Source organism: Phacochoerus africanus, chromosome 1 (assembly GCF_016906955.1).
Source record: "Phacochoerus africanus isolate WHEZ1 chromosome 1, ROS_Pafr_v1, whole genome shotgun sequence".
Taxonomy (NCBI): Eukaryota; Metazoa; Chordata; class Mammalia; order Artiodactyla; family Suidae; genus Phacochoerus; species Phacochoerus africanus.
The window spans coordinates 272,406,857-272,695,214 of record NC_062544.1 but is presented as its reverse complement, the minus strand read 5'-3'; the positions used below and the strand labels follow the sequence as shown (position 1 = coordinate 272,695,214).

The following is a 288,358-nucleotide window of genomic DNA, read 5'->3' as shown; positions in this document are numbered from 1 at the left end:
ACCCCTAGCCTGGGAACATCCATATGCCGCGGGAGCGGCCCAAGAAATAGCAACAACAACAACAATAACAACAACAACAAAAAGACAAAAAAAAAAAAAAGAATCTGGCACTGGAGTGGCTCAGGTCACTGCTGTGGTGCAGATTTGATCCCTGGCCCAGGAACTTCTACTTGCTGTGGGTGTGGCCATAAAAAGAGAGAGAATGAGGTATGTACCTAAATAATCATTACACGGTGTGTTGTACATAAAAGAGGTACAGACAGAATACTCGGGAGGCTGGGGCAAAGGGGTGTTGAAAAAGGCAGTACAAAGAAGAGGGTATTTGAGTTGAACCTTGAAAAAAAAAAAATAAGAGCAATGCCGAAGGAATTACAAAGACTCATAAATGTGACACCAATGTGATATAATTTCAGGAAAGACTTCTGGTAAACTTCATCTCTTGATATGCTGTCATATGTGTCATCATGTGATATAATTGAAGACTAAAGCTTGATCCTCAGGAAGCTTCTAATGTAATAATAATTTTTTATTTTAGTAAGCCATAAACATTTTGCAGGGGTTCCTATTGTGGCTCAGCGGTAACAAACCCAACTAGTATCCATGAGGAGGCAGGTTCGATCCCTGGTCTTGCTCAGTGAATTAAGGATCCGGCATTGTCGTGAGCTGTGGTATAGGTCACAGATGAGGCTCAGATCCCTCGTTGCTGTGGCCAGCAGCTGCAGCTCCGATTCAACCCCTAACCTGGGAACTTCCATATGCCACAGGTGCAGCCCAAAAAGGAAAACAAAATTTTGCAAACATTACACACATTCTTTTATCTTATCCCCACAAGAATTCTACAAGATTGGTCTTAGTCTACCCATGTGGAGGTGAAGAAATTTATTAACAGAAAAGTAATTAAAAACCAGTGTGTATAATCATGGCAGTGAGTCCACAGTGGTTCCATCTCACAGGAAAATTCAGAGCTGTCTGGGGGGCTCCATCCACACCAGGACACCATGTTCCCTGCACTCTTCCTGCCCTGATCCTTAACCCACTATGCCCAGAGGAGAACCAAACCCCTGTCCCAGAGCTCCAGAGATGCCACCAATTCCATTGCGCCACAGCAGGAACTCCAGAAGGATTATTTTGAGCTGAAGGCAATCGAGAAGAAGCAGGCATAAGAAAAGCTCTCAGTCATCCTCCTATTTGCCTAAAAGAAGGACATAGATTTATAAAGCTATCCCCACCCCCCTCTACCAGGAAAGACAAAAGTTAACCATCAGAGACAGTAGGTTCTCATCAGCCTGGAGAAGGCACCAGAGAGATGGATACAACAAACTTTACAAATCAGCTTTTATCTACCATTAGTTTCCCATATATTTGTCTTCCCACAATTTTCTGCCCAAGAAGCTCCAAATCCTAGTCCTTTGTTTTGTTACTTTTCTAAAAATGTAGTTGATGTTCCTTTGCCAAGATGCTATATCATCTCAAGTTCTAACCAACCCTTTGAGGTTCTCATCATAAGGGTGATGCACATGCTAATAAATTTATTTGTTTTTCTCTTATTCATGTCTTTTGTTGGTCCAATGTATAGGGCTCCAGCCAGAAAACCCAGGAAAGCAGTACAGGGAAAAAAAAAAAAAAAAATTCCCTCCTTTGCAAGTTCCCCACCTGTTTGGGAGACAAACCCAGAACTTTGGGATGGTGGGTTATCCCTGGACCATAGGTGACTGAAGGCAAGTTGATCCCAAGCAGGGTGTGGCATTGATGCCCTCCACCTCCTGGTCCTTCCTGCCACTCTCTGGCTCCCCTCTGATGATTCTGTTGCCTCCACACCTTCTTCTCACATACCAATGGCCTTCTTGCCATGTTCTCCTCTTGGTCTTAGTCCCAGACCTACAAGCAAACATCTGAAACTACTAACGTGGGTGTTTGATGAAAGTCTGAGTTGCCCCTGAGCTCAGGCGACGGTAAGACATAGATGGAAAGGGAAATACATAGATGTCCCATCGATATTCAAAATCACCCTGCTATATGTGCTATAGCCTAAAGAGGCGATTGGAGATCAGAGAAGGAACAGCTAACGTAAACTTGGGAAAGTGTGAGGAGTTCCTGTTGTGGCTCAGCGGGTTAAAAACCCAACTAGTATCCATGAGGATGCAGGTTGGATTCCCTGGCTTCTATCAATCGGTGGGTTAAGGACCCAGCATTGCCACAAGCTGTGGTGTAGGTCCCAGATGCAGCTCAGATCTGGCATTGCTGCAGCTCCGATTCCACCCCTAGCCTAGGAACGTCCATATGCTGCAGGTGCAGCTGAAATTAATTAATTAATTAATTAAACTTAGGAAGTGTGTCAAAGCCAGAATTGGGCTGGGATGGAGAAGAAGCACTTGGAAAGGAGAAAGAGGCTGATAAATCTGAGGATTGGATGGGGCCTTAGAGACCTTGGGATCTGTCCTGCCACCCTCACCTCTTAGCCCTGGGAGGAGCCATATAAGCAAAGATCCAGCCAGGACCCCATGGAGCCCTGTGAGGAGGCGACCCAACCAAAGATGTCATTCATGTAAGAAAATGTTGGGAGGACCGGAGGACTCAGAGAATGAGAAATCTGTGAATAAGGAGCACTTCCTTTGCTAAGCAGGGCCAGTGTTATAATTTGTGTTAAGCACATAAATCTTGTCCATTAAAAAGTCCGTTCTCTTGATGACTCAGGAGACCCTAGGGGAACAGATTGTTCCTAAGAATGTACTGTTTTCTTGCAGAGCCAATACTCACTTGCTCCTCCCATTCACAAGCACGTTAGGGTTAGCGGGGCTTCAGCTGGGCTCCCTCTTGGGTTGTAAATTACACACTTTTAATTGAACATCAAATTGTTAGGCCACTAACAAACTTTTGAGAAAGTTACCATGCCACCAGACTATGCTATCATTTAAGTCTGTAAAAATATTTTGAGTTCTGGAGAAGAACAGCCATATACAAATAAATACTAGGGGGTGTTTCCTGGGGGTCTAGAAGTTTGAACTTGGTGCTTTCACTGCTGTGGGCCTGGTTCAATCCCTGGACTGGGAGCTGAGATCCCACATCAAGCCACTACACACCTCAGCCAAAAAACAAAAACAAAAAACAAACAAAAAATAAATAAACTCTAGGTGAGCAATGGGGTGGGGGGGGAGTGGAGGAGGGGAGGGCAGGATAGAACTACCAGAAATTGAGACACACCGAAAATCCTCCAGAATGTACTATTTTTTAAAAATGTGTCTGTATAGGCATATGAACAGGTAACAATGTTTTGGAATAGAAAAGTCGAGAATCTTGATATAAGTTTTCAGTAACATCTGAAATCACTGATAAATAAACTTTTTAATCAATTAAAAAAAAAAAAAAACGCAGGCATTTCCGTCGTGGCGCAGCAGAAACGAATCCAACTAGGATCCTTGAGGTTTCAGGTTCAATCCCTGGCCTTGCTCAGTGGGCTAAGGATCTGGTGTTGCTGTGAGCTGTGGTTTCAGTCACAGACACGGCTTGGATCTGGCATTGCTGTGGCTCTGGCGCAGGCCGGCAGCTACAGCTCCGATTAGACCCCTAGTCTGGGAAACGCCATATGCCACAGGTGCGGCCCTAAAAAGACAAAAGCCAAAAAAAAAAAAGCTCTAGGTACGGAATTAAGTCAGCACAGCATTCTCAGTTTAGTGCAGGAGCTGGCAAATTTTGCTCCCTAGGGCCAAGTCTCTGTGCCACTTGTTTTTGTAAATAAAGTTACATTAGAACACAACCACATCCCATCATTTATGTATCATCCATAACTACAATGCCAAGAATTGAGTAGTATGACAAAGAGCAGAGGGCTTGCAAAGCATAAAATATTTACAACCTGGCCCTTTACCAAAAGAATTTGTCAGTTCCTGGTGAGTTGTTTTGTTGCTTGCAAAATGGGATTAGGAAGACTTCTCCATCCTACCTATTTTCTTGTCTCCAATAAAGATTTATTGTGCAGGAAGTTCCATTGGGGTGCAGCAGAAACAAATTGACTGGTAACCATGAGGACGCAGGTTGGATCCTTGGCCTTGCTCAGCGTGTTAAGGATCCAACATTGCCATGAACTACAGTGTAGGTCGCAGACGCGGCTCAGATCCTGCGTTGCTGTAGCTGTGGTATAGGCCAGCAGCCGGAGCTCTGATTGGGCCCCTAGCCTGGGAACTTCCATGTGTTGTGGGTGTGGCCCTAAAAAGCAAAAAAAAAAAAAAAAAAAATTGAGCACCTATAATGTGATAGCACTGAAATAAATAGGCACTGCATGGGGAGGGGAACTAGGATGAGAAAGAGAAGGCTCCAGCCAAGAACATTTTTTAAATCTGAGAACGATGGGTAATTTTAAAATGTATGTTAAGTACTGAGATAGAAACGTATGCTGATATTAAGAAGGCAAAATAGGAGGAGAACTTACCAGAAACTGGAGAAGGAATCTTGGAGACAGAAGAGCCAAATGGCAATAGATGGATAGAAATTAGCCAGTGAAAGGGCTGGAAGGAAACTGGGAAGAGCAAAGAGTCTATCAGGACCATCAAAAGCCAAAGTTTGTCTCAGCATTTCCACTGCAACAATCTTTCCTTAGGCAATGGACCCCTCAGGCTAGAAGGGGTTTGGGAAGGGTGGTGCCTTGTACATGTCATAGTTTGCATAGTTGACTTCATAATGACTCACTACTTAAAGTATAGCTACTTCTCCTATTGAAGAAAGGAAAAAAAAATCCAATTGGTTATTCTCAGATGGGCATTGAAAGATGGGCAAACTTCTATCTCATAACAAACATATGTTTGAAATAAGGGCATCTTGGAGTTCCTGTTGTGGCTCAGTGGTAATGAACCCCAGTAGTACCCTCGAGGATGTGGGTTCAAAATGTGGCCCCACTCAGCAGGTTAAGGATCCAGCTTTGCCCCGAGCTGTGGTGTAGGTCACAGATGCTGCTCAGATGCCTCATGGCTATGGCTGTGGTGCAAGCTGGCAGCTGCAGCTAAATTTCGACCCCCAGCCTGGGAACTTCCAGTGGGCACAGCCCTAAAAAGCAAATAAATAAATAAATAAATAAATAAATAAATAAATAAATAAAATGAGGGATCTTGATCTTTTAAAACAATTCTTATTTCTGTTTCTGATTATAACATCATAGAAAATTTGGGAATATAGAATAATAGAGAAACTTTTTAAAAATTCTAATCAAGACAAAAGAAAAAATGGAAAGCTTTAATATTAAACTTGTGTAAAAAAAGCTCTTTTCTCCACAAAACTCTGGTTTTATTTTTAAAAGCCATTAGAATTTATTGATAAAGAATTCTACTTGCAAAAGGTATAAACAGTATATTTTTAGTGTGCAAAAATCTGGATAATATCCACTATTGTAACAGGGTAAGAAATAAACTTTTTCCATCTCATTTTTGGCTGAATCCCCACCCCAACCAACTCAATAGGTGGCAAATAACCCTCTAGAAGTAATTCTTTGTAAACTTGGCTATGCGGTGTGAATTGAAGGACAAAGAAGGTCTTAAGCTCCTATCTCTTTCATCAGCCACCATAGTGCCTTAAATTCAAGTCATTAGAGGCACTGCTCTGGATTGACCCCATAAATTTCCAAAGGCCATTTACCATTTACCATTCAGATGTGTGCATTTAGTACCCTAGAGTTATAACACACAAATGTCTTTTCTTTCACAAAAAATGCTAGTAGGGGAGTCCCCATTATGGCTCAGCAGTAGCAAGTATCCAGGAGGATGTAGGTTCGATCCCCGGCCTTGCTGAGAGGGTTAAGGATCCGGTGTTGCCATGAGCTATGGTGCAGATGGCAGACATGACTCAGATCCCATGTTGCTGTGGCTGTGGCGTAGGCTGGCAACTGTAGCTCTGATTTGACCCTTAGCCTGGGAACTTCCACATGTGCAGCCCTAAAAAGAAAAAACAAAACAACAACAACAAAAAAAATGGCTAGTAAGAATCGTTTTTTCTGAATAGCAAGGGAAAAGGAAAACCTAAGAAAAGGATACACAAATCCCCTTAGAGTTTGGGAGGCAAGAAAGATCTGGAGCTTATTGGCAGGTGTAAATGATTTATATGTTATAAAAAGAGGGTCAGAGAACCAGCAGGAAGCATCAAGACAGGGGACTTATTTTTCCACATGGAGAGTCTATGACTTTGTGTCTGTGTTTGCCAGCACTATGGGGTTGTAGAGGGAAGGAACGTAGGATATTACAAAAAAGAGGAAAGAACGGGAAGGCAGTTTATCAGAGGTAAATTTTCCAACATTCCAAAATCTGCTTAGACATTTTTTTTTTAAATAATCTTAATTGCATAGTTGAAAGGTACATATATCCTAAGCCTAGTGATGGTATTTCCACCTATTAGCGTACAAAGTGAACTATTTGGAGGTGAGTCGTGGCTAATGAGAGGTGAATATCAGTATTTCTCTATTTTGCGGTGTTTTCTGTTTTTTTGCTTTTTTTTTTTTAGGCCCACACCTGCAGCATATGGAAGTTCCCAGGCTAGGGGCACAATTAGAGCTGGAGCTGCCAGCCTATGCCACAGCCACAGCAATGCCAGATCCCAGCCGCATCTTTGATCTACACCACACTCACAGCAACGCCAGATCCTTAAACCACTGTTCAAGGCTAGGGATCGAACCCACCTCCTCATGGATGCTAGTCAGGTCCTTAACCCACTGAACTACAGTGGGAACTCCATTCTTATTTTATTAAAAACTTTTTTTCTTTTTATGGCAGCACCCGCAGCATATGGAATTTCCTGGGCTAGGGTTTGAGTCAGAGCTGCAGCTGCCAGCCTACACCACAGTGAAGGCAATACTGGATCCTAGAGCTACATCTGTGACCTGTGCTGCAACTTGCAGCAACCCTGGATCCTTAACTCACTGAGCAAGGGAAGAGATCAAACCTGCATCCACACAGACACTACATTGGGTTCTTAACCTGCTAAGCTGCCGCAGGAGCTCCTTCTTTTCCATTTTGATCATCATCCCTGAAGGATTAGGAAAAGCTTTTTGTGTGTGTGTTTATATTTCTTGCTCTTTATAAATCACATGCCCATAATTTTGAGCTTCCTTCCACCCAATGCCAATTAATTTTCTCTGTTCAGTGAGGGTTATGTCAACTTTAAAAACTGCACAATCTAAAGGTTGAGAGTTAAGTTTTATTTTGGCAAAATTAGGCCTTAAGGCCCAGAAGCCAGCATCTCAATAGCCCTGGGAAGCCAGCATCTCAACTAGCCATGGGAAACAGCTCCTAGGAGGCAAGAGAGGAGCTAGGAGTTTTTGCAACAAATGGCAGGTGGCAGGAACAGAAGAGGTCTGGGCTCACTGAAATCATTCCTTTGATATGCACCTCCCCCATCATGGCCAGTATCCTGAGTTTGCACAGCCTGCCGGACTCATGGCTCTCACCCTTGGAAGTGACCGCATTCACAGATGACCTTGACATTCTTTGTTTTATCCGTAATTACAGCCCTGGCAGCAAAATACTGCCCAAAGAGGAAAGGGGTGATAATATCAGGATCTGATAAAGGTGAGGGGGAGATACATGCGCCATGCACACATTTTACAAAAGTTTCTCTTTTTTTTTTAATTGTTATTTCCCCAATACAATTTTTGTTCTACTGTACAGCATGGTGACCCAGTTACATATACATGTACACATTCTATTTTCTCACATTATCATGCTCCATCATGGGTGATTAGACATAGTTCCCAGGGCTACACAGCAGGATCTCATTGCTAATCCATTCCACCATTCCAAGGGCAATAGATTGCATCTATTAACCCCAAGCTCCCAATCCACCTCACTCCCTCCCTCTCCCCCTTGGCAACCACAAGTCTCTTCTCCAAGTTCATGATTTCCTTTTCTACGTTTTACAAAATTTGTTGCTGATCTCCTGGAGGTTACCACTCGTCACAAGGAGCAGACATCACCATGAAGGAGCTGAGTGTTTTTCCAGATATGAGGAGATGCAAGAATTAGGCACATAAAAACTGCTAAAAATATCTGGCTATCTAAAGACCTATTCTTCCAGTTCTCCACGAGCACAGACTGCTTCATTCCTGATGGTCACCATGAGTTCTTCTCAGGCTCAGGTGCTGCTGCAGGTTGGCGGCTGCAGTGGCTCATGATTTAATCCATGTAGAGGCTGATGGCAAGTGCCAAACTTCAGTTCACAGTTATCACAGTGCATCATATCTCAAGTCTGAAAGAGAAGGATTAAAGTATCTGTGCATGATTCACTGAGGAGTGACTCAAAACTCATTTACCCCACCTTCCTTCGGCTTCTCTACAGGCAGAATCAGGAGACTAATAAGGATGTCTTTGCATGCGGGTCCTACCTCCCCATGCAAGAGTGGGAAGAGTGCTTCTGTCTGTTCCTTAAACTATCTGAGTCAGTTCTAGCTGCTATAACAAAAATACCATAGACTAGGTGGCTTAAACAGCAGATATTTTATTTCTCAGAGTTCTGGAGGTCCAAGCTTAAAGCCTCAGTCAATTCAGTTCCTACTGAGAGCTCACCACCTAGTTGCAACCTCACACAGTGAGCAGAGGGAGAGGAAACAAATTCTCTTGTGCCTCTTTTATTCAGTCACTAATCCCATCATGAGGACCCCACCTTCATGACCTAATTACCTCTCAGGGGCCCCACCTCCTAATGCCATCCCATTGAGGATTAGAGCTTCAACATGACGAATTTGAGAAGGACACATTTGGTGCCCAGCACACGCCCAATGAAGGTCTTCAAAAGGACCACTTATGAAGACTGGGCCTTCTTGCAAGGGAAAGTATGACGTCTCCCCACCGTCCCCCCCTATATAGCAGGTGCCAGCTAAGCTGGAGCAACTCCTGAGCCCCATGGTGACATGGGCCCTCATTGGAGGTTCCCAGTACAAAAGGAACCCGAGTTGCCTGAATTGATGGGGAGGGAGGCAGGACAGGTGCCTGACTCTCACGTGGCAAAGTCTTATGTGAGGCTGGCCAGAGCTCCCTCCTAAATCAAGTGAAGGGAGGGCCCACACCTTCAGACTCCATCTGGAGCCAGGTGATGGGTGTGGGTTAAACGAGCATTCTGGAAGGTAACCATCTTGAGAAGTCTTGAGTGGACCCTATGCAAGGCGTCTGCTGGACAGGGCAAAGCAACCCTTATAGAGGAGGCGGTGGGAGGTGCTTCTCAGAGGAGGTTCCCAAGCATGGCTCCTAAGCTGTCATCTAGATACAGAGGTGACTTCGTAACAAGAAGGTCTTGAACTCAAAGCCAGAGAATAAGGGAGTTCCCGCTGTGGCTCAGCGGAAACAAATCTGACTAGTATCCATAAGGATACATGTTCCATCCCTGTCCCCGCTCAGTGGGTTAAGGATCCGGCATTGCTGTGGCTGTGGTGTAGGCTGGCAGCTGTAGCTCTGATTCACTCCTAGCCTGGGAAATTCCATATGCTGTCAGTTCAGCCCTAAAAAACAAAAAGCAAAAAAAAAAAAAAAAAAGCCAGAGAATGAGGCAGTGTGAGGACCCCTTGGTCATTTTCACAAACCACCACGGGAGAGAAAGTTTTGCCTGTGCATCTGGGCATCTGTCCCCAGAGGGCCCGAAACACCAAACTACAGCAGCCGGCCAGCTAAGCTTTGCCTCTCAAATGCTCCCCACTCTCCTGCATCCTATACTGGAGGCACAAGAAGAGGCAGGAAGCTGGTGAAAGAGAAGGTAGTGCAGAGGGAGGGCGGGTGGGAAGAGCCAAGAAGCTGACCACACAGCTCCGTCCCCACCACAGACCTCCAGGCCCCACAGACCTGAGCTATGGGGGATGGAAGACGTCAACTGGATGAGTGACTGAAGGCTTTGATAGTCTATGGACTCAACTTTGTATGACCTGAAGTGGGACCCATCAGACAGATATTTCCAGAGGAGGGAGAGGAGGTCTGACAAGAAGGGTGAAAGAAGATTATTTTCTGCTTTGCCTCCTAAAAAGCCCAGCCCATTCAAAACTGGTTCTGGATCCAAAGCCTAATTATCAAGTAATGAGACTGGTCTCTCCTTATGTGGCATACACACCAATCCTGCAGGAAAACACAAATAAAAAGATGATGTTTTAGCATTCCATTTAAAATAGGAAAAGAAAGTTCTTGCAGGACATAATTGCTCCCACTAGGTCATTTTCTGAGATCCTTGCCAGGTGGCAGGTAAGCAGTGTACACATCCACAAACTGAGTCTCTCTCTCTCTCTCTTTTTTTTTTTTTGTCTTTTTGCTATTTCTTTGGGCCGCTCCCGCGGCATATGGAGGTTTCCAGGCTAGGGGTCAAATCGGAGCTGTAGCTGCCAAGCCTACGCCAGAGCCACAGCAACGTGGGATCCGAGCCGCATCTGCAACCTACACCACAGCTCATGGCAACGCCGGATCGTTAACCCACTGAGCAAGGGCAGGGACCGAACCGGCAACCTCATGGTTCCTAGTCGGATTCGTTAACCACTGCGCCACGACGGGAACTCCTCAGGCTAGGGGTCAAATTGGAGCTACAACTGCCCGCCTACACCACAGCCACAGCAACTCGGGATCTGAGCCTCATCTGTGACCTACACTACAGCTCACAACAACACAACATCAGATCCTTAACCCACTGATTGAGGCCAGGGATCAAACCCACGTCCTCATGGATACTAGTCGGGTTTGTTTCCACTGAGCCACAACGGGAACTCAAAAAAACTGAACTTCTTGATTGGTCTAATTTCAAATTTTAAAGCCAGACAGAAAAGGATAATAAACCGAAGGGCTTGGTAAAGTCATTCAATAGTAACATAAATAGAAAGAAGATGGTACCCCTCGGTGCTTGTCATCCTTGTGCTCTTGCGATTATCTAAGGGCTCAGATTTGCCTCCATCCTTTTTCTCTGCACAAGTCAAGCCTCCCAAGAGACTGCAGGTGTGAGGGTGTCCTGGACTTTACATCAAACAATTCTATCACTTTCATAACATCAACTAATGGACCACTTATGTTATTATTTCCAAGAAAATATCTCTAAGCAATGGTGTTACAAATATCATGAAATTTGTTCCCAGCCAAAAAACAAAAAGCACTTTTTTCCTATACACATAAACTAGAGAATAACATTAAGAAATGAAAATATGGCTATAATTTTAAGTTAACAACAACAAAAAATCATCGAAAGATTGCGCTGTACCACATACTCCATGTAGCTATTGACATTTAAATTAACTAAAGTTTAAAAAATTAAATAAAATTGAACTACCATATGATCCAGCAATTCCACTTCTGGATATTTATCCAAAGGTAATCAAATAACGATCTCAAAAAATATGTGTGGTCATTGCAGCGTTATTCCTAAGTCAAGACAAGGAAACAACCTGTGTACATCAGTAGATGAAAAGGGAAAGAAGATGTGGTGTATGTGTACAATGGAATATTATTCAGCTATAAAAAGGAAATCCTGCCATTTGTCAAAACATGGATGGAGCATAAGGGCATTAGGCTAAGTGAAATAAGAAAAAGGAAGACAAATACTATATGATATCACTTACATGAAGAATCTTAAAAAAAAAAAAAAAAAGGACTTCCTGTTGTTGCTTCACAGGTTAAGGACTGATGTTATCTCCGTGAGTATGTGAGTTCAACCCCTGGCCCTACTCAGTGGGTTAAGGATTTGGCATTGCCATAATCTGAGGTGTAGGTCCCAGATGCAGCTCAGATCTGGTGTTGCTGTGGCTGTGGCGTAGGCCTCAACTCCTGTTCCAATTCAACCCCTAGCCTGGGAACTTCCATATGCTACTGGTGCAGCCATAAAAAGAAAAAAATAGTAAAATCAAATAATAAATGAATAAATAATTAAAAAATAGAAAAAAAAAAAAAAAACCCTCACAGAAACAGAGAATAGATTTGTGGTTACCAGAGTTGCCAGAAGCAGTCGGGGGCAGGGGTAGGCAAAATGAGTGAGGGTAGTCAAAGTTACTTTTTTTTTTTGCTTTTTTTTTAGGGCCGTGCCCACAGCATATGGAAATTCCCAGGCTAGGGGTGGAATCAGAGCTGCAGCTGCCTGCCTATGTCACAACCACAGCAATGCCAGATCCAAGCCGAGTCTGTGATCTATGCCACAGCTCACAGCAATGCCAGATCCTTGACCTACCGAGTGAGGCCAGCAATGGAACCCGCATCTTCATGGATACCAGTCAGTTTTTTTTCCGCTGCACCACAACAGGAACTCCCCAAAGGTATACATTTTAGTTTTAAGATAAATGAGTCCTGGAGATATAAGACACAGCATGGTGACTATAGTTAACAATGCTGTCCTATACATTTGACAGTTACTAAGAGAGTAGATCTTAAAGTTCTCTTCACAAGAAAAAAAAATGGGCACCATGTGGTGGATGCTAACTCAGTTTACTGTGGTCATCATTTTACAACATATACATATATTAAATCATGATATTGTAGACCTAAAGCTAATACAATATTACATATCCATTATATATATTCCAATAAAAAAAAATTTTAAATGGGTTTCGCAGTCACACGAGATGTGTTTCGAGTGTTCACTAGCCACGTGTCTAGTGGCTAACACACTGGACTGTAGATATGGCACATTTTCATCGTTACAGAAAGTTCTATTGGCCAATGCTGTTTTAAAATTTCAGAGTCTGAGTTCCCATCATGGCTTGGTGGTTAACGAATCCTATTAGGAACCACGAGGTTGTGGGTTCGATCCCTGCCCTTGCTCAGTGGGTTAAGGATCTGGCGTTGCCATGGGCTGTGGTGTAGGTCACAGACTTGGCTTGGATCCCACATTGCTGTGGCTCTGGCGTGGGCCGGCGGCTACAGCTCCGATTTGACCCCTAGCCTGGGAATCTCCATATGCTATGGGAGTGGCCCGAGAAAAGGCAAAAAGACCAAAAATAAAAATAAAGTATCAGAGTCAATAATTTTTGACACTGATTAGATTGTTAATATTTCAATCCTCAGGGAATTTGAGCTTTTGTAAAGTATGAAGCTTCTGTGATACCAGAAGCACTTATAAGAACAGAATAATACTCTTCATTTTAGAGACAGGCCGAGTTCCCTTGATACCTCTTTTTTTTTTTTTTTTTGGTTTATGGCTCTATTTTTAAACAGACTTACAAGTCCCAAAAGACAGGCAGAAATCCAAAGTTGCAAAACTTTTTCCTAGAAGCCTGAATGCCTTTCAGATTGCTTTCAAACCATAAAAATTCAGCACTGGGGGATTTAAAATGTTGAGTTAGTGACCTCATGCATTTAACTTTTTCTCAGAAGTTTTCATGGTTTACTAAGCATATAATGCACTTCTTTTTATCACATTCTTTTGCCATATTTGTTATTTTCACTTCCCTTTTACATGGTAGATATTTTCATACATTAAGGCTGCATGTTTGCTGATGTTCATGCGAATATTAAAGAAGAGAAAAGTTTCAGGAACATTTTTTGGAATTCTGTCATATTAGAGGCTGATAAAACTAGAGACTTTTTTTTTTTTTTTTTGGCTAGGAACCAAAAAAATATGTTTTGAATATTTTAGAGTTCATTATACAATTTTTCTTCTCCACCAAAGAACAAGTATAAGAAATCTTTGACAGCATTTAAGTTTTTCTTTAACTCCTTCCTCCAGAAAGACTTGGAGGATCGGATCATAAAAAACAACAGTCATTGTCTAGCGAAGAGGTTCAAACCTCAGAAATTGTATCTAATGGTTAGCCAGGATTGGGACAAGATGGTTAACCAGAATATGCTACTTTATCTACTAAGGGTGGAAAATCTATATTTAACATATAGATTCTCATGAGGATTTTTTTTTTTTTGTCTTTCTCTCTTTTTAGGGCCTCACCTGTGGCATATGGAGGTTCCCAGGCTAGGGGTCCAATCAGAGCTGTAGCTGCCAGCCTACGCCAGAGCCACAGCAACGCGGGATCCGAGCCGCGTCTGCGACCTACACCGCAGCTCACAGCAATGCCCGATCGTTAACCCACTGAGCGAGGGCAGGGATAGAACCTGCATCCTCATGGATGTGAGTCAGGTTCGTTAACCGCTGAGCCATGACGGAAACTCCAGGAATTTTTTTTGTTTTTAACTTTCAGTGGATTATAGGGGGGCTGAACAATCTGCCCATCAACCCAGAGCAACACCTCAGTCTCATCTTGGAGCACTGAGGCCCACAGGGAAACAAACAACCTTGCTAGAGAATTCTGTGTGTGCTTGAGTGATGCTTATGGTGACTACCACTGCATGGTTCTGGCGCCAGCTTCTGAGAATAAATTATTCTGATAGAGAATATTATTTTTGATATTTGCGGAATTTATTTTTTTAAGTCTCAGGAAACTATTTTAAATGGAATGGGATTATTCTTACACCCCACCCCCACCCCCACACACTACCTTTTCTTACACTTAAAGAAAGTCTTAAACAGACTGACTTTGGAAAACTAATCGACAATGTTCAACAACTTATAGAATATTAATTTTCTAAAGTTTACCGTGGTCCTCTTAGAATCTCCCCAGGCCCAGCAAGCGTTTCTAGAAAATAAGCCACCAAGGTTATTAGAATTCAGAACAAGGGAAGAGTACCAACAGTTTGGATTGAAATGAATGGAAAAAGGTTTTGAAATTCCAGGAAGCAAAGCATGGCAATGAATTCTAGACGGAGTAGGCGCTGCAAGAAGGAGGCGACAGGAATGAGTTAACCTCTGTCACCAAGAGTAAGAACACAAAATGCTGTCATAAGCGCTCTTCAGATTTTAAAATACATAGGAACCACATCTTGCCAAAATGCATCTTTTGATAAAATAAGTCTGGATTAGAGCCTGAGAGTCAGCCTTTCTAACAGACTCCCAAATAATCCAAAGTTTTGATTCCATGGACCATATTTCGAGGAAAAAAGCTGGGATAGATTCAACTACCACAATCACTAAGCAACTCACACTGATATTGATGTTTTGTTGTCTAAAACTGGCCTTCATATATTTTTCTTTATTTGATCCTAAATAAGTGAAAGAGGATTCTGTGACTAGTAGTCTTAAACATCACCCCAAATCATCTACAATCTTTTCCCACACTGTCTGTGATTAGATATGCCAGAAATAAAAATGTTCCATATCCAAAGAACTTGGGAAACTGCTGAGTTAAACACAGTTGGAGAAGTTCCTTTATGACATGACTTTCAAGGCCCTTTACACAAATGTACATTATGAATCTTCCAAAGGAGAATTGGGCATTCATAATGCTTCTTTCATAGTAAACCCATTCATAGCTTCCCTATGCTGTGAACAGCGAAGTTTTGGATGCGGGTTCCGAGGTCTCATTGGTTCTCAAGTTCACAGATGCGACTTTGCTCAGTGCATGTGCTGACCTTTTCTTAGGGGAAAGTCGCTAATAAGAGAGTTCTCAAAGATGGCCAAGGCATCAGGTTAGAAATAAGGATCACCTTTGAACCAATCAGGGCACGCGGCTGAGGTGAAGCAGAGTGTCTTCTGTAGAACACACTGGAAACAGCTGTGAATATACAGTATATTCATGCTGAGAATATACAGAAGACATGTTACAGAACTAGACCGCATTTCACATGGTCCAGCAGAGCTACACTCTGTTGGGAAATGATAATGGCAAACAGGACAGACCAGTCTTCTGTATTCCAAACAGAAATGGAATGGCTTATGAGAAGTAATGATAAGAAGCGCTCAACCCAGAGACATGGTTAGAAGTTTTTCTGTCATGCTGCACAGTGCCTTGTGATCATTGGCTTTGCAAGGAAAGAGTAAGAGTGGGGTTCCTGCTGTGGAACAGTGGAAACAGGTCCAACTAGGAACCATGAGCTTGTGGGTTCAATCCCTGGCCCAGCTCAGTGGGTTGGGGATCCAGCGTTGCTGTGAGCTGTGGTGTAGGTTGCAACGGTAGCTCGGATCCTGCATTGCTGTGGCTGTTGGTGCAGGTTGGCAGCTGTAGCTCTGCTTCAACCCCTAGCCTGGGAAATTCAATATGTCGTGGGTGCGACCCCTAAAAAAAAAAAAAAAAAAAGTAAGAGTGAATGTTTTCCAGCACAAGATTTAGGAAGTCTGACCTCACCCTTGCCCACTCTGATGACTAGGTGAGGAGCTTCTAACTATATAAAATATGTGAACCCAAATCTTCAAGCAATTCTTCTGTGACCTTTCCTTGGGCTGGTCATGTTGAAATAAATGGTAGTTTGAGGGTTTGCCTGCAACAAATGGACAGTGTTTTGATGGGTCGCTTCCTTCAGTGAACTCTGAGTAAGCCAGTAATGAACTTCTTCCTTTTAACATAAAAATTGAAAAGAGCCTTCACCAAACTGACTTCACCTTTTACACATATGTAGAATTGTATGCCTTCCAAATTCAGGAGGAAGTAGCAAATATACTCTTATGATGGCTAATGAATTTCTCTGAAATCAGTCTCATTTCATAGGGAATTAGGATGTGATGACTCAACATTTAAGTGCATCGGAATCACCTGCTGGTTAAAACCCAGATTACTGCAGCCCACCCTGGAATTTCTGATTCAGCAGGACTGGGATAGATAGAGCCTATGGATTTGCATTTCTAACAAGATCTCAGATAATGCTGTTGCTGTTGGTCCAAGATCCACGGCTGGAGTGGAAAGAGCCTTGGTGACAACCTGGGTCATCCCCTTTGCCTTACAAAGACTGAGACACCTGGGAGAACTCAGCATCCAATCTTGGGCCAGAAACAGTACCCCTGTGCACAAGCCATGTGGGCTGTCCCTGCAGTGTATCCAGATCTCCTCCACTGCTTCCAGCAAGTTCGATAACTCACAAGAGTCATGCAGCCCCTCACTACACTCTCCTCCTCTCCATTCCTGTATCAGGAAAAAATTGCAAAAGACTTTGACGTCGGAAAAAAAAATGACTGGGTGTCCTATCTGTTTACCCTTCTTGTCTATCTTTGCTTTTACTATCTTTCGGCTATTTTATAACTCTAAAAGTTATAGAAAACTAGTAACAATGCAAATGATTCTCGCCTGCAGAAATGCAAAGGAATTGGGCCTTGTGAAATAAAACTGATGATTGGGTCATAGGTATTAACCAAATAGTCATCTCTTTGTAAAACTACTTCAGCATTCTCAGTTGCCTGTGTTTATGTGTATGTGTGTTTCTCTTCATTTTCTCTTGAATTTCTAACATCTTAGCAGGTCCCACATGAAGTAATGAGTTAAATAAAATCCTCGGCATGCGTTCATTTAATATTTGTGTGATTTGTATATCACAATTTTCCATTTTTGTAAAAAATTATCTTTTGACATCCTAAAAAAAGGAGAGTACTTCTTGAATGACAGATAAAGTGTCTCCAAAAATCTGCGTCTTCATAAAAGCAGTGACAAAAATTGTCCAGATCAACTTTTTCCAAAGCCTGGAAATTAAAGGATTGCAAAATTCCAAGAAGTGTTTATCCAGAAAAATTGCTGAATTTTGGTAAGAACATCTAGCTGCTTTGTGGCATTTTAATTTGACCTAATCCCATCTTCCTCTCCCCATCTCCATGGTAGCCTTGAAAACAAAAAGCCTCACAACTGTGTAGTTGTGCAAACTAGCAATCTAGCTGCCACGGGAGAAGGTAGAACGGATTTGGAATGTCCACAAAGCCCCATAATTGTTAAAGATTTGACCAGGACAGCAGCTTATTGAAAATCCCCATTCTCAGGGCTTATCTTTACTTGACCTGACAGAACCTGCTCTTCGCCAACAGTCCCATCTCTAGGGAATTTTCGGGGGGGGGGGGGGCCTCAGTGATAATTGTCTAATATTGAAGCTGCCTGAGATGACGTTAATAGGTGAGGCTAACCAAAAACACTTAGAAAGAACAACTGGCAAATGAGAGATCCGTAAAGGACTTTGAAAAGCTCACACATATTCTTAGGAAGCTGCACCATGTGTAGGGCTGTGTGTTTGCACAGGAAATGCCTAAGAAGGTCCTGAACTCTCATTGCTAGTGTGCCTTGATGCTCTGCACAGCAGAAAGTAAAGGCTAAGGCAAAGTTGTAAACTGCCTGCAGGATCATTGAAGATATACCCTAACACATATATAAAAATTAACTTACAGTTGACCTTGACATTGGGCTAGGCAAAGCTTTTTTATTTATTTTGTTTTATTTTATTTTTTGTCTTTTGTCTTTTTAGGGCCGCACCTGCGGCATATGGAGGTTCCCAAGCTAGGGGTCTAATCTGAGCTGTAGCCTCTGGCCTATGCCAGAGCCACAGCAATACGGGATCAGAGCCACCCATCTGTGAACTACGCCACAGCTCACAGCAATGCCGGATCATTAACCCACCCAGTGAGGCCAGGGAGCAAACCCACAACCTCATGGTTACTAGTCAGATTCATTAACCACTGAGCCACAACAGAACTCCCTAGGCAAAGATTTTTAGATATGACACTAAAAGCACAAGCAACAAAAGAAAAATAGATTGATTCAATTTCATAAAAAGTAAAACATTACTGTGGTTCAAAGCAATAAATTAAGTGCAGGAGTTCCCATCGTGGCGCAGTGGTTAACGAATCCGACTAGGAACCATGAGGTTGCAGGTTCGGTCCCTGCCCTTGCTCAGTGGGTTAACGATCCGGCGTTGCTGTGAGCTGTGGTGTAGGTTGCAGACGCGGCTCAGATCCTGCGTTGCTGTGGCTCTGGCGTAGGCCGGTGGCTACAGCTCCGATTCAACCCCTAGCCTGGGAACCTCCACATGCCACGGGAGCGGCCCAAGAAATAGCAACAACAACAACAACAACAAAAAGACAAAAGACAAAAAAAAATTAAGTGCAAAAACAGTCCACAGAATTAGAGAAAATATTTGTAAACCATATATCTGATAAAGGGCTTGTACTAGAATATATAAAAAAACACAACTCAACAATTAAAAAGAATCCAATTAAAAGAGGAGAAAAAATTCCCCCTTGTAAATGATACTCATGAAAAGTTACTCACCATTGGTCTTTAGGGAAATGCAAATCAAAATCATAATACAATACCACTTTATATCCACCAGATGGCTATAATAAAAATGACCAATAAGAATAATTGGGAAGAATGTGGAAAAGTTGGAACCCTAAGACATTGTTGAAGGGAACGTACAATGACGCACTCACATTGGAAAGCAGTAATTCCTCAAAAAGTTACATAAATTTGACCTAGCAATTCCCAGGTATAAGCCAATTCCTACACCCACCCTAGAAAACTAAAGACATATGCTCCCCCCAAAGTTTATAAATTAATATCTATAACAGAATTTTCATAACAGCTAAAAAGTGGAAACAAATCAAATGTAATCAACTGTTGTAGAGATAAATAAAATGTGGTATATCCACGTAATGGAATATTATTCAGACATAAAAATGAGCAAAGTACTGATATATGCTACAGCATGGATGAAACTTAGAAATTGTTTTCTAGGTGAAAAAAACAGATTCACACTTGTATTTGGAATCTAATATATGGCACAAATGAATATTTCCACAGAAAAGAAACTCATGGACTTGGAGAACAGACTTGTGGTTGCCGTGGAGGAGAGGGAGGGAGGGGGATGAACTGGAAGTTTGGGGTTCGTCTATGCAAACTATTGCATTTGGAATGGATAAGCAATGAAATCCTGCTGGATAGCTCAGGAAAACTATATCTAGTCACTCGTGATGGAACATGATGGAGGATAATGTGACAAAGAGAGTATATATATATATATATATGTGTGTGTATATATATATATGTGTGTATATATATATGTATATATATATGTATATATATGTATATATATATATGTATGACAGGGTCACTTTGCTGTACAGTAGAAATTGACAGAACACGGTAAATCAACTATAATGGAAAAATAAAAATATTTTTTAAAAAGGCCACATATTGTATGATTTCCTTTATAAGGAATATCCAGAATAAGCAAATCCATGGGAACAGAAAGTAGATTAGTGGTTTGCAGGAGTAGGAAAAGAGGGAGTGACTGTTAATGAGTACAGGAGTCCCTTGAGGGGTAATAAAAACATTTTGAAATTAAATCATGGTGATATTTGCACAACTCTGTGTTTATACTGAAAATTTCTTAACTGTACACCTTATTTTTTCTAGCTCAATTGAGATGTAATTAGCATATATGATTGCTTGAGGTGGACAATATCATGAATTGATACACTTGTGTATTGTTAAATAATCACCATAACAGGGTTAGTTAATACTGCCATCATTTCATATAATTACCACTTCATTTTTGTGATGAGAACATTTGAGACATATTCTCTTAGCAACTTACAGGCATATAATATGACACTGTTAACTATATTCACCAGCTGTATGTTAGATTCTCCAGAATTTATTCATCTTCCAGCAGCAAGTGTGTGCCCTTTGACCATCTCCCCGCTTCCCCCACTCCCTGTCTCCCCACCATTCTACTCTCTATTTATACAAGTTTGATTTTTTCCTTAGATTCCACATACAAGTGAGATCATACAGTATTTCATGATCCATCCATGTTGTCACAAATGGCAGGGTTGCCTCTCTTCTTTGGCTAAAGAATATCACAGATATGTATTCTACTTATCCATTCATCTGTAGATACTTGTGTTGCTTTCTTAGCTCAGCTATTATGAATAATGCTGCAATGAACACGGGAGTGCTCATATCTCTTCAAGATCCTGATTTCATTTCCCTTGGCTATATGCCCAGAAGTGGAATAGATGGATCATATGATAGTTCTAATTTTAATTTTTTGAGGAAACTCCATACTGTGTTCCATAGTAGCTATGCCAACGTACACTCTCCTCACAGTGCACAGCGGTTCCCTCTTCTCCACATCCTCCCAACACTTGTTATCCCATGTCTTTTGATTAACAGCCATCCCAACATGTGTGAAGTGACACCTCATTGTGGTTTTGAGTTGCATTTCCCCGATGATTAGTGATATGGAGCATCTTTTCATGTAGCCTATTGGCCATTTATATGTCTTTGAAAAAAAAATGTCTTTTTGTTTCCTCTGCCCTTTGTGTTTTTCTTTTTCTTTTTTTTTCTTTCTTTTTTTTTTAATGGCCGCACCTATGGTATATAGAAGTTCGTGGGCTGGGGATTGAATCCAATTTGCAGCCATGACCTATGCTGCAGCTGCAGACAATCCAGATCCTTTAACCCACTGTGCCAGGCCAGGTATCGAAACTGCACCTCCACAATGATCAGAGCCACTGCAATTGGATTCTTAACCCACTGAACCAAGGCAGGGATTCCATCTGCCCATTTTTTAATTAGTTTTTTTCTTTTTTTTTTGCTATTGAGTTGTATGAGTTCCTTATACATCTTGGATATTAGCTCCTTTTCAGATATATGGTTTGCAAATATTGTCTCCTTTTTCATATGTTGCTTTTTGTTTTGTTGAACATGTCCCTATTAACCAAACTGGAAAGTTGAATATTGGCTTCTCCACAGAAACAACACTGCATGCACTTCAGCCACTTGGCAGTCATGCTTGGATGGGCAAACCTGGGAGTCCTGCTATCAATCTTAAAGATTATATAAGAAACAGAAATTGCATTCCCACTTCCAGACCACCAGTTTATAAACAAATGTTTAGATCATACCCAGTCTTCTGTCCTTCAGTCAAATTTTTCTTATGGCCGTCTTTCTGTTGTTTGTAAGCACATCGATGCTTACAGAAAATTCCTGAATATATGTCCTGAAAACGTACCTTCTGTGACCTAGGACCTTGGCTAGAGTGAGCACAAGAGGAAGATGGAGCAGGGGTTTTCCTGAGCGTGTGGCAATAGCAATGACTCATGCTTCTTCCTTGTTCTAACGCTTTCCATCACTTGGGTGGAGAAAGCCCACTCAGGCCTGGGGAAAGCCATCTTTATTGAGAGAGCGTCCTTGGTCTGGTGACTGATTTTGTTTTCCTTTTGCCGTGATGCAAAGCCAGGAAATTAAAATGCAGAGCCAAACAGAGGGAGTTTAACACAAGGAGAGTCATCTGTGAAATAAATGCAAAATACACTAAAATTCGTTCCCCCGGTCTATGTAAAAAAAGAAAGTCACACTCAGCATCTTCCTTCTGTTTGTGTGTGTAGCCAGGTACTAAATGACTCTTGAATCACACAAAGTCAATAAACAGAACAAAGAAGAAGAAAGAAGGGAGAGGAATGTAAAGGAGAGGATAAGTATGAGCACAAATCAGCTTTCCCACGTGGCAGGTCTAGATAGATAGTATCTCAGTTCCCCAAACAATGTTTCTTTTGTAATTTCATTGCATTTCTCTTTCAGATGTTTTCTTTCTGGATGGCTAGAGGTCCACAGTTCCAGACTCTAAATCTGTCTGTTAAAGTAAAGCCCTCAAGTCCTTTCCTAGTCTCACCAGTCACAAAAAGAGGAATAATTGAGGTTTTTATACTTTGAGAGATTTTTCAAAGCCCTGCACAGAGATTAAACATCAGCCATTATATAACACTCTGCATAGCTTAAAACTGAGGGGAAAGAAGCCAAGTTGCTGAAGAAAGCAGAGCCAAAAAAGGATTGCTGTTGGGTTTACTGAACCAAGCTGCTTCTGAAATACTATAATTCAGATCATTCAGAGAAACACGTCCACTTAAATTTTTTTCTTTACTAAAAAGAGGGACTTCAAGTAAGGAAGGCATGACATAAAACAGGTATAGTTATAGCCACTGCAGTTAATGTTACAAAAATTAAATTTTATCTGAAAAAGAATGGATGTGTGTATGTATAACTGAGTCACTTTATACAGCAGAAATTATCACAACGTTGTAAATCAACTATACTTCATACTTTGAAAAACTAAATTTTAAAAATCATAAATAAAACATCTAGAAAATCATAGATGAAACACAGTGTCTGGCACATGTTAAAGGACTGGTAAGACCTGGCTGTCATACTTGTTACTATTATTGTTCTTACCCATTATTATTATAGAAAAGGGTGTGGTAGCTTGGATAACTGATGCGGATCATTTAGAATGCTTATACTGGAAATGAGATTGTCCTGTATAACACTGGGAACTATATCTAGTCACTTGTGATAGAGCATGATGGAAGATAACATGAGAAAAAAGAATGTATATATGTATATACGTGGGACTGGGTCAATTTGCTGTACAGTAGAAAGTTGACAGAACACTGTAAACTGACTATACTAGAAAAAATAAAAATCATTTCAAAAAGAATGCTTATATTGTATTTCACAGAACATGTACAGAAAACAGAATGATATTTCAGTTTGTATTACAAAGGGTAATTGTAATACCCTGAATTGTAGGGCCCTCAAAAGAATACTTAACTTTCATGTTATTTTCCAAAATGAATTTCAGTGCCAAATCCCTGTATGTGAATCTTTGACCCCCAATAATTGATTTCGATTCGCTAGTTAATTCCCGAATCTTGAATCATTTATAGATACAAAGATTTCAGATGCACCAAAATTATCTTTTAAAGAAAAAATACATGAGAAAAAAATGTGGGCGTTCCCTTCATGGCTCAGTGGTGAATGAATCCGACTAATATCCATGAGGACGAGGGTTTGATCCCTGGCCTTGCTCAGTGTTGCCCTTGCTCAGTGTTGCCACTGGCTGTTGTGTAGGTCACAGGTGTGGCTTGGATCCCGCATTGTGTGGCTGTGGTGTAGGCTAGCAGCTAGAGCTCCGATTGGACCCCTAGCCTAGGAGGCTCCACATGCCTTGGGTACAGCCCTAAAAAGACAAAAGACAAAAAAAAAGAAAAGAAGAAAAAATGTGAAAGATTTTGGAGTTTACTATGTGTCCTGTCCATCTTAACCATGTGCGTTATTTTTGCCTTTGTTTGCCTCTAACCAGGCCATTTCACAACCTTTTAGATCTAGAAGTTAACTTGGAGAAAACTGATTGTAATGTAAATAATTCCTGTCTATAAAAATGCAAATCTCATTCTTATGGATTATTGACCAGTTTTACATCTATTTGTAAATTCATTTCACATTCTTTTTCTGTCTATGAATGTGCTTCTCTTCTGAACTGGTTGCAGAATCTACTGGTCTCCCATCAATTCCTGAGTTAAATAAAATAGTTGACCCATGTTCCCTTTATACTGTATGAAAGTCATAATTTTATCCTCATGGAAAATGTATCCTTTAGGAAGCATAAGCCTCAAATTTATATGATTCCCTGAGGAACATATCTGAAATTCAGATAAGTCATCTTCCTTGCAAATTTCCCAGCGGAGGCTAGAATTCTCTTTTCTTTGTGGTTTCTCAACAGTCGTTAGAAAATTGGTCAGTCCAAGATGGCTGCCTAAGCTTACTAAGAGCGTCGATGCTCTGGGCATGTTCGAATAGCTTTTTCTATATATGCAAAAAACTTGCAAAATTTCTAAGGCAACATACAGTTTAACCAAAATGAGTTAAGATTTGTCCAAAGGACTTCCTGGAGAGAGGATGTGGAAGCCAGATTTAAGTTAAAAGAGAACAGCAATATTAGCCCATATCACAAAAGTACATTCAAGACCACACTCTTTGAAATTTTAAATTAAAATTTAATTAATATCTTCTGAAATAGCAAAACCTTGAAAAATATATTGTTTTTATATTTATTATATTTACATTTTTCAAAAAACAAGACTAGAACTCTTCATGTTTGCTCTAGGAAATAGTTTGCTAAAATTTCAGACATTTTGCTTAATTTAGTGGTACATAATTACAGAACTGAATATTTTGCGACTATAACATCATTCCAGTTATGTAAGTAACAGTTTACATAATTGAAATAATTATGTGGGAGGAATTTAGTCAACCCAACTATATAACTATTCATCTAGGTTATAGAATTATAAAGACATTTAAAATACATTTCTATGTGAATGTGTAGTGTTTCTAACAAAAGTGGTACCAAACTGTAATCATATAAGTAGCTGAAGATTGTAAATAATGACCGTGTAATGACTAAGGCTAATCATATCAGTGGGTGTTTAATAGAAAAAGGGAGGGAGTATGAGACTTTATGTGTCATCGGATGTGGAACACTTAATAAAAGATTACAAAAACCTAATGAGAGCTTTTTAGAATGAACTGCAATATCTGTTTTTAAAATTATTAATACTTCTTTTACTTGTGAGTGTTTTTCACAGCATTGCCTGTTACTAATCTTATTAGAAGGTGAGATAATTCTGTCAACCTCTACTCAATGCAAAGTAATCCTTGATGTTCACAAGGCAGAATTCAATGTTCTCTCCTTTCTACACCCACAGTGTGTATGCCATAAGTGTTCAATGATTGCTATTTACATGTGAGTCTATATTGATAAGTGCGGTATAATGGAAACGATATAGATATTAGAGTCAAATCAGACTGAATTCCAAAATAACTAATTGCTAGTTGAGTGATCATAGATGAGAAAACAAACATTATGAACCTTAGCAAGATGTATATAACTATTGTTACAGTATTATTACATATACTTATATACACAATAATTTTTAATACTGTCAAGATTAAAGGAAATTACATATGGTGTTACCCGGAGCATAGTAAGTGCTCAATAAGATTATGTAAGTATTTCCACCTCTTTCTTACACCAAAAATAAGCTATTTTTGTCCATTTCATTATGCATTGGCCATATAGCATATTACCATATTTACACACAATGTTATATACAAGTTGTCATAAAAAATTGGAGAAAACTAACATTACAAATTCCTTTGAAGTTGTCAGCATTGTCAGCGCTTCCCATGTCATCCTCTTGTTTTGATAAGTCATCATTAGTATTCACTTTTTCCTCAACTTCACTAGAAAGGCTGTTTTGACACCAGTGTTAGAAAAAAAAATGCAAATGGTTGAGTAATGCATGACCCTTGCAAAAGTTCCTTGTGTTTCTTCTTCATTATTTACAGAGAGAGAGTCGAATGCCCAACCCTCCTCCACTGGGGGAGGATGAAACTTTCACCCAGGCAGAAAGCTCTATGCTGTCTGTTCACAAGGTCTGGCCAAGGCAAAGTGGGGGGAGGGTGATCAGAGGGGTGAGGCCTTGACATGTATGGAGTCACCCAGCCCTGCTCAACCATCTTGCTGCATTTCTCACCTCCCCAGCTCACACCTCACACTGGCCAAACCAGATTCCAGCCAGTCTCTGAACCTGCCGCTGTCTTTTCCCCTGAGATGTTGTCTACATGAATGTGCATTTCCTCACATTTTGACTTGCATCCTTTGCAACTCAACTCACTTCCCATTTTTTCTAGAAGATCTTTCCTGAATTATCTCCCTTTCTCTATTTTCCCCTTTGCACTCCCCCCAATAAAAAAATAATAATAATAATCCCTTGTATGGATATACCACATTTATTTATCCACATTTGAGTTGATGGGCATTTGAATTTGTTTGCACTTTTGGCTATTGTGAATAATGCTGCTACAAACATTCATGTGTAGGTGTTCGCATGGACACATCTTTTCAATTCACTTGGGTGTGTACCTAGGAGTAGAATTGCTGGCTCATATAATAATGTGTCACCTTTTGAGGAACTGCTGTACCATCTTATATTCCCATCAGAAATATATGAAGATTCCAATTTCCTCTCTCACACGGTTGATAAAATATAGGAAGTCCAGCCAAATCTTAATTTTAATAAACAATGAAGAGCTTTTAGTACGTCCCCGATATTCCATGAGACGTATCAGTACTATTTGTTGTTTATCTTCAATGCAAATTTAACCAAGCACTCTGTATAGTTATTTATTCAACTGGGCACACTTACTCACCTGTCTTGTGCTACAGAATTTCTTAGGTCGTTTGTCTTGTATCACAGGTGTTATCCATTATCCATGTTATCCATGAGTCACAGGTGTTATCCTGGCTGAAGGCTCTTGAAGGTGTGGAACAGTGTCCAATTCCTTTGTTTCATCACCATTTCTATCTCACCCTTCCTCATGCTCCAGCACCAAACAGTGTCTGAAAAGCCACTGAGAGGACAGGAGCAGAGTCCTCATTCATTCTTTCCTTCTTTCTTTCATATCCATTAAATTCCCACAAGGCCAGACTGGGGGTTTGGGATTGGAATGTGCACACTGAGACATATGGAATGATTGGCCAACAGAGACCCACTGTATCATACAGGGAACTCTACCCAATATTCTCTGTGGTCTATATGGGAAAAGAATCTGAAGAAGAAAGGATGTGTGTACCTATATCTCTTTGCCGTACAGCAGAAATTATCACAACATTGTAAATCGACTATACTTCAATAAAAATTTTAAAAATGAAAAAAAAAATTCCTACCAGATGCCAAGCACTGAAGTATAGTCTGGAGTTATAACTGTAAACAAGACACAACTACTGTCATCAAGAGGCTCCCGGCTCATTCAGGAAAGCAGGCATGTCAGGAAGCAATTTCAATCAGTGTAATCAGTTCTAAAATAGCGTAAGATGAAGATATGGGGTAAAGGCACCAAATCCAGTCTTCAGGAGTCCAAGGAGATGTCTGAAAGGCAACATTATGGAGGCAGAGACCTAATCATTAATAGGAGTTAATGAGGAGACGGCAGAGAGCAAATCCGTACCAGGAGAGAGAGCGCCGTGAACAAAAGCTTACAGTAGAGACAACATGGCATTATTGTCTAATGAATTAATCCACTCTTTTTACTTCAGGCTTGTTCTGGCCCATGGATGTTACTGTCTTTTGAGGCTTCAAGACTCTTCTTAACATGGTTTTCTTAAGGAATTCAGTGATGATTGCTCATCTTTCTTACCACTTCTCCTCTAGGCTGGTTTCTTTTCTCCTTTTAGTCTGAGCATCTAGTTCAAGAACGTAGAGCGGAAAGGGAGGCTTCCTCCCCTTCCTTCCATTCAGCCTCACTCTCTCTGCTCCATCCAAGGTTCTTTCTTATTTTTCCTTCATCTTCCTTCCTTCCAACTCTTGTTCCTTCACAGAGACTGACGCCTCTAATCATAGCTACCTTCTAATCCTCTTTGGCACAGTTCCACTCACCCCTCATTCTCTTTTTCGTATATAACCCAACCATATTCCCTACAGTAGTGGTGAAACATTTGTAGGGTTCCAACTCTAAAAGTGTAATCACAAAAAAAAAAAAAAGATATCACATCCCTGGACAGAGGGATTAAAAAGTGAAGAAAGGAAGTTTGCAAGTGAAGTCCATTTAAAGAAAGCTGCTTCTTGGAGTTCCTGCTGTGGCACAGTGGGTTATTAACGAGAACCTATTGTATGGCACAGGAAAATCTACCCAATAATTTGTAATAGCATATATGGGAAAAAAGAACGGATATAGGTATATGTATGACTGATTCACTTAGCTGTACACCTGAAACTGATACAACACATTGGAAATCAACTATACTTCAATAAAGTTAAATTTTTAAAAAAAGAATCTGACTGCAGGGGCTCTAGTCATTGCAGAACCACCAGTTCCATCTCCAGCCTGGTACAGAAGGTTAAGGATCTGGCATTGCTGCAGCTTCAGCATAGGTCAAAACTGTGGCTTGGATCTGATCCCTGGTCCGGGAAATTCTATTATGCCATGGGAGTGATCATAAAGAAAAAATAAAATAAGATAAAATAAAACCGCTTCTTAATAATTTATCTTTGATTAATTGGTTGTCATTTTTACAGCCCGAGCTGGTATCACAAAGCAAGTGCTCAGTAAACTGTCAATGTAAGAATTTACCTAATTTTCTAAGTTACAGTATCCTAATTAAATCTTCATTTGGGGCCAGGTGGTAGAATTGAACAAATGCAATGAACAGTAGCTGGCTTTCTGTACTAAATGTGAAGCTAAGAATTTGGAGTACTATGTGGAGTCTGTGGTTGCAGGATATTTGCAACGATTAGTTTTACGTGTCAAGTTGACTGGGCCACAGGGTGCCCCAATTATTTGGTCAACCGTCCTTCTGGGTGCTTCCGTGAGGGTGTTTGGGGATGAGAGTAGCACTGAAATTGATGGCTGAGTAAAGCAGATTGCCCTGCCTGATATGGGCGGGGCTCACAGCGCCCTGAAGGCCCGAATAGAACAAAAAGGCTGATCCTCCCCCAAGTAAGGGATTCTTCCTTCCTGAAAGTCAGAGAATTGGGTTGTTAGCTCCTTCAAGCTCTTAAATGTGCTGGCTTCAGGCAGGAGCTACCCAGGTGGCTGTCCTGGTTCTCAGGCCTTCAGACTCAAACTGGAAGCTACACTGTCAGGTCTCCTGTGTCCCCAGCTTTCAGACTCACTCTGAAGACTTTGGAACTTGTCTGTCTTCATAACTGCTGAGTATATACATGTATATACATATATATGTATGTATATTTACATGTATATATATATATCGTGTGTATATATGTATAGTGTGTGTGTGTGTGTGTGTGTGTACATATCGTGTACCCAATCTTTAAGCTTGGTAACCAATTATAAATTAAAAGTAAATATTTATTCAACTTCCCACCCACTGATTATTCTAGTGGTCTTAGGTTAGGATGCAAGAATACTACCAAACCAAACTGAGACTCTGTCATCCTCATGCTCTTTCCACAGATGGAAAGAACAAGAGGCAAGAAAGGACCTCGGACAACAACTATTGGAAACTATGTAAAATTGGTCCTTGTGCAACTTGAGAAGAGACACAAGTTCATTAGCAGTATTAACGAGAGCTTGGATAACTGTTCCTAAAATTCGACTATACCTTCAACAATGGGGTGATATCTGCCCCTCACCAGGAAAACGGCTTCAAAATCCCCGGTTTAGGAACTAAGGATTTGGCACCCTTGTCAAAACCTTCCTTTGCCACCCTTCACTCTTGACAAATTTGATTTGGTGTAAGAAAAAGAAAATGCCAACAATCTGGGAGTATATTACTTGCTTACACAAAAGTAATCACCCTTACTTCCATTTCAGGCAAGAAGGCAGAACAAATGTCCTATTTCCAGGTTTTACACACACACATATGCACATAAGCACCAGTGTACATCAGAACTTTCCATTTCTGGAAGTGTCTGTATTTAACATACTCTGGGTGGATATTAAAAATGAAGGAATTCAAGCGTTCCTGTCTTGGCTCAGCAGAAACGAATCCGACTAGGAACCATGAGGTTGCAGGTTCAATCCCTGGCCTCAGTCAGTGGGTTAAGGATCCAGTGTTGCCGTGAGCTGTGGTTTCGGTCACAGACACAGCTTGGATCCAGCATTGCTGTGGCTCTGGCGCAGGACTACAGCAGCAACTCCGATTAGACCCCTAGCCTGGGAACCTCCATATGCCATGGGTGCAGCCCTAAAAAGACAAAAAGACCAAAAAAAGGAATTTGGATTTGGTTAGCATCTTCCAAGAATTCACATCTGGTAGTGATAGGGCTGGAGTCGGATAATTACACAGCTAGTTGTAGAAGTCCCAATAAGGGACCACTGATAGAGAGGGAAACCTAGGGGACTTTGGGAGACAGTGTGAGTTAATAACTGCTCAAGAGAGCCGTCAGAACAAGGCAGGATTGCTTGATTAGTGGAGGCTCAAGATATGCCTCAGGTCATTGGGTGGGGGATGGGGTGAGGCCTGCATTCAGGTTCAGACCTAGGGCAGGAGTTTAAGGACCACCCTTTTGCTGGTTTGAAACAAGCACCATGACAGTCCTAGTTTGACTTCATGGGGTCAAATACTCTCTTACTGGATACCAAGGAGGAGCCACTGCTTGAAGAAAGAGGAAGAGGCAGTCTTTCCCACCCCCACTCCCCTTGGATGATAAAATTAGAGCCCACCTAATCCTGGGGCAGAGCCTCTTGCCTGTCTGCTTGCATCTCTCACAAGCGTCCTATCTTAATAAATCTACTTCTTGCCTATCACTTTGTCTCTCACCGAATTCCTTCTGTGCAGAGGCACAAAGAGCCTGAACCTCAGTAAGTCCAGACACCGGGTGAGTGATCCTAATTTAAAAACTGTGGGTTCAAGTCCCAATCTGTGTTCTGGCTAGGTTCAAGTCGTAAATGTTGTCAGTTTCAGCAGGACAGAAGAAGGCTCTACCACCCCCATTTGATAAATGGAGAACTTGGCCTGCTGATTTGGCAATAACGCTTAATCAGCTTCTAAAATAAAAGATTGCACCAGCATCACTGCTGACTCACAGCTGCCCTGAAGAGTTTGAGTTTCCCCCCCCTGTGATAGAGTCTCCTACTTGCATGCAACATGTTTCACACCATATACTTCTCTCATTTGTCCAGGCAAAGAGTTAAGTTCCAGGCAATATGATTATATTAGTCAGAGTTTGCAGAGAAGCAGAATCAATGAGAGATATATAGAGAGAGATTTATTGTAAGAAATTGATTCATGTGATTCTGGAAACTATTAAATCCCAAGTCTGTCAGCTGCAAGCTGAAGACCCAAGAGAGCCAATGGGGTAGTTTCCATCTGAAGGCCAGCAGGCTTGAGACTCAGAACTAAGGCCAGTGTTTCTGATCTCCTTGAATGGCAAATAGAATGGATATCCCAGCTTAATTCAGGCAGGAAGGAGGAGTTCTCATAGAAATGTCAAATTTTTTCTCTATTCAGGCCTTCAACTGATCAAATGATGTCCACCCACATTAGGGGGAGCCATCTGCTTTATTCAGTCTTCCAATTTAAAGGTAAGCATGCAAAAGCACCCTCACAAACACATCCAGAATAACATTTGACCAACTATCTGGGCACCCTGTGGCCCAGGCAGGTTGAAATAAAATAAAGTCCCTTGGGGAATTTCCACTGTGGCTCGGCGGGTTAAGAGCCTGACGTAGTACCGTGAGGATGCAGGTTTGATCCCTGGCCTTGCTCAGTGGCTTAAGGACCCAGCATTGCCACAAGCTTCAATGTAGGTCATATATGCCCCTAGGATCTGGCATTGTGGCTGTGGCACAGGTCGGCAGCTGCAGCTCTGATGCAACCCCTAGCCTGGGAACTTCCATACACCGCAGGTGCAGTTGCAACCAAATAATTAAATAAATAAACATACCATCTTGGGAATGTCCCTGTCAGCTCCCGGGATAGCCAGTCCATTCCCTCAGCCCCTCTCCTTCTTCGTCCATTCTTTCACGAGCTGCTATCATCTTAGACCATGAAAGTGATCTGCTACCACCTTGGACCATGACAATGAGGGATGTACCTAATAATGGTAGACAAATGTGAGGCCCTGAAGAGTCTACGGAGCAGAACCTCCATCTCAGCCCAGAAACCTGCATCCCCAGTCTTTTCCCTCAGAGAACAAAGATGCTTGTACCTTGTTTAACCTGGTCTTTTTTTTTTTTTTTTTTTTGTCATTTCTTTGGGCCACTCCCGCGGCATATGGAGGTTCCCAGGCTAGGGGTCCAATCGGAGCTGTAGCCACCGGCCTACACCAGAGCCACAGCAACGAGGGATCCGAGCCACATCTGCGACCTACACCACAGCTCACGGCAACGCCGGATCATTAACCCGCTGAGCAAGGGCAGGGACCGACCCCGCAACCTCATGGTTCCTAGTCGGATTCGTAAACCACTGCGCCACGACGGGAACTCCTAACCTGGTCTTATTTGGTGGCTGGTTTGTGTGAGAAGAGGGGAGCTGACCTTCACTGCTGATGCTAATCCTAACTGATGTATCCCTCTTTTCCTCCCCTTTCACACCACAGGAGAGAATAATGGCTTGGCCAACAAATTAGCTAAAATACCTCTGACTAGGAAGAGGGAAAACCCTAAGACCCGTGTAGCTCACCAACCCTACAGCGAGGATAATAATCCAACACTGAACAGCGTAGTAATGGTTTTGTGCAGCCTTTCACAACATGACTTCATTTCTTTCCAAAAATAAACTTGTGAGGCAGAGAAAAGCTGATGTTTTTAATCCTCATTTTTCTCCAGAATTGTTCCTACTTGGATGATAATGTGGTTTTAATTGATTCTCAATATTAAGCTAAGCAAAACCATGCAACCTCAAGTGGACAGCAGTATCTTATTAAATAGAATTCTAGCGCTTCCCAAACACTTATGAGGCACTTTAAAACTTCTTTATAAATGCAAAGTGAGCTTCAAAGCAAGATTATAAGATAATAATGAAATTCTGTTTTAATCTGATAGACACTAAGATGACTTCATTAAATATAAACTTCATTTCCGTGGAAACCCATGATACTGTGGAACCAAAGGATGTTGAACCTATTGTTTACTTGTTTTTAAATAAAGCAAGGAAACGCTCTTATTGGTGTCACAATGCATGTCAGCATTAAATGCTAGAAGAAAGCCTAAGAGGGTAAGAACTCTAATTTAGTCCAGTGTTTCTCAAGCCTCAAGTGACCATGAATCAGTGTGTGTGTGTGTGCGTGTGTGTGTTTTTCTGGTTTTGCTTTTTATAAATACTTTACATTTCAAACACTGGTGTTGCAAGAGCTTTTTTTTTTTTTTTTTTTCGGAAGTGCTATGCCACTTTCTACTTTGAGGGCACATGTTTCTCACACAAGGCAGTGAAGGACGGGGTGGGGGCGGGCAAGGGGGTTGGGAGAGGAGGATTACATGGCTATACATGCGGTCTTCACACACCCGCCCGGATTAGGACTGCCAGTATTAGCCAATAAAAATACAGGATTCTCAGTTGACATCAAACTTCGGATGAACAGCAAAAAAGAAATTTTTTTTGTATAAGTATGTACCATGCAATGTTTGACATACCTATATGAAAAAATTATTTATTGTTTATCTGATTTCTGAAATTCAATTTGATTGGGCATCTTGTGTTTTGTCTGGTGACACTACCCTTGATCCATCTCTGAGGAAGAGGAGCTTCTAGTCCTCCTGGTTCATATTTCCAGATATTTAATGGGACTTTATGACTAGGAAAGACCATAGATTCAAACCACCGGCCTCTGCCCCTAACTTGGGAAAAAGTCCCTTCATGAAGTTTTTTCTGTTTGTTTGTTTGTTTTTTGTTTTGTCTTTTTGCCTTTTCTTGAGCCACTCTCGTGGCATACGGAGGTTCCCAGGCTAGGGGTCTAATCAGAGCTGTAGCCACCAGCCCACGCCAGAGCCATAGCAATGCGGGATCCGAACCTCGTCTGCGACCTACACCACAGCTCACGGCAACGCCGGATCCTTAACCCACTGAGCAAGGCCAGGGATCGAACTGGCAACCTCGTGGTTCCTAGTCAGATTCATCAACCACTGCGCCACGATGGGAACTCCCGAAGTTTTCTTTTTTTTGGCCTCTTTGGGGTGTGCTACTGTTCCTTACTTGGACCTTGAGTAATTACTTGGTAAGTCTGAGATTTAGGACAAATGGAGATGCCCTTCCTGCACTTTATTTATTTATTTTATTTATTTATTTTTTTTTGTCTTTTTGCTATTTCTTGGGCCGCTCCCGCGGCATATGGAGGTTCCCAGGCTAGGGGTCCAATTGGAGCTGTAGCCACCAGCCTACGCCAGAGCCACAGCAACGCGGGATCCGAGCCACGTCTGCAACCTACACCACAGTTCATGGCAACGCCGGATCCTTAACCCACTGAGCAAGGGCAGGGACGGAACCCGCAACCTCATGGTTCCTAGTCGGATTCGTTAACCACTGCGCCACGACGGAAACTCCCCTTCCTGTACTTTAATCCTAAATTTCAAACTCAGACCTAAGTCTTGCTTTGGGGGTTTTCCCTCCGACAATAGGGAAGTTCTTTTTTCTTATTTCTGGATCAGCTAACTAAAAATCACTGCATACCCTTCAGTAAGCTTAATAGAAGCTACTGCTATTCCTACCATAAGTATTCTTATTGGTACCCTAATATCTGTATTGATAATATTGCAATGGTTGTGTGAGAGTTTGCGGGTGGTGGCCAGTGTATTCAAATGTCATCAACGCTCATCTCGCTCTACTTTATAGAAAAGGAGAATGGACAAGCAAATAGAGATTTGCACGCAGACCACAATGAACCAGTGGTAAATCTTGAGTATTTTTCTTGCCTGGGATCGGAGATCTGAGCACTGTATTCACTGTGTTCATTGTCAAAAATCTTAAACCCCCCCAAATTTTTTTACAGTAGACTTTATTTTTATTTATTTATTTGGCCATGCCTGTGGCCTATGGAGGTTCCCGGGCCAAGGACTGAACCTATGCCATGCCAAATCCTTAACCCCCTGAGCCACCAGGGAACTCCACAAAACTCTAAAATCTGGCACTCCGGATGTTTTAAGAATATTTAGGGCTAGACACAATAACAAGTTAAATTTTTAAATTTTTTAAATTACAAAAAAAAAAAAAAGAAACTTTATTACCCATGACCAATTTCTTGTGTTTTTCCCAGTTGTTTTTAAATAATCAAATCACCATAGTATCTATGGCATTCTGGAGATTGCAGGGTTTGTGAGTCATATCCTTATTTACAGGAATGAAGGGGGGAAAGTCAGCACTTCAGCGTTTACTCCATTTTTGAGAAGTGAATCGGCAATTAAAAAGTTGCCGGGGCGGGGGTGGGTACGGGGGGGGGGGGTGCTGGTGGGAAGTGTCTCATACATAATTTTACCTTGTCCTGCTATCTCTTTATCTTTCCCTTTTCGAGACTCAGACCTGAGAAAACAACCACTGCCCAGACACGTTCATGACACATCAGATAGGCTAGTGCAGCAGATGGCAGAGGCAAACTCTTCCTTTGGCTGGTGAACGACTTGGTTCCTCCTTTATGCGCACTGGCTCAGTCGTTCAGCTCAGAATTCTTGTCTTAAACATCTTAGTCCAAACTCCTGGCCTGGGAACTTGCACATGCTGAAGGTGCAGCCGAAAAGTATATATTATGTTGGCAGAAATACTGTGATTTTTAACACCTTAAAAAGTAAATAAGTAATTTAAAAACAAAAACAAACTCTTTGGGAAAAACTTTGTTTTCCTGTTGGTGTGACTCAGGCCATCACCTCATGGTAATTATCCTAACTTCGATAATGTACACACGTAAAAGCCTCCCCTTTTATCTACTGCCCTAGAGCTGTCTGAGAAATGTGCAAATATGAGGATGGATTGGGAAAATTTTGAAAGTTTCAGGGAGCAAAATGAAGGGGATATGTTTTTAACATTAGAACTTAAGACCCTCTTGCACATAAGATGTTTTTTGTTCTTTCTTCCTTCCTTTTTTTTTTTTTTTTTTTTTAGGGCTGCCCCCATAATATATGGAGGTTCCCAGGCTAGGAGTCTAATTGGAGTTGTAGCTGCTGGCCTACACCACAGCCACAGCAACTCCAGATCCAAAGTGCCATCTGCGACCTACATACACCACAGCTCACGGCAATGCTGGATCCAGATCCTTAACCCACTGAGCAAGGCCAGGGATCGAATCTGTGTCTGCATGATACTAGTCAGGCTCATTACTGCTGAGCCACCATGGGAACTCTTTTTTTTTTTTTTTCCTGCATTTTTTTTTTCCAAGGAGCATTTGTTTCTCACCATAGGAAATAATATATTCCTGGTTAATCAAAACAGAATGTCAGAAGTAGAGGGACGTTTGAAGAAGTTAAAGGTTAAGGCTATCAGCTTTGTGGGTTGTGTCATCTCTGCTTGTGAATGTTTCACTTGTGTGATGTAATTGGCACTTCCATTTTTGATTACGATCATTCTTTAAAAATAACACAGACAAGTGGAAAATACGGTCTTAAAAAATTCTAATTGCTTATCCGCTCTGGATTTGGCAACTTTGAAAACATGAAACGTTTAAAAACTGGTGGTGGATGACAGAAATCTTCATTTAAAAGCAGGATTATTAGTGTCATTCAAATATGTTTTGATGGCGACAATGGAGGTAGATTCAGTCTGTATTTTATTCTGCCAGGCCACGTTATATGACTAAGGAGAAAAATACTCATGAAAATGACTTTTTAAATAAAATGTATGTAATAACCCCATATCATCTAATTAGCTTGCTAACTAAATATGTATAATATTAATAACTCTATACAGTATAGCACTCTAAACAACCTAAGATGCGGTAACTTAAAAATGAAAACTCTTAAAACACATTACCCTAAAAGATAATGTGGTAACATGTTACCCTTGTACTTAAAAGTCTTCAATGGCTTCAATATTGTTTTTAGGATGAAGAGCAAATTCTTTTCTTTCTTTTCTTTTCTTTTTTTTTTTTCTCCTTTTTCTTTCTAAGGCTACACCTGGAGCATATGGAAGTTCCCAGGCTAGGAGCCAAATCAGAGCTGCAGCTGAGGCCTACACCACAGCCATGGCAACACCAGACCTGAGCCACACCTGCAACCCATGCCATAGCTTGTGGCAATGCTGGACCCTTAACCCACCAAGCCAGGCCAAAGATTGAACTTGCATCCTCACGTGTTGGGTTTTTTGGGGTTTGTTTTTTTGTTTGTTTTGTCTTTTTGCCATTTCTTGGGCCGCTCCCGTGGCATTTGGAGGTTCCCAGGCTAGGGGTCTAATCAGAGCTGTAGCCACTGGCCTACACCACAGCCACAGCAACACAGGATCCGAGCCTCATCTGTGACCTATACCACAGCTCACGGCAACGCCGGATCCTTAACCCACTGGGCAAGGCCAAGGATTGAACCCGCAACCTCAAGGTTCCTAGTCGGATTTGTTAACCACTGAGCCACGACGAGAACTCCACACTGTGTCGGGTTTTTAACCAGCCGAGCCACAATGGGAACTCCAAGGCAAAAAATTCTTTTTTTTAAATTTTTTTATTATTGTTGATTTACAGTGTTCTGCCAATTTCTGCTATACAGCAAAGTGACCCAGTTACACATATATATTTTTTTTTCTCATATTATCTTCCATCATGTTCCATAACTATATCTAGATATAGGTTCCCTGTGCTATACAACAGGACCTCATTGCTTATCCACTCCAAATGCAATAGTTTGCATCTACTAACCCCAAACTCTCAGTCCATCCCACTCCCTCCCCCTCTCCCTGTGTAACCACAAGTCTGTTCTCCATGTCCATGAGTTTGTTTCTTTTCTGTAGATAGGTTCATTCATGCCATATATTAGATTCCACATGTAAGTGATAATCATATGGTATTTGTGGTTCTCTTTCTGACTTCACTGAGTATGAGAATCTCTAATTCCATCCATGTTGCTGCAAATGGCTTTATTTTTTATTTTTATTTTTTTTGTCTTTTTGCCATTTCTTGGGCCGCTCCAGCGGCATATGGAGGTTCCCAGGCTAGGGGTCGAATCTGAGCTGTAGTGGCCGGCCTACGCCAAAGCCACAGCAACACGGGATCCGAGCTGCATCTGAACCCTACACCACAGCTCACGGCAATGCCAGATCCTTAACCCACTGAGCAAGGCTCGAACCCAAAACCTCATGGTTCCTAGTAGGATTCATTAACAACTGAGCCATGACGGGAACTCCTCTTTTGTTGTTTTTATGACCAAGTAGTATTCCATTGTGTATACGTACCACATCTTCCTAATCCATTCATCTGTCGATGGACATTTAGTTGTTTCCATGTCTTGGCCATTGTGAATAGTGCTGCAGTGAACATAGGGGTGCATATATCTTTCGCAGTGAAAGTTTTGTCTGGATATATGCCCAGGAGTGGGATTGCTAGGTCATATGGTAGTTCCATATTTAGTTTTTGGGGGTACCTCCATGCCATTTTCCATAGTAGCTGTACCAATTTACATTCCCACCAACAGTGCAGGAAGGTTCCCTTTTCTCCTCACCCTCTCCAGTATTTGCTATTTGTAGACTTATTATTGATGGCCATTCTGACTGGTATGAGGTGGTACCTCGTAGTTTTGATTTGCATATCTCTAATAATTAGTGATGTTGAGCATTTTTTCATGTGTCTGTTGGCCATCTGTATGTCTTCTTTGGAGAAATGTCTATTTAGGTCTTCTGCCCATTTTTCAATTGGGTTTTTTGTTTTCTTTCATTTGTTTTTTGTTTTGCCATTGAGTTTATGTGTTTTTTGTGTATTTTGGAGATTAAGCCCTTATCAGTTGCATCATTTGCAACCATTTTCTTCCATTCCGTACATTGCCTTTTTTTTTTTTATGGTTTCCTTTTCTATGCAAAATCTTTTAAGTTTGATTAGTCCCATCGGTTTACTTTTGTTATTATTTCTATTGCCTTGGGAGACTGACTTAAGAACACGTTTGTATGGTTGATGCCAGAGCATGTGTTCTCTTCTAGGAGTTTTATAGTGTCTTGTCTTATGTTTATCTCTCTAAGCCATTTTGAGTTTATTTTTGTGCATGGTGTGAGGGTGCATTCTAGTTTCATTAATTTACATGCAGCTGTCCAGTTTTCCAAGGCCATAATTCTTGATAGGATCTTCAAAGTCCTGCTTCATTCTGCAACCACACTCCCCATATCTCTTCATGCTCAGCCACCCTGGCCCCCATCCAAGACTTTGAACAAGTCACAGGGCCTTTGTATACACTTCGCTTTGTTGAGACACTTTCTTCCTCTTGCCTTCTTTGTCTCTTTAGCTCTAAGTCATCCATCAGAACTTAGCTCAGTAGTCACTACTTTAAGGAAAACATTTTTAACTCCTCATCGCAGATTCTTTCTTATATGAACTCCTAGACTATATTTCTTTTTTGTTTGGTACTTACCTTTTTTATTTGTTGTATGTTTTAATCTATTGCTGCATAACAAATCCCCCCAACATTTCCTGGCTTAAAACAACCTTTACTATCTCAAAGTTTCTGAATCAGGAGCAGGAGCATCTTGATAAGCCGTCCTGGCTCAGAGTCGGTCAGGAGGCTGCAATCAAGACATTGGCCAGGCTGCAGCCTTGGACTGGAAGACCTGCTGCAAAGTTCATTCCTGTGGCCACAGTTCCTTACTATATGGGCCTCCTCAGAGGCCTTCTGGAGCCTCTTCAGAACACAGCAGCCGGCTCACCCAGGGTAAGTGATCTAAGAGAGCAGATGTGAAGGAAGCCCTATGTCTTTAGGACCTAGGCTTAGAGGTCACATTTTGCCATTTCTGCTTTCTTCTGTTTCTTACACGCAAGTCTTTAAGTCCACCCTACACTAAAGAGGTGGAAAGGTAAGCTGTACATTTTGAGGGGTTTTTTGGATATTTTTAAGACTACCCCAGGTAGGTATTTAAGTTAAATGTATACCTCTCTTACTAGGCTAAGAGTTCCTTGAGAGCAGAACTCATGTTTCTTTTGTTCACTGTTATGCCCCTGGCATCTTCTAGAATGCCTGACAGAGAGCACTCACTCAATAAATAGAAGAAAACGAAAGAAAGAAAGAGAGAAGAAGAAAGGAAGGGCAGAAGGAGGGAAAAGAAGAAAGAAAGAAAGAAAGAAAGAAAGAAAGAAAGAAAGAAAGAAAGAAAGAAAGAAAGAAAGAAAGAAAGAAAGAAAGAGAGAGGAAGGAAGGAAGGAAAGTAGAAAGAAGTGAAGGAAGAAAGGAAGGAAAGAAGGGAGGGATGGGGAGGGAGGGGGAAGAAAGGAAGGAAGGAAAGGAAGCAAAAAGAAAGAGAGAGAGAAAGAGAGAAAGGAAGGAATTAGAAGAAGTAATGTCCATTTGCATTTGAATCCCAGCTCTAGAGAATATTATACAAATTACATAACCTTTCTTTCTGCTTTTGGCAAATGGACATAACCTCTCAGGTTGTTCTGAGAATTAATTAATACAGCCTTTATGATGAACCCGGATTGTCTGGCACAGGAGGGGGTCATTAAACATTCCCTCTCTTCATCTTCCTTATGTCGGTGACACACACACCATCCATCAGAAGGCACGTGGATTCTCCTTCTCATTATGTCTCTCCACCCTCCTAGTCTGACACTGCATCTCCGGTGCTGCCCCTCTGCCTCTTTGCACACTCTTCCTTATTAGCCACCTGGAGTCTCTAGTCTGGTTCCATCCATCCCATGCACTGCAACCCCACTGATTATCACCAATTCCAGCCCCAATCATTCACTCCTCTTTTCAAAATGTTTATTTTGTCCAAACTATCCCACAACTAGGGTCCAGCAGAACTTCCCAACTTCATTTCTCACTTCCCCCCACCCCGCATACATCCTCTGAGAAGATTATTTTCTGCCCCCAAAGTGTGGAAGGCTGGGATGGTATCAATCATATTTGCATTTCTCTTGTTACTCTGCCTTGGTAAGTAAAGAGTAAACTTGTTGAACTGAATTTGAACTCTAGATGGCTTTTAGTTCTTTGTACTGAGTTAATGATATATTCAAGCCCAGTTACTAGAATGACATAGAGATACCAACACCATTAAGTAGAGATTTAAGTTGAGTCAAGTGCAACCACATTCTCTCCAAGTCTGCATAATCTAAATGGCCCACAAAGAGCAAATTCTTTAGCAGAGCAATTACGGAGTATAATGTGGTTTACATTTTTCTTAAATTCTAGCTATAAAGCAAGCACCTTCATCTTAATATTAATAGAGCCTCTGTGTTCATTTTTAATGCTCTATAAAATTTTCATTATTGCTGATAGAAGAATATTATTTGAAGGTAGAAAATTCTTAAATAATTCTGTGCTACGTAGATGCTAGGCAGTGGTAAATAAGATTGGGGGAAATTTGTCAAATGAATGAAAAGATGAAATGGACAATATAAGAAATTTTGCCTTTAGATTTCTCAGACAATGTTACAAAAGTAGGTGACGTTTTCATATTTTTAATGAATAAAAGTCTGTTTAAAACACATACAGTGGGAATTCCCATTGTGGCTCAACAGGTTAAGAATCGACATGGTGTCGGTGAGGATGCATATTTGATCCCTGTCCTTGCGCAATGGGCCAAGGACCCAGTATTTCCACAAGCTGTGGTGTGGGTCACAGATGTGGCTCAGATCTGATATTGCTATGGCTGTGGCTTAGGCCTCAGCTATAGCTTTGATTAGATCCTTAGCCTGGGAACTTTTGTATATCTCAGGTGCAGCTGTAAAAAGGAAAAAAGAAAAAATATATACACTTATGGTGAATCACTGATGTATATCTGAAATGAATATGACACTATAAATCAACTGTACTTCAATACAAAATAATAAAATCGACACACACCCAGAGAAATGCCTGCTTTTGAGTTATGGATAAATATCTTTTGGAAACATTGTAAAATTTCAGGCTGATATTAGCACAGATATGAAAACTGTTTACTCAATATCTCCTTAATAACAGTGTGTTCAAACATTTTGACCTTGTTAAATTAGTTTTTCATTCTGCTGGAGCAAAGAGATTTTAGAATTACATTGCCTTGTCCTCCCTTCTCATTTTTTATAAGATGCCATGACTGGTTGAATTCTGTAAATATGTGTAATCCTCTTGGTGATCAAAACTAACTCTTACATTTAAAAACTTACATAATTATATATACATATATACTATATGTATATTATATCTACTATATATAGTTATATTCAAAAACTAATTCTTTTATTCAAAGATTGGTAATTTGCCCTTCATCCTCCCATTCCATAACCCTGGATTTATATAAATTGAGTGAACAATTCCTCCCTCATATTAGTATTTATAAGCCCTGAGGTTATTTTACAAAGAAGACTCTACCAAGATAACAGGGACTTTCATTTTTGGTTAAATGTTAAAGAAACTTAAGGGAAAATAGGTTCATCTAACATTCAAACTTTGAGATCAAAATGCTTCATTTTACAAATGAGGAGACAGAGGGTCAGGATGCAAAGGACCTTTTGGAAACAGCCCACACGATAAGAAGCCCATGACCCTGCATCGAATTTCCACTTGGCATTTGCCCAACTACCCAGGAATTAGTCTAACCCAGGGTGCCTTAACCTGGGTGCCACTGGCACATTGGGCCAAACAGTTTATTGCTGTGATTCTGTCCTATACATTGCAGGATGTCCAGCAGCAACCCTGGCCTCTACCCTCTAAATGCCAATAGCACCCCCTCATCCTAGTTGTGACAACAGCAAAAATGTCCCCAGACTTTTTGCCAAATGTCCCTTGGGGGTAAAATCACCACCAATTGATAACAAAATGTCTATCCCACAGCATCTTATTATTTTAGTCAACTCTTCTCCTTTGTGTTTTCTGGACAAATACTTTAAGACACAAATGCATCATATTCAGTATTAGAGCTCTGAGGTGTTTTTTTTGTTTGTTTGTTTTTTGTTTTTTTTTTTGTCTTTTTGCTATTTCTTGGGCCGCTCCCAAGGCATATGGAGGTTCCCAGGCTAGAGGTCTAATTGGAGCTGTAGCCGCCGGCCTACGCCAGAGCCACAGCAACTCGGGATCCAAGCCGTGTCTGCAACCTACACCACAGCTCACGGCAACGCCGGATCGTTAACCCACTGAGCAAGGGCAGGGATCGAACCCTCAACCTCATGGGTCCTAGTCGGATTCGTTAACCACTGCGCCACAAGGGGAACTCCATAGCTCTGAGTTATCTTATATGAGAAACCATAGCCTTTCTAAGAAAAGGACTTTGGTGTTTTTTGGCCCTTCCAAATACAACTAAGAACAAATTCTGACAAGGGTTAGCCAATCCCAACTTTCAGCATAAAGGGTGGTTACAAAAAGGACAAAATACAGATTGAAGGTTTTGATCTGTGTTTAATGAAAAAGAAGTTACAGGAATAGAAATGGACATAAAACATAGAGGTCAATTTGGGAAAATATGGTGATGGATAGAACAAGGAACAAATCATTTTAATCCTGAATTTACTCATATATTCTTATTAGTTATCACTGATTCAAAACATCACTTTAAATCCAAAACAGAATAATAGAATTTTGCTGATGGTTACATGGGAACTCACCAAAGAATATCCAAACAATGCTTTTCTGTTTCCCCCAGAACACACACAAGCAAAAGCAGGGATGTTTACCAGGAGGTAACGTGGCATGAAGAAAATGCTGCCTTATCAGCTCTTTATTACAACAGCAAGTTAGCACTAGCAAATGTGCTTCTGGCACAAACATGCTTTCCACTAATATTTTCATGAGAAAGCTTTTATGATATGCAACCATTTATTCTTAGCTCAATCAGTAAGGGATTAAATCTAACTCTGGTGAACATAAACACAGGCAGAGAAGTTTTTGACAGTTCAGAATGGAGCAAGTCGAAATAATAAAGATGTGAAAATTAAAAATATGCAGATGTGAAACTGCAGTGAGCATCTTACTACTTTGTTCCATGGCTTAATTGTGTTCATGATCCTTAGCGGAGTCAGGCAATATTCTATTTCTAGCATTTTTACCCTGATAGACAGTATGGCCATATCTTGCTAAACAAGAAAAAAATATATATCATTGGAAATGAATTATGAGCTCTGAAAACATCTGGTAATAGGTTTGCTTTAATCACCTTATTTAAAATAAAATATCCCTTCTCTCTAACTGGATCTGGCAAGCATTAAACTCATTAGTACAGACATTTGGCATGTGGGTAATAAGGAGAAGCATAGGTTTTACTCATTATCCCTTTAAAATAAAAATCTTTTGGCCAGCGCATAGCTGGCACCAACCTCTTACGCTCACATTGAAAAGTTTCAAGTTAGGATGAGCCCTGTCTTTTCTGATACTGTATTCTAAGTTTCTCCAGTTGTTCTACACACTGGGACTGGGCGAGCTTCAACGTCCGATTCTCCTCTGTCAGTGCCTCAAATTCCCGAACCAGCTGAGCAGCATCCAGCTTCTCCTTTTCTGCCTGATCCAGCTTGGCAATGAGCTCCTTTCTGAAGATTCGGGGGCAGGCAAGGAAGAAGCACAAAACACAATGCAAACAAATTAAATGGCACAGCAACAGCATCATGGAAGCCGGAAAGTGTCAGTCTACTCTTTTTTTGTGTGTGTCTTTTGCCACTTGTTGGGCCGCTTCCACGGCATATGGAGGTTCCCAAGCTAGGGGTCTAATCGGAGCTGTTGATGCCAGCCTACACCAGAGCCACAGCAACGCAGGATCCGAGCCACATCTGCGAACTACACCACAGCTCACGGCAACGCCGGATCGTTAACCCACTGAGCAAGGGCAGGGACCGAACCCGCAACCTCATGGTTCCTAGTCGGATTTGTTAACCACTGCGCCACGACGGGAACTCCGTCAGTCTACTCTTTTAAATGTTACCCATCTCTGCTCGTGACTTGCTTTAATTTTTCCAGCGTCACAAATGTTAGATCCCTTTATTTTATGCTAGTACCTCTACTAGAGATATCCAAAATACTAAACGAACACTAAAGAAAACTCAATAAGTCCTCTGACAGTCAAAAAAACGTGATTTTGTTTTTCTTTTCTTTTTTGACCTTGCCTGTGGCATGTGCAAGTTTCCCAGCCAGGGGTCAAACTTGTACCACAGCAGTGTCCCAAGCCACTGCAATGACAACACCAGATTCTTAACCCACTGTGCCACAAGCGAACTCCAAAAACGGTGACCTTTTTAAGAGTACAACAAACTATAAAAATTATGGCTATTTTAGAGGGAAAAAAACCAGAAAAATTAGTTTATAAATCACGATGCTACTATGGTCTTCACAATTGTTTGTCCTTTACCTAATTTTTGTCCTACAAATTCAGTTTTTTTGTTTTTTTGTTTTTTTTGTCTTTTGTCTTTTTGTTGTTGTTGTTGTTGTTGTTGCTATTTCTTGGGCCGCTCCTGCGGCATATGGAGGTTCCCAGGCTAGGGGTTGAACCCGAGCTGTAGCCACCGGCCTACACCAGAGCCACAGCAACTCGGGATCCGAGCCGCGTCTGCAACCTACACCACAGCTCACGGCAACGCCGGATCATTAACCCACTTAGCAAGGGCAGGGACCGAACCCGCAACCTCATGGTTCCTGGTCGGATTCGTTAACCACTGCGCCACGACGGGAACTCCCAAATTCAGTTATTTATAATCTTTTGTTTTCTAGGTCTGTTTTCACAAGTCTTTATGAGGCTTCTTTGAACTAGGAAATTCCAAATGCTCCCTGTAGATTTCCATGTTTTCTCCTAGTCCTTATATATATATTTCATCACCCTAATTAACAAAGCAATATATATACTTTTGGTGCTGACCTGACTAGAATTCTAGGAAGCAAGCTAAGATTTTGAAGAGAACTTGGAGTAATAACACCTTAACCAAATTCAGTTCTCAGTAAATACTTGTAAATAATTCATTTATGTAAATACAGATAATACGGAGCTAAAGATTCCCACTTCATGTTTAGATTTAATAAACGTGACAACCCAAAACAGGTCCACTCCCCTTTTTTGTGTCTGTTAATCCTAAACTAGATGTATTGAATTGAATTCTCCTTTGCCTCAATATAAGGGTACGTCGCATTTCTTCCTCCTCTGTAGGGAAAAGTGCAAAAAAACCTGGAAGATGGCTTTAACCAACTGATCAAACTTGACATCACTAGCAAAGAGATCAACAGATGTTGCATGCACCATAAAAGACATGACATCCTTTCTGTAGTGTCCCTGCCAAAAATGCGCAAGCCAGACAACCTCAGATTGAGGGAAATGGTACCAAATAGCTAGCCAGTACTATTTAAAACTGTTAAAACCGTTCCATATTTGGAAAAATTAAAGAGAAATGACAACTACATGCAACGTTCAATTCTTGACGGGGATTTTTTAAAAAAGCTGTGAAGGACATTATTGGGAGAGTGATGCAATCTGAATATGGACCGTAAATTAGATAATAGTACTGTACCAATGCTAACTTTCTTAATTTTAATTATTATACCAAGGTCAAGTGAGAGAATGGTCTTGAAAATACTCACTGAAGTATTCAGAGCAATGAACCATGTTATGTATATCTGTACACATCCCTGAGAGATGGTAGACAGACAGATGATAGATAGATAATAGATAGATAGATAGATAGATAGATAGATAGATATCCCATGTCTCTAAGAGAGAAAGAGAACCCCAATACTGTGTAGTATTGGGAGAGGGATAATAAAGCAAAACTGGGGAAATTTTTAATAATTAATGAATCTAGAGTGGAAATATGGGGGTTCTTTATACTATTTTTGCAAATTTTCTATAAATTTGAAACTATCCAAATAAGCATTTACCCCAAGAAAAGGTTAAAAAGCAAATCAGAATAGAAGGTCTAGTATATGCCTTGTGCACATAATCTGGTGATTACTAAACCAAACCAGGCATTGGAAACAAAGTGTCCGACAGAGACAAAGGGAAGCATAAGAACATTGATCTGCATATACACAAAGTTCTTTAGGCGCTTATTGATCTTTGAATCTTCCATGGTGTTTAGAATATAAAGGCTCCTAATAAATACTTGTTGAATAAATCATTGAAAAATAAGGCACTTCAGAGACAAATAACCTATATTTTAAGAAAATAGAGACTCAAAAGTGCTTAATCTGATAAAAAAAAAAAAAGTCACACACCTAAGAAAAAGCCATAAATCAAACTTATCCTTCTGATTAAAATGTTTAGGATTCTTTGCCTCTGAGCATAGTTTAAGCAGTAAATGTCAGTAATTAAATATTAGTAAAGCTCCTTATGTAACTATCTTAAAGAAATTGATTAGTAAAACTCATATAAGTGAAAAGAGGCAAGTCTCTAAACCCCTAAACCATCAGACCATCTGTCCTGTTATTTCCTTCCTTTCAAATTAACTGTGTCACACAATCATGGCTACTGACCTGGTTCCATATCTGACCTCATTTAAAACTCCTGAAGACATCTGTTATCAGTTTTGGCTGGTAGAGAGAATAAATCACAAAAATCACAGATTTTACAACTAAAAGGAATAGTCATGATTGTCTAATCCAATCTTCTTGCATCAGAGAAAGTCATAATAATTTCTTCCTTACTGGAATCAAGAAGACTCAATTGATAGGTTTCTAAATTAGCTTTGTGTATTTGATAAGCAATTACATCTTTATTTAATGAATACTGTCAAAATGTCTGTTGCTTCTTGTCCAAGACCTATTTATGTAGATAAATCGGTGCTCATCCATTAGCAATTCCTAATTAAACCCTGGCACATCAAACTACAGAGATAATCTTATAAATAAATGATCTGAGGAACAAGTCAATATGTGTAATTGCCTAGAATGTGGTCTTGCCTTTGATTTCCTGTTCATCACTCCTATCACTCCTTTAACATAATGTGATAAAGGTATAGAAGACAATCATTACAGGAATCTTACTTCTGAAGTCAAGAACCTATAACATAGTTTTCCACATGAGGTACCTAACAGTGAAAAAGTCTTAACCTTGGGTCTACCATAGATCATCTGCTGGCCCAAACCTAAGCCACATGCTTGGAAAATTGTTGATTTGCTAAAACAAATAGGAGAAGGGAAAATCCAAATGAATTGGTAAACAAAACTTTGAAACTTTCTGGAAACTAATTCCAAAATTAGGGAGATTCTTTATGTTGCACAAAGTTGGGAAATGGGTTCATCATTAGGACAAACATTTCTCTGTTTCTGCAAAGACCACTACTATGGTTCTTGGAATTCTCAAAGTCAACCATTTGGAACAGACCATTGTTCCAAATAAAAGCTGACTGCCCTGATTGATTTAGACCACACTGTGAGTGGTTCTCAAAAGGGCTGTGGTCCAGTACAAGCATTTATACACAGGAGAGAAGTAGATGCTTTAAGATGAAAAAAAGGATGTAAAAGTCCACCTATATTTTATGCAGGTAGAGGAACAATAAATGGTACTGAAATGGAATTTCCAGAACATATTGAAGACTTATAAATGAATGAGGCACAAGGAATAAACTTATTATATTTTGGAGATACAAAGGGCAACACAGTACCTTTGCAGAAAGATGTAAGATTTGCTCTAGAGTTTCTCAACCTTGACACAATTGATCTTTTGGGCCAACTCTTTGCTGCTGGAGGCTATCCCATTCATTGGCATTATAGAAGGTTCAGCAGAATCCTCAGCCTCTATTCCCTAGATACCAGAAGCACCTCAGGTCATCATGACCAAAAATGTCCCCAGACATTGCCAACATCCTGTGGGTAGGAGGCTGAGGAATCAGCCCAGTTAAAAAACATTACTTTATGAGTTTCCATCATGGCTTAGCAGTAAAAAACTGACTAGTATCCATGAGGATGCAGGTTCAATCTCTTGCCTCACTCAGTGGGTTAAGGATCCAGCATTGCTGTGAGCTGTGGTGTAGGTTGCAGACATGGCTCAGATCCTGCATTGCTGTGGCTGTAGCAGAGGCTGGGAGCTACAGCTCCAATTCGACCCCTAGCCTGGGAATTTCCATATGCTGCAGGTGCAGCCCTAAAAAAAACAAAAAAACAACAACAAAAAAAAAAGCCACACTACTTTATAGGAAATGGAGATTTGCTCTATCAATCACCCCCAAAAAGAGTTAATTCCTGGAATAGGAGTGGGTAAGTGTTTTCTCATTTAGCTCCCTTAAAGATAGGAGCTCTTCCTTTAGCAAGGGAGACTTAATTCAGGGCACCCCCATGGAGGAGGTGCCTTTGAATATGGTTCCAGACAGAAAGGATTAGGTGGAAAGATACCTGGGAACAAGATTCCAGTTAAAAGACTGGGCTGCCTGTAATGAGGTGGTATAAAAGGCCCAAATTATTATGATTGGGGCAAAAAATTGATATTGTAGGAGTTCCCATTGTGGCTCAGCAGCTTAAGAACTTGACTAGTATCCATAAGAATGCAGGTTCGGTGCCTGGCCCTGCACAGTGGGTTAAGGCTCCAGTATTACTGAAAGCTGCAGGTCATAGATGCATCTCAGATCTCACATTGCTGTGGCTATAATGTAGGTCAGAAGCTGCAGCTCCAATTCGAACCTTAGCTGTAGAACTTCAATTTGCTGCAGGTGTGCCCATAAAAAGAAAAAGAAAAGTGAAATCTCAGAGTCTGATGAAATATGGATACTGGGATTTCAGATAGAATTAAATCCTAAAATGAAAGAATCCCCTTGGCTACACCTCATCTCAGAGCAAAGTGAAGATCCAAGATAGTTCTTTGGTCCTTTTAACTCATTCACTCAACAAATATTTGTTGAAATCCTATTGCAAACCAAGCCCTGTCCTCAATTCTTAAGACATGGAAACAACCTAAATGTTTTTTGACAGATGAATGGATTAAGATGTGGTACATATACACAATGGAATACTACTCAGCCATTAAAAAAGAACAAAATAATGCCATTTGCAGCAACATGGATGGAACTAGAGATTCTCATACTAAATGAAGTAATTCAGAAAGAAAAAGACAAATAACATATGATATCACTTATATCTGGACTCTAATATATGGCACAAATGAACCTTTCCATGGAAAAGAAACTCATGGACTTGGAGAACAGACATGTGATTGCCAAGAGGGAGAGGGAGGAAGTGGGATGGACTGGAAACTTGGGGTTCATAGATGCAAACTGTTGCATCTGGAGTGGATAAGCAAAGAGATCCTGCTGTATAACACAGGGAGCTACATCTAGTCGCTCATGATGGAACATGATGGAGGGTAATGTAAGAAAAAGAATATATATATGTATGACTGGGTTGATTTGCTGTACGTAGAAATTGACAGAACACTGTAAATCAACTATAATGGAGAAAATAAAAATCATAAAATAGTAAAATTTTTAAAAGAAGATATGGTACGTATAAACAATGGAATACTACTCCGGCCATAAAAAAGACAAACTAATGCCATGTGCAGCAACATGGATGGAACTAGAGATTTTCATAGTAAGTGAAGTGAGCCAGAAAGAAAAAGACAAATACCATATGATATCACTTATTTGTGAAATCTCAATGTGGTGCAGATGGTGTTATCTACAAAGCAGAAACAGATCATAGCCAAGGAGAGCTGACTTGTGGTTCCCGGGGGGAGGGGGAAGGGAGTGGGATGGATGGGCAGTTTGGGGTTTGGGGATGCAAACTATTATATTTGGAATGGATAGGCAATGGGCTCCTACTACACAGCACATGGAACAGTGTGTGATTGGGTCACTCTGCTATACAACAGAGATTGAAGAAACATTGTAAATCAATTATACTTTAATAAAAAATTAATAAAAAACAAAAATAAATTAAAATAAAATAATAAAAAATAAATTAAAAATAAATAAAATAGCTTAATAGCCAGGTTAGTTTTCAGAAGCATATCTCCACTGTTGGAAAATGAATTCAAATCCTATAACTTAAACAAAAGCTATCTTACCCACATGAGACATCTTGGGAAAGAGGATAGAACTTTGCCCCATATTACTACTTACCCTGCAAGCACGTGTGGAGAAATATTTCTATTTACTGTTTCTGTATGACAGTGGAAACCTAATTTCTGAGGGCTGTATAAATATTTAAGAAAAGTATGCTTGGAATCAAAGTGAGGTTTGGCTTTCAATATTTTCTAACTGTGGTATATTTTTCCAAAGAAAATTATACCCTGAAATGAAGCAAATAAAACACATAAAATTGAACTTCCTCTGGTTGGCCCTTGTAAAGTCTCCCACCTATCACCCTCTCCATCCGCAGTCCTTGAGAGATTCCCCAGAACACATTAAAAACCTCTGCCTTAGAGTTCCCATTGTGGCTCAGTGGATTAAGTACCTGACACAGTCTACGTGGGGATGCAGGTTCAATCCCTGGCCTTGCTCAGTGGGTTAAGGATCCTGCCAATTGTGGATCTGCCAATTGTGGCGCAGGACACAGCTGCAGCTATGATTCGACTTCCAGCCCAAGAACCTCTATATGCTGCAGTGCAGCCATGAAAGAAAGAAAGAGAGAGAGAGAGAGAGGAAGGGAGGGAGGGAGGGAGGAAGGAAGGAAGGAAGGAAGGAAGGAAGGAAGGAAGGAAGGAAGGAAGGAAGGAAGGAAGGAAAGGAAGGAAGGAAGGAAAGAAAGGAAGGAAGGAAGGAAAGGAAGGAAGGAAGGAAGGAAGGAAGGAAGGAAGGAAGGAAGGAAGGAAGGAAGAAAGAAAGAAGGGAGGGAAGAAGGAAGGGAGGGAGAGAAAAAATGTTTATGGTTAAACATAAAAATGTCTTGGGAGTTCCCTGGTGGCTTAGCATGTTAAGGACACAGTGTTGTCACTGACATGGCTTAGGTTGCTGCTGTGGCCAGGGTTCATCTCTTGCCCAGGAACTTCCACATGCTATGGGCATGGCCAAAAAACAACAACCAAAAAGCCTCCTGTTGAAAATTCCAGAATTGGAGTTCCTGTCATGGCTCAGTGGTTAACAAATCCGACTAGGAACCATGAGGTTGAGGGTTTGATCCCTGGCCTTGCTCAGTGGGTTAAGGATCCAGCGTTGCCGTGAACTGTAGTGTAGGTTGCAGACGAGTTGGATCCCGCGTTGGTGTGGCTGTGGTGTAGGCCGGTGGTTACAGCTCCAATTGGACCCCTAGCCTGGGAACCTCCATATGCCTTGGGAGCGGCCCAAGAAATGGCAAAAAGACAAGAAAAAAAAAGAAAGAAAGAAAACTCCAGAATAAATTAAATACCATGACTAAAAATAAATCAAAATAGGGCTATTTCTAGACTGTGCCTTTACAAATTACATATGTTCCCTCTTCCTGCATCCTGATATGTTCCCCTCAACATGTTATTGCTTCTTCAATCATCATTTTATGTGTTTTAAAGGGACATGAAAATACAAGTCTGCTATTGATTGTGGTATTCACATATGAAAAACTCTTTCTAATGTTTTGCCACTAAAATTAATTCGCCACTAAAAAAAATATTTTTTCAATTCAATAGCAAAAAGACAATTCAGTTTTAAAATGGGCATGGGGGAGGGGTAGATTAGGAGTTTGGGATTAACAGATACATACTGCTATATATAAAATAGATAAATAGAAGTTCCTGCTGTGGGGCAATGGGATCGGCAGCATCTTGGAAGTGCTGGACACAGGTTTGATACCCAGTGGATCAAGGATCTAGCATTGCTGCAGCTGTGGTTTGGGCTGCAACTGCAGCTTGGATCTGATCCCTGGCTTGGGATCAGATATGCCGTGGGGCAGCCAATAAATAAATAAAATAGATAAACAATAAGGACCTACTGTATATCATAGGGAACTCTACTCAGTATTTTGTAATAACCCATATGGGGAAAAAAATCTGAAAAAGAATGCATACACATATATGCACACACACATACATATGTAACTGATTCACTTTGCTATGCACCCAAAACTAACCCAGCATTGTAAATCAACTATACTCCAATACATTTTTTAAAAATAAATCAGAAAATAATAAATAAAAATGAACAAAGGGTCTGAATGGACATTTCTCTAAGAAGGCACAGAAATGTCAAAAAGCACAAGAAAAGGTGTCCAGCATTTTTAGCTATCAAATAAGTATAAATCGATACCACAAAGCAACACCATTTTACACCCACCAGCATGGCTATAATCAAAAAGACGTAATAAGTGTTGAAAAAGATGTAAGAAATTGGAATCTTCATACATCTCTCTCTGATGGGAATATAAGATGGTACTGACACTTCAGAAACAGTCTGGCAGCTCTTCAAAAGGTTACATGTTGAATTATTATATGAGCCAGCAATTCTACTCCTAGGTACACACCCAAGTGAATTGAAAAGATGTGTCCACACAAACACGTACACATGAATGTTTGTAGCAGCATTATTCACAATATCCAAAAGTACAAACAATACAAATGTCCATCAACTCACAAATGGATACATACATGTGGTATATCCATGTAATGGAATATCATGTGACAATAAAAAGAAATTATTTTATTGCCCTTTGCTTTATTGTGCTTCGCAAATATCGTATTTTTTACAGATTGCAACTTTCTGGCAATCCTGCATTAAGTCTACTGCACCATTTTTTCAACAGCATTTGCGCATTTTGTGTCTCTGTGTCGCATTGTGGTAATTCTTACAATATTTCAAACTTTTCACTGTTAATACATTTGTAATGGGGATCTGTGCGCAGGGATCTTTGATATTATTATTGCAAAAAGACCACAATTCACTGAAGGCTCAAATGATGGTTAACAGTTTTCAGCAATAAAGTGTTTTGTTTTGTTTTATTCTATTCCTTTTTTAGGGTTGCACCTGCAGCATATGGAAGTTCCCTGGGCTCATGGTTGAACTGGGGCTGTAGCTGCCAGCCTACACCAAGCTCACAGCAACACCAGATCCTTAACCCACTGAGCATGGCCAGGGATCGAACCTGCATCCTCATGGATACCAGTCGAATTCTTAACCTGCTGAGCCACAACAGGAACTCCAATAAAGTGTTTTTTAATTAGGATATATATATACATATATTTTAGACATAATGTTATTGCACACTTACTAGATTACAGTATAGTGTAAACATAGCTTTTCTATACATTGAGAAACAAACAAAAAAATTGTGATTCTCTGTTGTGATATTTGCTTTATTGTCATGGTTTGGAACCAAACCTGCAGTATCTTCAAGGTCTTCCTGCACTGAAATGTGCCAAGACAGGGATGAACCTATAATGTTATGCTAGTGAAAGAAGCCACTCACAAAAGACCACACACTGCCTGGTTCCATTTATCTGAAATACCCAGAAGAGGCAAAAACACATGGATGGAAAGCAGATTAGTGGTTGCCAGTGGCCCACGAGGGGGAGGAGGGACTGGGGAGTCATTTCTCAAGGGTATGAGGTTTCTTTCCTGGGCGATGAAAATGTTCTAAAATCATGATCATGGTTGCATAACTCTGAGTCTCCCAAAGACCACAGAATTATTTTTTAAACCACTGAATTATTCCTTTTAAGTTATATAACATTTTTCCAACACAATTTTTTTGAGCATTTATCTCTTCTTCTGACGTTCTAAGTCAGTCTTTTGAACACCACAGCAGCTAGCAAAATTTTTCGTACATAGGGCAGAGTAGTACTTTCTCCTTTGAACAAGATAAACACAAGCAGCCTTTACTAACTGTAAATCTAATTGCTGAACTAACTGTAGTTTAACCATGTACTTTAAAAACTTTCAAACAATTCAGTGATACATTTCAGATGCCATAAAATATCTATATCTCACTTCTATGAGTTCCCATCACATACCCAAAAAACCACATATGCTATATAAAAATGTGTATAATATTGATTGAAAAAAAGCATGTACACATTTTATGTTACTAACCATGCAATTATATAAAAATATCTCTTCACATTCAAAAGGCCTAGAAAAAAGGCAAAAATGATATTATGAATTCTGTAAAGATGTCAGAATTCTTGGTAATTTTTTTAAAGTTTTCAATACAATTGTCTTTTTCTTTTTTAATGGGGAAGAGAAAATTTTCCCTTGAAAGTAAGAACAAGCTTTTGTACATCGCTGGTCAATAAACCAGAAGCGATTCTTTAAATTAAATTCACTGCATGCTGAGTTTGTAATCCTAGAAAATATTTAACTCTCTTTATCCACCCAACCAACAGACATGATTTAAAATAATTATAACCAACTCGCCTTTCTTCTCTCCAAACTGGATCCAGGGAGACCCCCTCTGGAGATGAGAGAGAAGTTCAGCTCAACCTGTGCCCATAGGGCTCCAATATTTTAAAATGCTCTTTTAAAATACCTGGGTTAACCCAACAACAAGGTCCTACTATATAGCACTGGGAACTATATTCAAAATTCTGAGATTAAACCATAATGGAAAAGAATAAAAGGACGTATACATATGTCTAACTGAATCACTTTGCTGTACAACAGAAATTAACACAACATTGTAAATCAACTATACTTCATTAACAAAATAAAATACCTGGGTTAGTGTCTCTGTGTGTTTATCTTACACTAGCCGATCACCAAAAGTAACATAATCAGCCACACTTTATTAAATGACGGAAGAAATTTTCATCCAAACGATCAAAAAAAAAAAAAATGGAGAGCTAATTGACTTGGTTCAAATCCATTTGGCCCAATTTTTCTAGCTTCAACACAAAGATTGTTCAGGAAAATATCTGTTGCAAAATGAATTTCTGCTTCAGTAAAGTGTTAATGAAAACACAGATCACCCATAACCCTTGGAGGACCAACCTCATTTATTTGTAAATATAAAATAAGCATACTTTCAACTTCAACAATTTATCTTAGCAATTCTTTATGGCTGATATTGACTCCATGTTTTAAATACAGGCCATACAAATTACAAGTAAAAAATGAATTAAGGAGAGCATATTACTATCTCCTATAATCAGCCACCTGGTGTTTCCTCCCATGTGCAGCTCCCTGCGCAGTGACTGGGATACAAAGAGATATTAAAGGTTGTCCAGGTAGACACAGTCAGAAAGACAGGACATAAACCTCAGTGAATAACTACCGATAACATTAGCCTACAAAAAATATCGCAGGAAGCAATTTCAGTGAATTTTCTTTCACCCAGGAAAAACCCTGATCCCTATGGGATGGGTGGGGCAGGGATCCAGGCTAAATTCCTCCCGGGTAGCATATGGATAAGCCAAGAGGATGATGGGAGACTCTAAATGAAGAATCTAGTGTGAGCAGGGGTGTCAAGGCAGGAAAAGTGAATAGGCCAATGTAGCTGAGGAGGAAGGATGAGCTAGAACATTCTACAGAGGTACTAAGGGAGCTCTTGCAACCCAGGCCAAAAACTGGATGTTCTTCTCTAGCAATGTGAAACCACAGTCAGGGAAACAAGTTACAATATTACATGGACCAAGATTTGAAGTAACAGGTCCTGATCCCACATGGCAGAAGTGGGAATAAAGAAAAAGAAATCTGAGGGACTTTATTAAAAAAAAGAAGGAAAAAATAATCAAAGAATTTGCCTTTGCCTCACATCTAGTCAAATTATTGAGGGAGAAAAGAAAAAAAAAAAAAAGACAACATCATGGTTTCAAGAAAACTCCAGGAGTTCCCATCATGGCGCATCAGAAACAAATCTGACTAGGAACCGTGAGGTTTCGGGTTCGATCCCTGGCCTCGCTCAGTGGGTTAAGAATCCAGCGTTGCCACAAGCTGTGGTGTAGGTTGCAGATGCTGCTCGGATCTGGCATTGATGTGGCTGTGGCTGTGGCGTAGGCCAGCAGCTGTAACTCCGATTGGACCCCTAGCCTGGGAGCGTCCATATGCCGTGGTGCAGCCCTAAAAAAAAAAAACCTCCAAAGTTCAAATGCGTTTGGGGAGGAAGTAAGATTAGTTTTGCAGAAACAGCAGGAGTATGTTTCATTAAAAGACCGAATGAATCAGTCTGCTGTTATCCTAGTGTATTTTTTGAATGCAACCTACAAAAATATAAACTCATAAAATATAATTTAGTAGGTAAATCTGCCATTGCCCCCCAGAAAAGCTACATATGGGGTCAATTTAAATAACAAAGTCCTCTATCACCTTCAATCTAAAATGTTTACAAATAAGTACATAATTAGCTGAGGCTGTTTTTCCTGTCACAATACCACAGTTCACATACACGAACACACACTGGAAGATAACATTTTTTTTTGTCTTTTTTGTTGTTGTTGTTATTGTTGTTGCTATTTCTTGGGCCGCTCTCGCGGCATATGGAGGTTCCCAGGCTAGGGGTTGAATCGGAGCTGTAGCCACTGGCCTACACCAGAGCCACAGCAACGCAGGATCCGAGCCGCATCTGCGACCTACACCACAGCTCACGGCAACGCCGGATCGTTAACCCACTGAGCAAGGCCAGGGACCGAACCCGCAACCTCATGGTTCCTAGTCGGATTCGTTAACCACTGCGCCACGACGGGAACTCCTGGAAGATAACATTTAAAGGCTACTGGGGAGTTCCCGTCCTGGTTCAGTGGAAATGAACCTGACTGGTATCCATGAGGACACAGGTTTGATCCCTGGCCTTGCTCAGTGGGTTAAGGATCTGGGATTGCTGTGAGCTATGGTGCAGGTCACAGATGTGGCTCAGATCCTGTGTTGCTGTGGCTGTGGTGCAGGCCGGCAGCTACAGCTCTGATTCAGTCCCTAGCCTGGCAACCTCCATATGCCTCGTGTGCAGCCCTAAAAAGACCAAAAAAAAAAAAAAAAGCTACTAATTACACAAGTCCACCTTTAACTCCATCACCAGTCACATTATTAGTAAGCTTCTTCAGTTCCTTTATGAAATTGTGTGTGGGGGGGGGGGCTCAGATTATGTGTAAATGTGCAAGCTGAGCATTTCAACCCATTTATGAAAACCCTTACACCGAAAAGAAAGTCTACAGAATTTCTCTTCAGATATATGAAAGAAAAATTGTGTTTCTGATTGCCTCATAAACATCTTTCAATTCCCTTTAAAAGCCCAGGTATGACCTTTGTTTGAAGCACAACAGAACAAGGAAGTAAGAAAATATTTGTAACATGCTATCTGTGGACTTACACTAAGTGCAGAAGTCTGACCTGAAAACCCATGCTGCTTGCCACTGTGCTATATTGTCCAATCACCATTCTGGGGCGTCTCCAAAGGGTTCCAAGAATTTTGCAAATCTCTCAAAACAAAATATATTTAATTCTATTCATTTAAACATTGTTTTAGGGAGTTCCCGTTGTGGCTCAGCAGATGAAGAACCCGACTAGTGGGAGTTCCTGACATGGCTCAGTGGTAATGAACCAGACGGGTATCCATGAGCACTTGGGTGCGCTCCCTGGACTTGCTCAGTGGGTTAAGGATCCAGTGTTGCCGTGAGCTGTGGTGTAGGTCACAGACATGGCTCAGATGCCAAGTTGCTGTGGCTGCAGTGTAGGCTGGTAACTCCCATTCGACCTTTAGCCTGGGAACCTCCATATGCCATGGGTGGGGCCCTAAAAAGGCATAAATAAATAAGTAAATAAAATAAATAAATAAATAAAAAACTCACAGGACTTAGGTGGCTATAAAATGCAGTTACTCAGCTAATACACTGACATTATCCCAAAGAGCCACCCCGGGGCTTCTTTGCTTGATATGGTTTCTCCACCTTTGAAGTATTAATGAAAATTCACCCCAAGATAAAGTGCTTAGGGGGGTCTTTGGGGACATTCATGGGAACATCACTCGGCTCTTGGTGGGCTTTGTAATTCCCTGAACTTAAAAAAAAAAAAAAAAGCTTATTAAAAAATTAACTTTCAGAGTTCCCATCGTGGCGCAGTGGTTAACGAATCCGACTAGGAACCATGAGGTTGCGGGTTCGGTTCCTGCCCTTGGTCAGTGGGTTAATGGTCTGGCGTTGCCGTGAGCTGTGGTGTAGGTTGCAGACGCGACTCGGATCCCGCGTTGCTGTGGCTCAGGCGTAGGCCAGTGGCTACAGCTCTGATTGGACCCCTAGCCTGGGAACCTCCATATGCCTTGGGAGTGGCCCAAGAAATAGCAAACAAAACAAAAAAAAAAAAAAATTAACTTTCGAGGAGGAAGCACTCCTGCTGTCCCTCTCATGGCTCTGTAAAGCGTGTTATCCGGCAGTTACTTTTGGATCATTTCTAGAATCGAACGTGACCTAGCTGTAACCTCTGAACCACAGAATGTCAGCCCACATCCCCTCCTGTCTCTCTCCCTCTTGCCCCCATGCTCAGCCTGTCCCTTCCCCCAGTGCCTAACCCCCCTCCCCTCCCCCTCTCCCCTTCTGTCCCCTCCCTTCCGGGACCAGCAGCCCGTGTTCAGAGCGATCAAGGCAACAGCACTTACTTTCTTTCCTCAAGCAGGGCGATTTCCTTTTTAACCTCACGGTATTCTTCCGCTATTTGGCAGTGCTGCTTGAACACCTGCATGGATTCCATGGAGTCGTGACAAGGCGGCAGAGGCTTCACAAACAACAAAAGGTAGAAATCAGTCCATTTCCTTGCCTCGTAATAGATGACTAACCACTGTACTCTCCTGATGTTCTTTAGAGGAAGATGTTTTGCAGGAGACGAGCCCTGTCCATCAACCCTGGGCAGGGTTTTGCTGCCTCTACTTGGCCAGCGGAAGAGAAGGAGTCTGGTCCTCCCCATATCCATTTTCCAGTGTTACTCGCCGGGGCCCACGTCAGAGCCATGAGACAGGTCAGTTACCTGCCATACACTGCAGTGACAATAAGTCCCCTCCTAATTCTATACTTTCCTCCAGAAATCTTAAACTCAGCCTTAGAGAATTAGTGCTGGGGATATATTTCAGTTGTGTGTTTCTTTCTTTTTTTTTTTTTGGTCTTTTTGCCATTTCTTGGGCCTCTCCCGAGGCGTATGGAGGTTCCCAGGCTAGGGGGTCCAATCAGAGCTGTAGCCACGGTCCTACGCCTGAGCCACAGCAATGCGGGATCCGAGCCGCATCTGCAACCTACACCACAGCTCACTGCAACGCCGGATCCTTAACCCACTGAGCAAGGCCACGAATCGAATCCTGAAACCTCATGGTTTCTAGTCGGATTCGTTAACCACTGAGCCAAGACGGGAATTTCGTCAGTTGTCTGTTTCAATCATCCCTTGCTTTCTGTTCCTGTAGCCCAGAGGCATAACCTCATGTTAGGGACTGAAGTAGGACAACGAGGCTCTCTTCTCAAAACTGCATCCCATCTGTTCTGGAAATAATGCTTGCAAGGATTAATGAACCATAGGAAACCCATATAAAATGATGCTTATAACGTATGCGGCCAAGGAAAACAAGGATTCCTATCTTTGCTTTTCTCCCATCTGTAAGGGAAACAAAGGCAGCATGCAAGCCTTTCTAACCATAACATGCTGAAAATCCTGTTTCCAGGAGTTGTTAAAGAACTAGCTATGGGAGTTCCCATCGTGGTGCAGTGGTTAACAAATCCGACTAGGAACCATGGGGTAGTGGGTTCGATCCCTGGCCTTGCTCAGTGGGTTAAGGATCCGTTGCCATGAGCTGTGATGTAGGTTGCAGACACGGCTGGGATCCCGCGTTGCTGTGGTTCTGGCATAGGCCAGTGGCTACAGCTCTGATTGGACCCCTAGCCTGGGAACCTCCATATGCCACGGGAGCGGCCCTAGAAAAAGCAAAAAGACAAAAAAATTTAAAAATAAAATAAAGAACTATTTATCCCCAGGTTTGTAATTCTAAGTTCTAATTAGCAACAAGTTATTAAAAGCATGACTTTGAGAAACACTAGTTAACAGTCTTTTAAAGAGCTTTTTTATCACCCTTTTCAATTATTTATAGCAAAGTGTTACATAATCCCTGAGAAATATGACTTAATTGTTAAATAGGCTCTTCAGTTTCATCCTTTTTTCACGATAGTCTATACATGTAAACTATGTGTCTGACTAAGCCATAATCACAATAATTTCATGAGTGAATGAAAACTAATGAATTTCTTACTACTTGCACCTCTCATTATATACTTCAAGAACACAGATTTCTTTGCATGTCATATTTAGTGGCCCCACCGAAGATGCAAATGAAATTCTAGAATGTTCTACGAAATTCTATATAATCTGATTGATAAATAAGATGACCCTTTCTATTTATCACAAAGCCTCTGAGTAGAGATCTTCTTCAGTCTAATGTTCTCCCAATTGAGGTTTTTTTTTTTTTTTGGTGCCCAGAGATATTCTAAAGGAAATAAAATTTGCAATAAATGTGGATGAAATTTACCTTTATGTGTAACATCTGTTGTGTTCTAACCCATGGAAAATCTACTAATGTTTATATTATGTAGCATCTTTCCCTACTGACTCACAAACACATTCACAGCATAAACTCAGCCTGTTGGAAACACTTTGAGAACATTAGTCCTTTCTGTAGTGAAATAAATTGCAAAGTCCTTCCCAGGAGTATGACAGTATAGACTCATCGCATGAGATAAAGCCATTGCCAAAGGCATTCAGAACTCCTGGCTCTTCCAGCCCTAGAAATCACCACTCCTTCATCAATTTTCACCTGTTACACTGGCAAATTACCAGGTGTAACAGTAAGGAGAATGAAAACAATTTACTCTGGCACCCTAGCCAAGCTGCTATTAAATCATCCGTGCCCTGTTAAAGGATTTGCATACTGGAAAGCTCTACGACTCGACGCATCCTATTTCCTGTTCTTATGAACACTCATAAACTACACTCAGGTCAACCCATAACTTGCCACATGGAGGTACCTGAACCACAAATTCAGCACAGTCACCTGTGTGACTGCCAAAAGATTCTAGGTCTCCATGTTTGCCTGCCTAAGAGGATATAGACGAAAAAGGAGAAATGCCTTTTGCTCCTATACTTTAAAGGAAAACTGAAAATTACCAAGATAATTTTCTCAAGAAGAGAGAAGCCTCTTCTCCCCTCTTGGCTTGCCACCCTGCAATGCTTTTTATTAAGGAGGAAATGTTCTTGTGACTTCTTATTTTATTGGGAGTTTCCAATTGTGGCAAATTTGAAGATGTTCTTATGTGCAGGTCACATGAGCATACTAAGGAGACATGAGAGTAGGGAGTAGTTCAGGCTATATTCACTATCCTCTTATGCTCTCAGCAGATGATCATCACAATATTTTCACCATTGCCCACAATTAAGTAGTGCCAGCTGAAAAAGAACAAGTCAAAAAACTTAGTGTTCAAGTGTTTCAGGAAGCGAAAGGATGTCAGGTGTCACTTCAGCCTCTGGTTCCTACCAGCCCTGTCTTCATCCCAGCCTGACATGTAACTTAGAACCACTGCAAGTTCTCCCACTTTGCATGAAAGCATTAAAGAGCAACAGAGATTTGCTTGAGCAAGGAGGGAAGTTATATTGCACAATCCTCCACAACATTGTAAAACTATCTCAGTTGCCAGGGACTGTGGGGGTGTGGGATAAATGAGGAGTTGCTGTTTAATGGGGATAGAAGTTCATCTCTGCAGGATGAAAAAGTTCTGGAGATTGATTGCACAACAATATAAATATGCTAAACACTGCTTAATGGTACACTTAAAATTGATTATGATGAGAACATTTATGCCATGTGTTTTTACCACAATAAAGAAAAGTGAATGCTATGTGTGGAGAAAACCATAGTTCAAAAAGATACAGGCACCCCAATGTTTGTTGTAGCCCCGTTTACAGTAGCCAAGACAAGGAAGCAAACTAAACATCATTGACAGAGGACTGAATAAAGAAGATGTGATACATATATACAATTGAATATTACTCAGCCATAAAAAAGAATGAAATAGTGCCATTTGCAGCAACATGGATGGATCTAGAGATTATTATACTAAGTGAAGTAAGTCAGGCAGAGAAAGACCAGTATCATACGACATCCCTTATATGTGGAATCTAAGAAAATATGTTGCAAGTGAACTTATTTATAAAACAGTAACAGATTCACAGATCTCAAAATCAAACTTGTGGTGACCAAAGGGTAAAAGTGGAGGGAAGGAATAAATTAGAACTTTGAGATTAACATATACACACTACTGTATATAAAATAGGTAACTAACAAAAACCCACTGCATGGCACAGGGAACTCCACTCAATACTCTGTAATAACCTATAGGGGAAAAGAATCTGAAAAAGAATGGATATATGCATATATATAACTGACTCACTTTTCTGTACACCCAAAACTAACACAACATTGTAAATCAACTATACTTACCCAATAAATTTTTTTAAAAAAATTCTTTAAATTGATGCAAAAAAAAAAAAAATTATCACTGGATCCTTCTGCTGCCTCCAGCCTGTCTTCTAAGCACTGCTACCAGGACTTCCTGCATTCACACCCTACCTTTCTGTCCTTCTCAGATTTCTCCCCAAGGAACTTAACATTTCTCACCCTTTTATAATTTGAAGCCATTTGCCACTAACCCCAAACATTGCTGGACAGATCAAAGTGCCCTCTGGTCAGCAGGATTCACTGTCCTTAGAAGGCATTTGGCATCATTGGCTGTTTACCCCAGCTCAGGAAACTCATCAAAGAATTTTTCAAACACATAATGTTGTCATCTCAACAGCACTTCCGGTGAATAAGAGTATTAAAATATTTGAGTTTTATACCTGATAGACAATGCAGAACTACAGAGTAATGAAGGATGCGTCCTGTATAACATAACACACTCTCCTTGTTTGATAATATAATGTGGGTATGTGTGTGTAGGTGAAGTACCATAAGATCCTCACCAAAGCTGTCTCTTACCTTCTTATCAACCCTCAAAATGGAGACACTGTGTAACCAACAGTTCACTGAATGAAGTGTTTGACTGAGGAAACAGATTCCTAAAATTCCAGCACAAGAGTTAGGTTTCCGCTTTAAAAATGGAGCTACTAGTAGGCTTACATCATGTGACATTTAAAACACTGGCACTCATGAATTAATCAGCAGTACATGGATTTAAGATACTATGCAACCTGTGTTCACACATTAAAAACTAAAAAATAACTTAAAAGAATGCCTCCATAACCAGTTGAAAAAACATCTATTAACGTCTCAGAATAAAAAATTGATACTGTTATGTCAATGTAGCTGATTTACAATATTGTGTCAGTTTCAGGTGTACAGCAAAGTGATTTGATAATATATATACATATATGTGCTCCTTTTCAGACTTTTTTCCATTATGGGTCATTATAAAGTATTGAATATATTTCTCTGTGCTATACAACAAATCCTCTTTGTTTATCTGTAACACTTTTATTTTTATTTCAATTCTCATTGCTTGATTTTGACTGTTCTCATCCAAGAGATTTTCATACATATAATCCTGTGCTGGGAATGGGCCAGCAATAAATAAATTCTACATTGATAGTGAATTTCCTTTCACTTCAGGAAGAGAAAGTTTCCTAGTTATTTTCTGTGCAATTACCCCACATCCTCCCACGATTTGGATGCATCAGCACACACTCTTGCTTAAAGAATGAAATACTGAATTCCGAAGAAAAGGAATCCAAAGATATTTTATTTGAAAATGAAAAAGTGAAAGAAGTCTGTAGGCATTAGGGCACAAACTCAGTAGGACCACAGAAACAGCTTTTCATATATACTCGATGCCACGGTATCTGGTCTATTCACAACACAGCCAGTTCTAAGAGGGTTAAACTAAGACATTCCCTTAACCGTGTCTCAAGCCAACTGTGAAAGACATTTTCCCAAGACACAGATTGGGGTTTGGATGAGGTCAGAGCCCAGGAGGAGGAACTTCCTCCTCACCCCCCTTTCCTCCATCCCCCCACCCCATCCTGCTGCTGCCTGGGATGGCGCTTGCAAGGGCTTTAAATTACCAGGCAGTGCGAGTGAGCCACTACTATCTCTGGTATCCATCCCAATCATCAGGACGGATTTAACAAGATGAAGTAAGAGAGAAACCACAAGCTCCTGTTCCAAGAATGCCAGCTTGAGCCACGCCATCCCCACTCCTCTCTGCCCAGGCCATCGGTTTATAGCAAGCTCCTCCCAGAATGGACTCTGTCCTCTGGAAAGGGCCCCGTGGGAAAGGACCCAGCCAAGTATCTATCCACGAGGGGCAAAGCCAGCTTAAGCGTTTCCGTTTTCTACTTGGCTTCTTCAAATACTACTGGCCCCATCCACTTCAAAAAAAATGTAAGAATTTAATTTTCCTCTCCCAGCTTCCCACACAGAAGATATATTTAAGCAGCTAAATATTCTACGGGTTGCTGAGCAAACTTTGTATTTATTCCTTGATTCTCAGTGTTATCTTTATTTGGGGGGAAAGGGAATCAGGGTGTCTGGTTTAAATTTATGTTGCATTTTAAAGTCACCAAATGAACAAGCATAATGTTTTTTTTAAAAAAAACTAAATGGAAGAAAAAAAACACAGTCGGGACTAACTGCTACATTTGAAAACTCTGTTATTTCAGAATTGTAAATATTTTTTTAATATTTTAAGAACTGACATTTCTATAGTATCTACATTATGGTCAAAGTCAGGACTAGTAATAATTATACTGCACATCTTATACATTATATAACAATGGAATGAAGGATATTTAAATCATTTCTATTGACATAAACAATAATTAGGTGTTCCCTGGAGACTCAGTGGGTTAATGACCTGGCATTGACACTGCTGTGGCTCGGGTTTGATCCCTGGCCCCGGAACTTCCAAATGCCCCAGGGGGGGTGGGAAAAGCAATATTAAAGGGAGAGATAACTCAAGAATGTCCCAAATAACTTCTAAAAATGCATATTCTAATGAACTGAGCTTCTCAAGAAAAAAAAAAGTGGAGGTGCCATTGTAAAGTTTCAAGTTATCAATATATGTTTTCCATGTGATCACAGCTGCCAAAAAACAACTGTAAGATACTTCTTTTTAACAAGTGTGTGTGAGAGAGAAAACTGCATAAATTTTTTTCAGTGTTTTCTATGGGGCTGTTTCCTAACTGTATATCTGGATGTTCAAGACCAGTGCCACAGAATCCTGAAATGCTGAGACTCCTCCGTTTTCTAACTTTCTTATTTCCCAGATATCAAGTGATACACTGATGCAAGACCTAAAAGAAGTTTCTGGAGAGACTGCTGGGATAACAAGATACTATAGTAGACAACTGAAGCTACCAAACTGTTTATTTGTGGAGGTGACATCAGTTTCTGGACTTACCAAACTCTGTCTGAGAAAAAAGCAAGTTCAATGTGTACCATGGAGACACCTGTCACTGCCCTCAGATTAGATGCAAGAACTTTAGGAGGGATTGAAATGATTGCTCAATTTGGTTCAAAAAAAAAAAAAAAAAAAAGGCATGTGGTTTTCCAAGCACCTTAAGCTCAAAGAGAAGAAGAGGACATCAACACCTCTACTTCTAACTCAAAAATCCAAAGAGATGCTGCTCTCATTTCAGAGATACTAGCACTTCAATATTTCATTCAATAAACAATTTCAGGGTTCCGGCTGTGGCACAACAGGATGGGTGGTGTCCTGGGACCACTAAGGCGAAGGTTCAATCCCCAGCCTGGCACAGTGGGTTAAGGATCCGGCATTGCCACAGTTGTGGCGTAGGTGGCAACTGAAGCATGGATCTGATCTCTGGCCCTGAAACCCCATATGCCTAAGGGTGTCCAAAAAATAAAGAATTTCACTAGAGAAGGAAATAAACATTAACTGAGCAATGGTTTTGCCAAGCACTGTGCTAGATCTATTCTTTATCACAATTAATTCACACAACAAATATGTGAGATATTATCTCTGATTCGCACATCAGAAAAGTGAGGTTTAGAAGAAGAAAACCACAAGCTCTGGGAGTTCCCTTCGTGGCACAGTGGTTAATGAACCCAACTAGGATCCATGAGGATGTGGGTTCGATCCCTGGCCTCACTCAGTGGGTTAAGGATCTGGTGTTTCTGTGAGCTGTGGTATAGGTCGTAGACATGGGTCCAATCCCAAGTGGCTGTGGCTGTGGCTGTGGTGTAGGCTGGCAGCTGTAGCTCCAATTAGACCCCTAGCCTGGGAACTTCCATATGCTGCGGTTGCAGCCCTAAAAAGCAAAAAAAAAAAACAAAAAACATGTGCCCCAAATCACGAAACTAGTCAGTGTAGAGCTGAGATCCAAAATCAGTCTAACCTAATGGCACTGTCCCTGCCCCAGTCATTGTCACTCCCTTGGCAAGTTTATTACAGTCTAGTCGTTAGCATGTTCTTCACCTGATTAAAAAAACGTATTCTTCCATCTGGGTTACTTTTGTTTGTTTGTTTGTTTTGGTTTTTTGTCTTTTGTCTTTTTAGGGCCACACCCGCGGCATGTGGAGGTTCCCAGGCTAGGGGTCTAATCAGAGCTACAGCTGCCAGCCTACACCACAGCTCACAGCAACGCCGGATCCTTAACCCACTGAGCAAGGCCAGGGATCAAACCCATAACCTCATGGTTCCTAGTTGGATTTGTTAACCACTGCGATACAGCGGGAACTCCTGATCTGGGTTACCTAAGACCACAAAGCTTAGCTTCGAATCATCTATAAGTCAAACAAAAACCTCCAAATTTAACATGTAGTTAAATTTTAATATAGTGTTGGTCCTAGACCCTGGGATAATTAAAGGAAAGTTGTATCCTTCAGAATAGAGAGGGAGGTCAGTCATTACCTCTTTTTCTTTTACTTTTCCCTTTTTATGACCATAGCATGTGGCAGTTCCCAGGCCAGGGATCAAACCCATGCCGCAGAAGTGACAATGCCAGATCCTTAACCTGCTGAGCTACCAGGGAACTCCACTGCCTCTTTTTCAAATAGAAAGAAACTGGAGTTCCCTGGTGGCCTAGTGATTAAGGATTCAGCATTGTCACTGCTGTGGCTCTGGTTCAATCCAGACCCAGGGACTTCCATATGCAGAGGGCTAAGCCACAAAAAAAAAAAAAAAAAAATTTAAAAAAAGAAGGAAATTGATGCCTAAATAAAAGTGATGATTTTTCATTCATTCTTACAAGTGGACATAAAACTGGACCTCCCTTCTTTTGACTGCATGGTCTAAATAAGCTCTACCAAAATATTGCCCCTAATGGACACAGAGAATTTAGAAACCAAGTTCTAAGAAAGGAAGCCACACAAAATAGAACCAACCTACCACCTGTCCCTGGGCTGAGGCCTATAAAGAGATGTTCATTTTAACACCTACCTGACCCCAAGGTTTCTTGCCTAACATTTTGCATTAATAGAGACATCAAGAGAAATGTTTGTCACTGTTATTCTCGCCCAAGGCTTTTTTTGGCTTCTTTGAAAATAGAAGCACCACGAATTACATGCTCAAACATGTCCACATTCTTGGCAAAGCGAGAGAAAAATCTTGCGGGTCAAATTGGTGATAGAGTGTCTACCAAATAGGTACTTTATAGTTGCATTTTACAAACTATGAGAGATGTGTAATGGATATCACGGAACAGATTTTACAAGGTTGTTCTATCACCATATTATGGCAACGCTGCAAATGAGAAACCAAAAACTCTCCACCTAGCAACATAATTTAAGCAGCCCATAGGTTCCACCAAAGTTGTAAAGGAATGAAGGCAACCTAGACTCAGAATCAGAGATCTAGTGTGAATTAGCGACTGTGTATAGACCACAATTGGACCTCATGTTTCTTATCCCTAAAGCAGAGACATAATAGCATCCACAGTTGTTGCAAGGATCAAATGAGATCATTGGCAGAGAAGCACCCCTTGCCTAGTACTCAGTACTCAGTGTGTGTGGGTAGGATCTGAACCTCAGTATGTGCAGAGTCGGGATGGCAATAATCACCTGCCATCAATTATTTTTCAAAGGCAAGTTTGTTTTGTTTTGTTTTGTCTTTTTAGGGCCATACCCTCAACGTATGGAAGTTCCCAGGCTAGGAGTTGAATCAGACCTGTAGCCACCGGCCTACGCCACAGCCACAGCAATGTCAGATCCAAGCTGCGTCCAAAGCTTACACTGCAGCTCACGGCAACGCCAGATCCTTAACCCACTGAGAGAGGCCAGGGATCGAACTCGAGTCCTTGTGGATACTAGTTGGGTTCATCACCACTTAGCTACAATGGGAACTCCCTCAAAGACAAGTTTATAAGGCTCTCTCTAGTAGAGATAAGTGAGAGCCAGTTCGTCCTCAAGCAAATAGTGACAACCACCAGGCACTTCATATACCTTTTTTTTTTTGTCTTTTGTCTTTTTGTTGTTGTTGTTGTTGCTATTTCTTGGGCCGCTCCCGTGGCATATGGAGGTTCCCAGGCTAGGGGTTGAATCGGAGCTGTAGCCACCAGCCTACGCCAGAGCCACAGCAACGCGGGATCCGAGCCGCATCTGCAACCTACCCCACAGCTCACGGCAATGCCGGATCATTAACCCACTGAGCAAGGGCAGGGACCGAACCCGCAACCTCATGGCTCCTAGTCAGATTCGTTAACCACTGCGCCACGACGGGAACTCCCATATACCTTTTATTTATTCTTTTACTTTTATTCTTCTGTAGAGGGATTTTCAGGAAAATTCCAAGAGCCATTATTAGTGATAAAAGCACACATTATTAGTGTAAAAACAGACTGCTCCATGGGATGGATAGTTCCTTTCATACATAAAGCATTTTCATTGCTTTTGATACAGAGACTTCCGCAGAATGGCTAAAATGTGTATGCCTACCCGAAGCATGGAGACAAGAATCTGTTTTTATTTTTTATTTTTATTTTTTTCCTTTATAGGGCCGCACCTGAGACATATGGATGTCCCCAGGCTAGGGGCCAAATCGAGTTGCGGCTGCTGGCCTACACCACAGTTTCAGCGACACCAGGTCCTTAACCCACTGAGCAAGGCCAGGGATCGAACCTGAATCCTCATGGACACTAGTTGAGATCGTCACTGCTGAGCCATGACAGGAACTAATCTGTTGTAGATGTAGCTTTCTGTGTCATCTTTCCCCTCTCAATCGCTGCTGTCTTGTTTTTTAGGTTCTCATGCCCTGGAGTGTAGCATAAAGGTAACCAACAACATCCTTAGACAGAGGCAACCCTAACCAAATGGTTTGACCACTGCTAAATGTTTGTAACAGACTCAATCATATCTCCACCCAACAAACAAGCACTTACTTAAATACTTTTAGTTGTGGTGCTGGAAATGTTCTCTCTGTTTGTGAACAGGCAAAAAACAAACAAACAAAAAAAAACTATATTTTAGGGTGGAAAGTGGGGTGATCAAAACCCATGAGCCAGAAATCAGCCTCTCAGCTGCCTGACTCAATGAAGAGACATAGTCTCATTGGATTAAAATAATTAGATAGACTTAATGTCTAACATATGTCACATGGAAATAAAGTTCTAAAAGTCAAATGGATCTTGTAAGACTAACAGAAAAATTATTTGGATAATGGCCAGGGGTGCTCTGAATCCTGTGAAGAATGACCCACCAACCAGGGCGGCCCATTCATGTTCCCAAAGGGGGAAAAAAAAAAAAAAACACGTCAATACCAAAAAGTAGAATTAATGATCCATAATATTTTTCCTTTTTTAGGGCCAAACCCACGGCATTTGGAAGTTCCCAGGCTGGGGGTCAAATCAGAGCTGCAGCCACCAGCCTATACCACAGCCACAGCAACACCAGATCCAAGCTGCATCTCTGACAACAGCTCACGGCGATGCCAGATCCTTAACCCACTGAGCGAGGCCAGGGATCAAACCAGCGTCCTCATGGATACTAGTCAGGCTTGTTGCCCCTGAGCCATGGTGGGAACTCCCAGAAGACATATTTTTTTTTTTTTTTGCCCATGACATGTGGAAGTTCCTGGGCCAGGGATCTAACCCTCACCACAGGAGCAACCTGAGCCACTACAGTGACGGTGCCAGATCTTTAACCCATTGTACCACAGAAGAACTCCAGCTGCAAAAGAAATTTAAGACCGCACTGTCTTTTGACAGCTTCATCGTCACCAGTATAACCCTCCCACCTCCTGGACAGGCTTCAGCCATCTCTTCGTTACTGATATTGCTCTGTGCCAGGATTTTTGTTGAAAGGCTGGATGATGCTCAAGACTGCAGAGGTGAGAGGAGGGTTCTTCCAAAAGGTCCGAAACAACTTGAGTTGTTTTGGGTAGACTTTCATCCCAGCAGTGGGGTATCATCAGCTCTTCAGACCCAACCTAGTTGCTTCCAGGTCTTTAATTCAGTGTGCTGGGCACTGAGATAAGAAATGAAGCCAACATGCATTCCCGCTGTGGCACGGTGGGTTAATAATCTGCCTACGGCACCTCTGGTTGCTGCGGAAGTGCCAGTTCCATCCCCAGCATTGCTGCAGCTGAGGTGTAGGTCGCAGCTGCAGCTCGGATTCAGTCTCTGATTCAGAAACCTCCATTTGCCTCGAGTGTGGCCATTTAAAAAAAAAAAAACAAAAAAACAAAACTGGAGTTCCTGTGTGGCGCAGAGGAAAGGAATCCAAATAGGAACCATGAGGTTGCAGGTTCAACCCCTGGCCTCCCTCCATGGGTTAAGGATCTGATGTTGCCATGAGCTGTGGTGTAGGTTACAGTTGTGGCTTGGATCTGGCATTGCTGTGGCTGTGGTGTAGGCCTGCAGTTGTAGCTCTGATTAGACCCCCAGCCTGGGAACCTCCATATGCCACAGGTGCAGCCCTAAAAAGCAAAAAAAAAAAAAAAAAAAAAAGGTCTGGAGCCACTGAAAAGGACACTGTCTTGGGGTTGCACCAGGGCTCCTTCTTGGTTTTTCCCACCTCCTTCAAGGGCTATTCAGGTCAAAGTGTCCCAAACCCAGGATACCAGGCACACCTACAAATGGGAAAAGCTACCGAGTGTAAGATAAGAGGAAACATCAGGGCTGGTTGAGAACTGGAGGCAGCAGACGACTCTTAAAGGCTTCTTAAGTATTTAGAGGGAGTTCCCGTCGTGGCGCAGTGGTTAACGAGTCTGACTAGGAACCATGAGGTTACGGGTTTGATCCCTGGCCTTGCTCAGTGGGTTAAGGATCCGGCATTGCCGTGAGCTGTGGTATAGGTCGCAGACTCGGCTGGGATCCCCCATTGCTGTGGCTCTGGTGTAGGCCGACGGCTATAGCTCCGATTGGACCCCTAGCCTGGGAACCTCCACATGCCATGGGAAGTGGCCCTAGAAAAGACAAAAAAAAAAGGCTTCAACTAAGCAATCATCTGCGCACAGGACTGAAGACCCCTATTAGACGTGTCTAATGTGACTGCAAAGGGAAGCGCTCAGGTGAATGTCTGACCCAAGGCCAGGATCCAGGTATTCTAGGCAGAACATCTTCCTAAAGCCACCTTTCTGGAACCACTATACATCATCTAAAAAAAATTCAAGTATCATAAATTAGGTCCTTTCCAATAATTCTGATATATCAAAATGGGATATTTTTGATAGACCATCCATAAACTTTCCACACAAAATATTTTTCATGGATTAAACCAGTCAGTATGCAGAAGGTTTTATGTTTGTTTGTTTTAGGGCCACACACGCAGCATCTGGAAGTTCCCGAAATAAGGGTTGAATCAGAGCTACAGCTGCCAGACTACACCACACCCACAGCAATGTACAGCAATGTGAGATCTGAGATGCGTCTTTGACCTTCACGGCAATGCTGGACCCCTGGCCCCTGACCCCTGACCCACTGAGAGAGGCCAGGAATCACACCTGCATCCTCATGGATATTGGTCAGAGTCTTTTCTACTGTGCCACAACAGGAACTCCCAGTGTGCAGAAGGCTTTACTTAAAATAATTACATTCTAGGGAGTTCCTTCTATGGCTCAGTAAAGAAAATGACTGCAGTGGCTCAGGTTGCTTCAGAGGTGTGGGTTCAATCCTGGGCCCAGCGCAGTGGGTTAAAGGATCTGGCTTTGCTGCAGCTGCAGTGCAGATTCAATCCCCGGCCCAGGAACTTCCGTATGCATCAGGTGTGGCCAATTAAAACAATAATAGCAATAATAACAACATTCTGTTAAAAGTTGTCAGAGACCTGGGGAGAGGGTAGGTGGGGGTGAAGTAGAGAAAGGAAGATTATTCTGAAGTCTTGCCATATGTGATAAGTGTCTCTGCAGTGTATCACTAAATCACTCATCCAAAATGGGCAAAATTACAATGGCCCAGAAACATCCACAGCCAAGAAGAGCAGGGACCTATCCCATCCCCAGGCTCCAGAACTCCTTAGAAGTAGCAGCCCATTTATATCCTAAGTCCTAGATAGTCTCATACAATAGCCAGATATAAACAGACAGAGAATGTTATCTGAAGGCTTCATGACCTTGAAACTCTAGAAATGCCAACCTGGATGACATGAAAGCTTCCCCACTCTGTCTCCAAGTCAGTCTTTCCCAATTAGGCCACTTTTCCACTCACTGTATTTTGTGAAACTAAGGAGGAAAGAAGAAAGACTCTAGAACCATCCTTACCTGCAGCTGCTGTTCTAATTCTGGAAAGGCCAGAGGATCAGAGTCTTCAGGAGGTGTATCATCTAAAACATGAAAATAAAATGATTCTTCACTATGGAGCCCTTTCTCTCAGGAGAACTGTCTTGCTGCTACCATTTTTGGACTTGCAGAGTTAAATCTTCAGTATACCCTACTTTGGTTATTTTCATGCATCCAGTTAGAGACAGAAAGAATGCAGAAGGCAATTTTGTTCATCTTTGGTACACACAGTAGCACAGAGAGCTTCGTTAGTCTGAACAAAACTTTGCAGACAAGTAGCAGAATCCTCAAATGTTCAGCCTGGTAGCTCTCTAAGAAATACAGCTTGTCTTTCAATACGCCTACGTTAGCCAAAACCAAAAAAAAAATATGATACGCAGGAAAGTGCTTTAACAAGGTGCTAATGGGGTGACCGGGACAACCTCCGTGGGACAGGAGAATGTGTTAGTAAAAAAGAGAAGTGTCAGTGCTGCTCTGAAAGACTCCAAGGGTGGCAAGCTGTGATGGGTTTGCCCTCTGCTCTCCTCACAAACCACCACTAACGGGCAGCTGACCAGGGTTGGAGTGGGTAACAGGCAGCAGCTCGATTGGGGCGTTTCTTCCCAACGCACCAGGCAGCAACCCCACCCTGGGACCCAATCCACTGCTCTGCCGTGGGAGCACCTCCCACTCTGTCCTCAGCTGCCTTCAGGGGGCTGACTGGGAATAGCAGGTCTTTGCTGAATCAAGAGAGGCAGTTCACAGAAGTATCAGAGGAAACCTGAGAGAAGTTTTCTCAAGCATCTTCAAGAACAAACTGCTGCTGGAGTTCCCGTTGTGGCTCAACGGGTTAAGAACCTGTCACAGTGTCCATGAGGACACAAGTTCGATCCCTAGCCTCGCTCAGTGGGTTAAGGATTCGGTGTTGCTGCAAGCTACAGTGCAGGTGGCAGGTGCAGCTCAGATTCGACCTCTAGCCCAGAAACTTCCATGAGGTGCAAGAGCAGCCGCAAAGAGAATGAATTTAAAAAAAAAAAAGAACATACGTCTGGCCCAGCCCTGGTACTAGAGGACAGCCCTCTTGTCAGCAGAACCTATGTGTCTCCTGGTGGACTCTGGATCTGCAGGTCCCCTGGCCATTGATTTCCTGTCCTCTCCTTATCGACAAAAGCTACCCCAGGTATGTCTAGGAGAATACGACAAATATAGGCTAAAAAACAGAAACATCAAATCTGCTTCAGAAATTCCTGTCGTGGCTCAGAGGTTACAAACCCAGCTAGCGTCTATGAGGATGCGGGTTTGATCCCTGCCCTCACTCAGTGGGTCGGGGATCAAGCATAGCCATGAGCTGTGGTGTAGGTCGCAGACGTGGCTCAGATCTCATGTTGCTATGGCTATGGCGTAGGCCAGCAGGTACAGCTCCCATTCAACGGCTGGCCTGAGAACTTCCATATGCCATGAGTGTGGCCATAGAAAGAAAGAGAAAGAAGAAGAAAAAAATGTTATTTTAAACTAGAAGAAAAAAAATCAGGGTTTTTATGTTCTCACTGCCGTAACCAAATTTATTTATAAAAGCCATTGAAGTTCTATTTGAATTAAAGGAAGCAGGAGTTCCTGCTGTGGCTCAGTGGGTTAAGGACATGATGTTATCTCTGTTAGGGTACATGTTCAATCCCTGACCTTGCTCAGTGGGTCAAGGACCTGGCATTGCTATAAGCCGTGGCATGGTCAAAGATGCAGCTCAGATCCGGTGTTGCTGTGGCTGTGGCATAGGCCAGCAGCTGCACTCCATCTTGGCCTGGGAACTTTCATATACCCCAGGTGCAGCCATTAACAAAAAAAATTAAAGGAAGCAGTATGGGCCATATACAGCAGCAGAAGCAAGCATCCTCTCCCTACTCACTGACAGTACTATCCAGAATAAAACACAGCACGCCAGGAGCTCCTAGCTTCTAAGAGATTACATTTCTTTGAGAGCATCGAAGATAATCGTCAGAAAGATAATTCAAACAAGGACAGGATTCACCTCTGCTAAACACCTCAAGGGCCTCTGGTATATTTTAGTGAAGATTAGTATGATAGGGCGTCCCGTTATGCCTCAGCTGTAACGAACCTGACTAGTATCCATGAGGATTCGGGTTCAGTTCCTGGCTTTGCTCAGTGGGTTAAGGATCTGGCATTGCTGTGAGCTGGGGTGTAGGTTGCAGACTCAGCTTGGATCTGGTGTTGCTGTGGCTGTAGCGTAGGCGGGCAGCTGTAGCTCCAGTTCGACCCCTAGCCTGGAAACTTCCATACGTTGCAGGTGCAGCCCTAAAAAACAAAAAAACAAACAAAAAAAAACAAAAAGAGTAGTATAATAATACTGCCACTTAAAAGTGGCTTAAGTCAATGACAATTGGGGACCAGCTGTGAATTCATTTGTTCCTATACCTGAACTTGGATGCCCTCAAGTTCACTGACATAGCATCACAGAGTGAGTTTAAACAGGGGAATCTTCCTAAGACCCTCGCTGCAGGCTGCAGAGCTGTCACACTAAGAAACAAGGAGAACCAATCCCCAGCTCTTGGAATACTCTGTTCCTACCAAGAGGTGAAACTTCTGCCAAATAAGGTGACTTTTTAAATCTACGCCACCATTTGCAAAAACATTGGACAAAAAACAGATTTTTTTTTTTTAAAGACAGAACCAGTCACTTGTTTCTACTGACCCTTTGGAGGTAGCTTGTATTATAAAACCTATAGTTTATAAAACCGATTTGGCAAATTCCTGCTGTGGCTCAGTGAGTTAAGGATCTGGCATTGCGGCAGCCATGGCATAGGCTGCAGCTCTGGCTCAGATTTGATCCCTGACCTGGGAACTTCTACATGCCATGGGTGCAGCCGAAAAAGAAAAAAAAAAAATCTTTTTTTAAACTGATTTTGGTCTAAGGTACCTTTAAATTTACTTCAATAAAATAGCAATAACCCAAATATCGTGATTATTTTCTCTCATTGAGTTCAAGGCCAGAACAATTTGTCACAGGTAAATGGGAACATGTTATACTCTGGCACCCCCAACCCTAATAATCATAGATGAACAGGTATTTGTTGGAAGGAGAAACCATTTCTATGAAGTACAAGAGCAAATTGTGCATTCTTGAATTCCAAAAGACAGCCAGAGATGGAAACCAAGGCTTCCTGGGAATTAATCCACCTTGTTCCCTGTGAAGTCACACTCCTTCCTGCTTAATTATAAAAAAGGAAAAAAGGTATTCATTTATTTTACTATAGTAAATAGAAAATATCTGGTATGACTTAGAATTAATAAACCCCATTATAAAAATCTGTCATTGTTAATAGTCACACCACGTAGAAGCAAATATGTGACCAGGCTGATAATTTTACAGATAAGTAAAGGTTTAAGATCAGACTCCTCCGAGTTGGAAAAAAAAAAAAAAAGTCTAATTGATTGACATATAAATAAACATATAATAAATGATTTAGAGGGACATACACAATAAAAGCAAGGTTTTTGTTAAAGACTGGATCAAGGTGGATTAATCCAAGCAGGAAATGGCAGCGGAAACTAGAAAACCAAAGGCAGATGTAAGGAGACTACCGAGTTTGAAAGCCAGTCCTGTACTTCACTGCCTGATGCCATCTGGTTTGGCTGGCATCCTTGCCAGCCAGAAATTTCAGGGCTTGCAAAGCTGCTTACAAAGCTGCTCCAAGTTGATGTGTGGTGTGTTTACTTTTAAACAGTGGCTGCCTTCTTTGACTGGTTTTAAAAATAGGCAAATATTCTAAAAGCAGAATGATGAATCACAGGATTGGGCCAAAAGGAAAGAAGGAAAATGACTCAGGCAGACTAGTAGCACAGCTGTTCCACAAACATTTGGCCGAATCGCTGTAAAACATTTTGACAGTGATACCGGATCAGAGTTTCTAAGAGCAATTAAGTTTGTTTTGACAATTCCAGAAGTAGAATGTACAGTAGCTATGCAAGACACCCCCTTGGCAAATTTGACTTTAAAAAAAAAAAAAAAAAAAAGGAGAGTCATGGCTAGGTATGTTTACAATGTGATAAAAGCACATTATTACAATGTGTTTATTTACCAAATATTTGTTGAATGCCTATTATATTCAAGGGACTGAGGTTCTATGCTAAATGGGCAAATCACTTTATAAAATTTTTAATGCATTAATAAAATAATTCATAGGTTTCCTTTTCAAAATGGCACTGTGGGCTGGATGGACTAAGCAAAACGTATCCTCAGGAATTTGTTTAAGAACGAAATACAAAGGAAAGAATGAAAGAGGAATTTTTTTTTTTAAGCAAGCAGATGTTCACTGCCTGTTTTGCAAACACGATGTGACTAAGTCAATGGTACTTAAGATAGAACTGTCTTATTGGTATCCCAACCATTATAACATACCATAGTACATTTTGTGATGGGCTTGTCCCAGTATCTATTTAGCAGCTGTTGGATTGCTTTGGTGGTTATTCTGTTTCAGATTTCCTTAAATTGTCTGCTCAGTGTCTCTCCGTGAATCAGAGAAGTGGGACACATTGGGTCTGTAATCCAGCTCCTCACTGGGTTATTAGTTCTTTAGTAATTACATCTATGCACTCAGAGTTCTCAGAGAATGCTGCAGCTGGAAGGAACTGGCCAGTCATCTGGCCCCAGACTCGGAGCAGAGCTGAAGACAAGGGCCCAAAGAAGGGGAAGTGGTCTGGAAAGACTAAGAGGTGTCTCCTGGACCAGGGCTCTTCACCATACCGCTCTGCTTGTCTTCACCTTCCGGTCCATGGCCCCCCCCAACACATTTTGTATATTATAAGGCCAATAAATTTTTCCCCCAGACATTGGGAATTGTGCCCTTAGAGTGTCCAAATGTTTATTCAGCTAGTGAAGATGATTCCAAAACAACTACCATGAATTATTAGCATCACTTTATGACAGTGACTATTTTAATGCCAAAATCGTTAAGACAAGCATCATCTTAGAATACAAGCATATCCATCATATTGGATAAATTTAGCTTTACACACACGCACACACACACACACACACACACAAAACCTCACTTTCTATGTCTTTATTTCTTTTGTTTTCCATCAGAAAGGCAAACTTCATCAAGGCCAGGCCAGGTCTGCAGACCAGCATTTGAGAACAACTGCTCTAGTCAGCATCGTGACTAGACTTCCGAGACCATCACTCCCACCCCCACCCAGCTGTGTCTAGGCTGGAAACTCTAAATCCTTAGTAGAATAAGTGTAGGTTTCCACATGGAGAAGAAGCCCTCAGGAGAGAGAGAAGTCACACTCAGAGAATATTCCCAAGGCTCATTCCACTCCCCTACCTGGAACTTGAGAGGCAGTTAACCCAGCCAGAATCCATTCAACGCGTCTACACTTCCTGCAGCCTGCAGTCAGAGCTGACTTCATGGGAATATGCTTGCACAGTCGCAAGAGCCCTTGGCCCAGACAGGCCAGCACTTGGCTTAATAATCGAGATACATTATCTTGAAATTGGCAATAATTTTTGAACTAAGAGCCCCCTCTTTTCTGCACTGTGCCTCCACAAATTATGTAGTTACAGGACAACAGCTGAGTGCTGGTGTCCTGGAGACTATCCTTCAGGGCACCAAGGGCAAACTGACACTTAAGAGGCAAGTGAGTTTGGGCAGTGGCTACAGTTCAGGGGCTCATGCAGCACCTTTCCTGGTAACTGTCTGCGAAGCCTCCTAACCTCTAAGGAAACTAGCAAGTCAGTGCCATTGCAGTAGGACAGACCTGCATATGAATCTTGGGTCAGTCACGTTTTAATAGATGAATAAGGACGATCAACATCATCTCTTTGAGACTCAGTTTTCTCCTCTACAAAATGGGCATAATATTCCCTACATCAGAAATTTATTAGTGGAGTTCCCCTCATGGATCAGTAATTAACAAACCTCACTAGTATCCATGAGGACACAGGTTCCATCCCTGGCTTTGCTCAGTGGGATAAGCATCTAGCGTTGCTTGAGATGTGGTGCATTCCTTTACCAATAAATTTCTTTTTTTTGTTTTTTTTTTTTTTTTTTGGTCTTCGTCTTTTTAGGGCCGTACCCAGCAGCATATGGAGATTCCCAGGCTAGGGGTTGAAGTGGGAGCTGTAGCTGCCAGCATACACCATAGCCACAGCAACACAGGATCCAAGCTGCATCTTCGACCTACACCCCAGCTCACAGGAATGCCAGATCCTTAACCCACTGAGAGAGGCCAAGGATCGAACCCAAAACCTCATGGTTCCTAGTGGGATTTGTTTCTGCTGCTCCATGACTGGAAACTCCTGAATTTCTTTTTCTTTTTTTTTTTTTTCTGTCTTTCAGTCTTTGTAGGGCCACACCTGCAAGCATATGGAAGCTCCCAGGCTAGGGGTCAATTCAGAGCCCCAACTGCCACCCTACACCACAGTCACAGCCACAGCCACTGGGGATCTAAGCTACATCTGTGACCTACACCACAGCTCACAGCAATGCCAGATCCTTAACCCACTGAGCAAGGCCAGGGAGCAAATCCAAGTCCTCACATATACTAGTTAGATATGTCACCTCGGAGCCAGAACAGGAACTCCCCTCTCTTCATCTAAATCTGAATTTTTTTTTTTTTTTTTTTGCTTTTTAGGGCCACACTTTCAGCAAATGGAAGTTCTTAGGCTAGGGGTTGAATCAGAGCTACAGCTGCTGTCCAACACCACAGCCACAGCAATGCAGCATCCGAGCCACGTCTGCTACCTACCACAGCTCATGGCAATGCTGGATCCCAGACCCACTGAGTGAGGCCAGGAACCAAAGCTGCATCCTCATGGATACTAGTCAGATTCATTTCCTCTGTGCCACAATAGGAACTCCCTAAATCCTGAATTTTAAAAGGACTTCTTTTTTACTATCCCTATCTAAGCAAACACTTTCTATATAAAATACTGTTAAAAATTTTTTTAATTTATGCCTGAAAGGTCTCTGAGTATTTTCATTTTAACTCAAGTTCACATTTTGTTTTTAGAAATAAAGTAAGTGACGTGAGGCTGCTAACTCCTATTACAAATACATCAAAAAACTATTTTTAAAATTTCTAGATACCTTGTTTCTTGTTAGAGCATCACATCATTTTGAGATATATCAAAAGCTTTTTTAAACTTTGCTTCCTGCTTGTTAAATATTAGAAATGTGATGCCTTTCATACACATTGGATTTTCAGGGCCCATAAAATTAAAACTGTAACTGTGAATATGGATAAAGGTTGAGTTTTGGTATGATATCTAGTGATTGTCAATTCCTTATAATTAATAAAAATCACCATGCTACTTTAACCAGTACCTAAAACTATGAGGCAAACAAGATCATACATCAAATAGACTGAATGATAGTTCTCTGCACAAAGAGACTTGACTCAGTTTAAAGAAGCTTTTATGTTCCTTAGAAACACTCATCTACTCACTATTACTGCAGCTATCATTTTCTGAACCTTATTGATTTATCCTTTTGTAAGTATATTTTGACTCATTTAGCTTAAAAAACCTACTCATCCACCCAGAAACATCTGCTTCAAGAAGAACCCATTGGAAATATATTTATTTCTCAGCACACCACTAAATAAAATTTACATTTCCCTTTTTTTTTTCCTACTCTATAAAAACATATCAGAACTAACGTTCTTCCATCATTTCCCATGACTATTGAGGGAGCCATTTGCTGACAGAAACATTCATGCTTTTCTCTTTTTACAAGGATCCTACCTCTTGATGAGTAATAAAGTAAAAACAACCCCAAGACCCCGGCTTTGAATCCCTCCCCATTATTTATTAACTGCTTGATCAGAGGCAAGTTACTTAACCTTAGCCAACACTTCCACATCTGTAAAATGGATATAATAACACTTCCTGCAGAGTTATCACCTGTGCTAAATTGATGAGATGGTTCAAGCAAGAGCACCCAGGAGCTCCATAAGCATTCATTTCCTTTCTCACCTTTCTTTAGAGCCTTACACAACAGAGTCCAACCAATACATCCAGTTGTATCTCAAAGACTCTTCACCAGATATCAGAATAATCAATTCAGGGGGGTTATAGATATTGTAGTCTTGATTTTATAGTATTTGATAATTAAGTTTCAACGAAGGTTCTTTTCTGTGCTCTGCCGAGGATGTAAATAGAGGAGTACCCTGCCACCACTGCCATTGCAGCCTTGAAAGGTTTTCAACTGATTGATGTCACTGCACGCTGAGGCAGCTTTAAAGGTGGGATCAGAGTTGGGACAGAATAGAACTTGGGAGCATTCAAAGAGGCGCACCCAGGAGTTCCCGTCGTGGCGCAGTGGTTAACGAATCCGACTAGGAACCATGAGGACACATGTTTGATCCCTGGCCTTGCTCAGTGGGTTAAGGATCCGGCGTTGCCGTGAGCTGTGGTGTAGGTCGCAGACACGACTCGGATCCTGCGTTGTTATGGCTCTGGCGTAGGCCAGTGGCTACAGCTCTGACTCAACCCCTAGCCTAGGAACCTCCATGTGCTGCGGGAGCGGCCCAAGAAATGGCAAAAAGACCAAAAAAACAGGAAAAAAAAAGAAAAGACAAAGAGGTTCACCCAGCCAATTTTCCCAAATGCCATTCCTATCAGGTTGGCTGGCAGAATCAGTAAAGTGGGAATTTTATCCTAGACTTCGTACTGATTCCTCTGTGGATATGCAAAAAAAAAAAAAAAAAAAGAAAAGAAAAAGAAAAAAAAAAAACTACCCCAAGAGAGATAGAAAGGTAAACCTTTGATATTCCATATTGCTTAGTCTGAATGAGGTTTTCCAGTCTTTCCTGAAAACAAGGATTGAGAGTGTGATGAGACGAGAGTATAGAAACTTTGGGGACCTGGGGAGGAAGAGAGAAATAACAGCAAAAGGTACCAAAGATTGAAAAAGCTGAATGGCGAGGACCATGACAGAAGGCATTTCAGCTGCCTCCCAATTCTGCTGAGAGCCAGCTTTGCACATGCACACAATACCCATTTAAATTCTAAGATAGCTATTTCAGCTAGTCCACATAATTCTCACTGCCACAAAAAAAATGCCCGAGTATGTGAAGACAAAATAATATTACTTAAAAGAGACACCAAAAGAGCGGGCCTTGGATTTTTTTAATTAAATGGCTTATAATTAATTCATGTCCAGATATGAAAAATTCAAGTAGCTTGAAAGAATTTTTTTTTTTTTTGCTTCTTTTTACACCTGCACCTACAGCATACGGATATTCTTGGGCTGGAAGTAAAACTGGAGCTGTAGCTGCAGCCACAGCCATAGCCACAGCCATACCAGATCCAAGCCACATCTGCAACCTATGCTGCAGCTGGTCGAAAAGCCAGACCCTTAATCCACTGAGGAAGGCCAGGATCAAACCCACATCCTCACAGAGACAATGACCAGTCCTTAACCTGCTGAGCCACAATAGGAATTCCTGCTGGAAAGAATTTTCTAAAACAAAATGTTGAAAGCAACTAGCTCTGACTGATTACCAATATCCTTGACTCTTTCTAAGAGAGTGTGCCAGATTTTGGCTCCACTGAAGATAAAGGAAAATTCTTAAGTAATTAACATAAAATCCTCATGTCTGTCCAACTCTAGATTCCTTTAATTAGAGAAGGGCTAGTGATTCTTTAATAAACCCAAGAGGTGGGATTCTTGTTTCTCTTCTGCCTATTTGCTATTGGGAAAACTAATTCCATGAAAAGTCCCAATTGCGAAAGTCAAACTCTCTGGAATTCCCAGTTTAGAAGTAATACCAATCATAGCATTAATTTATTAAAGACAGTATTGCAGGAGTTCCCACTGTGGCTCAGTGGAAATGAATCTGACTAGCATCCATGAGGACGCAGGTTCATCCCTGGCCTTTCTCAGTGGGTTAAGGATCTGGCATTACCGTGAGCTGTGGTGTAGGTCACAGATGTGGCTCGGATCTGACATTGCTGTGGCTGTTGCATAGGCTGGCAACTACAGCCCCGATTCTACCCCAAGTCTGAGAATCTCCATGTGCCATGGGTGTGGCCCTAAAAAAGAAAAAAAAAAAAAAGACAAGTGTTGCAGTCTGTGGGAGTTACAGTTAGCAATAGTGTTATTTAATGAAGGGCTCTAACGATAGGCTAGAAATGATGATTGTATTTTAAAGGACTTTTTCCCTCCTAAAAACTTGTTTCCTTTAGTTAAACCCCTGGAGATCCATGGTCTTTTGGGAGACTTGTAAGATATTCAAGTCCCCAAAAAGACAGTTATCGATTCCCCAATGCAGGGCAGTCTGTTACCAAGCCCCTTCAACCTTTCCTCAAAATGTACTCTGAATCCAGTCATCCCATTCCATTCTGTAATTCAGGCTTTCATCACTTTGTCTATGTATCATGATAAAAAAGCCTCTTCCGTTCTCTCCTCTCCCCACATTCCAGACTACTGCAGCTGAACACTCACCATTTTCATCATCAGGAAATTTTGACACTCTGTTGCTTCTGATCAAATCCACTCTGTCACTGACATTTTAAGACTGACTTGGTAACACTAGTCCACTGCTATGTAAGCAGACATCCTGCATAAGACTCCGGCACAGAGCCTGACTCAAAGCAGGGCTCAGAAAATGGCAGGTTGCTCTTCCACAATTCAGGGCTCTGTTCCAAATGAAGCGAGTTTTAGCATTTCTGAACAAATTATGCTCTTCCTGATGCTTAGGTTTTGCTCATACTTTCTGAATGAAGGAAAAAGGAAGAATTGTTCAAAGATACGTAGCTTTCAGGGGGTCCCTATCATGGCTCAGAAGCAACAAACCTGACTAGGATCCATGGGGGTGCAGGTGTGATCCCTGGCCTCAATCAGTGGGTTTGGGATCCAGCGTTGCCGTGAACTGTGGTGTAGGTCACAGATGTGGCTTGGATCTGGCATTGCTGTGGCTGTGGCCGGCAGCGGCAGCTCTGATTTGACCCCTACCCTGGGAACTTCCATATGCTGTGGGTGTAGCCCTAAAAAAGTAATAAGCGAAGGAAAGATGAAAGAAAGAAATAAATACAAGCAACGGAAATAAAGTAAGGAAGGGAATGGAAGGAAGGGAAGGAAGGAATGAAGGACGGATACTTCAGGACTTCCTTCCTTCCTTCCCTTCCTTCCTGTCCTTCCACTTCCCTTACTCTCGTCGCCTCCCTCCACTCATCCCTCTTCTTTTGCCGTCCTCCTCTCCCTCCCGCCCTCCCTCCTCCCTCCGCCCTCCCTCCCTCCCTCCCTCCCTCCCTCCCTCCCTCCCTCCCTCCCTCCCTCCCTCCTCTCTCTCTCTCTCTCTCCCTCCCTCCTCTCCCCCGCCCTCCCTCCACTCCCTCCCTCCCTCCCCCCTCCTCCCTCCCTCCCTCCCTCCCCTCCCTCCTTTCTTTCTTTCTTCCTTCCTCTCTCCCTCCCGCTCTCCCTCCCTCCCTCCCTCTCTCTCTCCCTCCTCCCCTCCTCCCTCCCTCCTTCTTTCTGTTTCCTTCCTTCCTCCTCCCTCCTCCCTCCCTCCCTCCCTCCCTCCCTCTCTCCCATACATACCGACCGACCCAGCAAATAACTACAGAAATAACAAATACAGGGAAAAAATATGTGTAGCTTCCTTTTTTTATCTCCTGGTATCCAGGAATGGCACCTTTCCTACACTACATTCTGTACCCTCCCTGCCTTCAAATAACTAGTCCCTAAATAATTGTGGCTTAGTTATACCATAAACCCTGCCTTGACATGAGGTAAAGGTATGAGATGTAGGTGTGAAGCTGCCTCATAGTTTATACTTTCCTTAATATGTCAGCATCGATCTTCATAAACACAGGGGCTAGTGGGCCCCTAATTTGTGTCAAGTGCTAAGTACTTTACCCATACAGTGTTATTTAATTCTTACAGCTCTCTGAATTATTACTATACACACATCTTAAGGGAAACTGAAGTTCAACACAGTTGAGTGTCTTCCCTAAGATCATAAAAACATTGAGGGAAATGGGTCTAGAAACCACAACTCACTGATTCCAAAGCCCTATGCCCTTAACCTCTACAGCAAACCATCTCAGAAAAGTAGGCCCCAAAATGAAACAAAACAAAAATGGCCCTAACATATTTGGAGGAAGAAGCACTGTACTAGGCTCATAAGAAATAACTAAGTCAACACCAACAGGCAAAAATATCACCTTTTCTCATGGACTCTGCTGATCCCTCAACAATAAATTCAATACTATGGAATTATGCCTTAAAACCTGACCTGGGTTTTCCCATGTATTATGGAAGTCTAGAATGCTTTCCTCTGTTTTTCTCCCTATGTGTGGTCTGTAGGCCACATGCACTGGAATTCAAAAGGCATGCACAATGTGTGTGATGGCAAGTGTTGCTTGGAGTGACACTCCACACACTCCTTATTCAAGAATTCAGAGGGAGGGTCCCTAAACATCTGCCGAGCATCTTTCCGTGCTCTTGTAACCTCAGGTGCGTGGGAAAATACAGATTGCTGGTTTCAGTCTGAGCTGCTGCAGTAGGAGTAGGACCATGGAACATTTATTTTCCATGAGGGCTCTAAGGTGATTATTTTAAGAAAGGTTGAGCAACGCACAACCCCAGGTCCTACCTTGGATTTTCTAGTGAGGTGCCCTTTCTAGAGATATGGGGACACCACTGATCATTTTTTAAAAAATTAATTTTGGAAAGTTCTTCCTAAGGCGTCCTCAGCATCTTTTCGTAGAACTAGAAGACAGGAATTACTTGACCTAAATGATAAACGTTATTGGAAACTACCAAAATTTATATCAAAAAACTTGAATTTCAGAAGTGAGCATCCTTGGAACATTTGAAAGAGACTGGAACAAATCAATCTAAATCGAATGATGAAAAATGCACAGGAGTTCCCAGTCAGGGACCCAGAGCATGCAAAGGATGGTAGCAAAATAATTACAAGTTGTACATCTTGTACTTCAAAGAAGAGTCTATTCGTGAAGCCCAAAGAACAAGATCTACCTCTCCATGACTTGTTTCTGGTAAATTCTGTTAAGTTGAAGATGAGGGAACAATGCATTTATTTGTCTTGCCCAGTTATGATACAATAATATTGTTTGGCATAAACAAGCTTTATAGACTAAATTTTCTTTGTAACAACGTTGATTGTGACAGGACTTGTTCTGGTCATGTAGGACACAAACACAAGGAATAAAATGTTACATCTTCCTCCCTGGGTTTGGGGTTTACAGGTGTCAGTATTGAAAACTGGCCACTCAAGCACTGGTTATTCCTCAAAAGCTTACATTTATGAAGTGTGTACAAACAGAAGAAGGTTTTATTTTTGGCTTTTTGTTTCATTTTGTTTTTTAATTATTGACTATATTTTAGAGCAGTTGTAAGTTTACAGATAAATTGAACATAAACTACAGGAAAGTCTTACATACTCTTCTGCACACAGTTGTTTTTGTTTGTTTTTTCTAAAAGATGTAGCAGGGGATAATGGAGAGTTCACACAGTCCATTCTAGGGACCTGAGTTGATTTTTTATTTTTTTTTATTTTATGTATTTATTTTTGTCTTTTTAGGGCTGCACCAGAACCATATGGAAATTCCCAGGCTAGGAGTTGAACTGGAGCTGCAGCTGCCAGCCTACACCACAGCCACAGCAACGCCAGATTGGAGCCACATCTGTGAACTACACCACAGCTCATGGCAATGCCGGATCCTTAACCCACTGAGCAAGGCCAGGGATCAAATCTGCGTCCTCATGGATACTAGTCAGGTTCGTTATCACTGAGCCAGGGAACTCTGGGACCTGAGTTTAAATCATAACTGTTACTAACAGTGCAGTCTCTGGACTTTGATTTCTGTCTCTGCAAATTGGGACTGCTAATGCCTACACTGCATGGTTAATTGAAAGATCAGATAGAATATAAATGAAGGTCTAAAGCAAAGACAAACACAATTAATGGTTGCTGTCATTTTTAACTTGGGATGGATTTGTTTGCCTGTTGGGAGGATTTCCCTTCACCATTGTCTTTCAAGGCAATCCTGAGTAGGAATATAGCATAACAGTGGCCACAGGATGTGTTGGAAGAATAGATGGTGAAGAATCAAGGCTTCACTCCTTCCTGCTCTAGAACCAATCCTCCCCTAGGGGCTGTACAATCCAGAAACCCCAAGGTAGAGGTGCTACCACAATAACGATTTGGTGTGGTCAAGTCTGAATGGGCTGTGACGCATCAGACTTCACAGAGCCTGACATCCTTACTTTGTATTATTTTAAGGAGGAACCTGTCCCTTTTCAATCACTACCTTTTAAAGCATTCTTTCCTGCAGGAACATAGGAAGGAAGGAAAGAAGAGAGGGCGGGAGGAAAGGGGGGAGAAAGAGGAGGAAAAAATTGATCCTCAGAAGAGCCAAGGTTTAAATGGTAATGTTGTTTGAGCCTATAATTATGTGATTTTTAACAGATGACACTAGACTAAGAGCCAAAGCTGACATCAGTGAAAGAGATAGTAGCCTTCCCTTCTGCACATCTTAAGTGTGTTAAGAGACCACGGAGGGAAGCCATGACAAAGGGCTCTACGTATGGCAGCCTCACCTCAGATCTCACTATTTCAAAAGGGTCCACCTCACCTGTCCCATTCATCCCTCCCACTGAAGTCTGATAATTTAGCTGGAAGTGTGGGAGCACCCGTGAGAAACCACATTGTAGAACTTGGGCTTCAGGAAATGCTGCTAGAACCAGAACAGTGATATTTTTATATTACCTGACGCAGTGCCAGCTCTTAAGAAGCATTTCCTCGTGCAGTGTTTGTTCTTGTTTTTGTTGTCTGCTTTTTAGGGCTATACCCTCGGCATAGGGCAGTTCCCAGGCTAGGGGTTGAATAGGAGCTCTAGTTGCCAGCCTACACCACAGCCACAGCAATACCAGATCCGAGCCACATCTGCGACCTATACGACAGCTCACAGCAAGGCTGTATCCTTTAACCCACTGAGCAGGGCCAGGGATGGAACCCATACCCTCATGGATACTAGTTGGGTTCATTTCCAATGATCCTCAGTGGGAATTCCCTCCTCATGCAGTTTTACTAAGGACATAATTTGCTCTTGTTAGAAATGGTTATAGCTTCATAAGTTTTATAATAAATTAAAGCTAAAATGGAAAAAGTAAGAAAGAAGGAGAAAGGTGCTCACACAACCAAAGGTTTGGAGATGGAAAGAGCATCAGAGGCATTTCTGGAAGCCACACTGCAACAATGCATGATGAAAAATCACATTCCCCATCACTGGGTCATGCCAGGCATGCATTTCTAAATGCCCTTGGTGGAACAAGAAAAGATGATGGTAAGAAGGCAGCAGGTGGTGGGGGGTGGGGGAGAGGGGGGCCGTTTCCCACAGAGTGGAGCATACCTGGGGCATTATCGAGGCTGAAGGCAATGCGTACTGGCTTATCTGCAGGTACCCTGGCTGTGCTGATCATGTGGGCACCTGAGCCTTGGCCTTCCCCTGGGTCTTCCAGCTGTAGAAACAAGAAAGAGCCATTGTCATTTTACCCAACATTGTCCCTTCACTACTCAGAGACCTTTGGAAATTAGAGGGGAAAGTTAGTAAACCCTGATTTCTTTCTTATCTTAATGATACTCTCAGCCCCTAGCTTTCTTCCCCTACACCTTCCCCCATTTAAAATTCTTTTTCTGGCTTACCAAAAAAAAAAAATTCACTTTGAAAATACATCTAGAATGAAATAGACAAGGTGGAGCAAAATCTCCACCCACCTCGCTTTTTTAGTATCCCTCCACACTGACCAGTCCAAGCCTGGCCTTTCAAGGTCTTATATAGTGTTTTATTTTTAATTGAGGGGGATAAAGAAGTCTTAATAAGGCATCAGACAACTTTTCACACACGAAAGCCTAAATTGGAACTGAATTATTGATCTAGGAGTGGTAACAAATGAGCATCATGGAATTATTTCAAGAATACCAAAGACTCCTTTAAAATATCCCACAGTTACATTATGAATAGTAGGTGCTTTAAATATCTGATTAACTACCTGTAAATCTATCAAACATTTCTAAGGTTGTGCACAGTGTATGATACAACAAAACACAAATCCTAAAACATCCTATTGATGTTCTACCCCACCTGGTAAATAGCCATTTAATTAATAAACTAAGATAGAATTAACGGAAAAACATGATACAGATAAGATGGGTTGGGGTGAGTGAAAATACATGAATATTTCTTTGTTATAATAAGAGAATTCAACCCAAATACATTTTAACCAAGATACTTGATAATTTTCGTTCAGTAGGACTAGGAAAAGATGTTATTACAAATACACAGTATCTTTGTCATTTAAATGCATATATTTAACTTTTCTATTTTCAGTCAAGCTCCCACTAAACCCTCTACTTTCCTTCTTGTGGAGACAGTAAACCAAAAACGCTGAATGATATTTTAAGGAAAATGTCTCTAAAAATGGCAAAATATAAATCATCTCTTTAACCATTCTTAGCAAGATTCTGGGAACTGCTTTAGCAGGTCATTTTCTCAGAGCAAGGTTTTTGATTCTTTCCCATAGCTTTTCTCAATCTATAAATAGTGTCTAGAATACCGAATTTTGTTATTACAATTATTTATAGAGCCAAAGCGAATGCGTGTATATATAAATATATATATATATACTTATATTTAGACATTCATACAAATGGAACCATCTTACCCAGTATATGAAAAGAGAATAGGTTTATATTAAACACCTAGTATGCTTTGGAGAAACACCGGTAACTGTTTATCACCCAGTTAGAATCATACTCAGCCCATTCATTTAACATTACAAGTAGCAATGAACCATAAAGCACTCCCAGTCATGTCATTCTAAGTTAGAAAGAAAGGATTAACATGAAACATTCGACTCAAGAAAAGGGTAATAGAAAATCACTGTTACTTGACTTAAAATTTGTTTTATCTTAGCTCTGACATACATTTCTGTGTAGTCTCGTCTGCTTAGAATCAACCATCTCGTTAGCCACCTGTTCCTAGGGAATAGAACAGACTGTCTCAAATTTAACAAAACAAACAATAAAAATCCCCTTAAAGTTGTAGCCAAAAGAAGTCTTATTATTACGCCCTGTACCATCACCAAATCATTTCATCATAACAACCGAGGATGAAAAGCTTCACTCCTCTTTTGACTAAATCTCCCAACAGTTTCCTGCACCAAGAAATAAACCCCGAGAGGTGGAAATTTGCCTCCAGGATTTTGTAAATAGATCTCTGATAGGGTTTCCAGCCAGGGGAAATGGAACTGAGAAAGGCAGCTAGCTAGAGTCCCTCCCCTCCACACAACAGAGAACATCTGTCTGCTGCTTCCCCAAGGATGGCGGCGGCAAAGTTGGGTGGATTTGGAGTTCCACACGGTGTCAACCACAAGAGCCCCTGAACCAACTTGCCTTTTCATCACACCGCCTGGGGAAATGGGCCACTGATTCCTCCTCTCGGCAGTAGCAGAGCTTTGGTTAAGTTGCTGGTGCTCTGAGCATTTAGTTGGGTTTTCACACCTGTTGCCTTACCTCACTTAGTTGAGTGTCTGCACTTGTGTAATCCAGGGCCAGCCACTGCCTTGGCCGGTCGTTGCCTTTGTGGAATAAAGACCTAGTAGCAGAGCAGGCTGCACCTGCTGCATAGCAGACAGTGACAATCTGAGGGGCAGTGACAGCTGGGAGGGCGGCTCACTGCTACCTGCTGTCCCCCAGACCCCAGCGTCCCACGGGGCCTCCCTGTTCCGCTTCCTCCACTACCCCTCTCTCCTTTCCTTGCCTCTCCAACAGCCAGGATGTTGTCATGCTTCTAGAAAAAGCAAGAGCAAAAGAAAACCCTCCTCCTGTCAGAGGCATTGATAAACAGCAAGTTGTGGAGAGTCCAAATGTTTTAATTCATTAGTCCTGGCAAACCTAAAATACAAACAGACTTGCTTCACAAGACAGGAATGTCTTCAGTGTGACCCAATCGGTGTCTGTGTCTATTCCAGCAAACTGGCAAAGATAGAATGACTCCAGTCAGCAAAAATGTCGGCCGCTCCAATCAGCTCCCGGGACCCAGCCAACTTGGACGGCCACAGCCAACTCTGAGATGATAGCAGCGGTGATGCCGCTTAGGAACGTGAGAGCTGAGGTTGAGCTGCTGTTGGGCTTGATGACCTGATTCCATCTACGAATGCAACTGACTGCAGAACGACTCAATGGTGACTGGGAAGGGACTTAGAACTCTTCAAATTTTTTAATAGCTATCACCCTGAAGGTCAGTAGTACCTTAAAATAGTTGGATGGGGAGTTCCCGTCGTGGCGCAGTGGCTAACGAACCCGACTAGGAGCCATGAGGTTGTGGGTTCCATCCCTGCCCTTGCTCAGTGGGTTAACGATCCGGCGTTGCCCTGAGCTGTGGTGTAGGTTGCAGACACGGCTCAGATCCCGTGTTGCTGTGGTTCTGGCGTAGGCCGGTGGCTGCAGCTCCGATTAGACCTCTAGCCTGGGAACCTCCATATGCTGTGGGAGCAGCCCTAGAAAAGGCAAAAAGACCAAAAAATAAAGAAATAAAGAAATAAAATAGTTGGATGATGATGTTGAGGATAAATAATTCAAGATAAACAAGTATTAAGAGAATGGGCAGACGGGGGCAAAAGTCTTTGCAAAATACCTACCAGATAAAGGACTGGTATCCAAAATATAAAAAGAACTCTTGAAACTCAACAATAGGAAAACAACCCAATTTTAAAATGGGCAAAAGATCTGAACAGACATCTCATAAAAGAAGATATACAGAGGACAAATAATCATATGAAAAGACATGGACACCATATGTCATTAGGAAATTGCAAATTAAAGCAATGACTTATCACTACACACCTATTAGAATGGCCGAAATCCAAAACACTGACAACACCAAATACTGATGAGGATGGAAAAGGGGGCAGCTACTTTGGAAGACAGTTTGGCAGTTTCCTATAAGACAAAATATATTCTTACTATATGATCCAGGAATCACTGCTTGCTATTTACCCAAAGGAACTGAAAACTTATGTCCGCACAAAAACTTATACACAGATGTTTAGAACAGCTTTATTCATAATTGCCAAAACTTGGAGGCAAACAAGATGTGCTTCCACAGCTGAGTGGATAACGAACTGTGATACATCCAATGAATTACTATTTAGTGATAAAAAGAAATGAGCTACCAAGCCACAAAAAGACATGGAGGAAACGTGTGTATTATTAAGAGAGAAAAAAAAAAAAGCCAATCTGAAAAGGCTATGGACTGTATGATTCCAACTACATGACATTATGGAAAAGCACATTATGGAGACACTAAAAAGATCAGCGGTTGTCGGGGCTTCTGGCAGAGGGAGAGAAGGGTGAAGGTGGGGAGTCGGGACTTTAAGGGCAACTATTATGTATGACACTGTAACGGTGGAAACATGTCATTATGCATCTGTCAAAACCCATAAAATGTACAATACCAAGAGTTATAAACTATGGGCTTTAGTTAATAATAATGTATCTATATTTATTCATCAATTGTAGCAAATGTACCACACTAATGAAAGATTAATAACTGGGGAAATTAGGAGAGGAGAAGTGTGGGGAGAGGATGAGAACTCCGTGACTTTCACTCATTTTTTCCCTATAAATCTCAAACTATTTAAAAATGTTAAATAAATTAGTAAAAGGACTTAGGTTTCCTTGAGCTTGTGAATAAAAGGCTCATTTGTTATGCGATCCATAGCAATGAGGAGCACAGATTCACATGATTAAAAGCATTCACATGCAGAACTATTTGCATTTCTAACTGCAAATCTTTCCAGGAATTATTACAGTTTTGATGTTATTTTATGGTTAATAATACCATCTTACATATTGCATTAACATTTATCAAAAGAGTCTCATCCGCGACCTCATCTTCATCTTCCTGATAATCCTATGAAATGATCATGGTCAATAATTTTATCCCTAACAGATGAGCAAACTGAGACTTAGACAATTTAAATAACAGGCTCAAGGATAAAAGATCACTTTGGAATAATGACCCAGATAGATTCACATTTTTTAATTTTTAGTTCCTGCCGCTTCCACTATACCAGAATGCACTCTGCGTGAAAGGTCAAATTGAGTTGTCTCATTAACAACATCTGACTCTGAGGAGTTCCATCGTGGCTCAGCGGAAACGAATCTGACTGGTATCCATGAGGATGCAGGTTTAATCCCTGGCCATATGCCATGGGTGCAGACCTAAAAGGAAAAATAAAACAAAAAAAAACCCCAATATCTGACTCTTGGGAAGTTCCCGTTCTGGCGCAGCAGAAACGAATCCGACTTGTATCCATGAGGATGCAGGTTTGATCCCTGCCCTTGTTCAGTGAGTTAAGGTTCCAGTGTTGCTGTGGCTGTAGTGTAGGCCAGCAGCTGCAGCCTCGGTTTGACCCCCAGCCTGGGAACTTCCATATGCCGAAGGTGGGGCCCTAAAAAAAAAATCTGACTCTTAAAAACAACAACAACAGTATTTGACTCCCAATGAATGGCTTGAAAGATACAAAGAAAAAATCATTTCTTCATGGTCTAACATCCAGGTTCATCTGACACCAGCCATCTGTATCCTGACAACTCAGTTCAATGCCAAGAAAATCAAAGCTGTGGATCTTAACCTGCTGTATAACACTGGGAACTATATCTAGTCACTTGTGATGGAGCATGATGGAGGATAATGTGAGAAAAACTTTGTTGAACAGTAGAAAAATTGACAGATCACTGTAAACCAGCTATAATGGAAAAAAATAAAAATCATTTCAAAAATAATAAAATAAAATACCATTTTTTTCTTAAAAATAATTGTGGATCTTGAGTGTGCTAATGGCGAAGTGTCTACTAGTTCTGCACTGGCTCCCAAATCAGCTCCTGGCTATGCCTTTAGAAAACCTGGTGGTAACAGGGACATTGCCAAAGGAATTAGTGACTAGAAGCATCTGGATTCCAGTGAAGTTTACCCTATAGAACAGAAAGATCCAGAATGATGTAGCACCTTCGTCCTCTGCCCTGGTCATCTGGGTGAACCACCCAAAGATAGAAAAATTAAGCACATGAAACACAATGGAAAGATTGCCTCTTGTGGTATTGTCAAAAACACCTGACAGATGCAGCATAGATCTTTATCCAGAAAATTCACCAGCATCTTTAAAGCAATGCTGCGGACTGCCCATTGTGTGGGCTACAATACCAAGGGCTATAGCCTTGTAACATCGACAGTGGTGTGGTGATGCCCAGTTGGTAAAGAAATACAAAAGATTTCATTAAAGGATTATCTGATGACAATAAGTAAAAAACAACAACAACCAACGTATATCTAAAAAGTCTAAAGGTGCTCTCTCCAAGCCCGATCATATAAATCTAAGGCTTTATATAATTGATATTCACCAGTTTTTCTGTTCCCGTGGGAGCAAAGATATATTTCTTGGCCCTTTATCTGAACACTTCCAAGAGAGTAACAAATCTGAAACCCAAGTGAAATCCCTTCCCATAACTATAACCCAAAATAACTATGTGGTATTTTAAGAATTCAATAGAATTATACTAATTCAATCCAGAAAGGAGAGTGTGTGTACATCAAAATATTAACATATTAGCTGTATATCTCTGGGTAGAAGTAATATGCAGAATTTTTATTTTCTCCTTTTCAGCAGTAAATGAATTTTGACTTACATGGAAAGTTATTTTTAATAGAATTCAAAAAGCTTTTCAAATAATGAACCCTTGACTTGTTTCTGAATTGCAGTCTATAAATATGCACAGCAGCTCATGGTCCAGAGTGATATTACAATTAATGCGTTCTCTTTCTCAATACAATTCAATAAGCATTTGGCAAAGACTCGGTACGTGCCAAACTAGCATTTCCCAAATTTGCTTCATTAGGGGTTCATACCTTTTAAGGTCCCTGTTCACTGGCTCTGCCACGACTTTGACTCAGAAAGTCTGGGATGGTCAGGGATTTTATAAATTTAGAGAAGAAATGCTGGGGTCCCCCTTGTGGCTCAGCGGTAACGTACCAGACTGGGATCCATGAGACTCAGGTTTGATCCCTGGCCTCGCTCAGTGGGTTAAGGATTTGGCATTGCCATGAACTGTGGTGTAGGTCACAGATGTGGCTTGGATCCCACGTTGCTCTGGCTGTGGCATAGGTCAGCAGTTACAGCTCAGATTAGACCCCTAGCCTGTGAACTTCCATATGCCTTTGGTGCGGCCCTAAAAAGACAATCAATCAATCAATAAGACATGCTAATGTTTATGTGCAGGATTTAGAAAATGGTTTAAAAGAGATTTTCATCAACACTTTAAAGTTAGTTCTCCAGGAATCTCCCTCATGGCCCAGCAGCTGCCGAAGCGTAGGAGAGCACAACTGGGCAGGTTCCATCCTTGACCTGGTAGCGTCCACATACTACAGGAGTGATCAAAGAGAATAAATTAAAAATACCCCCTATGAAGAAACATTCTCATGTCTTAACTCCTGTCCTAGTCTCAGAGCCTGTAAAGGTGAACCCACTGGGGAAGGCTGGGGGCGAAGAGGAAAGCTTGTTCCAGAAGGAAGTGTCTGAGGGAATCATAAGAATTTCTAAACTTGGGAAAAGGGTGAATAAATTACTCATAAAAATTTTTAAAAATAAAAAAATAAAAAATAAATAAGTTTAAGATTAAAAAATAAATTTAGTGCTCCACTGATCTGTGACACAAGCAGCCTGCAATCTTCAAAAAAAAAAATTTCATGGTAGTGAAATAATGTCTTCCCTTATAACCACAAGTCAGCATTTTTTTCCTGTAAAAGACCAGATAATAAATGTTTGTTCTTTTTTTTTTTTTTCCCTTTTCTTTTCTTTTCATACCAGCACCTATAGCACATGGAAGTTCCCCACCTAGAAGAATAATTGGAACTGCACCTGCAGGGCCTACACTAAAGACGTAGCAACACCAGATCTAAGCCTCATCTTTGACCTATGCCGCAGCTTGTGGCAATACCGGATCCTTAACCCACTGAGCAAGGCCAGAAATCAAACCTACATCCTCACAGACACTATGAAGTGTTTTTAACCTACTGAGCCACAACGGGAATTCCAGAAAATAAATGTTTTACGCTAGATTCGCTAGTAAGCTCACTGTTACAACTACTCACCTCTGCCATTGTAGCATGAAAGCAGCCACTGACAAGATGTATTTGAATGGATGGGCTCCAACTTTATCTACAAAAACAGGAAAGAAATGGACATGTCTGGGTTCCAATAAAACTTTATTTACAAAAACAGAGAGCAGCCTGAATTCAGTCCACGGGCCAGAGCTTACCCACCCATACCTCACCTTACCACAACCTAAAGGACCAGTGGTCAACCAAGACATAGCTCCCTGACAATGGCAGGAGCAGAGTCTCCTCCTTGGGGAAAAATAACTTATTTTTTCTGCCACTCTCAGCTTCCTTTCTTCTATTCATCCCTTCCAACTCCATCCATACAAATAATTATTACAGGTCAGAGTTTCCTTCAGTCAATGATACAGAAGGCCCCAGAGTTCTTTCTTAACAGCTATAGAACACTCACTGATACATCTGTTTGAAAAAAAAAAACACAAGTGAAAAAAAAAAAAAAAAACCCAAGAGAATATATATTTAAATAAGCAACTACAAGGGTTTAGCAGATTTGCTGGATGTAATGGATGGAAGGCAAACTTCTTGTGATAGGAACCACAATAAAGCTGTACATCTTCTTGGTTCACCTGCGTGCAAGTGAAACGGTGGGAAAGCCGTGAGCAGGTCCCACGCTGGTGCTCTTCTAAGTGGTCTCTTCCTCTGTGCCTGGCCCCGGTCATGCCTCAGCTAAGATTTTCCATGGTCCCAGAGAAGGCTCTTTGCAGTCCTTACACACAGTGATGCTGCCATTCCTCCCCAAACCTGCCTGTCAGGGTAACAGAGTGAAAGATGACAAAGAAAAGATGGAAGCTCCAAAACAAAATGCTTCCTGGAAAATTAGCAAGCACACACAGCTCCAGCATGACTCCTTCTTGAGCACTGATTCACTGGGTTCTTCCTCCCCACCTGACATGGGCATGATGCCTGGCTCTTTGTGAGATGTTGACCTGCTTTGATTTTCATATCAGAGTGGTACCCATGACAACCTTGGCCTTCATACAACAGGCACGCATTTGAAGAGCTGAGCACCTGGTGTCTGTAAACATTGGTCTCTTTTTTTTTCTAGCCATAACTCTTTCTTTTGCACCGTTTTAGACCAAGAACACACACCTGTCAAAGTTGAAAGTCTTAAAGAGATGTATCTCGACTGCCTTTCAGACATTTCTCAAGTGAGCTTCATATTTAAGTTCATATCTGTACTAATATTATTAAGGAAACTCATTGAACTATTTCTAAAAATCCCAAACGCTGAGCTGTATCATCCATTAAGTATGGTGGATTTCTCCTGCCCCTTTTAGTGTATACCTTTACTCTGAAAGCTTTCTAATGCAAAAGAGGATCAAATGCCAGGCAAATCCCCATGTGAATGAAGAGAATGAAAAAAAAGAAGTTTTAGGAGCTCCCATTGTGGCTCGGTTTTAACAAACCCACAAGTACTCATGAGCTCCCATTGTGGCTCGGTTTTTAACAAACCCACAAGTACTCATAGGATGCAGGTTCAATCCCTGGCCTCACTCAGTAGGTTAAGGATCTTGCCGTGAGCTGTGGTATAGGTCGCAGAGCCCAAGGCTGGGAACCTCCATATGCCATGGGTACAGCCTTAAAAATAAATAAATAAATAAGAATATGAAAAATAAAGTATACAGAAAGAAAGAAAGAAAAAAAGAAAGAAAGGAAGGAAGGAAGGAAGGAAGGAAGGAAGGAAGGAAGGAAGGAAGGAAGGAAGGAAGAAAGAAAGAAAGAAAGAAAGAAAGAAAGAAAGAAAGAAAGAAAGAAAGAAAGAAAGAAGAAAGAAAAAAAGACCAGAAGTTCCCATTGTGGCTCAGCAGTAACAGTAATGAACCCAACTTGTACACATGAGGAGGTTCGATCCTTGGCCTTGCTCAGTGGTTAAGGATCCAGCATTGCAGTAAGCTAAGATGTGTTTTGCAGACTCAGCTCAGATCTGGTGTGTTGCTGTGGCTGTGGTGTAGCCTGGCTGCTACATATCCATTTCAAACCCCTAGCCTGGGAACTTCCATATGCCTCAGGTACAGCCCTAAAAATACAAAAAAGGGGGGGGGGAGAAAAAGAAAAAGTCACTTAAAATATTTATGCTAATATATTCATAAGTTGAGTGTTTCAATGTCCCAGACACTTAGCTAGGTTCTTTCCATACTTATAATGCCACTTAATGTTGAAAACACGCTTTAAGATAGCTACTGTCATTTCTGCTTTATGGAAAAAGAAACTGAGACTCAAGAAGTTTTAGCAATTCGTCCAAATTTCCAGAGCTAATGAAGATATGGAGCCAGTTTGTTGGCCAAATCATCTATAAACCAAGATCTGGTTTAAGGCCTGTGGCTAAAATTACCTTTGTGGAGTTCCCGTCGTGGTGCAGTGGTTAACGAATCCGACTAGGAACCATGAGGTTGCGGGTTCGATCCCTGCCCTTGCTCAGCGGGTTAAGGATCCGGCGTTGCCGTGAGCTGTGGTGTAGGTCGCAGACGTGGCTCAGATCCCGCGTTGCTGTGGCTCTGGCATAGGCCGGTGGCTGCAGCTCCGATTCAACCCCTAGCCTGGGAACCTCCATATGCCGAGGGAGCGGCCCAAGAAATAGCAACAACAACAACAACAAAAAAAAGACAAAGGACAAAAAAATAAAATAAAATAAAAAAATTGCCTTTGTAAGAGATGCCTATTCCTATCACCAGATTGAGAGTTTCAAAAAACTATTTCTTGGAGTTCTTGTCATGGCTCAGCAGTTAATGTACCTGACTAGTATCCGTGAGGACTCGGGTTCTATTCCTGGCCTTGCTCAGTGGGTTAAGGATCCAGCATTGCCATGAACTGTGGTATACGTTGCAGACATACCTCGGATCCTGCATTGCTGTGGCTGTGGGGTAGGCCAGCAGCTGTAGCTCCAATGAGACCCCCTAGCCTGGGAACCTCCGTATGCTATGGGTGCGGCCCTAAAAAACGACAAAAGACAAAAAAAAATAATAATAATAATTTAATACCAGTAAATACAAATCTGATCACCTTATCCAGTGAATAAAACCGTGAGTTATTCCTTGTATAAGGAATTAACATGGTATCTGTGTAATTAGTGATCAGAGAAACATGGCGTCTTAAAGCAAAATGGACCAAATCCAACTCCTTCTTGAGGAAACTGAGAGCCAGGGAAAGAGTTAAACCTTTGGACTGAAGAACAAAAATGAAGGAGAATTGTGCTAAAATTTACACCTGAACCAGCATTGCCATCTTCTCTTTTAACTTACTTTATACAGGAGTACAGGAATATCATGCAAATAATACATTTGAAAGCAAACTGGGACTCTGTGAGGGCAAGGATTCATAACATTCAGATTTGGGAAAACCTAAAGAAACTTCCAGATAAAGATGGAAGCTTCATTCTCTTCCTTTCTTTCTCTTTCTGTCTGTCTCTATCCTTCTCTCTCCCTCTCCACCCCCTCACCCCCCCACCCCCCAGCCTGCCTGTGCCTGAGCTTTTTCCATACCTATCTTCTCTCTCTCTTCTCTTTTCACAAACCCTACCTCTGCTTTCTCCACACCTATCTTTTCTCTCTTTAAATAAACACTTATTTACCTCACTAAAAACAAACAAACAAACAAAGTCATTCCCGTGGTGGCGCAGTGGTAATGAACCTGACCATGAAGATGCAGGTTTGATCCCTGGCCTCAGTCAGGGGGTTAAGGATCCTTGTTGCCCTGAGCTGTGGTGTAGGTTGCAGATGTGGCTCGGATTCCAAGTTGCTGTGGCTGTAGCATAGGCCAGCAGCAATAGCTCCCATTCGACCTCTAGCCTGGGAACGTCCATATGCCATGGGTGCAGCCCTAAAAAGAAAGAAAAAAAAATGGCAGCTTCCACATTTTCTATTTCTAAGACCCTACTAAAGTGATAGTAAAGTTCTGCTGTATTTTTTGTTTCTTTATTGGTTTAGTTTTACTTTTAGGCATAAATCCACAAGGATGTGGAGAATGGGAAAGAAGACAATAGGAAGGAAATTCTGTGAGTAGGAGGGTGGTAAGAGATGATTAGCAGGCCAGGGAGAGCTGAGAATCAAACAGCTTACACTTTCCATAAAAGGAGAAAAAAAAAAAAGAATCATTAGTTTAAAAGGTTTTTGGAGGTCTCAAAAGTAACATCAGAGACTGTAAGGAAATGAAATTAGTTTACAATATTCTAAAGGAAAAAATTATTTCCAACCAAGAATTCCATACCTGACCCAACTACCAATTATAACTGAGGATCAAAGTCTTTAAAAAAAAAAAAATTAGCAGTGTTGGTGGTATGGTGGTGAGCATAGTTGCCTTCCAAAGTCTTAAAAAAAAAAATTTACATCCTGTGCACTTTTTCTGAGAAAGTTACTATGGTAAACCAAGAAAGAGGAAGACTGGAATATGGGACAGAAAATCCAATGCGAGAGAGGTTAAAATAACACTTTAGGATGACAGTGAAAAATTAGGGTGACCCTGTGTGGCAGAAGTAGAGGGCAGCCCAGCTCTAGCCTCCACAGAAGCAGGTCCAAAAGCCACAGGAATAGCTCCTTAGGAGCAGGAAATGGTAGGATTACTTGATGGGTACTGTGGATATGAAAAGAGATTTAGAAGACTTGCAGAAAGGCAAAGACTTCTAGGGTTGAATTAGTGACAAATATAGGAAATGAAAAAGCAAACAAACAAAAGGAGTCCAAGGGCAGTCTGCAGTCAAGTCAAAGTAACGGTGGTTGACTATTCGCCTCAGCTTTGAGTAGCATTTACATGACCTTAATAATGTGAATACTGAATATTGATCTTATTAAAAAGACACTGTGGAAAGGAGATGGTTTAGGAAAGGTGTATGTGTGTGCATATGTGTGTGTGAGAGAGAGAGATGGTGTTGGGATGTGGGATGTGGGGAGAAAAGGGCTAAATCCTCATCCTCGTGATGGGAAGACAACAAACAATGGCCTGGATTTTAAAAGCTAGAAACTGTAAGGCAGACACATCTTGTAGAAGTGGGAGGCAAAGGACTTCCTGTCGTAGTTCAGTGGAAACAAATCTGACCAGCATCCATGAGGATGTGGGTTCAATCCCTAGCCTCACTCAGTGGGTCGGGTATCCAGCACTGCCATGAGCTGTGGTATAGCTTGAGGACTTGGCTCAGATCCCAAGTGGCTGTGGCTGGCAGCTCTAGCTCTGATTTGACCCCTAGCTTTGGGAACCTCCATATGCTGTGGGTGGGGCCTTAAAAAAATAAAAAAAAATAAGAAAGAAAGAAAGAAGAAAGGAAGGAATGAAGGAAGGAAGGAAGGAAGGAAGGAGGAAGGAAGAAAGAAAGAAAGAAAGAAAGAAAGAAAGAAAGAAAGAAAGAAAGAAATAAAGAAAGAAAGAAAGAAAGAAAGAAAGAAAGACAGAAAGAAAGAAAGAAAGAAAGAAAAATATGGGAGGCAAAGACCAACATAAGCCTCTAGAGAATGACTACCTCAAACATGGAAGGATTGGAACAGGGAGGCCTGAGCCTTGTGAGGGTTTTTATAACAAATCTTGCAGGACCATTTGGTTCTTCAAAGGAAGTGCAAGGAAAACTTAGATATAAATTAAAATGTCAAAAGATCCATCTGTTGACTCACTCTTGCCTAGAAGATAACATGGTGTCGACATTGTGCCTTTGCAGATCGAGGCCATCTCTGCTGTCACCTACTCTATGTCATCATGCCACCCTCAGTGCTCCCAAGGCCCTTTTTTCATTTGCATGCAAAGCGGTTAGTGACGTAGCATTGCTTCCGTCTCCTTACCAGCTGACCCCTTTCCCCATTAAACTGTTGCACGAAAATGGGGCATGAGAGGATGGTCACAGCCCATCCTCTCGGGCAAGTCCATGGGACAGGCTGCCAAACGAGTGTCCTTGGCTTTGTGCAAGAAAGAACTCAAGAGCAAGCCTTAGTAGGGAGTTCCCACTGTGGCTCAGCAGTAACAAACCCAGCTAGTATCCATGTTCAATCTCTGGTCTCACTCAGTGGGTTAAGGATACAATGTTGCAGAAAGATGTGGCATATGTAGGTCACAGCCGCAGCTCAGAACTGGTGTTCCTGTGGCTATGGTGTAGGCCAGCAGCTAAAAGCTCTGATAAGACTGCTATCCTGGGAACTTCCGTATGCTGTAGGTGCATCCTCCACCCCCTACACAGCCCTGGGCAAAAAAAAAAAAAAAAAAAAAAGATCAAGCCTTTGTAAAGTGAAAGCAAGTTTATTTAGAGATATACATATTCTATAGGCAGAATGTGGTCCATCTCAAAAGGGAGAGCTGCCCAGTAATATGGGGTGGTTTGTTTCTATGGGCTGAGTAATTTCATAGGCTAATGAGTGGGAGCATTATTCCAACTATTTTGGGGAAAGGGCGGGGATTTCTAGGAATTGGGCCACCACCCATTTTTTGGCCTTTTGGACCTGTCGCCCACAGCCTGTGGGTGTGTCATTTAGCTAATGTATTACAGTGAGCATATAATGAGGATTAAAATTTATTGGAAGTCTAACCTTCCGCCAACTTGGGTCTAGTAGATTCTAATCAGTTTTTACTGTATCCTCGACATTGTCACCTATGTCATTCTTTTAATTGTTGTGCCTGGGCATCCTCCCTTCCTGTTTCAAGACTAACAGAGGAAAGACACATGCACACTGCCTGGTCCATAGTAGGAGCTCAATAAATATTTCCTGGACTAAATTGAAGCTGGGATACAGTATCTAGTGGGGAAAACACCCATAGAAGCCAAGGATGCCAGGAGAAAATTAAGAGATATCAGCTGAGTTTGCTGGAATTTTGTCTATTGTCAGACTTGGATTCAAGTTAAGATATTTGCTTGTTTGTTTTGTTTTGTCCTTTGTTTTTAATTTTTACTTTTTATTGATGTATAGTTGATTTACAATGTTATGTTTGTTTTATGTGTAGTGATTCAGATATATATATATAATATCCATTCTTTCTCAGATTCTTTTCCCACATAGGTTATTACGGAATATCACAGAGTAGCATTCCCTGTGCTATACAGTAGATTCTCACTGATTATCTATTTTATATATGGTAGTGTATATATGTTAATCTCAAACTCCTAATTTATCCCTCACCCAGCCTTTCCCCTTGGGAAACCGTAAATTTTTTTTTGAAGTCTGTGAGTCTGTTTCCATTTTGTAAATAAGTTCATTTGTATCATGTTTTTTAGAGTCCACCTATAAGTGATATCATGTGATATTTGTCTTTCTCTATCTGACTTACTTCACACCCTTGCCCTAAACGTCATGTTTTTGTTTTTTGGGGTTTAGTTTTGTTTTTGCTTTTTTTTTGTCTTCTTTTTTTTTTTTTCAGGGCTGCACCTGCAGCATATGGAAGTTCCCAGGCTAGGGGTTGAATCAGAGCTGCAGCTGCCGGCCTATACCACAGCCACAGCAACTTGGGATCCAAGCTAAGTCTGTAACCTACACCACAGAGACAAGGCCAAATCCTTAACCTAATGAGCAAGGTCAGGAATTGAATCCGCATCCTCATGGATACTAGTGGGTTTATTACCACTAAGCCATGACAGGAACTCCTAAAAGGCACGTTTGTGGAACACACCTGCTTGTCGTTCCCCACAGACTGTTGGTTTGTGTAGGGGCCTCTTCTCTTCAGGCCAGAGCTGAGTGGCTCCAGAAAATAAAAGGGATTTTAAAAGCTGTGGCAGAGAAAGAAAATGAAATGCCAAGAAGGGTAACCTAAAATTCCAAAAGGGATGTCCAGAGGGACAGCCTGAGTTTTTCTGCGTGTTACGTGTTGAAACCATCCTCTCTATCTCACCAGGAAATATTCGAAGTAGATCAGGACCCCATGGGGCCCTCCCACGTAAAAATCCTTTCTGTGTTCCCCACTTCTGGTTTGCAGGAAAAAAGCTTCAGCCTCCTCGACATCCTGTTCCAAAGGGCAGATTCAAGCAGCTGCTTATCAGGCAAGGGAGGGAAGGCAGAAACAAGGAAGGACTAGCCAAGAAACAATAGTGCAGCCACGAGGCAGGGTCCTGGTTCCTCCTAAAGGAACATACATAACAAAATACCTTTGAGTTTTTCAGTAGGAACTGAGGCGCCCCCACCCCAGGTAGAAGATGGTAACCTCTGGCTGAGCTCAGGATTCCCGGAGCACCACCCTGTTGTGTCATCAGCAACCAATCAGAAGAAAGCCTGAACACAGTGGCCGATAACAGAGACAAAGACTCTGACTCCCTCCCCAAAGGATTCTCCCTTTAAAAACGTTCATGGGCGAGCAGATCTTCAGAGTTGGTGTTTGGGCATGAATCCACCATTCTCCCTGGTTGCCAGTCTCCTGCATAAAGCACTGTCTCTGTTCCTGCCAGCACGTGTCTGTTTTTTGTTAATATCTTATTAAGGTAGAGTTGATTTACAATGTTGTGTCAGTTTCTGCTGTACAGCAAAATGACCCAGTCATACATATACATACATTTTTTCTCATATTATCTTCCATCATGTTCTATCACAAGAGATTGGATATAGCTCTCTGTGCTGTGCAGTAGGACCTCATTCCTTAGCCATTCTAACTGTAATAGTTTGCATCTACTGTAACCAAGCAGGGCCCTGTGGGACTCCTGAGCATACAAGACTTTCTGCATCCCCCATTTCTTGTTTCTAGGCAACAAGTTTCAAGCTCCGTGACCTTCCCTGAGTTCCAAAGGATGGGTTCAAACAGTTGGTAATCAGGGAAGAGATGGGATGCAGAGACCAGGAAGAAGTCAAGAGACAAGAGTGCAGCCTTGGGACAGGGTCCTGGTTCCTCTTCAAGGAATACACATACATACCAGTATCTTTGAGCCTTTCTGCAGAACTAAAACTCCCAACAAATGGAAGATGTTAACGACTTGATGAAACATTCTTCATTCCAGAAAGAAGGAGGACCACCAGAACCAGTCCTGGACCCCTAAACAGTAGCTTTGAGAAACAATGCAAGCTTGCCTCTAGCCTGATCTTTATCTATGGCCCTATTTTCCATTTGTGAAACTGTAAAAACCACCTCCTAATCTCTCCCAACGTGGGCACAGTCTTTAAGGCATTAGCCTGCTGTGGCCTCCTTTGCCTGGCAAAGCAATAACGTTATTTTTTCTCCACCCAAAACTCTGTCTCCGATTTTCTACTCGGCACTGGTGAACAGAGTCCAAGTTTCAGCCACACTGCTAACCCCAGACTAACTCCCAGTCCATCCCACTCCCTCCCCACAGCGCTCGTCTCTTGAGTATTGGGTTTTCAACCTCAGTTTGGTAACACATTGAGTAAAACCCTCATCATTCACCCATGCTTTTGGAGTGGTGTATCTTGAGGATGGAAGAAGTGAGTCTGAACTCAAAGATGGTCACGGGGAGACAACAGAGGTTACTCAAAGGGGTATGACACTTTGGGGTATGACACAATTCCTGAATAGTGTGACAAAGACCAATAACATGAGGAGTTGTAGCAATCACCTAACCGGGAAGCTGCTGGTATGGAACCCTTTTATGGTTGATGGTGGTGGCATTTCCTTCCTCAAATCACCCACTCAAACTTTTCCATGTGATTGTCAGTTTAGACATAATCCATATTTTCAGAGATAGGGTCTAAAGTAAAATGACGACAGAAGTGCAGTGGGTGGACATTGGGATGCGGTTTAGCCATCCACCTTTTTGTGGGAAAAGTCACTAACACAAAGATGGAAGAAAGAGGACTCTAGTTCCATAAATGGCATCAAACTGTTCTAGTAAAGTTTTTCTTCTTGGTTCTGCTTCTAATTCGTTTACTCTCATTGGGATGACCACGTCACGTCTCTGGACAAGAGTTTCTCATCTGGAAGGGAGGGATTTAAAATTGATGCTCTAAAGTTCTTTACAATTTAAATTCTTTCATTTGGGGAGGTGGAATGGCCCAAACATGGAAAAAGAATTATCCTCAGAATTCTTTCCCTAGTTTTGATTCAGTAGAGTCAACTGGTTTGTAATAACCCAAAAATACATTTTACAGCAATCGTCAAGAAAAGAACAGAATGAAGATAATCCCTCTTCTTTTTCCTGTTGAAGCCAGTTACCAACACCACCCCCAATTCAACTGCCAAACCTCCTTAGTCATCAGTTATTTCATATCTGAGCAAAATCCATTCAGCCCCTGATTATACTGTGAACCCTGAGGACATCCAGAAAAGTGACAAGGAAGCGATCATGTTTTGTTCATCAAAACATTTTTCAGATTAAGCCATCATGTCCTAAAATAGTGGCTTAGAATCACCCAGCAGGACTTCTTCCTGAAAGCATGCAAATGCACACTCCTTGTTTAGAAGAGGAGTGTCAATTACTTGCGCAGATACAAAAATGACTAATAGCTAAGGGCTAATAAGACACCTGTCAATTTCCCTTTTTTTATCTTCGCTGCTTTCAATTCATGGAGTTGCTCAACCCAAACAGCAATTTGCTGACAGTTCTGTATGTGCTTAAGCAATGATAACATTCAAACTAAAATGGAGCTTCAGTTATTTCCATCCTCTTCTTAAAAATACATTTTAAGAATTACAGTATTAACCACAAATGAATGGCTGCCCAGTCTCTCAAATGAGATACAGAAATAGAACTGTTAAGTCTGTCGGAGAAGGGACAGCTTCCCATCATTGCTCCAGCTAAAGGAGAATGAAGATTTCCTAGAAGAGTCTACAAATAGAAACTGACATTTTCCTGGAACAGAAAAATCCCAGCGAAGGACAGGAGAGTATCTCCTTTGGAGATGTGAGAATATATTAAATATAAGAAATCTCTCAATAGTTAGGACAGAGCTCACAAATGCTTTTGTGTTTGAGATGAGAGCTTACTTTATTAACCGATATTAACCAACAAAAAGCCTTCCTCAAGGTGAGCATGACCAAGATAAGAATCAAAGTGATCCATCACAGGTTGCCAAATTAATCCAAACAACTCAAATTAGGTAAGTCTATCCTACAGGGCCCTTTATGGTCTGGAGTTCCGTGAAAATGACAGTTATTTCTCTATTAGAAAAACATTTCTGGGGTGTCGGGGGATGCACCAGGGGTTTGGGATGGAAAGGCTATAAATATGGGGTGTGATGATCATTGTACAACTATAAATGTAATAAATTCATTGAGTAATATAAAAAAACATTCACAGTCTACTTATATAATAATTTTTTTTTTCCATTTCTTGGGCCACTCCCGAAGCATATGGAGGTTCCCAGGCTAGGGGTCGAATCAGAGCTGTAGCCGCCAGCCTACACCAGAGCCACAGCAATTCAGGATTCAAGCCATGTCTTCGACATATACCACAGCTCACAGCAACGCTGAATCCTTACCCCACTGAGCAAGGCCAGGGATCGAATTCTGAAACCTCATGGTTTCTAGTTGGAGTCATTAACCACTGAGCCACGACGGGAACTCCAATAATTATTTTTTAATTAAATCGTTTTAGCAAAAAAGAAAAAGAAAAACATTCCTGAACACACACAAAAAAGTGTAAGGCTTTAAAAGTCCTCTAGACTAACTGTAGCTAATTCATACTTTGGTGAAGTTATTTATATATTCAAAGTCTTAAAGAACTCACTTCAGAGCCTAATTAGCATAATTAGCATGCTTTTACAATTTTCTTTCCAAATGTGGATTCTGAAATTCACAATGAACAAGAATGACATTCCCTTTTACCAAGAAAAAGTAAAGGAAGATTAATCAGCATACAGACAGAAGAGTATTTTGTACTCCGTTTAGGTTTTTAAAACGATTATTTTAAGAACATTTTATCTGTCATTGATCTGAGATGTTTTTAATAATTTCTTTAAGGGCATATTAAGATTAAAAAAATAGAGTCTTTTTGATGAGGCCTTTCCATTTGTGTCTACATGGGCAGTAAGAAGGAAGAACTGCAAGGAGTTCCCCTCATGTAGCAGAGGAAACAAATCCAGCTAGGAACCACGAGGTTGAGGGTTCGATCTCTGGCTTCACTCAGTGGGTTAAGGATCTGGCATTGCTGTGATCTGTGGTGTAGGTCGCAGACATGGCTCGGATCTGGTGTTGCTGTGGCTGTGTGTAGGCTGTCAGCTGTAGCTCCAAGTAGGCCCCTAGCCTGGGAACCTCCATATGCCGAGGGTGTGGCCCTCAAAAGACAAAAGACAAAAAAGAAGAAGAAGAAATGCAACACATGTGATTATATTACTAATGTTAGAAGCAGTCGATTTTTTTTTTCTTTTTAGGACCACACCCACAGCATATGGAGATTTCCAGGCTAGGAGTCCAATCAGAGCTATAGCTGCCAACCTACACCACAGCCACAGCCACAGCAATGTGGAATCCAAACCTCATCTTCTACCTACACCACAGGTTACAGCAATCAGTGCCAAATCCTTAACCCACTGAGCAAGACCAGGGATCAAACTCGAGGCCTCATGGATACTAGTTGGGTTCATTAACCACTGAGCCACAACGGGAACTCCAAGAGTAGCAGATTTTTTTTAATCACCTAACATATCCCCTGGTTTACCCCTTGAGAAAACTCATTCATCATTTATATTTACATTTATCTTTTTAAAACAATCCGCACCCACAGGTTTTGTTCCTATTTGATAGCAAGATGCAAATGTCATTTCCTTGACTCTTCTAAATGTATATGGGGAATTGCCTTGTGGTGCAGGGGCTCCCATCCCTGCTGTGGCACAGGTTTGATCCCTGGCCTGGGAATTTCTGTATGTCGCAGGCACAGACAAAAAGAAAAAAAAAACTCATGAGCTACATATTGGAACTGTCTACTGCTGTGCATGGAACATTAAAAGCATTCAAAAATGCTGATGGAGAGGGTTCCTGCTGTGGCACAGTGAATTAAAAATCCAGCTGCAGTGGCTCTCGGTTCAATCCCCAGCCTGGCTCAGTGGGTTAAAGGGTCCAGTGTTGCCACAACTGTGGCTCAGATTCAGTCCCTAGCCTGGGAACTTCTGTATGCCTTCAGTGCAGCCATTAAAAAAAAAAAAAAAAAATGCTGATAGAACGAACTTCACTGAAGAAAGCATGGCGTATACTTAAATAAACTAGGCAGGGAGCCATAGAAAGACCCAATCTAAGCCTCACTTTACCACCAACTCACTGTTTCTCTGAGTAAACTCCTCAGTTCCCAGATTACCCTACTGTCATTTTTTTGTTTGTGTTTTTTTGTTGTTGTTGTTTTCTTTTTCATGGCCACACCCGTGGCACATGGAGGTTCCCAGACTAGGGGTCGACTCAAGCTACAGCTGCTAGCCTATACCACAGCCACAGCCACAGCAACATGGGATCTGAGCCATGTCTGTGACCTACACCACAGCTCACAGCAACGCCAGATCCTTAACCCACTGAACAAGGCCAGGGATTGAACCCGAAACCTCATGGTTCCTAGCCGGGTTTGTTAACCACTGAGCCACACCTGGAACTGCCTAACATTCTAAAAAAATGTTAGATTTAACTAACATTTCCGTAGCTTGGATATGTGTCAGACACCACTTTAAGACCTTTAAATACGATCAATCATTTAATCCTCCCAACAATCCTACGACCGGGGTCAGCTTCCTGGGCAGTGACACCGGGCCCCTTACTCAGAAGGACCCCCACCCCCCAACTTGGTTTTAATGCTCTGCTTGCAATCGGGACAATGGGCCCAGCATTTTTATAGCATCAGAATTCGAACAAGGGGCTTTGCAAATTACCGTATGTGAGATTAGCCCTATTCTCACTCCCATTTTACAGATGTAGAAACTGAGGCAAAGAGAGTTTAAGTAACCTGACCAAGGTCAAAAAGCTACTCATTACTGGAGCTAAGATTCACACCTACACACCTCTGCACCCGCCAAGGAGACATTAGAAGCCATTATGCTCAGATCCCAGCTAGTTTTACAGTTCCAGCTAAGGTCGTTTGTTTACTAAAAGGAGTGTTGATTTCACGCTCTCTCCTTCTTCAATCAATGCTTTTTATAGATGCCAAATTGCACTGGATAAAGAAAAAGAGATGGTGTGCTCACAAACAAGCCTAATTTGAAAAAAGAACTGCTTAGCTAAATGAAAGGTGAGAGGGTTTTAAACGGCTGCGGCAGGGGCTTAGCCATTTAAATGACAAGCTAAACAGGAAACCTTTGGGGCTATTTTAAGCTCTGATCCCCAAATTAGAGCTTTTAGGACTGGGATCCAGCACCCTACATGGGGAAGACCAAGTTAGCTGGAAATGGTGATGCCACAGCAGAGGCGGGTCAGATCAAAGGAAACAGTCTGTGCTGCCTTTTATAGACGTGAAAACAGCCCGACTGCCCTGTTGTCCAATGGGCAAACATAAATAAAAGGCTTGCATCAGCTAAGGATCAAACACTAAAGAAAAGAGTCAAGATTTCCTGAAGGCTCTGAGTCAAAGGTCAAGATCCCTATTGAGAGAAGCATCTGGCCTCCTTCAGCTTTCAGGGTTTCCTGCCCAATGCTTGTCCATTCCCATCTCCTCTGGAAGGGAACAGAGGGGTGCTTTGCTTTGACTAAAATCTATGAGCTCAAGGGAGTGAATTGCAGACATTGCTCAAGTCCGGGGCCTGATCCATATCATATAGGCGCTGAGTGTTATTTTTATCATTAGTGTCATTACTATTACTAGTCGCTATTGTTTAGTTTACTGTCTGCATTCTACTTTTGATTGTTTAAAGTCAGAATTAAAACATTTTGTTTTATTAATTGTAAAACTAATGTCCAAACATGGGTCAGCAAAAAAAACCCCCCACCCAGATGGAGTTCCCGCTGCAGTGTAGTGGGTTAAGAATCCAACTGTAGTGGATTGTAGCTGGCAGCTGCAGCTCAGATTCAAACCCCGGCACAGGAACTTCCATATGCCGTGGGTGCAGCCATAAAAAAAAATTCAAAAAATTTTTGGAGTTCCCATAGTAGCTCAGCAGAAACGAATCTGACTAGTATCCATGAGGCCTCGCTCAGTGGGTTAAGGACCTGGCATTTCCATGAGCTGTGGTGTGGGTCACAGATGCAGCTCTGATTCGACCCCTAGCATGGGAACTTCCATATGCTGCGTACACAGCTTAAAAAAGACAAAAAAGGAGTTCCCATTGTGGCGCAGTGGTTAACAAATCTGACTAGAAACCATGAGATTGCAGGTTCGATCCCTGGCCTTACTCAGTGGGTTAAGGATCTAGCGTTGCCATGAGCTGTGGTGTAGGTCGCAGACGCGGTTCAGATCCCGAGTTGCTGTGGCTCTGGCGTAGGCTGGTGGCTACAGCTCCGATTGGACCCCTAGCCTGGGAACCTCCATATGCTGCAGGAGCGGCTCTAGAAAAGGCAAAAAGACAAAAAAATAAAAATAAAAAATAAAATAAAAAGACAAAAAAAAATTTTTTTTAAAGCCCCCCAGATCTGGGCAGAAATATCACCAAGCAGAATGATGGAAGGTGCTGTTCCAAACGGAATGTACATCTCATTGCCCTTGCCCAGTGCGGACCCAAACCATGTGAGCAACACTGAACAGACTCAGTAACTGATGGTGTAGTCTTAAATGAAATGAAGGATTGTAAAGACTCTTCGTGTTCTCTGCTGAAACGGCCTATTACTTTCTGATTAGATTAGACAAAGCTAATGCGATCCCATAGTTCTTAGACTATTATGATTTTCCAATTGGTCAATAAGAACCTCTATGACTTTTACTATGTAGTCAGTTAACCAACAACAGTCTCCTTTAGGAGGTCTCCCAACCTGTCTCCCTGTTTAGAACTACCAGGGAACAGGATCCCCTGAAGTCTTCCCCACCTGCAAACCCATTCTGCATTGTCTGTTGAGGGACAACCCGTCCCTCCAGCCTAGCCCAGAATTCCTTCTAGTGTCATCACTACAGTGTGTGCAACCAAAAGTCAGAAACCCTGACCCTGAAAGGGCAGAGTTGAAGCTGCCCCTGTAAAGGCTTATGGCTGGCAGCCGCCAAGCATGGAAGGATGGTGTCTGACCTTGACCCCTGATCACAGAAACCACGTGCAACCATATGCCTCTCTACCTACATTATCATCATTTTACTCTTCCAGGAAACTTGGAAGATGAAGTTGTGAATAACTTGAGCATTTCAGGAACTGCCTTGAAAAATGTATTTATCCAAGCACACAACCACTCGCTCTTCCTCATCAGAGCAAATACCCACTTCTCAGAACAGCAGTTCCCTTAACCAGTCTCATCAGATGAGTGTTTATGCTTCCTGACTGGCTCAAAGACTCTCTTTAGGTTTAACAATTCCGAATTGCTATATTACAAACTTTGCCCTATCCCAGTCAACTCCTGCTAGTTCCTGCTGTGGCTCAGCAGGTTAAAAACCCGACATAGCATTGGTGAAGATGCAGTTTCAATTCCTGACTTTGATCGGTGGGTTAAGGATCTGACAATGTGGCAAGCTGTGGTGCAGTTTTCAGAAGCGGAGTAGAGCTGGCATTGCTGTAGCTGTGGCAGAGGCTGGCAGCTGCAGCTCCAATTCAACCCCTAGCCCAGGAACTTCCATATGCTGTGGGAGTGGAGGTAAACAAATGAAAAAAACAAAGCTAAAAAGACCAATCAACTCCTGCCATGTTGAAAAACCCACCTTACTCCTAACCCCTTAAATATTCCACCTTTACCCTCTCACCCCCAGGAAGCTTCTTAGACCTAGCTCTGCTTTATTAACATTTTGGTGTTTGAAGTCTCTTTCCAGGAAGTCAGTAATCAATATTCCCTTCCTCTCCACTATCAGTGCCAACCCATTTCTCTCCCCTGACCACACAATGACAAGTGATAACCATCTGGATACAAGGAAAAGTTTTGGGCTCTATAGGTGTTGCAGAGGAGAGAAATGGTGAAGGTCTTTCTTCCCATGGACCCCAGAGAAATGGCCTCCCTGTCCTCAAGAGGTGAGCTGAAAGCTCACAGATGTGGAAGCTGGGAAAGCAGGAGGGAGAAAGAAAGGGACTATCTTTCCAGATGTCTCAGCGATGGGCCAGTGGTCTGCCTGTATCTAGAATACCGACCCTGGAGGCTTGGCTGCTGCCATTTGGAGACCCCCAACAAGCAAAATGATGTCACAGGGAGTGTACACATTAGTGTGGTCAGAGGGGGAGCAATCAATCAGATTGTTTTGATTTAGCACGGGCCAACAGAAACAGAGGTGGAGGAGAATGCTTAGGGGGGGAAAAGTGAAAAAAAGTCTCAATTCAGGTTCAAAAACAGTCCGGAGCTAAAATTTCAAAGCTGACATTTCACAAGATGAGTTAGAGGAAAAGAAAGCCATACCATGTTGAAATTCAGAACAGTGGTGTAAAATATCTAATGAAATAAGTTCTTAAAGTACAAAGCAAAAACATAAATAGGTGGAAATCATGAAAGAAGGGCAAAGAATTTCTAGAGAAAACAGCTACAATCTAAGAAATCTATGTCCAAGTTATGTGCCGGGAAAAACCATGACAGAAGCTCCAAGGCACAGAGGGAGATAAAAGAGGAAAAATAAATGAGTAATAATCCTTGAATATATACATGCATGCATATAAATAGGTCAATGAAAATGCTGAAACATTATATACATATGCATACATAGATACATTTATATATACCTTGACAATATATATGTAAATGAACAATGATTTACTATCTAAGAATGTGTATAAAAATATTAATATGTTAACATTTATTTAACCATAAAGAGGAGCTGTTTGAAGTTCTTGTCATGCAGTAACTAAATGTTTATAAAACCCCTATGAGGACAGCACTGGTATTAAACTCATTTCACCAAGGAGGAAACTGATGCACAAAGTCATTAAGTAACTGACTTTATGCAAATTGTAACAGTTACCATAGTCACAAAACAAGGAAGGAGCAGAACCAGGATTCAAACCTAGGTAGTCTGGGTCCTGAACCTATGTATTTAAACACAACGACCCAGAATTGTTTTCAAAAGGGGGCTCTTGAAGAAGAAATATACTCCAAGGAGAAATTCTAGCAGGAGTCTAGAATCAAAAGTTCTCAACTATTTCACCCAAAAGTCTTAGAGTGGAGAATTGACACTGGGAGGTAGGAAGGATTTAGAGTAAAAGTTCCAAAGGTCTCATTTGCTAGGAGGGAAGGCAGAGGAAGAGTCAAAGCATTCTGGAGGAGTCAGATAATCAAGATGGGAGAGGCATGTGGTAAAGTATAAAGAGCATCTTGATAAGGGAAATAAATGGTATCTTGTTTCCAGCAATGGTAGAGAAATATGTATATAATTAGAAGAATCAAAAAGAGAAGATATCAAAACTACAATGAGGTACCACCTCACATCAGTCAGAATGGCCATCATTAATAAGTCTACAAATAACAAATGCTGGAGAGGGTGTGGAGAAAAGGGAATATTCCTTCACTGTTGGTGGGCATGTACTGTTTCCACTATGGTAAACAGAATGGAGGTTCTTCAGGAAACTAAAGATAGACTACTGTATGATCCAGCAATCCCACACCTGAGCCCATATCCAGAAAAAAACTACAATTCAAAGTATACATACACCTGTATGTTCGTTGCAGCACTATTCACAATAGCCAAGACATGGAAACAACCTAAATGTCCATTGACAGATGAATGAATTAAGAAGATGTGGTACATATACACAATGGAATACTACTCACCCATAAAAAAAGAACAAAATAATGCCATTTGCAGCAACGTGGATGAAACTAGAGATTCTCATACTAAATGAAGTTAAGTCAGAAAGAAAAAGATAAATACTATATTATATCACTTATATGTGGAATCTAAAATGTGGCACAAATGAACCTATCTACAGAACAGAAACAGACTCACAGACATGGAAAACAGACTTGTGGTTGCCAAAGGGGAAGAGGGTGGGAGTGGGATGGACCGGGAGTTTGGGGTTAGTGCATGCAAACCATTACACTTAGAATGAATAAGCAACGAGGTTCTACTGTAGAGCACAGGGAACTATATCCAATATCTTGGGATAGAATACGATAGAAGATAGTATGAGAAAAAATGTATATATATATATATATATATATATATACACATATAAACTGGGTCACTTTGCTGTACAGCAGAAATTGGCACGACATTGTACATCAACTATAATAAAAAAATTTTAAAGGAACCAATTTTTAAAAAAGAGAAAATACAATGGGAAAAGTATAATTATTACCAAAGGAAAAGCAATGAATTGGAATATGATCAGACTCACCAAAGAAAAAAAGAAAAAACATAGAAATCTAAAATAAATAAAAAATATAAAACAGAGTTCCCATCGTGGCTTGGCAGTAACGAACCTGACTAGTATCCATGAGGCCATAGGTTCGATCCCCGGCCTCACTCAGCTGTGGTGTAGGTTGCAGACGCTGCTTGGATCCCGAGTTTCTGTGAGCTGTGGTGTAGGTCACAGACACGGCTCTGATCCTGCATTGCTGTGGCTGTGGCATAGACTAGCAGCTATGGCTCTGATTTGACCCCTAGCCTAGCCTGGGAACATCCATATGCTGCAGGTGCAGCCCTAAAAAGACAAAAGACAAAAAAAAAAAAAAACAACCAAACAAACAAAAAACAGATGTGGAATGAACTGAATGCATCAATCATTAAACTATAAGGCAGAGATTGTCAGATTGGGTTAAAAAAGAAATCCTGACTATATCCTAACTACAAGAAAGTCACATAAAGTGATCAAGAAAAGTTTGCCTCTATAATGATAGATGATTTCATCAAATTTCTATCCTTCCAAAACTACAGCCAAAGATTTTGTAATGAATGAGCACTGAATCTGAAGGAAACAGAATATTGGAGAGGAGGCAACACCAAGCTTGGGTTCAAAAGTATCCAGATGTGAAAATAACAGAGGGCTTGGCACGCCAAAGGTTGTAAGCCATCATCAGAGAAGGTCAAGAACCAACTTGATACAACACAGAATCCTCCAAAGGTCAGGAATTGGTGGTGGCAGGACCCTCTGAAAGTGGGGACAAAGTGAGAAACTAAAATAAAAAGAATGTATTGAAATCCACTTAAAACAGAGCGAAGCCCTTACATCCCTTTCCTGTGCCGCAGGCCTTTCCTCACCTACTGGAAGAGGGAGGCTTATTCTCTGAAGAGGGGGGAAGGGAGGCTCTGCACACGCACCAGCTAGAAACAGGGGGGCTCAAGTGCGGGTACACAGTCCTCCTGACCTTCTCAACTTCCACATGCTGACCAGCCTTTGTTTTCCAGACAGGCAAGAGACTTGAAGATTCTTCTCAGCGAAACTGACAGACCTGAGAAGACAGATCTAAAGATATTCATACCAGGAGTTCCCATCATTGCTCAGTGGTTAACGAATCCGACTAGGAACCATGAGGTTGAGGGTTCAATCCCTGGCCTTGCTCAGTGGGTTAAGGGTCTGGCGTTGCCGTGGCTGTGGCGAAGGCCGGCGGCCACAGCTCCAATTCGACCCCTAGCCTGGGAACCTCCATATGCCGTGGGTGTGGCCCTAGAAAAGGCAAAAAGACAAAAAATAAATAAATAAATAAATAAAGATATTCATACCAGGAAAAAGAGGAGTTCCCAACAAATTCCACAACCAGATCCCCTCCAGTCCACTAGTCTGCCAATACACTCAGAACTTCCATTCAGAATTTTAGCTTCTCTCTTTTTTTTTTTTTTTTTTTTTTTGATTCACCCATAGCATATAGAAGTTCCCAAGCCAGAGGTGGAACCAGCACCACAGCAGTGACAATGCTGGATCCTTAACCACTAGGCCACAAGGGAACTCCCTGGCTCCTCAATTTTATATAAGGACAGACAACTGAAGATGACCAGACACTGGAAGAACATCTCTAATGAGAGATAAAGTCCAAAGAAAGCATCTTGAAGGAAACAAGAATGATGAGAGAGAAAAAAATTCTTCTTTAAAATACATACATAATATATATTCAGATTATATATATATACTTAGACTATTCTATATATATATATATATATATAGACTTAAAAGAAGATATTGCATCCATGAAACAAAATGGATAGCATAAAAAAAATTCAGAGAAGAAAAAGAAATTATTTGAAATTAAAAACATGAAAGTAGAAGTGAAAAAACTCAATGGATAGGGTAAAATAGAAAATTAAATACCTACCGGAAAATAAAGCAGAAAGGTACAGAGATGGAAAATGGAAAATGGCAGCCACTGACTTATAAAGAAAAGAAAAGAACAGAAAAAGAAAATAGAAAATGGAGAAGGGGTGGAGGAGATAAGAAAAATCTGAGACGTAGTCCCACCAACATTTGAATAAAGACTTTCAGAAGGTGAAAAAGGAGAAAACTAATGAACTCAAAGTTAATGACTTCAGTTAAAATTGGTAATTAATATGCATATATATAAATTTATCTTATATACATGGAAAGTCAAAACATATAATGACAAATATGAATATATGTTCATATAATGTTTTTTTAGGAAGGAAAATTTGGAATAATTTTGTGTTTAAAGTAAACTGTGATGGAACATGATGGAGGATAGTGTAAGAAAAAGAATGGGTGTGTGAGTGTGTGTGTGTGTGTGTGTGCACACATGTGTGTGTGCCACTTTGCTGTACAGCAGAAATCGACAGAACAATGTAAATATACTATAATAGAAAAAAATAAAAACCTAAAAAAAAAGTAAACTGTCTGGCCCAGGATGTAATGGAAGATGGTAAAAGAAAAAAACAAAAAACAAAAAAACATGGGCGTTCCTATCATGGCTCAGCAGAAAAAAATCCAAATAGTATCCATGAACAGGCAAGTTCAATCCCTGGCCTCTCTCGGTGTTAAAGGATCCAGTGTTGCTGTGAGCTGTGGTGTAGGTCACAGAGGTGGCTTGGATCTGGCATTGCTGTGGCTGTGGCGTAGGCCGGCAGCTGTAGCTCTGATTAGCCCTATGACCTGAGAACGTCCATGTGCAGAGGGTACAGACCTAAAAAGAAAAGAAAAGGAAGAAAGCTTGAATGGATACAGGTTGTAGAAGGTTTGAAGAAAAGTAAAAATATGCTCGAATTTACTGAGTCAAAGAAATGAGAATTAAATACACAATGCCATATCACTGTATACATCACTGGACTATCAGTCCAGTCAGTTATCAACATTTTAAAAACAGATAATATCTTGTTGGCAGGGTTACAAGGAAAATACATAGTGATGCATTGCTAGATTAATGTCTTCTTGGATAAAATCTGACATCAATTAAAATTTAAATTCTAAATACCCTTTCACCCAGAAATCTCACTCCTGGGAGTCTACACTATAAAAACTGAAAGCTACAGGACAGAGGATTTATGTACAAGATAGTGGTTCAGTGCAGTGCAGTACATAATGGCAAAAAGAAAAACAAAGTGAGTGTCCATCAGTTGATTCAACTGTAGTATTTTCTTATGAGGGGATGTACTATAGCCATTCAAAAGAATGAATCTGGGAACTCCCATTTGGCTCAGTGGGTTAAGAACCTGACTAGTATCCATGAGGAGGTGGGTTCAATCTCAGGCCTTGCTCAGTGGGTTAAGGATCTGGCATTGCTACAAGCTGCAATATAAGTTACAGACTTGGCTTGGATCTGGCTGTGGTATAGGCCAGCAGATGCAGGTCTGATTTGACCCCTAGCCTGGGAACTTCCATATGCCATTGGTGCAGCCTTAAAAAGGAAAAAGGAAAAAAAAAAGAAAGAAAGAAAGAAAGAAAAGAAAAAGGGAAAAAAAAAAGACTGAATCTGTGCCAAGACCAGCTCAGCAGGTGAGGGCTGAAGAACAATGCTGTGAAACTTAAGGAAAAAGTTAACATAAAACAAGACACAGAGACATTTATCTTAAGAAAATGTGGGAACCGGCGGACTCAAGGTCTCAGGGACCAAGAGTGCCACCTCAAGAAACCACACTGCTTTTATTGTGCTCTTGAGGATTACGTCAAGTGAGGAGGGGGTTGTAGGTGCAGGATATAGGGTTTTTTTTAATTATTTTAAAAGTCACAGAGCCAGTAGCTGATTAAGCTTTTATTCTGACCCTTAGGCATTTAACAATCATTAGCATTGAGGAAGCTTGTTGTCAGCTATCTATGCATAGCATTCTAGAAAATCACCAGTGTGCTTCTGCAGACAGCGTGCCTATCTGCAGCAACCCTGAGTGCCTAGGTTTGCACCTTGGTTCTCCTTGCTAATGCATATCCTGCTAACAACCCCTCATAATCCCCTTGGGGCCATGAGGCTTATCTACCTCTTATTCTTTAGAGGAGACATCATGGTATGCAAACGACGTGCCTATCTGCACAGGTCCAGGTCGGGCATGCCTAGACCAACCGTGTTATGTCCTCTTTCAGCTGACCACGTGAACAACTTATGCCTTTAGGTCTTTGTTCTTAAGCTTAAGTCATTTACCAGCACTGCAACTGTTTTTCAAGAAGGAATATGGGGTAAAGTAAGGCAGGACAAGATGGAGTTTTCAGCACAGATAATAGAAGCAAAGAGGCTAAGAAAATATTGTAGAAACATGTCTCGTGACAAATCTGAGCTATAGAAACTGACGTAGAGAGATTACTGCCTGGAGCTGTTGAGTGAAAAGAAGCAAGAGGCAGAAATGCAGGTATAGTATGATTTATTTGTATAAAATAGATACATAGTGATATATGGTCCTCTGCATGTACAGTGTTTGAGTAGGTTTGTATGAGACTGGAGAAGAATATAGAAAAACAGTTTTGTGAACAAGGATAGGGAGGAAAAGTGAGGAAAAGTGGGTCATGTGGGACACTGAGAAGAGGGAGAGGGGAAAACAAGCAAAAAAGAAAAAATTCACTTAAAACTGGAGCCAAGTTTTGATCACATTTATGCATTTACACCTGAGTTATAAATTTTTTAACTTATAGGAAAAAATACTGTTGTATCTTCAAAAAAGGGAGAGACTGGTTGGATAATATTAAGGCACTGTCACTTTGTGAAGGCAAGAGACTGTCATGAGTTGACATCTTGACTTGGTAAGTTTACATGCCGTGTCTCAGATGACTTACTTTAATACTGGGACCTGGAGGATTCCCTGGGCATTGTGCATAAGAGGAATTATGAATAAGAGAAGAGTAGAAAAGACAAAGTGTAAACAAACGTTGGATGATTTTACCATTTGGCCTAGGGTCAGCTCAAGGCCCAACTGTTTACATAGTTGGCCCTTGAACAACACGAGTTTGAATGACGCAGGTCCACTTACATGCAGATTTTTTTCAGGAATGAATACTACAATACAACGTGATTCTTGGTTGGTTGAATCTGCAGATGCAGAACCTTGAATGTGGAGAAATCTCAGATACTGAGAGTCAACTACAAGTTCTGCGTATGTTCCCCTATGCAGAGGGCGGGCGCCCCTAACTCCGCATTGTTCAAGGGTCGACTGTATCGAAATTGCAGTTTATCCCCAAATTTGGGGTACTATCGCTTATAAACATGCATCATTATGATACCACCTCTGTGTCCGGAAAACTGGGGTATTTAAGTTAGATACGTGATGTGTAAATCAAGAAACGACTTGCAGTAAAGCGAAATTCATATGGAATCATCAATCAAAATCCATTCCTAAATCTGTGTCTACGACAAAGAGAGAGCAATCGATTGGTAGGATGGGGTTTTGTCACAAGTCTCACACGTATGAGTCTTCACACCTCCTGAGCAAGCATTTTTTTAAATGTGTAAGCTTTCTCTAATTTCAAGTGGAAATAAGATTGAATCTCTCTTTCTCTTACTAATGAAGATTAAGTTAATTACTAGAGGAAATAGTAATGATGATATTAATGAAATGGGTGTAAAGGAAGCATTACTCAAAAGAGCACTGCCTGGTTGTGCATAATGGGATTTCTTCCTCCTTGGAACTGACAGCACTTAATACTCATCTAGATGCCTTTCTACATCCACAGAACTTTTCCTAGGAAAGGTCTAGAGCATCAGGGGTTAGGAAGGAGGAGGGATTAAGTATCTTCTCAAAGACCCACTTGTTATCGTAATTTGGAGACAGGGTGATAGATGAAGCTTCTTGGAAAGAATCCATGGAGATTAAGGATGTCAGCCTCAGAGTTCCCATCACGGCTCAATGGAAACGAATCCAAGAAGTGTCTATGAGGATGCAGGTTTGACCCCTGGCCTCGCTCAGGGGGTTAAGGACCCAGGGTTGCCATGAGCCTTGGTGTAGGTCACAGATGAGATTTAGATCCTGCGTAGGCCGGCAGCTGTACCTCCAATTTGACCCCTAGCCAGAATGTCAGCCTCATAGGAAGGTACAGAATAGCATCTCAGGAATATAATTATTCAGTGAAGAAAAGGAATCTCAAGGACCCTTGAGCTATTCTTCTAGAACCAGAAAGTGGTTTGGGCCCAGTCCACCTTGAATTCAGATTCAAGTTGAACTTTGGGACTCCCACGAAAATACTTCTGCATATTTCATATGGACTAATTGTCACACCGTTTAAGTCCATTTAACACAGCAATATTACTTCAGATGGTTTTAACCTTCTAAATATTCTAATGTTTGTTCTACTGTGGCGATAAGATTAATCAACACAGCCACTAGCAGCCATGTTGTTTTACTTTACAGTTTTTTTTCTTTTAAGGCCTCACCTGCAGCATACGGAAGTTCCCAGGGGCTAACAGTCGAATCCAAGGTGCAGCTGCCAGCCTACACCACAGCCATAGCAACGCCAGATCCAAGCCTCATCTGTGTCCTATACCACAGCTCACGGCAACCCTGGATCCTTAACCCACTGAACAGGGCTAGGAATAGAATCTACATCCTCATGGATACTTGCCAGATTCATTTCTGATGCACCGCAGCAGGAACTCCCCTCCTTTCTCTCACTGGCATTCTCAATGGTCCTGTGAGATCGTGGGATAATTATTGTTATGCTAATGTGGCAAATGGGAATACTGGGATTCAGAGGGGAGAGTGGCCTGCCGAAGCATACCCAGGTGCGAACATGTCAACTGCAATTCAAATTCAAGTCTTCTAAGATTACATTCAATATGGGTATTAGTATAAGGAATGTGTATTTTTACATGATAATTGTGGGGGTGTCATCTGGTACAAGTGTCTGGAGGACACTAGATATCAAAGCCTTAAAATATGTGTCTTAAGCTGCCAAAACAAAATACCATAGACTGAGGGGCTTAAACAAGAGAAATTCAGGGTTCTTGGGCAAAACGCATTATATTTCTGAACTTCATATCCAAAAAAAGAGGTAACAGCAATACATACTGCTTAGAGGTGTTATGAATATTACAAAGATCTGGCACAGTACCTGGCAAATCATAGTTTCTGTATCAGACATTTTCATTAGCCATTAACAGAACACTCAAAAAAAAAAAATGGCTTAATCAATGGACATTTATTCTCTCACATAACAAGAAATCAAGAAACAGGATTAGGGAGTTCCTGTGGTGGCTCAGCGGTAACAAACCTGACTAGTATCCATGAGGATGCCAGTTCGATCCCTGGCCCCTGCTCATTGCCATGAGCTGTGGTGTGGGGTGCAGACATGGCTAGGATCTAGTGTTGCTGTGGCTGTTGCTGTGTAGCCCAGCAGCTATAGCCCTGATTCGACCCCTAGCCTGGGAACTTCCACATGCCTCTGGTGTGGCCATAAAGAGCCAAAAAAAAAAAGAAGCAGGATTAGTTAGTTTAGCATCTCAGCAAAGTCAGGGATTTTTAATAGCTTTCCTGTTGTTTTCATAACTTTATCTCCTGGTGGTTTCAAGATGGCAGCTGCAGCTCTGTAGACCACATCCCCACATGAGAACTTCCAAAGTTAGGTTGGGGTGGTGCGGGAGAGAGACCCTCCCCAGAAATGGGTCACATGCCTACCCTGAATCCTACTGCAAAATCCTGCTCAGAGCTGGGGGATCATGCTAGAGGGGAACTAGCAGCAGTGGTGATTCGATTCCAAGTCTTGCAATTCTGGACTCTCCGCCAGAGGTCATGCTTCAGGGCTGCCTCACGTAGTTGTGCAGATTGTGATCAGTGCAAGGCCCCTAGACCAAAAGAAGTAGATAGAGGGGTCAAAACCCAGCTCAGCACTGCCCTCCAAGCCATGACCCCATTGCTGAGCTCCATCTTCCTGAAGAAGGAAGCATCTTCTCCAGGAGGGCCACCTTTGGTACCTTACAAAGGAGCCTTAGGCTTGCCAAACCCTGGACCATCCATTGGAAGGTGCCCCTCTCTAATTTAAGGGGAAATGCCACATGGGCTACTGGTAGCCCTGTCTGGTTTGATCCTAGGGCCTAGAGACTGGGATGAACCTAAAGGTGGGAAGACAAGGAGATTCAAGGGATTCCAATTGCAGGGAGAAAAGGTCAGGTACCAGGCAAGGACTGCCTAGAACCTACTTTTGCAGCAATATTTTAGAGAAAAAAAAAAAATGCTTTCTGTGCTTCCCTAAAACAGAATCTCCTTCCGAGTAGCCTTCTTCCCACAAAGCTAGTGTGCAGGGCCATGTATATTCCAGCCAAAAGGGAACTCTGAGCAGGGCTCAACCTCAGTCCTAGGCAGTCTGGGTAGATGATTTAAAGCAGTCTTCACAGGAAACTATTTCTAGTTACTTGTGATGGAATATGATGAAGGATAATGTGGGGAAAGAATATGTGTGTGTGTGTGTGTGTGAAAAGAATATATATATATATATATTCATATATATATACATGACTGAGTCACTTTGCTCAGTTGAAGTTCATAGCAGCGGTACTTTGGGGGTGCTGCTTCCTGGAGTGCTGTAATTAGAGACGGCCGCACACACATACTGTCATTTAGTACAGCAGAAATTGACAGAACATTGTATATCAGCTATAATGGAAAAAATAAAAGTCTCTAAAAAAAAAATAAGGCAGTCTTGAATGTCACCACTCTGATCCCCTACTGGCCCTTCTGCACCAAACTCCCAGAATAAAATCTACGGAAAGAATGTCCTTGAAAGTGAACTTCTTTTTTTTTTTTTTGTCTTTTTGCTATTTCTTTGGGCCGCTCCCGCGGCATATGGAGGTTCCCAGGCTAGGGGTTGAATCGGAGCTGCAGCCACCGGCCTATGCCAGAGCCACAGCAACGCGGGATCCGAGCCGTGACTGCAACCTACACCACAGCTCACGGCAACGTCGGACAGTTAACCCACTGAGCAAGGGCAGGGACCGAACCCGCAACCTCATGGTTCCTAGTCGGATTCGTTAACCACTGCGCCACGACAGGAACTCCCTGAAAGTGACCTTCTTACAGCACTTCCTTGCATGTATCTTGTATTTCTGTGCCCCTGTACGTCTACATTGATGTTTATTCCCACACCTAGAACCTCCTCCCACTCCCCCACCTTGTCCTCCAGGTAAACTGTTCCTTGCTCCTTTTTCAAGGATGCAATAGCACTTGAATGTCCTCTAGATCACTAATCAGATTTCCCTGCAATTATGAGTTTACAGGTATGACTCAACAAGGAGGCAGGGAACTCCTCCTCCGGGCCAATGACCTTATCCTTATCATTTCAGCGTTCAGCTCAGAGCACAAGAAGCTCCACGGACTGAGCCAGGATCAGAAAGAAGGGCAGCCCCCAACCAACTGAAGGTTAATGATCAGCATGATGTGGGGGAGGGGTGGAAAAACCACCTGAAGGAGCATTGAGAAGGAGAGGAGAGAAAGCCCCCCCCCCACCCCATTAGCCTAAAATCCCTCAGGGACAGGTCCCCTTCCAGTACAGAAAGCAGGCAATCAGGATTGGCTCAGAGGCGAATCAGCAGTGGGGCCGCAGCCACCAAGCCAGGTCAGATACCCAACTAGAAATCAAACGGCTGTAGCCGGGATTCCTCCTTTCTCCTCAGGACACGTGCTTCTCAGTGTCAGAAACCCTACCTGTGGCTCTCTAGGCCCCTACCCCGGCCGCTTCAATGGGACCCAGACTTTGCCTAAGGAGAGCTGATTATTAACAAAGCTATTGAATAACTATTGGCTCTTTCTGATCTCAGGCAAAGCCAGGCCCTAGAAGATGGGCCCAGTGAGTCACCCCGGCAGGAAAAGACTGCAGGAAGGATATCGTTTTAGTAGACCGTTTGAGCAGAAAGTGACTCTCCAGCTCCGTTCGTGAGGATTAGCTGGAGGACATGCCGTGGTTCATAGCAGCGGTACTTTGGGGGTGCTGCTTCCTGGAGTGCTGTAATTAGAGACGGCCACACACACATACTGTCATTTAGGCAGGTCAACAAATACGCAGCCCTTTCCTGTGTGCGATTCCAAATACTCCCGGCCCAGGACAGTGTCAAGTTTCTACGCAGGACTTTTCTAATCCAGACAAGCTCTCCCTCTGAGCAAAGGAGGTTCTCAAATTAGCGGTATGTGGGTAAGGCTGGTCAGCGCCCAGTGGAAAACGGCACAGTTCGCCTCCGCGTGGGGGATTTGCTTAGTATTCAGTTCGCAGCGCAGTTGGAAATGAAATGACTACTGCGCACTTCCCAACTTATGCTTCTGATAACGCGGTGGGCAAAAGGGAACATGTTTACAGGTGTGCAAAGGGGGTTTTCTACCGGGACAGCAATAGTTTAAGTGTAAACCAGAGCTCTTGCTGAGAGGAGTCCTGGAGAATATTTCTGAAAGTGGAACAGGAGGGAAGTTGAAGGAGGGAAATCTTTTTTTGAGATAAAACTGACGTAAAACGTCGTATTCGTTTCAGGCGTACAGCGTGATTCCATGTTTGTATATATTTTTAAGAGTTCCCATTGTGGATCAGTGGATAGAACATTATGTCCATGAGGATGTGGAATCCATCCCTGACTTCACTCAGTGGGTTAAGGATCCCACAGCATGGGTGACAGATGCGACTTGGATCCAGTGTTGCTGAAGCTATGGTGTAAGCTGGAAATTGCAACTCCAATTTGACCCCTAGCCTGGTAACTTCCATAAGACACAGGTGCAGCCCTAAAAAGAAATTGCATTGAGATTCTGCTGTATAGCCCCGGGAATTAAATCTGATCACTGCTGATGGCACATGATGGAGGATAATATGAAAAAAAGAATGTATATAAATGTATAACTGGGTCACTTTTCTATACAGCAGAAATTGACAGAACATTGTAAATCAACTATAATAAATTTTTAAAAATAAAATTAAAAAAATTAAGGAAAAAAAAATCGTTGGGAGTTCCCGATGTAGTTCAGCTGTAACGAATCCGACGAATATCCATAAGGACTCAGGTTCGGATCCCCGGCCTCGCTCAGTGGGTTGGGGATCCGGTGTTGCCGTGAGCTGTGGTGTAGGTTGCAGGTGTAGCTCTGATCCTGTGTGGCTGTGGCTGTGGCTGTGGTGTAGGCCAGCAGCTACAGTTCTGATTCAACCCCTAGCCTGAGAACTTCCATATGCCAAAGGTGCGGCTCTAAAATGACAAAAAAAAAAAAAGAGAGAGAGAGAGAAAGAAAAAAAAATTGTATATATTCTGAAATAGTTATGACAATAAGTCTAGTTAGGATTCACAACACACATAGTTATGTTTTTTTCTTGTGATGAGAACTTTTTTTTTTTTTTGTCTTTTGTTGTTGTTGTTGTTGCTATTTCTTGGGCCGCTCCCTCGGCATATGGAGGTTCCCAGGCTAGGGGTCCAATCGGAGCTGTAGCCACCGGCCTACGCCAGAGCCACAGCAACGCGGGATCCGAGCCGCGTCTGCAACCTACACCACAGCTCACGGCAACGCCGGATCCTTAACCCACTGAGCAAGGGCAGGGACCGAACCCGCAACCTCATGGTTCCTAGTCGGATTCGTTAACCACTGCACCACGACGGGAACTCCTGATGAGCACTTTTAAGATCTACTCTCTCTGCAACTTTCAAGTTTAAACACAGTATCAATAATCAGAGTCCCCATGCTGTACATTACCTCCCCAGGGTTTCTTTCTTTTGTAACTGGAAGTTTGTACCTTTGACCACCTTCATCCATTTCACCCACCCTTCTCCTCCTGCCTCTGGCAACCACCAATCTGTTCTCTGTATCTGTGAGCGCAAGGTCTTTTGTCTTTTAGGTTTTTTTAGATCGTATATAAAAATGAGATCATAAAGTATTTGTCTTTCTCTACCTGACACATTTCTTTTAGCATAGTGCCCTCAAGGTCCATCCACGTCGTTGCAAATGGCAAGACTTCTTCCATTTTTATGGCCGAATATGATTCCATTGTAGGGCCGTGCCTGAGGCATATGGAAGTTCCCAGGCTAGGGGTCAAATTGGAGCTACAGTCGCCAGCCCACACCACAGCCACAGCAATGTCATATCCAAGCTGCATCTGTGACCTACGCCACAGCTCACAGCAATGCTGGATCCCTAACTCACTGAGCAAGGCCAAGAATGGAGCCCGCAACCTCATCGTTCCTGGTTGGATTTGTTTCAGCTGCGCCATGACGGGAACTCCTACCTGTTGTTTTTAAGGGATCATTTGACCTGATGCTGACACTTACCCTCTGAGTATCATGGCCTTAGAGCATACAAGGCTTGAGATTGGTTTACAGGAAAATGTGCCTCAAGAAGGGAAGAAAACGGGGAATTCCCATTGTGGCTCAGCAGATTAAGAACCCAACTAGCATCCACGAGGATGCAGGTTCCACCCCTGGCCTCACTCAATGGGTTAAGGACCCTGTGTTGCTGCAAGCGGCAGCATAGGTCACAGACACTGCTCAGAACAGGCGTTGCTGTGACGTAGGCTGGCAGCAGTAGCTCCAATTTGACCCCCATATGCCGCAGGTGCAACCCTAAAAAAAAAGAAAGAAAAAAGACACAAAAGAACTTATTTATAAAACAGAAACGAAGTCACAGATTTCAAAACCAATCTTACAGTTCCCATAGTGTAACTGTTACAGGCAGAAAAGAATTGGGAGGGTGGGAATAACATATACACACTCCTGTATAAAATAAATGATTAATGAGAACCTACTGTAGAGCACCAGAAAATCTACTCAATAGTTTGTAATAACCTACATGGGAAAAAATAATGGATAGATTTATATGTATGACTGATTCATTTTGCTGTATACCTGACACTATATAGCATTATAAGTCAACTATACTCCAATAAAATTAAATATTTTTTAAAAAAAGAGTTTGTGCCAATGGGGACTCTGAACATAAATTAAAGGCACTGTATGGCCAGGGGGTTGGAAACTTGGGAAAGATGAGAACCTATGTAAAACACAGAGAAATTTGGCAAAGGTTCCTAAGAGAGACATACAGAAGTATCCTCTATACCTTGATTTTGTCCTATGACCCCAGAATTCAGGTCACTTACCAGGAAAGCAAGCAAGAGATACCTTATGCAGGAGAAAGCCATGGAGCTGTTTTGAGTTAAAATCCAACCTAAGACATGAAGTCCCAAACCACTGAAGCTTGGAAATCTCTCTGTTGTTTAAGACGCTTATACAGGCAGCTTCCAGTAGGTCCCAGTGCTGCCCACTCAGAGGATAAAAGGGGGTGAGGTCTGTTTCTTAAGAGAAAACAAAGAGCCTCTACTCTGACCAACTGCTGTTTCAGTCTCTACACAGAGATCCTTCAGCTTTCACAAATGCTATATAAGTAATAAGACCGGAGTTCTCGTTGTGGTTCAGAAGGTTAAGAAGCTGACATAGTGCCCATGAGGATGGGGGTTCAATCCCTGGCCTCGCTCAGTCGGTTAAGGATCTGGTGTTGCCACAAGCTACAGTGTAGGTCACAGATGTGGCTTGGATCCCATGTTGCTATGGCTTTGGTGTAGGCCAGCAGCTGCAGCTTCAATTCAACCCCTAGACTGAGAGCTTCCATACACTGCAAGTACAGCCCTAAAAAGAAAAAAAAAAAAATAGTAAGACTTCCTTTTGCTGCAGCATTCATATTCTTCATACAGTGATATGACAGATGGAACATGCTGTCCAATGCAGAGAAAGAGGTGGCACAGTATCAAAGAGGGACTCCATGACGGACAGTGATAATTATGATTGAATTTACATATATTGAGATATTGTTTTACTTTATTACGCTTTGTTAACATTTTTACTGGCTTTCTGTGTGTGTGCTGTTTTTATCCTCTCAATCTCTTTCTGTATGCTTTTAAGAACTCTAGTAAGAGTTCCCATTGTGGCACAGCAGAAAAACAAACCCAACTAGTATCCATAAGGACATAGGTTCAATCCCTGGCCTCACCCAGTGGGTTAAAAATCCGGGATTGCCTTGAGCTGTAGTGTAGGTTGCAGATGCAGCTCAGATCCTGCATTGCTGTGACTGTGGTGTAGGGTGATAGCTGTAGCTCCAATTCAACCCCTAGCCTGGGAACTTACAGATGCTGCCCGTGTGGCCCAAGAAACCAAACCAAAAAAAAAAAAAGAGAGAGAGAGCTCTAATATTTTAAGCTATGCTTCAAACCCAAAAAAGTGGGGAGTCACTGCTTTAAACCCTTGGACACAGCCCTAACTTAGTCAACAAGGGAACCCTTTCAGTATAAGCTATTTCAAAACTCTGTCACTTTGGCATCTTTAGGAGTTAAAGCAATAGAGACCTTCAACTCTAAGCTCCTCAGGACGCTACTGTCTCACAACTAAGGACGTAGAGTCCAGATAAATAAACGGATAAGGTAGATGAAGATAAAAGGGTCCCTCTCATCCTCAAAAGAAAGAAGCCCAATAACAAATCCCCTTTGGGGTTCAACAGTGTTTGGCAAGTCAGTCTCAAGGTACACTGGCAGACTTTGCTGTCTGATCACTCATTTCTTCAACAGCTCTGTCACTCACTAGCTAGGTAAACACAGACAAGTGATTTGCCCTTCTCTGAACTTTCATTTCTACCTTTGCAAGAAGGAACGAATACCTCCCTCATGTCTTATTTGGCGGATTAAAGAGACAGTTCCCTTAGTGCACAGTGGTGAAAATTAGTGGGAATTCAATAAATCTTTGATTTCCTTCTTTTGCATTTTTTTTTTAAATACACATTTGATTCATTTTTTGGAAAATCTCCCTGGCTGTTGTTTGGAGACCATATATATATATATAGAATGAAAGGAAAGGAGATGAGTCAGGAGGCTATTGAAATTGTGCAAGTAGGAGATTATCATGGTTTGGACTCAGAATAGCAATAGAAAAGGATAGAAGAGAGCAGATCTGGAAATGTGTTATAAAGGTCCAGTTGACACACCTTACTCTGGGGCATGAGGAGGGAGAAACATCCCTTTAAAATTTGTATTTATGAGCACCCCTAGGGGACTTTGGGAGATCACTGTAAGTTAGTAACTGCTCAAGAGGGCCATCAGAACAAGGCAAGCTTGCTTGACCGAGATATGCCTCGGGTCATTGGGTGGGGGATGGGGTAAAGCTTGTATTCAGGTTCAGACCCAGGGCGGGGAATTTGAGGACCTCCCTTCTGCTGATTTGAATAAGCACCCCGACCGTCCTAGTCTGACCTTGTGGGGTCAAATACTCTCTTACCGGATACCAAGGAGGAGCTACTACTGAAGAAGGAGGAAGAGGCAGTCTTTTCCCACCCCGACACCCCTTGGATGATAAAACCACAGCCCACCTAATCCTAGGGCAGAGCTTCTTGCCTGCCCGCTTGCATCTCCCACAAACATCCTATCTTAATAAATCTATTTCTCACCTATCATTTTGTCGCTCTCTGAATTCCTTCCATGCAGAGGCATGAAGAACCTGAACCTCTGTAAGTCCAGGCACCAGGTGAGTGATTCTAAGTTAAAACTGTGGGTTCGAATCCCAATCTGGGTTCTGGCTAGGTTCAGGCCATTAGTGCTGTCGGTTTTACCCTGATGGCTCAGTGGGTTAAGGATTTGACATAGTCACTGCTGTGGCTTGGGTCACTGCTGCGCATGGGTTTGATCCCTGGCCCCGGAACTTACACATGCCATGGGCATGGCCAAAAAGCAACAACAAAGAAACAGTTGAAAATTTGTATTTATCTTATTTCGCCCCAAAGAAAGGGCACTGGACCCATCAATGCTCTCTAGATTAGCATTGTCCAAGGGAAACTTCAGTGGTGATAGTAATGTTCTTTGGTGCCATCCAACATGGTAGAACGTAGCCGCAGAAGCCTAATGTGTGTACTAAGTAACTGAATTTTAATTTACCTAATATTAATTAATTTCAATTTATATAGTTACTATTTTGAACAGTGCAAGTCTAGGTAATATAACCTCTAGATGTTTTCCTCCATAATCTCTTCAAACTATACAGACACAATTTATAGAACCTACAATTTGCTTTCACTTTATAATGTTTATCTAATTTTTATAATCTTATCTAATCTTGTCTTCTTTTTTGGCCTCCCTGGGGCGTACGGAGTTCCTGGGCCAGGGATCAGATCCCAGCCATAGTTGCAACCTAGCCAGCTGCAGCAATGCTTGCTCCTTAACCCACCTCCAATCCTGCTGCGTCACAAGGGAGAACACCTAATCTTATCTAATCTTAGTTTCTGTTGACTGAGCTAAATTCTGAAAAAAATTATCAAGACTTTTCTGTGTCTACTTTTTCTTGGCCGCACCACGATATGTGGAAATTCTTGAGCAGGAATTGAACCCGAGCCACAGCATTGACAATACTGGATCCCTAACCACTGGGCCACCAGGGACATTCTCTTCAGCTTCTATTAATTCCAACATAATATTAATGGGTAACCTACTTTGACCAATTGTAAACATCATATAAATTATATCATTGCATGTTTTAATTAAGTGGAATATTGCTCCTCTGCCTAATTCATGTGGAATCAATTGCTGTGGTAACTACATATCATGTACTTGACCATAATGCCTACAGGAGAAACAATTAATTTCAAGAGGACTCAGAAAGAAGGCTATGACCTCAACAAAACCAGAAATAAATCTGTCTTCTAGCCTAAGGACTGAAGTTGTCATCAAACCACAGGTACTTAGCAGGCACCTCAAGGTCAATTTAAGGGAAATTAACTGGTGATATTAAAATTGAAAATAAATTTTAATTTTGTTCTTTCTCACATTTTGTATACAATGGTAATACTCTCAGTTTATTTGCAAATTTCCTTTTTCTTTTCTTCCTTTCTCTTTTCTCAGTTTCCTTAGGTGAGCTCCAAATAGCTGCCGGCTACCAGGTAATCCATATGCACCTCAATAATGTATTCAAAGCCAAACTTTTCATCTAAGCTGCATTCGGGGAAATGTTCAAGGTCTTATTGTGGCATACTCCTCCCCCCATACTGCTACTAGATACTCATAGTGAATATTTTCTGCTCAGCCTCATCTTACCTTCACCCCTTTTATTTTTCTGGCTGTGCCCACAGCATAGGGAAGTTCCCAAACCAGAGATATGAATCTGAACCACAGCCTCGACCTAAGCCACAGCTGCGGCAATGCTGAATCCTTTAACCCGCTGCACCAGGCCCAGGATCGAACCCACACTTCCACAGGGACCGGAGCCACTACAGTCAGGTCCTTAACCCATTGCACCACAGTGGGAACTCCTCCCCCTTTCTGATAAAAGCAACTCCTTTCTCCCTAAGGAAATATCCTTCCTCCCTGTGATTTTGGTGGGATAGCCAATCACAGTAATCCTCCTATCCCCTAACCACAGTCATTGGCTGGAAGGGTACATGGTACAATTTGAGTTCTCATCTGGGATTTATACAAATCATGGAAGAAAGGAGACCTCACTTGACTTTATAATAGCTAACTTGGATCCTGTGAACCTTGAGCTGCCTCTAATCATGCCCTGTCATTTCCCAGCCATCTAAAAGAAGTGCCTCTGAAATGAGAATAATACCAGCACACAGAGGAAAGTAGAGGAAATCCCACAGGCCTGATGGGATTTCCCAGTGCGGCTCAGTGGTTTAAAAAGACCCAATGTTGTGTCTGTGAGGATGCAGGTTCAATCCTTGGCCTCGCTTAATGGATTAAGGATCCGGTGTTGCCCCAAGCCACAGCATAGGCCAGCAGCTACAGCTCTGATTCTAATCTTGGGCTGGGGACTTCTATATGCCAGAAGGAAGGAAGAAAGGAAGAAAGAGACTGATGACCTCATTTCACCCCCTTGAGGCCAGCTCCACTTAGGGATTACAGTCACCCATCAATTTCCCTTTTACACTTCAGCTCTATGGGTTGGGCTTCTATCACCTGTAACCAAATGTGTCCTGAAGATAGCAGCTGTTCAGATTCATAAGGATCCACCCTCTACTTCACTCTGCATGCTCCAGCCATACACAAACAGCTTTCACTGCTGGGTCTTTGAACAATAGCATCCATCTGCCTGGAGCCCTTGCCTTCAATCCCACCTTGAATATCACTTTCTTGTGGCGGTTCCCCCCTGACTTTCAGATGACGGTAAGTCACCTGCTATGAGCTCCCATGATACCCTGTGCTTCCCCAATCATAACACTCACCTTATTATTATTTCCTCTTTGATGCTTGCCTTCACCATCAGACTCCAAGCTCCATGATGCCAGGGACTGTATCTCTTTTCACTGATGTATTCCCCAGCACCTAGTATAATTTTGGGCCCAGAGTACCTACCTAATGTATGTCTGGTATGAACAAATAAGTGAATGGTGTTTTCTCTTTTTCTCCTTTGAAACTGACAACAAAATGCTTCCAAAAAATATGTTTCTATACTTAAAACCATAGGCTCCTTAGATGCACTCTGGGTTGAGCACCACTTTTCTCAATCAGAGTTCCTGTTGCGGTTCAGTAGGTTACAAACCTGACTAATATCCATGAGGACACAGGTTCAATCCCTGGCCTCACTCGGTGGGTTAAGGATCTGGCGTTGCCGTGAGCTGTGGTGTAGTTTGCAGACACAGCTCAGATCCTGCATTGCTGTGGCTGTGGTGTAGGCCAACAGCTGCAACTCCGGTTTGAACACTAGCCTGGGAACTTCCACATGCTGTGGGTGTGACCCTAAAAAATAAAAAGCTCATTTTTTGTGGCCACACCCACAGCATGTGAAAGTTACCAGACCAGGGATTAAACCCTCACCACAGCAGTGACAATGCCAGATCCTTAACCCCCTGAGCCACCAGGGAACTCCAAAATAATCACCTCATTTTTTAATGTTAGAAACAGCTGATACCACCAAGTGGTATCACTCTAATTGTTTTGTATGTCTCTGTGTTTTATTCTAATTCTCTTAATGAAATCATTAGTTCCTTAAAACCTTAGTCTTACCACTCAAAGTTTGGTCTCTGAACCAGCAGAAATGACATCATCTCAGAGCTTTGCAGAAATGCAGACTCTCAAGCCCCACCTCAGGCCTATTGAATTAGAAACTGCATTTTAATAAGATTCCCAGGTAATGGCAACATACAGCCAAGGCTTCTCTGGGTACTCAGTGACACCAGATATTTTTGTACCATTGCATTTATATGACAGCACTTAGGCTGAGGGGGAGACTATGGGTAAAGGCAAATACTTTTTTTTTTTTTTGCTTTTTTTTCAGCGCCACACCTGCGGCATATGGAGGTTCCCAGGCTAGGGGTCCAATCGGAGCTATAGCTGCTGGCCTATGCCACAGCCACAGCAATGTGGGATCTGAGTCACATCTGCAACCTACACCATGGCTCTCAGCAACACCAGATCCCTAACACAGTGAGCGAGGCCAGGGATCAAACTCACGTCCTCATGAATACTAGTCGTATTCATTTCCACTGAGCCACGATGGAACTCCTGGAAAATACTTACTGTTTGCATTAAATACTTAATAGAATTTAGTAGAATTTCTTACTGTTGTTGAACCAGGTTTCAGAGTGGTCAATTAGGACAATGAGTCAAACTGAGAGTAACAATCAGGGCTCTATTCACTTGCTACAATAGTACAAGCAAGAGGCAAAGGGGAAAGGTTCCAGGAGTTTCCATCGTGACTCAGCAGTTAATGAAACTGACTAGTATCCATGAGGACGCTAGTTTGATCCCTGGCCTTACTCAGTAGGTTAAGGACCCAGAGTTGCCAGGAGCTACTGTGTAGGTCACAAACGAGGGTCAGATCCCACGTTGCTGTGGCTGTGGTGTACGCCTACAGCTGTAGCTCCGACTTGACCCCTAGCCTGGGAACTTCCACATGCTGCCAAGTGCAGCCCTACAAAAAAGCAAATTCCTGGACCCCACCCTGGACCTTCTGAATCAGAAAATGTAGAGGTGGAGCCCAGCAACTTGTGTTGACAAGCTTCCAGATGGCACTGATGGATGCTAAAGTTTAAGAAGCAATGCTGCATGGTGGGAATGTAAATTGGTGCAACCACTATGGAGAACAATATGGAGGTTCCTCAAAAAACTAAATATAGTCAGGGCCTGCTGCAGAGCACAGGGAACTCTACCCAATATTCTGTGATAATCTATGTGGAAAAAGAATCTGAAAGAGAATGGATGTGTGTACATGTATAACTGAATCACTTTGTTGTACAGAAGAAATAATCACAGACTTGTAGTCAACTATACTTCAATAAAGCTATAAATAAATAAATATAAACAACTAAATATAGAACTATTATATGACCCAGTGATCCCACTGCTGGGCATATATCTGGAGAAAACCATAATTCAAAAAGATACACCCAGGAGTTCCCGTTGTGGCTCAGTGGTTAACGAATCCGACTAGGAACCATGAGGTTGCGAGTTTGATCCCTGGCCTTGCTCAGTGGGTTAACGATCCGGCGTTGCCGTGAGCTGTGGCATAGGTCGCAGACGAGGCTCAGATCCCAAGTTGCTATGGCTCTGGTGTAGGTCAGTGGCTATGGCTCTGATTAGACCCCTAGCCTGGGAACCTCCATATGCCTTGGGAGCGGCCCAAGAAATGGCAAAAAGACAAAAAGACAAAAAAAAAAGGTACACCCATCTCAGTGTTCATTGCAACACTCTACAGTAGCCAAGACATGGAAACAACCATAATGTCAATCAACAGAGGAATGGATAAAAATGATGCAGTACTCATATGCAATGGAATATTATTCAGCCATAAAAAAGAATGAAATAATGCTATTTGTAGCAACATGGACGGACCTAGAGATTATGATACTAAATGAAATATGTCAAAGACAAATATAAGAGATCACTAATATGTGGAACCTAATAAAAATGATACAAAGTAACTTATTCACAAGACAAAAACAGACTTTATGGTTACCAAATCAGAAACATTGGGGGCAGGGGGAGGGATAAATTAGGAGGTTGGGGTTAACATACACACACTACTATATATTAAATAGATAAGTAACAAGGACCAACCATAGAGCACAGGGAAATCTGCTCAATACTCTGTAATAACCTACATGGAAAAGCATCTGAAAAAGAATGGATATATGTATATCTATAACTGATTTATTTTGATGTACACCTAAAACAACATTGTAAGTCAACCATACTCCAATAAAATTTTTTTTAAAAGAAGCAATGCTCTAAAGGAGGGTTTCTCAGATAATTCTTTGGGGGGTTATCCTGTGCATTGTAGGATGTATGGATGAGTATCTGGCCTTTACCTACTAAATTTCAGCACTAAAATTAGAGTGTTCCCCTAATGTGACACCACTCCAAAATATCTCCAGACATTGCTAGATATCCTCTGGGATAAAAAATTGCCCCCATCGGAGTTCCCTTTGTGGCTCAGTGGTTAACGAACCCGACGAGGATCCATGAGGATGTTGTTTAGATCCCTGGCCTCACTCGGTGGGTTAAGGATCTGGCGTTGCCATGAGCTGTGGTGTAGGTTGCAGAGGCAGCTGGGATCTGGTGTTGCTGTGGCTGTGGCTGTGGCATAGGCTGGCAGCTGTAGCTCTGATTGGATGCCTAGCCTGGGAACTTCCATATGCCACAGGTGCCGCCAGCTGAGAACTACTGCCCTAGAGTGACAACTCTGACCTAGACAGGTCCATGCCTAAATCATGATATGTGAACAGTCGTGTCCCTAACAAACATGCATTCACACGTTCACAGATTTGTGACAGTGTGACATAAACTAAGGTTTGAATAGTTTACTCTTTACAAGGCACTTTCACATATGTCACTTGTTCTTCGTACAAATCCTATAAGGACGGTAATCACCACCATTCTCGTATTACTGGTAAGGAAACAAATTCACAGAGGTTACTCCATGTGCCCAAAATCATTGCCTGCTAAGTAGCAGAGTTGGAACTTAAGCCCAGATCATCCTTTTTCATAGATAAAGAGAACTATCTTCTTAAATAGGTCATGGAGGGGCTATTTCTAGCCTTGAACAATGTCATTGCTCTTGGAATAAATTCAGTCTTAGCTGAGAAGTAGGAGTTGTAGGAATATTTAAACATACTACTTAATATGAAAAATGTGCTGTATATCCAAGATTAGGAGAAGCCTATTTACAGATGTTGGCATGAGTTACTACCTGAAAATAAAAGCTTTATGAGCATTATCATGAGCCTCAGGCAAGATGTCGGGGAGAGTTTTACTCACATCAGAGAAGAAAAAGAAGGAGTGCCATTAAATTCAGGAATAGTCTTCTTCTTCTAAACCACAGCCCCTGATGAGAAAGTGAAATGGAATCAGAATCATTGAATGAGAAGGAAAGAGGATGCCCATTGACCTGCAGTGACCCATAGGGACCTGCAGTGACCCAAGTGACCCGACCCCACCTCTCGCCTCCCCCAACAGAATGAAGTGCTGACCAGCATCGGCCCCCGAGGAGCAGTGTGCAAAAACCCTGCCACACCCACAACTTCCAGAGCGGGGACGCAATACTCCTGCAGAGGTGAGCTGGGGATTTCCACGGCACAGTAATAGACTTTGGCTTCGGAGGGAGCATCCCATTGCCAGCGGCCAACTGGATGACCTTTGGACGGTCCTTCGACAAGGCCAAACTTGTCACAGAGCATAAAATTGTAATGCTAAATAAAGATCAAGGCCAAATCAAAGTCGCGATGAAACAAATGACCTCAAACAAACCTTTTGATGTCAGTTCTGTTTTGCCCTGAGCAGAATCTGAAACCTCTTGTCTCCTTTTTAGAGAGGATCATTAATGGGCCTATAAACTGGAGCCTAAGTCTGGAAACGTTACTAATCAGAGGAAAGAGCACTGGGCTTGGAGCCAGAAGGCCTGGGTTCGAGACCTGAGTATTCAAAGGAGAAGCTACTGAGCCACCCTTACCCTCAGGTTTGGGTTTGGGTGTGTGTGTGTGTGTGTGTGTGTGTGTGTGTGTGTGTGTGTGTGTGTGTATCCTATAAAACAGAGAGATTTAATAAGAGGAACTTTAGGATTTCTTCTCCTTGTAGAATTCTACTCTACCAACATCCTACACTTGTCAGTTAATATACTCACAACTTGGGAAATAAGGTGCATAAAGTTAAAGAAGCTGGGGGAAGTGGAGGGAGTGGAATGGACTAGGAGTTTGGGGTTAGTAAATGCAAACTATTACATTTGGAATGGATAAGCAATGAGGTCCTGCTGTATGACACAGGGAATTACATTCAATCACTTGTGATAGAACATGATGGAAGATTATGTGAGAAGAATGTATATATATGTACAGCTGCATCCTTTTCCTGTATAGCAGAAATTGACCAAACATTGTAAATCAACTGTACTTTAACTTAAAGAAAAAAGTTTGAGTTCTCGTTGTGGCTCAGCAGTAATGATCCGACTAGTATCCATGAGGATGCAGGTTTGACCCCTGGCCTCTCTCAGTGGGTTAAGAATCTGGCGTTGTCATGAGCTGTGGTGTAGGTTGCAGTCACGGCTTGGATACCGTGTTTCTGTGGCCATGGCATAGTTCAGCAGCTGCTTCTCTGATTCAACCCCTAGCCTGGAAACTTCCATATGCCACAAGTGTGACCACAAAAACCAAAACAGAAAAAAAAAAAAAAAACAGTTAATAAAGAAGCTGGGATGAGGAGACCAGCAGACCCAGCATGAAATCTCAGCTCTGCTGTGTTCTGGCCAGATCACACCAGACAACTCCCTAACCCTTCCCATCCTAGTTTCCTCATCTTTAAAATAGAAGTGGTAATAATAGTATCTACCCCAAAGGGCTATTGTGACAATTAAATGGAATCATTTGAATAAACAAACAGCACACAGACCTTGGCGTAGAGGCAGCAAGCACACCGTAGACTGTAGTTGTTGACACGTACTTGAAAATGGACACTCAGAAAAATAAAATTGAAGGCTCTGAGTAAAATCTACACCTCCTATTGTAACAGAGAGAATTAGAGACCCTTCAAAATTGACAGGCTAAGAAATATTACTTACGTTCCATTAAAAAGATCCCAGGAGTTCCCGTCATGGCGCAGTGGTTAACGAATCCGACTAGGAACCATGAGGTTGCGGGTTCAATCCCTGCCCTTGCTCAGTGGGTTAACGATCCGGCGTTGCCGTGAGCTGTGGTGTAGGTTGAAGACGCGGCTCGGATCCTGCATTGCTGTGGCTCTGGCGTAGGCTGGCGGCCACAGCTCCGATTCAACCCCTAGCCTGGGAACCTCCATATGCCGCGGGAGCAGCCCAAGAAATAGCAACAACAACAACAACAACAACAACAACAACAAAAAGATCCCAGAACTGGTAGATAACAGTCTCTCAAAAAGAATGTAAGGAGTTCCCGTTGTGGCGCAGTGGTTAACGAATCCGACTAGGAACCATGAGGTTGCCGGTTCGATCCCTGCCCTTGCTCAGTGGGTCAAGGTTCCGGCGTTGTGAGTCAAAGTTCCGGCGTTGCTGTGAGCTGTGGTGTAGGTCGCAGACGCGGCTCGGATCCTGCGTTGCTGTGGCTCTGGCGTAGGCCGGTGGCTACAACTCCAATTCGACCCCTAGCCCGGGAACCTCCATATGCCGCAGGAGTGGTTCAAGAAATGGCAAAAAGACAAAAAACAAAAAAACAAAAACAAACAAACAAACAAACATAAGAATGTAAGTCATTTGTCCTGTTTCCTACATAATGCAAATTAGTAGCCATACAGGGTCCCTGCACATATAGCACCATTTTGTAATACATTGTTTTCTGCTAGTTTAGTCAGCAGCGGGGAAATGATGAATGAAAGAGGGAAGGTATGGAACTGAGCTCTCCAATGGTTGTAGCCACTGGTCATATGTGACTATTGAACAGTTGAAAGTGAGCAGTTCAAGATGTGACATAACTGGATTTCAAAGACTTAGTACCGAAAAAGAAACGTAAAATTTCTTGCTAATATTGGCCATACATCAAAATGATAAAAATTAGATACATTGAAGTAAATAAAATATATTTAAAAATTATTTTCATCTGTTCCTCTCTACTTTTCTAAGGCGACTGCTAAAACTTTTAAATTACAAGTACAGATTGCATTATATCTCTATTAGACAGTGCTGGTATAGGAAGAAGGGAAGAATACACACACACACACACACACACACACAGATTGAGAGAAAAAGGAAGCACCAAAGATGTAGCAAATTGAAAAAAAAAAAAAAACAAAAAAAACATCAATTCACAAGAGAACACAGGCTTGAAATCCTAGCTCCACATAAAGGAAGCAGTCAAGATTTGATTTGTCTATTAACAAAAAAGCTAAAAGAGACTGCATCCCCTCTGCCTTTTACATATTCCTTTTGGTAACATTTGGAACAGGAAAGAAAAGGGAGGTTGTAGGTCCTTCACCTCTTTTCACTGGATAACAGTTTTTGATCTCATAAAAAAACTCATCCTTTTTTGGTTAAGAGGTTGGAAAGACTTAAATTAGGGAAAGAGCACCCTCTGCAGGCTACTTAGTTTGTTTTGGTTGTTTTGCTTTCTAGGGCTGCACTCTCAGCACATGGAGGTTCCCAGACTTGGGGTCTAATTGGAGCTACAGCTGCCGGCCTAACCCTAACCCTAACCCTACAGCCACAATGACGCCAGATCCGAGCTGCATCTGTGACCTACACCACAGCTCACGGCAACAACAGATCCTTAACCCACAGAACAAGGCCAGGGATAGACCCTGCATCCTCATGGATGCTAGTCAGATTCGTTGACCACTGAGCCACGTCGAGAACTCCATCATCATCATTATTATTATTATTATTATTATTACTATTATTAACATCATCATCATCATCATCATCATCATTATCATTATCATTATTATTTGAAGGAGAAAAAGATAGCTTTATTGCTTCACCAGTCAAAGGGGGCCACAGCGGGCTAATGCCCTAAAGACTGTGCCCCCTTGGAAGGGATTAGGAAGTGGTTTTATAGTTTGGGGAGTGGAAAACAGAGTGCAGATGAGGATCCTACATTTCACATTATTGCACTTACATCTTTCAACAGGGATTCAATGGTGATGGAAATGAGGGCAAGGAAATAGGGTTAATATTAGGTCATGTCAACTCTTTCTTCTTTTCTTCTCTCCTGCTTGTAGTTCTTTCCTTCCACCCATTCCCTCCCTCTTTCCTTCCACCCATTCCCTCCCTCTTTCCTTCCATCCTTTTTTTCTTTCTCCTTTAGAATAGCTCGGACACACCCTTTTGTAAATCATATGTAAAGACAAAAAGCACTAGGTCAAATTCAACTTCAAGATCTATGCTGCTTATTTCTAGAAAATTTCTTTATGAGGTTAATACTTCTTTCATGTGTCTAAAACCAACCTGGAAGATAAGATCAAGAAATTATGAGACCACAGAGTTCCCGTCGTGGCTCAGTGGTAAGGAACCTGACTATTATCCATGAGGACAAGGGTTTGACCCCTAACCCTGCTCAGTGGGTTAAGGATCTGGCATTGCTGTGAGCTGTGGTGTAGGTCACAGACGAGGCTCGGATCTGGTATTGCCGTGGCTATGGTGTAGGCCAGCAACTGCACCTCAGATTCTACCCCTAGCCTGGGAACTTCCATATGCCAAGAGTAAAGCCCTAAAAATACAAAAAAAAAAAAAAGAAAGAAAGAAAAAAGAAATTATGGGCCCACAAACATTCACAAGCCACAGATTTAATAGTGTCAAGTGCAGCATGATGAGCAGCCATCAACTTAGGAAATTGTTTTCTTCCCAGAGGCAGTTTATATGCTGGTTGTTTAGAATTAAACAGCTTTTTCTCATTTGTTCCTGGCCAGTTTGCAAATATGCAAATACACACTAACCTAGAATGTGTCTAAGACAGAATACTAACAACACCATTATTTCTACTCTATAAAAATAATATATTACAGTATTTTTATGGGAAAAGACCCATGAAAGTCCCAACTTGGGATCTCAGGAGCCCATCCTACCTACTTTCTCCAAGCAGTCTGAGCAGCTCTTCCTCAACCTTTTTTTTTTTTTTAAGGGTGTGCCAGTGGCATATGGAAGTGCCCAGGCTAGGGATCAAATCAGAGCCTCAGCCACCAGCCTACACCACAGCCACAGCAACACCAGATCCGAGCCACATCCAGGATCTACACTACAGCTTGTAGCAATGCCAGATCCTTAACCCACTGAGCGAGGCCAGGGGTCAAACCCTTGTCCTCATGGATACTAGTCGGGTTCTACTGAGCCACAGGGGAACTCCTCAGCTTCTTGATTTAGGGATGAGAAGTACCTCTGATACACTCAGCAACTGGTGTCTTCTTAGCTCTCTATATTGCAAAAAAAAAAAAAGTTAACTCACTGAGACAATCACACCCCAAGATTCTAAACTAAAGAACAAGGAAATGAAGGAAAGTTCACAACATCTGGAGGTCAGAGAAAGCAGGACCCTGCCTTCTTCAAAACACACACACATACATATACATTTTCCCCTATGTCACCAAAACTCATTTCCTAACTTGATCAATTGTAGGCGATTATAATGATGACAATAACAGGGCTTCAGTAGCCTCAAGAAATACAGCATTAGTGTTATGGAATACATCTCCTATTAGCATTTTTATTATTTGCAACATAATTTATTTTAAAAGCAATTTAATTCCTTTTAACCTATCAAATAAAACTAGCATGCTTAAACTAAACTTTGCAGGGTGTGAAATAACTTAAGGACAGCTTATAAGGGAGCTTATAAGAACCCAGAAATTATATTTATTCCTTACACATAATTCAAAACAGGATGAAAACGTAATGCAAGCCTATAAACTTGTGGGCTGTTTGTCAAAAATCGATGACATGTTTTAATGTAAACGCTTGTAAGAGAATACAACAAAAAGTATTAGTGTTTATTATTTGCCATTCCTTTTGCTTATGCTTAAACTTCTTATCAAGCATTTTAGGAGTTCCCTGGTGGGGTTACGCATCTGGCATTGTCTCTGCTGTGGCATGGGTTCAATCCCTGGTCCAGGAATTTCTGCATGCCTTGGGCATGGTCACACACACACAAAATAAGCATGTTTAGAACAGCCTAAATTATATGTATATTTAAACTTCACTTCTCATAGTTGCGCTGCTGAAAAAGAATAAAAGCATCTATCCTGACAAGAAATATTAGAACAGAAGTGCAATATTGTTACAGCTCTGCTCTCTCCTGAATGCATAGTCTTGAAATTCAGCACTTTTAAGAAATACGGCACTATTTAATGCGTAGAGGTTCAATAAAGTGGTTCAACAAGTTAACTTAGGTAGTAGATTAAAACACAACCAGAATTCCTCTCCTGGGCATCTAAGTTTAGTTTTCAGCTCTTATCTCTGTGTGAGTCCAGGTTTGATATAAAGCCATCTCTTAATCAGTGTCTTAGAGATGGTGGTTAAGAAATGGGTTTTGGAGAGTTCCCACTGTGGTGCAGATCATTAAGGATCTGGCATCATTTCTGCCTTGGCAGCAGCACAGATTCTATCCCTGGTCCAGCGCAGTGGGTTAAGGATCTAGCATTGCCACGGCTGTGGAGTAGGTTGCAGCTATGTCTAGGATTCCATCCCTGGCCTGGGAATTTCCACATGCCTCAGGTGCAACCAAAAAAGAAAGAAAGAAAAAGAACACAGGCTTTGGAATTAAGCCTAAAAAAAACTTTGCATAAATCTTTAGGAGCTGTGTGACCTAAAATTTATAACTTAAACTCTCTGTGCTTCAGCTTCCTGATCCAAAAATTGGGGTTAATTCATTGACTGAATATGCCAAGCACTGTTCTAAGAGCTAGAGACATAATAACAAAACCATGTTTGGTCCAAATGCTCAGGAAGATTACAATCCTGAGAATTTAATTTTTAAATTACATGGGTGGAGACAGTTTTAATTAATTAACATAAAAATTTTTGGGGGGAGTTTCTATTGTAACTCATCAGGTTAAGAACCCAATGAGTATCCATGAGGATGTGGGTTCAATCCCTGGCCTTGCTCAGTGGGTTAAGGATAGGACATTGTCATGAGCTGTGCTATAGGTAACATGCAGCTTGAATTCCAAGTCCCTGTGGCTGTGGTGTAGTTGCCCAATCGCCCCCTAAACTGGGAACTTCCGTATGCTGTGGGCGTGGCCCTGAAAAGCAAAGGCAAAAGCAAAATTTCCAGGAGTAGTAGGTGTTATGATGAAAATCAAACAGAGATGTGAAAGAGGCATTGATGCTTTAGACGGAGTGATCAAACTTCTCTGGGAGGTGAGATTTCACCCCGGAACTGAATGACAAGAGGACTCATCATGCTAAGATCTGGGAGAAGAGTGGTCCAGGCAGAGGCCACGGCTGGAAGAAAAGCACTAAGGAGAGGAATAGCTTGGCATGTTCAAGAACAAAATGAATGCCCCTTGTGGCTAGGGCAGAGTGAATGAAAACGAAACAGGACAAGCGGTTGATAGTACTGGGCCTTAGAGGCCCTGGGATAGAGCTTGGTTTTTATTTTAAGTCCAATGTGAAGTCATCAGAGGCTTTCCAGGAGTCCCTTTGGGGCTCGGCAGCTTAGGGATCCAGCGTTGTCTCTGCTGTGGCTCAGGTGGCTGCTGTGACGTGGGTTCAATCCCTGGCCTGGGAACTTCTGCATGATGAAGCCAAAAAAAAAAAAAAAGAGGTTTTCCATCAAGCCAGTTGTCAAGATTAAATGAAAATAAGATAACAAACAGGGAGAGCTTAGCAAAAAAAACATATGGCACAGAGTGAACACTCACCATCATCATCCTTAAACCCATCGTATAATACTGTGAGGTGCAGAATGTTCATTCTTATACAGTTCTGGGTCAAATATATTGCAAGATTAATGTAGCGAGAACAGGGTATGAGAAGATGATAGGAAAGCCAAATTCTCACCACTGTGAGGTCTGCTTTACTGCATTATCTTTCTTTTTTTCTTTTTATGGCCACACCTGCAGCATATGGAAGTTCCTAAGCTAGGGATCAAATCGGAGCTGCAGCTACACAGCCACGGCAACGTGGGATCAGAGCTGCATGTGCGAACTACACCACAGCTCATGGCAACACCAGATCCTTAACCCACTGAGCAAGGCCGGGGATCAAACTCAAAACTTCATGGAAACAACATGGGTCCTCAACCCATTGAGCCACAAGGGGAACTCCAAGAATTATCTTTAACATCATTAGCCTCAATTAAACTGAAGTTGTAACTTAGGCCAGCACTCTCCAGCATTTTTGCTTTTTGCCATCTGCCTCTGGCTAAATGAATCTGAAGGCGCCATCCCAATGCCATGGTCACTAGGAAATGACATGAACAGTTTTAAATTTCTCCTTGGATCTCCTTAGCATTGGATAAGTGGACTTTCTACTTCCCAGGCTTGATGAGAATACTTCCTCCCACTTCCCAAAGCAGGTGGGCAGCAACACTGAGCTGGGAGCATCGAGAAATCCATGTCAAGTAGGAACGCACATGGAAGCATCAAGGATTATTTTTCCTGGCCACACTTGAGCATCTGTGCTTTCTGTTACTTCGAGAACACCATATAAAGCAATCCTTCCTCTGTGGATCATTTGGTTTACTAAATCATGGTTTATTTTTTCCTCAGGATATCACATGCTATTTTAGAGTCAGCTTTCAAGAGGTCTTAAATGGCTTGGCTCAAAATTGGTTTTGTATTAAGGGAAAGAACCAGTGTCCCAGAGTTTCAATCAGCACCTCAACGAAAAAGCGACTGACCTGCCCCCATATTGCCCAAAGGATGCCAGCGGCAGGAAGTGGCGCAGAGACTTCCAAGGCTCACTGGTTTCTGCTGCTTTTCTATATTTTTCCTACCCTATTTTCAATGAAATACAGGACTACAGTTGACAGTCTTAGGGGAAGAGGTTAGAGGGGGACACACATTAAGAGCTGTCACCACACCCCACATACTGCTGAAGGTGCAGTTTTCTGAACCATCCAGTCACCTTGCATGGAAGCAATTTATCTGAGTTGTTTTTCCGAGAGAGTGACAAAGAGTTATGATTCTGCATCGAAGCCATCACCACATTGCTTCAAACAACACACAACCATGGCACTGGCATTCAATTAATGGTAAATGTAATAGTCTTTCAGTCATATATACTCTCAGAGGAATGAAGCTGTCTTTGCAAATGACTTTTCCAGACAAGTGAAGCTTTCTCATCAAGAACCAAAAGATGTTTCAAAATTTGCCATCTTTTTCGGTAGAATTTTTTTTTTTTTGTCGGACCCACAGCATCAGATCCGATCCGATCTCCGATCTACAGTTGCAATGTAAGCCCCAGCTATGTAACACTGGATCCTTAACCCACTGTGCTAGGCCAAGGATCGAACCTTTCTCCCAGCACTCCCAAGATGGCACAAGATCCCATTGTGGAAAAATGGGAACTCCATTTTTGGTAGAATTTAAATGTATTTCACATATTCAACAACTGCCTCAACAAGGTACAAGAATCATTCTTTATTTTGCTTATTTATAGCCAATGATCACTTTAAATGCAATACACTGACAGGCAATGGTTGTCACTAAATAGTCCCAATTACGTTTCTCTAGTTCTTCAAGTCTCCTTAAGTATGTCAGACCTTTGTCTGTCTGGCTGTTATCTGACTCTTTATGATTGTTCCTATCTTGTGCTTTCCCACACCTGTTCTCATTGGCTTTAACCTGAACAATCAGATGATAAGCTTGGGAACGAACTGATTATTTTATACTTCTCAGCCCAAAGACCTGCAGTTAGGGGCTAATGGTCCTCCACATCTCAAATGAGGAGAAAGTGCATGGCCTCGGAGACTGGAATTTTCCTTGCTATTTTTTTTTTCCAGGTTCCTTTGTAATTTTTTTCTTTTTTTTTTCTTTTCTTTTTTCTTTCTTTTTTTTTTTTTTTTTTTGCAAAGCTTGAGAGTAATCTGGAGATAAGCGGCTGAGTGTTTGTTACTTTTTCTAAACTTGGCCTTGTATTCTCTAATGCATATTTCCTTGCATCTCTTCTTTCAAAGTAAATTTTCTTTTTGTTTCCTTTTTTTTTTTTTTTTTTTTTTTTTGGTAGAGGGGCTTTTTTTTTAGGACCGCACTCTTGGCATATGGAAATTCACAGGCTAGGGGTTGAATCAGAGTTGCAGCTGCCAGCCTACACCACAGCTCACGGCAACACCGGATCCTTAAACCACTGAGCAAGGCCAGAGATTGAACCCGAATCCTCATAGATACTAGTTGGATTGTTACCACTGAGCCACAACGGGTGCTCCTCAAAATAAATTTTCTTATTCATCTCAGAAAGTTAATTTCTAACTGTTTTTAGACTCTTCCTTAGTTGTCAAAAAGCACTGTATGGTGATGTAGGGAGATAAAAAGACCTCTTGGAAAGGTTTTTTTTGGTAGCATTCTGCTCCTTCTTCATCAGGATTCCTAATGTGATTTAACTTTTACCTCCCCAGTGCAGTTTGGAATAGAGTCAGAAAAATGAACTCTTAGGGAACAGAAAACAGCTCAGTCAAATAGCAATGAGAAAATGTAATTGAGCCAGCCAACCATTGCATAAATAGACACATAGATCCTTCTTAATTTTATTCCCTCTGAGACTAATGAAAATCCTAGTAGAAATCATTGTAACAAAAATAACCAAAACATTAAGAATAGGACAAGTGAGAATGACGATGGCTGATAAGCATTTGAATCATCAAGCATCCTTACTAATCCAACCACAAAAATAAGTACTAGCTCATGGGCTAAATAACTAAAAGAGATCAGGGACCATCTTACACGAATCACTTAATGTGTGTACCTCAAGGAAAAAAATTCTACGAAGATCTTTGGTTCCCCTTATTGTTTTAATGGAATCAATAATGTTTAGTAATATAAGAAAGTCTCAAGCTTGTCTTAGACTTTGGTTTTGTGCTACTTAGAGAGTGGTTGTGTTTCTAGCAAAATGTAATTTCCTCTTTTTAAATTAATAAGAAAAGAAGGAAAGGGGAATGTTCATTCTGAAGTAAGGCTTCTAACCCCTTTAATCATGCCTACACCATGTGTTAATCCATAAAACTAGCACTTAAAAAAATATATAGTTATATATATATATATATTATATATATATAGGTCTCTCGTGGCTCTGTGGGTTAAGGATCTAGCATTGTCACTGTAGCAGCTTGGGTCATTGCTGTGGTGCAGGTTCCATCCCTGGCCCAGGAACTTCCACATGCCACGTGAGCAACCAATCTATCCACAAGGGATGTGACATGGCTTATAAAAACAAATAAAATCAATAAAGATTTTTAAAAATTGAGATGACCCTGGCAAAGTAAAAAGCAAGGAAGAAAATGGTAAAGCCAACTACTAAGCAGTATATAGAACTATTGCACCATAGTTCTACGCAATTGCTAGAGCTGGGCTACATATTGGCTCAAAGTTTCTAGTAATTAAAAAAAAATTAAAAAGTTGTCAGATTCATAGAGATCCTAAAATAAAGACAATGGCTGAATGATAAGTTTTTGTCACAGGTCATATACAAAGGATACCTTGTAATGTAATGTTAGACATTCATAAAAACAGGCCTACAGGGTACACATAAGTGTCTGTTCCATTACATTTGACTGTTCCTTTATTATTCCTTACTAAGACAATGGCATGATACCAAAGTGCATTTGTCAAATTCACTTCTGAAAAGAACTAGAATGTTCACGGTCTGGATTGATCCAAGGGCAATATTTTATTCTCCAAATGAGAATACAGGGCATTTAGGGAATTTCCCTCAAAGATTAAAGTTTGCAATTAGGCTTTTGATAAGAATTTGATTAAAAGTTATATTCTCGAACTAGAATCCAAGGTGCAGATAGTCTGTGTGGTAAAGCAGAGAAAATTGAAAAACTAACCAAGGCAAACCCTTAAATACCTTTAGAAAGTACCAACATCGTGCCTTCCCCCAAATTCTACATTTATTTTTTATTTATTTTAGGGCCACACCCAAGTCATATGGAGGTTCCCAGGCTAGGGGTAGAATTGGAGCTGTAGCTGCCAGCCTACACCACAGCCACAGCAACGCCAGATCTGAGCCACATCTGTGAACGACACCGCAGCTCACGGCCATGATGGATCCTTAACCCACTGGTCGAGGCCAGGGATCAAACCTGCGTCCTCATGGATACTAGTCAGATTCGTTTCCACTGAGACAACGACGGGCACTCCTTATTTTAAATGGAAAAGTAAGACGTCAAAGCCCTACAACACAAAAATGACCACACTAATTTTTAGCCTGAATCTTTTCTTTTCTTTTCCTTTTTTTTTTGTCTTTTTGCCTTTTCTCGGGCCGCTTCCACAGCATATGGAGGTTCCCAGGCTAGGGGTCGAATCAGAGCTGTAGCCACCCACCTATGGCAGAGCCACAGCAATATGGGATCAGAGCCATGTCTGCGTGTCTGCAACCTACACCACAGCTCATGGCAATGCCAGATTCTTAACCCACTGATCGAGGCCAGGGATCAGACCGCAACCTCATGATTTCTAGTCGGATTCATTAACCACTGAGCCACGAAGGGAACTCCTAGCCTTAATCTTTTCAATACAGATATTACCAGGCATTCATTGTGGCCCAAGAAAGAAAAGAAAAGAAATCTCAGTAGCACACCAAAAGAGAATTTGAAGTAAGAATTGCTTTCGAGTGGCCAAAAAAAAAAAAAAAAAAAGAGGAGAAGGGATGGAGTTCCCATCGTGGTTCATCAGTAACAAACTCAACTAGTATCCATGACGACACAGGACCTACCCTCTGGCCTCACTCAGTCAGTGGTTTAAGGATCCAGCATTACCGTGGCTGTGGTGTAGGCTGGCAGCAATGCTCTGATTTGACCCCCAGCCTGGGAACTTCCATTAAAAAAAAAAAAAAACTTTGTTCTTTGGTCCATTAGAACAAAGTTAAAAAGGCCAGTTACCAGCATACTATGAACAATTTTAATAACAGAATATTTCACCAGGAGTTCCCATTGCGGCTCTGTGGTTAATGAATCTGACTCGTATCCACGAGGACACGGGTTCGATCTTTGGCCTTGCTCAGTGAGTTAAGGATCCGGTGTTGCCATAAGTTGTACTATAGGTCGAAGATGCTGCTCGGGTCCCCCATTGCTGTGGCTGCGGTGTAGGTCGGCAGCTATAACTCCAATTAGACCCCTAGTCTGGGAACCTCCATGTGCCACCAGTGTGGCCCTAAGAGGAAAAAAAGAAAATTTCACCAGGTAACATATTTAATTTAACTTTTTTAATCAATTAGATTATGAAAAGAAATGTTTCTTCATGTACTAGAGAGAAGCAATTCATCACAAATTATAAACTTGAGAAAAGGGGTGGTCTCCCACCTGGCTTGATATTGGGCCTTCAATCTTTCTCATCAGGTTTCATCTTGAAATCTTTCTGACTCTCAGTTCTAGGGCCCCCCCCCAAAAAATTGATTGTTAAAACCCCAAATTCCTTAAAAATCAAAGTAAAAATTAGATTTGGCAAGATCCTGAATGAATGACTTCTGGGAGTTCCCATTGTGGCTCAGTGATAACGAACCTGACTAGCATCCATGAGGATGTGGGTTTTATTCCTGCTCAGTGGGTTAAGGACCAGGCGTTGCCTAACGTGAGCTGTGGTGTAGGTAGAAGATGTGGCTCTGATCTTGTGTTGCTGTGGATGTGGTGTAGGCTGGCAGCTGCAGCTCCAATTAGACCTCTAGCCTGGGAACTTCCATATGCTGCAGATATAACCATACAAAGAAAGGAAGGAAGGAAGGAAGGAAGGAAGGAAGGAAGGAAGGAAGGAAGGAAGAAGAAGAAAGAAAGAAAGAAAGAAAGAAAGAAAGAAAGAAAGAAAGAAAGAAAGAAAGAAAGAAAGAAAGAAAGAAAGAAAGAAAGAAAGAAAGAGAGAAAGAAAGGTGGGGGAGTTCCTGTTATAGTACAGAAGAAATGAATCTGACTAGTATCCATGAGGATTTGGGTTCTATCCCTGGCCTTGCTCAGTGGGTTAAGGATCTGGTGTTGCCGTGAGCTGTGGTGTAGGTCACAGACTTGGCTCGGATCTAGTCTTGCTGTTGCTGTGGCTGTAGCCAGGAGCTGCAGCTCCAATTCAACCCCTAGTGTGGGAACTTCCATATGCCAAAGATTTGGCCCTAAAAAGCAAAAGGAAGGAAGGAAGGGAGGAAGGAAGGAAGGAAGGAAGGAAGGAAGGAAGGAAGGAAGGAAGGAAGGAAGGAAGGAAGGAAGGGAGTGTGGGAATCAGGAATCACTACCAGACAGCCTGAGACCAAGCACATGGCACCTGTGATGCAGAGGATTAAGAAAGAAGCCAAGATAAGGAAAATGTCACCATCTCCACAGCTGCCCCTCCACACAAGGTAACTACTGGAACAGTATTGCCATAACTGTATCCAAAAAAAAAAAACACACCCCAAAACTGTATCCTTTCATGACTCTACCTGCTGGCAGAACTACCAAAGCAGGAGGAAAATAGACTTTGTCTCCCTACCACCTTGCAACCTTCACATGGGTTTTATCTAATTGGTGGAGACTTATTTACATCCTGAACCATGACTGAAAGGGAACCTGGGAAATATAGTTTAAGCTCTCTGGCCTCTGCAAAACAAGACTGCACAAGCTAGCATGTCCATCAGAGGAACTGGGGCAGTAATTTCTAATTTTACTAAGCGAGGGACAGATAAACAGTTTTAGTTTCTCATCAATCCACTCATGAAAGCTGTAGGGAAGTTTCTCTCTCAAGTCAACTAAGATAGAGATTTCATCAATCTCTAGAGATCTAAGTTGTCACTAATAGAAGTTAAATGTTCTCTCTCCCTCCATTTTACCTCTCTCACCCCCATAACCTAACCAGCTCAATTATGGCCAGCCATAAATAGGCAACTGAACAACGAAGCCAACGTTTAAAGTAAGGGGAAAATGACCATTTTCATACAGTCCAAGATCTCCCATCCCAGAACGGTAAAAACCGAAGAGCGATGAACTATGCATTTCATTTCTTTTTACTTTGCCTTGATTCTGAAAGACTTTAAGGAAGCTACTAACTACAGCATAGCCTTGGCCGATTGACTGGACTACTTATAAAACTCTATGGGCCACCTGCACAGCCGATTTTCATACAAAACCGCTGCAAAGCATTCCTTAAGGTCACCCAACCTGTGGTGGTATACCCGAACACCATCTGGCTCCAGGACAATTGTGCAATGTCTTACCTTTTTGTAATCCTTAATAAACCACATCCTCTAAAGTGATCTCAGCATTTCCTTTCCTTGCAACTCGGAAGAGCCTAACTCATATACCACTCCCAGAGAAATGGGAAGTGACCTCTCCAGGCTTATCCCATGCATTACCTTTCAGAATGAGCAGCCTCCATGCAAATGAAGTTGGTAAGGAATTTACCATTCAACATGTCCCAGTAGAAATTGTTCATGGGAAGAGAAATCTGTCATTCGGTGGTTTGAGTTTTAAAGATGTTAAACACAGACCAGGTGTTTACACGGTTCTTTCCACTATGAAGTTCACAGAATAAATTAAAACCCCAAATGACAGAAATGTGGTCCAACACGCAAGCAGACAGTGGGCAATCTGAGAAGGGCACACAGGTATCAAGGCAAATCTTATCTGATCTATCATATAAATTAATTAGGACAGAAAGGGTTCCTATGAACACAGAGAATGCTAGGGACTGAACTGTGTCTCCTTTTTCAGACTCCTGGGGACACTCTCCTGATTGCTGTGTGTTGTTCTCTGGTTTTAAAGCATGTAAATCCAGAAGGGATGAATAGAAACCTCATCTCCAAGAGTTCTGTGGTGCAGCAGGTTAAGGGACTGGTGTTGTCACTGCAGCAGCTAGGGTCACTGCTGCAGCTCGGGTTCAATCCCTGGTCCTGGAACTTCCATGCCATGGATGCAACCAAAAAAAGAAAAGACAAAGAAAGAAATCTCATCTCCCAATTCTTTGGTCTTCTCTTAGGACACTCATTTACTCATCCATTAAGTCTCTACTTCATGCAACATCCAGTGATAGGTGCTAATGATACAGTACTTACCTACCTACCTGTTGGGAAAGCTTGTAATCAATTTTGTCACTACAGCTATGTTAAGTGCTATGAATGGAGAAGCAGAGGATCTGTGAGAATGACTAACAGGGACTATCTTGGGTGTCATCAAAGACTTTCTAACCTAAGTGTCTGTTTAGTGAAGCAATATTAACTCAGTCAAAAGGGAGCAGAAGAACATTCTAATAAAAAACAACAAAAGTTGAAACCCTGGGAGTTCCCATCGCGGCTCGACAGTTAAGGAATCCGACTAGTATCCATGGATGCAGGTTTGATCCCTGGCCTTGCTCAAGGGGTTAAGGATCCGATGTTGCCGTGAGCTGTGGTATAGGCTGCAGACATGGCTCAGATCCCAATTTGCTGTGGCTGTGGTGTAGGCTGGCAGCTGCAGCTCTTATTTGACCCTTAGCCTAGGAACTTCCATATGCCATAGATTTGGCCCTAAAAAGACAAAAAAAAAAAAAAGTAGGATGCGACCCTGAAGCAGGACTTCCCGAAGTGGCACAATGGGATTGGCAGTCTCCTGAGTGCTGGAATGCAGGTTAGATCCACAGCCCAGTGCAGTGGGTTAAGGATCCCATGTTGTTGCAGCCGCAGCTTAGATTGCAGCTATGGCTCAAATCTGACCTCTGGCCTGGGAACTCCACGTGGCACAGGGCAGCAAAAAATAAGTAAATAAATAAAATGAGACCATGAAGCAGAAGAGGTAAAGCAGGCAGAATGAACTATTCAGAGAGGAAGGTCAAGAGGGCAGATACATGTGCTGTAAGCAGGGACTAGAACCTAGGCCTTGAAGTCACACTGAGGATTCCTGCTTATTTTCTATTCTGGGCAAAGGATTTGACCTGCTCTTTGCATTCAGTGGAAATTTTGCCCTTGATATTTGATTCCATAATTATGAATACACCATTTAACCCAAATAACAGAAAAATCAATGAATTTTTATCTAAATAGCATTCTTCTTAATTAGGTCAATTTAACCCTTGACAAATTACCAAATAGAAAATTTTGATTTCAATCCTGTCCATTTCCTTAATTTACTAAAATTAAAATCAATTTTTATTACAAACTTTCCATGAAAACTTGACTCATCAATACTTTTACCCTCGAGCTCTCTTCCAGGGTCCTTATCAAGATTTGATGACTTAGGAGTTCCCCTGGTGATTCAGTGGTTAACGAACCCAACTAGGATCCATGAGGACTTGGGTTCGAACCCTGGTCTTGCTCAGTGGGTTAAGGATCTGGCATTGCCAGGAGCTGTGGTGTAGGTTGCAGATGCAGCTCGGATCCTGCGTTGCTGTGGCTGTGGTGTAGCCCAGCAGCTGTGGCTCTAATTCAACCCCTAGCCTGGGAACTTTCATATGCCCCAGCGAGCCACCCTTAAAAGAAAAAACAAAACAAGATTTGACGCCTTAGTCATTTTGATTAAAATTTCATCATGTCATTTTTAACCCCTTTCAGGTTGTGTGTGTGTGTGTGTGTGTGTGTGTGTGTGTGTGTGTTGGTTATGTTTATCAGCAATGCTCTCTTTGAGTTAGATGAATGAGTTTTTATTTCTCAGGGAATCCGTAAGAAAAATCTCAGGATGTCCCTAAACAATACTGAGAATTTGCTAAACTCATAATGTTTTCCAACAGGTAGTTCACATAGCATTTGATTTGAGTGATGTGGCAAGTTTTGGGGTTTTTTGGTTTGTTTTTGTTTTTGTTTGGCTGCACCTGGGGCACGTGTAAGTTCCAGGACCAAGGATCCAGTTGGTGCCACAGCAGGGACCCAAGCTACTGCAGTGATAATGCCCTGGATCCTTAACCCACTGCACCACAGGAGAACCTTAAAAGTATTTTTTAGTACATATGTATTTTCGGTGTTCATTAGAAAAAGTTATAATGAATACACTTGACACATGATTACTCCTTAAAGTACACTAAATCTGTCCCAATTTAAGGGAAATAAGTCATTTGCAAGTGTTCAAGCAAAGAACAAAAGTCCAGCCAAAGTTCTGCTCCACTTTTTTTTTTGTATTTTCAGCAAAAGAGTGGATTACTTTCACTGTGCACAATTATTCTTTAAAGTATTCTATTACCATTTAATCTTTTTTAAATCAGCCATGTGTTGACGTAGTTAGACAGAGAGGTTAGGTTTTAAAAGATTCTGGGAGAGTAAAAGGGATTTATATTTCCAAGAAAAAGCAAGAAAGAGTAATGTAGTTGGTTAACAATGTGCATTTTGCAATCAATTTGATCTGGGTAGGAATCCTAGCATTAGCATTACTAGTGCTGTGATCTTGCACAAATCGTCCTTTGTAAACTGCAAATTCCCCTTCTATCAAACGGAAATAAAAGGAGTTCCCGTCGTGGCTCAGCAGAAACAAATCTGACTAGCGTCCATGAGGATTCAGGTTCGAATCCTAGCCCCGCTCAGTGGGTTAAGCATCCCTGATTTTCCACAGACACGGCTCGGATCTGGCTTTGCTGCGGCTGTGGTGTAGGTCAGCAGCTGTAGCTCGGATTCCATCCCTAGCCCCAGGTGAGGCCCTAAAAGATAAAAGAAAAAACAAACAAACAAACAAACAAAAACCACCAAAAAACGGAAGTTCCTGTTGTGGCGCAGTGGAAACGAATCCGACTGGGAACCATGAGGTTGCAGGCTTGATCCCCGGCCTTGCTCAGTGGGTTAAGAATCCCGTGTTGCCAGAAGCGGTGGTGTAGGTCACAGACGCAGCTCTGATCCCCCCAATGCTGTGGCTGTGGCATAGGCCGGCAGCTGTAGCCCCAGTTGGAGCTCTAGCCTGGGGAACCTCCATATGCCAGCGGGTGCGGCCCTAAAAAGCAAAAACAAATAAAACCTAAAAACCAAACAAAAAACAGAAATAAGAATTAACTTGTAAGATTAACCATTAGCTAAGATACTGCGTGTAAAGCAAATAGCACAGAGCCTGCTGCACACGAGTAATCAGTATGCAGTTGTCCTTAGAGGTTTTATTTACCAATTTCAAGTCCCCAGAGCTTATACAGCAGGGAACACGCTTAACGGTAGATTGTGAGGTGCTCTGCCCCAGAAAAAAGAAAAGGGCACACCTGCCCTGATGTTGTAGGAAGGTCTGGAAGGTTACAAGGAAGACAATTTTGTAAAGGCACGGCTAGCAGGTACGAACTGATAAAACTCAAACATCCCAGGCAGCGGCCTACGGAAGGAAAAACCCGAGCGAGCCACAGTGGTTTGGCAACCTGCGCGTGCGACGGCCGGAAGATGGAAAGCTCACGCCCCTGGCCCGCCCATCTATCGACCTGATCGAGGATCCTCATTTCAGTCTGGCTACGCGAACTGCTCCTTCTCGCGATGCTTCACTACAGGCGGCTAGGGAAGGGGCGGCCCGGCTGGAGAGAAAGGCGGAGCGTGAGGCCGCCGCACGCTGCGTTCCCAGGAGGCTGTGCGCGCCCCTCACTTCCTCCGCGATCTTCTGAGCGGGCGCGTGAACAGCTACCTGCTGTCTGGCCATGGCGCTTCACGTTCCCAAGGCTCCGGGCTTTGCCCAGATGCTCAAAGAAGGAGCGAAGGTAAGAAGAGGAGGAAGGGGGAGTGTGGTGGGAGAGTCGGCACAGGGCTGCGGCGGTCGTGGCGAAGGGGAAAGGCCTACTAACGGGCCGGGCATGCTTCCACGACACGGCGGTCGGAGGGAGAGAAGATTCCAGAAAGGGAGGTGTTCTCGGGAGGGCTCGGCCGCGGAGGCCCGCAGGAATTTCGGTTCTTTACCGACCCCTGGAAGGGTCGAGGGGGCAGAGGCGGCGAGTGGGGGACGAGGCTGCAGGCTTCGCGTTTTCTATTTCGCGTTTTATAGCGGGTCAGGCGTGACGTCGGCTCGTGCGTTTTTTTATCCTTCGGTAAAACGGCGATGATGAGGCGCTCCTTTAGAACGTGAAGCAGGTGAAATTGCTTTGGGAACGGCGAAACCGCTTGACACAGTTCAAGGAGTGGGTGGTGCAGAGGGGAGGACAGTCTTGATAGCTTTCTTCCAAATGAGAGCAGAGGGCTCCCCATTTAGTTCGCAGAAGCAGTGCATTATAGTAGGATAAACGTTAATTACAATCCGAGTGATTTGTGGCCCCAGCTTAGGTTAGCTAGCTCAGTGTAAAACATCCTTTTGGGTCTTGCTTTCTTCATACCTATAAAATTGAGATTGGACGAAAGGAGTTGTAACCTAAAAGGTTTAAGTGACTCCCTGGCCTATGTAAAACTACTTTGTTATGGTGAGGTCTTGGACGTAATTTCAAAAGCATAGTCTTTTAAAAACATCTTAAAGCACTGAATAAATGTATCTCTTGTGTTCAGAAAGTAATGTTCCTTTATTTGTCCCCCAATTTTTTGTATTTAATTGAAGGAACATAGATGAGTGTGGTTCCACTTAACCCTAACCGTTTTAGGGAACTGGGTTCTTGTTGGCAGGATGCACTTTTGGGATAATGTGAACATCAAGTAAGTATCAAGGTCTAATGTAAATATTGCTGAAAGAGCTTTTCTGAAAACAACATTGCTCACTTTTTAAAAGGCTGAAAATTTTCAGTTTTTATTCTTCTGAGGCAGAAATAATAAATGAGCAAGTAAACAAGGATAATTTCAAATAGTGATAAAGGAAATAGGAAAGTCTGCTTCTAAAAATAAAGGAAGCATCGGGGAGATCAATTAAAAAAGATATTCAGGCAAGAACTCTCAACTAAGTGCTTAGTGGTGGACAGAACCAGCCAAGATTAAAGGCAGAAGTGTTCCAGGCTGGGGGACCACTAAGTACAAAGACCCAGAAGATGGAATGATTTTTACCTTTCAAAACAAAATAAGAAAGGTGAGGGGGCTGAAGCTTAGGGAGGAAAGGCAGGAATGGTAAGAGATGAATTTAGAAGAGCTGTGGGCAAGGGTTAGAATGTATAGAGCTTTGTAACCCTGACAAGGAATTTACATTTTATGCTAAGAGTGATGGCAAGTCATCGAAGGGTTTGAGAGGATCTGCTTTATATGACATGATTGTTCTTCAGAAAATGGGCATAAGGAGAAAAACAAGAGTGTAAGGCAGGAGATCAGATTAAGTGCTATTTTAAGTCTACCTGTGTCCCTGAAGACAGACAGATCTAAAGTAGTGGTTATTAATCTTATTTGGATCCCAGTTCCCTTTATGAGTGTTGCAAAAGCCATGCTCTATACTGTGGAATATACGCATTATCTAGGTGTGATGATGGAAATGTTCTGTATCAGCACTGTCCAGTGTGGCATCCACTAGCCACATGTAGCTACTGGGCACTTGAATTGTGCCTAGTGCAATTGAGGGGCTGAAATTTTAAGTACTTAAAATTTAAATATCCACTTGCAGCTAGTGGTTATTACGTAGGGCAAAACAGCTCTATAAAATATTCGTGAGAACAGTAGGCTCTTTAAATTTATCTGAAACCACAAGCAAATCCCAAGTCTAAAATAAGTTCCTTGTAAAACTCGAGAATTTTAGTACTATGAGCAGTTTGGCAGTTTTCAATGTGTACACTTTGGAATTGTGTTGCATTTCAAAAGCGTGTTCAAAATCTGTATGCTTTAGTTCCTAAACATTAACGAGGCAGAAATGCTAACTCCCAGTGAACATAGAACTGCTGGATTTATGGTGCTTGGGTTCTAACACCATAAATATTCATACCACATTTCAACTTTTACAAAGTACTGATAAAAAGGTATTTTTACCTGAAATAGCTCATATGCTTTCTGTAATGACTCTTAGCTCTCTTCCCTGCCCTTTTCACAATTTAAAAAGATTACAGGCTTTTGTTCTGATGTAAGGAGGTGGGTGTCTGTAGTCCCTAAAAACGTCATGCTTTTATTCATTCATTTAGCTAGTGGGCGAATTCATGGCTCATTTGTGAATACAAGACCCATATTTAACATATATAAATCTTGGTTGATAGTCTCCACAATCCTCTGAGACAGGTACAGTTATATTACCCCCATTTTACAGATGAAGAAAGTGTTGAGTTTCACTGTCCTGTAAAATCAGAAGTTTTCTTTTACAGCATTTTTCAGGTTTAGAAGAGGCTGTGTACAGGAACATACAGGCTTGCAAGGAGCTTGCCCAAACGACTCGTACAGCATATGGACCAAATGGTAATTTCTTTCTTTCTTTTTTTTTTTTGTCTTTTTGCCATTTCTTGGGCCGCTCCCGAGGCATATGGAGGTTTCCAGGCTAGGGGTCAAATCGGAGCTGTAGCTACCAGCCTACACCAGAGCCACAGCAACGCGGGATCCAAGCCGCTTCTGCAACCTACGTGTCACAGCTCACGGCAACGCCGGATCCTTAACCCACTGAACAAGGCCAGGGATCGAACCCGCAACCTCATGGTTCCTAACCACTGGATTCATTAACCACTGAGCCATGATGGCAACTCCCCAAATTGTAATTTCTAAATTCATGTTTTAAAAGATACAGTAATAGAATTTTGTGTACTGGTTCTTTGAAATTAGTTTTGAAGACATTACATGTGAATTGATATTTTTAGCCATAATACAGTATTGCTTTGAAAATAGTTCATAGTTCAGTGACACCAGTACAGTATATATAATCTGTAACTAGTAATTCAGATCTTTTTAGAAAAGTAGGAATCAAAATGTTACTTTTTGTCCTATTGAGAGGATAGAAAAGTTAAGGCCCTTTCACCATTGAGATAGTACTTAAGTGTTCTACATTGTTACAGATGTGGTTATAGTTCTTTTATATAAAGTGATGTCATAATTTAAGGGACTTATGGGACATTTCCATCCCAAAAAACTATTGGACAAGGACTGATAGAGGTAATTGGGCAAGCTCAATGGAAGAAAACCACATCTTTCTGGACCCCCATGTTGGTAACCCCCATCTTTAAGGGATAAAAATCCCTATAGGACAATAGAGAGGGGGACACGTCTTCCCCTTCCCAGCTGTCCTGGGAGCTGTTTGCTTTCCTGTAATGAAGACTTTGCTTGCTTGCCGAAAAAAATAATAATTTAAGGGAGAAGTATTCTCTCTTGCCTCTTACCATCAACTGAATTAACTGATACAAATTTATGGAGTAAGCAAAAAAGTTAACGTACTTTTAAGTAGATTGCATCAGTCTTTGTACATGTTAGCATAATTTGTATTTATTGAACAAAAATATCATGAAATTGGCATCCTCCATAGTAAACGTTCTAGGAGAGTACAAAGGAAAGAAAGAGTACTGGAGCGCAGTCAGGAAAAGCCATGGGGCCATGAAATAATCTTAAAAATTGGGGGGTGTCTTTTGAGTTTTTACAAAATTCTTTTAAGTAATGGATACAAATTTGTATTTCTTGACTAGATTTTCTTGAGTATTTGGAGAAGGATTTAAGTAATGATGGATGTCTTTTTCTAATTACTATTTTTGAGGAATGAACAAAATGGTCATCAACCACCTGGAGAAGTTGTTTGTGACAAATGATGCAGCAACTATTTTAAGAGAGCTGGAAGTAAGTGATTTCTTTAAAAAAGTCAAGAAATGTTTTCATGACATTAGAAATTCAGTATAGTTTAACATAGAAGAAGCCACTTATTTTAGACTGTATGTTAAGGAATTTTTTTTGCCCCAACTTGAAGATGTATCATACAGATTTTCCTAATTATGAAAAGCTTCATTATGTTCAACATGTTAACAACTGCAATTTAATCTCCTAAATTATTTATGGAGGAATTGGTAGGGATAAAAATGTATTTGCTGATAATCATATTAAATTGAATATGTTGTTCCGTAGCGTGTCACTAAAGTGAATTTTTCTATTACGGAGAAACAGCCATACCTATTTAAAACAAATTGTCTTTGTGGAAATAGTTGTTGGAATTTTGCTTTGTTCACCTGCAGTTTTGATGTTACAGAAGTTCGTAGAATAGATGCTGCCAGCAGGGTTAGGAGGACAGTCTGGCATCTAAACACACACACAGCCATTTCTCAACCAGCTGCTTTGTAATTGAAGAATGTGTTCAATCTCGGGGATGTTTCCTGAACTTGGCTCTTAAAACACAGCAATGAATCCTTTTAAGCAAAACTCTGTGGCTAGGTTAACATTTCTTTGACTTCTTAAATAACGATAGAGTCTTAATAATATTGAACAAAACAAATTTAATTCCATAAGATATTTGTGGAGGGACTCATCATTGTGAACCTGTTGTTCTCTGTGATGCTGTCAGAAGATAAGTAGTCAAGTATGACGACGAGGCTGTTTTCATGATAAACCACAGTGTCACCTTTTTACTTTTCTCACCGCTATCCATTGTTATTCCTTGTTTCTTCAAAAGCATCTAAACCCTAAGGAAAGACCACCTAAAATTTTAATGCACCTTTTTTAAAAGATATTTTTATATTCCTTTTTACGCTATAATTGATAGCCCCTTGCAATAAGAATATGTGTAGAAATTGAGGCTAATGACCAGGTAAAATCATGTCTATTTTATTAGCACTTCTGAAGTTTTTTTTGTTTTTTGTTTTAATGCGGGTGTGGGGGGCGGTACGGGCAGTTCCCTGGTGGCCTAGTGGGTAAAGGAGCTGGCATTGTCACTGCTGTGGTATGGGTTTGATACCTGGTCCATGAGCTTCTGCATACTAAGGGCATGGCAAAAAATTTTTTTTAATAAAAATGCCTTAGTGTGTAGTGGTTCTAATTACTTTGTTTTTTTCATTTAGTGAACATACAATATTCTGAACCTTATCTATGCAGATACACCTACTGTATACATAAGGGTACTGACTACTAAAGCACCCTTTGAAAAGTTATTTTCCTTTATGGTCATGCATTTGTGCTCACAGGCCTGGGGGACTTGGATTGTCTTGTCTCCACACCAGGTAGTGTGTAGTGGTGTGATCACATGAGTTGCTTTGGCCCACAGAGAGATTGGAGTCCATTAGTTTAAGAAGTGGAAATGAACAGTTGTATATTGCTTTAAGGATCAAGTGTTTTAACTTGATATTTTTAATTCAAACCTCTTCTACCAGGTACAGCATCCTGCTGCAAAAATGATCGTAATGGCCTCTCACATGCAGGAGCAGGAGGTTGGAGATGGCACAAACTTTGTTCTGGTTTTTGCTGGAGCTCTTCTGGAATTAGCTGAAGAGCTTCTGAGAATTGGCCTGTCAGTTTCAGAAGTGAGTGTTCATTTTATAAACTATTCCTGTTTCATTTTTGGCTATGTATACCTAGTGTTTCAAACCTAAGTAAGACTCATTGCTGCAGTAATAGCTAATATTGGATAGTTTTCTCTGTGCCAGGCATTGTAGTGCATATACTCCACATGTAGTATCTCATTCTATCCTTAAAAGAACCGTATGGGTGGGGGGATGTGCTTGGGCTGTGGGATGGAAATCCTGTGAAATTAGATTGTTATAATCATTATACAACTACAGATGGTGATAAATTTATGTGAGTAATAATAATAATAAAAACCGTATGAGGAGTTCCCATTGTGGCTGGGTGGAAACAAACCCGACTAGGATCCATGAAGATTCGGGTTTGATCCCTGGCCCTGCTCAGTGGGTTAAGGATCTGGCTTTCCCGTGGTCTATCGTGTAGGTCACAGACAAGGCTCGGATCTGGCATGGCTGTGTGTAGGCTGGTAGCTGTATCTCCAACTTGATCCCTAGCCTGGAAACTTTCATATGCCACAGGCGTGGCCCTAAAAAGCAAAAAAAACAACCCTCTATGAGTGGGGCTTATTCAAATTAATACTGTTTGTTTCAGATAAGGAAAGTGAGCCTTAAGTTAGAAAAATCTTGTTTGAGTAGCTAATAAGTGGCAGTTAGGTTTTAGTTTGGGCTGTCACCAAAGCCTATACCCTTAACTAGTAGGCTTTGTTGTGAATGTTATTCTGGAAGTATACTGTCTTTTTGTATTGAAAATAAATATCCAGGAGTTCCCGTCGTGGCGCAGTGGTTAACGAATCCAACTAGGAACCATGAGGTTGCGGGTTCGGTCCCTTCCCTTGCTCGGTGGGTTAACGATCCGGCGTTGCCGTGAGCTGTGGTGTAGGTTGCAGACTCGGCTTGGATCCCGCGTTGCTGTGGCTCTGGTGTAGGCTGGTGGCTGCAGCTCTGATTGGACCCCTAGCCTGGGAACCTCCATATGCCTCGGGAGCGGCCCAAGAAATAGCAACAACAACAACAAAAAAGACAAAAAAAAAAAAAGGAAATATCCATATTTATTGTGTTAAGAAAATAAGCTACTTTAAGTCATGTCAAAATATGTCTTTTAAAGAAAAGTTTTGCCCTTTACATTTAAGGTCATAGAAGGTTATGAAATAGCCTGCAGAAAAGCCCATGAGATTCTTCCTGACTTAGTGTGTTGTTCTGCAAAAAATCTCCGGGATGTTGATGAAGTGTCATCTCTACTTCATACCTCAGTAATGAGTAAACAGTATGGTAATGAAGCGTTTCTGGCCAAGCTCATTGCTCAGGCATGTGGTGAGTAAATATCAGTAAGTGAAAGATCCAAAATTGAAATGACTTAATGTGACTAAGATATTTTCTCTCTTGTCTCACCATATCTTTTGATATGTCTTGTTTTCTTAACAGTATCTATCTTTCCTGACTCTGGCCATTTTAATGTTGATAACATCAGAGTTTGTAAGATTCTGGTAAGTTTAGAAAATGCATTAATGTTATCTAGATAGGTCTTTTTTTTTTTTTTTCATGTAAAAAAAAAAGCTGTTAACCTAAATTTTACCTTGTAGGTCTTAGATATTTAGGACTTCCTGCCTTCATTGTAACATTTTGATATTATTTGTAATACTATACCTATTAAATTTAAAAGATTATCAATGTATTATCTTAAGTCATCATTTTTCCATAACAGCCGGAAGGTCGAAAGTAGTTCATAAGCAAAATAATAGTTTTTTTGCATTTTTTTCATATATGCTGATTTATAACACTTTTGAATGATATGGAAGTTCTCTTGCTCTGTAATTAAAGAATGCATACTTTTAATATTGAAAGAATGTATTTGCTAAGAATACGCTTGATAAAACGAATGACTGTAGTGGTTTTACACAATGACCCATGGTTGTTAATGTACTTAAGTTTAGCTTACATAAGGGCATGTGTTAGCTAATAAGTATGTGTGTTTTCTATCTGTATACTGCCTCACCTTCCCTGTTACATAAGCTTGTGAGATCAGAAACTTAGCTTTGATCTCTGTTCTATCCCCAGTACTGACAGGTAAATCAGTACCGAGTGAGTGAATGGTGTAGAGCAGTTCTCTGTCTTTAATCCTTCCCAGTACCCTGGAGGACTCCCGTTCATAACAGCTGCTGCTTCCCGCAGTGATTCCTGTAGTGAGCAGACCTGAATGCTTTATGTCTGTATCCTACTCATCACTAGGAGTCACTCACTGCCTTGGTGTATTACTTTATTCAGAAACGAGTATTTTTGGTGCATGCAGAATCAAAAAATTAAATTAGCCCTGGTGTTATTTTCATGAAATCAGTGGTGATTTTGGTATCCAACTCCTTAGGGCTCTGGTGTCCATTCCTCTTCAGTATTGCATGGCATGGTTTTTAAGAAGGAAACTGAAGGTGATGTAACGTCTGTCAAAGATGCAAAAATAGCAGTGTACTCTTGTCCTTTTGATGGCATGATAACAGAAACAAAGGTAGGTAGATTTCAGAAACTTAAAGTAAAAATTGGGGATTGCCCTTCCAGATAGTTTTATAATTTTAAAGTTTTTAGATAGAGTTTGCTCTTAATTTAATGAATACTGCATAATTACTGAACACTGCAGGGTCATGTCTGTTTTTTAATTAGATTTATTTTTGAATATCTAATTCAAATACTAAATACAAAACTTGAAATAATGAGTCAATGGGGGTATTGTCTATATTCTAATACTCAGCTCTTCTAGTCAAGATTGAGGAAAAACCTTGTACAAATTCAACAACTTAAAAATTCAGTGAAGAAAATAAGAGCATGTGTATGCTTTTCAATAAGACATTTAAAATAACAGTGAAATTTTGTGGCATTCTAAAACAAAAATACTTGCTAATATAATTTGAAATTAGTAACAGTTGTAATTCAGTTGGTTTTTAAAAATACATGTTAAAGGAGTTCCCGTTGTGGCGCAGTGGAAGCAAATCTGACTAGGAACCATGATGTTGCGGTTTCAATCCCTGGCCTCGCTCAGTGTGTGAAGAATCTGGCGTTGCCGTGAGCTGTGGTGTAGGTCGCAGACGCGGCTCGGATCTGGCATGGCTGTGGCTCCATTTCGACCCGTAGCCTGAGAATCTCCATATGCAGCAAGTGCAGCCCTAAAAAGCAAAAAAGCAAAAAAAAAAAGCAGAGCTTCCATGCCTGCCTGCTTGCACCTCTCACAAACCTTCTATCCTAATCTATTTCTTGTCTATCAATGAAAAACGAAAAAAGATGTCAGGGCACCTGCGTAATTTACCTAAAAGTACAGTGTTTCTCCAGTTTTTCCACCAAAATGCCTGTGAAAGGGTAAAGGCACCAGTTTGGGGAGTTGGGGGAGAGTTGGTCTAGGAACAAGCTGAATTTTTCTATTAATTTCATACAGATTTTGTATTCTCTTCATAATATGTGTGTATTTATTTTCATATTTTCTCCTGAATGTTGAAGTTATTTCCTCAGTAAACTGTTGCTCTGTGACTTAGAATCCTAAAGTGGTGAAATGGTTTTGAAGAAAATCCTTGCTTGTTTGCTAGGGAACAGTACTGATAAAGACTGCTGAAGAATTGATGAACTTCAGTAAGGGAGAAGAAAATCTCATGGAGGCGCAAGTCAAAGCTATTGCTGATACTGGTGCAAATGTTGTAGTAACAGGAGGCAAAGTGGCAGACATGGCTCTTCATTATGCAAACAAATACAATATCATGTTGGTGAGGTAAGAGTGCTGCATCCTATTAACATATATTGTAAATGGCCTTAGAGTAATGAAACACTAAACAAATTCAACACACTGTGAAAGACCGTTAAAAGGGAAAAGTGTAAGGTGTTAGATCAATAGCAAGGGGACCTAACTTGATCTAGGGCAACAGGAGACACCTCTGAGAAAACTTTAAAGGTAACCTTTAGGCTAAGAGCTAAAGGACCAGTCAGCAGCTGTCATTTATTGAAGAGAAAGAGCTTCAAGAGACCAGACTCAAGCTTAATAACACACTGTCAGCTAGAGTATGAGGTCAGGAATATGACTTTAAATTCATTGAACTGCATTTGTGGGTTACAGTAGACAACTTATCTCACCTAGCACATAATGCACCATGCAGAGTACATCACTTCTTTCTCACAGAACATGCAGTTGACATTCTGAGGAGACTTGAACTCTCTCTGTTCTAGAATAATGCCGTAAATGCTGATGACTGGTTTGCACAGTGCAATCCAGACCTACTCTGGGCATGAACCTTCAGGGGAAAACAATGTGACTTGGGGCGAAATTATTTCCTGTTTAATCTCTTCATTTAACTATGGTATCTCATGCAATTAATGTTTTTGTTAAGGGTTTTTGCTTTGATTTTTAAAGGCTGAACTCAAAATGGGATCTCAGAAGACTATGTAAAACAGTTGGTGCCACAGCCCTTCCTAGATTGGTATGTATTTTGGACAACATTAAAAGATAGTTGAACCTATTTGTATTGTTTTTATTACAAGAGTCATTTTCTCACAGACTCCTCCTGTCCTTGAAGAAATGGGACATTGTGACAGTGTTTACCTCTCAGAGGTTGGAGATACACAGGTGGTTGTTTTTAAGCATGGTAAGTAGTAATGGTAAAACATGTATATGAAGTGTGGGGTGTTGGTTTTCTTTTACTAATCCCCAAATATATTTACTTTATTGACAGAAAAGGAAGATGGTGCCATTTCCACCATAGTGCTTCGAGGCTCAACAGACAATCTGATGGATGATATAGAAAGGGCAGTTGATGATGGTGTTAATACTTTCAAAGTTCTCACAAGGGTCAGTATTAGCAGTAGTCTTAATTTCGCAATTTTTAAGTCCTCAAAAAGAGTTTGTACACTCTTGAACATTCTGAGAACTTCAAAATGAAAAAATCACTTGTGTAAAACAAAGCACTTTTCTTAAGACTATTAGGTATTTGTTGCTGATGGATTTTCCTCTCTTTCTTTTTTGGCTGCTCTGCAGCATAGGGAGATCCTGGGCTAAGGGACCAGGTCTAAGACAATTGTGACCTATGGCAGAGCTGCAGCAATGCAGGATCTTTAACCCACTGTGCTGGGCCAGGGATCGAATCTGCCAAGATGCTGCCAATTCTGTTGTACCACAGCGGGAACTCCGGTGTTCTAAAATGGAATATGCAAAGGAATCAACAGCAAATCAAAGCTGTTTTAAAAACAGTTTTAAAGGGATAGTTTATCATGGTCTTCAGTTCTAATGTACCTTCGGTTGCTTCAGCACTATTCTTAGTGCTATATCTGTAGAAACAGTGATGTCATTTTTAATTTTGGTCTTTCTTTTTTGTATACCAGACACTTTGTGCAGTAAGATAATCTGTCAAAATCACTCCATTTTTATGAAATTTATAATTAGAACTTGAATTTTACAAAACTTGTTATTAAATCTGATTAAAAACTATTATAGTCTCATAGATTACTAGAGTTTGAAAAGATGAGAAAACCAGAAACTGCTTCTTGGTGACTTTAACTATGTATTACAGGATAAACGTCTTGTACCTGGAGGTGGAGCAACAGAAATTGAGTTGGCCAAACAGATCACATCATATGGAGAGGTATATGGCTTTCAGTGTATGAACTGACCTTCTCGTTGTTGCTTGAACAGAGTTCAGTAATAAACACGTTTTTGTTTTAGACATGTCCTGGACTTGAACAGTATGCCATTAAGAAGTTTGCTGAGGCATTTGAATCTATTCCCCGGGCACTGGCAGAAAACTCTGGAGTTAAGGCCAATGAAGTAATCTCTAAACTTTATGCAGTGCATCAAGAAGGAAATAAAAATGTTGGATTAGATATTGAGGTATTTGAAAAAATACTGAATTTTTTACATGTCTTATTTCATGAATGCACAACCTGAAAGTAGACATACTAAGTTTAAAAGAAAAATCAGAAGACATTCTGATTTTGAGCAAATGATTTTCATATTAGCCTTTTATATAGTTTGATAGAGAATTTAAGTTTTCCTTAAGTAAGTAGCCATGTTTGTTAAACTTTTTCACGTGAACGCTTAAGTGAAAGAATGAAAATTGTGTTGACAGGCTGAAGTTCCTGCTGTAAAGGACATGTTGGAAGCTGGTGTTCTAGATACTTACCTGGGAAAATACTGGGCTATAAAACTGGCTACTAATGCTGCTGTCACTGTACTTAGAGTGGATCAGGTAAGTGAGAAGTAGAATTTTGATCTTTAAATAATACTAATTTGTATGTAGTTCAGTGTGTATTACATGGAAGTAGAACATAGCACAGTTCTCATTTTATTCAGAGTACCTCCTCGAAAAATTTGTGGTTTTTTCCATTATAGTTTTAAGTTTTATTGCATGTATTTTGGCTAATTTAAAATGAAGGTTTTTCTAGTTAAAGAATCCTTTGCCATTTGGGAACTGGAATGGGTAAAATAAATCTGATTTAAATTCATAGTTTTCAAGGTTTCTTAGTATAAGAATCCCTTTGTAGAAATAATCCAGAGAACTGTAATCTGGAATATTAACATGGAAGGGCCATAAAGCCTTGAAACTGGTATTGCACTCTATAATATCTGCCCCCCCCCCCGCCATTTGCAGTTTTGTTTTTTGTGGTTTCAGTTTACCCACATGTCAAATGCAATCCCACAATATTAAGTGGAAAATCCTGGAAATCAATACTTCGTAAGTTTTAAATTACATGCCATTCTGAGTCGCATGATGAAAGCCCATGCTGTCCTGCTGCAGGATGACTCATTCTTTTTGTTCATTGTATCCATGCTGTGTAAGCTACCTGCCCATGAGCCCTTTCAGTTATCAGATCCACTGTCATGCTGTTGCAGTGTTTGTGCTCAGGTAACCCTTATGGTCCCAAGGCATGAGAAAAGTGATGCCACCAATTGCGGTATTCTCTTATTGTGCTTAACTTTATCAATTAAACCTTATGGTTTGTATGGGGAAAAAAACAATGTATATATGGTGATTGTACTCAGTTTCGGGCATCCACTGAGGATCTTGGAAGGTATCTAAGGGAAAACTGCTGTATCACCTTCAAGGAGATGTGGAGATGATAGAATCTAGTGCTTACAGTTTTTTCTTCTCCAACAAATTATGTCATGGTGTTTCTGCCAGTATTTTTAAGGAATTAACAGTAAAGCAGAAAAGTGGTAAAGACCATTTGGATTCAGAGATAAAGGGGAATTTATAATTTTTCAAAAATGTGGTTTTTGTTTTGTTTTTTGCCATTTCTTGGGCCGCTTCCTGCGGCATATGGAGGTTCCCAGGCTAGGGGTCTAATCGGAGCTGTAGCCACCAGCCTACGCCAGAGCCACAGCAACTCGGGATCCATGCCTCCTCTGTGACCTACACCACAGCTCACGGCAATACTGGATCCTTAACCCACTGAGTGAGGCCGCGGATCGAACCTGCAACCTCATGGTTCCTAGTCGGATATGTTAACCGCTGCGCAACCAAGGGAGCTCCAAAAAATGTGTTTTCTAGTAAATCTAATTTTATCTATCTTCCCACAGTTCTATACGTGATTATTAGGAGTTCCCTAGTGGCCTAGTGGGTTAGGGTTCTGGCGTTGTCTCTGCTGTGGCTCAGGTTGATGCTGTGGTGTGGGTTAAGTCCCTGACCCAGGAGTTTCCACATGCTGCAGGCCCGGCCGAAAAGAAAGTAGACATGATTATTAAGTAATGAGTTATTTTCAAATAGAACATTTTAATTGTTAGGGGCACAGTATAAATCCATTAAATGAAATTCATGCCAAATTGATCAAGAGAAGCAAGTTTTGGGTAGAAATGAAAAGGAAATCAGACTTATTCTCAGCACAGTAAGGGACCAATGGTTGTAAATATAGCAAAACAAATTCCGCTTTGGTCAAGGAAGAACACTTCCCTAGATAAGACGACCAAATATGGAACTGGAGGTCCAGTTACAGCTCATTGGCGATAATCATAGACTGGATGTCCATGTCCATTTATTAATAGGATGTTTTTACATCCATTTATTAGGTAGTTTTTAGTGGAAGAATATGTTTTTGGAGGGTTTTTTTCTTAATTTTTTTTGAAGTTTTTTAAAAGTAATGAGAGCCCTAAGGAAATGTTTGTTCTATAAGTTAATATGTGGCTAAGAATAAAAAGACCCAAGAATAGAAAGGGACAGAAGCTAAGTAGATTGAAGCATGAGGTAAACAGAAATTCTAATAGTAGAAGTTCCTAAGGGAGTCTTGGGTCAGGTGTCCTAGCAAGACAGTGGTGTTAATAACAAGCGACTTACCCACACAGGTACTTCTGAATTTTGGTTTTATACTGGGAAGGCTGTGTTTTGTTTTACCTTAGGGGGAGGTATTCATTGTTACGGGCCCCTTGGCGCTGTACATGGGATATGTATCTGAAAAACCCATCTGACTGTTTTAACCAGTTTGTGTTAACTGTAACAAACTTGTACTTTTTAATATAGTTGTACCTAATTTTGCATATAGCATGTACTCTGGAAAAAGACTTGTAAATCAGGTTTTTTAAGCTTTGGACAGTGTAGTAGGGCTAGATTAATCTTTGTTGAAGTGTTTACTTTTCTAGTTCTCAAATTACCCCCTCATTAGTAGCATCAACATAATCTAAGAACTTGTTAAAAACTACGAATTCCCAGACTCTGTGAGTCAGAAACTCTGCAGAGTCCCATTAGTCTGTTTTAAATAACCCTTCAGGTGGTTATGATGCCCACTAAAATTTGAGAACTATTATTTTAGGTACTCTTTTCTTAATCGAAACCGTACTCAGGTTTTAAAATTATATGTAAAGTCCTTAATTCAGTCCGAGTTTGTCCTCAGGTGGAAAAATGTTATTCCAAGAACTTCAGATTTAGGTTTCTTTAGGAAAGCAGCTTCCGAAGAAAAGGGGGGGAACTATTGAAAGTGATTGTGAAGTCTGTCAGTCTGAGAAGTCTACTCAGAGGAAAGCCAGCTATCTCAAACTTCTCCCAAATTTATTTGAGCCCCAAGCTGACAGCTCTCCTCCCTTTTTTTGCCCAAACATAAATCCTTTTAAAATGCTAAATGGTAATACTTGGAAAATGCTGGATTAGCGATTTCTAGGTAAATTGATTTCTGGTATGTTAAGTTTCCAGGCAACTAGGTGCTTGGGATTCTTTTGTGTATGAACTCACACTTCCTGCACTTGAATGGTTATTTATACATACTAGAAAATTTCAGTGTTGACCTTAATGTATGTTTGTGTATCAACCACTTTAGATTATAATGGCAAAACTGGCAGGTGGACCTAAAGCTCCTAAACCACAAGGAAATTGGGATAAAGATGGTTGGCAAGACGAATCTCATATATAAATAGCAAATCAGGTGCCAGACTGATTTATACCAGTGATGCATGCAGATGTTTTTCATATTTGACGCATTGGGGTGTTGAAGTGCATGTCTTAGAATGCCCTTGTTTCTGTGTGAAATTATTGCTGTTAGTGTCTGCAAAAGCAGAAAACTCATATTCCTGGAAACTAATTAACATTATGCTGCAATACTTCATATGCAGTGTAGTCTAGATTGCTCATTGGTGATGATTGCTTAATGTTGAATCAGGCTAACAGAGGAGTATTCTTTCTCTTCATTCTGAAGCTTATGGATTTTGTTTTGCAGATCATCATGGCAAAACCAGCTGGTGGGCCTAAGCCTCCAAGTGGCAAGAAAGACTGGGATGATGACCAAAATGACTGAATGGCTTTTTTACTCTAGGCAAAGGCTGTATTTGTAGTAGTCCTCTAGAAATTGCCTGTTTTCATACTCTCCTTAAATTAAGAAGTGTTTTGTGTTTGTTCCTCCACTGGATGATATAATAAACTTGTTACTATCAAAACCTCATTGTCTGAGAACCATTGTCCTTGGATCCAGTAACCTATTTTGTCTCAGCCTTGTTAATAAAATTAGCTGTGGCACCTAAGTTATTAGGGGCCTGTTAGAAATCTGGCCTGCTGCCTGTTTTTGTACGTAACGTTTGGAACATGGCCATGATCGTGTATTTACATACTCTGTTGCTACTTTCTACAAGGGAATGGCTGAGTTGGATAGTTGCAGCAGAGACCAAGTGGCCTTCAAGGCCTGATATTTACTCCCTATAGGAAGTGCATGTAATATTAAGTACTCTATGGGGGAGGTTTGGAAGACCTTGTGTAGAAAGTCAATCCTTGGGCCAGATTTGAGTATTTTTCACAGTTCTGAAAATTCCTAAGACTAAGACTGGTGACTCAGTAGTATTGAGTGATGTGTTGAATGGCTGACTTGAAATAACATATGTTCTGGTGGTAAAGATAGATACTTGTGATGCAACTGAAAATATGCGTCCTGATGTATAAATTACCAAATCAGTTTTTATACAGTGGGTTTTTTAAAACAAAGAACACTAAAAAGTTTATTTTACAGAACATTAGTGCTACTATGTGTGTTAAATACAGTCCCTGAGTAACACTTTGAAATTTTATGTTTTTGGTATTTCAAAGTAATTTGGAAGCAATATGGCTGACTGAGTCTTAGATAAACTCAAATCTTAGAGAGTTCATCAAAGAAATCCTAATAGAGAACCTTACAGAAAGTTTAGACAGGTTTGGTATCCTTAAGGCTCTTAGGGTTGTATGCAACTTGGAAACACTGACTGGCTTGAGTAAAAATTTATTAGGACAGTTCACAGGTTTTCTGGCCTGGTGGCATTAAAGGGATTCCCATGAATGTCTTCCTTTAGTGTATTAACAATTGGCACAGAGCAGATATGGAGTCCTGCCAACACCCCAGCTTGTGCACACTGCATGGCATGAGAATACTCACATATAGGAGTTCCCATCGTGGCTTAAGTGTAAATGAATCTGACTGGTATCCATGAGGATGCAGATTCAATCCCTGGCCTTGCTCAGTGGGTTAAGGATCCGGTGTTGCCGTGAGCTGTGGTGTAGGTCACAGATGCAGCTTGTATCTCACACTGCTGTGGCTCTGGCATAGGCCAGCTGCTACAGTTCCAAATGGAGCCCTAACCTGGGACCCTCCATGTGCCACGGGTGCAGCCCTAAAAAGACCAAAAAAAAAAAAAATTAGTTACTGCCATGGTCAAATTACCTGTGCTTTCAAAATTAACATTTTTAAAACTCACTTGAGGTTTTATTAGCCAGTCAGTCTGAAACTTTGTTGTTGTTACCTAGTAGGGTATGTCAGAAAATCTTCTAAGTAATAGAACAAATTTTGGGGGTAATTCATTTTATTGATGTGTTGCAAACCACCACCCAAACATATTAATAAGCACAGAGGACTTTAGTAATTCAGACTCCTTTCCAGAAACTGGAAGCAGGAATAAAAACCATTACAATACAAAACCACTGTAAATTTTTAAGTATTTTCCCTTTAGTATTCAAGAAACATTATTTCTTCTGGCATGTATTTAATTTTAAGTGAACATGATTTACAGTTAGTCTTTACTTTTTTTTTATTACAGCCATTATAAAAGCCATAAACATGTTTCCAGAGAAAGCATTTTTTGAAACTGTTACAGTATTCTCTCATAAAATAGGAGGTAAGCCTGTGAGTTTAGTACTTTAGTTGTAGGCACAGCTTGCACATGTGTGTCACTGATGTGAAACCACTGCCCTTTGGTTGACTCCATTTCAAAATCTGTGAAGAGGAAATGTAAAATTAAACGTAAATGGAAAGATTCAAGTTTATTTTTTGGTTCTGCCATAAATATCTGCTGAATTCCAGAATTTTAAGACCTCTTACCTTGTGGAATATCACCGTGGAGAACAAGATTAGAGAGATGGCTGTTTGCAGTTCTTGCCTTGGCATAGGCAGTATAATGCCCTGACCGCATGGTACCACTGTGTTCAACGACTCCATATAAGGAGTACAGTACCCTTGTATTTTCTTCAGCAACATTCTTTAAAAATGAACAGAATTCAAAAGTTAGAGTCGCACTTAGATGCTATTGGCAAGACAATTTTAAACTATACAAAGGGTCTCTAACCTTTGAGAATGCAACAATCATGAGTCTGAATTTGACTACTATTTTCTCTCTACCTCTACCCAGCTGAGTAGTGCCTCACTTATGTGTTATTGGAAAGCTGCTATTGCTGTTGCCCTGCTAGAAGAACCATAAACCAGAGGCCACTTGCTATAATCAGTTACCTGGCCCAGATAAGTAACTGAACTTGCCCAAGTTTCTTTAGCAATCTGGGATCAGATAACTCCAAAATACCTCAACAACTCATCCTATTTCTAGCCCCAAATGTAAGCCGCTTTTTTTTTTTGTCTTTTGTTGTTGTTGTTGTTGCTATTTCTTGGGCTGCTCCCGCGGCATCGGAGCTGTAGCCACCGGCCTACGCCAGAGCCACAGCAACGCGGGATCCGAGCCGCGTCTGCAACCTACACCACAGCTCACGGCAACGCCGGATCCTTAACCCACTGAGCAAGGGCAGGGACCGAACCCGCAACCTCATGGTTCCCAGTAGGATTCGTTAACCACTGCGCCACGACGGGAACTCCCCAAATGTAAGCCTTTTTAATAGCAAGAGAATATAGCATTTAGGTCACACCTCAAACCACCCCTTACATTTTCAAAAAACCCCTGCAGGTCTGGTGAGAAGCACATTCAGAGCTCACTTTCCCCATATAGCCTTGGAGGTTGCTTATGTCATTCCAAATCCTGTCAGCTTCCTCAGGGATTTCAGTGTCCAATGGACCTCACAGGATATTCACTGCCTGTATACCCTGGACTACATTCTGGAATTGTGCATCACCCAGAATTCTTTAACTTCAAAAATCTTACCAGTTTTCTAGTCTCAGTCCACAAGTCTAGTCTTCCGACTCATCTCATTTATACTAGTCAACCTAACAGAATCCTCAAGCTAACCCTTGTTTTCTCCTGGCCTATGAAGCCTCGTCCAGCCTCATCCCATGTAAAATCTTTCTTCACTACTCAAAATGTAACGGAACAGCAACATCAATGTGACCCGAGAGCCTGTTAGGGAGACGGTCAAATCTTAGAACCCACCCCACATCCACATTAAAGCCCTTGGCCACGTGTCTCACGAGTAATGCCTTAACACCTACCACCAGCTCTGCCACCACATCCAATTCATACAACCCAACTCTGAATTCTACAAGGTACCTTTCCCAACTCTACATGGAAAGCTGCTATTGCCAGGAGACAAAATTCTGTAACCATGAAGACTGGTAAATTCAGGTCCTCAGTGTAACTGATTATAATCTTACGATGTGTCCTTAGTTAGCTGCCTCTTCGATAGATGTTGCAGCAACTGCACCAAACTTTCACCTCTCTTGTAGCCTCTCTTCATCCCCTTCTATTTTCTATAGTTGACCTCACCTTCCACCTCAGGAAAACTGAGACATAACCCAACCCAACCGCAAGCTGCCCATTCTCAGGAACATGAAGTATCCTCTCCCTCTGGCTGCGAGATTCTCTAACATAGAGTCCTCATCCCAGCCCTTTCGGCCTCTTTCAGGATCTCACTCAATCACTTAGCTCTTTTTCTGTATATTCTACTTCTAGAGTTTCCTCTTGGCCTACAAACCTATTTAAGTCTCCTAAGATTAAAAAAAACAAACAAACAAACAAAAAAACAAACTTCATTGATCCACCACTTTTTCCTTAAGCCAAGGCTCTAACATACCTATATGCTCTATCTCCAATATTCTCACTCTCTTCTCCACTTACTGAAGTTACCAACACTTCTTGAAAATTTTACCATGACCTCTATTCTGCCCAATCCATAAAATGCTTTCTGGTCTTCTCTGATATTCTGACAGTGAGGCCATTTAATTCTTTCCTTGGAACTTGAACACAGGGCCACGGCATTTTAGGCAAAAGACTGACTCCTGATGATGTATTCAAAACTAATCCAGCCAAACATATTTCTGTTCACAAGCATTCCTCACTTTCCTGTTCTCTGCAGATAATGCATTTTTTACAAACTGAAGGTTTATGGCAACCCTGTACTGAGAAAATATATTGGTGCCATTTTTCTCAGTGGCATTTGCTCACTTGGTGTTTGTGTGTGTCACATTTAGATGAATCTCAATATTTCAAACTCTCTACCAGCTGAAAGATTACAACTGACTGAAGGCCTGTGATGGTTAGCATTTTTTAGAAATAAAGTATTTTTTAATTAAGATATGTATATAGTTTCTTTAGACATATGCTATTACACAGTTAATACACTGCAATATAGTGTAAACATAGGTTTTTTACACACCATGAAACCAAAAAATTCAGGTGACTTGCTTTACTGCAATATCTGCTTTACTGCAGTCTGAACAGAACACAAAATATCTGTACCAGCAGAAGGGGCCCTGTCCTATGGTAAAAACATAATAATGACAATTCACTCCACACACCACCTCTGAAACACCTTTCTTAAAGAATTTTAAAATTGGGAGAAAGAAAGGGGGGGTTCCCATCACTTCAAGTTGTGCATATACTTTATCAATATACTGCAGTATTTAAAATCTGAATAAAGAACAACAGCACAGCTTCTTTGATTCTCCAAATTTTACTTCAACACAGACTTGCTGGCATCCTTGGGGTGTCCTCTTTTACCTATGCCTCTTACACACACTCGCCAGAGTCCTGTCCTTAACTACCTCTTTCCCTCTCCACACTTGACACAAGATCCCATCCTTTAATAGTTTTTTGGAGTTTTGTCTTTTCTTTTTAGGGCTGCACCTGTGGTAGATGTTAGTTCCCAGGCTAGGGGTAGAATCAGAGCTACAGCTGCCAGCCTACACCACAGCCACAGCAACGCCAGATCCCTAACCCACAGACCAAGGCCAGGCATGGAACCAGCATCCTCATGGATCCTAGTTGGCTTGTTTCCGCTGAGCCACAACAGGAACTCTCTCTCATAGTTTTAACCACCACCTCTGTATTGATTTCCAAATCCTTATCTCCAGCCCTAACTTCTCTATTCTGGCCCTCAGTCTTGTACATCCAACTGCTTTCTAAACATATCCAAGTGAATATCTCAAAAATACTGGCAATTCAATGTTTCCAAGACATTATTCCCTTCTCCACATCCCAACTTGCTCTTGCCTCAATGTATGGCACTGCCAGACACTCAAGCCAGGCCCTGGGAATCATGATTAACTCTTTCCTTTGCCACGCTCAGCATCCATTTAAAGGCCTCTGCCTCATCTTCCAGAGGCAGCAGATCAAAAAGTCCTGTTAACTTCACCTTCTGAAATATTCCTTCAATCTCCCCAGCTCCAGCCCTAGTTTAAGCTGTCATCATCTAGTGACTGAATTAATTCTATAGCCTCCTAACTTCCCCGCCTCCTAGACTTCCCCTCCTAAAATCCAGCCTCCATTGCTTCAGCAAGAAATATACAGATCTGACTGTGCGGCCCCATTGCTTTAAATTCTTTAGTGGCTCCCCACTGTCAACATAATAAAGCCCAAGTTCCTCATCAAGATAATCTTCCAGCACCTCATTCTGATCTCACTACTCTGGCTTCATCCCCTACTGTTCCCAAGACCTTGTAGTATAAGCTAGAAGTGCTTCCACAGCCAGTCCCCAGCACCCACCATGCCCTTTACACTGCTCTGCCTTTGCTCCTGCTGCTTCCTCTGCCTGGAAAACTTGTTTCCTCTCGAGTCATCATATTAAATCTTCTCCTTGAAGCAGCAGCTTTCCCTGAAGCACCAACATGCTGGGTTAAGTGCATATCACCCCTGCTCTGTGTATACCAACCTTAACAGTCAACCATATTAAACTGAGATTATCCATAAATATATCTGCTCATCTTTAGTTACATGCCCTCAGTTCCAAGACAATGGCTGCCACAATAATGGGGGTTCAAAGGAATGCTGAACTGAAATAACCACCTAATGTTCAAAATGATTCGCCACAGATCTTGAAATTATAAAGGTGCAGAGATCAAAGACCCAGCCTACAGCTGTGGTGCAACTTCGATCTCTGGCCCTAAAACTTCTGCAGGCCACAGGAGCAGCCAAAAAAGTGTTTGGAGTTCCCTTGTGGCACAGCAGGTTAAGGATCCCGCACTGTCACTACAGTGGCTGGGGTCGCTGCTGTCACACAGGTTTGATTCCTGGTCCAGGAATTTGCATACTATAGGCATGCCAAAGGAAAAAAAAAAAAGTCTACTCAGTAGTTCTTATCAACTTCATACTTATATGAGTTGCTGTTAGAGTATTTGGTGATAAGCTATGATTTCCCTTTAATGGATTTCCCCAAAAAGGCAACTTTCACCTACCTTACATTTAAGGGTACAAAAAGGAGCCAAATCTAAGATTTCTGGAAATTTTATGTGTTTGTTAACTTTGCGTAGGTTAAAACCAGCCTAAAAAAAGAAGGATAATAGATTAAGTTCTTTTCTTGGAAAAGCTATACGTGTTACTTAAACTGTGTAGTCCCAACCCAATGCCTAGAAAAACACTAATATCCAGCCCTAGTTCAATCTTCTTAGGAGACTTTACCTGCCTGACCACTAACTGATTTCCAGTTGATTCACTTTTGCTAAGTGAAACATACACATACACATACAGTCCCACACACGGAGAAAGCTACTTCTTAAGAAAATCCTCTATGTTTCTGTGTTAGCCATCCAGAAAAGCCAGATTACACCAGAGGTTCTGAGCACTTGAAACTCAGTGTGCAGAATATTTTTCTACAAAGCACACACTTCCAGCCTCACTCTCTAACCAAGCTTGGTGAATTGTTCATAGAGACCCACTCAATTAGTCAAGCTCACACCAACCACAGAAGAGAAAACATTCTGAGGATATCTGGGGAATCTGGAGCTGAATGTGCAAGCTGTACTAGTCATAGCAAGTCTTCCAGAAAAGACGGAATCATTAAAATGATGAAAATCCAACCAATGCCTTTTTGTATGCAGGGTCAATAAAAACAAGATACCACAATCAAAACAAAAACATCACTAAATTTCCCAGCTATGAGATATAACTAGTAAGTTAGTCTTTAAAAAAAAAACCTGAAATTAAGGTTAGAATAAGATGCTAATATTACAAAAAAGAGCAAAATGAGTCTAGTAATACTGAGGAGAGATTGTGCCTAAATTTCTCCTCCACCATGACATGCATCTTCATCAAACCTTTTTTGTTTTATCTATATGTATTCTTTTACTTTCCTACTTATCTGAAGTTACAATTAAGAAATAACAAAAACCCAAAGAAACAGAGTAATATGTCGACACAGTAACAAATAAAACTGGTGTTACAAATTCAAATTTTCCTTAACAAAAGGTACCTGCTGAAATCTCTTTAAATGAAGAGTGAGAACAGGAGGAGCAAGAGAAATTAGCATCTGCTTCTTAGCATTGGTGTAAACATGTTTCCTTTCACCTTCAGAAAGAAAGAAATTTTAGCAGTGAGAGGATCACTTTAAACCACTAAAGCATTCATATCTGCTAATTTAAAATCATTTCAAACATCTGAAGCAAGGATCAGTAAACTTTCTGGAAAGAAACATATATTTAGGGAGTTCCCGCTGTGGTGCAATGGCGTCTTGGGAGAGGTGGGTGATCCCTGGCCCAGCAGTGGGTTAAGGATCCAGTGTTGCCACAGCTGCAACTTAGGTTGCAAGTGCAGCTTGGATCTGATCCCTGCCCTGGGAACTCCATATGCCACAGGGCAGACAAAAAAGAAAAAAAAAAATTTTTTTAGGTTTTCTGGACCAAGAAGCAAAATCAAGGATATTTGTCATTATTTTTACATGAGAGGAAATGTCCACAAATTTTTACTGATGGAATTAAAAATATAATAACTGAATACGATAGCAGTCTACCAAACTGAAGAATGGAATTATTTTTTGGAGAGAGAACATTTATTTAATTGGAGTTCAAAGTTAACATTTTCTTCCACATAATTTTCAAATTTCCATCTATAAAAAATATTTTTAGCTCAGAAATCACACAAAAACAAGAGACAGGCCAAATTTAGCTTGTAAACCATGCATAGATGAAACCTGTTCTAAAGTGAACAGAAGTGCTATAAAGTCAACACAATTTACTTTAGTATCAACATGTAAATAAATAAAAAGCTAGACTTTATAGGAATTCTCTGGTGGCTCAGCAGGTTAGGGATCTGGTGTTGTCACTGCTGTGGTGTGGGTTCAATCCCTGGCTGGGGAATTTCCACATGCCACTGCTGGGCACCTACTCATCCCCCCCGAAAAGCTAGGCTTTTTTTGTCTTTTTAGGGCTGCACCCACAGCATATGGAGGTTCCCAGGCTAGGAGTTGAATCAGAGCTGTAGCTGCTGGCCTACACCACAGCCACGCAGGATCCAAGCCTCGTCTGCAACCTATACCACAGCTCACGGCAATGCCAGATCCTTAACCCACTGCGTGAGACCAGGGATGGAACCTGCGTCCTCATAGATACTAGTCAGATTTGTTTCTTCTGAGCCACAAAGGGAACTCCTAGGCTTTTTAAATGTTTCAACAATTCTAGTAAGAATCCTTAGGAATCTATGATCCCTCCTTATCCTATTTACCCAAGCTCAAAAAAAAAAAAAAAAAAAAAAAGCAAAGGTTAGGAGGGGAATTATCAGTATCTTCCTATTCTGTATTGGAGAAAAGACTGTAAGAAAGTACTGTCCTCCCCACCCCCTGCACTAGGACTGTCACTTCAGCACACTGGAGAATTAGAGTGGGACCTTCTGGGTGCAAGGGAGATGAGGGCTATCACAAATGCTGGCCAGAAACTGAGGCAACAGAGACAGCCACTGTCTGTGGAGCCTGGTGCTGCAGCGACCTCAGTGGGATGACGGCCCCCCAGGGTGTGGGGTCAGCATGCTGCCCAGCTTCACCTGTTGCTGGCATATCATAAAGCACTAGCCACTTCAACAGAATTCTGAATTCCGCTTACCCATCCATTAATATATTCACACAGAAAAGGGAACTAACTGACATCACTGAAATCCTGATACAATTAACACAGCAGCACTCTACCTATGCCATGCAAAACGTGCCACCGAATGTGAAAGAATCTAAATACCTTTTATATTTGCCTTTGGTCCACTATACTGTCTCCGCGTGCACACTTCACAAAGCAGTTTATTAGCATCTTGAAGTTTCTCATTTCGAGTGAACTGATATAAACAATGTTGGATTGAACACTCATCAGTATTGAAAGCTTCCCTGTTTGCAAGAGTACAGAAAGCAGTTTCTGGATCTTCGTTTACAACCTCATATACCTTCGCCCCAGGAGTAAGATCATCATTCAGAATCTCTATATTTATCTCGTCAGGTTCAAGAGCAGCATTCAAGTTAAGGTTCTTAAAACCACTGGAAATGTCCACTTCCCCGTTGCTCCCTGCCTTCAGGTAGGCACCATTCAAATTCCCAGTACATTCCGTGGGAGAAGAGGCTAAAACTTCTAGATCATTGTCCACGTTGACAATTTTCATATCTCCTTCCTCTGTGGATTTCTGATTGTCAGTTACACTTTCTACTGTTTTTTCATGGCCATTCAAATCTTTCTCACAATATTCCTTATGTATAACTTCCTCTTGTGAGGTATGGCTGGCTTTAACATCCACTTCCGAAGTGGACGCTTCAACTTCACATTCATTATCTTCAGGATGGTCAACGGCACAGACATCATTTAAATGAAGAACTTTTCCTTGAATTTTTTGTTGCCTTCGTTGGTACTGTGTAAAAAGCATAAAACATTAAAAGAAAGAAATAGAATGAGAGGGGAAGAGAAAAGGTGTACATGAATCTCATCAGGTTTTCTTGCTTATCAATCAAAATAAGGAAGCTAATAATGAAGACTTCACTTCCAGAATTCTGATCCTAAAAGTTCCTTTACTACGAAGGATCAAATAAATGATAAAGAAGTTCTCTGATTTAAAGCAGAGATAAACCATCACCAATCAGTAAAATGCTGTCATACAGGAGCTAATGAAAATGTGCAAGACATGGCCTCTATTCCAAGAGAAGAGGGCTATGCAGAGCAGTAAGGCTACTGAACTCCAGCAGGGGTCAGTGACTACAGGTGCGCCAGGAAGGGATATATCCATCTGAGTTGTAACTACAGGATCAAGGTTTCACTGAAGAGATAAAAAACAAACTGAAAACGCAAGGATGTACAAGCACAGAACTGCTTCAGGCAGAGGGACAGAGGAAAACATTCAGGGAAATGAATGGCCCCAAACTAGAGAGGAAGCAAGGAAGCCATAGGTACAGAGATCAATAAAAAAGACGCCACCTGCTTAAATCACCTTCTTTGCATTTGCAGCATATTCCCAAGTGCAGGGGGTGAGGGGTAGGGGAGATTTCATCAAGACTCCTGTTACTGAATTGCCTAAAGATGCAAGGGGTTAGCACTGTCACTGAAAGCACAGCCCCGTGACGAGAGTTTCTAACACCAGAAAGCTGAAGGACAACACACAGGACCTTGGACACAAACCGATTCTGATGTGCTTCAGTTAAAAATAGAGTTACAGGCAAAAGGGAAAACGGGGAAAAATAGAGTTATAGGCAAAAAGGAAAACGGGGAAGGACAGACGTGCATACTCAAAGGAAACACAAATGGCTCTTAAACATAAAAACAAGTTTAACTTCATTTTCACTGAAATTAATGGAAAATAAAACCGAACTGATGGGAGTTCCTGTCGTGGCGCAGTGGAAACAAATCCGACTAAGAACCATGAGGTTATGGGTTCGATCCCTGACCTCGCTCAGTGGGTTAAGGATCCGACATTGCCGTGAGCTGTGGTGTAGGTCAAAGACGTGGCTCGGATCTGATGTTGCTCTGGCTGTGGCGTAGGCCAGCCACAGCTACAACTCCCATTCGATCCCTGGCCTGGGAGTATCCATATGCCGCAGGTGCAGCCCTAAAAAGACCAAAAAAATAAATTAAAAAAAAAAAAAAAAAAGGACATTTAGAGGAGTTCCCATTGTGGCTCAGTGGGTTAAGAACCTAACTAGTATCCATGAGGATGCAGGTTCTACCCCTGGCCTCCCACAATGAGTTTTGGATCCAGTAGTGCCATTAGCTGTGGTTTAGGTTGCAGATTAGGCTTGGATCACATGTTACTGTGGCTGTGGTGGAGGCCAGCAGCTGCAGCTCCAATTTGACCCCTAGCCTGGGACCGTCCATATGCTGCAGGCGCGGCCATTTAAAAAAAAAAAAAAGAGCACATTATTTTCACACATATTCAAAGAAATTTCACTACAGAGAATACTAAGTGAGCTAATCCTTTAACTCCATGTGAAAGTGCTGTATATAAGAGAACAGATATTTCTACCAATGTTATGCAGACTTCAAACTCGATAGTTAAAAAATTAAAAATTAGAGGAGTTCCCGTCGTGGTGCAGCGGAAACACATCCGACTAGGAACCATGAGGTTGCGGGTTCGATCCCTGGCCTCGATCAGTGGGTTAAGGATCTGATGTTGCCGTGAGCTGTGGTGTAGGTCGCAGACGTGACTTGGAACCTGTCTGTGTTGCTGTGGCATAGATCCACAGCTATAGCTCTGATTAGACCCCCAGCCTGGGAACCTCCATATGCTGTGGATGCAGCCCTAAAAGGCCAAAAAAAAAAAAAGTAAAATTAGAAAAGCACAGTTTTCCTCCTAATTACCCACCTTGGCTTGCTTTTTGGCTTGCTTCTTTGCTTTTTTCTGTAAGTGCTTACTTGTTCCTGAAGGAATATCATTTCTCTCCTTTATGTAACTGTCATTATCTTTTTCTTCCTCACTGTCTTTATCTTCATCCTCCATTGTCTTTTTCAGATTTTTATCATTTATACTTTTCTTACCACTCTTAAAATATGGAAAGAGAATGGGCCAAAAATAAAACTTTATAACTACCGTTGAAGAGATTTCATGTCACCTAAATAATTTTTTACTCCTATTTTACAATAGATTTATTTCACAATGATTAGAAATATATGCAGGACAAAAATTCCTTCATCCCAAATATTAGAAAGCAATCTTCATATACTGAGAAAACAAGCAAACAAACAAACCAGAAAAAAGGCAACTTCACATGCAGGTGTAATAGAAAGGAATACAAGTTATATTAGATACATGCTGTATCATGCTATAATTATGTCTTATTTCTAACAGTCCTTTATGTTGATAAGTGATTTCCTTTCTATTCTTGTTTTTCTTTGCATGTAAATGACAGTGTTAAAGAAAGAAAAAAAAGGTTAAGTTCGGTAAGACTTTAATCATTAAGTAATAGTGATTTAAAGGGACCCCCCCCAATTCATATTAAGTTAAATAATGATTTATCCAGTATTCATAATATGTACTCTTTTTTCCTACTACTTGATAGGAATTAAATTAATATGGCTTAAAACTGAGAGAGTTTCTGTTAACATTTATGAACGTAAGACTGGAAGGATTTGTGGTTAGTCTTAAATAATGAAAAAGTAACTTATAATATGAAGAGAATATTTCCCTATATGTAAACTAATCAAGCCAATTATCTATAAATAATTCTAGACACGCTCTTTCAAAAAACATATTTATCCCATTCTTTATTCAAATATTTAAATTTTTCTATGTCATATACATTAAGCAAAAATTCTCATGCAGGACATCCTAATGAATGAACATGGAAAATATGACAGGCCCTCCCCCATATAATTTAGCACAGGAAAGAAAAAAAAATCTACTTAAATAAAATAAACTCAACAGTCTTACCTGATCATCTAAAACTGGTAGAGACAAATCAAGGAAAGATTCATGAACCAAGGATACCTTAACCAACCAAAAAAGAAAACGTTAAAGGAAAGAAAAGATTTACTTTAAACATTATATAGTAAGATCATGGTTGGGGGCTGGTGGTAAATTTTAAAATAAAGCTTTAAGAAAATGAAATGAGGAGTTCGCGTCATGGTGCAGCAGAAACGAATCTTACTAGGAACCATGAGGTTGCAGGTTCAATCCCTGGCCTCACTCAGTGGACTAAGGAGCAGGTGTTGCTGTGAGCTGTGGTGCAGGTCACAGATGTGGCTCTGATACGACATTGCTGTAGCTGTGGTGTAGGCCCGCAGCTACAGCTCTGGTCGACCCCTAGCCTGAGAACCTCTATATGCTGCAGGTGCAGCCCTAAAAAGACAAAAGACAAAAAAAAAAAAAAGAAATGAAAAATTACACAGTGTTGAGGACTCTGGGTTAGGGGAAATAAATTAAAATGTTAAACTTCTTCCTCATACAGAGTGTTCAGAGTTCCAGAAAAAAACTGTATGCATACTTGGACAGTTCCACAAAGACTATCTTATGAATCCAGACACTTCTGTTTTTGAAAGAAATAATTGACAACTGTACTCTATTAATAAATCCAGTCTCTACTACATCTACTTACAGTTCTGCATTCGTCACACATGATTGTACTAGTTAGTTCACCACCAAATATTCGGTCCACAAAACTTGGTACAGATTTTTTCTTTTCATAATCTATAAGAAAAAAAAAATCTATCAATTATCCTTATATAATTAATGAAACAAGTTAAAACTACTTACCTATCCCTAAAATTTTATTCTTAATTTCCTATCCCATGGACTTGCTTTTCTCTATTCATAATTACTATAATTATTCATAATTACCATAATTTTCAGCAGCATATATGCTACTTCTGAGCATTACACAATTTAACACAATCACATCTTGTAAAAAAAAAAAGTTCTTTTCGAAGATATAGTCTGTGGAAAATAAACTGTGAAGGTCACTGAGACTTTCTGTATATCAATATATTATTAACTAGTAAAAGGAGCAGATCAGGCTAGGCTGGATGATTCTAGCTCACTTCTAGCTTTAACATTCTAACACTGGCAACAAATTTGGGGAGAAACTTGTTTTGTGAACTCTTAAGACTGAACTCCATTTAAAAGCAAAACAGCAGTTCCCGATGTGGAACAGCAGAAACAAATTCGACAAGCATCCATGAGGTACATGGGTTCAATCCCCTGGCCTCGCTCAGTGGGTCAAGGATCTGGCACTGCCATGAGCTGTGGTGTAGATCGCAGATTCGGCTCAGATCCCACGTTGCTGTGGCCTGGGAACTTCCATGGGCCCCAGGTGCGGCCCTAAAAAAGCAAAAAATATAAAAATAAAAATAAAATAAAGAAAAGCAAACAAAAATGAACCAACAAAAGCCCAAAGGAAAATGTTTCAGACAAAATTCTTCTTTTGCTTTTCTACATTCCCAGAAATAGTTTAGTATAAGGTGAAATAATTTTACTACCTAATCATTCAAATTTTTAAATATATGAAATTTGTAAGCCTTATTCAAATGACAGGTTTTCTACAGTAACACATTTTATGACAGACAGTGTGAGCAGGTATGATTCTTTCCGTTGCTCACCAATCAGCGCCAAGGAGGCAAAAAGTTGCTATGTGTAGATCCTCAACTGTGCTTTACAATACAGTAGTCACTACTAGTAAAAGGAGTAGAATTTAATTCATTTAATTTGAACTAAATGAACTAAAACTAATTGAAACTAATAATTTAGCTCCTCAGTTGCACCAGTCACATCTTAAGGGCCCAACAACCACATGTGACTACTGAATCAAACTGCAGATATGGTAGTGCTTCCTCATCAAAGAAAGTTCTGTTGGACAGACTTTTCTTGAATCTTCAAATGTCATACAACAACAAGAATAAAGTTGGGGGGAGTCCCCATTACGGCTCAGCAGAAACGAACCCGACTAGTATCCATGAGGACGCGGTTCAATCCCTGGCCTTGCTTAGTGGGTCAGGGATCTGTCATTGCCGTGAGCTGTATGGTATAGGCCAAAGACATGGCTTGGATTCTGAGTTGCTGTGGCTGTGGTGTAGGCTGGCAGCTGTAGCTCCAGTTCGACTCCTAGCCTGGGAACCGTCATATGCCATGGGTGTAGCCCTAAAAAAGCAAAAAAAAAAAAATTTACAAAAAAAAAAAGAAAGAAAGAATAAAGCTGGCTCCATGATTAGTAAACCAGCTGACAACTCACAAAGACGAGTGTAATTCCCATATCTTTGCTAAAGTCTAAGCTTTTGAAAAATAAAATTGTGATGTCACCTTAGTTCTATCTTTATAAATTTCACCATAATACTGCATAAAAAGAACATACCAAAAGTTAGCTTCTAAAGTATTCACCTTTAGAATATTGGGTAACTTTTTAAATCAATGGAAATAAAGAGAAACTATATGTTAATAACTGTGAATTCAAATACATGTGCCACCAATCCTGTCCTAAAGAATAGAGGAATTCAACTATTCTGTTTTAGTTCAAAAAGTCGGACATTACCTTTAACTTTATTTTTAGTTCTTCATCCAGTTTTTCAGTAGAATTACCAAATGCTTTAAGAATTCCTTTACTCACTCTCTAAAAGTAATAAAATGGATATATACATATACTATTAAATTTGAACTTTTAGTTATTTTCCTTAGAAAATATGTAATCAAGTCAAGAAAGTGATCAGTCAGCTCCCCCAAACTTGCTGAATAAAAATTAATATTTCTAACATCACTTTATAAAAATTAATTCAAGGAAATAAAAAGAATTATACTTATGAAATAATCACTAGCCCTCCTGAACAAAGGCACCATCTTATAATTTCAAGATTCTAACCTACTCAAACCAAAGCTTTTTAGAACATGCCCACCTCCTCTGGAAAAACCACTGAAATATCATGTCATAGAAGCATAGGGGTTAAATGAAAGCTACAGGGACTGACTCTAGTGCTCAAAGCCCAGCTCCATCATTACTGGGTGACTTTGAAACAGGTACTGAACTTCTCTACATCCGAGCTTCAGAATCCAGAGTGAGCAAATTACAGCATCTATCTCAGAAGTGCTGGGAGGACTGAGTACAGTAATTCACATAAAATACTGAGAATAGTGCTTAACATAAAATAAGAGCAAAATAAATATTAGTTGTTACCACTGTACTATTACTATTGCTATATATTCACATCCCCCAAAATTACTTTACAACTTAGCAAATAATAAAAATTTTAAAATGCAAAAAAATGTTCCCTGACTCTTACAAAATAATAATACAAAAAAACCTTCCTAGATTCAAAAAGCAGTGTTAAATCACACTCAGAATAAGAGTAAGGGTGCACTGCAACTGGGAATTGTCCAAGGAGAAACATTTTCCAGTACTTTGTAGCTCTCCCGGATAGACTGGTAGAAGAGAACCCTTAAAGAATAATGCTGTAAACATCAAGCAAATTGAAAAGGAGACTCATTACTAATTTCCTCCATTCATTCCAATAATTAAAATATACTGGTTGAAAGGCTGATAAAGGAGAAAAACACTGTAATATGATAGTCTCAATAACTAGTTTTCATTACCCTAAAACCCTTAAGACATCAAATGACAGACAAGTTAATGAAGATGAGACTATAAAATACACTTGTCAAAATATGCTAACTTGATGTTCTTCTGCTCTCATTCCATCCAATAAATATCGAAGCAGCTCCTGGCTGTCTTGCTGCTGATAGCCTTTAAAACGCACTGCTCTACAGAAAAAAAAAAAAAAAAAAAAAAGAAAAGAAAAGGAAAAAGAAAAAACAACGGTTGAGTCTACTAAAATATGAAAGAGACTATTTTTATAAAATCTGAGGACCATATCCCAAATCTTGCTCTAGTTTCTCAAAATTTGTTTAGCCCAACATCACTGGCAGATTTAATTTTCACATAAAGTATGTATTTTCTTAATCCAAATGAAATAAAGCATGCTTTAATGCATCTACTGAATTGACTCTAATGCTACCAACTTTCTTTGTATTATTTCCCAGCATCTTACTTATGCAATGAAAGCAGAATCAAAGCAGATACTCACTTTTTACAGACCTGAGAAAAGAGTTCTCTAGGTGTCACGATTCCCTTTTTGGTCTCTTGCATCTCATTAAGAAACTGGCTCATGGCTAAAGTAAGAGGGCCTGGAGGCTCAAGGTTTATTTCTAAGGGTTCCTGAATACGGGAATAAAAATTACTTTCTTCAGTGAAATTTCGGAATCATTTACTTTATCAAAATGTAACTAGTCAACTTATATTGCCAATGCTCCTAACAGAGCTGTCCCAAATAAAAGTTCAACATGTACATCAAGAGATGGAGAAAGTTTCTGGTCACGGACAGTTTGACAAAGAATGCAGTCCTACTCTTAATTTTAGATAATCGGGAACTTACTACCTAAGAACTGAAAGAGTCAAAGCAAAATGTAAATAATAAAAGTGGATAAGGTAAAATTAACTTAGCTACGCAGCATTTAAGTCACCGTAAGACGTTAAAAGTAATATCGCATGCCTAGGCCTTTACAGATACTAGCAGCATTTCCAAGAAGGAAGCCAAACACTCAGCACCAGCAGAAGACGGCCTACACAGAGCAAATCAATGTAAAGACCCCTTATAATTTAGCCTGAAAATCTTTCACTTGGTAGCTTGAAACAAAACAAACAAAAAAGGTGAAAATGAACATCAATTCTTAAAAATAATATAAAAAGTGGATGCTGAGAGAAGAAAAGTACTGACAATAGAAGAAAATTTTAAAGTACATACTGTTAGAGCCAAATCAGGTGGTTCAATTTTTACAATTGTTCCAGACATTTTTACTTCTTTTAGTAATTCTCTAAGCACTGGGGTCTGTGACAAATTCTGGAATACAGCATAGAAAAGAAAAGGGAAATATTTAAATGCAAATCAGTTCATTCAAATACTTTTCAAGTGGCTATTCTATCCAAACAGAAAATCACTAAAAACACTGCAACTCTTACTGTGTCTATCTTGGGAAACAAAAAGAAACATCACGCTCTTCTCACCACTCTATGTGGCTCATCAGTACTTCAGTTCTGGGCTTACTTGTCACCTCAGAAGGCATTCTCCCAGCCACCGAATATGAAGGGGCTACCCTACCACCACCACCTCTTACCACCACTTGTAACTAAGGTATTTCTTTCTGTACTCAGTTCTCCTGTGCTTCCCAAGTGAAAGTTCTATGAAAGAAGGGGCAGTGTTTGTTTTGAACCCTACTGCACCCCAGCGCTTAGCACAGGGTCTTACTATCATGCAAGGTAATCATTCCCTTGAATTTTCTTTGGAAACATAGAAACAAACTACTCAGGAGGGAGAAGCTCAACATTATAAGTAGCAAGTAAGTAAAAACACCCTAGGAGTTCGGGCTGTGGTGCAATAGGATCAGAGGCATCTTGGGAGCACTGGGATATGGATTCAATCCCCAGCCCAGCACAGCCCTGGGTTAAGGATCCAGTGTTGCCATAGCTATGGCTTAGGTCACAACTGCACCTCGGGTCTGACCCCTGGCCTGGAAACTCCATATGCTGTGGGGCAGCCAAAAAAACAACAACAAAAAAAACACCTATGAGGGAAACATCAAATTTTTTTAAAGGGGGAAAAGTTAAGTTTGGCACCTGCATAACTGCATTGAAGAAACATGTATTTCCCAAGTTACTGAGTCCTTTCACAGTTATTTGGGAAGCAGAATTCATGGAAGGATTTTCTTTAGCCTTGTTTTCTTTCTTTTCTCTCTCTTGCTCATTTTTACTCTCTTTTTCCAGTTTTTTATTTTCAAGTTCAATATTACCATTATCTTTGGCTGCTTTTTGGAAAAAAAAAAGAAAAAGACATAGCAAAATGTGTAATAAAGCCATACCAAAGGCAAAGTTATACTTGGGACCAGAATTTGTGAATTTTACCCAATAGCATGATTTGCCATCTATTTGATTTTCAGTGTTTTCTTGTAAGTAAATTATCATCAAGAGGGAACACCAATTAACAAAAAATGTTCGGAACTGACTTAAGTATTACTTTGACAATTGAAACAAATGTTATATGCTTCAATATAAACCCCTTTTTTTTACCACATATGGTTTTACAAATGGGCATATTTTACCCTCTGAAGTCAGAGTATAAAGCAATTAAGAAAAGAATGCAGACATGAAATTTTTAAATGAAGTTCAAGAGTCAAAAACCAACTTGCAGGAGTTCCCGGTGTGGCGCAACGGAAACAAATGCAACTAGGAATCATGAGGTCTCAGGTTTGATCCCTGGCCTTGCTCAGTGGATTCAGGATCCGGCGTTGCCGTGAGCTGTGGTGTAGGTCACAGATGTGGCTCAGATCTGGCGTTGCTGTGGCTCTGGAGTAGGCGGGGCAGCTGTAGCTCCGATTAGACCCTTAGCCTGGGAACCACCATATGCCGTGGGTGCAGCCCTAGAAAGACCAAAAAAAAAAAAGCCAACGTGCACAACACTGTACATCAACTATACTTTAATTAACAACAACAACAAAAAATGCCCAACAACCTGGAGTTAGGAACAAACAGTTCTGGCTCTGGCTCTGCAAACGATACTTCTGTGACAGAAGAAAATCTAAACAAGCTTTTAAAGCATGTAATGATGAAAACCAACACAGTAAAATTATGAATGAAAAAAAAAAACTTAAGAAGTATCAGGTCTTTGAAGAAGTAACAAGCGCTTTATGTTTACATCATCCAATGTAACAAATAAATTCATTATAAGACAGGTCTTCCTTAGGCCCCTGTGCCAGGGTATGGGAACAGGATGCTACTGCCCATTACTTAGTCCAAACTCCTCATTACATACGACTACCTTATTCCTCAGGTTCCTGTCTAATTCTAACTCCTTATAATTATCTACATTCTCACTGTTTCACATTTTTAACCAAAAAACAGTTTCATAGTTTGAAATCAATCATAAATAATATTATTCAGCTATATGTAATGCTCCAGAATATTTATCTAAGTATCAGCAGATTATATAAGTCAACATTACAGTATATATTAAGAAACAAGTTATTTTACCTGATTTTGGAGCTGTAATACCAGCTTGTTTTCTAACATAGTCAACCACCTGACCCAATCGGTTTGAATTACAATACTGGACCTCATCATCACATAGGTAACACCTGTGTCCCAAAAGATCCCAGAGAAGAAAAGTAACCAACTGACAACCACAAGGGGGAACACATTTTAATTCATGGACCTCAAAGTGTGTAACCCTCAAATTACTCTACTAAAGATACTAAAAACAAAAATGTCATGTTCTCTTGAAGGACTACACATATTAAGACTGGTGTACTGTTAGGTAAGGTTAGCTTCAATTATGACTATCTATAAATACTGTGAAAAAACTCCAAACATTTTACTGAAATGGCTATTTTTAACCATTAAAGTCGAAAGATTTTTCTTATTATGTTAACACTGGTTTTTAAAGATGTAAAACTATATTTGAATGATATTAAAAAACAGGAAACGCCAGCCTGACATTTTCATGTAGATTTATTGCCAAAACTTACCATATTCTCAGCTTTTCTGCAATTTGTACTTAGTGTCCCAATTTTTTTTCACAATTTATTTATTTATTTATTTTTTGTAGTTCAAATGCATGGGTTTTTTTTTAATTTAATTAATCACAATTTATTGATGAGTAGATTGATTCCTCTGCCAATACATAAAGGATCAAAGTGTTCTTTCTCTTTAGATGGTTTATATCATTTTTACTTCCAAAGCGCTACTGAGAGTTTTCCTTAAAAAGCATACATGCATATACAGGCATGTATATGGAGGAATAGCCCTCTTTTATCAAAGCCAAAATTAGAGCATGCTGTACACATTTTTCTACAGCTTACCTTTTTTACTTGACAATATAAAGCAGAGGAATTCCATGTCAGTTCATGATACTATAACTCAGTCTTTTAAACAAATGCATAGTATTCCATTGCGTAAGTTATTTCACTAGCTCTTTACTGACAGTGATGTGGGTGTCCCAATTTTTATTTATTTATTTATTTATTTATTTATTTTGCATTTTCTTGGGCCGCTCCCGTGGCATATGGAGGTTCCCAGGCTAGGGGTCTAATCAGAGCTGTAGCCACTGGCCTACGCCAGAGTCACAGCAACGCAGGATCCGAGCTGCGTCTGCCACCTACACCACAGCTCACAGCAACACCGGATCCTTAACCCACTGAGTAAGGGCAGGGACCGAACCCGCAACCTCATTGTTCCTAGTCAGATTCGTTAACCACTGCGCCACGACAGGAACTCCCTCAATTTTTAAACTAAAAACAATCTACCAATGCTCTATAATACCACAAGCAAGAAAAAAAGGGGTGAGAATTCTTAAGTCTTTTACATGCTACAGTTTTTGTGTTTATACAGTACTTCTCATCACATTCTCTAGCCTTCTGAACGCACTTAAACAAATACTACAAAAATTTTAACTTTCTTGCTCCTTCAACATTTCAAACACCTCCATTCTCCAATATTTCAAATAATTTCCAGTAAGTGGGCACAGGAGTTGAAACTCACCATACACTCCAGTTGTCCAAACTAAGAACCAGGCAATGAGGTTCAGATCTTGGCGTCATGTAGTGCTTCAAGGCATGCTGCTCCTGAGAATCTCTGCCACAGCCCTAGAAAACCATAATCATAAACCTCAAAGGCACAAACATTCACCAGGAGAGAATTCATGATCTATAATAAACAAAGTGGCTCAAGAGATTCTGCCATTCTTACAATTTTGAAAATAAGACTTTAGACTCTAGAGAGATTGTTAAAACTTAAATAGAATAGGCAATGAGGACATCTAAAGAAGAAGGTATTTCGAAAACCCTGCACGACAAGTGCTCTTCTGTGCCAACTTGCCCTTTTCAGTCCCAACTAAGCCAGGCTAATGCAGTCATTCACTAGATTTAGTTTGGACCCCGTAACACCTTTCTAAATGTCTTCCTAACTTTAATCTTTCTTTTTAAAATTTTTTTGGCCATGTCTGCAGCATGCAGAAGTTCCTGGGCCAAGGATCACACCCCAGACACAGCAGGGACAACACCAAATCTTTAACTTCACTGAGCCAAGAGGGAACTCCCCAACATTTCTTCATATACACATTTTCTCAGTTTAATATTCCTAAAACAAAGCTTTGTTAATATAGTCAATTCAAAAGTGATGAATTATTCTTAAACTCCTACTCAATAAACCCAATACTCTCTGACTCCAATCCACCTTTCCAGGGTTAGCTCCCACATGCTCCTATTTGAATACCGTCTACCATCTAAAAACACTCAGCACTTCCACAATACAATTTTTTTCACATTATTTCATTTGTCTTGAAATTCTTTTTTTTTTTCCAGGGCCACACATGAGGCACATGGAAGTTCCCAGATGGAGCTGTAGCTGCCAGCCCACACCACAGCAACACCAGATCTGAACCACATCTGCAACCTATGCCACAACATGTGACAACATCGGATCCTGAACCCACTGAGATGCCAGGGATCAAACACGCATCCTCATGGATACTAGTCGGGTTCTTAACCCGCTGAGCCACAATGGGAACTCCTGTCATGAAATCCTTTACAGTTCTGCCACTGATCAAATCTCACCTAGTCTTTAGGATCTTGCTCAAAGGCCACTTCCTCTCAGAAGCCTATGCTTATCCTCTCATGAGAAAATGCTGTATTCTTCCTATCAACAAACTCCTACAAAATATGCCATAAATTCCCAGTGGCATTCCTTATTTTCTATCTTATGTTAAAGTTGTTAATGCTGATATCCTTTATCCCCTTGACTGTAATTCCTGAAGGCATGAAAAACAGAATTAATCTATTACCAAAAAACTAGCAAAATGAACATCAACAAGTATTAATTGAACAAGTAAATGGGAGATCTTTGCCTATAAGATGCATAAGCATATTCATAAAGGAACATGATCAGACTGTCTAATCTAGATGATTAAATCACTGCTAAGAAATACATCTTTACTGTGTATCTATCTGAACCAGGCCTCCAACTCCCTTGGATGGCATTACAATAAATGGTCCTGTTTCTACTATAGCTCCTAAAAATACACTTTGTAGGGGAAAAACTTATCAATGGCTTCTAATCTATGTCTTAACTATGACATAAACCTACTGATTTAATTTATCTCACTCAACATTTAATTCTAAAATAAATAAAATTTGATATTAATTTTGAAAATTATAACACCATTTGAGATCATCTGAAACCTAAAAACAAGATGAGTTATTTTAAGACAACAGTTGAGAATCCCTTGCTAACAGTGCAAAAGATGACTATAGGATTAAAGTTAACGGTTAATATTGACATTATCTTACCCTTAGGAATTAAAAAAATACACAGCAAAATAAATAAAATTTTAATTGGAAATGTATTGTGGAATATTTGAAGTAGCAAAATATATTCATTCTCACCATATGTATTTAAGAGATTCAATGAAAGCTTTTCAAATACAAATGAACAATAAACATATTCTTTGCTAATACCTAAAACTGTCTGATCACAATGAGACATCATCTATCAAATGGTTAAAATAAAATATTGTGCAGTTCCCATCACGGCTCAGCAGAAACTAATCTGACTAGGGTCCACGAGGACACAGGGATCCCTGGCCTCAGTCAGTGGGTTAAGGATCTGGCATTGCTGTGAGCCATGGTGTAGGTCACAGACAAGGCTCGGATCCTGAATTGCTGTGGCTGTGGCGTAGGCTGGCAGCTGTAGCTCTGATTCAACCCCTAGCCTGGGAACCTCCACATGCCGTGGGTGCAGTCCTAAAAAAAAAGAAAAGAATCAGTACAGCCATACCATGGAATACTACTCAGCAATAAAAAAGAACAAACTATTGATACATACGACGTGAGGAACCTTCAGATGATTATACTGAGTGAAAAAAGCCAATGTCCAAATGTTGTATACTACATGATCCACTGATACATTTTTGAAATGACAAAATTTTAGAAATAGGGAACAGATCAGTGCTTGCTAGGGGCTAGAAGGGAGGGATGGCAGTAGAGAAGTGATATGATTTTACAAAGGCAACACAAGAGATCCATGTGATGGTGGAACTATGCAATACCTTGACTGTTTGTGGATAAATGAATCCACACAGATGACAAACTGTACAGAACTTAATATACACAAACACACATGTACAATACACATATACACACACAAAGAGAAGTAAAACTGGGGAGACCTGATTACGACTGATGGATTGTGTCAATGTTGGTATCTTGGTTGTAATATTATATCACAGTTTTATAAAATGTTACTACTGCCTGGTAGCCCAGTTCCCTAATATATAAACTGAACCTACCACCAAGGCTGACTAAGAGGCCCTCCTGACATTCAGTTCCATGGTCATACCTGTAAGCTGTTCTGCCACCCAGAGATCTTCCACTCCCAAGGCATTCATTTCCCCAGCTGCCAGGATTGTGGCTTGGTGACAGTTCACAGCTGTCCATCCCCAGGAACTATCCTCAGTGGAAAGAAGCTACCTTGCCCAAGGTCAGTTCCCATCCCCAGGGGGAGCCCACATCCAATAACTGATCCAGGCACAAGCACAAAAGTCTGGCCCCGTGCCTCAATTCAGGACCTCTCTGAAGGGCAGAGTTCATTCTGGGATCAGCTGAGGCCCCGTAGCATTGCCTCTTTGTACACATATTACCTCCCTGCTCCCTCACTGTTTTTCTGGCACAGTACCTGAGAACACTCCCCAATAAGCCACCTACACACAAATTTCAATATCAGAATCTGTTCCCCAGAGAACATGACATATGCTAGCTAACATTCTGGTTACCCATACTGTGCTTTTAGGTAATACCTTCTAAAATAAGTTCAAAGAGTTTAATAAAATCCCACATGAATCAAAATCTAAGCATACCTGATGGCCACATTTAAGACAAAGCCAAACCGAAGGATTTTCTGTTTCTTCTTCAGATTTATCTTTCACTTTATTGTCCGTCTTACAGTCTTGGCAAATGTTCCATTCCACATTCACCAAAGCCTTTTTCAAATTACCTTGTTCCAGTCCTTTTCTAATGTGTCTGCACATGGGTTCTATTAAAACAAATAATAAAGGAGGACATGAGGTAAAATACGACTTTCTTCAGTTAATCTCAAAACTTACACACTTGATTTGAACTTCAAAAATGAATTTACTCTATAAACAAATTGTTAGATAACCCAAAACCTTACATTTTTGTTTGATATTTGATTATGAGATTATGTAAGAAAGTGATTTTATACAAATTTTGAAGTCCTCCATATAACCACCACCACCCCAAATTCACTTCAATTTCTTTATCACATGCATTATTCTCTTTTATTTTAAAATGTCTGTAGAGAAGGTCCCTCATTCAACAATAGTCAATAGCACAGCCAGCGCAGGCCTGGCACTGTGGTAGATGCCCGGAAACCTAAAAGTGACCAACTCACAGCTCTTTCTTTGAGCAGCTCCATGCCGGCAGGAGAGGCAAATAAGTAAATAAATGTACAAGAATCTCCAAAACATACTACTGTAGCCCAAAAGAAGGCTAATGTCAATGAAAGTTTCACAAGGGAGGCAATGTCTGTATAATCTTGGAAGATATTTTTCAGAAATAAAAATTTATCATATTGTTTAAGCACTTAACCACAAGCCAGAAACTGTACTAAATGTTTGCACACAGTATCTCATTTACTCTGTACAACTACCCTCGAAGGAAGACACTACTATCCCAATGACAGATGAGAAAAAAACTCAAATTTATTGCTTGAGGTCACAGAGCTACTGAGTGGTTATGCTGGAATTTGGACTCAAGTCTTCTTTATTTCAAGCTCATAGTTTAAAACTATGACCTCATGGAGTAAAAAAAACAATCAGAAGAGGCTACATCCTGCAATCAAAGGAATGAAGATATAAATGTAAAAGTGCATGCTGTCTGCTCAGAATGGCAGTCACACGTGTAAAAAGGAGCAGCTGGACTTGAGAATGAAAACCCACTAGGGTCAGATCAGTATCAGGCTTTGCAAGCCATTCTAAAGAGCTTCAGTATTTTCAGGGCCCCTAGAGGTTTAGAAACTCATCAAGTGGCACAATCAGCTTTATGTCCAACGACCTTGCACCAAAAAAATATAACTGCAAATAAGATCACGTGAAAAACTACTAAATCCTAGCAAGTAGCCAAAAAAACACAACCTAAAAAAAGAAAATACTTTTTCAACTAGCAAATCAGCAAAGATTTTTTACAAATGATGCTAACCTGTTTTAATAAGGGTTCAGGAAAATGAGCACTATGTTATCCTGCCAGGGGGCCTATAAATTAGTAAAACATTTCTGGTTTTTTTGTTGGTTTTTTGCTTTTTAGGGCTGCACCTGCAGCATATTGAAGCTCCCAGGGTAGAGGTCAAACTAGAGCTACAGCTGCCAGCCTACGCCACAGCCAGGGCAACTCGGGATCTGAGCCATGTCTGTGAACTACATATACCACAGCTCACAGCAACACCGGATCCTAACCCACTGAAAGAGGCCAGGGACTGAACCCACATCCTCATGGATACTGGTCATATTCGTTTCCACTGTGCCACAATGGGAACTTCCTAGTAAAATATTTCTGAAGAACAATTTGGCAACAGATCCAAATATTGAAATATTTATGCCATTTAATTCAGCAACTCTAATTCTTGGATATGTAAGGAGAAGATAACCAGATGTGCAGAGTTTTAGCTACAAAAAATGTGTGCTATCACTCCATTCATAACAATGCAGTTGTTAAAGACTACCTAAATTTATAACAATAGGGGATTCTCTAAATAAATTATGAAATATACACTCATGGTCTTTTACATCACTGGAATAAATACCATGTTAAAATGTTGCAAAGACTATTAAATGACATGTCTACACAAACATGAAGTTAAAACCCAAATTAAAGAACAATAATGTACACTTTGATCCTATTTTTACGTATTAAAATATATACCCGTTAAAGATTTAATTGGTGAAATATACCTAAAGATTCAGAAGAATCATCAATTGGAACAGTTTTTCCCTTTGTCCGTTTCTTTCCCATGTTGGCACTTTATGGATTACTTACTGACACAAAATAACAATCTAGAAGACAAGATAAAGTTAGCTTGACAAAAAAAAGAGTATGTTTTACAATTCTCTAGGAGATAGTAATGTAACTAAACCACATTTTGTGTGTCTATCATACTTTATAAGTTATAAAAACCACTCACACATGTAATCTAGTTTTCCATAAGAACTCTGAAGTAGACAGAGTATTACCTCTGTTTTTCATGGCTCAAGAAACTAATTCTTAGTAAGGTTAAGAAATCTACAATAAATGCAAAGGTCATAGGAGGCAACCTATGTCTTTTTACACAGATCTCGAAAAGTCTCAGCACTTTATACACTATTAGGAATTCAACCTCTCACTACATAAATGTGGAATAGTGGTGGCACTTTGAAATGTAAGATAATTTCCCTTCCTTCTAAGCTATCTTTCTTAACTCTTGCAGGTAATGCAATTAGAATGATAATTTCTCAAAGAAAATTTAAAATAATTCTGAGAACAATCTCTGAGAAGGAGTTAGAAAATTTACAAAATAACTTCAAAGCCACATATAAAAAGTGATATGCAGTGTTGCATTTTTTCCACACCAGGACTTGCTATGGATGTTAGCTGAAAATTGATTACATCTACATTCTCAACCATTTACATTATTATTCTTGCCAAAATCAGTTTGGAAGACTATGACAAATCTAGTTCATATCAAATCTTCACCTCTTTGGTCAACAATTCAAAATTTAAAAACATGAAAAACATTGAAAGTACATATAGGTCCATCTAGCTTTATTATTATTATTTTTTTTTAGGGCCACACCTGTGGCATATGAAGTTCCCAGGAGGCTAGGGGTTAAATCGGACCTGCAGCTGCCGGTCTACACCAGAGCCACAGCAACGCCACATCTGAGCCACATCTTCAACCTACACTGCAGCTCACGGCAGCACCAGATCCTGTACCCACTGCGTAGGGCCAGGGATTGAACCTGCATCCTCATGGATACTAGTCAAGTTTGTTACTGCTGAGCCATAAAGGGAACTCCTAGCAAACTTTAAATATTAGAGATTTTGAAAAGTTACATTTTAAATACATTAGAAAAATAGCATAAAAATTGCTTAAATGACTATAATAATTTTACCTAGAATGCTTATCAAAATTCTAATGGCATAAAAGGAAAGTAGGAATTGGGACATGTGTTCTCAAAAATACTTCCCAATTAATTCTGATACTTAGCTGTCATCCTTCCCTGGCTTAGAGTCTTAGATGTATCCCTCCTTTAGCTATTAATGGGTTAGTGTAATTAAAGGTAATTCCAAAGGTGTGCATGAAAAATGAATGCCAAATCAAATAATTGTTAACCTTTTCAAAGATAATATAAAATGAAACAAGGTTTCAAGTTTACAAAGTAAATGAATTAACCACTAGCAAAAGAACAGTACTTGTGCTATATATATATATATATATATATATTTTTTTTTAGGGCTGCACCCACTGCATACAGAACTAGGGGTCGAACTGGAGCTGAAGCACCAGCCTACACCACAGCCACAGCAACAAACTTGCTATATTTTTATATTTTAGGTATATATAAAATGAGAGTATATTTCATGTACTTGTCTCACCCTAAAATAAAATTTAACATGATTTATCTTATCTAGAGTTGTAGATTTTAAGAGGAAAAAATAGCACTCAAGTTTTCACCTCCATTTTCATCATACTTTATTCAAAGTACAGATTTTCAGCACACCCTCCTGTGCTATGCACTCATGGTCCCTTACAAATTGTCCCCAATGTTCTGCTAACCCTGACTCTCATTACTTCTCAACAAAGAAACACTAAGGTTTAATTATACAGTGCTTCTGATCTTCGAGCCTTTTCATAAACATTATCTCCTTTAATTTTCACAAAATCCTGTAAATGGAGCACTTCACTAAAGAAGGAAACTCAGGAGTTCCCATCGTGGCAAAGTGGTTAACGAATCCGACTAGGAACCATGAGGTTGCGGGTTTGGTCCCTGCCCTTGCTCAGTGGGTTAACGATCCGGCATTGCCATGAGCTGTAGTGTAGGTTGCAGACCCGGCTCGGATCCCGCGTTGCTGTGGCTCTGGCATAGGCCGGTGGCTACAGCTCCGATTCAACCCCTAGCCTGGGAACCTCCATATGCCGCGGGAGCGGCCCAAGAAATAGCAACAACAACAAAAAAGACAAAAAAAAAAGGAAACTCAGAAACAAAATAATGAAAGCTCACAGGGAAGAACTGACTTGTGGCTGCCTGGGGGAGAGGGAGGGAGTGGGAGGGATGGGGAGCTTGGGGTTATCTGATACAACTTGGAATGGATTTACAATGAGATCCTGCTGAGTAGCATTGAGAACTATGTCTAGATACTTATATTGCAACAGAACAAAGGGTGGAAAAAAAAATGTATCATGTAAGTGTAACTTCGCCCCCATGCTGTACAGCGGAAAAATAAATAAATTAAAAAAAAAAAAAGAAAGAAAGCTCATAGGATGGTAGAGATGGAAATGAAATTCAGATCTTTTGGTTCCAAGACAGAATCAAGCCAGTCTTTTTGATATTCTCCACTCCAAAACACCTTGGCCCCACCTCTCCGCCTTTAATCCCTAGCTAGGAGTTCTCTCTGTCCATCCAAATTTTCCAGTCTTCCAAGATTTCCATTTCAGTGGAGCCGTAGGTAAGCCATTCTAAAGAACCTCTCAACTGAACTTCCCAGGCATTTATAGTGTGCACCACGCATCCTTTACCTTAATCAGATACAAAAGTGAGCTGCTTCTTTAATCTTTAACTTGAACGTGTGTTATTTCTCTATCTGGAATCTAAAGTTCTAGGAGAAAAAAAAAACAAATTCTAGGAGAAAGAAATGGTATTAGGCGTTACTTCTGAATTGACTACAGCATCTAGCATAGTGTTAGTATATATTTGGTCAAGAAATACTTCTTACATAGAAATAGAAAAAGAGAATAGTACCTGGAGGCATAAAGGATGATTATAAGGTGCAAAAGTAGGTACATAAGAATGAAGCACACAAGTTCCGATGAAAAAGAAAAAGGTAAAGAATGAAGAAATCTGCAGTACAGAAGACAGCACTAGTAAATCTGCTTTGAAGACTGCAGTACCCCAGACGCCAAAGGAAAACTTGAAAGACGAACTGTAATTGCTGCAGGCAGAGGACAGTAGGGGGTTCGCTTCAATGATGTGTAAAGAGCTCCAGGAAAGTTTTGACAACTACAAAGGGCATCTAATGAGTTGTGAAAAGAGAGGACTGTCAGTTCCATAAGCCTGAACATCAATAAATCTATTAAAGTTTTCAGGTGAGTCTTTATATTAGCATTACCTTCTTAGCCAAATTACTCTGTGCTGGACTCCACACAAAATTTAATCAAAGCTAGTCTTGCCGACTTTCACATTAATCCAGTTCCCTTCCCTCTCCACCCTCCTAGTCTTCCCAAGCCTGCTCCGTTCCATTACAAAAATGCAAGCGTTTGTAAATTTTTGCCAGCAGGACTAAAACATGGTTTTCAAGTTTGCATAATTTGTCCTACCCAAGGAGCACTGGATCAGTTAGGTGACAGATCTTGCCTTCCACTAAACACCACACGGTCGGGGCAGCAAACCCAGCCCCAACCCGTAGGATGCCCCTAGCCTCACGGCACCCGCCACACCCTCCCCTTCCCTTCCAACTGCTCCATACCCACGGGGGAACCTCGGGGTCCACGGGGTCGAGAAGGGCTCCAGCACCGACAACTCATTGGCCAGCTCCTGGAAGTGACAGGACATGAGGCCAATGAGAACACGGTACCGGGCCAAGGCCAGGTAACGTGATTATGGAAGAAGGACCTTCGAGAAGAGAAGGAAGTCGGGGCAGGAAATTCTGGCTCCCGGCGAATGGTGACTGCGAGGTTATGGGGCAGAACTCACCCACGGCGACAGAGCCCATAACTGCATCCCCTAATGGGCCTTTGGGCTGGGAAACCAACTGCGTCTTCCTCCTGGTGACGAATTGAGAGCGACAGAGCCGAAGCCAGCGTGACCCCTAGAAAGCAACAACTTCCGGCACGCAGCATCATGGGAAGTGTCTTTGGCCCCAGGATCCAGCGGCACTGACGCTGCTTAATCAGCGCCTGCGCGAGGCTCACGCCCGGAAGTCTGGACGCGTCTTCACCCGGAAGTCTGTCAATCAGTTTTCCCTGCGGGGTGGGGGGGTGGGGTCAGTCTCTGAGTTTATCTAAGTAATTCTAGGAGTTCCCGTCGTGGCGCAGTGGTTAACGAATCCGACCAGGAACCATGAGGTTGCGGGTTCGGTCCCTGGCCGTGCTGTGGTGTAGGTTACAGACACGGCTCGGATCCCGCGTTGCTGTGGCTCTGGCTTAGGCCGGGGGCTACGGCTCCGATTGGACCCCTAGCCTAGGAACCTCCATATGCCGCGGGAGCGGCCCAAGAAATAGCAAAAAGACCAAAAAAAAAAAAAAAGAATGTTCGCTGGAGTTCCCATTGTGGCTCAGTGATTAATGAATCTGACTAGGAACTATGAGGTTGCAGGTTCGACCCCTGGCCTCGCTCAGTGGGTTAAGGATCTGGTGTTGCCGTGAGCTGTGGCGTAGGTCGCAGACACAGCTCAGATCCTGAGTTGCTGTGGCTCTGGTGTAGGTAGGCAGCTACAGCTCTGATTAGACCCCTAGCCTGGGAACCTCCATATGCCGCGGGAGCAGCCCTAGAAAAGGTAAAAAGACAAAATAATAATAATAATAATAAAATATCATACGGAAAGAAGCCTACACAAAAGTACCTACTGCTGGATTTCCCATTCAGGCACAGCAGAAAGAAATCCCACTAGTATCCAAGGGAATGCAGGTTTTGAGCCCCTGTTTAGTGGGTTAAGGATCCAGCGTTGCTATGGCTGTAGTGTAAACTGGAGGCTGTAGCTCCAATTCAACCCCTAGCCTGGGAACTTAAATATCCGCAGGTGCAGCCCTAAAAAGACCCAGAAAAAAAAAAAAATCTTATGGGACTTCTACAACAATATGTAGCAAAGGAAAAACTGCATTGTGTACATTTAGTTTGTGAAGAAAAACATTTCTAATTACTCGTTGTAGTTGCCCTCAAACTGTCCTATTAGCCAGGATAAATTTCTGTACATGCACATGGTCCTTACAAAAGTCTCCAAAGCTACAACCCATGCTCACCTCTCCTTACTGCCTTGCTATTCGGTGTCGTTCAGGGACTGTTTGGAAGATCTTAGGAATGCAAAATGTAGGACCTCCTACTACCTTCCCAATACTGTTCTGCATTATACCAAGATCCAGGAAAGATTTCGAATTTGAGCAGCGTTACTTTGGCGGACTATTCCCTGACCCAGGACACTTGCCGGCAATGTTCCTCACTGACAATGGCAAACAGGTGGGAAACGCCACTGGGGGTAGAATAAAAACTTTGCCACTGAAGAACCTGGTGCGGCCTAGGAATACCCGGAGTCCGCGCTCTGGCTTCCGGGACACGTGGGCCTGCGAGCGCGCCTGCGCCAGCCTGGGAGGGCGCTGTCTCACTTTTCCTAGGCCGCCGGCCAGAGCGGTTGGAGGCCTCGGGTTGCCTAGCCCTAGAATTCTGAGGCTCCCTTCGGATGAGAATTGTGCCGCCAGGAAATCTGGGTTACAGCACCGAGGCGGTCCATGGCTTCAGGTGAGTCTTCGGTTAATTGCTACCCAGCGGGTCAGGGTTCCCACGCCGCAGCCGCTCCTTTCACCGCCGGGGAATTTGGGGAAATGGTAGCACCGCCTCCCCACCAGCTGCTCACCGCTCATTGGTTAGGGCTGGCTTCGGAGTTTCCTTGCCCCGCCTACCTCACCTAGCCTAGCCAGTTGTGAGGGGCCATGGCGCCTGCGTGAAGGGCTTCGGTAGTAACCCAGGGAAACTTCCCAGAAAGACTGGGTTTGAGCGGTCAGACCCAATCCAAACTTAAAAAAAAAAAAAAAAAGCGGGGAAAAAGGATCCTGCTCAGGAGACTCAAGTTTCATTCTGCGTTCTTACAGCATGCACTAAATCTTAAGTCAAAAAATTCTCTTAAAGGTGTATCTGGGATGGAAACCTCATCTACAAAAACTGACAAATCACTTACTTGTGACATCTCCTCTGTAGTTATCCACTTATGGGTCGCTTGGTCCCAAACTTCTGGTTCCGTTTCATCTGTCAGACCTCCAAACGCAATGAAACCTTCTCCCGAATTCACTCACTCCCTGAGTAATTACACAAACGTGCCTTTTAAATGTTGATTACTTCCTAAATTATATCTCCAGCCAGATCACTTCTTCTTTTTTTTTTTTGTCTTTTTGTCTTTTTGTTGTTGTTGTTGTTGCTATTTCTTGGGCAGCTCCCGCGGCATATGGAGGTTCCCAGGCTAGGGGTTGCATCGGAGCTGTAGCCCCCGGCCTACGCCAGAGCCACAGCAACGCGGGATTCGAGCCGCGTCTGCAACCTACACCACAGCTCACGGCAACGCCGATCGTTAACCCACTGAGCAAGGGCAGGGACCGAACCCGCAACCTCATGGTTCCTAGTCGGATTCGTTAACCACTGCGCCACGACGGGAACTCCCAGATCACTTCTTAATGCCATATTTGTACGTCCAACTGCCTGCTGGACATTTCTGGTTAGTAGGTGGCTTGATAGGGGCCCTTCATTACCAAATATGTCCAAAACTAAGCTTCAGATTTCCACAGTCTTCCCCATCTAAGTAAATAGTAAGTCCATCCCTGGAGTTTCTTAAAGTCTTGGAGTTATATATATCACATATAATTCAGCAATGAGCCTGTTGGTTCTGCTTTTTTCTGTACGTGCAGAACACTAAGGGTCGCTCACCACCACACCTTAATCCATGGATGTCACCCTCATCTCTCCTCCAACCAGTGCCTACCTGGTTACCCTGCTTTTGTCCTTTCACAGCAGTGAGTGTGGGCTTCTTCATAAGTAAGTCAAACCCCTACAGTGGCCTTCCATATCACTCAGGATAAAACCCCAAATTCTGGCCATTCCCTAGGAATTCCAACATAAACTGTCCCAGATTTCTTCTATGAACTTGTCTTCTAAAACTGTACACCTCAGTCACTCTGCTGCAGCCACCTGGTGTAGCACCATCCTACTTCATGGACTTTGAACATGGACTTTGAACTTTTGCTGGAAAAGTTTTGTCCAGATAATACATGGCTTCTTATTCAGTGACTTCAAGTCTCTTTTCCACAGTCACCTTTGGCAGAGAGGCTTCCCTGCCCACCCAGTGAAAACTGAGGCCATTCCTCCATCTCCTTAACTTGGGCCTTATCCTCTTATCTTTTTTTGGGGGGGGGGGGGGTGCTGCAGGCATATGGACATTCTCCAGGCTAAGGATACAGTGACAGAGCCGGATCCTTAACCTGCTGCATCACAAGGGAACTCCTTTTTTCTTCCTTATAACAGTTATTCACTGGAGAGGTGTGTATGTTGTTGTTGTTGTTGCTTTTATCATGGACTTCTCACCAGATTAAATCTCTGACCACAGAGGTTTTTTGTTACTTTTGTCCATTCTTACAGTCTTAGTACTTGACACACAATAGGTACTCAAGAAACATATGCTGAATGAATATGATAATAATAATAGCAAGCACTTTTATGGCATTTACTCTATTACCAGGCACTTCTTCTAAGTACTTTCCACATGTCCTCATTTAATCCTCACAGCAACCCTGTTATTCCCATTCTGGAGATGGGGAGCCTGAGGCACAAAAAAATTAAGCCACCTGCCTAAGGTCACATAGTTGGTTAAGTGGCAGAGCCAGGAGTTGCCCCTGGCAGTCTGATAACAGACTTAAACATACTTAAACCACTATGATTTTAAAAAACAAAAAAAATTAACTTCCTCTAATAACTACCTAATAAGTTGTTTCCTAGTTTTCTCAACTCCAACATGAGTAGACAAGATATTTATGAAATTCCAATAATCCAGGAATTTTAAATATTTATAAAGACATTTTTAATAACAGAGCAAATGCTTGAGTTAGGATATCAAGTGAAAATGGTACGGTCTAAAAACATATGAAGGGGGAGTTCCCATCATGGCTTAACAGTAACGAATCTGACTAGTATCTGTGAGGATGCAGGTTCTATCCCTGGCCTTGCTCAGTCTGTTAAGGATCCGGTGTTACTGTGAGCTGTGGTGTAGATCGCAGACACTGCTCGGATCTGGCATTACTGTGGTTGTGGTGTAGTCCAGCAGCTACAGCTCTTGATTTGACATCTAGCCTGGGAACTTCCATATGCTGCAGGTGCAGCTCTAAAAAAACCTAAAAAAAAAAAAAATGAAGGCACTGAAAAGTAAAGCAAACATTATGCTTAAAGGAGGGAGGTGTTCCCTGGTGGCCTAGCCGTTAAGGTCTTGGCATTGTTATTGGCATGGTTTGGGTTCAGTCCCTGGCCTGAGAACTTCTTCATGCTGTGCGCAAAACCAAAACGTAAAATAAAGTAGGAGTTCCTGATGTGGCGTAGTGGATTAAGAATCTGACTGAGGCACCTCAGGTCACCAAGGAGGCATGGGTTCCATCCCCAGCCCCAGCATAGTAGATTAAAGGATCTGGGGTTGCCAAAGCTGCAATATAGGTTACATCTGCAGCTCGAATTCAAATCCTGATCTGCTAACTTCCACATGCCACAATTTCAGCCATAAAAAATAAATAAATAAATAAATAAATAAATGAAGGAAGAGTGTGCAGGTCTTAACTGTGTAGAGGAGAGCTAATATCATTAGGTCTGGGGGAAAAAATGTTGTGTGGGATCAGATAGGTTTGGAGTACTATGCAAACTAAACCCTCCTCTTAGAAATTCATGGTGCATATTGGCATCTAACAATAAAGACTCTGAGAAACCACACACAAAAAGTGTGCCGTATAATTTATTGTCCAAACGTGGTCACTTTTGTGTAGGATAAACACTAAACCAGTCAGGATAATAGGATGTCACCCTAAAAAAACAAACAAAAATTTGTGTGAGTCAGCATTTCAAGAACTTACTTACTTAAGCACAAAGTGCTTTATGTAATTTTTTTTTTCCTAGCGTGGCATTGACCCCTTGGTAAGATGTTTTAAGGACATGAGTTGAAAACACACTGGGATCAGGAATGACATGGTGTTGGTTATACTCTGATTTGTGCAGACTGCCTGATGTGTGCAAGAGTGCTTCGTCTTTTCCTGATTTGTGTCCAGTTAATCCTAATGAAGTCAACACCCCCCACGTCCATAATTCTCATAATCTTTTATTTTTTTTATTTTTTTTCTTTTTTTTTGAAATACCTGTGGCGTATGGAGGTTCCCCGGCAAGGAGTTGAACTGGAGCTGTAGCCACTTGCCTGCACCACAGCCACAGCAATGTGGGATCCAGGCTGTGTCTGTGACCACCACAGCTCATGGCAATGCCAGTTCTTTAACCCACTGAATGAGGCCAGGGATCAAACGCATGTCCTCATGGATGCTAGTCAGGTTCATTAACGGCTGAGCCACTACTGGAACTCCTGATTTTTTTTTTTCTTTTATGAGCTGCACCCTCTGCATATGGACATTCCCAGCCCAGGGGGTTAAATCCAAGTCACAGCTATGGTAATGCTGGATCCTTTAACCCACTGTGCCGAGGCCAGGGATTAACCACACCTCTGCAGCAACCCAAGCCACTGCAGTCAGATTCTTTTCTTTTCTTTTTTTTTTTTTAGATTAAATACATGCCAGGAGAAATTGTCAGAATCCCACCAATGTAGAGAAGGAGTGAGGAAATAACCCTGACCTCTTTCTCCTCCCATCCTCTCACCTCCTGCGAGATCATTGGCTGAACCCAGCCACAAAAAAAGATTCGAGTGCTATAGGCTGTGTAGGTCAGCTGTCCAGAATCCAGGACAGGGAACAGAAGGGCAAGGAATGGCATTAGAGGACAATGAGAAAGTAACTAGCACAGGAGGAAATACTCAAGATAATGAGTCCCTGAATTAACCCTTGGTAGTTGGGCTTGTAAAGAAGGGCCAGGTTCAGGTCTATGTTCTTTTCTTTGTGCTTTCCTGCCTTGCCCACCTTTCTTCTCTCCCTACTATATGTCTTCTTCCACTTATCCAAGTCTTAGCCTCTCTTCCAGGTTCAATCCTGCCACCTTCCTCAAATCTTTCCTCATCACCCATCTCATTGATTGTGCCCTCACCTTCATCCTTGTGATAGTAGTTATACTAGTCATTTAACACCTGGCCTTCATTGTTCTATGTTTTATTAGATATAAGTCCTGCTCTTCAGACTAAATAGAACGTTCCAGGAAGGAGTGAAGGATGACACTCTCCGTATAATAGCTGCTCAATAAACTTTTACCAAAGATGAAAAGGAATTCCATAAAGATACCACTAACCAAAATAATGGTGTTTGATTTCACAGCATAAATTCTCCTTAAGGAGGTAAGCCGTGTTTTCCTCTGCAGCAAGGGGATTGAGCTCTTCTTTTCTTTTCAAAAGTGTAACCCTTCTTATTTTGTGCTGAATTTAAAAGTACCACATGGTAATCATGAAACCTCAAACGATATAGAAGCATACAAATTTAAAAGTGAAAATCCTCCTCTTCTTCTCTCCACCAACATTTAGCCAACTGTTAATAGTTTGATGAATACTCTTTGTCATTTTTTTCATGTATGTGTGACAGCATAAGAATAACTAGGAAGGTTATTAACTTACTTATATTGTCCAACAATCTTTTTTTTTGGACACCACACACAGCATATGGAAGTTCCCAGGCTAGAGGTCCAATCGGAGCCACAGTTGCCAGCCTACACCACAGCCACAGCAACACTAGATCTGAGCCTCGTCTTTGACCTATACGGCAACTCACAGCAACACTGGATCCTTAGACCACTGAGCGAGGCCAGGGATTGAACCCACATCCTCATGAATACTAGTCAGGTTTGTTTCTACTGAGCCACAGTGTAATCTCCTGGTACATGGTTATTATTAGAGTTTTATGCCTCTCATTGCATTGTCCCTTAGTTTGGGTCCTTAGCATGTTACATCTGAAAGGATAATAATAGGAAGTACTCTAGTTAAATTTCATATTTTATGAAGAAATCTAATTTTTGATAAGTACCCATATTGACCTCTTGAGTTCTCCCAAACTTATATTTGTAAATGTCTCTCTTATCTTACCTTCTTAGAAACTTACAGATATCCCAAAATGACTGAGATTGAACAGGCAGAGGCCCAGCTCTCTGAGTTAGACCTGCTGGCCAGTATGTTCCCTGGCGAGAATGAGCTCATAGTGAATGACCAGCTGGCTTTAGCAGAACTGAAAGATTGTATTGAAAAGAGGACAATGGAAGGGCGATCTTCAAAAGTTTACTTTACAATCAATATGAACCTGGATATATCTGAGGAAGCAATGGTGATTCAGTTTTACTTTTAGAAAAATTGAAACACGTCAAGACTTAAGACAGCAGTTAGAGCATTTTCTCTCTCTCTCTTTTTAAAAATCAGGTGACGTTTTCTCTGGCGTGTATACTTCCCTTTAAATACCCTGCAGTTCTGCCTGAAATTACTGTCAGGTACGTTACAGAAACTTGCCAGCATTAGAGTGTGAAAACTAATCTGAGAATAAAAGCAATCATCAAGTTTGGTATTCTATTCCAAGAAATTAATTTTGATTTTTAAATCCAATATCTTTTCCATCAGATCAGTATTATTAAGTAGATCCCAGCAGGCTCAGCTGAATACAGATCTGACCACATACCTACAGAAGAACTGTCTCGGGGATGTCTGTATTTTGAATGCCACTGAGTGGGTTAGAGAACACGCTTCTGGCTATGTCAGCAAAGACACCACACCTGCCCCCGCTCCAGGAAGTACAGGCCAGCCAGTTGACCTCATTTTCACGAGACTGTGGATCTACAGCCATCACATCTACAACAAATGCAAGAGAAAGAATATTCTAGAGTGGGCAAAGGAGCTTTCCCTGTCTGGGTTTAGCATGCCTGGGAAGCCTGGTGTTGTTTGTGTGGAAGGCCCACAAAGTGCCTGTGAAGAATTCTGGTCCAGGTTGGCTTTCGCTACTTTTGTACACCTTGTCAAAAATTTTAGTACGAACCACAATCCTAGGGATGTGGAAATGAGTATGTCCCCAAGGTTGTATCTTGTGGCGATTCGGTCTAAAACAGCCTTTACATGCTGTCAGCATCACTCCCCTCACCTGACACAGAGCACATAGAAAATGTGCTGTAGGTAGATGTTAATTCCCAGCTGCTACTCAAGATACTGTCTCCTGTCCCCCCCCCCCCATTTCTATGGATGATTCTTTCCTCATCTTAGTGATGCTGTAAGTTGTGTCTACCTGTGAAACAAGGCGATTCCCAATCTTCTCATTTCTCTCCTGATATCCTAAATGAGTTTCTGAGAAGTCCCTGTGGGAAGCTGAGATTCAGCAATTCAATCCCACATTTCTAAAATGTTGATACCAGGCAGTGATAATGGCAATAAATGAGTTTGGGGATGGGATTATGACCAGAATCCTATTTGATTAAGATAAATCCCTGTGAGATGAAAGTAGCTTTCTTTACTTCTAGGAAAAAAGGCATTGCTAAATCTGTTCTATAACACTGATTTGCAGTGCTCTAGGATATACTGTTCACAATTTCTACTTTGAAAATTTCTTTTCAGACTCAGAAAATTAAACTGGAAGAGAATTTTAATTCGCCATCGAGAAGACATTCCTTTCGATGGTACAAATGAGGAAATGGAGAGACAAAGAAAATTTGCAGTTTTTGAAGAAAAAGTGTTCAGTGTTAATGGAGCCAGAGGAAACCACATGGACTTTGGTCAGCTGTATCAGTTTTTGAATGCCAAAGGATGCGGGGATGTTTTCCAGATGTTCTTTGGTGTGGAAGGACAGTGAGCAGAAGGATATTTGAAAGTGTTTTGTCACTGTTAGTCTTTTGACTTTTTGCCCACTCCTCCTTGAAACATTAGGTAATTTTACTTTAGTCCCATTCTAGAATGTTAGGGGGAAAGAAAGAGGAAAAGTATATTTCAGTATAGCCGAAATGCATCTGTTAAAACTCTGTCATGATTGAATGCAGACCTGAGTTTTAAATTATAGTCTTAAAATTGTTGCTAGAAATTTCTTGACATGGAGTTCCTATTGCGGTTCAACGGGTTAAGAGCCCAATTAGAATCCATGAGGATGCAGGTTCAATCCCTGGCCTCGCTCAGTGGGTTAATGATGAAGCTTTGCTACATGCTACAGTGTAGTTCGAAGATGTGGCTCTGATCTGGCATTGCTGTGGCTGTGGTGGGCAGCAACGGCTCCAAATCCACCCCTAGCCTGGGAACTTCCATATGCCATGGGTACAGCCCTAAAAAGAAAAAAAAAGAAAGAAAGAAAGAAAGAAAAATTTTTTTGACCTATAAAGTTAATTATATTTGAGGACAATGACGTTGGTGGGGCCACCCTTTGCCACCCCATTCCCCTTTATCTGCCTCTACTAAAGAACCTGGAAAAGCTAAATGCTCGCTCTCTCAGCCTCTTTTGCAGCTAGGGTGGCCTGGGGACATAGCTTTGGGTGGGGAACTTCTGGGAAAACCTTTGCTTTCCTGGTTAAAATGATAGATGCACCAAGGGTCCACCTTCCCTCTCTTCTGTCACAAACACCAAAGTGATGGTTGGAGCTGCAGTAGTCCTTTCAGCTTTCAAGAGAGCTGCAGAGATGCCAGTCCTCACATTGCTGAACTACTTATCCAACACTAGCCCCTGCCCATCTCTAGACAGATGATTATGAAATAAAACAAGTTTTATTTCTATTTCTATGCCTGTTACTAGCAGTTGAAAGCTAATTTGCCAAATCTGTTTTTTTTTTCAAAGCCTTAATTTTACATTTGATACAAAGATGGGTGAAAATTTTTTTTCTTTTTCTTTTTTTTTTCTACATGCCCACAGCATGTAAAATTTCCTGGGCCAGGGATTGAACCCAGTGCCACAGCAGTGACAGTGCCAGATCCTTAACCACTAGGCCACCAGGGAACTCTGAAATTCTTCCTAAATGGAGTTTGCAGTTTATCTCTATTTTTATGTACTTAATGTTCTGCCCTTGCTCCTTGGCTCACCTCACAGAAGGCTTTCAAGCATGAACAGAGCTCAATCTTTTTAATAGCCCTCAATGATTCATCAAATTAGTGATTTAGAGCATTCATTTTTTGACAAATTGGATTTTGACAAATGTTTCCCTCAGGAGATGGATTTCTGTAATTTTTTTTTCAGTAAACTGACCTACAGATAAACACACTACATGATTTTTGAGGCCCTCCATATATCAGTTCTAAAAGTACTTATTAAATATTTACTAATTGCCAGCACTCAGGTTGGTATTGTATGTTGGGTATCCCTTGATGAGTCAGACTTGGATAGAGGAATGAGGTGGAGGTGGAGGACAGAAAACATTGGAGGTTTTTTGTTTTGTTTTTTTTGTTTTTTTTTTAGGGCCACACTTGTGGCATATGGAAGTTCTCAGGCTAGGGGTTGAATCAGAGTTATAGCTGCCAGCCTATGCCACAGTCACAGCAAGGCAGGATCTGAACCACATCTGTGACCTACAGCACAGCTTGCAGCAAGGCTGGATCCTTAACCCACTGAGAGAGGCCAGGGATTGAACCGCATGCTCGCAGATACTATGTCGTGTTTGTAACCCATTGAGCCACAACGGGAACTCCCTTTTTTGTTTTTTTTTCACTGCACCCACAGCATATGTGTTTCCAGGGCCAGGGAAAGAATCTGAGCCACAGCTGCGGCAACACTGGGTCCTTACCCAGTGCACAGTAGGAACGCTCACAGTGCATTGTTCGCCTCAGTAAAAAGTTGGAGGCAACCTATGTGCCCAACACTAAGTGAATCAATAAATACATTATGCTACATTTTATCCCATACTAGGTAGGAATCAATAGGAATAAGGTAGAACTAAGAAGGTAGTGTGGATAGATCTTAAATATAAACATAAGTAAAGGAGTAACCCCTGTGGTGCAATAAGTCGGATCAGCAGTGTCTTGGGAGCACCGGAAACAGATTTGATCCCAGGCCCGGCACAGTGGGTTAATGATCCAGCATTTCTGCAGCTCCAGCTTATGTCACAACTGAGTCTTGGATCTTATCCCTGGCCTGGGAACTTCATATGCCTCAGAGCAGCCAAAAAGAAGAAGGAAAATAGGAATACAAATGGTACTCATAGCACAATGCTAGGGGTTGAATCAGTGCTGTAGCTGCTGGCCTATGCCACAGCCGTAGCAACTCGGGATCCGAGCTGCGTCTGCAGCCACGACTCATGGCAATGCCAAGTCCTTAACCTGATTGGGGCCAGGGATTGAACCTAAGTCCTCATGGATCAGAGTCGGGTTCCTTACCACTGAGCCACGATGGGGACTCCCTGGATGCAAATCTTATGTGCCTTATGTTGCTACCCTGATGTCCATCTCCCCATTGTCCTGTCAGTTGCCCTGAAAATGCCAATCCTTCCTCTGCTGCCCCCACACAGCCAGATGGACCAGCTCTACATTTAGTTTCTCACTTCCCCTACTCCCCAGCCACTTTCATCCAGATTTGGATGAAATACTCCACAGAGCATGGGACTGGCAACCCTAGAGGCCACCAAAGGGGACGGATGATGCACGCATTACTTCAGTAGAGCTGAACTGCTAAAACCTTTTTTAGTCCTTGTACATTATTTTAATAAAAAATAACATTGCTATGTACAAATATATAGATCTGAAGTGTAATATAAAAACATAGACTGCAATAAGGTAGCTTTATAAGTTTTCTTCTGAGACAGACCTGTCAAATTTAGACATTGGATTATTAAGAGAGTGACCAAGAGAAGTACAAATTTCCCAACCTCATGATTAGTACACTTTTTTGAAAGTGGATGGAAGTATTGTCATCAAAAAAACACCAAGTTATGGGAGCTCCTGCCGTGGCACGGAAACAAATCCAACTAGGAACCATGAGGTTGTGGGTTCAATCCCTGGACTAGCTCAGTGGGTTAAGCATCTGGCATTGCCATGAGCTGCAGTGTAGGTCGCAGATGCGGCAGCTTGGATCCAGCATTGCTGTGGCTGTGGCGTAGGCCCTCAGCTGTAGCTCTGACTCGACCCCTAGCCTGGGAACTTTCATACACCATAGGTACGGCCCTAAAAAGCAAAAAACCGAAAAACCCCAACAAGTTAGGAATTCCTTCATGGAACAGTGGATTAAGGATCTATCATTGTCACTGCTGTGGCACAGGTTTGATCCCTGGCCTGGGAACTTCTGCATGCCACTGGCACAACCTGAAAAAAAAAAGTAAGAGACACAATAAAAGCTGTAAGAAATTATAGTTAAATGTTAGAGATGTAGGCAATATAGTTTTCTTAGACGTTTCACCAGTGATTATATGTTTCATATATGAACACCCTTAAATGTAAAATTACATTCAGTATGATTGCATGTATGTTTATTCCATAATGACAATTTGTCAATGTATTAATCTGAGAAATATATTAGAATCATCTATAAAGAAATGATGATAAATCCTTAAAAGAAACTATTAGTTCCAAACCAAGTTAGGTTTAAAAGTTAAAAGATCCGGAGTTCCCGTCGTGGCGCAGTGGTTAACGAATCTGACTAGGAACCATGAGGTCGCGAGTTCCATCCCTGCCCTTGCTCAGTGGGTTAACGATCCGGCGTTGCCGTGAGCTGTGGTGTAGGTTGCAGACGCGGCTCGGATCCTGCGTTGCTGTGGCTCTGGTGTAGGCCGGTGGCTACAGCTCCGATTAGACCCCTAGCCTGGGAACCTCCATATGCCGCGGGAGCGGCCCAAGAAATAGCAAAAAGACAAAAATAAATAAATAAATAAAAGTTAAAAGATCTGTAGAAACCAAGAGTGTCGGCAGGAAATACTGACTACATGTCCATTTTTATTTGTAAATGTAATTCTTGCACAAACAATAGTATTCTTTTTTAAACTTTTTTTTTTCATTTTTGCTTTTTTTTTTTTTTGCTTCTTAGGGCCTTATCTGCAGCATATGGGGGTTCCCAGGCTAGGGGTCTAATTGAAGCTACAGCTACCAGCCTATGCCACAGCTCACGGCAACACTGGATCCTTAACCCACCCTGAGCAAGGCCAGGGATCGAACCCACAACCTCATGGTTCCTAGTCGGATTCATTTCTTCCAAACAATACTATTCTCATGTCAAAGTGAAACAAAACAAAATTTTAAAATTCTAAAATTAATTCCACAAATCCAATTTACTTGAAGTTGGAGTGACAAAGTCAAAGCCAGTCTCATCATCTGCACTTTAATTTGATAAACTGCATTTGAAAAAAATAATTGCATCTGCTGCAATGCAGAACTGATGATTTTTTTTTTTTTTGCATTTATGTCAAAATAACTGTGACACAGATTTTTTTTTTAAAGTTGTAATTCCGGGAAACCCAACAGAATGTACCATTCATGAAAATCCATTAAAGCTGCAAGGCAACATAGAGTTAATGGCATATAAGGACAGGTGCATATACATTACTTTCCAGTTCCTTGCCCCCGCTGGAAAAAAATGATTACAACCACTTCCTATAAACCTAGGCCACAAACATTCTGCAAAGGTCCACAAGGAGCTTTCCACTTAGCACAATCCAGCAATCTGATCTCACAGTGTCAGGGGAGTCATGTAGACCTTCAAGTCCTTTACCAACCACTAGCAAACATCAAAGCGGACCCCTTGGAGGAACAGGGCCGGGCAAGGTAAGATTCTAGCTCAGCATGAAAGGCAGGGGCCTGGCTACTTTCAGACACCCAGTCTCAAGTGGATACCAAGTGCACTGAGGATACCAACACCTCGGCCTTTTCCCAGACTGCTGCCTGCACAGCTTCCCTCGTAGATGGAAGCGGGGAGGGCCCTACAAGGCTGCACACACAAGCCCCATCTTCCTTGGTGCACCCAGGCTGCACTAGCCAGAGGGTGGGAGCATGGTCAGCTCTGGGCCAGTGGACAAATAGCATAACCACATCTGGGACTGCTGGATTCCTTGGGATCTAGTTTGAAGGTTTTGGCCCTGGTTTGAGTCTTGTGCTGCGGACCTGTCTTTAGATGAGTTTTTTTTTTTTTTTTTAATACTCGTCTTTGACAGAGGAAAAAAAAAAAAAAAAAAGGCCTAGGTGTTTCCGGAATGTTTCTAACAGCTGGAGTAGTTGGGCCGGGGTGGCACCTTCGAGGTTCAGGGTATCCCGAAGGAATAACTGAAATGGAGGCTTAATGTATTTAATATTACATGTATTTTAATTTGGTTTTAAACTGATACTGCATTGTTTGAAAGAAATTGAAATAGTTTCAGAGATGTGTTGACAACAATATTTATTGCCTTCCTGAGAGGTTTTGAAGTTCTAACTTATGATTCTTTAAAGTAACTAACACTAAATATAACCCCAAATCCAATATGATAGAAAAAAGTGATTTTTCATGTTATTTTTCTCTTGTTCTTAAATAAATCTAGCTTATAATAAATATTTTCAGCTTATCCATTTTCGAATAGTTCCTAAATAATAGTTTTTCTTTGGTTTTTGTTTGTTTTATGGCCACACCTGCGGCATATGGAAGTTGCTGGGCTAGGGGTCGAGAATCTGAGTTGCCCCTGATGTCTACACCACAGCCAAGCAATGCTGGATCTGAGCCACTGAGTGAAGCCAGGGATTGAACCCGCATCCTAAGGACACTATGTCTGGTTTTAAACCCACTGAGCTACACTGGGAAATCCAATAATAGTTTGCTTTGGATGTTTAAGTGTAGAAATTTTGCTCATACAATATGGGGGCTCAATTTTTTCTCCCTGGGGGCAATTAGCATTTCAGATTGTGTGAATTTGTTCCCTCTTGCTTCTTCCTGCCCCCCAAATTTATGTAAATAAATGTGTATAGTACATTTCTGTTTGAAAAGATGGCCATTATAGAAAATGTACAAATAACTGGATTTAAGTCCCTCCACCCCCTTAGGAGTTCCCTGGTGGTCTGGTGTTTAGGACTTGGGGCTTTCACCACAGGGACTTGGGTTCATCACTGGTCTGGAACATCAAGCTGCTGGACACTAGCCCAAAGAAGACAAAATTTGTATATTATTTTGCATATGTGTGTATGTAGTCTTTTTCATTTTTTAAACATTCTATTGAAGTATAATTGATTTACAATGATGTGATAATTTCTGTTGTACAACAAAGTGATTCAGTTCTGCATATACATATATCCATTCTTTTTCAGATTCTTTTCCCATACAGAATATTGGGTTGAGTTCCCTGTGCTATACAGCAGGTCCATTCCATTTTATGCACTTTTCAGAGTTCAGTCAGGAAAACAGAAACTTCACTAGTTATTTAAAAAGAAAAAATTTGGAGTTCAGTGGTGCAGTGAACCAGCATTAGGTTAAGGACCCAGCATTGTCACTGCAGCATCTTGGGTCACTGATATTGTGTGGTTTCACTTCCTGGCCAATAAAATAAAATTTTAACGTGGTAAATCGGTGTAAAAGAATGGTAAAAACAAAGACAGACTCCTGAGGTAACAAAGAGGAATTTCCACAGAGCAGCTACTATCCCTAGGGCTGGGAAGGGAAGGAAGGAAGAAGAGGTTGGGGTAATCTGAATTTTGAAGTTTGGAAGAAGGCCCTGAAAAGCTGGGTCTCAGCTCAAGCCCATGAAGAGAGGGGGGGCTCCTGGCTGTAGTTTTTCTCTGGCGCTCAAAGAAGAGACCCTGTGATGCTGGGACTCTGATTTCTGAGATGAGGCCACCATTGGCTGTCTTAAGAGCTCAGAGGAGGGGCTCCATGGAGGTAGCACTCAGACCTCTGAGAGGAACTAGAGTTCTGCCTGGCTGCTGCTGGTACCTCTAAAGGATGATTCTGATTGTTGGAGACTGAAAACATCTCCTGCCTAAACCAATTTTGGCTGCGGGGCAAAGCGCTGCTGCTGGGATGATGCTAACAGTATGGAGCAAGTCCCTTCTATTTGCTCCTCTCTCTCAGTCTGCATCTAGTCCCCTGTTGACAGAGCATAACAGGAAGCCAGTTGACTAAAGGAGAAATAGTTTGCAGAGCCTCAGTATCATAGAGTTGAGTATAAAAGGTTGAGTGCATGGGCATGAGCGACAATAAACAACAACTTCCAGAGTTCCCGTTGAGGCGCAGTGGTTAACTAATCCGACTAGGAACCATGAGGTTGCGGGTTCGATCCCTGGCCGAGCTGTGGTGTAGGTTGCAGACACGGCTCGGATCCCGCGTTGCTGTGGCTCTGGCGTAGGCCGGTGGCTGCAGCTCCGATTCGACCCCTAGTTTGGGAACCTCCATATGCCGCGGAAGCGGCCCAAGAAATGGCAAAAAAAGACAAAACAGCAACTGCTTATGTTTCCCTAAATGTGATTCTAAGAAGCAAAATCACTAACTAAAAAACCTGTAAATTTCCAACTTTATTTTTTTATTTTTTAGTCTTTTGCCTTTTCGAGGGCCGCTTCCCGCGGCATACGGAGGTTCCCAGGCTAGGGGTCGAATCGGAGCTGTAGCCACCGGCCTACGCCAGAGCCACAGCAACGCGGGATCCGAGCCGCGTCTGCAACCTACACCACAGCTCACGGCAATGCCGGATCGTTAACCCACTGAGCAAGGGCAGGGACCGAACCCTCAACCTCATGGTTTCTAGTTGGATTCGTTAACCACTGCGCCACGACAGGAACTCCTAAATTTCCAACTTTAGTAGTGACTAATACATTACCCTCTTTTCCCACAAACTGCAAATAACACTTTTTTTTTTTTTTTTTTTTACAGCCACACCTGTGGCATACAGAAGTTCCCAGGCCAGGGGTCCAATGGGAGCTACGGATGAGACCTAGCCACAGCCATGGCAACACCTAATGGAGCCACATCTGCAGCCTACGCAGAAGCTTGTGGCAATGCCAATCCTAACCCACAGATAGAAGCTAGGGATCAAACCCTCAACCTCACAGTGAAAACCCATGGAGTCCTTAATCCCTTAAGCAACATCTGGAACTCCAACACTTTTGCAAGGAAAGGGTACGGTGATTTAGAGAATGTAGACTAGGACACTTCTCAAATTTTAACAAGACCTGAGGACATTGTTAAAAATGTAAAATCTGATTTAATTATCCCAAGTGGGCCTGACAGTCTGTATTTCTAAGAAACATCCAGATGATGGAAATAATAGCATTTTGAAAGGTCTAACATTTTCTCATCTTCCCTCAGCCACTACCATGTCTTTCTGCTGCTGTCCATGTGTGAAAATGCCTCTTACTTATGCTAATCCCCTACTGGCTAAACAGGGTACAAATCGTGCTGCAAAAAAGAGAGGAAAGCAAGATTAGGCGCCATGGGTACAATGCTTCGCTTCCTATTGGACAGAGATGACGTCATTCAGGTGGGTGGGCGCGGCTCTAACTATGACGTCACCCAAGGCTGAAGGTCGGAAGCGCGGCTGGAGGCGGGAGAGGAAGTGGGGAGGCAGGAGGGTGAGGTAGGTGGCGGAAGGGGCGGGCCGAAGGCAGTCTTTTTTGTGGGCCCTTTTCCGGTGCGAGGGGCCGGAAGTTGTGGCCCGGCTGTGTCAACCCAGGGGCTGCCGGCTGAAGGTGCTGCTAAGACCGCTACCATGGGCGGGAAGAACAAGCAGAGGACTAAGGGGAACCTGAGGGTGAGTGCTGGGTGGCCCAGCCGACCGGGGAGTCCTCTCCTCGCAGCGGCAGACTCCACCCCGTGTGCACGGCTGGAGGATATGTGGAGCGTGGCTGTGGGGAAGCGTGTGTTTGCCTGTCGAGTGTGACCTCTCTGTTGTGTGTGCGTCCCTGCGGGCGGGGTGGGTTATCTCTGAGCAGACTGGGGAGTCGTGAGAGGAAAGATGTCCCATGCCAGAGCTGTCCCTACTCGAGCACAACCCTCCTTCCTACATTTTCGTTAAGAATTTGTTCAGTGTCAGCTTCACTTGGAAGGTTACCTGACCAGGGTGGCGGGGGTAGGTAGTATCGTGAACAAGGGAGTTGGGTGGGAAGCAGTTGAAGTGAGCCTGGTGTGTAGGGTATCTCGGACCACGTCGCTCCTTCGCTCAAAAACCTGCTGTGGCTTCCCATATCCTTCGGGGTAAAGGCCAAAGCCTTTACGATGGTATACACGGTATGTGGTCTTCTCGGGCCCCTTTCCGTCTCCGACCCCGTCTTCCAACTCCCTTCTCCCTCACCCCATCTGGCTACACTGATCTCTTCACTGAGCCTTGACCTTGCCTGGCAGGTTCCCTGATGCTCTCTTGTTACGTGGCTCCAAATTTTGCCTGAGACATCTCAGTGAGATCTCTCCTATTTTAAATTGTAGCCCCCCTCCCCGTTATCCTTTCCTACTTTATTACACCATTACACTTATGACTTCTAGTTGACTGTCCCGCTTCATTTACTGTCTCCTTTCAGCAGGATGTAAGTATGGGATATAAGTATTAGGAAGGCAGGTGTCTGGTGCCGTTAGCCTCGGAGCCTAGAACAAGGATTGGCATATAGCTCACTAAATATGTGTTAAAACCCCAAAGTGGACTAAACCTGTATGATTGGGGATGTTATAATGATTTCTTTTATGGTATTAGGTTTATTATGACACAAAGTTTTATGAGAATGCTTTTCCCTGTTTCTAGTCCAATTCTAGTGATTTCAGTATGACATTTTCTTAGATTTGCCACTTGAGCTGTTTTGGAGCTTAATAATATCAATAATAATAGTAACTTACCTTGTGTCCAGTACTTTTAAAAATGCTTCATCTGCATTTGCATTTTAATTTTTATTTAAAAATTTCCTCCATGTTTTAGTTTTGAAGTATTTAATTAATTAATTTATTTATTTTGTCTTTTTGCTATTTCTTGGGCCGCTCCCGCAGCATATGGAGGTTCCCAGGCTAGGGGTTGAATCGGAGCTGTAGCCGCCAGCCTACGCCAGAGCCACAGCAACGCAGGATCCGAGCCGCGTCTGCAACCTACACCACAGCTCACGGCAACGCCGGATCGTTAACTCACTGAGCAAGGGCAGGGACCGAACCCGCAACCTCATGGTTCCTAGTCGGATTCGTTAACCACCGCGCCACGACGGGAACTCCTTGAAATATTTTAAAAATGAAGAAAAGTTGCGAGAATATTAGAGCAACTCGTTAATTCTTTACCTAGAGTCACCAATTATTAATCTTTGATCACATTTGTTTTCTCTCTCTATATGTATTTTGTTGAACCATATGAGAGTTAGTTGCAGAAATCATGACCTTTAACTTTTAAATACTTCAGCATGTACATTCTTTGGCCACACCCGGGCATATGGAGGTTCCCAGGTTAGGGGTCGAATCGGAGCTACAGCTGCAGGCCTGTGCCACAGCTACAGCAACGGAGGATCTGAGCCTCATCTGTGACCTACACCACAGCTCATGGCAACGTGGGATCCTTATCCCACTGAGTGCTTCAGGGATTGAACCTTTGTCCTCATGGATGCTAGTCAGATTAGTTTCCACTGCGCCACAATGGAAACTCCCCATGGCATGTTACTAGAAAAAGAGCATCATTCTTCTACATAATTATGAACAATTATAACATTCAATTCAGTGTAATACTATTATCTAATAATATACATTTTTGTATTAACATTTCTACAGTCATCTCAATATTCTCTGTAACTTTTATTTTAGATATAACATTAAAAAAGATCAATTCAAGGATTATTTAGATTAAATGTAGACAATTTCTTAGTGCTGCTTTTTTTTTTTTTTGAGAGGGATACTTTTATGACATGGGCAAAAGGAAGAGTCTAGGCAGTTGATTTGCTTTCACTTAAATTTGTTTACTTGGTCTTTATGATTAGATTCATGTTAATTTTTGACAGAAATGCTTCATAGATGATGTATATTTCTCAGTGCTTCTAACACTACAGGGGCACATGATGCCTGCTTGTCCCATTATTGGTAGTATATATTTAATCACTTGATTAAGGTGATGTCTATTGTATGTATGCTTCTTTCCATTGGCTATTAACAAATTATATGTGGAGTGGTAGTTTGAAATTGGAAATAACCTGTTCTCTCACAAACTTTCACTTAATGGTGTTTGATGATTCTTTGATAATTCTTTGATGATTCTTGCTGGAATCATCTTGCTATTACAGTGGTTTGAAAACTTATGTTTAACCTTGACAACACTCTAAGTAATAATTTAGTTACTGTTATTTTAAAAATGATGATTCTGGGGCTTAGAGAAATGAACTTGCCTAAGCTCATGTAGTCAGGAAATTGTGGAGTTGGGACTTGAACTTCAGAGCAGCAGTCATTCATTCAACAGAAGACTTTGAATACTGAATGCCATGTATTCAAAGATACTAGATAGGAGTTCCTGTTGTGGCTTAGTGGGTTGTGAGGATGAGGGTTCAATCCCTGGCCTTGTTCAATGGGTTAAGGATCTGGAGTTGCCCCAAGCTGCCGCACGCAGCATAGATCACAGATGGGTCTCGGATTTGGTGTGCCTGTGGCATAGGCTGGCAGCTGCAGCTCCAGTTGGACCCCTAGCCTGGGAACTTCCATGTGCTGCAGATATGGCCATAAAAAGGGGGAAAAAAAGATAATAGACAGATTTCTTCTATTCTTGAACTATTAGTTTGATGATATAGATGATAAGTAAGCAAATAATTATACTAAAGAATTATGATGCAGTTATTAGTAGAAAGAAAGCGGGAGAACAGAGCAGAATGGTGATTGGCCTGAGGGGGGCAAATGTTGAAAACATGAATGTGTTTTGAAGGATAAGTAGGAGTTTATCAGGCAGTGAAAAGGAAGAAATGGTTTTGGGGCACAGGAAAGATTACACGAAGACCTAATTGTGAAAAGGCATAACAGATTTGGGGAACTTTGTATTCACTTTGGGACTTGAATGTAAATAGTGGGAGCAAAATTGGGAGAGGGGAGGAGGAAGTGGGATAAGGGAAGAAAAGAGTGGCAGGAAGATGACAGGAGAGGTTGAGGCCAGATGACGAAAGATCTTGCATGTCTTCCTGAATTTAGTCTTTAAACTGTAGACTTAGGATTTCCACCTCAAATACCTCTAGAAGCCAGGTACAAAAGAATGAAGTAGGTATAGTATAAGAAAATTCACTGCCAGAAGTAGAATCAAGGTTCTTAATTTTTGGACCACAGGTATAAGCATTATAACATACAGTAGAGGAAGTGATAAAAAGCTGTAACTATATTTTAAATTCAAAGTAAACTTTGAAAAAAAAAGATACAATTAGTACATTTAAAAATAATTTGTTACCTCGAAACAGTAAATCTGATACCTTTCTTTCTATACCTAGTTATCACTGTCAGCTCTGGTCTTCAGGTCAATTAAGAATTCAGCCTTGGGAGTTCCTGCCATGGCTCAGTGGTTAATGAATCTGACTAGGAACCATGAGGTTGCAGGTTCAATCCCTGACCTCGCTCAGCAGGTTAAGGATCTGCTTTGCTATGGCTCTGGTGTAGGCTGGTGGCTGCAGCTCCAATTGGACCCCTAGGTTGGGAACCTCCACATGCCATGGGTGCAGCCCTAGAAAAGACAGACCAAAAAAAAAAAAAGAATTCAGCCTTGACTGTTTCATAATAAAACTTTTTACATATGAGATTATAGATAAAATTCCAGTGTCTTAATGCCGTCATATTTGTTTTTCAGAATTATAATTCTCTAACTTCCTTTGTACCTCTTTATTCATGTATCAGTATTGAGAAAGGTGAACTGAATAATGTTAGTTCTTTTTTTTTGGCTGCCACATGCAGCGGCTTGATGTGGGATCTCAGTTTTCAGACCACAGATTGAAGCTAGGCTGTAGCAGTGAAAGTGCTGAGTTCTAACTACCAGACCACCAGCGAACTCCTGATGATAGTTCATTTTAATAAAGTTTTATTTTTATTTAATTTTTAATTTTTATTTTTGTCTTTTTGCCATTTCTTGGGCTGCTCCCACGGCATATGGAGTTTCCCAGGTTAGGGGTCTAATCGGAGCTGTAGCCACCGGCCTACACCAGAGCCACAGCAACACGGGATCCGAGCACGTCTGCGACCTACACCACAGCTCACGGCAACGCCAGATCGTTAACCCACTGAGCAAGGGCAGGGATAGAACTCGCGACCTTACGGTTCCTAGTCAGATTCGTTAACCACTGCGCCACGACGGGAACTCCATAATAAAGTTTTGAAATAGAGAACCTTTTTTGAAATTAGTCTTAAATGCTGCTGTTTTGGAAAAAAAATTAATTTAGGCCATTTTCATTTCTGGTCACTAATTTCATTTCATTCATTTCAGTTTAGAAAGGAGTACAGATATTATTCCTTGATCAACAAATCTCCCAAACAATTTTGCTAGGTAGGGTAAATTGTATCACATGTTTTGATTTTCAGACACTTTTTTTCTTTTTTTTTTTTTTTGGTCTTTTTGCTATTTCTTGGGCCGCTCCCGCGGCATATGGAGATTCCCAGGCTAGGGGTCCAATCGGAGCTGTAGCCACCGGCCTACGCCAGAGCCACAGCAACGCGGGATCTGAGCCGCGTCTGCAACCTACACCACAGCTCCCTGCAACGCTGGATTGTTAACCCACTGAGCAAGGGCAGGGATCGAACCCGCAACCTCATGGTTCCTAGTCGGATTCGTTAACCACCGCGCCACGACGGGAACTCCACTTTTTTTCTTTTTTTGACTGTGCCCATAGCATATGAAAGTTCCCAAGCCAGGGATGGAACCCCTGCCACAGCAGTGACCCAAGGCACAGCAGTGATAGCACCAGATCTTTAACCTGGATTCCGCTAGGCCACTAGGGAACTCCAAGATTTTCAGACCTTGTTACAGAAGAATAAGAAACCAATGAGTTTATATGGGTTGTGATGTCATTCTGAACCTCGAACTGAGGCATTTTCCTATTAGATGACAGTAAATATATTAATTTCTTTCATTGGTTTAAATACTTTCTTTGTCGCAACAAATCCTTTAACTTTTAGTACTGGAAGCTACTGTATTGTTTATCAAATGCAACTGTTGACTATGGTTTAAAACAAAGGAGTATGTCATATCTTAACAATTGTATTGCTTTTTATTTCCCTAATAATGTAATTTGTAACCATTTTAGCCCAAGGACAGTCCACCAGCCTTTGAGTGTGTGGGAATGAGTGTGTCTGCCCATGAGGAACTCCTGGTCTAAAAGTTGCTGTTATTAGACTTGTCCTATGGTAGTTGCTTAATAAATATTTGTTGGATGAGTAGATGAATGAAAAGATGTAATCCATTTATGAGTTAATTTTGCATCACCATACAGTACACATATGTGTTTATATATACTATTTATACAAAAATTAGAAATAAAAAATTTCATAAAACAGTATGTATTCTTACCATATATGATGTATTCTGATTTTTACAGTTTTATTCTATTTCTTTAAAATGTTGTCATGGTCTGTAAAGTTGATATCACGAGCCTCTACTGGCTTGTAATCACGATGTAAAAAGCGTTGTTCTGATGCTTAGGAAACCAGGAAATTGCTCCTAGGGTCATTATTGATAAGTACTCAGTGACAAATACTCATTTTAGGGGAACACTGGAATAGATGTGTAGGCTAGGGGAAAAAGTCCTCAAATAAAAGTTTGCTTCACTGTGGGAATTGTCAAGGGATTACTCTAAAGAACTCAAAGTTGGTGCTCTTCCTGGACTCTGACTTTTTCTCTCCCTACTTTATTATTAGCCTTCAAACAGTGGCCGAGCTGCAGAACTCCTTGCCAAGGAACAGGGAACGGTGCCTGGATTTATTGGTTTTGGAACATCTCACAGTGACCTAGGCTATGTTCCTGCTATTCAAGGAGCTGAAGAAATAGACAGTCTTGTGGATTCTGATTTCCGAATGGTGCTGCGGAAACTTTCTAAGAAAGATGTCACAACAAAACTAAAAGCAAGTTTTACTGCTTTCATTAAAATGATCAAGATAGTCTGTTAAAATGTCATTGGCATATTTTACATAAAGAAAAATGAAGAATCATTTCTCACTGATAAGTACTTTTACAGCTGAACTTTTTTTTTTTTTTTTCTGACTATACTCTCAGTATATGGAAATTCCCAGGCCAGGGATCAAACCTGCTTCACAGCAGTAACCAAAACCCACAGCAATGACATTGCTAGGTCCTTAACCCTCTGTGCCACAGGAGAACTCCCACAACTGAACTTTTTTCTTTTTTCTTTTTTTTTTGTCTTTTGTCTTTTTTTGTTGTTGTTGTTGTTGCTATTTCTTGGGCCGCTCCCGCGGCATATGGAGATTCCCAGGCTAGGGGTTGAATCGGAGCTGTAGCCACCGGCCTACACCAGAGCCACAGCAACGCGGGATCCAAGCCGCGTCTGCAACCTACACCACAGCTCACTGGCAACGCCGGATCGTTAACCCACTGAGCAAGGGCAGGGACCGAACCCGCAACCTCATGGTTCCTAGTCGGATTCATTAACCACTGCGCCACGACGGGAACTCCTGAACTTTTTTCTGACAGTTTAAGTTTAGTTTATACTTACTTTCTGGGTTATAAGTTAGTTTGTTGTTCTGAACTTTTTAGAATCACTTTGGATTTCTGACTTTATATTTTTCCTATTAGAAAATGTAACTTTGATCCTGCAATTCTAAATGTTTGTTTATTTGTTTGTTTATATACATTTTGTATTAAAAAAAAAACCTGAAAAGTTTCTACCATAGTAATTGATGAAGGAACTCTTCAAATTAGTCCTATATGGCACAAACAGAAATAGTATATTTTTATGTTACATAAAATAGACTAAGTTTGTGGAACAGTGTAGATATAATCAAGAGACAATGTTATGGCTGTTGATTCTTAATGATTTTAATAATTTATTTTTAGGCAATGCAGGAATTTGGTACCATGTGTACAGAGAGAGATACGGAAATTGTAAAAGGTGTTCTTCCATACTGGCCAAGAATTTTCTGCAAAATTTCACTTGTAAGTATTAAGACCTTACTAGTTTATTTCTATTGTGGGTTTGTTGGTTTCTCGCTGAAGTTGTGGGGACTGTCAAATTTATGAGATTCATTTTTGGTGAGGGTTATGGAATGTTATGTCAGTATTATGCAGGTAGGATCATCTTGGGTTGTGAAAAGTATGCAGAAGTTTGTGTTCTCAGAAATTAGGTCATTACTCATACAGATGGCCAAGAAACACATGAAAAGCTGTTCAACGTCACTCATTATTAGAGAGATGCAAATCAAAACCACTCTGAGGTACCACCTTACACCAGCCAGAATGGCCATCATCCAAAAGTCTACAAACAATAAGTGCTGGGGATGGTGTGGAGAAAAAGGAACCCTAGTACACTGTTGGTGGGATTGTAAATTGGTGCAACCACTGTGGAAAGCAGTATGGAGATTCCTCAGAAAACTAAACATAGAACTACCATTTGATCCAGCAATCCCACTCCTGGGCATCTACCCAGAGAAAACCACGACTCGCAAAGACACATGTACTCCAGTGTTCATTGCAGCACTATTTACAATAGCCAGGACATGGAAACAACCTAAATGTCCATCGACGGAGGAGTGGATCCAGAAGATGTGGTGCATATACACAGTGGAATATTAGCCATTAAAAAGAACAAAATACCAGCATTTTTTGCAACATGAATGGACCTAGAAACTATCATGCTAAGTGATGTCAGCCATACAATGAGACACCAACATCAAATGCTTTCACTGACATGTGGAATCTGAAAAAAGGACAGACGGAACTTCTTTGCAGAACAGATGCTGACTCACAGACATTGAAAAACTTATGGTCTCCGGAGGAGACAGTTTGGGGGTTGGGGGATGTGCCTGGGCTGTGGGATGGAAATCCTGTGAAATCAGATTGTTATGATCATTATACAACTACAGATGTGATAAATTCATTTGAGTAATAGAAAAAGTGAAAAAAAAAATTAGGTCATTACTATAGAGTTACTCAGATATTTTTCAGTCATAGTAAATCCTGACAATTTAATTTCTTTGTGTATTCACTGTAGAATAATGTGGATGAATTGCTTAATTATTCAAGCCTTAGCCCTTACTGTATCTTGAATGTCGTCATTTTTATCTCATTGGGAAAAGGGGAGAAGGAAAAAGTAATCAATTTTTTACGTAATTATTGATTTTAGTTTCACTTTGCACATAGGTGAATTCTTATTAATGGGTCATCATAGCATACTCAGAGATGTCTGTATTTGTTTTCATGGGTTAGAGCTGTTTTAAACCTTATCATATTTTCAATAGGATCATGACCGCCGGGTTCGAGAAGCCACACAGCAAGCTTTTGAAAAACTTATCCTGAAAGTAAAGAAACACTTGGCTCCTTATTTGAAAAGTGTAATGGGCTATTGGCTCATGGCTCAGTGTGACACTTATACACCAGCTGCCTCTGCAGCAAAAGATGCCTTTGAAGCAGCTTTCCCTCCGAGCAAGCAACCTGAAGCCATAGCATTTTGTAAGGATGAAATTACAAGTGTAAGTCCTTGGACCGATTCTATATTTATTTTTTAAAGTATTAAGAAATATAAGGCATGTTACAAAGGGAGCTTTTTTACTTACCATTGTGAAAGCATGAGAAATGAAATATTTTCAATGGAAGATTGCCTTTTTTAAGTGGTGTTTAACAAAACTGACCGTTTTGGCTTTTTAAACATAATTCGCTTTTGGTTGGATCTTTCTAAATTATTTAAATTTTCCTCTTTAATATCCTAATTAATCATATCTAAAAAATTTAGATATCTACTTTGTAAATAAAGTACACCCAAATATTTCCCCCGTATTTCCAAATATACATGTACACAGATCTGTTTTATCCTGGTGTTCCTTTGGTGTACCAAGTAGCTATTACAACAGTTTATTTAACTTCTTTCTTTTTAATATACATTTGAGGGTTTCCCCCCAGTTTTTTACGATAACAGTGTGCTTTAGTGAACATTCTTGAGTAGATCTCTTCATACCCTGTGGGGTGAGAGTTACCAGAACTTCTAGTAACTATATGTAGGTATGAATAAATTGCTCTTCAGAAGGCCATACAAATTTCTAGTCCCATTAACAGATATACGTTTCCAATACTTGGCCAACACTTTTGCCAGACTGATATCAGCCATAACTTTTGTGGCTTTCAGTATAATGCCATCTTCCTCCTTTTTTCTCCTCATTATTTGCTATTCCTAATATATGGATTGGAAAAAACTAGATGTCAGAGTTGTTAGTGTTATAACAAGAAGTAAAAGTCGGTGGACTGAGTCCATTGAGAAGTGAGGATTTTTAAAAAATCGCACCTACATTCATTTCCTTATTTAGTACTCTCACATTTCCATAGCACCCTGTGTGTACTCCTACCCAAACATCCACCTTCCTCCCCCTTTCCTTTTTCTTTTTAATTAGTCAGCTTTTCTCTGGCTTCCCATTATACTTACAAGTCCAGATTTCTTTTCTTGGGCTACAGGACTCTGCATGATCGGGTCCCTTCTTACCTGTCTGGTCTCCTCACCCAGCATTTCTCCACGTAAGCACACATATACATTCTAGTTCCCCATTTAAGTTCTTGGGTCTTCCATTCATTATTTTTCTGCTGTATGAAGTTCATTTTTTTAGGGTGAGGGTTTGTAGCTCTAATCATATTCTCAAAGGGAGTTCTCTAACCCAACTGTAAAGTAAGGATCATTGGTTTAGGAGTTCCCATTGTGGCTGAGTGAATTAAGAACCCGACTAGTATCTATGAGGATGTGGGTTTGATCCCTGGCCTCACTCAGTGGGTTAAGGATCCCACATTGCTGTGAGCTGCGTTACAGATCACAGATGCAGCTTGTATCCCACATTGCTGTACCTGTGGCCTAGGCCAGCAGCTGCAGCTCCGATTGGACCCCCAGCCTGGGAATTTCCATATGCCGATGATGTGACCCTAAAAAAAAAACAAAGGGGTCATTGGTTTATTTAAAATACCAAGTTATAAATGTTAAGACAGTGAAGTATCATGAGTTTGGACACTAAGAGTTTTAGAAAATGGATTTTGAGACAGTTAATTTGGCTGTTCATAGTTTTTTGTTTTGTGTTTTCTTTTTTGGCTATACCCACCGCATATGGAAATTCCCAGGCCAGGGATAGAATCCAAGCTGCAGCTGTGACCTGCACCATTGCTGTGGCAATGCCAGATCCTTAACCAAGTGCACGGGGCCGGAGATGAAACCATGCTGCCACAGAGACAGCGCCAGATCCTGTTTGATTTTTTGTTCTTGGCTTTGTTATGAATGGATAACTCGTCAATGAATATGGGATTATTTCACCTTTAGTTGTCTGTGTCACAGTTATACAAATATTGGGTATGAACTTTCCCAAGTTCAAAACCAGTTTATCAGAGAGGAGTTAGGCAAATGAGATCAAAATGTCATACTATGTACAGGAGAACATGGGATCTGGGTCATACCATCAGCTTTTAGTCCCACTCTGCAATTAGATGTGTTTGATCGTGGGCAAGTTTTTGTGCCTGCATTTCCTCATCTGTTAAAGTGGGAATTAACTTGTACCACAGCGAGTTGTGAGGGTTAGTTAATGCATGACATATGCTCAAAGCAGTACATGGCAGGTAGAAAAGCTCAATAGATATTAGCTATTATTATTGCTAATAAAATTGATACTGGAACAGTGGACTTGCTAGTACTGTACCCCAGAAGTAAGCGGACTTAACATTTCAAATGGAACCTTAGACCTTCCTCCATGATGGAGCAGAGTACAATGGGTGTTCTTTTTGTAGGTAGGGAGGTGCTCAAAAAAAAAAAAAAAACAGGGCAAGAAAAGCAGAGCCTAATTTTTTCCTAAACTTACTAATTGTGTATCCTGTTCACTTCACTGCCATGTGTAAAAGGAGTGGGGAAGCAAGAGGCCAGGAGTATTTAGGGGAAAAGTCCTCTCGATGGAAACTGGAGGTATTTGGAAGAAGTACCCTATCCTTATCCCAGGAGTGGCCTTGGGGGTTGATGGGGGGAAAATGGTAAAATTCAAATCTTTTAGTTTTGCTTCTTAATTTTGCTACTTTTGTGAGCACTGGGATTATAGACTTTTAGATAAGATGAAGCCTATGCTCTGCCTCTCAATAAAATCTCAAGGATATGGGATTTTCCTTTCCTCTGTAGGTGCTGCAGGATCATCTTATAAAAGAAACTCCTGATACACTCAGTGACCCACAGTAAGTTGTATTGTATCTGTGTAATTCAGGTTACGTGAAACTGTATTTCACTCATAGGTAATAAGATTGATAATTTCAATGTAACATTAAAAAAAAAGGAGATTCTAAATGTAGAGATAAAAATATTTAATATAGTGCTATATGCCAGGTGCTGCTTTAAGTGCTGTTACTTGCAAATTGTCTCACTATTTTTTTTTTTTTTAATGGCCTCACCTGCGGCATGTAGAAGTTCCCGAGCCAAGGATTGAATCTGAGCAGCAGCTGTGACTGTGCTACAGCTGCAACAGTGTGGAATCCTTTAACCCACTGCTGAGGCGAGGATCAAACCCAGGCCTCTGCAGCAACCCAAGCCTGCTGTCGAATTCTTAACCCACTACACCACAGCAGGAACTCCATGTCCATCTATTTAACTTGAGTTATCTGGGCGCTTACAGGCTTGGTCCTTCTACAAAGACATGTTTTCAGAATTTTTCCATGTTTTCTTTTTACAGTCATAGCAGGAAACGTCCTAAGGTCTGGTTGAAAATAATTGTGAAGGACTATGAGTAGTTCTATTGAAATAATAGTAAAATGTTTCATTTACGTTTTACTCCTGTGTTCTAATCAAACTATTAGTAGTTTATAAGGGAAAGTAATCTTAGATGCAATGTTACTTATTCTTTTGAATCATCTGATTAACTGAGAGGAGTTACATGCACACTTCCCTCAAGCCATAGCTTTTCATCTCCTTTCACCTTGTATTATTTGAAAAATATGTGATTAAAATTCTGTGTATGTTTGTACTTTGGGGGGCTTGGCACAGGGAGAATGAATATAGAAATGAAGCAACTTTGGTAGATGTTTAATGATTAAACATTTAAAATAGAAGGACTGTGGAGTTCCCGTTGTGGTGCAGTACAAACAAATCTGACTAGTATCCATGAGGATGCAGGTTCTGTCCTTGGCCTTGCTCAGTGGGTTAAGGATCTGGCGTTGCCATGAGCTCTGGTGCAGGTCGCAGATACAGCTTGGATCCCGCGTTGCTGTGGCTATGGTGTAGGCCAGCAACTGTAGCTCCGATTTGATCCCCTAGCCTGAGAACTTCCATATGCCGTGGGTGCAGCCTTAAAAAGCAAAAAGATAAAAATAAAAAAATAAAATAGAAGGACTGAATCTGTAGTTTTCTTATTCTCAATCTCTTTTTACATCTAGAACTGTTCCAGAGGAAGAGAGAGAAGCTAAATTCTATCGAGTTGTAACTTGTTCCTTATTGGCATTAAAGAAATTGCTTTGCCTCTTACCTGATAATGAGCTTGATTCTCTGGAGGAGAAATTCAAGTCTCTTTTATCACAGAATAAGTTTTGGAAGTATGGAAAACACAGTATACCTCAGGTATCTTAATCTTTTATATTTTAAGACATTTCTCTGATTCCTTCCCCTCCTTGCTTGTTAGTTTTATTTATGCTTTATGTTTATGTTTAAAGCTCTGCAAACACATTTTTGTGGTGGGACTGAATTGCCTGTCTTCCTAGACTCTTACTAGAATGTATTATCTTTTTCTTTCTCCTTCCCTCTCTTCCTCCCTTCCTCCCTTTTTCCTCCCTCCGTCCCTCCTTTCCTCCCTTCTTCCCTTCCTTCCTTCCTTCTTTCCGCCAGACCCCACAGCATGTGGAAGTTTCCAGGCTAGGCATTGAATTGGAGACATGGTCAGCAGCCTTTGCCAGAGCCACAGCAACACAGGAACTGAGCTGCATCTGTAACCTTTGCCGCTGCTTGCAGCAACACAAGATCTCTAGCTCACTGAGTGAGGCCAGGGATCAGACCCACATCCTCATGGATACTAGTTGGGTTCTTAACCTGCTTGCTGAGCCACAATGGGAACTCCCCTTTTCTTTCTTTTTTTTCCTTTTTTTGGTCATACCTGAGGCATGCATAAGTTCCTGGGTCAGGACTGAACTGACGCCACTGCAGCAGCCGGAACTGGTATAGTGACAATGATGCATCCTTACCCTGCTGCGCCACAAGAAACTTCCTATTTTCATTTTTTTATTTAGTTATTTGGAGCTCAGATTCAGAGTTGAGTCATCTTTCTTTGTTCATGGCACTTTAAAATTATGGGTGTGTGGTGTTCCCTTGCAGCACAGTGAGTTAAGGATCCTGCATTATCACTACAACAACTGGGGTCATTGCTGTGGTGAGGGTTTGATCCCTGACCTGTGCAGCAAAAAAAAAAGAAAAGAAAAGAAAAAAGAAAAAATTAATTGTGACCGTGCGTAAGGCTCTTTCATTTAATGTTTCTATTTTTTCCCTTTGTCTCTTCTGTTCTTCACCTCTACCAGCTGATCATTTTAAATGTGATTAATGTATGTGCTTTTGTTTGTGTAGTTGATTCTCATTATTTGCAGGAATTATGCTCTATAAAGTCCTCTGAACATTGAATTAGTAGATGCTGAAGCATTGCACTTAGGGGAAATAGAGAATTAAGTTCTTGTTAGTCTCTGGTCAGAACATTTTTGACAATTGGTCAGTATATAACCTTATTTTGTGTGTGTCTGTTTAAAGACACCTTATTTAGTGCACATTGCTGATTCACTAACATTGAACTCCTGTACATAATGCTTGAGAGAAGGTTATCTAATTTTCTTTGTTAGGCACATCACCGCCTTTTTGAATGTGTTTTTAATTCACAAAAATGATATTGTGTTATATTTCATTCCATTTGTTGCTCTTTACTTAGTAATTTTTTAAAAAAGTACTAAAATACTTTAAATCCATCACATTCCTATAAGTATATCTGGTCCACAGCTTCTAACTGCTGTGTAGTATTCAGAAGTTTGTGTTCATTCCATTGTACCTGTCCATTCCTTCTGTGATAGATACCCTGATTGCCTGAACTCCTCGCTTTCACAGATAAGGCAGCAATGAGCATCTTTATTCATGTATCCCTAGCTATGAGAATTTCTTTTTCTGAAATTCATTTTCTGAATTGCTGAGTCAAAGAGTATAGCATACTTAATTTTTTGAAGTAGTGCTCTAGACTCAACCATCAATACATGAGGAATACTCTGATCTTTATATCCTAGGCAGGACTAGGCATTATTCTGCTTCCTCTTTTTCTTTTTCTTTTGGCTCTCCCTGCAGTGTGCAGAAGTTCCCAGGTCAGGGATGGAATCAGCGACCCAAGCCACTACAGTGACAGTGCTGGATCCTTAACCTGGTGGTCCATAGCAGAACTCCTCCAAGACCCTTTTAGAGCCGTTTTAGGTTCACAGAAAAATTGAGGAAAAAGTACAGAGATTTCCCTGCCCCTCACATGCATAGCTTCCTCTGTTATCAACATTTCCTCATCAGAGTGGTACCTTTTTATATAGTTGATGAACCTCTGTTGATACATCATTTTCATCCAGAATCCATAATTTACATTAGTATTCACAGTTGTGTATTCTGTAGGTTCGAACAAATGTATAATGACATGAGTCTGTTTCCTATTTCTTTATTCATTGTTATGTTTTTCTTTACCTCACTGAGTATAGTTATAATAGCTGCTTTAAAGTCCGTGTCTGGGAGTTTCCTTGTGGCACAGTGAAATAAGGTTCTGGCATTGTCACTGCAGCTCTTGGGTCACTGCCATGGCATGGGTTTGATCCCTGGGCCGGGAACTTTAACATGCCATAGGCGCAGCCAAAAAATTAAAAATAAAAATGAAGTCTGTGTTGGATAGTAACATCTGGGTCATCTTGGGATTGGCATCAGTTAATTATCTTATCCCTTGAGATGGGATCACATTTTCTTGTCTTCCAGTAGGTTGAGTAATTTTAGATTGCATCCTGAAATGTCATGTTTTGGGAGGCTGGATTATTTTATAATGCTCCAAAGGGTGTTGATGTCTTTGTATTAGTGGGCAATTAGACTCAAACAGCAAACTCATACCTGCAGTGAGCTGGTTCAAGTGTCAGCTGTAGATTTAGGCTATTTAAACGCAGAAGGTGAGATTCTCTTCTTTGATTTTCTCCTTTCTAGAGTTCCCTGTCACTCTCTTGCAGCTTTGTAGTTACCCTGGGCTCCTTTTCCTGGTTCTTTCAGTTCCTCCGACCAGAAGGATGTCAGGCTTTCTTTTGGAGTTGTAGCTGCCCCTGTGCTTCTGCACAGGGCAAAGCTGCACAAAATGGGAACTCAGAATGTGTAGATTGCTTACTCCAAGTTATGATACCCGCTCCAAAATGTGTATTTCAGTCTTCAGAGCCCTCAGATAGCTTTTTGTGTTTGGCTCACAGAGTCCATAGTTGTGCTTTGCAGGAAGGTCAGTGTATCAGTCTTTCACTACTAGTATTCTCATCTATTTTTAAGTTGGTTTTTTAGGTTTTATTTTTGAGTTATGAATGTGATTTATTTATTCTGGATACAAGTATTTTGTCAGATAAAGTGTCATGAGTATTTTCTTTGAGTTTGTGGCTTACTTTTTTGCTTTGTTCATGGTCTTTGGAGAGTAGGTGTTTTAAAGTCCCATTTATCAATACTTTTCTTTTACAGTTCATACTTTTGATGTCTTAATCTAAGGAATCTTTGCCTAACTCAAGGTTGCAAAGATTATTTTATATTTTATTCTAGAAATGTTAAGGTTAGGTCCATTTAGAGTTACTTTTGTATATGGCATTAAGGTGAGAGTCAGATTTTTTTTCATATGGATATCCATTTGTTGAAAGACTTTCTTACCTCCTCCACTCTGGCACCTTTGACAAATTCATTTGACCATGTATGTGAGATTTGAGGTTTTTTTTTCTTGGCCACACCCAAGGCATGTAGAAGTTCTGGGCCAGAGATCGAACCTACGCCACAGCAGCGACCCAAGCTACTCCAGTGACAATGCCAGATCCTTTACCCACTGCGCCTCATGAGAACTTCTGTGGGATTTTCATTTGAATCTTTATTCCATTACATTTAATGTCTATCTTTATACCAGTACCACATACTCTTGATTATGATTGTTTTATACTAAGTCTTGAAACCCTTCAACTTTGTTCTTTTTAAGATTGTTTAGGCTATATTAGGCTCTCGTCATCCTAGAATAATATTTCATAATATGCTACATACCAAACATGCCTTTATGGTTTTTGCTACCATTGTGAAATGGGTTTTCTCTTTTGATTCCATTTTCTACTCTGTTTCTACTGTTGTATAGGGGTTTTATGCTTTTGTATGTTAATTTTGTATCCGGCAACTCTTCCAAATTCCTGTTAGTTCTTATAGTTTATCTTTAGATCTTTTGAATATTTTTAATACCCTTTTATCTTGCTATGACTATAAACAGTAATTGGGGTTACTGTCCAGTTTTCCTCCCCCCTTTTCTTTGTCCTAATTAGGTTCTCAGTACCACGTTGAATAGGAGTATTGGTAGCAGGCATTTTTTATTTGTTCCTAACTTGAATTTAAATAGTTGTGGAATCTCAATGTTAAGTATGATGCTCTTAAACTATGAATTGTGCTCTTATTTATTTTTAGTTTGAGAGTTGTGCTTGGTTCTTTTTCAGATCTGCTGTGCTGTTTCTAATATCTTTTTTTTAGGACTGCACCCATGCATATGAAGGTTCCCAGGCTAGGGAATTGGAGTTGTAGCTGCTGGCCTATGCCACAGCAATACCAGATCTGAGCTGCCTCTGCGACCTACACCACAGCTCATGGCAACACCGGATCCTTAACCCACTAAGCGAGGCTAGATATCGAACCTGTGTCCTCTGGATGCTAGTCAGATTCTTTTTTGCTGAGCCACAACAGGAACTCCTTCTAATATCTTTTTCCCTTCAGATTTCTTTAAACTTTTGTTTCTTTAAACATTGTTGATATGGAATTTGTAACTGATAGATAATTCTAAGATTTAGAGTCTCACATCTCCGTGTTATCTTTTGTTTCTGCTAATAGTGGCTCATAGTGTCTTAATTTTTGTTTGACTATATTTAACTCTGGGCTGGCTGGTATATTCATAGGAATAATTTGAGGCCCCTAATGAAGGCTTCTTTTTTGTGTGTATGTGTCTTTTTAGGGCCACACCCACTGCATATGTAAGTTCCCAGACTAGGGGTAGAATCTGAGCTACAGCTGCCGACCTACACCACAGCCATAGCAATGCCAGATTTGAGCCGCATCTGTGACCTACACCACAGCTCATGGCAACGCCAGATCCTTCTTGTGTCCCTGTGGATACTGGTTGGGTTCGCTACCACTGAGCCACGATGGGAACTCCCCCTCCACCCCAATGAAGGCTTCTGACACTAGAGAGGATTCGTAGTTGCTTCAGCACAAAGAAATAGAAAGTTGAATTCTTTCTCTCTTCACTTTAGGCTTGGTAATTCCTAATGTCTTTTCAGCTATGTGGCATTCTTAAGATTTTAGAAAGTATTTTTTTCTAGCGCTTTTATTTATTAACAGGAGGGTTAGTATGAATAACCTACCTACTGTTACCATAAATAAAAAATCTTATCATAGCTTTACTAGGCTTTAATTTAATTTGGCTTTCCATTATTTCTTTTAGATCCGCTCAGCTTATTTTGAGTTAGTTTCTGCTTTGTGCCAGCGTATTCCACAGTTGATGAAAGATGAAGCATCCAAAGTGAGCCCCTCTGTTCTTCTTAGTATTGATGACAGTGACCCCGTTGTATGCCCAGCTCTCTGGGAGGCTGTGCTTTATACACTTACAACTATTGAGGTAAGTAAAGAGAGGTACCTTTAGTACATGTGGGAATACCTGTCTTCTTAGTTGTGTTTTAGAAGCCTTACATATCATGCAAGAGAGCCTATCAGATTATAATATTTAAAACTTACTAGAAAAATGCTTTCTTGGAAATACTTAATCCAGAACTTGGCACAAATCTTAAGCTGACTAGAAAATGGTATGTAGTTTTTATTTTACTTTCAGTTTAACCAGTATCAATTATTCTTTAAACCTATGTGGCCCACTGAAGTCAGTATATCTGAATCTTATGTTTAAATACTGCTGTCTCTTTTAGAAAGCATGTTTTGTTTTGATTTTTATTTAGCGAGCAGCTTTTATAGAAATATTTTAAGTTAAATAATTATTTCCAATCAGTATTGTCCTGGAAGCACGTTGGATTCATGGTTACTATATATAATAAATTTCTTATAATCTCAGAGTTTTAGTTTTTAATGGTGATGACAGGTTTTTGCCCTCTTTAGGTAGAATACTTGATTTTTATTTTTGAGATCCTTTATGTCTTCTCTCTTAATTGGGGCATATATGTTTATGATCTCTAATTATCCTTATAATCTTTTCTTTGTTAAGGACTGTTGGCTTCACGTAAATGCAAAAAAAAGTGTGTTTCCCAAACTGTCAGCTATGGTTCGTGAAGGAGGTCGGGGTCTGGCTACTGTCATATATCCTTATCTTCTGCCATTTATCAGCAAACTCCCTCAGTCCATTACAGATCCAAAGTTGGATTTCTTCAAAAATTTTCTTACCTCCCTAGTTGCAGGGTAAGGAATTTAAATTCTTGACCTTTAAAGCAAAATAGATTTTTTTCATATTTTCATAAATGGGTAGAATGACATTATTGTTGTATTTAAATTTCTCTGAATTGTTTTGCTGTTCATTAAACACTTCTAAAGTTTTCAGAGGATTACAGTTGGATTTCTTTTCTTGGGTATTTTCAAGGCTTCAGTGGTAGTATGTAACAGAAAGTGAGATAAATTATGGTAAGGCCCTTAGGTAGAAATAGGCTCTTTTTCAGATGGGCCATTTTTTGTGTGTTGATAAATACAAATGCACAAATGCAGAAAATGAACCAGTGAAGTTTCCAATAAACTTAAATAGCTGGTTTTTTTTTTTTTGTCTTTTTTAGGGCATCACCCACGGCATATGGAGATTCCCAGGCTAGGGGTCTAATCAGAGCTGTAGCCACTGGCCTACACCAGAGCCATAGCAATGCTGGATCTGAGCTGCATCTGTGATCTACACTACACCACAGCTCACAGCAACACCGGATCCTTAACCCCACTGAGCAAGGCCAGGGACCGAACCTGCAACCTCATGGTTCCTAGTCGGATTTGTTAACCACTGAGCCAAGACGGGAACTCCCTTAAATAGCTGTTTTAAAGTTGCACTTAAAAATGTCATTTCAGTTTATTTGTTGAACTTAATAAAAGATACCCAGTTTTATTAATGATTAAAAATTTTTTTCATTGCACTATTATCTTTATTTGGTTAAGCCCCCTTTTTGAAATTTGCAGGTGGTTTGGTTCTTAAGAAGAAAATAAATGTTATCTTTTGTTGACACACTTTTGAAGATATGGTTTTTTTTCACAGTTCTTTAAGTTTTATTCTAGTAAGCCTATATTTTGGCTGCTTGTTTTTAGTTTTTCACTTAAGAATTTTAATTTTAAAAATCCTCCTTTTGTATGATCACTTTTCCATGCCTTTGTTTTGCTATTTCTGACTTGCATATTTTCTTTTTCATGAAAAAGTAAGCCACAGTTATTTATTATTTCTTAGGCTCTCAACAGAAAGAACAAAAACCAGCGTTTCAGAATGCTCAGCAATAATATCTGCATTTTTTGAATGCTTACGTTTTATAATGCAACAAAACTTAGGTGAGGAAGAGATAGAAGACATGCTCGTCAATGATCAGGTGCGTGTATGTAAAAATTGTCAGTGCCTTTGCACACTAACTGTAAAGAATCAAGCTCCCTGTATCTTGTTGCCGTTTTATTAATTAGCCTTGTAAAGATTTCATTTTTATGATTAGCACATTAAGTAATGTATGTTTCTGACCAGAGAAATAAAAATTTCTATACCGTCAGTTACTAGCGAAATACTATAATGCCTCAGGACTAGTCAGCCTCTGGATGTACAAACTCTGTTTTAGAGAGCTGTAATGCAAAACAATTTAGAAGACACAATCTTTAGTCTTTTGTATTTTATTTGAAATAATAATCGTCTTGTTGTTTCTAAAACATGCATTGCACTTATTCTTTTGTGAACAATCGTGCTTGGCTTTTAGAACCTGTGATGAGAGCTGATGCTGGAATATGGTTCTATGTAAATTAAATAATGCAATTATTTAAGTCCACATCCTAGTTAATTTCAGATCTCAGCTGGATAACTTCTCTTATCTTTATAATTTAAGAGAAAGCATTCTGAATTCTGTTCATCCTATATGTCTTTCATACTGGTTTAGAAGAAAGGAAGAAACTTGGATAAGTTCAGGAAGATGCAAAGAAAACTATCACTTTTTGATGACCAGTAATCTTGATCAGTTATATTATAGAGAAGGAGTAATTCAGGGGGGATACAGTGGAATCATTAGGCTCTTTGAATGATATGAAAATGATTTTCAAGTTCAAGTTAACTCTATTCAGAATTTTAAGAAAAAATTCCTGTTTTTCAGTTATTAAATATAAAAATGTATAATGTTTTACAAATACCTGGTTTAAATTTTATTTCTTTTGAAAACAGAATTGGTATGTTTCTACCTTCTCTTTCAGTTGATTCCTTTTATTGATGAAGTTCTCAAAGACCCAAGATTACAGGATGGGCAGCTGTTTAACCATTTGGCAGACACTTTAAGTTCATGGGAAGCCAAAGCAGATTTGGAAAAAGATGATAAAATAGCTCACAATTTGGAGAAAGTGCTACTGAATTTCTGGGAAAGATTGTCAGAGATCTGTGTTGAGAAAATCAGTGAGCCAGAAGCCAATGTTAAGTCAGTTTTGGGTATTTCTGACCTATTACAGATCCTTCAAAAGCCAAAGAGCTCCTTGAAGTTAAATAGAAAAAAAGTTGGAAAGGTTAGATTTGCTGATGAGATGCCCGAAAGTAATAAAGAGAATGAAAAATGTGTCTCCTCAGAAGGAGAGAATAGTGAAGGCTCTGAATTAATGGCTGAACCTTCTCTAACTCAGAATTGCTCGGACCTTATATCTCCGCTAAGGAAAAAGCCTTTGGAAGACTTAGTCTGTAAACTAGCAGAGATGAGTATTAATTATGTCAATGAACAAAAGTCGGAGCAACATCTAAGGTTTCTTTCCACTCTGCTCAACTCCTTCTCTTCAAGCCAAGTATTTAAAGTGCTACTAGGAGATGAAAAACAGAATATTGTTAAATCCAAACCTCTTGAAATAGCCAGACTTGCACAAAAAAATCCCGCAGTACAGTTTTTATACCAGAAAATAATAGGTTGGCTAAATGAAGATCAAAGGAAGGATGCCGGTTTCTTGGTGGACATTTTGTACAGTGCCCTCCGTTGCTGTGATAGTGATTTGGAAAGAAAAGCTGTCTTGGATGATCTCATTGAGGTACTATTGTTATGGATCTTTTTAAATACTAATTGTTTTATTTTTTAATTTTTAAATTTTTTTGTCTTTTTGCCTTTTCTTGAGCCACTCCCGCGGCATATGGAGGTTCCCAGGCTAGGGGTCGAATCGGAGCTATAGCCACCAGCCTACGCCATAGCCACAGTAACTCGGGATCCGAGCCTCATCTGCAACCTACACCACAGCTCACGGCAGTGCTGGATCCTTAACCCACTGAGCAAGGGCAGGGGCCGAACCCGCAACCTCATGGTTCCTAATTGGATTTGTTAACCACTGCACCACAACGGGAACTCCGACAAGCAATATATTCTGGATTGTGATTGGGGAGTGTGTGAGACTTCTGGGTAGATGTTCGATAAGGCTGAGTGTTTTGTTTTTGTTTTTGTTTTTCTTTTAAGGGCTGCACCTTCGGCATATGGAGGTTCCCAGGCTAGGGGTCTAATTGGAGCTGTAGCTGCCAGCCTACACCACAACCACAGTAACACAGGATCTGAGTCATGACTTCAACCTACACCACAGCTCATGGCAAGGCCGGATCCTTAACCAACTGAGCAAGGCCAGGGATGCTAGTCAGATTCATTAACCGCTGCGCCATGACGGGAACTCCTAAGGCTGAGTGTTTTAAGATGACAAAAACTTGGGGAGTTCCCGTCGTGGCGCAGTGGTTAACGAATCCGACTAGGAACCATGAGGTTGCGGGTTCGGTCCCTGCCCTTGCTCAGTGGGTTAACGATCCGGCGTTGCTGTGAGCTGTGGTGTAGGTTGCAGACGCGGCTTGGATCCCGCGTTGCTGTGGCTCTGGCGTAGGCCGGTGGCTACAGCTCCGATTGGACCCCTCGCCTGGGAACCTCCATATGCCGCAGGAGCGGCCCAAGAAATAGCAACAACAACAACAATAACAACAACAACAAAAAGACAAAAAAAAAGATGACAAAAACTTGCTAATAAAAGTTTTAAGTTCTTTTAGTCCAGAAGTTGGACTCACTAAAAGTAGGACTTACTGAAAAACGTAGTTTTGGAATGGTTCCACGGTCAATTCATTTACTTGTAAACAGTTTTATTATTTACTTAGGGGAGATTCTCTTTTCCTCTTTCAGGTGGATCTAAAATGGAATTCTATTCTTCAGGTCATTGAAAAGGTATTTTAGGGAATCTTTCTCTTTTATATATTAATAGGTATAGAAAAATTGAAACCACTGCCTTATTCATGTACTAGTATGTGATCAAGTGTCTGTGTTAGAGAACTTTGTTATTATTGAATTTTCTTCCCTTAATTTGAGGAAACATGATGTTCACCTTTCTATAGTATTTTTCTAGTTAGGAATATCGGGGAGCAATGAACAGGTTCTGGAAAATCCAGTGCTGCTTCTTTAGTAGGTAATAAAGGAAGAGTTAAACATTTTATCTTTTATCATAGTTTATCTTTTAAACTAAGGCTGTATGTTTCTAATCTTATCCTACTTATTTCTTCTTCTGTAGAAATGGATTAAGTGGTTCTAGCTTTTACTAGAACACATCAGGAAATTAAATTTCTTTCTTTTTCTTTCTTTTCTTTTTCTTTTTTCTTTTTGTCTTTTTGCTATTTCTTTGGGCCGCTCCCGTGGCATATGGAGGTTCCCAGGCTAGGGGTCGAATCGGAGCTGTAGCCACCGGCCTACGCCAGAGCCACAGCAACTAGGGATCTGAGCTGCGTCTGCAACCTACACCACAGCTCCGGATCGTTAGCCCACTGAGCAAGGGCAGGGACCGAACCCGCAACCTCATGGTTCCTAGTCGGATTCGTTAACCACTGCGCCACGACGGGAACTCCCAGGAAATTAAATTTCTTTTACCTTGGAATACTATAAAAACTTGAAAGTCTTCCTACCTTTGTTTAATAACCATTTGACTAATTAAGAAAATTAGTGATGAGAATAATGAAAAAAAAAATCAAGGGACATAATTTAGAAAATTTAAAAAATGACTTTAAATATTCTTTCCTAATGAGGATGTAAATGATGTAACACTTCTGTGAAATGTTGTTATAACTAGCTACCTAAAATTATTCCCTTTTTTAACGCATTTAAAATTTTACATAGATAATTCTTTAATTTACAAGTTTATTTTTTTCTATATTTTAAAATTATGGTAAAAAATGCATAACATAAAATTTACCATCTTAACTATGTCTAGGTGTTCAGTTCAGTAGTTTTAAGTACATTCACATATTGTGCACCCAGTCTTTGGAATTTATTCATCTTGCAAATTTGAAACTCTAAACCCATTAAACAGTAACTCTCCATTTCTCTCAATAGTTTATTTTTACAAAATAGAGTATTAATTTACTATTTTTCAATGAGAAATACAATGTATCAGGCACAGCATCTATATTACATTATGTACTACCTTCTCTCCCTATAGGTAGGCTATATGAAAAGCCAAACTATGAGAAAGCTGCTGATAAGTGAAAGTAGTTCATAATTTGAGAAGAGAAGATTGAGGAGTTCCTGCTGTGGTACAGTGGATTAAGAGTCCAACTGCAGCAGCTTGAGTCACTGCGGAGATGAGGGTTCAATCCCTGGTCCAGTACAGTGGCAGCATGTGGCATACAATGCAGCTGCTGCTCAGATTCAACCCCTGGTCCTGGAACTTCCATATGCTGAGGGTGCGGCCATAAAATAAAAAAAATAACTAAAATAAAAATTAAAAAAATTTTTTTTAAAAAGAAAATTGCAGCATGTGGCATACAATGCAGCTGCTGCTCAGATTCAACCCCTGGTCCTGGAACTTCCATATGCTGAGGGTGCGGCCGTAAAATAAAAAAAATAACTAAAATAAAAATAAAAAAAATTTTTTTTAAAAAGAGAGGAGATTTATATATCCATTTCCAGCTTAGGAATGTACCAGCCAGGTAGTTCAGATATATCTGTTTGGAGAACTCCTCTACCTGGGCAGTGTTTGGAAGTTCATAATTTGCCTCCTATACTTCCATGACCGGCTAATCTCTCCATCCCCTTAAGCTGGTCAGATTCTTTCTTTGGGGATGTTAAAACTTTGAGCACTTGGACTTCATGTCTTGCCAACCTGAGAGATATTTTATTTAGAAGTTTATTTTCTGGATTCTGTAAGATTCTATAAAGTAGATTGGTTTTATTTGGTTAACTATCTCAGGAAAGCCAATATTATAGCCATCTGAATTCGGATTTTTCTTGTTTTTATGCAACATCATACTTTATGAGCAGAGTTCTAAAGTCAGCTTCTTTGAAAACAAACCTGATTTTTGTAACCAGGAAAGGACCTTAGAGATTTTCTAAGTTAATCTTCATTTTTCAAATTTAGAAGCAGGCCCAGGTTAGTTAAGAGATTTGTCCAAGGCCTTAAAGCCAGAATAGTAGTAAAACTTGGGCTAAAATAAAAGTTCTAGTTGCCTACAATTTTTTAAATAAAGAGATAAACAGGTTCTCAGGCACTATCCAATCCGCACTTGGATTTTTTTTTTTTTCCAGATTGCTCTGAAATGAATCAAGTTGCAAATTCCTTTCTTCTCAGCATTTAAATCAGAAGCTCTGGGAACATGGATCACCATGCTTTTGGGGGTGGACTTACAGTTTTTCTCCTTGCTTCCCCGCCCTATGAAAATAAACCAGCTGCTGTCAGATATCTGGCCCCAGTAACTATTTTAGAGAATTTGGTGAAATAAGTCCCATTGTTCATATTGAAGTAATTTACCACTATTGGATATTGTTCCTTAATTTTAGCAAAATTAATGAACAAAAACTTAATATTTGTAGAGCATTTTTAAATCTGTCTTTAAAGTTCACCCAGTCCTTACTCATTGAACACATCTGCAGTGTTGATAGCAGGTATCAAAGAAGTTTTTAACACAGTCTGCTGTCAAGGAACTTAAAATCTCATTGGAAACAAGGCATACACAGATGAAACATTATAAATAATAATACAATCCAGTAAGTGCTCTAGAAATTCAGAGAAAAGCAGTGATGAGTATGGGCTGGCATGGATGGGGGAAACTTCATAAAGCAGGTAGGATTTGTATTGATTCTCAAGTAATGGATGTGATTTTGATAAAGAAGAGAGGGAATGTTTCTGGTTGGGAAGATAGCATGAACAAAGCGTGGAAGTGTATGTAAGCAAGGCTTAATAGGGATTAGGGAAGATACCAGCCTTCTTAGAACTTGAGGAGGAGGAGTAGGGGATAATGTTGGGACCATGATAGTGAAGGGAGATAATATGGTACAGGTAATATTTGGGACAGTTACACTTTTTTGATCTTCTAATCTTTGTTTTAATTCTATGGTTTTAGGCATGTTCTAGTGCAGATAAACATGCGTTAGTAACTTCTTGGCTAAAAGGAGATATCCTTGGAGAGAAATTGGTAACCTTGGCAGATCATCTTTGTAATAAGGACTTGGAACCCACGGTATCCTCTGAACCTTGCTTCTCAGAAAGATGGACTCTCTTAAGCTTGGTATTATCCCAACATGTTAAAAATGGTAGGTAAAAATATGTTCTTGTTTTTAAGTAGGGAGGGAGTGACTTCTTCACCTTTTGTGGGGATTCAGTGCTCCTCAGTTTGCATAGTATTAGCTGAGAACAACTAGACTTAGTTCATTCAAATATCTTACTTTTGTAAGCACTGTAAATGTTTATAAATCTTTGTAACATGAACTGGAAGATATTTAATACTATATTAGCATTATATTTTAATGGGTTTTGAATTTAGCTGCTGACTTTGATTTTGTCAAACTTTGCTTTTTCATTTAAAACTGCTTTTTTATATGAGGGCTTTTTATGCCTGAGAGAACAGACTAATTTGTTAATGTGATTTTCTTTTGTCCAATACATAAACACTTTTTTTTTTTTTAAACGTGTGGGGAGACCACGATGGAATGTCAACCCACAGTGAAATATTAAGTGTTTAAAAAAATATTTTAAAATATTTTTTGAAAAAAAGGAAATGTATTGTTAATATTTTTTATATTTTGTCTGTTTGAATTTTTTTCTCTAGATTACTTGATTGGAGAAGTATATGTTGAAAGAATTATTGTTAAACTTCATGAAACTTTATCCAAAGCAAAGAAATTGTCAGAAGCTGAAAATAATGACTCATCAGTGTCTTTTATCTGTGATGTGGCCTATAACTATTTCAGCTCAGCAAAAGGATGCTTGCTAATGTCATCCTCTGAAGATTTATTATTAACTCTCTTTCAGTTATGTGCTGAGAGCAAAGAAAAAACACATTTGCCAGGTAATAGCCTACTGCTCAAATGTTTTGTTGGGAATCTCCGGCTCTGACCTTCATAGTGTAAGTGCCCAGGCTTTATTAATTGAATCATAATGTATTTGAAAGTTGAAAGCATTTTGAGTAAAGGGCTACAAATTTTAAACTCTTTCAGCTTTAGAAACCAAGTTAAAAATGTATGTGGACATTATGTCCAAAGTTCTTGTCTGATATCAAGGAAACAGTTTTGGAAGGAGCCATGATAGATGAATTAGAATCTTAACCCCTTCAATAGCTCTGGCAAGTTGCTTCCTTTCTTTTTTTCTTTTTCTTTTTTTTTGGGGGGGGGGGCTTTTTAGGGCCACACCTGCAGCATTGGAGGTTCCCAGGCTAGAGGTTGAATCGGAGCTGCAGCTCCCAGCCTACGCCACAGCAACACAGGATCCGAGCCACATCAGCAATCTGCACCACAACTCATGGTAATGCCAGATCCTTAACCCACTGAGCAAGGTCAGGGATTGAACCTGTGACCTCTTGGGATACTAGTCGGATGCGTTTTGGCTTAGCCACGATAGGAACTCTGAGTTGATTCCTTTCTTGATATATATTCATTTCCATATTCATAAAAGGGGAAATTAGTATCTCCTTCTTTTATAGTTAAAACTTTCAATCCTGGTGTATATTAAGATGAAATTGAGATTGCCTTTTTAAGGACTATATTCCTGTTTTATGTGTTAATTCAGACTTATTTATGAAAGGAGTATAAAAAATACTATTAAAAAATACTATCAATGGAGAGCCCTTCTGCCCAACTCTTTCTTTAATACTAACTTCATTGTTTGAAAAAGGATAATATTTTTCATATCTCCAAAGGAATAACACTCATAAATAAATTCAGAGCAGAAAAAGAGCTAACTTTAAAAAACCTTACCATTTTATTTTATTTTATTATTATTACTGTTTTTTTCTCTTTTTAGGGCCATACCCGTGGCATATGGAGGTTCCCATGCTAGGGATCGAATCAGAGCTGTAGCTGTCGGCCTACAACACAGCCACAGCCATGCTGGATCCGAGCCATAGCCACCCTGGATTCCTGACCTCACTCAGTGGGTTAAGGATCCGGCATTGCCGTGACCTGTGGTGTAGGTTGCAGATGCTGCTTTGATCTTTGTGGCTGTGGCTATGGCATAGGCTGGCAGCTGCAGCTTGGATTGGACCCCCAAGCCTGGAAACTTGCATATGCCACAGGTATGGCCCTGAAAAGCAAAAATAAATAAATAGATAAATTGTTATAGTTGTATGGCGTGAGATAGCTTGCATTATTGCATGTTTATGATATAGCTATTTTGATTTGACAACTGAATAGTAATTTTATGTTTTCTTAATGGTACTTTAAAAATCTCAGATCTGTAGTGTGTTCTTTCACACATTTTGTGCTGATTATAGTTACTTCAGAGAGATTACAAATTAGTGTTGACATCTTGATTTTAGACTTTCTTATCTGTAAACTGAAAAATACTTGGCTCTCTGGTGTGAATTTATTGGTCCATCAAACTGGCGACACATACAAACAGAGTACCTTCTTACGTTTATCTGCTCAGTGGCTGAAGAACCAAGTTCAATCTTCATCTTTGGATATCACAAGGTAACCTTTTTTGTGTGCTCAGCTGCAGAGTTGTCCTTAAACAATATTCTGCGATTATTTTGAGTACTGAAAAATGACTTATGTAAGAAATCTACAGGACTCTAAAAGAAGGTCCAAACAGATTTCTTTCCAGAAGGGATTTGTTTTAATGATCATCCATTTAAACTCAGTTAATTGAAGAGTGATTTGTTTTAGCGTATCTGCGTGACTTCTGATTTATGGTCAGTGATGTGATGGTGATGCTATCTACTGTGTCTTAGGCCAGTGGGGATTATAACCATAAACCTCTCATGGCCACCACAGACAATGGTTGTTCTTCACTGTTTTATTTAGGGGGAGGGGGTCTGGTAGCCACTGCTGTAAGGGGTTAAATTGTAAATGTATTTCACATCTCATATGTAAATCCACATCTAAAAATGAAAATGAAGAGAATGCGTCCCCTGCTACTGGGGTTGGGTTAAATCTTTTTCTGATCATTATGCTCTTTTCACGGAATAAAGTAGCTATATTTCAGAAATATCTGATCTGAAATAGGTCATGTCCCCTTCACTCTGAAATAGAAGCAGCAGTCAATTTCAAATTAGAAATGTTGGATTACGACTAGGAACCATGAGGTTGCGGGTTCGATCCCTGGCCTTGCTGAGTGGGTTAAGGATCTGACCGAGAGCTGTGGTGTAGGTCGCAGATGCAGCTCGAATCCTGAGTTGCTGTGGCTGTGGCGTAGGCTGGCAGCTACAGCTCCGATTAGACCCCTAGTCTGGGAACCTCCATATGCCGCTGGAGCGGCCCTAGAAAAGGCAAAAAGGAAAAAAAAGAAATGTTGGATTAAATCCCGTTTTTGATTGTGTGTATATTGGAGGGGGGAAGGTACAGGGGTCATTTGCTTTATTTTTATTTGTCTTTTTGTTCAGGTAAGCAGTTAACTGCCATAGTGTATTTAACGTGAAACAGGGCGTTCATAATGGTCATAGCATTAACTACAGCAGTTAAGTTCTTTGCATTTTTCCCAGTCTTCAGGTCCTCTTGTCTGCTGTTGATGATTTGCTCAATGCGCTTTTAGAGAGTGAAGATACTTATCTTCTCAGAGTTTATATTGGAAGTGTAATGCCAGACAACAGTGAATGGGAAAAGATGAGGCAGTCTCTCCCTATGCAGGTATGTTTGAGATTGTAGAGTGCTTATTTTATTCCGAAGTTTGGATTTCATCCACGCTTAAATATTTTAATTTTATTCTGGGGGAAAGAAAAGTAAATGAAATGAATATCTTTCTTTGCCTTTCTGCCTTTAAATGCTCATATATTGGATGTTTGCTCTTTGCATGTCAGCAGTTGACACTTGGTAGTCGCCATGGTATAAGGTGCATAAGACTTACTTCTGCCTTGAAGGAGTCCCAATGTTGATGATTTCCTTTGTAGAAACCTAACTTCTAGGCATCGGTGATTTTACTAATAACCTAGCAATAGCTTCATTTTTGAAGTTAACATTTTGAAGATATTCTAATAATTGTATTTTTGTTCCCTGTTTTAATTGCATAGGTAGAAAATAATTTAAACTATTGAATGGTTTTGTATATAATTTAATGTGTTTTTTACAGTGGTTGCATCGACCTCTTTTAGAAGGAAGACTGAGTTTGAATTATGAGTGTTTCAAAACTGATTTTGAAGAACAAAATACAAAGAAACTTCCCAGCCATTTGTGTACTTCAGCGTTATTAAGCAAAATGATATTAGTTGCACTGAAAAAGGAAATAGTTCTAGAGAATAATGAGCTTGAGAAAATAAGTAAGTATATGTGAGCATTCAGGAATGTACATGTAAATGTTGGATTAATTATAATGAAATTTCGAAGTAATTTTGATTGTACTACAATTTATTTTATTTAAATTTTTTAAATTTAAATTTAAATTTTTGGCGGCACTTGCAGCATGTGGAAATTCCCAGGCCAGGGATTGAATCCATGCCATAGCAGTGACCCAGGCCACAGCAATGGCAACAATGGATCCTTAACCTGCTGAGCTACCAGGAAACTCCTTATGTATATATGTATTTATTTATTTATATATTTTTGGCCTCAGCCACAGCACATGGAAGTTCCTGGGTCAGGGACTGAATCAGAGCTGCAGTTGCAGCCTACACCACAGCTGGGGCAATGCCAGATCCTTAACACACTGTGCCGGGCCGGGGATCTAGCCCATGCCATCACAGAGACAATACTAGATCCTTAACCTGCTGTGGTAGGTTAAGGAACTTCTTTATTTATTGTTGGGTTTTCTTTTTTAGTTTTTTAATTAAAGTATAGTTGATTTACAGTGTTCTGTCAATTTCTGTTGTACAGCAAAGTGACCCAGTTTTTTTTTATATATATATATATATATACATATACACACATATATATATATATATATACATATACACACATATATATATATACACACATATATATATATATATACATTCTTTTTCTCATCTTCTATCATGTTCTGTCACAAGTGATTGGATAGTTTTCTGTATTATACAGCAGTACCTCATTGCTTATCTATTCTAAAAGTAATGGTTTGCATCTACTAAACCCAAACTCCCAATCCATCCTACTCCTTCCACCCCTTCCTTGGCAACCATAAATGTTTTCCATGTGTGTGAGTCCATTTCTGTTCTGTAGATAGGTTCATTTGTGCCATATTTTAGATTCTACATATAAGTGATAACATGGTATTTGTCTTTCTGACTTATTTCACTTAGTATGATGATCTCTAGGTCATCCATGTTGCCACAAATGGCATTATTTTGTTCTTTCTTATGGCTGGGTAATATTCCATTGTATATATGTGCACATCTTCTTTATCTCTCAGTGGACATTTAAGATGCTTCCATGTTTTGGGTATTGTAAATAGTGCTGCTATGAACACAGGGGTGCATGCATCTTTTTGAATTATAGTTTTGTCTGGGTATAGGCCCAAGAGTGGATTGCTGAATCATGTGGTAGTTCTATATTATTTTTTTGAGTAACATCCGCATTATTTTCCATAGTGGCTGCTCCAGTTTACATTCCCACCAATAATGTAGGAAGGTTCCCTTTTCTTCACATTCTCTTCATCATTTGTTACTTGTAGACTTTTTAATGATGACCATTATGACCTGGCATGTGGTGGTACCTCATTGTAATTTTGATTTCCATTTTTCTAATAATTAGCAATGATAAGCATCTTTTCATGTGCCTGTTGGCCATCTTTTGAGACATGTCTATTTAGGTCTTCTGACCTTTTTTTTTTTTTTTTATTGAATTGTATGAGTTGTTTGTATGTTTTGGAAATTAAGCCCCTGTTGGTTGCATCACTTGCAAATATTTTCTCCCATTCTGTAGGTTATTTTTTCATTTTCCTTAAGGTTTCCTTTGCTGTGCAAAAGCTTATAAGTTTGATTAGGTCCCATTTGTTTTTGTTTTTGTTTTTGTTTTAGGGCCGCACCTGCAGCATATGGAAGTTCCCAGGCTAGAGGTCAAATTGGAGCTGCAGCTGAAGCCTACACCACAGCCACAGCAACGTGGGATCTGAGCCAAGTCTGTGACCTGGACCACAGCTTACAGCAACGCCAGATCCTTAACCCACGGAGGAAGGCCAGGGATCAAACCCATGTCCTCATGGTTACTAGTCAGCTTCGTTTAGTGCTTAGCCATAATGGGAACTCCTTTTTTTATTTCTGTTGCCTTAGGAGACTGACCTAAGAGAGTATTGGTACAGTTTATGTCAAGCAATGTTTTGCCTTATGATCTCTTCTAGGAGTTTTGTGGTGTCATGTCTTATATTTAAGTCTTCAAGTCATTTTGAGTTTATTTTTGTGCATGATGTGAGCATATGTTCTAACTTCATTGAATTACATGTGGCTGTCCAATTTTCCCAGCACCACTTGCTGAAGAGACTGTCTTTTCCCCACTGTGTGTTCTTGCCTTCTTTGTCAAAGATTAATTGACCATAGATGTGTGGGTTTATTTCTGGTCTCTGTGTCCTTTTCCATTGATACATATGTCTGTTTTTGTACCAATACAATACTATTTTGATTGCTATAGCTTTGTGGTATATGGAGTCTGGGAGGGCTGTGTCTCCAGCTTTGTTGTTCTTCCTCTGGATTACTTTGGCAATTCTAGGTCTTTTATGGTTCCATGTAAATTTTAGGATTATTTGTTCTAGTTACTTGAAAATGTCATTGGTAATTTGACAGAGATCACATTTCATCTGTAGGTTGCTTAGGGTAAGATTATACTGCAGTTTAAATCTTTTAAAAAAAATCAGGAATCTTTAGCTCCTTTTAATTATTTTAGTGATGAGAAACTTTAGGGCACTTAAGAGACGAATGTTAAATTGCACTCAGAGTGAAGTATACTAAAATCTTGCTATGATCTTGTTAGCAGTAGAGCAGAAGATCAGTTACTTAAACTGGCATGACGTCAATGTCAAGCAGGTCCTGTGACATATAACCCTAAAGAAACCAGTTAAGTTAGTCTTCTGTTTCATCAGGGAATCTGAATTTTTTTTTTTTTTTTGGTCTTTTTTCACCTTTTCTAGGGCCGCAGCCACGGCATATGGAGGTTCCCAGTCTAGGGGTCTAATTGGATCTGTAACTGCCAGCCTATACCAGAGCCACAGCAACACAGGATCTGAGCCTTGTCTGTGACCTACACTGCAGCTCATGGCAATGCCGGATCCTTAACCCACTGAGCGAGGCCAGGGATTGAACCCAAAACCTCATGGTTCCTAGTCGGATTCGTTAACCACTGAGCCACGACGGGAACTCCGGGGATTCTGAATTTTTGGTTAATTTTTGAATCATTCTCCCATTGTGTGGGCCTATCATTTTCTCCGATCAAGTGGAGTTTCAAGGCCTGAGTTTGAAGATGATTAAGAAGCTTCCTGTGGTAACAATGCAGACACGTAGGAAGGAGTGTGGCCTGTGTAGAATGGTATGAAAGGTGGAGGACCTGCGTGATTCCTGTGTCCGTCTTGATTGTGAGCTCTCAACTGAGTATAGTTACTTGCAGAGGAGACTATGCGGTCTGTAAAAGAAAGCTGGAACACCTATTAGGGTGAGCCAGCTGCACTTGTACTCGAGATCAAGGAGACTAGCCTGCAGTGCAGTTTACTCATAGAGTGAATCTGTCCAAAAACAGAACTGGAAATTAGAGTAATAAATTTTGTAGCAATTTATTTTTATTCATTGCGTTAGAAATTACAAACTAACAACATTACGTATTTGATATTTAATCTTCTCATGCACTCTATCAGTTAGATATTATTGTTTTTCGTATCTGTAGAAGCAACGCCGGATGGTTATGCTGTGAGCCACACGGAGAGTCCTGTTTTCCTTATCTGGAGCTTGCAAGGGATGGAATTAGATTTTGAACCAGGTTACAAGTCTTAACGACTCTAAAATTTATACCTGGCTGTATAAAAGAGAGTTCTAATTATGTATTAAAAATCTGTGATATGCCAGATTTTGTGAAACTTTTGTCATTTAATTCTCGCAGTATCCTGTGAGGTAGATTTGTAGGATCCTAGCTGATATGTGTACAGCTCATTTGAATCCAGACTAGTCTGTTCCGAGCCCCATGCCATGTTTGCTATAGCACTCTGTCTCCCATTTCTTAACACAGTAGCTCGAACTCCTCAGGTCTTGGATGACATAGTTGTTTATCCTGGATGCAACTTCATATCGTTTGGAGCAAAAATAGTACAAAGATTCTGTCAGTGTCTCTGGTAACTGAGGTCCCTATCACATTCTTAACTCATCAGAAAAGGGATCAAGTAAGGTTTGTGCCGGATATCCTCTATTTTCATTATCGTTGAACATCAGTTCATAGATATTTTGAAATTAGCGAGCACAGCAATGTTAAAAATGGGGCAGAGAGGTGAAAACAATTGAAAGGTCTGTTCACAAAGTGCATTTGACAGTGTGTTGTCCATTCTCTTAGTTGCAGAACTGCTCTATTCATTGCAGTGGTATGAAGAATTAGACAATCCACCTATTTTTCTAACTGGATTTTGTGAAATGCTTCAAAAAATGAACATTACGTATGATAACTTATGTGGACTTGGTAATACTTCTGGCCTTTTGCAGCTGTTATTTAACAGGTAAGAATATCACTTTCCAATTTTTTACAACTGTTTTGCTAGTTTATGGCTCTGTGTCTATAAAATGTAAACCAGCTTCATGCTAATCTTTGAATGAGAGGATTGATCTAGATTGATCCCAATTCTTTTTTAATTTTTAAAATTTTTTTTGTCTTTTGTCTTTTTAGGGGCGCACCCGTGGCATGTGGAGGTTCCTAGGCTAGGGGTCTAATGGGAGATGTTGCTGCTGGCCTACGCCAGAGCCACAGCAATGTCAGATCCGAGCCGCATGTGTGACCTACACCACAGCTCACAGATCCTTAACCCACTGAGTGAGGCCAGGGATTGAACCCACAACCTCATGGTTCCTAGTCAGATTCATTTCCACTGTGCCAAGACGGGAACTCTTATGTATTTATTTATTTATTTTTTTGGTCAATTCTTAAGGATAAATACTTTGTGGATACTAAGTACTCAATTTACTCCTCTGGGAAGGTATTTGGAGTTTGCCTGTGTTACTAAATCCTTAAATACATTCAAGGGACAGATGACAAAGAAGGAAACTGAACCCTGTAGAAATTGTTTTCATTTGTCATATATGGCCCATCCTTCCACTATTCTTTCTCCCTTTTTCCTTGCATGTCTTTGCAGATGTGTCTTAATATCATAACCACAAAACTCTCTCCCCAGATGAGGAACTAGGTATGAAAACAGAGTTGTAAAGATTACAGCAGTTAGATGTTTAGCTTTTTGAAAGTACTGTGTTGGGCTCTCCTCATTAATAATTTTTCTTTGGCCTATAGTATTTTTCATTTGCTTTGCAGTATCAGAGGCCCCAGGTGAACAGGTCTTTCTCTCCAATCCTATTCCACATACTAGACACTCGAACTTTCCTCAGCAGATACTAATACATTAATACCTCCTTGGTTCCTCACCTTCAACGGCCCTAGGTGTCCTCCGGGATATGCCCCCTCACCTTTGGTCCTAAAGCCTAATCTTTAAGGTCCTCTCCCTTGTTGGGACTTGAGGGGCTTTGGGATTTCCTTGGGGTAAGAACTTAGAACCAGTGGTAAAGGAGTGTTAGAAGCCTAAGTTCCCATTCCTTTTGGTAACAGCAGTTGTTTAGGTGCAAGAGTCCGAATTCTTATCCTCACAAGGTGTTTTATTTTGTTCTGTAAAAGGAATCTAGGTGTAAACAGTGTTTAAAAATCTTAAGAATCTTAAGTACACTTTCAAAACAGATTCTTTTTTTTCCTTTTTTAGATCCAGGGAAAATGGCACCCTTTGGTCTCTTATTATTGCTAAGTTGATCCTTTCCCGAAGTGTTTCATCTGATGAAGTAAAACGGCACTATAGGAGAAAAGAAGGGTATTCTCATTTAAAATATTTTTACTTTGAAATTTATTATGATTGGTCACTTTGGCAGCCCCAAACTAACATTCTCTAAGGAATCAAGAAAACAAGGTTAGGAAATCTGAGGAAATTAAATTAAAGAAAATGAGATTTAGAGAGTATAAAACAATTGCATTTATTTTAGGTTGAGGACACAGTGCTTTTTTAAATAAGCATTTTAATCTTAAAACATTTGTTGTGGAATTGTATGCTTGCTTTAAACAATTTGCATTTCATAAACTTACTCTCTTTTCCCCAGAGATCTCTCTGGAATCTATTTTTTTCCTCCTCGCTAACATGCTTCTTCCATTATTTGCTATATGGAAGTGGCAGGAAATGTTACTTAATCTTCTCCTAAATAGGGATCATCCGATTGAAATATACTCTAAAAATGCAATAAATGTGGTTTGTTGGGGTTTTGTGTTTTGTTTTGTTTTGACTACGCCTGTGGCATGTGGAAATGCCCACTACAGGGATTGAACCCTCACTGCAGCACTGACCTGAGACACTGCAGTGACAATGCCGGATCCTTAACCCACTGTGCCACAAGGGAACTTCCATGAAAGTTTAGTTTTTTTGTTTTGTTTTGTTTGTCTTTTTTAGGGCCTCACCTGTGGCATATGGAGGTTCACAGGCTAGGGATCCAGTCAGAGCTGTAGCCGCCAGCCTATACCACAGCCGCAGCGACATGGGATCCGAGCCATGTCTGTGACCTACATCACAGTTCACAGTAACGCTGGATCCTTAACCCACTGAGCAAGGCCAGTGATCAAACCCGAATCCTCATGGATATTAGTCAGGTTCGTTGACTGCTGAGCCACGATGGGAACTCCAGAAAGTTTAGTTTTTGATACAAGTACTCTTTCAAATAGTGGGAGGAGTCGATGGTAAATGATGTTAGGAAAATTGGATGTGTTTGAAAAAAATTGTGAGATCTACTCCATTACATTACATGTAAAAGCGAAGTCCAGATGAAAAGTAAATGAAAAGAACAGATCTGTAAACGTATTAGGGGAAAATAAGAGACTCTGTATAATCTTTGCATGAGAGAGATCTTAAGCAACGCACAAAACCCAGAGTCCATTAAAGAAAAGATAGATAATCTTATTTTATAAAAACAAAAACCTTGGTGCCCATAGACAGATGAATACGTAAACAAAAATGTGGTATATACATACAATATTATTCTGCCTTAAAAATGAAGGAAATTTTGGTATGCTAGAAAAGAGATGAATTTTGCTAAGAGATGAATTTTATGCTAAGTGAAGTAAACCAGTCACAAAAAGATAAATACTGTACGATTCCACTTATATAAGATACCTAGCATAGTCAAATTCATTGAGACAGAAAGTAAATCGTCAGGGGTGAGGGGAGGAAGATGGCGCGTTGTTATGTAATGGGTAGAGTTTCGATTTTGTGAAATGAGAAAGTTCTGGAGATTGGTGGCACCACAATGTGAATGAAGTTAAAACTACTGAACTATACACTTAAAAATGGTAACTGTAGGAGTTTCCACTGTGGCCCAGTGGGTTAATGATCATTTCTGGAAGCGTGGGTTCCATCCCTAGCCTGGCACAGTGGGTTAAAGATCTGGTATTGCTGCCGCCATGGCGTAGGTCACAGCTATGGCTAGGATTCAATTCCTAGCCTGGGAACTTCCATATGCCACAGGGGCTGCCAAAAAAGAAAGGAAAAAAAGATAAAGAAGAAAAAGGTAATATAATAAATTTTATATGATGTATGTTATACTGCAATTTAAAAAGAAAAAAAAACTTTTTTCATTTTTAAAAATTTTGTTGAAATATAATTGATTTACAGTGTTGTGTTGAAAATTTCTGTATGATAAAAATACATTAAGCAAAAGGTGAAGGGCAGATGGCAAAATGGAAGAAAATATTTGTAAATTAATAAGTAATATCCATAATATGTACATAGCTTCTGTTAGTAAAACTATTCAAATTGAAGAATGTACCTAGGACTTGAACAAGTAATTCATAGATGAAATAGTCATAAAAGGAGATTTCATTTGTGAAGTGTGAAATATGAAAGGATTTGCCTTATTAATGATGACAGAAATATAAATTAAAAGTAGAAAATTGTATCTACCATATTGCCAGGAATTTAAAAATTGATTAACAGTTCAGCAAAACAAATTTGTACATTTTCGATGAAAGTGTAAATTGGCTATACTTTTTTGAAAAGCAGTTTGAGATTATCAAAATATAATACATTCAAATCCTTTGATTTTTTTGCAGTTCTGATTCCAGGAATCTAGCCTAAAGAGATATTTGCATGTATGCAGACTAGTCTCTGCTAGTCTGGGACATTTATTACAGAATTATTTGTAAGAGGAAAAATTGGGGCAGGGGACTAAATGATCGCTAATAGAGAAATAGTTAAATGATGATAATATGGAATATTTTTGGTTTTGCTTTCAATTTGGTTATGCAGCTTTAATATAGAAAGACTACTTCACACCGATATTCTGATGTAAAGCGATGTACAGAGTATGTAAGTGGCAAATAATACAAAACTTAGGTAAATAAAACCCAACTGTACGTACATGCACATGTAGGGCTATCGGTTCATACAAAGGACATGCGACTGGTGCTCTTTAATTTGAATCAGTTGACTCTTCTGATCCATCGTCAGACGCATTATTCATTGTGCATTTTTCATCGTGTGGCTGGCCTCCTGAATCACTTGACTCTTAAACAGAGGGTAATCATGTATTGTTTGTATAATTTTAAAAAAATCATACATGGGGGAAGTTATGTATGCTTATTTTACAAATTAGGAACATTAAAAAGAGAAAGAAACAGCAAAAAATTATCTGCAGTCTCATGATTCAGAATTAGCAAGTGTCAATCTCTTTTTATTGCTTTTATTTTTTTTCTATGTAGTTATTTAGTGGAAATATTAGTCATGTTGAATAGTATAAGTAATTTTCTGAAATAACTGAATATTTAAGATAAGTATTTTTACCTTTTTTTTTCTTTAAACAGTTTTTTCCCACTAACAGAAGGTAATATGCATACCATTCAGAGTCTCTGTCCATTTTTGCCAAAAGAAGACAAGAAAGAATTCATTGCTCAATGTATACCTGCCCTTTTGGCTTGGACCAAGGAAGATGTTTGCAGTATTAATGGTTAGTTGCTTGGTAATAAATATTTCATTAATTTAATTGTTATTTGAGATGAAATAGGTGTTTCTTAGTGTCGAAGTCCAATTGAGCAGAGATGAATTATAGCTGATTTTTTTTCTTAATTTATACATATTGCTACGTAATAAGTAGACTCAATAGAATGAGTGTCATTGGAGAGTAGCTATTATCATTTTGTAGTACAGAAATGCTACAGTGTTGTGGGGTTTTTTTTGGGGCGGGAGGGGGGCATGCCTCTGGTACGCAGAAGTTCCTGGGCCAGGGATCCAACCTGCACCACAGCAGTGATCCAAGCCACAGCAATGATAGCACCAGGTCCTTAATTTGCTAAGCCACCAGGGAACTTTTTTTTTTTTCCCCCCAAGGAATGCTACAGCTTTGAGGAAAGTTTTACAACCACAGATATCCTCTAACCATCTTCTCTCTATATAGCTTTTTTAACTATGCATCATTTCTCCCTCATCAACCAGTGATTGAACTAACAAAGACAGAAGAGGGAATGGCTTTTGTTATATTTTAAACTTTTTGGACATTCTGTTCCCTTTTAGTTCATTTGTTTATTAATTTAACAGGCATTTATTGAGCCCTGCTAGTGGCAGTTCCTTTTGTAGAGAAAACAGGTAGAAAGTTACAAGATAACTGATGTAGCAAAAAAGATGTCATGTGTGTTAAAGTGGCAGAAAAGGAGTTTTCCACTTTTAGATATCAATGGCGATTTCGCAAAGAGAAATAGTTCAACTGAGTGATGAAGGGTAGTTTTCCATGTGGACATGGTTGGGGAAGGGCATTCCAGGTACATTAGAAACATAGAGTGCAGATTGTTCATTTCGGTTGGCATTTAAGGTAGAAAGTTGGGACAAAGGGTGTTAGGGTGCCCAAGAATGTTGATTTTGAAAAATAGTAGGAAACAGATCATAAAGGCCTAGTTTTGGAGGTTAAGGAGTTTGAGCTTTAAGCTGTTGGAGGTAGGGAGCTATTGGCTCAAATTAGGTAGGAGAGTAGTAAGACTGTCACATCTATATTAGAAATATTACTTTGACAACTGTGTGAAGGGTAAATGTGAGAGAAGAGAGATGGGGGATAGAAACCAGATAGGGAGCTGGTGGAAGAATCATAATGAAAGATAGGGAGCTTGAATCGGGGCACAGGTGAAAGAAAGGAGATGGAAATGGAAATGGAAGAGGTAGGAAATAGAATTGATGAGGCTCTGTGATTATATTTCTGGATTGGGTAGATGGAAGTACCATCAGGTCCTGTAGAAAACCCTTTAGGAGACTTGAGGGTTGAGAGGACGATGGGGAAGGAGTGTACAGGGAGCTGATGTTAAGTTTTAGACAGATTAGATTGAGATTAAGGTGGATATGGAATAACTCTTCAAATGGAGATTGTCAATAAGCAATAGGCTATTGGCTAGGTGGAAATACTGCTTTCAAAGTCCATGTCATGTAGTTTGCTGTCTAATCTATAAATGGGGAGTTTATTTAGGGAGAGTGAAGAGTGTAAAAAATATCAAGGGAACACCAGTTCATAGATTTAAGGGGTTATGTGGGTGGAGGGACACTTGAGAATAAGCACTGAAGAGAAAGAAAAGAGAAGCAAAGGAGGAGTTGGGTTAATATTCATCACCTGTTAAATGCCACAGAAGGTCAGTTAAAATACTGAAGAGTATCCATTAGCTTGGCATTGTTGGAATGAACAGTGGTGAGAAAGTGGGGGCAGTTAGTCTGTTCTAAGTGTTTGGTGGAAAGGGATGTATAAAGAGGTGAAAGCTGGAGGCGAACACAAGGCCAAAGGGGGGTATAGGTTGTAGGGGAGAAGGAGGAATAGAAAATAGAGATGGAATAATTGCAGCACTTCCCACTTAGAAGATGATGGGGTGCATGTAGCCTGGGATCGAGAGCAATTAGAAGAGGAATTCTCTTATGGCGCTGTGAGTTAAAGATCTGTTGTTGCCACTGGAGAGCTCAGGTGGCTACTGTGGCATGGGCTTGATCCCTAGTGTGGGAACTTCCACATGCTGTGGGTGCAGCCAAAAAAAAAAGAGAGAGAGCAGTTAGAAGAAATCAACCACGTGTAGGTAGAGGCAAGATAAGGAGACAGTATAGGCTGGGTACAGATGGAGTTCCCGTCATGGATCAGCAGGTTTGATCCCTGGCTTTGCTCAGTGCGTTAAAAATCTGGCGTTGCCTTGAGATGTGGTGTAGGTTGCAGACTCGCTTGGATCCCAGGTTGCTGTGGCTGTGGCGTATGGTGGCAGCTGCAGCTCTGATTTGCCCCCTAGCCTGGGAACTTCCATATGCCATGGGTGTGGCCCTAAAATGAAAAAGGAAAAAAAGTTATCAACCATGTGTAGGTAGACACAGGATAAGGAGAAGTTGTATGTTGGGTATAGATGTGGATATAAAGGGTGTTGGGAACTTCATGTCCTCAAGTCTCTTTGGTCACTTAGTAAGTGGGAACTAGATTGTAGATTTTAAGAAGAAAGTAGTGAAAGTTTGAAATCATGGAAGAAGAATATGTCCATAAACAAACATAATAAAAAATAATTGCTTTGATAGCATGAAGGGCCAGCCAATGTCAAAAGTAAATTTTTTGTGGCATAAACTTTACTGTTGAGTTTACTTACATCATTAAACTATGGGATTTGGTTGGGATTTGCAGTCCTGGAACAGCAGGGATGCAGTTGAACTGACTGCATGGAAGAGAGGGTTACCCCGTGGGAGTGCAGGTGATTCCTCCAGCATAGGTTGTAACTGGAGGAGGAGGGTGTTGAGAGAAGGGGCGGGAGGCAGGGCTGCGGTTCACACAACAGCGTGCTGTTCACAGAGACCAGAAGGTACCCAGCCATATAGAGGCCACCAGGAAGAGGAGGACATTTTGGGAATTTGACAATCAATTTTGCTCTTCTAGCCAAAGTGATGAAAGAAAATGAACTAACAAATATATTTTAGTTATCAGAAAATCAATTGTTTCTGATTAAACTTGGGCCTCTTTTATTTTCTTCAGGAAGATTAAATAGAAAAAAATTCTTCCTCTACCTTGAAAATTACATTATTATTTTTTAAATTTTTATTTATTTTTGCTTTCTTCCTTGGTTCCCTTTTGCCTACGATAAAAAAATCTAAGTCCTTAGTTTGGCTGATAAGACACTTTTAATTATAATTGCATCTGATTTCCCTATTTTTACCTCTTTTGCTTCCTCCTGGGACCCTGGCCATGCTAAATTCTCATGAATTTTGAACATTCTATACTTTCTTATACCTTTGTGCCTTCACACTCCTTGAAGTATCCTTTTTCTAGTCTTGCAGACTTTTATTTATCTTTTGATAAATACCAGTTCGAACATCAGCTTTGGGAAGCCTTTTCTGACTCAGTCTAGATTCCTGTCCTGGACTCTCAGTTTTTGTCCATACTGTATTCTAATTTGTTTTTAAGTCTGCCAGTAGCGCTAGATGAGTTCCTTCGGGGACAGAATCTTACTCAGCTTTCTCTCCCTAGCATCTAGTGGTGCTTGTATTCACTCATTTATTCTTGATTTAGTCAGTCAAAATCAACATCTGTAACTCAGACATTGTGCTAGGCGGGCATACTTTCTAATTGAGATAATAACTAAACAAACATTAGTGTTATAAAGGCAATGAACAAGTTATATTAGAGAAGTGAGGAGGGGCATATTTTTTATACTTGGGAATTTCAGAGAGGAGGCAGAGTGGAAGGAATTTCAGAGCTGAGAGCTGAAGTATAAAGGGGGACAGGGATTCCGAAGAGGAGGGAATCCACATAGTAGATGCTTATTGAATGAATTTTGAAACAGTATGTTCTATTTTATTTAACTTTGCACTCTAGTTAGGGTTTTGTTTGTTTTTTGAGAGGTGAACATGCTTAATGAGTCCTATGCTTAAGACAAAAAAGCAGCACAGGTTAGTTTAATGCGCAATATCTTTCACTCCCCCACCCCGCCTCCACCCCCACACTTTCTTTTTTGTGCTGTCCTGAGTGCTGCATCCATGTGAGAAAGGGTCCGTGCCCTGTGGAGCTTAGAAGCTTATTTGTTGACTCTTTCATATAAGCCCTAATTTTTAGAGTCCTTAACCTGGACTTTTTTTTTTTTCTTTTTTTGGCCGCCCCTGGGGCATATGGAAGTCCCTGGACCAGGGATCAAACCTGTGATGCCACAGAGACGACACCATATCCTTAACCCACTGTGCCACAGCAGGAACTCCAGCCCAGACACTTTTGAAGTTTTTAACCTATGTCAGAGTAGATTTTCTTTTTTATAGTAGAGTATAATTAAACAATTTTTTTTAATTTAAAATTTTTCTTTAGGAGGTTTTGGACATCTTGCCATTTTCAATTCGTGTCTGCAAACTAAAAGCATAGATGATGGAGAACTATTACATGGTATATTAAAAATTCTGATAACCTGGAAGAAAGACCATGAGGATATTTTTCTTTTCAGTTGGTAGGTAATCTTTTTATACTATATTTTCCTCTCTCTCTATGATATGGACTCAGATTATATATCTTAAGGTCACAATTTCGTAGAATAATAGGATAGTGGACATTTAAGTCAGTCTATTATAAATATATAAGATTTACATTTTTCTAGTTGAATGTGTATATAATTTTTCAATATTTTGTTTTGTTTTTGTCTTTATCTCAGTAATCTGTCAGAAGTAAGCCCAGAGATACTGGGTGTAAATATAGAAATAATCCGATTCCTATCCCTGTTTCTGAAATACTGCTCATCTCCTTTGGCAGAGAGTGAATGGGACTTTATCATGTGCTCCATGTTGGCTTGGTTGGAGGTAAATTAACCTGATGTGTCATCACCCTTGTTGGGTCTTTATGTGTATCTGTGTACCAGAACTCTTTACTAATCTTCTTTAAGTTGTGATTGCAGTTAGCTCCTTTGCAAACATTTAAACACTTTATAGATATATTCTTCACCAGCTACTACTTGACAGATGAGTAAAATGATTGAAGTTTGCTATCTGCCAGTAACCAATCTGCTGACTGCTTTTCTTTTTTATTTAAAAAAATTTTTTGAATGATTTTTATTTTTTTCCATTATAGTTGGTGTGCAGTGTTCTGTCAATTTCTACTGTACAGGAAGTGACCCAGTCTCATATATGTATATGTATATATATTCTTTTTCTCACATTATCCTCCATCATGTTCCATCATAAGTGACTTGATACAGTTCTCTGTGCTATACAGCAGGATCTCATTGCTTATCCACTCCAAATGCAATAGTTTGCATTTCTGACTGCTTTTAAAATGTTCTCTCCATTAACTCATTTTAATGTAATATTTGCAGCATAGCCCTTTCAGGTTTTATCTTTTCATGACAAGCTTTTTTGGTCTTTTTGCTTCTAATTAAATTATTCTTAAAATGTACTGTTTCAGTTTTGCCAGAGCAGGGTATTAAAGAATAAGCAAATTCAGAGGCAATTAGTGTTCTTTTTATGATCCAAAGCAACTAGATATGTAATTCTTGTGGGCTCTGATGCAACAAGTCAGAGTTGAATTGGTCTGAATCTCTGCTTTACCTGCTATTAGCTGTGTGGCTTAGGGTATTAAACTTTACCTAGTCGTACCTCAGTTTCCTCATTTTAAAATAACTTAATGGGAGTTTCCATGTGGTGCATGGATCCTTAGTGAAGGATCCATGTTGTCTTTGCAGTGCCTCAGGTCTCTGCTGAGGCACAAGTTGGATCCCCAGCTAGTGTAGTGGGTTAAAGATCCAGAATTGCCAAAGCTGTGGCCTAGGTTGCAGCTGCGGCTCAGATTTGATCCCTGGCCCAGGAACTTCCATATGCCACAGGTGCAGCCAAAAACATTAATAAAATAAAATAACTTAATAATACCCAATTGGTGGGACTCCTGAGAAAATTATAAATGTGTTGTTAATGTATGTAACTTGTTAAATGGCGATTGATAATTATTTCCTTTCATGGTTTTAGAAATAAAAAACATTTCAGAATAAATGAGTTGATTCTAATATTTAATTTTGAAAAAAAACGTTCTTTTGATGTACAATATATACATGTTTCCTGAGACTATCCATTTCAACTGCTTCTTATTTTTACATTTAGAGAAGCGAAAGGGACTTTTTATTGCCTTGATCTGTAGTATTCTAGAAGCAGTCTGCTTACTTACTTGATTTTTGTTTCTTCAGACAACAAATGAGAATCAGGCATTGTATTCGGTTCCACTTGTGCAACTGTTTGCCTGTGTCAGCTGTGATTTGGCCTGTGAACTCAGCGCTTTTTTTGATTCCACAACACCGGATACCACTGGCAGTCTTCCTGTAAATCTAATCAGTGAATGGAAAGAATTTTTTTCTCAAGGCATCCACAGTTTGCTTTTACCTCTTTTGGTGACTTTTACAGGCAAGTGAAAAAAGGAATAATAGTGAGATGACCTGTTGGGAAGTTCCTGTTGTGGCTCAGTGGGTTAAGAATCTGACACAGTGTCCATGAGGAAGCAGATGTGATCCCTGGCCTGGTTCAGTGGGTTAAGGATCTGGTGTTGCTGCTGAGCTGTGATGTAGGTCACAGATGCAGCTCGGATCTGGCATTGCTATGGCTGTGGCATAGGCCGGAAGCTGTAGTTCCAATTCGACCCTAGCCTGGGAACTTCCATATGCCTCAAGTGGGGCCCTAAAAAGCAAAAAAGAATGAAAGAAAGAAAAAGAAGATGGCTTGTTACAAAACTAAAAAAAAATAAAAGCCAGAAAAAATCCTTTGGCTGTTTAGGTCATACAGTACAAAATAGTAAAAAAGATCCAGAGAGAAAGCTTGGCACCTCAGAAGCATCATATATGCTTCTGCTTTATGGATAAGAATTGAAAAATGAAGACTATTGGCTATTAAAATTAAAGAAGACTATTAAAAATTAAAATTAAAATTAAAATAATAATTCAGAGAACATGAATAGATTATTTTAACTCAAACCTGTTTTCCTTTAAGGGTGAGAAAATGGAAGTCATTACATAGTTGAGATTATCTAAAATCTCTATTCAGTTCATGTTTCTAGTTGGGACTGCTTTAACTTTGTCAAATTTTTATTTCATTTTCTTAAATAACATTTGGTTGTCTATGAATCAGTCAAGCTGTATTAACTAATTTAGCTTTGGGGTGTGAATATTTCTTTCCTTTTTGTCCTCAGATGAAAGCAAAGATACATCTGAAACATCGTTTCAGAATGCGATGCTGAAGCCCATGTGTGAAACATTAACCTATATCCCAAAGGATCAACTGCTGAGTCAAAAGCTCCCTGCGAGATTGATTGCTGGCCAGAAAACAAACTTGCCAGAATATCTCCAGAATTTGTTAAATACATTAGCCCCATTACTCCTTTACAGAGCTCGGCCTGTGCAAATTGCTGTTTATCATATGCTATACAAGTAAGAATTCTTTCAATCAAATCAGTGTTGTGGTGGTCTAAAGAAATGGAATATGTATGTAGTTTTAATTCTTAGTCGTTAAAAAAAGTCCAAGTAAAAGCAGCAACAGTGAAGTAAACTTGACTGTGCATTTCAGTAACAGGGATGCCGTGTTTTTGATCTTTTAGGTCACTGTTCTCCACACACAGTTTACATTTAGATAGTCCTGGCCATAAGGGGTTATTTCAGAAAAAAAAACTCAGTAAAAAGATATACTCATTGCCAAATAAGTATTGGTCTTTCTTCTTTTAAGCATGATCTGACAACAAACAGTTTAAATTGTAGCTTAAAATAATATTCTAACTTCCAGATTGATGCCTGAATTCCCACAGTATGATCAGGATAATCTAAAATCATACGGAGATGAAGAAGAAGAACCAGCCTTGTAAGTTTTTTAAATACAAATCTTCCTTGATTTATGATGGGGTTGCATCCTGATAAAGCCATCGTAACTTGAAGATAGTGTTGAGTCAGAAATGCATATGATATGCCTAACCTCTTGAACATCAGCCTCGCCTAGCTACTTAAGTGTGCTTCTGAACATTTACATTAGCCTGCACTGGGCACAGTCATCTAGCATGACAGAGTGTTGAGTATCTCGTTTAGTTTATTGGGTACTGTACTGAAAGTGAAAAGCAGAAACGGTTGTTTGGGTACAGAACGGTTGCTTACCCTTGTGACCACATGGCTGACTGAGAGCTGCAGTTTGCCACCACTGCTCAGCATCATGAGAGTATCATACTGCAAATCACCAGCCTGGGGAAAGATCAGAATTCATAGCATGGTTTCTACTGAATGCTTATCACTTCACACTATAGTGAAGTTGAAAAATTGTAGGTCAAACCATCATAAATTGAAGACAATTTGTTGTTTGTTTTATTAAATTCCTATCTCTGTGGAGTCACCAGTTTGATCCCTGGCCTGGCACGGAGGGTTAAGGATCTGATGTTGCCGCAGCTGTAGCATAGGTCACAGCTCCAGCTTGGATTCATCCCTGGCCCGGGAACTTCTGTATGCTGTGGGATGGCCAAAAAGGGGAAAAAAAAAAACAAATAGAGTATATATTCATTCAATAGATCTTGTAAATTTATCTATAAGATATAAATGAAAATTTAGAGTTCACCCCCAAAGATAGTCATTCTCTCTTCTTAATTATTCTTCAATAATTTTCAGTTTGCTGCTGTTTAGTAAAACTTTCTACATGGTAGCTGTGGAAGGAGTATACCAATTCATAAATCTATTGCATACACCTTTGTGCAAAGTATTAAATGTTGAGGGGAGAGTGCAGTGTTCAGTAAACAGTCTTTTTCTTAAAGAGCTTATAATTCAATTTAGATGATAATACCATCTTGTAACAGAAGACAGTGTATGACAAGTGCTAAGAAAAAGGATAGGAGTTCTGTTGTGGCTCAGCAGAAACGAACCCAACTAGTATCCATGAGGATGCAGGTTTGATCCCTGGCCTCGCTCAGTGGGTTAAGGATCTGGCGTTGCCATCAGCAGCAGTGTGGTTTGCAGATGGGGCCTGGACCCCATGTTGCTGTGGCTGGGGTATAGTCTGGCAGCTGCAGCTGCAGTTCCCATTTGACCCCTAGCCTGGGAACTTCATGTGCTGTAGGCACGGCCCTAAAAAGCAAAAGAAAAGAAAAGAAAAAGATGTTAGGAGGCCACCTCTCCTGTGCCCAGAAAGAGAAGACTTTATCTTGAGGAAGAGACATTCACTTGAGGCCTTTCAGGTTAAATAGCATTTTGGCCGGGCAAAGACAAGTTAGATAGCAACACCATGTGCAGAAGCATTGAGGCATAAATGTTCAGGGTAGGCGTGGGGAATATCGAGTAATCACCATTTAATGTATTTTTTAAATTGTCTGTATCTTCTTCCACTGGCATGTAAGCTCTGTGAAGGCAGACATTTTTGTCTGTTACTCCTATGTTCACAATATCCAGGTTCTTGGCCTCAAGCAGTTAGGAACAGTGCTTTTGTCCTTTTAGGGCTGCACCCACAGCATATGGAAGGTTCCCAGGCTAGGGGTCTAATCAGAGCTGTAGCTGCCAGCCTACGCCAGAGCCACAGCAACGCCACATCCAAGCCGCATCTGCGACCTACACCACAGCTCACGGTAACACCGGATCCTTAACCCACTGAGCGAGGCCAGAGACGAACCTGCAACCTCATGATTCCTAGTTGGATTCATTTCCGCTGCGCCATGACTGGAACTCCACCGTTTGTTGATGAAAAATTAATGAACGAGTATGTGTGGAGTAGGCAGGGAGGGTAGAATGGAAAATAAAGCTGGAAGGATAATGAAGGACCTTAAAAATGACATTTTTGGGGGCTTTTCTTTCTTTCTTTTTTTTTTTGACTGCCCTGTGGCATGTGGACTTCCCAGGCCAGGGCTCGGATCCGAGCTGCAGTTGCGATCTATACCGAAGCTGTGGCAAACATTGCATGCTTAACCCACTGTTCTGGGTCGGGGGTCAAACCTGTGGTCCCTGTGCTCGAGAGAGGCCTCGGATCCCATTGCACCACAGGAGGAACTCCAAAAAATGGCATTTTCTAGGAGTTATTGTTTGGTAGAAGATGGGATACCACCAGCTGATTCTGGCAATAGTATAAATCATAAGCTGTTCAAAGAAGCAAGCTGAGGTGGAGACCATTCCAGAAGTTATAATGAACAGTGCATGGAGGTTAGTGTGGAAAGTGGAGAGCTGTTCTTTATAGACTCTAGTGACTCTTGGTATGGGATGGAGAGAAGGGTTGGTAATGAGATAGTGATTTTGAAGGTAAAAGCTTAGCGTATGGGTTAAGGATCTGGTGTTGCCGTGAGCTGCGGTGTAGGTCATAGTCGCGGCTTGGATCTGGCGTGTCTGTGGCTGTGGCATAGGCCAGCAGCGGTAGCTCCGATTAGACCCCTAGCCTGGGGATCTCCATATGCAGGGGGTGCAGCCCTAAAAAGACAAAAGACAAAACAAACAAACAAACAAAAACTTTAGGGCAGAAGCTTGAAGAAGACTTTTGTTCATGGGCTGATAGTAGGAAGCCATAAAGGGACACAGATCACAGAGGTGAAAGGAGAGAACCAAGCTAGAAGATCATGGAGAAGAGAATTTAAGGGAGATATGTGCAAATATTTCTCTTTTTGAGAATCTCATTAGTTCATCTGAAAGTATTAATGAATGCAGTAAGTTCTTCAGTTAAAAAAAATTAACTCATGTCATTAATTAATTTGAATGTTAAATTTACTGAACAGACACATAGTCTTAACGATCTTTTCACCCTTTGTAGGGTAATAAAGGACCTGGTAGGATTTGTTAACCCTAATCATTCCCCTGACTATCAGCCAGGGAACTTCAGACTAATAATCATTTAGCCTCTTTGGATGTGTGAATTTTTTTTTCATCTGTAAAGCAGAAGATTGAGATGTATATTTTCTAAAAGGATTCTTGGAGTTTCTGTCATGATTCAGCGGTTAACGAACCCAACTAGCATCCATGAGGACTCAGGTTCGATCCCTGGCCTCGCTCAGTGGGTTAAGGATCCAGTGTCACCGTGAGCTGTGGTGTAGGTCATAGACGTGGCTCGGATGTGGCGTTGCTGTGGCTCTGGCATAGGCCAGCGGCTATAGCTCTGATTGGACCCCTAGCCTGGGAACCTCCATATGCCGTGGGTTCGGCCCAAAAAAGACAAAAAAAAAAAAAAGTATTCTTTCCTTTAAGTGCTGCTTAAGTGCCAGAGTCCCTATTTTATAGCATGTTTACAGTATACAATTTTATATTTTATATGTTTATGTATTTAAAATAGGGAAATGTATGTTTATATAGCTTAATGCCTTTCAGATTCTGTAATTGCCTTAATGTGTAATTAGGAGTCATATTGAATCTATAACGGGGGACTTTTGAAAGTTCCCCTGTGGTGCAGCAGGTTAAGGATCTGGTGTTGTCACTGCAGCAGCTTGGATCACTGCTGTGGCTCAGTTTCAATCCCTGGCCCAGGAACTTCCACCGGCCAAAAAGCAGGCGAAGGGGAGGGGGAGCATTTAAAGTGGTTTTTGGATTTTTCTAAAATGTGCAAAATTGTATATGCTGTCAGTTTTGTTAAGGGATGAGTTATGTGATGTTTAATCATTGATTCTTAGGTCACCACCAGCAGCACTGATGTCTCTTCTTAGTACTCAAGAAGACTTACTAGAAAATGTCTTGGGGTGTATTCCTGTTGGACAGATAGTTACTATTAAGCCTCTGAGTGAAGACTTCTGCTATGTTCTGGGATACCTCCTCACTTGGAAATTAATTCTTACTTTCTTCAAAGCTGCTTCGTCTCAGGTAAATGAATATGAGACAGTGTTTGACCGTTCTGTCCTGTATGTGTTTCTGTTATTGTCCTAAACCCCTTCCTTCCCCTCCTTTTGGAAAGAAAGGGAGAATTGCCTCACATTTTAATCTAATTGTATCTGGATAATTTAAGATATTCTCCTAAGTTTATTTCTGTCTCTACTTCCTTACCCTTCCAGTTTTTTACACACACACACACACACACACACACACTTTTTGCAAAGTAATTTAATCTCTCTAATGTGCTTGGATCTATTTTTATTCTAACTGAATGTAGCCACCAAGTCCTTTTATTGTAGTAAACCAGATTTCTGTGATTTAATTTTGTGTTCCCATAGTAATAGTTTCCAGAGAATTGGATCTTGCTATTTTTTGTTTAACCCCTTTGGTCAACTTCTGACTCTTGTGGAGATGTCAGTTAATTCATTATTGGAAATTTACCTTACTTGAAGATCAGCGTTTAGAAAAAGATCTATGAGATGTTAACATGTAGTTCAGACTGTTACTGCTAAATAATGAAAATACCCCATAGTAATTATTTTGCTCAAATTATTTTGGCAGCCACTAGATGTCTCTGTTGTCTCATGTTTAAAAGAAAGACATCATCGTCCAGGAAGGAAGCTGGAAAAATCTACTCTATTTTGAAAAATTCTTTTAGACATATCCTCACTTTAAAAGTTTCAAACATTGATTGAATCAGTTTATTTATTTATTTTTATTTATTTATTTTTTTGCTTTTTAGGGCCACACCCATGGCATATGGAGATTCCCAGACTAGGGTCGAATTGGAGCTGCAGCTGCTGGCCTATGCCACAGCCACAGCAATGTGGGATCTGAACCATGTCTGTGACCTACACCACAGCTCACGGCAATGCCAGATCCTTAGCCCACTGAGCAAGACCAGGGATTGAACCCTCAACCTCATGGTTCCTAGTTGGATTCGATAACTCTGAATCAGTTTATTAAGTAGGTGGCTTCTTTGACAGGTTAATACAAAAAGACTTAATTGATTTGTTTTTTTTTTGTCTTTTTGTCTTTTTGTTGTTGTTGTTGTTGTTGTTGTTGCTATTTCTTGGGCCGCTCCCGCAGCATATGGAGGTTCCCAGGCTAGGGGTTGAATCGGAGCAGTAGCCAGAGCCACAGCAACGCGGGATCCGAGCCGCGTCTGCAACCTACACCACAGCTCACGGCAACGCCGGATCGTTAGCCCCACTGAGCAAGGGCAGGGGACCGAGCCCGAAACCTCATGGTTCCTAGTCGGATTCGTTAACCACTGCGCCATGACGGGAACTCCTGATTTGTTTTTAAAGTGGGACCGGATGTGATGACACTCATTTCCAATGTGATTTTTCAGAATCTTTAAGTTATAATTTATGTTGTTCCTAATTATCCATACCTTGGTATAAATATATAAACATATGCATTTTTGCATTTGTTTATCTAAGGGGGAAGTCAAATCACAGGCAATACTGAACTAGATGTTAAAAAATTATTTTACTTCTTTTCAAGCCTACCTCTTATGTTTGTGATTTGAGGTAGTTTTAATTTGCTGGTGGTATATTTCTGGAGTTCCTTGTTGAATTTTTATGTTCATTTCTTAAAATATTGTTGATCTTTTAAAAGTTGCAGCAAATGGAGATTTTTATGTTCAAGAATGTTCTTATCTTTTATTCAGAAATTAGGAACATGACCACACAAAAGAAGAATTTATTGAGCCTTGAACATATAAACGAAGTAACCCAGTAAATAATACTAATTAGAGTAATCCTAAAACAAACTGAGAATTTTCAAAAAAATCTTTGGTCCTTAATCTGAGTCCTTTTTGACTTTCTTAAAAAAAAAAAAAGCTAGTAAATCAGATTAAATTGGAAACAAAACTCTGTTTTATAGTTTTACTGAGGTATATTTCACACATCAATTTTATTTATTTAATGTGTACAGTTTGGTGCTTCTAGTATATTCACAGAATTGTACAACTATTACCACTAATTTTAGAACTAACCCCCACCCAAAAAAAGCCCATTATAGTCACTTCCCATTTCCTCTCCGACCTCCCATCCGCTGACAACCACTTGTCTATTTTCTGTCTCAATGGATTTGCCAGTGGTGGACCTTTCACATACATGGCCTTTTGTGTCTGGTTTATTTCATGTAGCATAATGTTTTCAAGATTCAGTTATAGTGGAGCCTATATCAGTATGGCATTCCTCTTCTAATGTCTGAGTAATAATCTGTTGTATGACTACCACAGTTTGTTTATGCGTTCATCCAGTGGACATTTACGTTGTTTCTAGTGTTTGCCTATTGTGCAGGAAGCCGTTGTGAACATTGGTGCATACATTTTTGTGTGGACATATATTTTCATTTATCTTATATTGGATACCTAAGAGTGGGACTACTGGGCAATAGACCTGTGTTCTTATTTATTTATTTATTTATTTTTGTCCTTTTTTGCTATTTTCTTGGGCCGCTCCTGTGGCATATGGAAGTTCCCAGGCTAGGGGTCGAATTGGAGCTGTAGCTGCCAGCCTACATCAGAGCCACAGCAACGCAGGGTCCGAGCCTCGTCTGCAACCTACACCATAGCTCACAGCAACGCTGGATCGTTAACCCACTGAGCAAGGGCAGGGACCGAACCCGCAACCTCATGGTTCCTGGTCAGATTCGTTTAACCACTGCGCCACGACGGGAACTCCGACATGTGTTTTTAAAAGCCTATTGATATATGTGATCATTTTTTAAAAAATTCATTTTCCTTCCAACTTTTTATTTTGAAAAATACTCAGATTTACAGAGAAGATGAACAACAGATATCATGATGCTTTACTTAAAGTATTTAAACATATATCTTCTAAAAAAAGGGCATGTTTCAACATAAATATAATTATTACACTCAAATTTAATTTTGGTGTGATAATATTATCTACTTGGTATTTAAATATTATCTACTTGGTATTTAAATTTTCCCGGTTGTCCCAGTAATGTCCTTTATAAGTTATTTTCCCTTCTCTATTGAGGATTCAGTCAAGAATCATGTTTGCATTTGTCTGTCATATTTCTTTTCTTTTTTTTTTTTGTCTTTTTAGGGCTGCACCCCTGGCATTTGGAGGTTCCCAGTCTAGGGGTCTAATCAATGCTGTAGCTACCAGTCTGCACCGCAGTCACAGCAGTGTGGCACCCGAGCTGTGTCTATGACCTATACACCACGGCTCACGGCAATGCTGGATCACTTAACCCATTGAGTGAGGCCAGGGAGTGAACCTGCATCCTCTTGGATACTAGTCAGATTCATTTCCGCTGAGCCGTGAGGGGAACTCCTCTCTGTCATATTTCTTTAATGTATAATTCCTCTACTTTCTTGTCATTCACCACGTCTGTTATTTTGTAGACTGTTTTATAATCTGGATTTGGCTGATAGTTTCCTCATGATTAGATTCTGGTTACTTTTCAGTAAGAGTATTTGCTGCACAGTGGTGATGTGTTTTCAGTGTATCACTTCAGGAGCACAGAATGTCATGTACCCTTCTGTTGGAGAGGTTAGTTTTGTTACTTGGTAAAGGTAGTGCTAGACTTCTCCATTGTAAAGGTTCTTTGATCAGTTTTTAAAGAATCAATTCCAAATCCTATGGCTTGATCTTAGTGTTTGAACATTGATTGTGTTCAGAAAATGGTGTCTTTGTACTACGGAGGTACATGTGGTATAGTGAAAGAAATAATTTTAAAACAGGTACAAATAGCAAGGAGCTGCAAAGTAAATGTGAACAAATGAAAACTTAATATTTTTTAATTTTATTTTTACTCTTTGTCTTTATTTATTTATTGTCTTTTTTGTCTTTTTAGGGCCACACCCACAGCATGTGGAGGTTCCCAGGCTAAGGGTTCAATCAGAGCTACAGCTGCCGGCCACAGCCACAGCATTGCCGCATCTGTGGCCTACACCACGGCTCACGGCAACGCCGGATCCTTAACCCACTGAGTGAGGCCAGGGATTGAACCCAAAACCTCATGGTTCCTAGTTGGGTGCGTTTCCACCACGCCACGACAGGAACTCCTACACTTTGTCTTTATAATTCAAGATCTGAGCCATGTCTGTGACCTGTGCCAAAGCTTGTGAAAAAGCCGGATCCTTAACCCGCTGAGCAAGGTCTGGAATTGAACCTACATCCTCATGGATGCTAGTCAGACTCTTAACCTGCTAGGCCACAATGGGAACGCCTGAAAATTATTATTGTTGAGGAATGATCTTAAAGTACATGCCTCATACAGATAACTATGGTGCACCCAGTGGGGCTAGATTTTCCTATTTTAAAAAAATAAACCAGGAGTTCCCATTGTGGCTCAGTGAAAACGAACCTGACTAGCATCCATGAGGACACAGGTTTGATCCCTGGCCTCGCTCAGTGGGTTAAGGATCCGGCGTTGCCGTGAGCCCTGGTGTAGGTCACAGATGCAGCTCTGATCCTGTGTTGCTGTAGTTGTGGTGTAGGCCAGTGGCTATAGTTCCAATTGGACCCCTAGCCTGGGAACCTCCATATGCCATGGGTGCAGATGTGAAAAGAAAATAGACAAAAAAAAAAAAAAAGAAAGAAAAAACCAAACGAACCAGAAGTCCATATTTTTATGTGAAGTTTCCTGATTCATAGAATAACTGAGAAGATCCCAGGATGTTTTGGACTACTAGTTTGTGCTGTCATAAATGGATGCTGGAATGATATAGAGTGAGTTCAGCCATAAAAATAGGATTACTTTTAAGATGAATTTTGAAAGAGTAGGGATTATGGTGTGGAAGGAATGTGTGGAAACATGGGAGGAGAGTAAATAAATTTTCTGGGGGGGAGATGACAAGTAGATTTTTAAAATCAGAAACTCCAGGTTGGGGAGAGCTTATCAACAGGGAGACAGAGAAAGACGCTAGAGGCATATGTCTAATAATGAGGGGTTGGGGAAAACTTCTGTCCTTTATAAGGAGGAGGAGCAGTGCCATTAGGTGACACATCTGGAAACTAAGACTGTGGCATATATTTTGTAGGACTCGTCCATGTGATTCTCAGTGTTTAAACGAATGCATTTTTGCAGTGGGCTCTTATGCAATCTGTTATACTTTTGATTTGTTCGTATTTACCAATTGTCTTGGTTTAATTGGGCTTACTAACAAGAATCCTTTACTCTCCACCAGCTTCGAGCTCTGTATTCAATGTACCTTCGAAAAACAAAAAGTTTGAATAAACTGCTCTATCATCTGTTCAGGCTTATGCCCGAAAACCCAACCTTTTCAGAGACAGCTATTGAGCTCTCCAATAAGGACCCTAAAACATTCTTTACAGAAGAGCTCCAGTTGAGTATTAGAGGTCAGTATTATGTGTGTTTGTGTTCTTTCTTAGAGACTAGGTTCAGAAGGTTGTATTATGCTTTACCCTGAGGGTGTGGAGAATAATGCTGAACATGGATCCTAGCTTTGAGAATGGTGAAGTGTAAGGTGTAAGCTTTTCCGTATTTCTCTAAATAGGATGTACAATTAGATCATGTCAATAAAGCTGTTAAGAAGCTAATTCATTTTTGAAGCTTAGTTTGTTGCGACTGTTATCTCTTTTAAAAAATTGTTATATAATAATGTTTTCATAGGCCTGCAAATAAGTAGTCTTCAATTGGAGAAACGAAGATGAGTCAAATGTATTTTTTTTTTTTGGTCTTTTTTGCTATTTCTTGGGCCGCTCCTGCGGCATATGGAGGTGCCCAGGCTAGGGGTCTAATCGGAGCTGTGGCCGCCAGCCTACGCCAGAGCCACAGCAACGCAGGATCCGAGCCGCGTCTGCAACCTACACCACAGCTCCCGGCAACGCCGGATCATTAACCCACTGAGCAAAGGTAGGGACCGAACCCGCAACCTCATGGTTCCTAGTCGGATTCGTTAACCACTGTGCCACGACGGGAACTCCGTCAAATGTATTTTTTTCTATACTCTGGGAGCTCACATTTTAGCTGAAGGGATAAATATGCACGCATCTAAGCTATATTACAGCATTCTACGCGATTTCCTGAGAACAGGAATTTTTAAATGTCTTGGAAATCTGAGGATGGGACTTGGTCCTGTGCATACTGAGGTGGGAATTTGGGACTTTTGTATACCACATCATTGAGCTCTAGGAAGAGTAAAGGAGGCCAAACTCTTTCTCATAATTTATAAGAAAAAGGAATTTTCCTCCTTTTTAAAGTTTGTTTCATTTGTTTGTGATCTTTCATGTGAAGTATAGAGTGCTCTTTCGAGGCAGATTTTTCAGTGTTATCCAGGACCTTCACTCTTGGCCATTCTAACTGTTGATTTTGAATGTGCGAGAGAAAGCTAAATGCTCTGTAGAGTTCTGGCTTCTTTGGTATGTTTGTTTTATGAGTTCTAGCACTCGTGTTAAGGTATTAAAGATGATTTTCTAAGGAAAATACTAATATAAGTCTGTTTTTCTCTCTAAGAAATGTTTGTTACTAACTAAGAATTTGTTTTTTCCTCAGATACCTCAACTCTTCCCTACCATATCCCACACTTGGCTTGTTCAGTCTATCATATGACACTGAAAGACTTGCCTGCCATGGTTAGGCTATGGTGGAATAGTAGTGAGAAACGTGTTTTCAATATTGTAGATAGATTTACGAGCAAGTATGTTAGCAATGTTCTTTCTTTTCAAGAAATATCTTCTGTGCAAACAAGTACACAGCTATTTAATGGCATGACGGTTAGTATTGTCTTGAATTTTTTTTAGAAAAGTTGTTTCAATATTGGTTATGTCTGTCTGGTTTAGTGGGAATCATCACAGTTGTAGCTCCTGGTTCAGAATGTACAGAAATTATTCATTTTATTTTCTGATTCTTTATATCAAATATCAAATTAATGCATAGATTGAAATAATGTTATAATTTCATTTATCCCTACCAAATAGGTTTTGAACATTCATTAGTTAATTCAAAATATATATTGGAATACCTACAGATGCCAGGCTCTGTGTGCCACTCACCTGCAAAATGAACAAGTTGGAAGGGTCAGGTTCCTGTCCTATAGTAATATAGGGTCTAATAAAGGGAAAAGAACAGTACTAATACTGTGTTTTGCATTGGAAACTGGAAGCTTCCATTGAGAGGAAGATTGATCTAAAGTCAGAGTGGGAAAAGTTCCTCTGGCTGAAGGCATTTGGTGAGACTTTATGGAGGAAGTTTACTTTGAGGGAGGTAGGATTTTGTTATGGGAAAAATGAGGGGAAAGGCATGTACGCATAGAGGCATAGAGAAAATAGCATGGCAGTAGCAAATAACTTGAAGATGAGAATGTAATGTTTGTGATTTCCTAAGAAATGAAGGATAGTGCAGTGTTCATTTAAGTAGGATTCACGGAGAGAACAAACTTCTTCTATGATGGATTAGGGCCCCACTGGCAAAGGCCTCAAGTAACAATCTAAATATTTGGTCCTCAGTTCGGCACTGACAGTTTTCTTTTGAGGCAGTGATGCTGTCAGTTATAATCTGTGAAACTGCTCTGACTGAAACCCATAACCTGGGCTGTTGGCATGGAGCTTGAGTTCAGATGAATCATTAGGGAGGCTCTTGGTCTCCTACACATTTTGAAGGGGGCCTGGGGGAGGTAGTATCCGTGAGATTCGTCCTTAAAGATGGGCGGGGGATGTGAGAAATTTTGTAGTGATATATCCAAACTTGAAACTAAATTAATATCTGGGGTAAGATAGAGGGGAAATTTAAGTTGGTGCTGTGCTTTTCAGCCTGGAAATAGGAAAGGCAGAAGAATAAATTTGTACAGGACGATAATTTGTGTTTTATGTTGAGTTTGCAATGCTAGTAAGAAAATCAAGATCAGATATAAGTGTTTTGGGCAGTTGATGGTTGGCTCTAAAGTTCAGGAGAATTCTGTGGTAGAGAAAGGTTTGGAAGACATCTGAATAGAAGTGGTATTTGATATGCTGGTTTTGGAAGAGAAGGAATAATTAATAATAATCCATTCTGTTCTTGATCTATGCAAAAACTATTTATGATGTGACAAGCCTAATATAATAAACATACTATTTTCTGAGCACTACATTTGTTTTGAAACATCTTTGAATGTTATAACATCACTGTAAAATATGACAGGCGTTTGAACCTCTCTATTAAATATCTTACGTCAGCTAATTAAAGGTATTTACCTGTGCTGTGTTGGGGAACTAGCTGCTAGTTGTCAACCAGTCAGGATGTTTTTTGAATGATAGGAAAGAAAGAAATTTAGCAAAAAAAAAAGAAAAATCACCTTTCATGTGTGGCAGGTTAAAGCGCGAGCTACTACTCGGGAAGTCATGGCCACTTATACTATTGAGGACATAGTTATTGAACTTATAATACAGCTGCCTTCGAATTACCCATTGGGTTCAATAACAGTAGAAAGTGGGAAAAGAGTTGGCGTGGCTGTTCAGCAGTGGCGGAACTGGATGCTACAGCTAAGCACTTACCTCACCCACCAGGTAGGCGTCTGCATACACACTTGGCTTCCCAAACTAGAGAGATAGTGCCAATTTCCTATTTGAAAGGGCAGTAAAACTTAAACTATATCTCTTCTGCTTAAATAGAAATGGATGTGATATTTTATTTGCCTAAATGACATGAGCCTGCCATGCTGTATTAATTTTTAAGGCTCTCCAAACTTTTTTTCTGGTGCCTGAGAAGAATCGGCTTTACCTCATTAATACTGTAGATGATGTCAGACAACACTAAAAAATTTTTGAGAGAGAAACTTTTTGTAAGATATAGATCAGCTCTCCTGTGGTTAGAGAAATCCCAGTACTTGCAAATACCCGTGCCCTTTAAACAAATGATAAGTCTTCTTTAGTTTTGTTTGCACGTTGTGATGGATCTCAGGTATTCTACAGTGAAGAAAAATTATTTTAAAACAAGTATATTCACCAGTATTGTAGAGCTGGAACAAATCAGCATTTGAGAAGGTGAGAGAATTAATTTCATCATTTTTAGTTAAAAATTGGGAGAACCTATCCAAATGACTTCATTAGCTTCAGTGTTTCATCAGACAACATGCTGAGACTGTAAAACTTGAAAACTGAGGCGGAAGCCTTTCTTTCAAGCCTCCCTTTAATTTGGAAAAAATTATATCTGGTTCCTAGATATAAAGTAAAAACCAATAGACATAAAACCCAGAATTATATCTGGTTCCTAGATATAAAGTAAAAACCAATAGACATAAAACCCAGAATTGTGAACATAGCCAAGCAGATTCTCTTTCTCTCCGAATTATAATTCAGCTTTAAAATTTGTGAGATAGGGGAGTTCCCATCATGGCATAGCGGAAACAAATCTGACAGGAACCATGAGGTTGCAGGCTCGATCCCTGGCCTCTCTCAGTGGGTTGAGGATCCGGCGTTGCAGTGAGTTGCGGTGTAGGCAGCAGATGCGGCCCGGATCTGGTGTTGTTGTGGCTCTGGTGTGGGCTGGCAGCAGCAGCTCTAATTAGACCCCTAGCCTGGGAACCTCCATGTGCCACTGGTGAGGCCCTAAAAGGACAACAGACAGAAAAAAAAAAAAATTGTGAAATTGAATAAAATGACATTGGTGGCTTTCAGTGTATATTGACTTTATTTTTTTCTTATTAACAGAATGGAAGTATTATGGAAGGCTTAGCATTGTGGAAAAATAATGTAGACAAACGTTTTGAGGGTGTTGAAGATTGCATGATCTGTTTCTCGGTCATTCACGGCTTCAACTATTCTCTTCCCAAAAAAGCCTGTAGGACATGCAAGAAAAAGTTCCATTCAGCCTGCTTGGTAAGTCTAAAGAGAAATTAACTTATTTGTATTCTTATGTGTATCATATATATATATGATATCTAACCTGGGAACACAATGGATGTTAAACTCCTCATTGTAGTTAATGGGAAACATTAAAAATGGTCATTTACTGAAGTGGCATCAAAGCACTTTAATACGTGGATGTTTCTAAAGTAGCTCTTAGCACTCAAGAAATAGATAGATGGTCCGGTAAAATCTACACTGTAGAGGAAACTGAAAAAAATGGAACTGGTAGCCACTTGGCATCAGAGCTTTTTACTCTTTTTAAACATCATATTGAGAAGAAGTCCGTATGTGTTCGGTTCCTTCAGAGGGGAGTCTTCCTTACATACCCTCATGGTTGGTGCATGAGCCTAGGCGGAAGGCGTCACACTGTGGCCTTTGGAAGGAATACTGAGTTGTGCTGATTTTGGAGATGAATGGAGGGAGCAAACATTTCAGTAGTCACCCTTTTTACTTTATCACTTTAAAGTTGCTTGAGATGTATATGCAAAATGACAATTTTAGAAGTTCTTTTAACATTAAACTTTTCTTTTTCAGTACAAATGGTTCACGTCTAGCAACAAATCCACTTGTCCACTCTGTCGTGAGACCTTTTTCTGAGGTTTGTTTGTTTTTGTTTTTGTTTTTTCACATTGGAAATGATCCTGAAGTAAATCAGGCAAAGACAGTGGATTTGGATTCATCTTCAAGTGTTGATTTGAGGAGGCGAGTGAGCATTACTTTCGAATAAGACCTTATCTGGAAAATTATTTTGATTAATGTAATGATCCTAAAATCAGGTTTACTTACCTTTAGATTGCTTTGTAAATGTTTGGAAACGTTTTCTTTTACATAAGAAAATTACATATTGGAGAGAAAATATTTATATTAATAGTTTAATCTCTTTGTATATTTAAAAATAAATATGGAAAAACCCTAAATTACAGAATTGGAATTTGTGAACGCATTGTACAACTGTATTATACCGATAAACCCAGTTTGTTAATCTGTGTTTTAGAACAGTCCAAGTGAGGCAAATGAATTGAGAGAATTGATTTACACCTACAACAAATATTTTAAGACTTATTTGTTAGTTATGACACAAAATTAATTAGTATACTGATATTTGTAGATTATTTTAATGATAAAATGACATTAAGCTATTAATATAGCTTATCTTAAGCTATTTAAAGCATGCTCTGAAATCCTATATATAAAAGTATAAACTGAACTTTAAGGTGCCTCCATTTATCAAGGGTTATGAAATTCAGAAAATTAAATTCATGACACTGACCTTTTACTGTAAGAGAAGAATTTCCTTGTGAATTGCAGACTTGTCAGTGAATTTATTATTCAGTTGGAATGAGTCTCCAGGGGGTAAGAATTTGAAAGAAATAGGAATTAGATTATTTTAGTCATGAAGCAGAGTAGTAATTTCTCTGTCAGGAGCAAAGAAATAAATGAGTTATTTCTGAAACTTAAGGGTGTTGGAAAAACAAAGGATGTGAAAATGTTGTAGGAGGCTTTCAATTTTGTAAGCAAATTTTGCTCTTCTTACTGGTCAGAGTTACGCTAAATTAGAGATTTGGGGGAGCTAATTTTTTTCTAGCCTTCAGAAATGCAAGTTAAGAATTTTGATACTAAGTAAAATTCAGTACAACATGCTGAAGTGGCATTAAGTGAAAAACTGCCTTTTGTCACAGAGCTATTGCCCTTAAAAATTGTGCCCAAAGAATGAAAGTGTGGAAGTTTGGAACTGGGAATGATTTTATTGCAGTCTTCCATTACATGGAAAATATTAGCATATCTAAGAGCAAGGTTACTTGAAGGATCAGCTGATCATCTCTGTTGGAAATGTTTGATTGGCCAAGAGCAACTCATGTTAAATAAAAGTACTGCTTACCATCAACTGGGTAAAATGGTATTATTGAAATAGTATGAATGTGGTCAGAGTATTGTAGTGGAGAGTGAAGTATTATGTGTGGGTTAAAGATGTATTTGTAGATGCAGTGTCCTGCCCAGTTTTGTCTGTCTCCTAAATTTCCCTCTGTAGTGTTTATTATCTTACAGCCTTGAGGCTCAAGGAGTCAGGAAGTGAAGGGCAGATAGTAAAATTCTACTACCTCTTCTTAACCCCTTTCTTAAAACATTGTCTGACTTTCTATGTCTCTCTGACATAGTAAACCCAAAGGATTGTGTTACTCCTCTGTGAAAGTTACACACTTTTCCTTTAAAAATGGTTTTACAGGAGTTCCTCCGTGGCTCAGCAGGTTAAAGGACCCAGCTTTGTCACTGCTGGGGCACAGGTTCAGTCCTTGGCCCAGGAACTTCCACATGCCCCGGGTGCGCTCCAAGAAAAAAAAAAGTGTTTTATAATAAGACTTTATTTATAACTTTTCCAATATTGGTACGGCTAGGCTTCTGACCCAACCCCAAGTAGAAAAGAAAAGGAAATAATGGAGCATTATTTTTCCACGTTATTATTTAGGGCATCAGGTTCTTGGTGAAACACTATAATTAAGTGGGATACCTTACTCTTCATACCTAGGACTCTTAGCACATTTCTTTGAGATTTGTAAATATAAATGTAAAGCTCATTATTGTTTATATGCTAAAAAAAAAAATTTTTCCAAAATAAGACTGAAGTTCAGAATACCACATTAAAGTTTATTTATATAGCTTTGACAACTTGAGAGCATCTCTTAAAATTCTAGCATAAGGACATCTTAAAATTGCATGAGGTTCAAAGCCCATAAGCAAAATTATTAATTTAAAACCGTAATGTAAATTGCAAATTTTAAAATTTATTTTTAACTCTTATTTATCATATGCTGTAATGTATGTACATAAGTTTCTGTGGCTTAATTAATAGCAATTAATGTTATTACCTGACAGGTTTTTGTGGTGTGAATAATTAATGTTATTATTTGATTGTTATACCATATGTGCCCATTAAATTTTTTTAATTGCAAAATACTTCAAATATACATAATAATACTATAAATGCCCTTGTACTCTTCATAAACTATTTTGCCATATTTGCTTCTGATTTTTAAAGAAATAAAATGTTACTCTTTTGTACTCCTCCCTGATGCCATTTCCTCCTTCCCTCCTTAGAGCTAATCCACTATGCTGAAGGTTGGTGTGATTCCTTCCTATTTAAGATTTTATATTTTACCACATGTTTGTATCCGTAAATAATATATAGCAGTTTTTTCAAAGTTTATATTTACGATATCCTATTGTAAGTTTTCTTTTGTAACTTGCCTTTTCACCCAGCGTAACTGCTGTTCAGAATCATAAGTTTGCTTGCCATTTCGCTCACCAGTGGTCATTTCAGTTCTTCTTTTTTGCCATTTTGAACAGTGCTGCAAGTGTACATTCTTAATAATGTGTTCTCACGTAAATGTGCTAGATATTCCAGCCAGATGCCCCCAAATGGAATTTCAGGTAGTAGATACTCTGTGATTTTAGATATTGTCAAATTGCCATCCAAAGTGGTGTGCAAGTTTGCACTCCCAATGGCAGTGTAAGAAAATTCTGCTTTTCTTACATCATCACCAAAACTCTTGGTCTTATCGGACTTTATTTTTTTATTTTTTAAAATACATATTCCTACTTTATCTTTTTGCTCTATAACATTTTTCCAGACATTTCTTTTTTTTTAATTACTCAATGAATTTCATTACTTTTATGGTAGTACAATGAAGTCTTATCAGACTTTTAAAAAAGTTTTCCTGGAGTTCCTATTGTGGCACAGCGGAAATGAATCTGACTGGTATCCATGAGGATGCAGGTTCAATTCTGGTCTTGCTCAGTGAGTTAAGCATCTGGCGTTGCCATGAGCTGTGGTGTAGGTGACAGAGGCAGCTTAGATCCCTTGTTGCTGTGGCTGCAGCATAGGCAGGCAGCTGTAGCTCCATTAGACCCCTAGCCTGGGAACTTTCATATCCCCCAAGTGACTCCCTAAAGAGCTTAAAAAAAGAAAAAAAAAAAAAGTTTTCCTTTCAGAGCTGTGAGATGGTAGCTCTTTTTATATTATATCTAATTTATATTTCGCTGGATACCAAGATATTTATTGGTTATTTGTGTGTGTGTGAATATGTTCTCTATATGCCTGTTTTTGCCACAGGTTGCATATATTCTTGTTGATCCTAATGCTTTGTCTCTTACAGGGCTTCTTCTAGTATGTGACTTGGCTTTAACATGGTCTGTGGCTGTCCCTAATTATACAGACTTTGTCAGTTATTTTCAGTCACATTTATCATTCTTTTCCTTTATGATTGAGTTTTTTTTCTGTGTTAGGTTTAAAACTTGTTCCTTCCCTGAGAAAATTTAAAAATCTTCTGTTATATTTTGTTCTAAGAGTTATGAATTTCAAAATATACCTAATTCACTTGAAACTAAATTTTGTGGCTATTGTAAGGTTGAATTCTATAGCATATTGATAGTCATTTCTCAGACTATCATTTATTAACTAGTCTGCCATCACCCACTGACTTTGTAGGGCCTCCTCTCTTAGACTGCCACATCTTCATGTGTGTGTGTTGGTTTCTGCCCTCTGTAATCATTGGTCTATTTATCTGTGTTAACTCTCACAAATTTTTCTTTAAAAATCGGCTTTAGGGAGTTCCCGTCGTGGCGCAGTGGTTAACGAATCCGACCAGGAACCATGAGGTTGCGGGTTCGGTCCCTGCCCTTGCTCAGTGGGTTAACGATCCGGCGTTGCAGTGAGCTGTGGTGTAGGTTGCAGACGCGGCTCGGATCCCGCGTTGCTGTGGCTCTGGCGTAGGCCGGTGGCTCCAGCTCCGATTCAACCCCTAGCCTGGGAACCTCCATGTGCCGCGGGAGCGGCCCAAGAAATAGCAACAACAACAACAACAAAAAGACAAAAAAAAAAAAATTGAAGAGTAGACAGTTTTCTACTCTTGCTCTTTTTCAAGACTTTTCTGGGGTAGTCACATCCTCTGCTATCCAAGAATTCCTTTTCCCCATGTTTACTATCATGGCCAATTTGTCATTAACTGTACGAGATGTCGAATGGGAAAATTAGGCAAGTGTCCATCCTAGGTTTTGTCTAGTGTGACCAGGAGGCTCAGTCTAGTTATTCTCTGTTTGTTTTGTTTTCAAAATTAGAGGCAAAAAAATTATATATTTATGATGGAATCTTTGAACCTCTCTATGGAATTTTTCTTCCTAGTTTTTAAAAGTTCCTTGCGGAGTTCCCGTCGTGGCGCAGTGGTTAACGAATCCGACTAGAAACCATGAGGTTGTGGGTTCGGTCCCTGCCCTTGCTCAGTGGGTTAATGATCCAGTGTTGCTGTGAGCTGTGGTGTAGGTTGCAGACGCAGCTCGGATCCTGTGTTGCTGTGGCTGTGGCGTAGGCTGGTGGCTACAGCTCCGATTCAACCCCTGGCCTGGGAACCTCCATATGCCGCGGGAGCAGCCCAAAGAAATAGCAAAAAGACAAAAAAAAAAGTTCCTTGCAAAAGACTTTGGGTTGATCAAATTGTTTAGCATGGGGTCAGCTGTTTCCAATAGCTTTAGTAATGTCTT

At 40.6% G+C, this 288,358-nt stretch overlaps 5 protein-coding genes and 1 non-coding gene across 9 annotated transcripts; 4 read left to right on the top strand and 2 right to left on the bottom strand.

Annotated features, from left to right (window-relative positions):
- Positions 1-43,498: 43,498 nt before the first annotated feature.
- Positions 43,499-91,380, bottom strand: MAP3K7CL (MAP3K7 C-terminal like). 2 transcript variants are annotated; one of them, XM_047756325.1, is made up of 6 exons: positions 91,125-91,380; positions 90,537-90,590; positions 88,963-89,071; positions 73,566-73,627; positions 59,486-59,601; positions 43,499-44,622 (listed from the first exon to the last, which is right to left on the bottom strand). In XM_047756325.1, exons 2-6 carry the CDS (start codon positions 90,570-90,572, stop codon positions 44,442-44,444), a joined length of 504 nt encoding a protein of 167 aa, XP_047612281.1. In that variant the 5' UTR covers positions 90,573-90,590; positions 91,125-91,380; the 3' UTR covers positions 43,499-44,441. The 2 variants fall into 2 exon arrangements, with proteins under 2 accessions (XP_047612281.1, XP_047612288.1); XM_047756332.1 differs by lacking the exon at positions 90,537-90,590.
- A 4,689-nt stretch (positions 91,381-96,069) lies between these two features.
- On the top strand, positions 96,070-96,195 carry LOC125114339 (small nucleolar RNA SNORD22). Its single transcript, XR_007131762.1, has one exon. It is a non-coding gene; the product is annotated as a small nucleolar RNA SNORD22 (small nucleolar RNA).
- A 61,248-nt stretch (positions 96,196-157,443) lies between these two features.
- Positions 157,444-173,073, top strand: CCT8 (chaperonin containing TCP1 subunit 8). 2 transcript variants are annotated; one of them, XM_047795246.1, is made up of 16 exons: positions 157,444-157,598; positions 160,086-160,176; positions 161,453-161,532; positions 163,050-163,199; positions 164,330-164,510; positions 164,622-164,683; positions 165,559-165,696; positions 166,763-166,941; positions 167,578-167,644; positions 167,722-167,809; positions 167,897-168,012; positions 168,731-168,802; positions 168,883-169,047; positions 169,286-169,405; positions 172,461-172,565; positions 172,857-172,922. In XM_047795246.1, exons 1-15 carry the CDS (start codon positions 157,539-157,541, stop codon positions 172,551-172,553), a joined length of 1,662 nt encoding a protein of 553 aa, XP_047651202.1. In that variant the 5' UTR covers positions 157,444-157,538; the 3' UTR covers positions 172,554-172,565; positions 172,857-172,922. The 2 variants fall into 2 exon arrangements, with proteins under 2 accessions (XP_047651202.1, XP_047651212.1); XM_047795256.1 differs by lacking the exon at positions 172,461-172,565 and having other exon boundaries at positions 157,445-157,598; positions 172,857-173,073.
- Positions 173,074-174,441: 1,368 nt separating this feature from the next.
- On the bottom strand, positions 174,442-204,178 carry USP16 (ubiquitin specific peptidase 16). Its single transcript, XM_047795232.1, has 21 exons — positions 204,018-204,178; positions 203,791-203,858; positions 203,067-203,337; positions 202,844-202,923; positions 200,022-200,123; positions 197,913-198,088; positions 194,543-194,646; positions 193,037-193,140; positions 191,627-191,814; positions 190,758-190,853; positions 190,041-190,171; positions 189,630-189,717; positions 188,499-188,575; positions 186,572-186,665; positions 185,908-185,964; positions 184,843-185,019; positions 182,247-182,901; positions 180,497-180,591; positions 179,484-179,570; positions 174,975-175,131; positions 174,442-174,869 (listed from the first exon to the last, which is right to left on the bottom strand). Exons 5-21 carry the CDS (start codon positions 200,080-200,082, stop codon positions 174,745-174,747), a joined length of 2,472 nt encoding a protein of 823 aa, XP_047651188.1. The 5' UTR covers positions 200,083-200,123; positions 202,844-202,923; positions 203,067-203,337; positions 203,791-203,858; positions 204,018-204,178; the 3' UTR covers positions 174,442-174,744.
- Positions 204,179-205,149: 971 nt separating this feature from the next.
- RWDD2B (RWD domain containing 2B) lies at positions 205,150-213,480 on the top strand. Of its 2 annotated transcripts, XM_047795221.1 has the most exons (6): positions 205,152-205,775; positions 210,369-210,543; positions 211,290-211,516; positions 211,609-211,676; positions 211,804-212,166; positions 212,785-213,480. In XM_047795221.1, the coding sequence occupies exons 3-6, from the start codon at positions 211,310-211,312 to the stop codon at positions 213,017-213,019; spliced, it is 873 nt and encodes a 290-aa protein (XP_047651177.1). In that variant the 5' UTR covers positions 205,152-205,775; positions 210,369-210,543; positions 211,290-211,309; the 3' UTR covers positions 213,020-213,480. The 2 variants fall into 2 exon arrangements, with proteins under 2 accessions (XP_047651167.1, XP_047651177.1); XM_047795211.1 differs by lacking the exon at positions 210,369-210,543 and having other exon boundaries at positions 205,150-205,775.
- An 8,223-nt stretch (positions 213,481-221,703) lies between these two features.
- On the top strand, positions 221,704-284,711 carry LTN1 (listerin E3 ubiquitin protein ligase 1). Its single transcript, XM_047795199.1, has 30 exons — positions 221,704-221,825; positions 227,900-228,103; positions 229,053-229,151; positions 230,453-230,683; positions 233,341-233,393; positions 234,585-234,765; positions 239,900-240,073; positions 240,668-240,858; positions 241,874-242,009; positions 242,866-243,675; positions 244,791-244,832; positions 247,994-248,183; positions 248,699-248,938; positions 250,403-250,556; positions 251,567-251,711; positions 252,151-252,337; positions 256,518-256,677; positions 257,920-258,024; positions 261,054-261,196; positions 265,538-265,673; positions 265,875-266,019; positions 267,393-267,606; positions 268,385-268,622; positions 268,972-269,046; positions 272,798-272,984; positions 278,170-278,341; positions 279,498-279,718; positions 281,291-281,485; positions 282,629-282,796; positions 283,361-284,711. Exons 1-30 carry the CDS (start codon positions 221,784-221,786, stop codon positions 283,421-283,423), a joined length of 5,301 nt encoding a protein of 1,766 aa, XP_047651155.1. The 5' UTR covers positions 221,704-221,783; the 3' UTR covers positions 283,424-284,711.
- Positions 284,712-288,358: the final 3,647 nt, after the last annotated feature.

Coding starts and splice junctions, on each gene's coding strand:
- MAP3K7CL (XM_047756325.1), bottom strand. CDS start 90,572: ATGGTTGATTCTAAGCAGACGAGACTACACAGAAAT. Junction 73,628..88,962: donor CAGCCTCGATAATGCCCCAG/GTATGCTCCACT, acceptor TTCATGTTTTAG/ATGATACACCTCCTGAAGAC. Junction 59,602..73,565: donor AATTAGAACAGCAGCTGCAG/GTAAGGATGGTT, acceptor TTGTTTGTGAAG/CCTCTGCCGCCTTGTCACGA.
- CCT8 (XM_047795246.1), top strand. CDS start 157,539: ATGGCGCTTCACGTTCCCAAGGCTCCGGGCTTTGCCCAGATGCTCAAA. Junction 160,177..161,452: donor TACAGCATATGGACCAAATG/GTAATTTCTTTC, acceptor ACTATTTTTGAG/GAATGAACAAAATGGTCATC. Junction 164,684..165,558: donor TCAGAGTTTGTAAGATTCTG/GTAAGTTTAGAA, acceptor CCAACTCCTTAG/GGCTCTGGTGTCCATTCCTC.
- USP16 (XM_047795232.1), bottom strand. CDS start 200,082: ATGGGAAAGAAACGGACAAAGGGAAAAACTGTTCCAATTGATGATTCT. Junction 198,089..200,021: donor TGATTCTTCTGAATCTTTAG/GTATATTTCACC, acceptor TTGTTTTAATAG/AACCCATGTGCAGACACATT. Junction 190,854..191,626: donor TCTTCAATGCAGTTATGCAG/GTGCCAAACTTA, acceptor GCTGTATTCCAG/AATTTGTCACAGACCCCAGT.
- RWDD2B (XM_047795211.1), top strand. Junction 211,517..211,608: donor ATATATCTGAGGAAGCAATG/GTGATTCAGTTT, acceptor TTTAAAAATCAG/GTGACGTTTTCTCTGGCGTG. Junction 211,677..211,803: donor CTGCCTGAAATTACTGTCAG/GTACGTTACAGA, acceptor CTTTTCCATCAG/ATCAGTATTATTAAGTAGAT.
- LTN1 (XM_047795199.1), top strand. CDS start 221,784: ATGGGCGGGAAGAACAAGCAGAGGACTAAGGGGAACCTGAGG. Junction 228,104..229,052: donor ATGTCACAACAAAACTAAAA/GCAAGTTTTACT, acceptor ATTTATTTTTAG/GCAATGCAGGAATTTGGTAC. Junction 269,047..272,797: donor GAAGAAGAAGAACCAGCCTT/GTAAGTTTTTTA, acceptor ATTGATTCTTAG/GTCACCACCAGCAGCACTGA.